Source organism: Prorops nasuta, unplaced genomic scaffold, assembly GCF_024137725.1.
Source record: "Prorops nasuta isolate Cenicafe-Biocafe unplaced genomic scaffold, Cenicafe_Pnas_1.2 PNAS00081, whole genome shotgun sequence".
NCBI lineage: Eukaryota > Metazoa > Arthropoda > Insecta > Hymenoptera > Bethylidae > Prorops > Prorops nasuta.
Window position 1 is genome coordinate 1 of NW_027116878.1, and position 240253 is coordinate 240253.

The 240253-nt window shown below is 40.9% G+C and overlaps 13 protein-coding genes across 37 annotated transcripts; 6 read left to right on the forward strand and 7 right to left on the reverse strand.

The window, feature by feature from the left end:
* The first annotated feature begins 6156 nt into the window (after nucleotides 1-6156).
* LOC136784848 (histone deacetylase complex subunit SAP130-A-like) lies at nucleotides 6157-10551 on the forward strand. Of its 3 annotated transcripts, none has more exons than XM_066745746.1 (9): nucleotides 6157-6302; nucleotides 6667-6985; nucleotides 7072-7295; nucleotides 7384-7930; nucleotides 8006-8417; nucleotides 8698-8844; nucleotides 8924-9367; nucleotides 9449-9642; nucleotides 9732-10341. In XM_066745746.1, the coding sequence occupies exons 1-9, from the start codon at nucleotides 6289-6291 to the stop codon at nucleotides 9978-9980; spliced, it is 2550 nt and encodes an 849-aa protein (XP_066601843.1). In that variant the 5' UTR covers nucleotides 6157-6288; the 3' UTR covers nucleotides 9981-10341. The 3 variants fall into 3 exon arrangements, with proteins under 3 accessions (XP_066601843.1, XP_066601844.1, XP_066601842.1); XM_066745747.1 differs by having other exon boundaries at nucleotides 8006-8363; XM_066745745.1 differs by having other exon boundaries at nucleotides 8924-9642; nucleotides 9732-10551.
* Nucleotides 10552-10622: 71 nt separating this feature from the next.
* Nucleotides 10623-13043, forward strand: Dnaaf3 (Dynein axonemal assembly factor 3). Its single transcript, XM_066745754.1, has 6 exons — nucleotides 10623-10912; nucleotides 11008-11197; nucleotides 11263-11436; nucleotides 11512-11691; nucleotides 11758-12001; nucleotides 12072-13043. Exons 1-6 carry the CDS (start codon nucleotides 10672-10674, stop codon nucleotides 12372-12374), a joined length of 1332 nt encoding a protein of 443 aa, XP_066601851.1. The 5' UTR covers nucleotides 10623-10671; the 3' UTR covers nucleotides 12375-13043.
* On the reverse strand, nucleotides 13037-18451 carry LOC136784847 (uncharacterized). Its single transcript, XM_066745744.1, has 2 exons — nucleotides 18032-18451; nucleotides 13037-17971 (listed from the first exon to the last, which is right to left on the reverse strand). Exons 1-2 carry the CDS (start codon nucleotides 18449-18451, stop codon nucleotides 15305-15307), a joined length of 3087 nt encoding a protein of 1028 aa, XP_066601841.1. The 3' UTR covers nucleotides 13037-15304.
* Nucleotides 18452-18493: 42 nt separating this feature from the next.
* Ptp36E (protein tyrosine phosphatase 36E) lies at nucleotides 18494-101338 on the reverse strand. Of its 6 annotated transcripts, none has more exons than XM_066745751.1 (14): nucleotides 101219-101338; nucleotides 81986-82259; nucleotides 32272-32399; nucleotides 27302-27389; nucleotides 25926-26002; nucleotides 25577-25711; nucleotides 23802-23942; nucleotides 20718-20878; nucleotides 20490-20625; nucleotides 20158-20407; nucleotides 19948-20024; nucleotides 19521-19760; nucleotides 19060-19404; nucleotides 18494-18628 (listed from the first exon to the last, which is right to left on the reverse strand). In XM_066745751.1, exons 2-14 carry the CDS (start codon nucleotides 82254-82256, stop codon nucleotides 18548-18550), a joined length of 2130 nt encoding a protein of 709 aa, XP_066601848.1. In that variant the 5' UTR covers nucleotides 82257-82259; nucleotides 101219-101338; the 3' UTR covers nucleotides 18494-18547. The 6 variants fall into 6 exon arrangements, with proteins under 6 accessions (XP_066601848.1, XP_066601847.1, XP_066601846.1 ...); XM_066745750.1 differs by lacking the exon at nucleotides 101219-101338 and adding an exon at nucleotides 95352-95559; XM_066745749.1 differs by lacking the exon at nucleotides 101219-101338 and adding an exon at nucleotides 95121-95559 and having other exon boundaries at nucleotides 81986-82256.
* Nucleotides 101339-105178: 3840 nt separating this feature from the next.
* BicD (protein bicaudal D) lies at nucleotides 105179-116608 on the reverse strand. 2 transcript variants are annotated; one of them, XM_066745758.1, is made up of 8 exons: nucleotides 115748-116608; nucleotides 115397-115537; nucleotides 114495-115328; nucleotides 114274-114420; nucleotides 114041-114097; nucleotides 113053-113482; nucleotides 112714-112968; nucleotides 105179-112301 (listed from the first exon to the last, which is right to left on the reverse strand). In XM_066745758.1, the coding sequence occupies exons 1-8, from the start codon at nucleotides 115955-115957 to the stop codon at nucleotides 112021-112023; spliced, it is 2355 nt and encodes a 784-aa protein (XP_066601855.1). In that variant the 5' UTR covers nucleotides 115958-116608; the 3' UTR covers nucleotides 105179-112020. The 2 variants fall into 2 exon arrangements, with proteins under 2 accessions (XP_066601855.1, XP_066601856.1); XM_066745759.1 differs by lacking the exon at nucleotides 114041-114097.
* Nucleotides 116609-119895: 3287 nt separating this feature from the next.
* On the reverse strand, nucleotides 119896-123122 carry CNBP (CCHC-type zinc finger nucleic acid binding protein). Its single transcript, XM_066745760.1, has 3 exons — nucleotides 122931-123122; nucleotides 121397-121650; nucleotides 119896-121276 (listed from the first exon to the last, which is right to left on the reverse strand). The coding sequence occupies exons 2-3, from the start codon at nucleotides 121637-121639 to the stop codon at nucleotides 121052-121054; spliced, it is 468 nt and encodes a 155-aa protein (XP_066601857.1). The 5' UTR covers nucleotides 121640-121650; nucleotides 122931-123122; the 3' UTR covers nucleotides 119896-121051.
* An 885-nt stretch (nucleotides 123123-124007) lies between these two features.
* On the forward strand, nucleotides 124008-127501 carry LOC136784846 (peptidylprolyl isomerase domain and WD repeat-containing protein 1). Of its 4 annotated transcripts, none has more exons than XM_066745743.1 (9): nucleotides 124008-124024; nucleotides 124577-124677; nucleotides 124780-124882; nucleotides 124948-125144; nucleotides 125225-125418; nucleotides 125504-125841; nucleotides 125925-126114; nucleotides 126186-126761; nucleotides 126855-127501. In XM_066745743.1, exons 2-9 carry the CDS (start codon nucleotides 124581-124583, stop codon nucleotides 126996-126998), a joined length of 1839 nt encoding a protein of 612 aa, XP_066601840.1. In that variant the 5' UTR covers nucleotides 124008-124024; nucleotides 124577-124580; the 3' UTR covers nucleotides 126999-127501. The 4 variants fall into 4 exon arrangements, with proteins under 4 accessions (XP_066601840.1, XP_066601838.1, XP_066601839.1 ...); XM_066745741.1 differs by lacking the exon at nucleotides 124008-124024 and adding an exon at nucleotides 124040-124276; XM_066745742.1 differs by lacking the exon at nucleotides 124008-124024 and adding an exon at nucleotides 124296-124473.
* Nucleotides 127502-128583: 1082 nt separating this feature from the next.
* LOC136784857 (GTP-binding protein RAD-like) lies at nucleotides 128584-161362 on the reverse strand. 2 transcript variants are annotated; one of them, XM_066745763.1, is made up of 8 exons: nucleotides 160540-161362; nucleotides 157040-157276; nucleotides 156394-156646; nucleotides 146770-147038; nucleotides 142816-142979; nucleotides 133128-133219; nucleotides 132077-132269; nucleotides 128584-131865 (listed from the first exon to the last, which is right to left on the reverse strand). In XM_066745763.1, exons 1-8 carry the CDS (start codon nucleotides 160737-160739, stop codon nucleotides 131630-131632), a joined length of 1644 nt encoding a protein of 547 aa, XP_066601860.1. In that variant the 5' UTR covers nucleotides 160740-161362; the 3' UTR covers nucleotides 128584-131629. The 2 variants fall into 2 exon arrangements, 1 of the variants encoding a protein (XP_066601860.1); XR_010824502.1 differs by lacking the exon at nucleotides 128584-131865 and adding an exon at nucleotides 137522-137904 and having other exon boundaries at nucleotides 132224-132269.
* LOC136784860 (voltage-dependent anion-selective channel-like) lies at nucleotides 151299-155150 on the forward strand. The gene is made up of 4 exons (XM_066745776.1): nucleotides 151299-151460; nucleotides 152037-152268; nucleotides 153437-153646; nucleotides 154885-155150. Exons 1-4 carry the CDS (start codon nucleotides 151299-151301, stop codon nucleotides 155148-155150), a joined length of 870 nt encoding a protein of 289 aa, XP_066601873.1.
* Nucleotides 161363-173034: 11672 nt separating the features above from the next.
* Nucleotides 173035-177260, reverse strand: LOC136784855 (sodium channel protein Nach-like). Of its 2 annotated transcripts, XM_066745761.1 has the most exons (12): nucleotides 176745-177260; nucleotides 176520-176653; nucleotides 176236-176423; nucleotides 175944-176094; nucleotides 175706-175851; nucleotides 175485-175581; nucleotides 175086-175355; nucleotides 174910-175015; nucleotides 174757-174807; nucleotides 174414-174588; nucleotides 174211-174317; nucleotides 173035-173321 (listed from the first exon to the last, which is right to left on the reverse strand). In XM_066745761.1, the coding sequence occupies exons 1-12, from the start codon at nucleotides 176947-176949 to the stop codon at nucleotides 173038-173040; spliced, it is 1914 nt and encodes a 637-aa protein (XP_066601858.1). In that variant the 5' UTR covers nucleotides 176950-177260; the 3' UTR covers nucleotides 173035-173037. The 2 variants fall into 2 exon arrangements, with proteins under 2 accessions (XP_066601858.1, XP_066601859.1); XM_066745762.1 differs by lacking the exon at nucleotides 176520-176653 and having other exon boundaries at nucleotides 174757-175015; nucleotides 176745-176820.
* Nucleotides 177261-177311: 51 nt separating this feature from the next.
* HnRNP-K (Heterogeneous nuclear ribonucleoprotein K) lies at nucleotides 177312-236156 on the reverse strand. Of its 11 annotated transcripts, XM_066745764.1 has the most exons (13): nucleotides 236030-236156; nucleotides 234517-234591; nucleotides 228834-228890; nucleotides 217654-217769; nucleotides 214066-214122; nucleotides 211159-211202; nucleotides 207969-208041; nucleotides 207598-207708; nucleotides 182844-182972; nucleotides 182214-182760; nucleotides 181938-182089; nucleotides 181511-181680; nucleotides 177312-180014 (listed from the first exon to the last, which is right to left on the reverse strand). In XM_066745764.1, exons 4-13 carry the CDS (start codon nucleotides 217762-217764, stop codon nucleotides 179987-179989), a joined length of 1422 nt encoding a protein of 473 aa, XP_066601861.1. In that variant the 5' UTR covers nucleotides 217765-217769; nucleotides 228834-228890; nucleotides 234517-234591; nucleotides 236030-236156; the 3' UTR covers nucleotides 177312-179986. The 11 variants fall into 11 exon arrangements, with proteins under 11 accessions (XP_066601861.1, XP_066601870.1, XP_066601864.1 ...); XM_066745773.1 differs by lacking the exon at nucleotides 228834-228890; XM_066745767.1 differs by lacking the exons at nucleotides 234517-234591; nucleotides 236030-236156 and adding an exon at nucleotides 232034-232119.
* Nucleotides 184460-186135, forward strand: LOC136784852 (cytochrome b5-like). Of its 2 annotated transcripts, none has more exons than XM_066745757.1 (3): nucleotides 184460-184618; nucleotides 185288-185578; nucleotides 185723-186135. In XM_066745757.1, exons 2-3 carry the CDS (start codon nucleotides 185311-185313, stop codon nucleotides 185869-185871), a joined length of 417 nt encoding a protein of 138 aa, XP_066601854.1. In that variant the 5' UTR covers nucleotides 184460-184618; nucleotides 185288-185310; the 3' UTR covers nucleotides 185872-186135. The 2 variants fall into 2 exon arrangements, with proteins under 2 accessions (XP_066601854.1, XP_066601853.1); XM_066745756.1 differs by having other exon boundaries at nucleotides 184586-184714.
* Nucleotides 187495-190978, forward strand: LOC136784851 (cytochrome b5-like). Its single transcript, XM_066745755.1, has 2 exons — nucleotides 187495-187841; nucleotides 189763-190978. The coding sequence occupies exon 2, from the start codon at nucleotides 189827-189829 to the stop codon at nucleotides 190235-190237; it is 411 nt and encodes a 136-aa protein (XP_066601852.1). The 5' UTR covers nucleotides 187495-187841; nucleotides 189763-189826; the 3' UTR covers nucleotides 190238-190978.
* Nucleotides 236157-240253: the final 4097 nt, after the last annotated feature.

Consider the following 240253-nt stretch of genomic DNA (forward strand, 5'->3'; position numbering starts at 1 on the left):
CCTAACACCCTAACACCCTAACACCCTAACACCCTAACACCCTAACCACCCTAACACCCTAACACCCTAACACCCTAACACCCTAACACCCTAACACCCTAACACCCTAACACCCTAACACCCTAACACCCTAACACCCTAACACCCTAACACCCTAACACCCTAACACCCTAACACCCTAACACCCTAACACCCTAACACCCTAACACCCTAACACCCTAACACCCTAACACCCTAACACCCTAACACCCTAACACCCTAACACCCTAACACCCTAACACCCTAACACCCTAACACCCTAACACCCTAACACCCTAACACCCTAACACCCTAACACCCTAACACCCTAACACCCTAACACCCTAACACCCTAACACCCTAACACCCTAACACCCTAACACCCTAACACCCTAACACCCTAACACCCTAACACCCTAACACCCTAACACCCTAACACCCTAACACCCTAACACCCTAACACCCTAACACCCTAACACCCTAACACCCTAACACCCTAACACCCTAACACCCTAACACCCTAACACCCTAACACCCTAACACCCTAACACCCCTAACACCCTAACACCCTAACACCCTAACACCCTAACACCCTAACACCCTAACACCCTAACACCCTAACACCCTAACACCCTAACACCCTAACACCCTAACACCCTAACACCCTAACACCCTAACACCCTAACACCCGTTAGGTGGTTAGGTAGTTAGGGTGTTAGGTCTCAGTCGCTTAAAATTAACCTATATAAACCTAACCGGTTAGGTAGATAAGTTAAAATAGCTTATAACAGTGTTAAACCTAACCGGTTAAGTAGTTAGGTTAAAATATCTTATAACAGTATTAAACCTAACCGGTTAGGCCTATTCAAGTGTTTTAAGCCGCCGAAGGCGGCCTATTCCATGGGAATCTAAGGTTAAGTCGATCTAACAGGTTAGACCTATTCAAGTGTTTTAAGCCGCCGCAGGCGGCCTATTCCATGGGAATCTAAGGTTAGGTCGATGTAACCGGTTAGACCTAGATAAGTGTTTTAAGCCGCCGAAGGCGGTCTATTCCATTAAAATTGATAGATTAAGCCTAGGGAAGTGTTTTAAGCCGCCGAAGGCGGCCTATTCCATTAAAATCCTTTAATTAAGCCTAGTCAAGTGTTTTATGCCGCCGAAGGCGGCCCATTGCATACCAAACCCCCCTCCAAAAGATTGAATTAAATCAAAATTTCCCTAGATCTAACCAGTTAGGTCACCTAACCAGAGATTTCCATGGAATAGGCCGCCTACGGCGGCTTAAAACACTTGCCTAGGCTTAACCATCGATTCCCATGGAATAGGCCGCCTTCGGCGGCTTAAAACACTTGCCTTAGCCTAACCGGTTAGGTCGAACTAATCTAGAATTTTCAAGGAATAGGCCGCCTACGGCGGCTTAAAACACTTGCCAAAGCCTAACCATCGATTCCCATGGAATAGGCCGCCTTCGGCGGCTTAAAACACTTACCTTAGTCTAACCGATTAGGTCCCCTAACCATAGATTTCCAAAGAATAGGCCGCCTTCGGCGGCTTAAAACACTTCCCTAGGCCTAACCATAGATTTCCAAGGAATAGGCCGCCTTCGGCGGCTTAAAATCCTTGCCTTGGCCTAACCGGTTAGGTCCCCTAACCATAGATTTCCAAAGAATAGGCCGCCTTCGGCGGCTTAAAATCCTTGGCTTGGTCTAAACGGTTAGGTCTGGTTAGGTGGCGTTAGGTGACCTAGCCGGTTAGGGTATATCGCACACCCGAAACATGATCAGAACCGTCGGTTAGGTCCATTAGGTCATCGCGCGCCTTATAGTAGACGAAAAACGGGTCTACCTAACCTTCGCCTAACCAGCAACCTAACCTCAGCCTAACCAGCATCCTAACCTCATCCTAACCAGTTGCCTAACCGGTTAGGTTACATTTTAGAAAAAAAAAATCATTTCTTTTACAGACATTTTTTTTTGCTTTTTTTTTTTTGCTTTTTTGCTTTTTTTTTACCTTGATGACGCTATGGTGCTCTTCAGAAAGTCCGTCGCACCACCTTGTCATAGTGAGAACTCTTCGGTGTATGATTATATATAATATAAATGCATTTTTTCCTATATAAAGAAAGAGTGCGACAAAAAAAAAAAAAAATATGAACCCGTCTAATAGTAATAAAAAAAAAAAAATCACGGAAGGGAAACCCCGGTCTATGATACGCGCGAGGATCGAACCCTCTCTCTATTTTCTATATATTCCTACACGGAATCTTTCCCGGCTCCTCCTGAGATACGATACCCCCTTGGCCCCGCGAACTTTATCGCTAGGGATTCACTAGGTGGCACTCCGACCGGTAGAAATTTTTTCGCTCTCTGTGCGACGTCTGTCTCTCTGCGCGAAGGTTGACCCCTCTGTTTTCTGCGCAGAATCATCGCGGCTCCTCATAAGATACTGTCGGATCGACTCTATCGAATCGCGGCGTTTGGTCGCGCTCTTTTCTTCTTTTGCTCCCCTCGATGCCTCTGGATCGAGCTCTACCGAATCGTCGTATTTCTACGTTGGGACCACTCGAGATACATATATGCCCTCGACTCTCTCTTTGTGGTTTTTTCGCTTCCTTTAGATGCTGCTCCCCAGATTGCTTCGTGGCGTTTGTGTCTCTGGTCGACTCCTCTTGGTTTTGGCTCCTCGACTCTGTCTCTTTGTGTGGGGGTTTTGGCTCCTCTTGAGACGTATGTCCTGCGGACTCTGTGGCGATGTTGGACTGGGGTTTGGCTCCTGTTGAGCCCTCTCTGATCCTTCTATTGCTACGTAACGTTTTTCGTCTTTCTCCTCTTTGGAATCTGCCTTCTCTCCCTCCGGCTCCTCACGAGGCCAGACTCTGTTTGGATCTGCGTCTCCATGTACGGGGGATGCCCTCTTGGATTGACTCTGTGCCCCTCTGTGCGTTGGTTCCTCTTGAGACAAATGGCGTCGCCCCTCTACGTTTTTCTCTACTTCGGGATGCCGGGCTCTGTCGGAGATGTATGCCCTCTTTATGTGGGGGTTGCTCCTCTTGAGACGTTTTGTCAGGCTCCTCTTTTGCCCTCCCTGATGGAACAACTCTTCTGTTGTGAAGCGGCCCATGATGCCTACTTTCAAGACCGGCATTGTGGGAAGCTACTCGCCTCTCCCCTTGGTCTCGTGAATGCCCTCCCTCCCTCCTTTTTCAAGAAATCTTGCCCTCAATGGAGGTTCGGCATGTTTGGTCTAGGCTCTCGATTATGGGGCATGACACCGTTTTTCGAATGGAGGCTCTTTCTGCGGTCTATCTATCTCTTCTTGCAATTCTAAACCTTTCAAATTTATGGGGGCTCCGCCCCCATACCCCGGGCAGGGGGCTTCGCCCCCTGCACCCCCGGGTGGGGGCTACGCCCCCAAGCCCCCTCCCGGAGCTCCGTGGACACCCCCCCCCCCCCCCAGATTGACGGACTCTATCGATTGCTGCTCGGTGTCCCTCGGGGTGTGGGCCTGGCTAGAAAGGAGACCATCCCTACAGGGATAGGCAGCCCTCCTTCATGCGAAGCCTACTCTCTCCTCGATGATGCCCTCTCGAGTCCTGCGATTTGTTTCGTCTCTCTGCGGGGATTGGTTGGTTCTGATACCCTCTTTTGGATGAAATTTGCTCTCTCTTAGTGGGATCGGCAAAGTATACCCCTTTTACTCCTTTTCTCGCACTCCTGTTTAGAATCTTGATCGCCTCGTGGCATTTTCTTCTTCGGCATTTTCTTCAAGGTCGGCTCCTCTTGGGATGATCCGGTCGGGGTCCCTATGCGGTGTCCTGGGCCTTGGGGGAGGCCATCCTTACAGGGATGGACATCCCCCCCTCCTTCATGTGAAGCCTGCTCTCGGATGCCCTCTTGGATCCTCCGATCGTTTCGTCTCTCTGCGAGGGTTGGTCCTTGTTACCCTCTTCTGGTCTGTCTTTCAGCACTCTCTCTGCTCCTCCTGGGACGATCCCTACGCGGTGTCCGGGCGGAGGGGATGACATCCATGGGGGGATGGACATCCCTCTTTTCGTGTAAAGCCTACCTAGGATGCCGATCCTACGGATCGACTCTCTGCACGGGGTCGGTTTTCTCTCTTTTGTGTAACCTCTTGGCCTGATGTTTTTTGACCTTTCTAATAGGTCATGAAATCCTCTTTGGTAGTTTTCTGCCCTCCAAAGTCCGACATGTTCTCAGCGGTGGGAAATATACGGAAGTTAGATGACGGAGGCTCTCTTAACGTTGTGCGGCCTATTCCTGGAATCTCTCTTTCTTCTTTAAATCATTGGGGGCTCTACCCCCGGCCTCTACAAAAAATCATCGCGCCACCATTCTCCCCCTCCCACCCCCCGCACTCAAGGGGTTATTTCAGGATGTATCCCAGGTATAGTTCCGCGATCTCCGCTTCGCCCCGAGACTTTGCCGCTTGGACTTAGGAGGGCACCTCTAGTCTCTAGAGGCTGACACCTGAGCATCTGGGCTTGACGGGACGTCCTGTAACTGAGTCTTTGCTCCTCTTCATGATGACACTAGACTCTCTTGAGGAGGAGCTGTGGCTCATGGGGTTGCGAACTGTACTCTCTTTCTCCACTGTCGATCAGGTCCGGTTAAAAATCTCTTAATATATAAATATCCAATAAATTAAAGCACCGACCTCTGACCTTGGGGACTTAAATCCCCTCTATTCTCATCCTCATCTCTAATGTTCCCCTCTTTTCAGACCTTTCACTACTCTTTTCTCTTCGAATTGGGTTTAACCGATTCACGAGCGGTTAACCAACACCGTAATAACGGTCGATGAGGTAACTGAAGTAATACGAGAAGTAAATCCAGTCCTCATTGATCCATGGAAAGGTTTTGGTGGGTAGGTGCGGAATAACCGTAAATCCTATTGAGTATGAGGTTTCAATGTACGATGACATTACCGATATTACTCTCCTGGTCGGTTGTCCAAGGGATACTTGTATCGCTTGGACAGGTGAACATGAGTTTTCCTGGCCATGCTAAATACACAAAAAAAAAAAATGAATCCCAGCCTAGGAGTAATGCACTCCTACAGGGTTTTTCTCTAACAGCAGAACATAGGATTATATTATTTAACTATAGCAATGAAGCACTTACTATACATTATTATAAAAGCGTAGATAGTTACAATTTAATGGTTATTTTAGTTTAATTGCTTTCATTATAAATGTCATTTTACTCAATTAATCTTGGTTACTACGTTTAATTAAATGGAAAACAGTAATTTGACTATAGTAAAATTTACTATAGTCAAATAACACCTATGTTCCGCTGTTAGAGAAAAACCCTGTTATCTAACTAGGCACAAAGCCGCGTTCGTTTATTGTACTGCCAGTACTGAAAACCTATATTTTACGTGACATACATTGTACAGTTTTGTTACTCGCAGTTAATAAACGAACGCAGCCTAACCCCGCCCGGGATTCATAATCAAAACTTAAGCTCAAGTTCAAGCTTAAGGGCCTCCGCACACAGTTTCCGTAGCTACATTACGTTACGTTAAGGCAACTACAATAATAGTTGCAAAAATTCTTTATAAATATAAAAATATCACCTCAGACCTGTTTATTACAAGCATCCTGCCTCAAAAAACTTAACTTTAGCAATCTTTTGTGTGCGCTAAGCTAAGATTAAGTTTAATCCTGCCTTAACGTAACGTAATGTAGCTACGGAAACGGTGTGCGGAGGCCCTAAGACGGGTAAAATCTATAGTCTACGTAACACATCTTATAGGTTTCAAGATGAGCTTGAACTCAAGTTCTGTTTATGAATCCCGGCCTAAGTTTACAATGGGCGTACTCTATGTACTAGGCCGCTCGGAATATACTATAATACATGTCACGTGAACTATTACATTGGGTGCGTTCCGAGTCACGCATATGCGCGCAGTAAGCACTTAAATTCTATAATAAATGTGACATAAACTGTACATTCTATGCGCTTCATGCGTAATTTGGAATGCACCCATTATGAGCGTTATCGACCTTAAGTGGAATACCCGTGTCTTAAGCTAATATCACAGACGGAGCTGCCATTTGCAGAATCGGCATTAGGCGCGTTAGGCGCTATGAAACCAACCTACCCTACGAGACAAGCTCCTGTAGCAATGTGGAAGATTCTGTGCCGTCTGTAAAATGTTTTAATGTGAAAGGGTCAATGAAATTAAAGGATTTTAATAATGCTGTTTGCAAACAAATTGAAAGTTTGGTAATGATCTTACAGTTTCATGTGTTTGCTCAGGTATGCCCCTTGTTACAATATTAAACTTGCAAAATGAAGTTTGATAAGGTAGAAATAAGAGAAATTATTGTTTTGAACCGAAGACTCAAATCTGTCACTTGTAAAATTTGTGTTAATTTAGAATGGTACCGATTGTAATTCTGTGAACAGTGTTAATTAGTGCCGAAGAATCGTAACCTCTAATCTTTGTACAATGTTGTTTATGTCATTTGACATGCAGCAGTGTATTAAGTACTGGAGCAGCAGCTTGCTTTGGATTTCTAGAATTATATTGGTCCATTTAACATGATTCCTTGATATTTCCCTCATTGCTAATAAAATTTGGCAATAACTTCATACAAGAATATGTTTTTTTTTGGCACAGAAAAGCAATTATGAATACAAGTTTAAGTTCTATGGATGGTGGCGGTGATAAACGTTTACCTGAGACATCTGTGCAAACAGTGGCACAAAACTTAACAACGATACAAAATATACAAAGTATGCAAAATGTGCAGAGTATTATGCAAAGCAGTGTACAGACTATTCAACCAACCCAAACGATTGTTGGATCTGTCGGGAGCTCTAACAGTCTTGTCGGCAAATCAGTATCATTAGATATTAATCCAAAATTATCACTGATGAAGCCAGTAGCTCCATCTGGCACTGCTTCCACAGCTGATACCAGTAAAATTACCACAACGGTAAGCTTGGTTTTATTGATAGAAGTGTAAACTTTATTATCTATGACATGCATATTGAATTATATATGTGTACTCCTGCATTTTAGCTTTGCCCTGTAGGTTCAACGGTTAGAATAATCTCACCAGGGATGCTAAGCGCTGTTGAACGTCAGCCTCAAGTAGCTGCTCAACAAGTAGCCAGCGTACCAGCGACGTATCACGTACCTCGTGGACCAGCAGCAGTAGCCAATATCTCCGCACCCAGATCTACAGTTGCAACGCCTATTGTAAGAGCGAATACAGGGCAGGCTCTGCCTGCGACAAGACCAGGGTAAGAAACTTTGTGTAAAAATACTGTTTAAAAAAAAAATAAAATTTGTATTTATTATTAGAGTAATCGTAATAATTTTATTATACAGAATAAGTACTACAATTTCGAATCCCCATTGGCCTCCTAAAACCACATCTGTAATGTTTGCGCCACAGAGGCATCAATCTCCTTCGGTTAGCCGAACTTCTACAAAGCCTACTGCTTATGGTAGCCAACAACCACGTTTGATAACTCCAACTAATCCAGGAAGGCCTGTCCAAACCGCGATGGTAACGGGTGCTTCTGGTACAACATCGAGATTAATAGCGCCTGTTCTTCAGACCAATAACAGTATTACTCGGCTACCAGTTGTACAAAGGCCGCCAACCCCTCAAGCAGTAAATGCATCGCAGGCGCAACCTGGAAGGTCATCGGCTCAGAATATACAGACTACACAGAGTATCCGACCTTTGAGCAGTACAGCCACGGTAAATCGAATTGCTGTATCGACAACTCCTGTTGCTGGTACCGCAAATAGAATAGCTAGTGCAACACCCGTTGCTGTTCAGCCGACGGCTGGTCGTCAGTTAGCTATTAATACTGTCACTGGCTCATCCACGGGAACAGTCAGCCGAATTGTAATACCTCCTCAACAGGTAAACGTGAGAGCTTTCTCCAATTCGGTCTATTTTTTTTCTGTCCCCTTTCATATTTGATTTCAATTGAAATAGGTGCAATCGCAACAAGGTGCTCCACGGGTAGTGCAAGCTGTGACTTCCTTGACGAATTTGAGCTCCGTTCCCAGGGTTATTGCAACAACAGCGAGTACGTCCAACGCGTCGCGAATACCACAGCCTGTAACGACTACTGTCGCAAGAATTACCAGCATGTCGTTACATTCTGTACCCTTGGCACCTGCTAGGGTTACACCAACACCGATGAAGACTGTACAGCAAACTCAGGCCAGCGGGCAACAGCAGCCTGTTCAGATAAAACCATCGGTTCAGCCTTCGGGAATGCGAGTTTCTGCACCTACTCCAGCTAGTAATGTGGCAACTAGCCAGCCTGCTGCATCTCAATCGGTTCAAGGTCAATACCAGCACCCACCTCACACAACTACTTATTACTCTTTTGAGACAGCGGGTGAGTGATTGGTGCAAAAGAGACGAATTAATCGAGTTAGCTTCTTGCTAAACGAACCAAATGAGCTTGATTTTCCAAGTTTCTTTAGACACTTTCAGATTGCTTGCAGTGCTGCTGTCTTTTCTTTATCACTATTTCTTTTATTCTTATTTTACGTTGTGCTGATCGAGGTAAATCCTTTGTGTGAACGTAGATTATTCCCTTCCTCTTTGTGAATACCTCTTAAAGATTTTCTTTTTTGCGAAAGATATATTACCAATTACTTGCGATACGATTGTAGGAACGTACTCGCAGTTTAGGCAATCCAATGTTCAATCGGTGAGGTTGTTGGTGGAACCAACCTACGAAGAGCCCCACAGTAAGCCAAACGCATCTCCAAGACCAAGCATACTTCGGAAACGAGATCACGATACATCACCAATAAAAGGTATCGTAACCTCCTTTTCTGATCGAACGACCTATCTTGTATTGAAATTACTACAGAAGCCTCGATGGATAAATTTTAGGAGCAGCTAAAAATCTAGTTCCTGTGCTGGCAGCCTTACCTTCCAGTACATCCGCGTCCAGTCCGCCCTGTTCGCCCAGAGGAGACCAAGATGGTGGCGGCTGTCAAAGTTCGGGATCTACAACGGTTTCGGCCACTTCCTCCCCTGGCCTCGACGAAGATCCAGAACAGTCGAGAATTACGATTAACCAAACAATGGAAATGTCTCCAAGGAAAAAGCCAAGGAAGCAACAATTAACAGGGGTTGAATTAACCGAATCGAGATGCACGGAAGAGGAAATGCAATTTATAACGGAAGAAAAGATCAAGAAGGAGAGCAAGGACGATCAAAAAGAAAAATTATCTGAAAGGAGAACAAACTCCAATGTCCAACGTGATATAAAATCGTCATCTACGCAGCCTGCTCCGCTTCCAGTAAGAATACGACCAACTCCAAGTTTATTAGGTATGCGTGCAGTAGAAATGAGAAAAATCTTTAAAGTATGGCTGATGTCTCTCTTTTACGATAATTACTTAAATTTCACAGGTACCTCTTGGAAAAATAGATGGGGCGGTAGGCTTCATCACTATAGAAGACCCAGCGACGTTAGACCTCGCGAGGAAAGAAGACCAACGGTAGCGGAATTGGCTCAACAAAAACATGTACTACAAAAGCTTAATGGATGGAAAATTTATCATCTTTCAACGCAAATGGAAGATATAGCGGACCTTGAAAAACAGGTAATCGACAGATAAAAATGTCTATAAAAGACTTTCAGAATCTGACAAGTTTTTACAAATAGATTTAAATGATAATTTTTCGCATTTAGGTTCATGAAAAGCTTAAAACAACACTGACTCTGCTCGAATCACAGCAGACCAATAAAGGTAGGCAGGACGATGGATTAGAACGTGTAAATGAATTGATAAAAGGAAATATGCAACGCAGCAACTTAATTAGTGAAGGCATGAATGAAGCGCGTACACAGCTCGTTGCCATTTTCCAGCATAAAGGACACATTACGGACATTTTGCAGCGCTGCGGCAATAAGAGAGCGCAAAAGAAAAGAGACAAATGAGCTATTGCTCAGAAGCAAGTCGGGTTGTCAATATCACAAGGGATCTATCGTGATACGCAAAGTTTTTAGGAGGGAGCTATTTTTATCTGTGTCACAGAATCTATATTCTAGAATTAAAATAAATGGTTTTATAAGTCTAAAAGACACGACTGTCAGTAGTATATTTACAGTTTTATTATATGAAACTTTGATGTTTTTATTTTAATATAATGATTCTTAATCTCTTCTATTGTATAACATGTTTTTTTTTTCTCTAACGATAAGTGATATTTAAACGAGTACAAAATCTTAATTAAGGAGACGAAAGATAAAAATGTAAATTTCTATCGAGGTAAACAAATGATATGTATGTAATCTGTATAAAAATTAACGTATGGATACATTTATCGAAATGTGGTCCATTGTCCAAAATTTTTCAACAAAAAATGTTAAAAGTTATTATTATTAATTACAAAGGATTTGTAGAAAGTATTTGAATTACGATAATGTATCAGATTTGAGGTATTGAGCTCTCTCGAAAACTTTTGGTTAGTTGCTATGGTGATCAACATATCCATATCATGTTCCTTGAACCACCAATCACCACCTTAAACCTTACCAAATTGTATTAGGATTCAGGAGACTCGTGGCGTGCCTTACATTACATTTAACAGTTATTGTATCCTACGATAAAACGTCAAGAGATTAGAAAATGTGGTGGGGATACAGTCCCCCTATAGATCTGCAAACAGAAATTAATGGAGATCTCGACGAAACACGTCCGCTAGAGATATTAGTGATAGGGGCAGCTGATGCGAGGCATGTTATAAAAACTTTAGCATCGTCGTACAAGCATCCAACTCGTACGATCAATTACCATGTTTTCGAGACAACGCTGGAGCAAGTTGCTAGATCTATACTTCTAATAAGTACATGCTTAGATGAAGAATTGGGTATGTATATATAATTGACATGTAAAAAGCTTGCGCTGTAATTATTTTAAGAGCTAAAAGTAATTTTAATAAATATCTGATGCTGTTGATATAAGGATTGCAGGAAGCGACTCGATATTATCTGGAGATTTTAGGTAATACCATCTTAAGACCTGCCACAGGAAAATATTTGGCTAAACGTTCCAAGCAATTATCAGATATTCCGACGAAGACTGTCGAATGCCCTTGGCTGAACTTGGATCACTTGAAGCACAGAGACAGGGACAATTTAGAATCAATTTTTAAGTGAGTGAGCATTGCTTGGAACTTGAGTAATTTCATACTGAAATTATTGTTTTGTACGAAAAAAGGTTTTGGGAGCGTGCTACTTGCGAGGATATAAAGATCACAAATTATTGGGATAAAAGGATAAGAAGTTTGTTAAAAACACGTTATGATTGTAGAGAAGGTATTTTCGATTGGGATTATCATATGGTGCTCAAGTCAAGAGTCAACTCATTGAATTTGACCATACAAGAATACAGGTTTTGTTAAAAACGCATTAAAAGAAAATATATTTTTTTTTCAAGAGTTCATATTCGAACGTTATCATTTATAAGGTTTTGGAGAAATAATGGAATTGCATTCACATGGTTAGAGGGGGAGCCCGCAAGAAGTAATCCGACCTTGCTGAGTAATATCATACAACATGGAAGTGGGTTTTTACATTGTGGATACTTGGGAGATATAACAAATGGACCTTTCTTTACTTGGGCTTTGGATGAAACTGAGAATAAAAAGTATGAAACTGAGAGTCAATTGAGCAGAGAGCGATAGATCAAATCTCACTGTAAATTATTGATTAGGAAATACAGATCAACCGACACAGCGGAGCAAGGAGTAATGCGTGCGATTCACGAAGCGAAGCTTAAAGAGCCCTTGTGCGACGAGTTCTTTGCTGCGCACAGAGATACCTCGGTAATCAACGGAATTATTGTAACCGATATGCCAGATGCGGAGATTGAATGCGAGAAATGGTCAATGTCGGATAATAAGACGCTCCGGCAAAGGAAGGAAAATATTTCTTGGACCTGTATTTCTAATACAAAGGTACTTGTAAATATTTATTGATTTTCTTTGATCACCAAGCAAACTCTTCTCACGCTTCTTTATTCCATAGGTCCTATTCTACCTTAACGAGTCATTAAGATCTTTTGCCACGAAGCAAGCAAACTTTGAAAGATTTGACGTTATATGGATAGCTTGTAATATGACAAAACAGATGGAACATTATGTTTCATCCTTGCTCAAGAAAGGCTCGTTAATTCTAATAGAGTCATGCAGGTTTTTGTCCGAATTAAGAAAGGAAGATTTGCAAGCCTACGACGAAGAATTAAAAGATAGAATGCGTAAATTCGGCTTCCGAGAAATTGGAATCTTTAATTCCGAGAAGCATAATTTTGCTAGATTTTGCAAGGCCTAAATATTTATTGAGGATAGATACGAGAATTAGTTAAGAAATATCAAAACCGACGTCCTTGCAGGAATCATGATGCGTTTGGTAAAACAATGAAAATGAACGTGTATCGTTTGATTACTATACTTGGTCAGAAAGATTGGCCTCGGATATAAAAAATACATGTATAAAATAAGCGACTTACGGACAACATCGGAGAACGTCGTTGAGCATTTATTCTGGCAAACAATATGTGTGGTGTATTTTAAACGAGGCTTATCGCTATCGTAAAGAAATGGGGTATCATTGATAATATACAATGTTACAAAATTTTTATGAAACGTGATTTTTATAAGTTTTTCGCTCGTAGAATAAAAGATTGTAATTGGGCAGCATTCAATCTCCTCGAACCACTCCTAGCTAAAAGCTGATACGATAAGGGATTGGGGGGAAGAGATAAAACGGTTAGAGCTAAACGATCGCAACGGATAGTGTATCCTTCTTGTTAATAATTCTATTTAATACGTTTTATTTTCACCAAATATATACCTATTGTAATTTATAATTTTAATCCAGGAGAAGGAACTAACGCTGCTATAAACGCACAGGTTACATCACACCAGCATGTTTTATGTTACTATTTAATCTCTCAGTAGCCCTATTTTACCATAAATAAAAGTGACAACAAATTATAAAGTACAACTTTATTCATTGAAAATAACGAATACGTACAAATAATCTATCAGAGTAACAATAGTAAATTTAATATATATATTTAACATGTATATATATCTACACACTTATACATATCTCTCAAAGATTCATAATTTTAATACGCTTTATCCCAGCTCTATAATAATTACATCTATAAAAGGTTTTTTTCGAGAGGAACGTAACGATCGGTCTCTCACTTTTACTCTCTCTCTCTCTCTCTCTCACTTTCTCACTTTCTATACATGTATAATATATGTTTATATGCCGTTATACATCACGTGCCTTTCCAAGGTAGAGCTATATATTACGGAAGGCTTGGCAGGCGGACGCATCTGCGCGTGAATTTCTTCTTTGTGCTATCAAAACTTATTAAAACATTAGAGAATATACCAAAGTCAGTAAAAAAAAGGCTGATGAAACTCAGAGGATAAAGCCTAAGAAAACATTCATCTATGAGCCGGTCATTTTATAAAGATATATTTGCATTCTGTTTTTCTAAAGTTCGTGATGCGGGCAGCCAGAATTCAATCGTAAACTGAGTTTCGTAATACGACAAAATATTTCTTACTTTACACGTGCCCCTGCAAAACTAATGATAATTGTATATATGTAGATAAAATTTATTTGCAAAACTCATTTTTTATCATCATTCGTGCAATTAAAAGCTCATCTTCGTGGATCCATTCGGACAATTCAGCACGCAGTCGAATTTTAATAATGTTCTTGTCGGTATGTTTCTCTCTATCTTTTTGGTTTGATTTTTTTTTTTGTAAAATAAATATATCCGTGAACAAGGCACTGCTCGACATAAGGGTTTTTTCGATACCGGATTCTTTGACCCTGTACGTATGGAAATTAGTGTTTTTCATTAAATATTATATTTATATACCAATTATATATACAGAGCCCGGCAAACTTGAAACAAACCAGAGGTTGGATGAACGAGTATGCACGCGTATCTGCGTTAATTATCGAAGAGATATGAAAATTTTGCATGAGACGTCACCTAAGGCAAAGAGTAAGATGTTTGAAAAAAGTGCTGCATGGAAAAGAATGTAATAAGCATCCCTTGTAATTACGGTTATACGCGTCTTCTCTCTCGCATCCATGCACGCACCATCTGGGTCATTTCGATTGTGTGCGTGTGCCGGATCTTGCATATATACACTATATAAATATATGTATTCTATAGTATATCCACTGTGTGCGTGACATATGATTTTATGTTGATTTAATTAGAATATAATTGTGTACGCGGTGCGACGACAAATCCAGCGAGGAAAATCCTTGGAGAATTTGCAATGTGAAATAAAGAGATCTTGATTCTCCCGATGCAAAGTGCGTTTTCGGTGCGCTTTGCATGCATCTCGTAAATAATTGGAAGGAGGAAAAATCAAGTGAAATAGAATAATATATATATATATATATATATATATATATATTATGCTTTGCTTCCCTATATGTGTATACGTTCCTTAACGTTTCTTTAGACGTTACTTGCGGAAGGAAAGCAAGTGCTTGTTTTTCTATAGAATAATTACAAAAACCCTTTTGTAGAATGTAAGAATTTAGCGGACGCGAGGATAGAGTATCGGCATGAGTCAGTGGGAAGCACTTGGTCCATTCAAAGGATTTATGATCAACACACGACGGTTCCTACATCTTATAGAGAAATTAAACGTATATTTGTCCGTAAGATTTTAATAGCGCTAGAGTAAACGGAGACAACTATGGTATACGACGCGCGAGGCAAATTCCTACGAAGCTTGTACATACTAAGAAATTCCCGTAAACTCGGTACAAATATTAATCGTTCAACGACTGTGCTTTATCAAAGCTGGTACAATGAAAAATTCACTTTTTCCTATATATATATATATAACGACTTGTTTTTTTGTGTTTGTTTCTTTGTTCTTTTTCTCTCTTTTTGCCATTTTCCTGTTTACTTGAGACGGAATCTTTTATGGTATAGGGGCCGCCTAAAATATCTCGGCATTTGCATGGACGTAGTCGTTTGTTTAAAGTATACTACCGGCTCGAAACGCGCTGCAGACACACGGCTGCACGCGGCACACATTATAATAAAGACTAATAGCGATATTGGCATATCCCGTGTAATCTCTCGCGAGTCTCTTCCCCAGAGAGATTTCATCGGGAGAAAATAGAAGCGCGTCGGTGTTAATCTCAGAGCGGACATCGCGCGTGTCCCTGGAGAGTATCGCCATCGGGCAGATCGACGTGCGTTATAACGGGAAGCATTTGGTCCGTTTCTGGACGGCAGCGACCGAACGACAGTCGACCTTTGACCCGAGAGTGAAGCTTTCAGGTTTCACGGTGTCCTCTATGGAAATCTTGCCAAGGCGCTTCTTTACTCGAAAAGGTGACGAGATCGGTGAGACGATCTCGTAAACTTCGCTGGTCCTTCCTTGCAATTGAACGTTGCACTGCACTTTCTTAACGGGGCTTCCATTTTGTCGCTCGTCATTAGCGGTGTTGCCGGCCACCGCGCCTACCTGCTCGGGGCAGCAGCAGCAGTGGAGGCTCGTCGTCGTCTTCGGCGCGGGCTCCCTCGGGATAAAAGGATCGGTCGCAGGTGCCTTCATCGGCGACAGTTCCTCCGACGGTGCGTCAAGGACGTCGGAGGTATAGCTCTTGGAACGAGAGACGAGGGCCGCCGCCTCTCCAGCGTCCGTTTTCAAATGTCCGGCGGATGCTAACGACGTCTTCCTGGCTTCCGACCTCTGCGGAGGACCTCTCTCCTCGTCGGCGTACTCCAGAGAGAGACACTTCTTCTCGAACAAGGCTGGACCGGCGGCAGGTGTCGTCTTCCCGCCGGAATCTTCCTTGGCCGATTTTTCGAGCATTGCTCTACCGCTGCCGCGACTCTCCTCCTCCTTCTCGTCCGAAACGTCGGATGCTGGAAGCCTCGCGCCACTCTCGCGATCCATGGACAAAGAGAATTCTTTGTCGGTCAAAAGCACTCTCCTGGCCAAGCAGCGGGGTTTCTCTTGCTGATCGAGGCGATCGTCCTTCTCCCAGGAGGGAGTCCTCAGCAAACTTTTGACTTTCCGCAATTCCGTGAGAAGGTCCATCGTCTCTTGAGAAGGCTCCTGCTGCTCGACTATTCGACGCTTCGGCTTCCTCAGAGAAGAGTTACAGTCCGAATCCTGATCGCTGGGATGATCGATGCCCTGCTGCTTCCTCAGTACCGATCTCACCGTGACCGAACGTCCCTCGGCTGCAGACGGTTTTCCGGGCGATTCTAATTTCAGCTTCTCCGTGTACGGCACCCCCGGCTCGATGTTCAGCTTTATGATCGCCTGCTGTCTCTCCAGCGTGGAGAGCGCTCCCCTCGTGCGACGTTTGAAAGCAGCATAGGTCTCGGTGGAATCCCGCGACTCGAATTTATCTTGAAGCTGCTTGAACGTTTTTCTACTGTATTCTCCACGGGAAACCTTCAACTCCTCCTGGGACGAATTTTTCATTGCGGTCTGCTGCTGCACGATCGTATCGGGGTAGAAATTGCTCTTCTCTAGCAAATTATCCGAGGATATGCCGCGTATCTCCAGTTGCAGGTTCTCTTTCGCGCGATCATAAGTACCGCCGAGTTGGCCGTTGGCTCTGTTCTTGTCGAGTACGTCCTCGGACCTTTGTCTTCTGGTCTTTGTCGGCGAGAACATGAGCGGGACGGCGGTGGCTCTCGCTTCGGCGTTGCTCCTCCAGTGTACCGCGACGCGCTCGGGCGAGACCCTCGATGCGCTACTTCGTCTTTTCGTCGGAGAATTCGGTATGCTACCGCCGCCTCCGCCGTTGACCGAGGATATCTTCGGCGAGGAACAATCGTCCTTCACGCTCTCGATGCTCTTCGAGAAGATTGTATCGGAGGAGCATATGATCTCCTCGCTGGTGGTAACTCGACACTTTACCAATTCAGCCAGAGGTACGTTATCGAGCCGTGAGGAGGCCTCCTTTTGCTTCATTCCTTTCATCGGCCGAGGCTCGAGAACGTTCTCCAGGGACGCCCGGCGCAAGGAATCCCTCCTTCTGGCGTCCTCCTCGTCGATAAGAGTAACGGTCACTCTGCTGCACGGCTCGTCCAAATCTTCCGTCTCGAAAGAGTACATCTTCGAGAGGAAATTCTTGCCGGATCTCCTTCTCTCGGCGGTACCAAAGTCCACCCTCTGCCTGGGCAAGCCGACCCTCCGATCCTTCCTTTCGGTCCCCTCAGGCTCGACGAGCTTGACAACTCGAGGACTCCTATTGGAATCGTCAACATTATTGTTAAATCTGCCGTTATCATGGATCATCTCGTCGTCGTCGTCGTCGTCGTCGTCGTCATCCTCCGCGTCATTATCGTCGTCGGATTCGATTCTTCTCTGACGGTTCACGCTCAACGCCTCGAATCTCTGGTCCATCGTAGCCTGCTTGGTTATGGTATGCTTATTGGCAGGGATGGAGTTGGTCGTGTCGAAAGTGAACTTGTCCACCAGGGTTCTCGATGATCCGAGTTTCTCGAGGAAGGTCCTCTCGACGATCCTGCAGGCAGGTGTGATCCTCTCGATGGGCCTGCCGATGATTCTCGGTGCCAGTTTGGCAAAGAGTGGCCTGTCCTCGGTCATGGAGATACCGATTTTCTTCAAGAAGGGTCGAGACTTCTTCTCCTTCTCCTTGCCACTCTCGAGGGATCGATCGCTCAGTCGTTCGTTGCTGTAATTGCTGGAGTTGTCGCTGCTCTTGGATCTGGCCCTCTTGTTCCTACTGGGGTGAGGGGTCAGGGTGAGCGGTGTCCTCGGGGTTCTCGGTGTGAGCGAGGGACTGGGCTCTTGATTCGGGCAGGTCTCGTCGAGGAGGGCTATGGCGTCGCTCAGATCCATGTAGGCCTTCCTGGGAAGACTGGTCTGCTGCTGCTGCTGATGATGATGATGATGAAGAACGGTACCAGCGGCGGCGGCGGCGGCGGCGACGGCGACGAGCACCTCGGTGCTCTCGATACTGCTGTTCCTGCTGTTGCTGGTCAGCTCGGCTCTGTTCGTCTGGTGCTCCGCTGCGTACGAGTACAAACGGCAGAGGCCAGTATCCGGCGCGGCAGCTCCATCCACCGATTCGTTGTACTCTTCGAGGTACCAAGGTGTCACTCCGAGCTTCTCCGGCCTGGTCGCGGGACTCTGAGGATTCCCCGTCGCCGTGCTCTTCGGTACCGCGCCCTTGCCAAATACCTGCTGCTGCTGCTGCTGCTGGTAATCCTGAATAAATGTGGCAGGCAGCTCGACGAGCCTCGTCGTGACGTCACTGCTTACCATGTGTTTCCGATACGTCGAGCACGTTGCAAAATGTGGTGCCGCGGATCTCGTTGATTCAACTATAACGCGACCTTGAGCGCAAGGCACCATTGGCTCCCCGTCTGCAGGAGCCTCTTCCGGTGTCAAGGGTAACGCAGCTCCACGTCCGAACTCGATGAACCACAGTTCGTCCCTCAACTCGCTTTCTCACTTTTTTTCGTTCATGTCCTTATTCAGATAATGCAGCACGTAGTGGAGGACCAGGTCGTAACAATATTTGTACTCCGTCTGAGACAAACAGTCACATAATAATAATTCTTATTCTTCTACATTCTTTACGGCGCAGACTATATATATCGTGCATTATACAAATTGGCCAATTGGATTCATTTAAAGGATGATCTCTACGCAAATTTTTAATAAATATTAAGACAATATTGGACTAAAAATTTGAAGGAAAAATTTTGTTTTTCTTTTACTTATTGTTTAATAAAAAGAAGCAGAAACATGTTTTTATTCAAATAAATATTATTGAAAATATACATCCATTCAGATATGTACTCGCGTTTTGGATTTATTCAAGTAAAAAATGCATGATTCTATTGATTTGCAAAATAATTGCTGGCGTCTCGGTTATTGAAACTGCATGGCCACACGACTATTACTATAAATATGACGTATCAGCTGGTATATATGTATATAGATGGAGCAGAGCTTACCATATTTTCTATGAGCTGTGGCCGATGCCTTCGGACGGTTTTCACTGCCTGGAAAATATCCACCTCGCCGTGCTGTATAACTTGCTCTATACAGGCGTTGGCTGCGCAATACACCCCACAGCGACTTCTGCCATCCGGCGATACCACCGCTACTGGTCCGTAGTCGGTCCTTTGTCTCCATCTTTCCACCATATTCATCAGCTCGACCAAGCTATTCGTCGACGTTGGAACTTTGTGCCCCATAGGCCAGCAAGTCAACTGGAATAACTGGACGGTTTTTGGTGGTGCTTTCACCCCAGCCATTAACTCTGGCAGCGATACGATCTTCTTGTTTATTCTGAAAACCTGCCAAATAATTTATCAGTTTCCCTGTCTCTCTCGTTACCATCGTACGTGTGTAGCATGTATAGTTTTCTTTCTTTGCTACATTACAGTATAACAAACTATATGAAAACGCTTACCCAAGTCTTTATGTTCGTGTAATGATTGTGGCTAATGTGATCTATGGTGAACACAGGCCCATACTTTTTCGAGTGTCTCTTCTCGGGCCAGAAGCTGGGGAAGCTATTGCAGCCTTGGGGCGGTACGCACAAGACAACTACGGCAGCACACTCGTAGTCGTAAACGAGAGACCAGAATTCACCACACGTGTGCTTCAGAGGCCATTCAGTCACGATATATTCTCTTGGTTTCGTGTAACCCTGAGGAGACCAATGGGCACACATATTTTTTCTGACAGTTTTCAATTTTAATTGGTTATGTAGCTAGCTGCATGCAATGTTTCTCTCTCTCTCTCTCTCTCTCTCTCTCTCTCTCTCTCTCTCTCAATAATAATAGAATATGTCCCTTCGATTAAAAATTATTCTAGGGAATGGTGCAAAGACTTACATCTACAAAAACTGCGTTGATATAATCGGTAATGTCGTTTCCTTGGAAGCTGGTGAGGTAGGGACGAAAATTGTCAGCTAAATTAAAGTTTAAATTCATTAAAGGATCAGTGAGAGTTATGTCTGCACGAGGACGGGAACAAACGAACAAAGAAGCTTATAACGACATTAATGCGTTGGCTATAAGCTTTGAAAATTGTATGAAACTTACGTGGCACGATAAGAACATCTCTATTTTTCTCTCTATTGTCAGCACGGTGACCACCGGCGCAATCTCCAATAGTGAACCTTGGCGTTTGTTTGCAGATTTGCTGATATTCTCTTTGGTACTCGTTCGTCTTGCTTATCGGATTCTTTATGCTCTTCTGCTTGAGGCGTTGCGACAACTCTGATACTGGGAACCAGGACATGCCGCACACTACAAACTCCTCCAAAGTGTCGTAGATAAATTTGTATTGCTCCTGCGTTTAGATACAATAATAATAATAATAACAATCTTGCAGAGAAAAGAAGGCAGGAAAAAAAATGTAGGAAAAGATGTACCAAATTTTCTATGAGTCCTCTCCTGCTTTGTCGCAATTTCTTCAGGTAACCAAAAACGTCGAAAGCATCCTCCTCCTCGGCCAATTCCATATTGGCGTCTATGGCCAAATATACGCCAGATCTGCCACCACCGTCGCTAACGCGGAAGAGGAAATAAGAGAGATTAGAGGGTTGTAGAATTTTCTCGTTGTGAATATTTTGTCGTAATGTTAATTGCAATATTCTCACTTGCAGTGAACAACCATTGGACCTGCCTCTTGCTTAACAGTGGAGCCAATGACAGCCCTTACTCTTCGTCGAAACTCGAGTACTGCATTTCCAAAGGGGCATGTATGCGAGTGCCATTCCGTGTAATGGAACTGCAGCAATGTTCTCTCTTCCGTTATTTCCTGCAATAAACAATACATATCTGCATGTTTATTCCAAGAGTGGAGCAGTGTATACTTTGAGCCATTGCTTCGACTACCGGGTATATAAGATATAGATATGTGTATGTATATTTCACTCGTAATGCGCCTAATGCATAAATGTTTCAGTTTTCTGTTTACCACGCGAATACATAGAATTTACTCCTTATCAGTCAAATCACTGATATACATCGATCATTCTGGATAAAGTATAAGTAAAAAGCTGAGCTTTGAAGCAATCAACGCAAGAATATGTAAATTATGTATATGTATATAGGGTATTTGAACTTTTATAGTGTTAAAATGACGTTTCTAGGACGAAACCGTAAGGATACTTTCTTATATGTCAACCATCCAATTGAATAACATTCATTTAAATTATTTCTATCTGTATATGTTGTGTATCTTTAAAGTTACAGTTGCTTGGGACGAATTAATTGACGGACGGCTCATCTTGTAGGCAGAGTATTTTCATTTGATAAGACCACAGGAGTATCGACTTCAAAATTCATCCATCCTGGTAAGTATATGAATTTTTCGTTCGCAGGACCTTTTCAAAAGTACTTTGTATCCAGACGCAAAAAGATTTTAGGCAAAAATTAACATCTTTTACAGTTTTGCCAAGAGATAATTAAATTTTTACATCTACATTCTGGAGTGAATTGAATGAAGCATCCTGTATAGGTATAATAGCATTACGGCTAAACTAGTCCATGCATCGTGAATAACTACTATATAATTCGGCTAGAGATGGTTTTTGCCGAAGCTACTTTTTGCAGCGCTACTCCCGAAATAAGCCAACGGAAGCTATATAGCCCACTTTCTATATTAAATATATTCCGTCAGGCTACTAAATCTTACGAGTAACTATTGTGTTGCGTCTGTGCCATGCAGTCTCTCTCTCTCTCTCTCTCTCTCTCTCTCGTTGCCAACACTTTCTCACTAAATTTCCTACTAATTAATATAATGTTAGTAATAGCCACGACTCTTATTAATCGATGCTTTAAAGGTGAATTATTAACGAGACGTAATACGCTGGGCCATTAAGTGTGATCCCTACATATGTATTAGGTAATGCGAGAATTCGTCTATAAGCGCAACTATATATACGGGTCTACCAGATGTGTGTTCCTCTTGCCACACGCACATTTGTCACGTAAAATATCTCGCGTTGAATTTTGTCGATCATTACAGACAAGTGTATTTCGATGTAGCCAATTAGACGCGTGTGACTGCAGGAGAAATGAAAACTCTATAGCCGAGATATTACTCGACAGAGTCGACGCGATCCATTAAACTTTTCATTATCGTCGGAGGCTGCAGCCCCCGCGCAACTATAGTATATACCGAAAAGCTTTTATTACTTTTTTATATATGATAATTCCGCAAAGTAATAAACGATGAAAAGAGAGCTGTTTACCCGCGCGCACAATTGGAATGTATATGCATGTGCATGTCCTGCAGCGTAAATAAGAAAAAGCAATTTTTTTTAGCGATGACGTAACGGGAAAACGCAATATTCCGCAAATGAGTGAGAATAAACGCCAAGTATACGCGCCGCGCGGTGTATATGTTTATCGGCGGAAGTCAACCAGCATTAATAACATTATAACTGGAAATAGAAAGAGTTATTGTCGATAAGCAGTTGCGATTTCGCCGAGGAAGGGATCGATATTGTATATATAGAAGGAAAGATTTTTTTATAAGCCTTCGCCTTTAATCAAGTTACATAACTATTAGGCATATAAATATGTAAGCTAGCTGTCGATCGAGATCGCCAGAAATTAAACGGATATTACAATCATCTTTCCCGTGAAAATTAAGTAACAAACGCGATCGATTATTCCACTCGCGTGCAGTGGTGATTATTTGAAAATTCCTTCATTCCCCAACTGAGAGACGGCGAAGAATCTCGAGTTTTCTCTCCACACTGTATATACACGCCGTGTGTGCAGGGTCTGGCACTTGATTCGCGCCATAGAACAGACACGTAAAACTTTATATTTATTTCTCGTAACCGTAAGAGAGATGTCACAATTTTCAGAAGGCAGCTTTCTCAAAGTACTTTTTTTTTCTTCTTTTAAATGAAAGAAAGTAGTATGAAAAAAATTGACGTCCCTTTTCTTATACAATTATATACGAAGATAAATAAATTGTTGGGTCTACGCTCTGGGACGAATCAAGTGGTACACTCTATATGTAGTTCATAATTAGAGACAATTTTTGATACAAGTTCGTCCCCAACATGTCGATATATGGGTGGCATCTCCACGGATCTACTTTTCAGTTCTCGCAAGTTTCAAATTACTGTGCGGGCTCCAGCCAGGGTTCCGCGCGCCACTCTATTGCTATATACATATACGTGAGTTTTATTGCTTCATTCCACGACTTATGCACATCTACAGAACTAATAGCCCTATCATCTGACTGCAGCAGGGATGTATAATAATCAAAACGAGTATCCTGATATGTGTATATAAACAGATTTTTATACGTATAACAATACTTGATGAAAAATTCTTTTATATAAATTTCAATTCTTCTGATATTTCTTATACCGACACCTTTCTTCTTCACCTCATTAATTTTGTAAATGTGATCAATTAAATTTCAGCAATGTTATCATATATTAATGAAGTCGTAATTATAAACATTGTTTTTAACAAATTGTTAAAATTAATGATGAGAAAAGTGACTGGAGCGACTCTGGACGATCTCTGATTGCAGTGCTGCGTACATAGTGTGAAAACAATATTTAATATTTTAAAAGAAAGCACTAAAGTATATAGATATATATGCGACTGATTACAGTAGATTTTACGTGCATAATCACACCGATAAACAATAATAAATTGTCTTAACTGTACAGGAATAAATAAAATTGTTTGTCAAGTGAGAAACATACATCATTGTTGTCCTTTTTGTAAAGTTTTATCGTCCGTATGTGGAAATTGGCTAGCTCCTCCTCTTTCAATACTGAGACACCAATGCCACCGTACACCTCATCCGTATCTTTGCTGGCTGGCCAATACTGAACACACATTACCTGTAATAATGAGCAATTACCATGCAACGTTAATTGATTTTCCTTTTCGTGTACACTGTACAGAGTATATGTCCGTAAGAAATGCGAAATCTTTGAGTGATCACGAGGGGGGGGGGGGGGGGGGGGGGGTAACTTTAAGACACTCTCGCTGGCCTAGAAAAATTACTTTCCATAATATTTCAAGATTACGCGCGCGTTTACAATTTAACTGATAAGCTTTGAGCAACATCGTATATATGTACATATTTATGTACACGGAAAATTTAATAGCTATTAGTTCGGAGTAAGATATACGCCGGGACCTATGCGTATACAAGGGTACCATTCAGGACATGAAATACCGAAAATGACGGAATTTTCAAAAGTGTATAAAAAATTCATGACAATCGAGCAATCCAGCGTTAATTCAACAAATGTATGCTTACAATCCTCCATCTCCCCTTATGCGGTAGTTATTTAAAGTTTTGACATTGTCACACTGCAGTGCACACCCAGCACATGCAGTATTATCCACGTTCCACAAGAAACCCACGTGTATATATACATATACATACATGCAAGATCATTTATGAAACTTTCTACATTATTCGATAAATAGCAATTATAATTAATAGGTATTGTGTGCAAGCCGCATAAAGAGAAAGATATAGTTTTACGTTATTTTTCGTCTCTTACCATTGCTGTGCGATCGAAAAAGCACATTGTAATTGATTGAACGAGTCGATTTGAAATTGCATGAATTGTAAAGTACATACTTATATACTTGTTTAATTGTTTTTCTTCCCTTGTACGTCGCGCGCGACATACCCCGCCGCGGCAGATTGCAAGATGTATGCATATACCATATGGACAAATATCCTCATTTTCTTTGTACATTGAAAAGCACGCTAGACATTTGCAGTGCTTGGACGTCGCGGTATCTAATAAAACAGTTCAATGTTAAAATAGATATTTCTATTGGAGAGCTAGATTAATAGCTTCTTTACACGTGTCAACGGATCGTTTCTTTGACGTTTACGCGAATAACTTTCTGTCGGATCTGTCCTAAGAATGTGACTCTGACTATAAGCGAGTAGACTTTTCGCGACTAAATTTAAATACTATTTCACATTGGTTGGAATTTATTGGCAGAAGCAATTCTTGTCTCGCGCGCACTATTAGCTACCATTTGCGTCAAGCGTTATTTATCCCGAGTACGATTAATACAGGATTATAGGCGTTTCGATTTCGCGAATGGTATATGCACGCGATCAAAAAAATATCCTTTTTATATATATAATTATATTATGATTGACACAGTGTTGTTTACCAAGAACATTATATATATATATATATATTGTAGCGATAAACATATATCTATATACCAACATTATCGAATGATTTATAGTTGCTTAACAATTTGCTTTAATCGATACAATAAAGTAACGTTTATTGTGTAAATTATATCAGTGGGGTTCGCGTTGATTATTAATATAAACAAATAATTGTTTGATACCATTAATCATTTAATAATTCACAGAAATATTTTTATACTATCATTGAGAAACTTTGTTTATCATTGATATTACGTGATTCATTTTGTTGAAAGTAGGTACCTGTATGTATACATATATAATATATTAATATCTATATACCTTTATAAAATCGAAGGTTTTCGTGAGCATCACGATGCAAGAAGCTTTCTCTTGCCAAACCATTCGCCAAAATTCTGTTACAGTGTTCTCCATGGGTCCCTGAGTGACGATGTAAGCGTTTGGCTTCAATAAACTCTGAAAAGGATCATTGATTGTATAGATAGGGATGCGTACATCGGATAAAATACGTATTGGATCATTTGGTAAAAAATGAATGCAAAACGACACGTGCGTCGATCGAGAAAAGAAGAAATAACGCTTGATCGTTGAAATAATACTGCATCATTGTTTCAGAAAGTATTGCATGCGAATATAATATTGCAAGTATAGAGAGATTCGAGATATTTACATCTACGTATGATGCATTGATGTAGTCGGTATCGGGCTTGCCTCTGACTTTGTCCAAAACTACCCTATTGTAATCATCTGTAAAGCAGGAAAAGATAATTATAGCATGAAAAGCTTGCACGAAATGTTACTATACAATATGTCAGCCGTAAGTCTTGCGAACGAAAATTTATGTCTACACAGCACACAGTTGCGAGGTAATTAAATCCTGAGGAGGTAGAATTTGTCATTGTGCTAGTGATTAATTTTGCCGGAACAAGGCGATGTTACGATATTTAACCTCCTCTCGGCTGCTTTTGAGACTCCTTTACCTCTGAGAAAGCTCTTCCGCCAGATGTTTTTTCCATCCTCTGGCTTAACTCACACCGCGCGAGAGCTTTTACTTTCCTCTTCTTCTTGTTATATTATTATTACAGTAATCGTACGTTCTACCCGAAACATCTAACGAGCAATTTTAACACGAGTTTCTAAACAATAACCTGCATATTAAAATACACTATATTGTCACTGGATGCATGGTATCAATTAACAGAGGAAAACTTTATAATAATTAATTCTTTTTTGCTGCTGCCTATAGAAATTTAACAGCTGCATCAGTTTTTACTCGTGAAATTAAACATAGCTTCCATTTTCATTGAAAGAATTCGCGCGCGCGAATTAAAAGATACTTTTATTTTCTTTTCTATCACGCAAAATTCATCGATTGTTTTTCCTATCGTTCGAATGATTTCTATTAAGCAAGTGCCTGGCACATAAAAGTTTCTTGTATATCAGCAGTTTGCAGAGGCGCGCGCACAGTGTTTCATACATTTGCCGTACGTTGTTATTTTACGTCGTTGCAATATGAAAGCATTGGAGCTACTCGCTGCATGCAGTCCCCTCTGCGCGACTGCACGGAGGCGCGCGAACACTTGTTTCACTTGTAGCTCTCGTTTGATCTCCCACTATCCCTCATGCAATTTTGCGCCTTTTTTTCTTTTTCCGCGGGATATATAGATATAGAAATACCCCAAAGCTCGATACAGCGTGGCCACGCACTCCTAACTCAGCGATATTTTTAATTATGCCCTGTCGCGCGAGCTATAATCGTTTCGCGAGAAATTGGCAAAATTCCTATATCAATCTCTCATTATAAGATCTATAAGTTGAGTCACGATACGGCGAATATTATATTGCTTCAAATATGCTCGCAAATAGCTCGGCGAAATTTGAATGCAAATTTTCATCAGACCGAGGAAAGTTTTACGAGGGATTTTTTTTCCCCCCGATAACGCTCCACGCAAGCACTGCTCATATTTTTGTATCCTTTCAGTATTACCGCGTTTATATATATATATATATATATACATAGTCGTCGAGAAAATAAAAACCACTTACATGGAATACACGATAGATTCTGATTCTTCTCCTGGTTTACAGCTTTCAAGGCGTGCTTGCACGAGTGAATCTCTACCTTGCTTGCTGCCTGAAACCAATAAGTACAAAGCCTTTCAAATTACCCGACCACTTCCATTCTTCCATTATTATCAGCGGAAAATTTAACGTTCGCGGCATTATAGGATATTTTCTTTTTCTTATTCGTATCGATTGGATATATAGGTTGTAACGTGGTGAAACGTTACTAAGCACATTGCTTCTCCCCACTCCCCTATCTCTTTATTTCGGTGTCACCCTACATCCCCCTGAGTGGGAATAAATACCCAAAGTACCGAATTATTTAAGTTACGTATAACGCAGAGACGCGTAGTTTTACCTGGTTCGACGTAGCATGGAGTCCGGGAGGTCGCGCCCGACCTCTCGTTGTAAATATTTACGTCCCCCTTTTTAACTGCTGTTCGGGAGAGAATAATCTTCCGTATGTCGGTCATGTAGTCCTCTAAGTAAGAGTATTGTAACTACCGCACGCGCGGGATAAGAGTGAATGTTAGGAATTCGTATGCATGCGTGACTGTTAATATGAAATTTATCTAGCTTCTCCATTCTCTTCTCCGACCTGTATCTCTTGTACATATCTTCCCCGTTCCGTCCCCGTCTCGTCCCAGTAATCCCCCTCCCCCTTCCACCCCTGCCTTAGTCCTTCTTCCGTCCCTACATTATTTCTCCTACTCTAGCGGTCCCAGCACTCATCGGTGCTCGAAGTCCGCGCCATCAGAGTCAACACTACCACATCATCTCCAAGCAATGCTGCCAATCCAGTTTCGTGCCGAACTCCGGAATGGACTGGAACAAGGATCGATCCTGACTATTGATTGGATTAATTGGATCACGCTATCTGTCATCTATCCGTCAGGACGATTGATTGGCTACTAGGTATAAATGAGGAAGACACGGAACTGGGTAATTGAGCCAAGAAGAAGGAACAAGGCTCACTCCTTGTTACGCCGTCCTACCGTCGACTGGACTGTCGATTCCGCTGCCATGCTGTACTTTTCCGCGAAGGTGCCATATGGTAAGGGGCTTTCCGAGATTCAACCGACTGAGTTGTCTAACTGTATCGCCATCGAAGATTAAGATTGCTGCCGTTCGAGGACCCGCGAAAGAGTAGCCGGTATTACCTCTCCCTTTTTTCCCTGATTTGTCTATTCTCCCGTATACCGTTCCGTCCTTCCCAGCGTATTCCATTTTCTCTCCAGCCTAATCCCCTTTACCTCTATTTCCGTTCCTTCTGATTGCTTCAGTGCCAAGTACGAAAGATGACCGAATTGTATAATAAGTGTGCGTGAGTCCTGGCAGAACTACCCTTCACTCTGTATAGCTTCTCCCTTTTTTTTCTTCCCGTTTCGTAGATATTTGTGGTTAAAGTAAGTGTTCTATATTTTAACGTTGATTTTATTTATTTCTCGAATAATCGGTTTGGGAGTATTAATTTAATAGACCCCCGGTTATAAGGTATATTCATCGTACTGAATTTACCGATTCGTCTTTAGAGCCGGGTTGAGAAAATGCGTCGAGATTTTTTCTTTCTTTATCAATGTTTCCTGCGTGAGATAGGTTAGATGATGCGCCCACGTGGAAGAGAGTAGAGTGGGCATAAAAACTTTCCAACTTTAGCGTAATTTGGATTATAGGAATCGCCCAGCGTTGATGCGAGATTTTCTTCTTTCTTTTTTTGTTCGGCCGAGAGAAAACTGAAATGATCTATATATATAGTATGACAGTTAAACCTTATACCCGGCGAGGACCATCCGTCTAGCGAGGACTAAGAGCTTTTTCGTGTCAATGCTGGTTATCCAGAAAAAACGTCAAATTCTTTACACGCGCGCGCGCGAGCGATTTGTCTTCGCTCTTTATTATACAATACCAATAAACTGTATCAAATTACTGATTGTACCATTAATCAAATTGGCATAGGATAAACGTGCAGATGGGGATCGTTAAATGGTTAATTCTCTCTTTTTCTTTTTTTTTTTTGTAACAATTGTAATAGCATTAAGAATAAACGACTGTGTTTTTTTATACTAATAAAAATATTGGGTTTTCCTCTAAGAGAGAAGAAACGACGATATTCGTGGCAAGTTTTGAGCTCGGTATGGACGATGACGGATGATCCAGTGTATATTTTGTTGGTTTCAGTAGAGAATGCGTGAATTGTGGTGCAGATGATGCAACGCGGCAACATGAAAAAGGATTTTTCAAAGGAATATATGGAAATTCTGTCTGACAGGAGGAGGGGGGGGGGGGGGAGCCCGGAATATGCGCGGCGTGCACGAGAGAGAAACTGAAAGGTGTTGGAGTCTGGAGGTGGCAACGCGTGAAGTAGCTAGGGAAGCTTTGCGAAAGAGGGAAACGTGCAACCTCGAGAAAGAGCTGGCAAAGAGGCAGCTTTCCTTTGGTCAGGAAAGAGAGTCTGTAAATTAAATTCAGAATTATTCCTTTTCTTATACATGTACTTTGTCCTTGTTGAAAAATGATAGAAAGAAAATGAAATTTGTTTGGCGCATAAAAATTCACGTACATCTTTTGCCGTAAATAATGATATGCTAAACTATTAATGTCCATTAATTGTTTTGTACACTCTTGCATTATTAATTCCGTAGGAATATAATAGTTTGGTTAGCGGCGAATTAGGAAACGAATAGTCTCAGTAGAGAAAATTTGCGCGAGTCTAATTAGTGCTTTCGTAGCTGCGCGGCCATTTATTCGAATTGCTTAGAAAATAGGTCGTGCGATCATTTACTAGCGGCTAGAAAATTTTACTAGTTTATAATATTATAGCTGAAAATCATATTTGCGCTTAACCTTATGTGAAAATCCGAGAATAAAGGGACGATAATATATGCAAAAACTCAAATATATAAGTTGATTAATTGCGAGTCATCTGATTCTTTATAGACTAAATGGAAAAAGTGCTAATAAAAATTTTAATTAGAGTTTAATGAGTGCGCTTCTTTTATATTTTTCTCTTTCTTTTGTTGAAAGAATCAATTAAGATTAATGAGAAAGAGCTAGTATATATAGGGTGTATAATTGGAAGCAAAGTATATAGGTAATATATGAAGAGAGTGCAGGAAAGGATAATAATCGATAACCGTGGCTTCTTTCTTGGTATTGGAATATCTTTGATATGTTTAACGAGAAAAAGCGATATCGAGGCGGGTTTCTATCGCGATTCCTCCAACTATTCCCATCCGGATGGACTGCTTTGTCTCTCCATTGTCTGACTATATCACGCGAGTCTCTCTTTTTTTCACTTGTGCGTTATTCCAGAGCTTAGCCCGTGTATAGTATGTACACTCTGGGAAATTGAATCGTTCCGAAACGTCAACAGAAATTAAATAGGCCTAAGTTAGCTGGTGGACAATTCTTTTCCATATCGCGCGGCTTACCTGCTATTGTACCGAGCCCCAAGCAATAAACTGAGGGTAATAAACCGACCGAAAATGACGAATCCTTATATACCTGTACTCAAATTGGCAATCAAAAATTCTAATTTTAATATTATTAATTAAACATGTTTTAAATTATTATCAATACATTGCTTTTATTTTTAAGATGAGAATAAGCTCAAACACGAGACTAATCGGACGATTATTTCTGTATTAGATGTATCCTATAGTTCTTATTTTATTAAATTCTAATGATACTTTATTTTATTTTGTATTTCTTTTATTTAGTAAATTAAAATAAATGAAAAATAGCAGAAATAAATCATTAAAAATTATCAGCGTTAATACGATGTCTAAAAAAATAAGAATTTTTCATCCTTTATCAAATTTCCCAGCTTAATATGTTTCAAAGCGATAAGCGAAAAACATCACCTTCTTTATTAATAACTGCTTTCGGCTACTTTCCAACGCTTGAAACGTAAACAAATTTTGATCAGCTGCTAGTATGATTGTTGTTGATATTCTTGAGATGTAAACACAAATAGAGCAGCTTACCTTACTTAGAATACCATTTAACTGTTATATAATATAATAAAAATATTATTAAAAGATAAATAAATATTTCTTTCATGTAAATATACAATTAAAAGATGTGTAAATACTTTAAATTCCTATCTAAATTGCTCAAAAAAAAGTTTCATTAGAATTTAATAAAATAAGAACTACAGGATACATCTAATACAGAAATAATCGTCCGATTAGTCTCGTGTTTGGGCTTATTCTCATCTTAAAAATAAAAGCAATGCATTGATAACAATTTAAAAAATTTTTAATTAATAATATTAAAATTAGAATTTTTGATTGCCAATTTGAATACAGGTATATAAGGATTCGTCATTTTCGGTCGGTTTATTACCCCTAATTTATTGCTTGGGTCTCGGTGCAATAGCAGGTAAGCCGCGCGACGTCCAAAAATCTTGTCCATTAGCTAGCTTAGGCCTATTTAATTTCTGTTGACGTTTCGGAACGATTCAATTTCCCAGAGTGTACTACGTGCATGTATATGTGCAACACTGCCCTCCACCCTCTCTTTCTCAGAATTCTTCTTAATCCATCGAAGAACGACACGTTCGCACGTTTTCGCGCAAAACTGCGTACGCAAAATTCGAGCCATCTTCAAGAATAACCGACATAAATTGGTCCCACTACACATACAAACCTAATTGTCCTAGAAAACCTTTAATTTGGCCAATCAGAATTTGTAGAGAATAGGAGAATATACGTATATATATATATATATAAAGAACAACGAACCTGGCTGTATCTGAAAAGAATTTCACTCGTTCTACTTGAAAATGAAGATTTGTTTAGTTATATGTTATATCGCGGAGGATGTGTGCAATATGGTGTTTGAAAAATGATAGTGTTGAAAGGATGAACTGGACTGGATATCCTTGCAGGACACCTTCGCGGACAAACATTATTGATAGAGTTGAGTTACAGTGTTTTTACGGGTCTTACCTGGAATTCGACACGGTAGAGAACTGGAAACTTTCGACGAAGCTCGCAAAGCTTCGGGAATTGCGAAAGCTCGGTAGGGGTGGAAGGGAGGGTCGTGCTCATACTGCTATCCAATTCCTCCGTACCTGCTAACACAAAAATATAATACGATTAAATGCTTTTCTCTCTCGCACGTGCTCAATTCGAGCATACTCTTTTTTCCTCACTATACTCTATACTAAAATATTATACATTTATATTCGATAGCGTGCACGTGAAAGTCTCAAGAATAATTATAAACTATTATATAGATTCTAATAATCATTCGTATATGTAATAAAAGAAGTTTCAAATATCAAAGTATATGTCATCAAATTATAAGAAAATATTATTTACACTGCATATAAAATGCAATAATATAATTAGTATACAAAGAGCATTTTGAATTTTAATTAATCTGGATTATGAAAGATTAGGTTGATTTAGATTTTGCGGGGGAATTTTAAGAAAGGCTTCAGGTTAAGAATCGCATTGTTGATTTGTGAAAATATTTCATCGCGCGGTGTGTGTGTGTGATTGTCGGTGGGGCGCGCGCATTTTTCGGGCCGGCATTATTGTTCGCCAGCTGTCCAGCTCTGTGTTTGCAAAAATGTGGCAGAGAGAAAAAGAGAGGGGAGAGGGAGATGAACAAGGGAGATGCATGCGAAAGGAGAAGAGCTAATAGTTACTCTTGCACTATATATCTAGAGTCGAGTGTCACCTACAGCTTTCGCCATTCTCACACTGATAGAAGCAGTTCTCAGAAGCAGAACGACTACGCGAGAATGCACTTAGGCGAATAACGACTGGTACTTTCGGCTTACACGTGTATCTTACTGCTGTACATTTAAGTCACTGAAAATTACAACGTGTAGACAGTGCAAATATCTTTGGTAGAAAAGGCGCTTACTAATGTAATGCATTAGCCATACGCTTAGGAATTCAAAGCGCTGCAGTAAACGCTATCTCGATCCCATCAGAATACCAAACGCGATATACGCGCGTGAAAAACTGTTCCCTAAAATCACGGAAATTTCATATCGTCTGTCTGAAATTCCTGCCCATTTCAATTATAAAAAGGAGTTGACTCTACTAGCAAGAAATATATTTATCCAGCCGACAAGCTCGTTCGTTAATTCTCTCGATGAATATTATCTTTTCTAGATTTATTAACTTTGAGCATTTGCTCCTCGCTGTAAATAATATACCCTATACTTAAATTTATTGTATATAATTTTCCTACGTCTAAAACACTTTTATGCCTTTAAAAAAAGGTTTAAAAAAGTCTGTAAAAAATGGTAATGTATAGATATATGGCGCCGTATGATGCGACGACAATTTGGCAAGTAGTATAAAAGCAAGTTTTAACCGACAACGCATTTCATAAGTCTATATTCAAGCGTATCGCGTCATCATGGATGAACATATTGCACGATTATTCCGAAGGTCCATTACTCTATTTGAAATTGCGTATATAGTATAATAGATATAGAATGCTACGGCGAATCATGCTAGTAACGATTCGGTGGTTTGAGCTTTTACACAATTTTCGCGATATATATCGCCCCGCACAGGATAGTACTATAAACATATATATATTTGTGTCAAAAGAAATGGCGTGTGTTACGTCGTTTCGCGAAAAAGTTTTGCCTTCTTAAATTCGTAATTTGTGTGGAAGCACGAGCCGCGAGGATGTTCCAAGTCGGTAGTATATAAAAAAAGAAAGAAGCACACAGAGGAGCTTGTGATAGGCCGTGATGTGCTGTATGCCTGTATAATGTAAATAGTTTTGTTTTCGGTTATGCCGTGCGCGTTACAGATGCGGCAGAGCGTAACCGGAATTTCTTAACTAATCCTAGACCCACCCTGACCTACTTGGCATATGCAAATCGTACACCTATAATACACGACCGCGCATCCCTCTGCCTATATCTTATTCTCTTTTATTCCATACTGCAGAAAATCTGCATTTCTCAAACATTCAATAAATGTTGAAAATCCTGAAACCATGCAGTCAATAAAGATCACTTTTCCCCCTTTGTAGAAATTTTCCATCAATTACAAATTTAGATAGTTTTCATAGTAATGATGCGTGTCCAAAGTGAAAGATCAAAGTTTGGGAGAATGCGAGAAGGGAAGTGGCAATCCTCCACCGATGCATATTACACCAGAAGAAACTTTTCGACAATCTCATCGATTCTTCTTCGGCTATATATATATGACGTATATATGGTGCAAAAGATTAGGTAATAAATGAGAAGCGAGAGGTAGATGCAGGATAATACAAGGGTGAATCTATATCTTCGATGAGTGAATGCTTGCGAGAAATTGGGGTAAAGAGAAACGAGCGGGTGCGAAGTAATGCGTCTGTATACAATGTAAATATGTATATGTAGGTCGCGAGAGGAGGGAATCGTATATAGGTATAGGTCATTTAACCGAGTCGGATGGGGCGATGTGTGGCGTGACTTTGAACCGAGAGATCAGGAAGGAAGGGGCAAGCAGACTGTGCAGAGTGGCCTGCACTGTGCTGGCCAGACCAGAGTGGTGTTCTGGTGGAAGGAAGGGAGGGAGAGCGGTGTCAGCGGTGTGGACAAAGCCGTTGACTGCATGGTCTCTCTCTGTTAAAATGTGCCTTGACACAGTTGTGCAGTGTGCAGTGTGCTTGGTCGCCCTCTAACACGTATCTTTGATCATGGACAGGTTGCTATGTGTTCGCATGCAATCTATGTTTTATGTGCGGAGAGAGCGAGGCGCGCGCGCGAGTGGCATTCTCTACATTTAATTAGATTCTTTTACACCTCGCTCCTATCCTTTTAGATCTTTTCTCACAAATACCCCCTTCGCAGCCAGCTTTCCACTCAATTCACTCTACTAACATTTATTTCTCCCCTCGGCTGTGTAACAGATCTATATATATATACCATATAGTTCACACATTGACCTATTGCTCGCTTCTCATTAAATTTGACAATAAAATTTCACAATAACGACCTTAGAAACATCGCAGAGTAATAAGCTCCGAGCTGATCCACGCGATATAAAAAATACGTGCCTCGAGGGGCTAAGAATGGAAAAGTGATTTGCAAAGTAGTCAATACATGTATATAGACGTTTGGTGCCAATTATTGAGCAATTTTCAAATGGGTTCTTAAGGATGAAGGGCTTAATTGCAAAGCGACCAATAGGCGCAAACGTTATTTCTCGTAAAATATGCGCTAATCTTCAAATGGACTTTATGCAGAAGCTTTATTAGAAGGATGAAAATGTTAACACTAGATTTACGGACGTTGATTAGACCTATTTTTACCAAAGTGAGATAATTTGAATAATACACGAAAATTGAAGTTTTATATATAGAAATTAGTTCTACTTTAAATTAAATGAAAGATTTATTATTAAAAAATTTATTTAAAACATTGTTTACGTATAAATTATGATTTTGAAATACTTTTGAATGAGTCAAATTGGCTCAGTCCGTAAATCTAGTGTTAAATTAGCGTGAACGAGGAGAAAATCCTATATAGGGAACACATTCCATATGCTATACAAGATTTCATCTGATTTGATATAGGCCTCGGCTTGTTGTAATTTCTCAAATCACACACCGGGCTAGATCAGTATGTATATATAGTAAATTAATTCTTATCACACAGAGTTAGTTGTAAACATATACAAGTATTGCGGTTGTCAACTAATCAGGTAGCTTTGCGATATATGCCCTATAGTACCATTTCTAGAATATATACATTATGATGCATTAGTCGTTTGTTAAATAAACTATACGCGATGAAATAGCAAAACATGGTAGCGAGCGAGGTCGCTGATACGCAAATATTGCACTTGAGTTGACGCCGCCTGTTGGATTTTGTGTGTGTGTATGTGTGTGTGGTCGAGCAGATACCTATATGTATATATGTACGTATAATAAACAGGGTGTCCCGTATATTGAGAGAAGCAGTAATTTTATATAACCTACACCTATTCCTCACGTCGTTTCATACATGTAAAAGTTCTCTCAATCATTTTTCTTTAAAGCTTCCAAATATAAGGATATTTAAATAATTATATAACAACTTTTAATAAATGGATAAACATGCATGCGTGATCGAAGAGACGGTTGATCGCACTAATACCTATAAAACCAGTAAGAAAAGTATAAAAACAGTATTAAACATTAAAGCTTTTATTAGTTAAATGTTATTTCTGGCCGAATTTTTAAAGGTAGCTTCAAAATTCTGTTTTCTACAGCACTGCGTATCTTAAAAACACACAAGGTTACGTATCAGACCCTTGTTCGTCGGAAGCAGCAACCGCGCTGTTGCACGCTGTGGCTGCGTGTGTGTCACGGAGCAAACGTAATATAGCCACAATTTGGATAAATTTATTGCTACGAACAATATAGGCTTACATGTGTATAATATATATACATATAGCTGTAGGACAAAAATATTTGAGGAATATATATATATTTTTGAAAACTACGCCATTAGATAAAGTGAGAATTTAATATAAATAATTAATTTCAATTCTGATCTTATGTTTTACAAGTATATATTGCTGAGAGAAACCAAAGCAGTCGTTGAAATAACGGTCGAACGCTCGCTATGTTATTTATATCCACAAGTCATCGTCAATTATATTGAAATATATCTTTGAAATTACGTGCTCGCGAGGACTTTTAGACAGAAATGAAAGAATATCAGAGATATGCGTGATTAAAATTATATTACTCGTATATACAAGACACCCTGTATATGTAGATTGGATGTTCGCTCGCGGCTTCTGCTCCATCGCAATTAGCGCAACGCATCAATGAATTTCACATGCAATTTGTGGCTCGTCGCTGCTACGCGATCAATGATATAGATACGTGAGAGCTTTCAGTTTTCTCGTTGCGCGCAAAAAGAAAAAGAATCGAGCAATCCTCGTTGACTTGTTTAAAGCGTGCATATGCATGCACTCGTCGATGCGCAACGCACCGCGCGCGGCGCGCGCCTTCCATTATTCGCCTGCGAGAAATTTGTCAATGTGCTATATAAATTTTTAATCCAATTGCACGTATAATACGTACACGGTGAACCAATCGACAGCGTCGAGTGAGCGAGCGATCGAAAAATAATCTGCAGCCGAGTGTCTTTGGAGGAGCTGAGTCGATCGTGCATGCGATCGAGCTCATCGAGCTACCTGTTACTCTCGCGTTGCGTTGGCAAGTATTACTCGATCGTTATATGTATCTATAGCTCTGTGCGGCTGTAGTAGCTGATATACATTGTAACGTGGTAGAAACACATTACAGAAACGTACATATTTTTTAGTTCTCTCTCCCCCTTAGTGCCTCCCGCGCCCCCCAGTATGCCTGCTGATGTGTGAGTGTAGTATGATGAACCTTCCGTGAAGTTACCATGTAGTTTTCCGCAAAAGGAATATTGTAAGTGTCGCCACGGAAAAAGAGTGTATGTATTTAGGAAATGGTATGATTGGAAATTTGGAAATTGGGCGAATGTTTGTATAGGATTAGTTGTAAATAGGCTTATACGAATTAAGAATATTTTATTTCAGCTGAAAAGTAAGATTAAGAAGTATCCTCTGCTCCCACATGAGCTAGAAGACTGTTATACTCCTATCCTTTATTATTCCGTCCCCGATATATATAGTGTCCTCTCCCTTCAATCTTCTCGCTGTGCTCGTCTGTTTATGCGACTCTCCTGCCGTACCCTTACCGCGTATCCCCGCCGAGCGCTCCACCAGTCCCTTCCCCGTACCGCACCGCGCCGAGCTGCGATCTTCCCTACCCGCACCGCTACCGATCCACCGATGCCGACCCCGCACCGCATCCCCCCCTCCGAGAAGCCACCAAACTATGTAGCAGACGACGCCGCTGGAGAAGAGCCTACGAATACCGGGAACAGTGCGAATATGCATCCTAGCCTAATATTCCAATCGATAATTGGCTCGATGATCTTACACATGCGCTGTTGCCCTAATAAAGGAGGAGACAACAGGAATATGAAAATAGGACCTGGCCGATGTCACAAGAGAAAAGTGAGGATCGGGCCACTGCTAGTCTGGACTTTGACCACTTCTGTCCTACGGTTAGGACTGGGCTGGAGCTATCGCTTTGTACGAGAGCGAGAAGGGTCGTCGCCGAGATTGGCAGAAATCGTCGTCCTGTCAATTCGAGCCTCTTCTTCAAGTTTGAGAAGTCAGGATCGGAGTGTGGAATCGGGGAACCGGAGATTCTCGGTCGGAGCGGTCGATTAAGTGTTCCTATATTAATCCCGCTTTCCTCTCCCTGATTTCATCTCCTTTATGCTCGCCCTATGATTCCTTGCTCTTGTCGCCCCCTCCCGGTTCCGAATTTTGCCACTATCGACTCACTTTCCTTTCACCTGTATTCCCCTTTTTCTGCCCGTCCCTTTTTAAGTTAAGTGAGAAATTAGGAAAATAATCTGTGTAGCGTATCATAAGTGTGCGTGAGCATCGCGGGAGGCCCCTACTCTGAGTTTTAGCAAATAAAGTGTTTTGTTCCCGGACATTTTTAGTGTTGTTTAAATTATTTGTAGATCCACAGGTTACAATATATAATTGTATATGAATCGAGGGACTCGAACAGCTAGGACACTCAGTATATATCTGCGCGGTAGAAAAGAGAAAGTTCTGCAGAGCTCCCTAATTCGCGCGTTATCGATCAAGCGAGAATTCCGGCCGTGATGCGTGGGTGCATATTCTTCTTATCCACATTTATATATACATATATATATATATATATATATATGACGTAGAGACTTACGTAATCCTCTAATCAGTATTATTAAAGGTCACGCGGCAGGATCTCCAGGTGCTGGCAGCGGCGCTACGTTGATTGGTCCTCTAACGGCACAAATCAGCCGCCTTTCATATTCTACCGCGCTCTATATATATGCTATATCCCTTATCAAAGAGAAAATCAGCTGATCGGGATTAGCCTATATGCTGTATACTTATATAGGTGGAGGCTTATATTTTATCCTGCAAATAAGCAAGCCTTATCAGAAATATAACTGTGCAACGAGTATATAATGCGGAATAATCGTGTAATAATGCAATTTTGGTCAATTCCTCCTAATTTTCTCTCCTCGAAGACAGTGCTTAACCGGCGGGAATGAAGCGATCGCGAGTTACACGAGATTCTTTTTTTATCGCTCCTCGCTGGAATGTCGAGACGTCGAGAGTACGCGTGGATGCGAGGAATCAGGCTATATCCTCCGCGAGCATGATACTCGTCATCGGGAGTACTTTAATATTATATACATATAGAGGTAAAACATAAAAATTCTACTTAATAACAGATCGAATCGGAATTTTAAAGAGAAATCAGTTGTGATGGCAATTGTCGTACAAGTGAGACATAGGTACGCGTAAACTTGTAAAATCTCTTTGGTAGCATATTTCACCGGACGCGAAGCGGAGGACGTATATACGCCGGACGCCGGACGCGGCACTCGACAGGAGCAGTTGCGGCGCGCATTATGGAATATGATAAAAGAGAAGTTGGACCGTTCGCCGCGAATACCAAAAATAGCAACTCGTTTATCGAATTTATTCAGGTCGATTGAAATGCCCACTCGCGTTCATCTTTCCACAAGAGTGATCTTTGAAAAAGGTTTCTCTCTCTCTCTCTGCATATCTGTATCGCCTTTAGCCGATTCTCGCCGCGCGGCGCGACTCTCCTCTTCCTATATATATATATATATGTATAATATAAGAAACGTTAAACGAAATTTAATTTATTTGAAATCGGTCCTCCGATTTCGACACATTCGTAAAATGTTGATCGAATAGCCAGCGCAAAGTTGGTTCACATTGTTAAGCTGAATCGCACACACAAGGCGATGTGCAAGAAGTTGCTGGCGAAATGATATGTAAACCAGTTAGAAAAGTGACACGAGAGCAATGGGTACCTTATGTGAAGAGAAAATCCCTGACTGGCCCTTGCAAAGTTCTACTTGCTTCACCAGCATTCAAAGCTATCTCAATGGATCGAGCGATTTTCCTTGAAAAAATTTCAACTGCAAACTGTTATTCCACTTAGTAAGAATAAATAGGGGGTTTTCCTTTAAATTGCAAACCTTTATAAAACCTGCTTAACCTTTTCCACAGATAAAGCTTGGTTTTGTTTAAGGAAGACCACCTAGCTATCGCTCTCTATTGCGGGATATATTTCTGGTCTAACGTTTCAGTCGTCTATTATTAGAAAAACGAGTGGTTGATCGATGCATCTGATGTACAGAGTATTTGTCGTCTTTTTTCTTTTCTTTTTTAAGGCAAAGGCTGCTTTTGGGTGTATATACGTATACAACTGTAATGCGTCTGGAGAGAGAGGAAGAGAGATATGAAAAGGGAATGTTTATATATGAGAAAGTTTTCATTATTTCGATAAGCTCTCAATGGCCAGAACAGTTATAGGTATTCCTTTAAAAAATCTATGAAAATGTTCATGAGATTTTTCACCTCGGAATATCTTTTCTGGACCACCTCTTTCAAGACTCGAAGCTGGGCAAATGGAGCAACGAGAGGGGTTGGAGAAGATCGATTAAAAGTCCACACCAGTAACCCGGCGTGTGCTTCGACAGTCCTCGTTATCAAAAAGTTTGACCCTTGAGATAACGACCCTTCAGCCCGTCTTTCAACTTACCGGCCGCTCATTTTTTCATTCTTTCAGATGTCAAACCCATAACTAATTTCTTCTTTGTGCTTCAGCCCCTAAAATTGCAAGTTAAATCGTTAAAATAATTTCAACTTTATTATTATGACATCAAATACGGCAATTCACATGAATTTAGTTAACGATCGCGAGGTAATCAAAAGCAATCAAGTTTATAAGCATCGCTTCCTTCGAGGTTTTAGGACTACCATCATTTTTCATTTAAAAACTACAATGAGTCTTCAAGACTTTTCAAAAGTTGCATTTCTGCAGTAGTATTATGACGGATAAAAGTGAAAGCCGTTAAAATTCAAAGTATTATTATAGTAGTTTCGAATAAGAGCTGCTTTAACATTTCAAGTAGGTTCATTTGCTTAATGGCTGTGAAATTTTAGGGGGAATGGGTCCATGTGTTCGCGTACATACGCCACACCACGCCACGCCACGGCATGGCACGAGATCTTTAGACTTGCTCATCGTCTATTTATCACTGAAATCCTCGGACAAAATGGACCTCGATCTCTTATATTCTTGACCATTTTAAAAGTGAACAGACCGATTGGCGCCCCTTTTCTCAGGCTCCAGTGGAGAAAGGGGATCATGCACGGTGAAATCATATATGCATGCATGTGTATGAGTAATTAATGCAACTTAAATAACTTTAAATCACAGCACGTCTATATTGTAAAATAAATGGAATGAGATTCGATCGTCGTCTTAGCCAAGTTATACTACTACATATAATTAAAAGAATACGACTGATCGAGATAAATGTCGAATGAATGGAAATTACATCCTCTTTCAGCATATCGTAATTATTGGCAGCAATCTCAAATTGCCACAATTATCTCCTCTTTGGTTTCCCATTCCCATACGCGCTCAAATAATAATCAGCTTCGTTATATTTACAACTGGACCGAGGCAAACTAGTAAATAGCCAACGATCAGTCCGAGCCGATAAATTTGTTCTACTGCCATTTGCTAGCCTTTTACGTCCTTCGCCACGTTCTGTCTTTTTCTACTGCATATATATATATATATATATATATACACACACACCATATTTTTCTTCCTTCATTTATCGCAGAGTAAGCACGTAAAAATGAATCTACCGCGCGTAAATATAAAACTATAGAAAACTGCGTGAGTATTCAATCGACTATCGCGACGCCCTATTTATCTTAAATTTTCAGTAAAGTATTTTTCATCGCCATTATGTTCCTTGGATCGATTTTGCGGAAAAGCTGCTAGTAAAGCTGACTCTTCGGATTACTTGGCCCCGGTGATACACACGAGATTCTCTGTGACTCGCAGAATTATTCCTTCTCGATAAAATTGTCCTTGCTTGGATATTAATAAAAAAAGCAATGGCGATTATTCTTGTTTGCATGTTTATTGGTCACACGTATCCAATAAATATTTGTCTTATTTGTTCTGTCGGACAATCTAATACTCGATGAAATGGCAAATATATTAGGCGTACGTGCCAATGATTTTAATATTTTTCAACGGCATGATCCGCAAATTGTTTACCTTGACATTTCGACGGTATATAGATAAAAATATTTACGAGATATTAATTTGACTTTCATACATCAATATAAATTGTTTATATGTATAATATTATACACACAATAAAGCACGGCGTTTCGCTATTATAGATTATTTTTATTTCTTTTCCGTTTGTGTAGTCTCGCGCCGCAGCTATAACTTAATAACGTTGTTAAGGATGAAAAATGGCTATAATTGAATTGATAAGGATGCGAAGGGCGGGATGGTACATGGGGCAAAAGAGCATAGAATTTCGCGCGAATGTTTCGTCGAGGAATTCTCTTGCTGTTTGCTTTGTTCACGCGTGGACCGATTTTGATATGACGCGAACCTTTGATAGCGTTAAGTGGTCGCAACTCAAAACTTGGAGCACCCTCTATATATGTATATATAATCAAAGACCGAAAACTCTGTTTCGCACATACTGTGTTTGCAAATAATAATAAGGGGTCGGTGAAACAGCGTGCTTGAACTACTTGCATGCATGAAAGATGATTTTCAAGTAGGCTCATATGTGGAGCAATGCTCCAATAACATCCGGCCAGAACCATGCAGATGAGGAGAATCGTTCAAGATCGAGAGTGATGCACCTGCTCAGATATCATCAATTTTGCTGCGCGTATATATGTACTACAATAGGGTTTCTGATTTAATGATGCGGCGCGCAGCGCTATATACCGAGCAACCGGACAAAGAAATTTAGAAAGGGTGGAGTACGATAAGGTCGGTGGTGGGGGGGGGGGGGGGGGGGGAATCAAGCATTTTTCCTCAGCCCCCGTCGCCGTGGACAACCCTGAACCCGACAACCGCGATTCGCGCTTTGAATCTCGATCGAGAGTGTGATAGGTCCGTGGGGAGCATGAAACGTCGCGGGGAAACGGCGCGCGGTTGTCGCGCGATTCTGCAGTATCTCTCGAAATACAAAACAATTCGGCAGGGCCGAGATCCGGTGAACGATGAAGAGTGAGAGAGCGAGCTTATTAATTAGAGTTGACTCGTCCAACTCTCGTTTGGAAGAAAAAAACTGACCAATGTGAGCTAGTGCTCGCGGTGTGAGGGAGAGCTTATTCAATTATATTTATTAAAGCTGAGAATCTAAGCGTACATGCAGATTTGCCACTTTTGCACGTTGATATATACATATAGGCAAAGGTCATGCAAAAAAATAGTATAGATTTTCTCCGTGTTGAGCTGTTTTTTATCTGCGCGTTAATCAGATCGAGCTACGCCTAGAATTTTTGGAAACCATCTCTTCCTCGCGATATCCTAGCTAATATATATAATTCATATATGTCCATATATAGTTGTTAGTACTCTTCGGATACCTTGATATACTTTGCTTCTTTTTGCAAGCCTCGTTCGGGAAGCAAACCGCAGCGTTCATTAGTAATATATACGAATTCAAACGCAATAACTGCAGCGTTTATTCATTAATCTATATATTTGACAACAAAGTTTAAACGTGCCACGTACACCACCAAATCCTCTCTCACCGATTACCAACCAATTATACAAATCTGCTCATTAATTCATTTCAATTGCTACAATGATTATATGCCTATAAATTATTAAGATAGGAAAATATTTGATTATAGCAGCTTTAGTTTCCTTGAAATCTCCTCTCTCTAGTTTTTTCTTGTCCACATTCTTAAATCACATACACTCTGGATATTTATCAATTCATATTTTAATAATATCTTAAATTATAATTCTGCAATATTTACACACTGCAGTGTCATACCGTTATTATTAAGATAGAAATTTTAGCGTGGTCATGTTTCGAAGCTGCAGCCATTAGAATATGGAATTTTTGTAAGGCGTTTTTGAAACGTGTCATATAGATTATTTTCTTCTTCTCCAGTCCGTTGACATTTCCGCGCAAAACCGTAACCTTTTTCCGGTTTCCGCACATAACCCATGCAGCAGCTGATTTGGACATTAGAATTTATGCTCTTCCTCAGCATCACCGCTGTGCCGCGTCGCGTCGTTTCGCGTCGCTTCCATCTTCTGGCATGACATACCTATATTTAAGAGAATCCGTTAAACAAAGGCAGAAAAATAAATTCGCCGTATCAGTTATTCCTGCGGCGATTTATACCGCCGATTTCGATCACTCAGCTTTTTCCTTTTATTTACCAGCCGTAAAAATCCGGTAGCACATTTTCACGGAGCACTCGTAAAGTATCTTGGTACACGCAGCACACGGACCGAGTGGGAAAACTGCAGTATGAAGTGTGCGCGCTGAGTGCTTTCAACTGGGATCGGCACCGGGCCACCGGTACTCGCGGCACTCGGCAGTGTCGAGGAGAACTGGGGGACAGTGGGGGGATTTAATGACAATAAAAAGGTAGAAAGTAAGAAGGAGCTCGTCTATACTTCCTCCTATATATCGTAGCTAGTATAGCTATACTCTAAGCTGCGCTTCTCTATACTGCTCTTAGCATTAACCTTCTCTCTCTCTCTCTCTCTCTTATCGTTTACACAAATGTAAAATACAAGCAGCAAACATGTATCATGAAGCATTCCTACCTGTTTACCGCAATCAATTAAAAAAAACACACATATTTGACTAAATTGTAGTTTTAGCCGTGAAAACAATGATTTTATTACAGATACTGGGGTTTATATAAGACATAGGACGGGATGAGGGAGTGGATAATATATATAGGATCTTATCTGCTTTGAAAAATGCAGCCTTCGAGTGACACTTGATGCAGTATATTTTTTATTGAAGTAGTAGTAGAAAGCGCAGATAATATATTATATACTATAAGGATATCGGCATTACGCGTCATGTGCAAGATTAACGCACCGTGTCTCTGGTATCTATTATATCTAATATTTAGGCGGATATAGGAAAAGTTCAATGTATTAATACCCGCTGCAGTAGTTTTTCCGTACATTCAATCAGACAAATATAGTAAATCATATATAGTAAATGCGATTTATGATATATACTGCAATGATAAGATTGACAATCTTGTTTTTGTTTTAGCTAGTCTAGTACACACAATATATATATATATAAAGAGATGGGTGACTCCTTGGAGGCTAGCCTCGCTCTTTGATCGACCTACAGCTACGATGAAACTTTGCTCAGCCTCTTTGTTCATTCTTGGAATTCATGGTGAGACGCCGCGAAGCAATCGACGCGACCAACATATTCCATAGAAGCGGAAAGAAGCTAAGCTAGAAGCTTCGCCTCGCCACTCGCCACGTCCCAAAGCTTTTCTCCTCTATCGCGTTCTATCCGAGCGCTGCCCGTTGCCCGCTACCGTCTCCCGAGAATCTTTTTCCAGTTTTCTACTTAGCAGACTTACCTTTGTACTCGAAGCGTCACAAATCCTTCTCCGATTTCACACTTCGGACAATCGATTTGTTTTATCTTTTCCAATTCTCTGTACCTCACTTCTCTATGTGCACGCACGCTTCTTTGGACTGATAAAAAAAAGCTTCGGCGCTCTAACGATGCTTTCTGGGATTACCCTGCGCTCTTATAATATTTATACAATTTTCAGGGGAAACGTCGCTTTGAAACGTTGAGAAGGGGATAATTATTCGAGGGTTCGGTATATAGATTATATTGTGTGCGTGTGTGCGCGCGAGTTATATAGTTGGAGAAATTCTCGCGTTTCAGCAGTTGGAAAGGAGGTATATACATACATATACTATGGTAGGAAAACGTTAGTCTGGCAATAATACACGCCGCGTACATATAGCTACACGGTTACTATGCACCATACCGTAACCAATGGTACATTCGTGAAGAGAAGCGCGTCCGTTTGGCAATAAACGCGCTTGGTTGGTCAGAGTCGTAACGGATATAATGGTGTAGACGTAAAGGATCCTCCCCCCCCCCCCCCCCCCTCTTTCATTGATATAGCCAAATTGATTTGGAAATGTCCAGAGCGACGAATCATCCCAACACGTTTGACGACGATCCTTCGGCAAGATCGCTGTATGCGCTCCGTCTTCAGCTTCTCTCGCATCTTTCAATGATTCTACTGTCCTCCCCCCCTCTTGTATCTCGCTCATCTCTCAAACAACTCCGATCGAACGCTGTACAGCTGTCTCTTCTCTCTCCCCTTTCCAGACAATCTATATACCCACCGATTCAAAGTGTTATTTCATAAAATTTTATTTCTTGCTTTCTCCCTTTTCCTTTTTTTTTATCTTTTTATTTTTTAGTCTCTAAATCTTTGTAGTAATCGATTCTGAAAGGAAAGTTTCTTTTTTCCTCTCACCTACGCTCATCCTATTACATATATAGACGACGTTTTATCGATCCAAATGAAAATGATGCGACTGGGGTGCTATTGTTAACACTGCTTCGAAATAAAATTGTTTCTCGCTAAATTACGCCATAGGAAGCAGCTCGTGAAATTTATCTCATCCCATAAAAATTTCTTCATTTACCCACTCGCGTTCGCATATAGCTAATTAATTTCTCAGATAATTTGATAAACGTATCGGGGTTAGCTGCTAGTTGACACTTAATCTAATTTAAATTGATCTGAATCATTGTACTTTCTCGATTAACCGAGGTAAAAGGTACAAATTAAACGTTGTAATTATTACGAACATCTAGCTCTCATATACACATATACGCTATTGAGATATTTGCGAAATTGAACGTTTTATGCGAACCATCGAGTTTAATAAATTTTTATCAATATTTTATTTAAGTGGTCAGTTCTACTTAACCTTTAGCCGGAAAGGAGTAAGACCAGCCTAACAGCGTTCTACGGATGCTTAGGTATATAGGGTAAAAGATATTGCTACTTCACTTGACGTTGGTGCTGGTATAGACCCAAGTCATATCGACATTCACACGAGCTCCGTTTGACCATACAACGTCAGATTACTCAGTATACATATAGCTTGTATTTTTATTATTTCTCAAAATCTTCGGGTTTGGATAAATACCACAGCATTTTCAAACGCTTCGTTCGATAAAGCAAGTACGATTGAAAGCCTAATAAAAATGGGGTTTGCGCGAGTATATGTTAGTACGTTACTGTACCACACTTTATAGAAACTATTCGACAAACTTAGTTCTGTCTATATAATAAGACGGAAGAAAACATCTGTGAAAAATTCCACTTTTAGGACATTTAATCTGGATTCTAATGGAAAACAGAAGAGCGATGGGTAAATTTTGAGCACCAGATTTGAATTAAGGAGGGAACAGTATAGGAAATGAGATGTTATAATGTCAAAAAAGAGTTCTAACCCTTAAATTTGCAGGTTTGCTCCACTAAAATATATATAATATAACTTATATTATATACATTGTAACCGGTGGAATCGATCCAGGTTAAAATAATCTAAACAGTTTTTCCGGGAACACTAATTTTATACAAACAACTGAACTTAACTCAAAGCAGGGGCCTCCCGTGATGCTCTGGGACACTTATTATACGCTACACCAATTGTCTTATCACTAAAGAGGGAAGGGAGGACTTGAGGGAGGTTGGCAGGGCTAAATTCAGGGATCGGCAGGGGCAGCGACAGGGAGGGCACTAAACGGGAAGGTGGACAGCAGGGAGAAAAGCAGGGAAAATAGGACTCAACCGCTCCGGCGACGTTTCTCGGCTTCCTCCCGCATCGACACTCTTCTAAAACTCCGCACGAAACCAATGCAAAGATTGGGGCCAGGAATGAGAGAAGTCGGTACTCCACAATCATCCCGTGACGACCCAATCAACTTCACAATCCTCGGCGTGCGGTCTGCTAATCACGCAGCGCAATCGGTTTCCAACCGACTCGTTCCATAGCAGGAAAAGATCTGGTTCTCCTTGACAGATAGTTCTTTTTCCTTCCGTCTCATTCCTTAATTTGGCAGGGGCATACTTGGGTCAGGCGCGTGATCGGGATCCAGGGACAAATCCTCGATTACACATGGATCCACGATCCATAGCTTTCGCCGTTCCTGTGTAATCATCTGTATGCTTTGCCATATAGTCGACTAGCTGGCGGTTTGCGTGAATATCCTGCGTTGTCGTCTTCTTTAGCAGACGACGTGAAGCTTCGTGGCGATGTAGCGGGGCGGGTGCGGTAAGGGGAATCGCAGCTAGGCGCGTTAAGGGGAACGGTAGGGGCACAGCGTAAACAGGCTAGGACAGAGGAACGAGTGTGAGAAGGAAGGACTTATCAACAGGGCTACATGAGAGCAATAAGGATGGGGAAATAACAGTTTTCAAGTTCGTGTCGGAGCAGAGGATACACCTTAATATTACTTTTAAGCTGAAATAAAATATTCTTAATTCGAATAAGCCTATTTACAACTAATCCTACAAACATTCGCCCAATTTCCAATCATACCATTTCCTAAAAACATACACTCTTTTTCCGTGGGCGACACTTACAATATTCCTTCTGCGGAAAACTACATTGTAGCCCCACGGAAGGTTCATCATACTACACTCATACACTCACAGGCATACTGGGGGGGGGGGGGGGGGCGCGGGAGGCACTAAGGGGGATAGAGGAGAGCTAAAAAATATGTACATTTCTGTAACGTGTTTCTACCACGTTACAACATATATGAAAGAGTCTGCAAGTAATGCGATCGAATCTTATATATATCTATATATCAGTTGAAAAATCTTCATTGAAAGATTAAGCTGAATTGCAGATGTTAATTATAGCGAAGATCCACGTGGATGACCTATATTTTCTACCCCTGTGAACTGCGCGCGTTCTATCCTATCGAATATCTTTTATATAGGTTTAGACGTGGGGACGGGGACCGGGGCCGACCTCACTCGATAGATGCCGACGCGGCCGGCGCGGCGTCAGCTTTCTTCCTACGTCGGAGAGACTCACTCTAATTTTCTTATCTCGTCCAGCAAATCTTCCACCAAATCTCCTTACGCTAGAAATAATTATTCGATCGATAAATAATATCTCTAGCGATACGATACGTATATAGTTGTTTAGTATAATCTACGAGTATATATATATATATATATATATAAGAATAATAACGTGCCAACAACTATAATAATAATTTGCAATTTTATTCGCACACTTTTCCAATTACCATTTGACTTGTACAGTCTCATTAGTTGCATCGAACGTATGAAATTTTCACCGAACAATTATAACGACTTGATTCGATCAATGTCTTCTCACGATTGGGTTATTCTTTTGGATTAAAGTTGGAGTGAAAAATAATTTTGTTGAAAATAAAATTGCTCGCTCGCTACGCCGCGATTGTGTTATCCTTGTTTTTATTTTTGTCAAGTACTCTCAACTGCTTTTGCCCAATGCTATATAATTTCATGTAGCTAGATCAACTCGCTTCTCGTAGTTCTCGTTTCCATGCATTATTATATATACCTATACATAGCTATGCATCCCGCAAGTATCGCGCACTATGCTTCCTGGCATTAAAATGATTCCCGCGGCGTATACGTGCATGGGCAAGAAGTAAGATTCAATTTTCTTGCGCTTCTTTGACCATTCGTGAAGCAGCGAAGAAGAAATTGCGAGGACAACGGGATAAAAAGTTTCGAGCAAAGTTTTGTACGAGTATAGGAAATTCTATCGATCGCGTGGACGACAACGGTCTTTTCGAGATTAATCTGCGCGGATAGCACAATAAGTCGCGGCCCGCGGGGGAAAGATCAGCGAGTCTAGGCAAAACTGCGGCGCGGCGGAGAAAATTTTGCGGTTAACGCGTGATCAAAAGTTTTTCCTTCACCGCTCGCCGCACCTATAGATATCTAACTCTCGCATATCTCAACGCTCCCAAAATACGATCGACCCCTTTCTAGTTGTATGACTTAATTTCCATGCAAATATCCTTTCATACAAAATGTACGAAAAAATGTTCCCAATTAATCTTAATTATTCTCTATACTGCAGCTATAATCCATCATTATACTCTATATATAAGTATTTATAGAAATTTTCATTGGAGCAGGGCAATATCATAACGGACGTATAGGTATTCGCAGGAATAATAAACATTTGTCAGAGCGCGTGAGATGGAGAATCGAAGGAGGAGGAGAAGGAGGAGGCATGGCAGCTGTACTGAAAATAGTGGTGAGCCAAGCAACGGATAATAATAATACACTCCGTGTGCTGGTGTAGGTGTAAAGGAGATCGGAGCTAGCGGAAGAACAAAGAATCATCGCATGTCGAGTGAAATTGATTATACAGCGGGGTAGGGTAGGGTAAGAAGGAAGAGTGACACAGCGCTTGCCTTTATCCCTCGTGTAATAAACGGAAAGAGCAAATCGAGCGGGGATGAGAAAGCAAATAATATAAGGAAAAAAAAGAGAAACAAAAAAAAACATGAAGAAGAAGAGGAAAACGGAAATCGAACACTACGCTTGAAGATTAAAGGATTCCTCTCGTCGTACATATGTCTCTTATATATATATATATAGCTGGAGATTTACTTTAGCCGCACCTGGTTGGAAATTTCGGGTGTGTAGACAAACCGATATAAATTGGATCATCCGTTATTTGCTCGAAAAAGAATGTGTCCTTCTAAGCAGAAATTAAAAGAGGGTTAGAGGCAGATTCTCTGGTTAAGAAAATAGGAAAATGTAGGATTTAACAACGGACTGTGTAGTAAATGTAGAATGGCTTTTCCTAAGCGTATAACGACGCTTTTTCCCGTCTCACTTAATGGCAAGTAGATCTCGATATATAGGTACTGCCTAGAAAATTCTAGTGAAAAACTGTGAATGTAGAAAAGTTATTCTTGATTTTTTTACGCAGCTGCTACTCAACTTGTATCTCTTAATCATTTACTTGTTATCCCCAATAATCCTAATTAATTTATTTAACATTAAAGTGGAGCAACATCCCTTCGGGGAGGTTTAACCTCGAAAGATTGTACATCGTCGCCTCGCTCTACAGCACACGACGCGCCGCTTTATCTACTCCGTTATAGCTCGCAACTCGAGCTTGCCTCAAAGTTTCACACTGCCTTATCTATCGAAGCTAATAATTTTATTCACTGATGAATGTTCTTTGAAATGCTTGGTAGTACTTACTGATTAGGAGAACATGCTTCAGCTAAATATAATATTACCATGGAATTTTTAGTAAATGTACTGTCAACAATTAGCTTTACTACACACGTGTACTATTTGACGCATCGATATTTGACTATTTTTCCTGTTCAATAAATGACCAAAAGTTGACAGTGCTTATTAGCTAGAAAAATTTGCGAATCACACAATTCTATTATTGCCTAGTTTTAAGCTAGTACGAACTATTGAAAAGCTAGCAAGAATCGCCTCATTTGAATCTGCACCAAACTCGTACAGCGATATATTACCTTAACAATATCTACAACTAAATTTTGGTCTTAGGCGTGTTAGACAACTTAGCCTTGGCGAAAACTTGCCTGCAGTGACTGGTCAGTATTTTCTGTCTATAAAATCAAACGATATTACTGTTTAGTTTCAGTCAGGTCTTATATAAATCCGATTGAAATTTATTTTAAGATTGGAACGGTCCAATTTGCTGCAATGTATAAAAGATGATAGTTCTTCGTAACGATTATATGTGTGTGTAAAGTGCTAGCCCCGCCAAGATACTCTATACCGTGTCTCTTGATTAGAATGAATCGTAACATAGTTCCAATAGAATATATTCTATAGTAGCAGTTAAATTTTATTCTATATACAGTGTAATTATTTCGCACGTGCCCAAAATATGTTTTTATATCATTATTCATTCATCTATTAGTCACTCGAAGCACACAGTACCATATAGGGGAGACCGGGGTAAAACAAGGACCCATTAATGTAACATAAACTACATTTCTGATTCGGTCATTAATGAAGGTATGTAATGGTGCCACTTGAAGATATTTGTCAGCAAAAATTTGTAAACATTGGCGCTTGATTACTTTCCAAACGCTTTATTTTTCATTTTTGCATATAATTCTTAAAAGTTTCCGATAATTTCGAAGTGTTCAGTAGAAAATCTGGACTAATAGAGTAAATTTTCACTTAAGTCACTTAATTTGTAATATTTTTAACTATAATTTCGTTAGTCGTATTTTTAATTTACATACGATATATGTCTGTATAATATTTAAATATACTTTGTATGGTTAAGGGGCAAAACCGTACGGGGTAAAATCGGACCTCATATCTTCATTAATGACTGAATCAGGAATATAATTTTTGTTATATTAATGGGTTCTTGTTTTACCCCGGTCTCCCCTATAAATGTGCGCGAGTCAGCTTTAATATCAAATGATTTGTCAGAAGCTGGATTATTCATAATTATAGCTGGGAGAAGCAAGTTTACATAATCCGACGGAGCGACAAGTTCGTCTCAACTGCGTGAGTTTAAAATAAGAGCACGGAATAAAAAATATAGTTTTGTTGTAGAGCAAGAGGATTGTGCATGCGCGTACCGGTCTGCAGGAGGGGCATGCTTCAGAGGGGTGATAATTTTCAAACGATTTATCAGAGAAGCTCCGCAAAAGTTTTTTACCCAAAAGACACATGGCTATATCTGGATTTGGTTGTACGAGCGTGATTTATTCGTTTTTTCCTCGAATGTGTTTACCTTCCTTCCCCTGCAGCATTTAATGATCGTAGCGAGAGAGCGGAGAGAGCACCCCCACCCCCTCCGGCCCTCGAGCTCCAACGAGATTTGCTTTTATTTAATACCAAGGAGGGATTCCCAATGAATAAGAAGCCCAAAAGTTTTCGAGACTCGAAAGTTTTTCCGCCATATTTTATCGGGGATGGGATAGAAAGAGAATACTGCAGCGCTTAAGAAATTCTCGAATTTAGCCAAGAGGATTATAAATCTTGACAAAGTGAAATGTGCTTAGAACTGGCGAAATTGTTCAAGCGGTACTTTTCCATAAGTATCGATTTTCCGATCGATTATACGCAGCACCAGTGTCCCTCGAGATTTCAACAACAACAACAAAATCTTCTCGTCCTGGTTCATCCAGCAACTCCAAAGCGTTATCTTTCCAAGTATCCTAATACCAACAATAAAAGGAGGATGTTAAGGATAGATCGATATCTTGGTTCATATGCACGGCATGGAATGGAATCACTGATGGGATCATGTATAGATTGTATAGGAATTCGTAAGACCCCTCTCCCCACCAAACAGCTTTACCAGGGGCCTATGAAACGGGCTTCATGTTGGGAGACTTGAATTCTCACATGCATGCTACCGTCACAGCTGATCGAATCTTTCACTGAACATGCCTTATCCTTAAATATACATATATACTTTTTCTTCAACGTCGAATTACATGGTGAATTCTCTTTTTCCTAAACGATAAGGAATAAAGTGCGGCAATAAAATAGACGAAAAACACGCAATATATTCTATACGAGGAAAGAAGAAAAAAATAAACTATATAAGAAACCACACACACATAATTTTAGTTCGGCTTCTATATACATACATGCATGCCACCATGCACTAACCAAAATTGACCAATTTCTAACTTTTTTAATTCTTTTACGAGCTTGACGTTCAGCTTGGTTAAATTTGAAGAAACGCCTTTAGAAATCCTTTTGCAAACCAAATGTTTTCCTTGTAATATATTTATAATTCAAGGCGCAAAACTCTCTTTAAAGAGAAATAGGATGATTTTAGAGTTTTCTTTTTTAATACTCCTTTTTAGCGCTTACTGATTTATGTAAATCTCTCTGTATTTATCAAATCATTTCTTCTCTCTAGTTGACAAAATCACTAAGAAGAAGAAGTTGCAATAGTCAATTTAATTTCCAGAGCTTCCCATTCGTTACATCAAACATAATTTATTGTGTTCTATTTAGTAGGTGAAGGAACATAATTTATAGTAACAAAAGCGAGTGCCCATAAAATATTTCCACTATAAAAGTTGTCAACAAGGGAAAAGGAGAAAATAGGGGATCCTGCATATCTCTGAAGTAGAATATTAGATTTGATTCATGATAATGATTTAAGGAGAGAGAGAGAGAGAGAGAGTGTAAAAAAAATTGAAAGGGATAATTTTTATTGCTGGGCACATTACTACAAGTGGCAAAGCGCGTGAGGTACCTTCCCCCCCCCCCCTCCCTTCCCCCTTTTATTTTCAGGTAAATAGTTTGAGAAACCATCTCCTGGATAATAATAAAATTGTAGGTTTCAGGCCAGACCAACCAATGGCGACCTTGACTTTGAACTTGAATTACATTCTGAATGTCATTTGAAGATTAACTTGTTTGTTTTTGTTTTAATTCACTGTTTTATACACAGCATTTTCAACTACTTGAAAGTTTTGCACACATGCATTCTTAAAAAATTAATGGTTACTTAGTATTGAGAGTACCTTTAAATATAACGATACTAATATTTGTAAGCATTTTAAATCTAATAATCTTATTACTAATAGTGCCCCCTATTACAGTTTAATGTTTTTGAGGCAGTCGTGCACGATTACTTATCGCAATTGAATCTATGTTTAAATTATAACGTAAGAATCAACTCTCTTTTTACGTCTGATGTGAGTAAAAACACTGAAAATGTTGTCTCTCTTAAGTTTAATTTCCTGTCTTGAACAATATAAAGCTACACCACGATGACCTTAAATTTATTGTCATTTCTTTTTACCCTCGCGGAAGCTTCATTACACTTTATTCAGAATTTAGTGCTTGGCGCAATTGCAACCAAAATTAAATAAAGCTGACAGTCGTGGGAGTACAGACTCCAAAGTCCGAAGTGTGATTAGAGCTATAGGATGCAATTCCCCCTTCCTGTATAAACAATATTTCTCTACTTTTGACTAGAAATTTTTCTCAATTTGTGCTGTATAAATATTAGCCTTTAAACTGCCAGTGCTTTATCTCTTAATGGTTTAACACGCGTAGCCTAAGACTATTTCGAATATTAGCAACATATTTGAAGTAAAAAAAAAAATGTAATAAGAGTCTGATGGTATAGTTGAGTGCAGACGCCCGGCCGTCCGAAGGTCGAGTAATAATCCCATAGAAGCTATAGGTAAGAAATTATTTCTCAAGCAATTCTTTAATGATCTTTCGGTATCGTGAAATAATATGGAATCGACGAATCAATATATCGTTTCAACTCGGTAAATTGTCTGTACGGGGAGAATTGCTGGCATTCACACGTGTGCTGCAGAGGTATCGTTTCTCAAAATCTCCTGTTGCATAGAATAGAATTTTTGCTGCCTATACCGGTCGATTATTTATTCGCTTCAGCTCCGAATTCGATCAGATTCCAAACATTTTCTTCCACAACCAAGCTTTCTCCCTATCTCCTCCAGAGAAACCTTCAAATATATTACGGAATTCACCTACTAATATATGTGTGTCGACGTTTTCAGCTTTGATCGGTTCTCATAATCGGAAATTCAATGGAAGGGATACGAGAGACTTAATTACACGTTTTTTCTATTTTCACTCTGCAGAAATGTTAATTTTTTGAAACTATGGTAATATTTCTAATACGAATTAATTAGTATAAAGATATAAAGTGAGAGTGATTCTATAGATTATTGTACTAAAAAATTGTTTTTTATGTCGGATTCTGCTTGAATCTTGAATAGAGTTCTTAAATACGACTATTTTTCTGTCCCATATATGCTACACATTAATTTATACGTGCAGTTAAAAGAAAACCTTCGTGACTGCAGATTCGACTCTGGGTCATTCTTGATTTTGTGCAAATTAACAGTAGTCACGTCATGGCACTTTTCCCTACAAAGCCACGTAAGATTAAAAATTGACGCACGCACACACACACACCACATATGTATATAGTTTTCAAAGATCTCTCGTTTCTCAGCTAACATAATTAATTATATCGCGAAGGATAGCAATTACAAAGCTCAATAGCGGAAAATAGGAAAGGAAATCAGATTGGTATATACGATGGTGGTTATTTTTAAGAGTTTTCATTGCTTTGTTTGAAAATAATTGTTAACCATCAATAATTGATAGACTCTGTTAAAAAAAAAGAATCATTAAAAGCCTTTTCTTGTCTCTTGTGCGTAAATTGTTGATTTCTAAATAAAATAGTTTCTGTAGATGTACCCTATAATATTGATATTTTTCAAATATGTCATTTAGAGACATTCATTCGAAGGAAGAAGAAATAAAACGTTGATACTATAAATGTTGTAGCCTCTGAATCGATATTCATGAGTTGTTATTTGAGCCATAATTTATATATAGAAACGAATTTAAAGTGATATTTTAATAGCGAGATGAGAGAAGAACTTTATAAACTGCCTCGTCGCGACTCGATCATTGTTTCTTCACTGCATGTATATCATTTATTTCTTTCAAATATCGCATTTCGATGTATAATTGATAAAATCATCGGCTGCTCGATCGTTAAGTACGACATATACAGCTGGCTAAAATTCGATAATAATGGAAAAAATCTCTGGTGAGTTTTGAGTCTACTTGCAAAGTAAATAGCAATGGCAAGTGCATGAATGCTTTAAATTGGTATTGGAAAAGGATTTAATAAAATATATAAATTGCCGTTGAATCTTCTTGTTAGTTTCGTTGAAAAGTATATCGCGAGCCGTGTGTTTTGAATTTCAATGTACTTTATTATTACTCAGGGCCTTTATGAAATCAGACCTCGCGGCATTATACCATACATGTATGTAATGGAAGCCTTTATTCGCGTGGATTACTGATTAACTAGCTCTTAGAACAAAATTACGACGATAGAGATAAACGTATATGAAAGGTCAGTAAATGCTTGATGATTTTCTAACAATCTGTCTTGTTTTCAAACTGTAACACGTTTATAACTTTTAATTTACAAAATACTCCTGTCCCCTCCCCATTTATCTCGACGATAATTAAATAGTATCCTCTATATCTTGTAGCTTCCAATCACTTCTTCCTTATTTTCAATAATATACATAGATAACTCAGCTATTTATACTTATTACTTTTATCACAGCACACAAATCAATACTTATTCGTGTATATAATTTCGGGATACTATTTTTATGTCGGATTATCCAATAAAAATAGGAATTGATTGGCGACGTAGAAGATATGATTCATTGGAAGAAGAATTTTGTTAGGGAAACATTGTATAGGGAGAAGGGGTGGAACTCGAATGAACTCGCACTCGTTTTGCAATCATCTAGTTTACACGAAAAGAGATTGATCTGTCGAGGTATACAGATTGGAGGCAATTCGTGGTCCAATCTGATTCGAGCTCGCGCGCGCGTGTTTAGAAGGAAACGCAAAATCATTCTGCCCATCAGTGATATAGGTATTTGTGTAGTATATATGCAGCATGTATAGAATAACATATATATGTAGAGAGGATACACGATAAATTATACTGGTTTACTCATGGGTTAAACGCTCCAAGAGGAATAATTTAATGCTTGCATGCTCATTTTTCAACTATCGGACGAATAAACAAAACGATTGTTAAAATACTCTGGTGCGAACTGGTGCATGCTCAATAACGTATTGTAAATGATATTAAAGACTATGGAGTATAAAATATAGCGGGCGCGCGAGTGTGTTAAAGAAGATTTATGCAAGGATATTGGAGAGATGAGCGATTATAGGAACAATGGATAATCGCGACACGCTGATATCAGATACCAAAATGGAAAGGGTGGCCATAAACTTTGATACTTGCGCAGTACGTATATATAATAGTGCAGCATAATTTATTATTATTGAATAATCAACGTGGCTCCACACATCTCTAACCAACGTTTCTTTATAAATAGAATAGAAATACATAAACATATATATATATATAGAGAGAATTTTTTTAAAAAGTATATAGCTACAGGGAGAAGGGGGGGGGGGTGCGTTCGAAGAAAGCATATCCCCATTTTTCCCAATGAGTAATTCGGTATTTTTCTCAACACCCTTCCTCTCTTTCTCCATTACATCTATAATACGTCCTTGCACCGAGAAATTTCTGTGCTTTCTCTCCAATATTATCGCTACTTGCAATTTTTCATTGAAGAATCCCTGCAAGAAGCCCGTGATAAATTGATCCCTAAAGTGACTTGGATAGAAGAGATTGTCAATTTCATACTGGATTTCAAAAAGCAACAAAATCTTGATTGAAATTAAACACTGTGGGAAGAGAAGTTTGTATGAACAGGTAATTTTAACAAGAAATTATAATTCAAACAATTTCGTTGTTAAAAATGTGAAGAAGGAGAAAAACAATAGTTTTACAAAAGTCGTCACTCGTCACTGAGGCTGTATATATATATATATATATATATACAGTTAGTAGTTGAGCGTGAAACTGGGAAAGTCTTTGATTCGAGAAGTGGACGAGTGAGAGGTAGATTGGACAAAGGAAAACAACCAAGTGTTTCTAGAGAATATAGTCCAACACTGGCGAAAGCTTTATATAGAAAATAAATTTAATTAAAGTGAAAAATCATTTTCGAAGCAAATCTAGTTGACTGACTCATCCTTTATATAGATTTAATAAATAAGTAACTGCATGGTGTTAATTAATTTCTCGAAAACATATCTTGTTAGTTTCGACGGGACAGAGGGAAGGTATGTATATATTATACTTAGTTAATTATAAATTTGAAAAAGTGCCTGTCTCGAAGGTCTGTATATTTTACCATGATGTTTATACAGGGTATCCCACACAAGTATGGATATACCTATAAATATATCTTGAAATTATAAGATTTTTATAAAAAGAACAAGATCCTTTTAGAATATTTTGGAAAAGCTCTTAATATTAGCCACAAAAGTATAAGTATATTATATTTTGTTTGGAAAAGTCGAGGTGACCTTGACCTCACTTTTATGACGCTATCCAACGTCAAACTGGTAACACCTGTTAATAGATTGTTTTGAACCCTGGAACATTCGTTTGAAACATTTTTCCTTTTTTTTTTTTTAAATATTCATCCTTTTCCAGACATTTTATCGTCTCGAGACCTTTCGAGAGGATCTCATAGATATATGAATAGGTCTACGCGCCTATGGCTTTAAGACGCTAATGTTTCAAATCAGTTTCGTTAAACGCATCAATGTATATATTTGGGGTTATACATATAGGCGTATATATACAATTGTGTGTGTGTGTGCGACTCGGCTAGAAATAGTGACCGGGACCCACGTCAGGGTCGTTTGACGTCACCGAACCTGGCAAAGCAAAATTTGTGCTTTTTCGCGATAACAAATCATCCCGTTGAAATGGAAACAGGGACGTATAAATTTATTTATTTATCCGAAAAACAGAAATTATTACCTCATAGAATATTTCACTTACTTTTCACAATCAAATTATGAATCTACCTATTTTACAATCGTACACACAATTTTCTTTGCATACTTACATACTGATATAAATTTTAGTATATGTCACGCTGTTTCGAGAAACCGTGAAAGAGAAGCGCCTGCAATAATGAGAACAGTGAAAAAGCACGAGAAAAATCGTTCGGATTGCGAAGAATAGGCTTGGAATTTTTTAAAGTAATTTTTTTCTCATAGAGAGCTTTTTCTGAAATGGCGCCTGTGAAATTTTGTGCTAGAGAAGGTTTACAGCTCATAAGCTGGTATAGTACGAGAATCGTTGCTTTTCGTATTTTAGCCATTCTTTCTCTTCCACAGAATAATGTTTCGATTCTCCATCAGTCTCCTTTAAAATCAGCATGCTCTTTTATTCGGCTGTTTTTTCGGGAGACAAAATAGACGTGAAAGAAAAAGTTATAAGTTTTTAATTCTCGAGATTCAGAGAGGGTTAGATGATAAATAAATAAATGACATTTGTGCCAGAGTAAAATGAGTACTCGTAATTAATGTGTTTTTCTGCTAGAGGGGAGTACACTCGCTTAACAAATATATATATACATATACGTAGGCATATACGATATACCCGTTGTGTGTGTGTGTGTGTGTGTCGCATAAGAATAAAACAATATATCCCACATGCTCTGATAGCTGTAGGACATATAAACACTTTTACATTTGTTTCATGCCGAACTCACTCTGGCGTAACTTGACTAAAAATACAACGGTTCGATCAAATGTATATATTCCAACAAACAAGCGTGATTCTTTGCAAAAGTTGCCATAATTTTTCGTTTACGCTCTGTGATTTTTGGTCATTGGAAGCGCGAGACCATCCGAAATGTTCTTTTCCCCCTCTCCTGCTCTACTCCATATTCCTCATTGGAATGGATCATTGCGAGCCTTCCTTCTCTTCTGTCCTTCAGGGATCTTCCCTCGAGCCCCTCGAGGGTTTTCCTTTCTTTCGCTTACCGCATATAGTTATTCAGGCCCAGTTTTTCCACCTATCGATAACGTTTATCCGTGGGAAAAATTACAAACCCTATGTGTATAAGTTCTATTCTCAATTTCAAGCTTTATAAAACGGATAAATCGCGAGCAACAAGCCGTTTAATTAACAATATCGGCTGCAATAAGTGTATAAAAAGCGATGCTGAAGATTCGTGCGGACATCCTAGCCTACGCAAGCCCTGATTCGAGCTTTTGATCTGTCGCTCACGCATTTATTTCCAAGAGGAGTATAGTTTTCTTTCATAAAGCTTTGGGTTCTTGCTCCTTGAGCGATAGCTTAGTTTTGATGAAGCTCATTGGAACTTTCTTTTAGTTTGCTGCTCATTTGGAGCTTTGCTTAATTACTCATTGAGGATTTTCTCTTTTCTCGCGGAATAGTTTTCCCGTATTTTTAAACGTGTATCTTTTAGTTTAGTTTCATTTAATGAGCGTAGAAAATTTGGTAACGTTAATTGTCTCTCTCTCTCTCTCTCTCTCTCTGCTTTTATTTTTCTTTTCTTCCCCTCTTACTTGCCAACAGTTTGCAGATTTTATTGTGGACCAGTTTTCAAGCAGTTGTCGCAACAATATATAACGTATAGAGAATTTTTCGTATCTGAAAAACTTTGAAGACACTTTTATCCTGCAGAATCGACGTGTCCTTGAAAGTGTCGATCAACGGGATTGCAGAATGGCACAAAGGAATATTTTTTATTTTCTTTTTCTTTCTTATATGCGTGAAAAATCGTGAGTTGGGTATGGATATTGAGGAGAAGGGGGGGGGGCGGTTAAAAAAAAGGGGAAGTTGTTACTATAAAGCATAGCTATAGGCTTGGTTAATAAGTTATCGAGGAGACTACAAGGGGACGGGCAACAACCTCGCGACTATTCAAGTACAAGTAGTTTGTTGTCTCAATGAAGCCGAGTTCCCTGTCCACCTACACGACTACATGCGAGGGAACACGAGTAGCTCGATAAAAACACTTGCGAGAAGCGTAAAGTTAACGCAGGCGGCTTTCAGGCGAACGAAGAAACTCTGATGAAAGATCACCATGCCCTGGCCTGCCGGCTGTTGGCCCCTCTATCACATGCACACGCACACACACATAGATTCTTCCTAAATATCGCTTGACAAGATGAAATAAACATTTCAGCAGCCAAATGAAAAATCCAATAGGATAAATACGAGTTATTATTGTACACACTTGCATTCGCCATACGTTATATAGATGTATAACATTTCCCGCGTGACTTTTGGCCAAAAATTCGCCGAAAGCTAGAATTTTTCGGCTTTAAGGTTATCCGGTGTATTCATGTGGATGGCCTGGAAACCGCTCTGGCCACTAGACTAGCGAAAAGGGAAGCTCGTCGTCGTACGTTGTCGTCGTGGGAGTAGCTTGGTATTACACCGAGCTTAAATTGATCGCCCTAGCTTCGCCAAAGTATCCTTCATTCATAAAGTAATCTTCCTTTCGTCGTAATAACCACCAGGGACGTTTCTTTTTGAACTTTTGCCAAAAGTCACGCGATAATGTTTCTCTTTAATGCTGTCCATGGACAAATAAATTACACACCCATTAAAATTATATATAATCATACATATACAGACATGTGCATACGTATATCGAGGATGCCACTGTACCAATTCAATCAAACATATTCCATGTTCGCACAATTGCAAAGTATTGTATAGAGAATTTTTCAAAGTTCAAATTTTGACCAATCTATGTCCCATTTATGTGTTTTAGTTAGGCAAAATACCTATTATTATGGTTCTGCACTTCGGACTAAGCGTATCCGGCTACAGCTCTAATACCATATTACAAATAAAATAAGGCAAACGTGCATGTCTTGTCCGGACGCATATTAATGAAGCATTCGGTATTATGGTTCAAGTTAGGTAAGCATATCTGGTCCGGACACGTTTTAACTAGGCATTCTGTAATACGATTAACCTGATCCGGCCCTTGTACATTTTGCAAAATACCGGGTGAAATTTTTGCTAGGTCAATTTTAATATTATGGGGAAAAAAAGTTCATTCTGCGATCCAAGTCCACCTGCGCTGACATTCTTTTGCTTTCGAAGGTCATTTGTTGTACACAACAACGAGCTGATGTTGCGAGGGAGAGATCGAATGATTTCAGAATTTCTGAAATAGGTTTATTAAATCATAATTTGGATATTCGTATTCAAAATCGTTTATTAACCTATGTCACACACATCAATGGTATAGGTGGATTTAACAGTTTGGCAATAAGTGAACGATAAACAATTGTTTCTTTGCTTCATAAAATTGATATTGTTGCTTGGATTTTAATAATATAATCTACTTTATTGTCTCTCAATGAACATTTTTATATACGTATCTGGATATTACGAGTTTTTTCGTTTAATGCACATGAAAATTTGTACAGTAAAATTCTATGAAAAAAATTATTATCAGAGCTGAAGCTAAACATTGCCATTTTTTCAAAGAGGACTATCTTTGAAAGGAGCTGTTTTCTGTGAATTAATTAATAATCTCAGAATGCAGCGCGAATTAATCAGATGTGAGACGAGCACAACTATAAGTGCGCGATGGTGTGGTTGGGCGGGGGAGGGGGGGGGATAGATTGTTGTCACGATGAAGTATGCTGCACATGTTCCAATGAAATGGATTAATTTCTACATAAGGTATGCAGAATACCGGTCTATTTAACCTTCATATACTGTGTGTATGCATGTGTTAGCCTGATTTTGCATGGAATCATGAACTGGTCTGACACTGTGTGTGGGTGGGCGAGAATACCAGAGAACTTTGGTCCATCTCCCCCGTGTATTGTTATGACCTCAGACTTCCCTTACGAGCCTCTCTTAGATCAGCTCTAGCAGCATTCGCCCATAGCTCAGAAAACTACTCACACATATATCCTTTCACTATAAATTTCTAAAGAAATATCTCCAATCGAACGTTTGCGTATCAATATAAAAATAGGATTACGATAATTCGTTAACAGAGTTAAGATTCGGGTGATGCTATTGTCAAATGCATGGATAAATTATAATAATTATCCGTTTTATAGTAGGATTGCACAATGTGCGATTTAACACCGGTTAAAATCATGCTTGAATGCACGTAATTATTTAGTAAACGGCAAACTGGAATTTCAGAAGGACACTGTGGGATTCTTCGAGAGAGTAAGTCGATCAGAGTAACTATTTATATATGTAGAGAGAGAGAGAGAATTCTCACATTGAGATCCATAAGCGCGAGTATCGAGAAACTGATTACCATTGTGAACAATAATGGATCGACCAATGAGATAAATGAGCCTCTTTGTTGCTTATATATATGTTCAAACTATAAGATACTAGCGACCTCAATTAAATTTGCTCCAGTCACACTAAAATCATATCTTCCCATGAATTTGTTAAACAAAGCTTTCCACCCGTAGAGGAAATATTTGTCGACCGCAAGGGATTTCTTCCTGCTAATATTCAATTATACCTTTTCCATGTAGAATAACTGCAGACAGTGATATATCTCGACTAAGCTTCCTCGTAATGTTAAAATCCTATTAAAACTGATTGTAATCCCATGCATTTATATAAATTTATCAAAGAAAGATTTTCTACCGCAAAGCCGAATATGTGTTTTTGATGACTGGATGGAATTGCAATGTCCTAATTATATATATAAAATATAGATACTTCTATAAACTGTACCATATATATAAATAATTCATCTGCGGTTTGCGAGGAAAAGGTTTGGGCAAGGCTGAAATATAGGGCCTGGCCTAGCCCCTTTCAACCCCAAGCAAGCCTCCTTATCGCTGCAAGAATTAATCAACACTCTTTTATTTCACTAGAACACCATTATTTCAATAAGTATATATTAATATACAGTGTATACTTTTACTCTTTCAAACGAGATTGCTCAATCTTGCACGCCAATTATTCTAATACATCGATCACGATAATTTATAATTCCACTAGAAATTTTTCATAAGAATAACAATATATGTAAGTATGAATTTGTATGAGTGGTTGGAGGATGAACGCGCATGAAAGTAGCAAATAAAGAGGAGGGTGTGATTATCTTGGCGGTAGTCTGGCAGATGATGGAGGGATAGGTAGGGTGAAAAAGTTATCTCGTAGGCATTTCGAAGGGGAAATTCCAGCGGTCTCGCCGCGGTGGCTTCCGGCAATTATCAGCCCGAGGCGGTCGAGTGACCTGCAATTTTCGAGCAACAGTTCATCCCTACGACCTCGAGATGAAAATAGGAAAAATCATAATTACTCTTTCCAGAAACGTTTACCTCTAGCTACGAGTTGTTCCGCCCTCCACCGACTCGTCCCAACCCGAAAATCGATCTTCCTCGGGAGACAAACGCGAGAAACATGAGATTTCCTCATCTGCGACAGAAGATGTTACAAAATTAGCGACCTGACCCCAAATTACGCAACTTTGTCCGATAATTAAGAAAAATCCAAACTCCTATCAACTTGCTTAAATTAGCTTTATTGCAATTAACCTCTTCGTCAAAACTTACATCAGCCAAACTTTCTTGTATAATTTATAGAGCCAAGAGCGCAGCCTCGGTATGCGCACATGTATTGGATATTACATAACGCGAGAAAGGTTCTACCGCGTCTGCTGCAATTCTTTTGAAGAGAACAAAATTCTATTGATTGTTACATACATACATACATGTATATTCACATTTCCCTTTTTTTCTTCTTTTTCACATATAGTATTAATGAATACTGCGGTAAAATGCAGGGGTCTTAATTAAAAATTTCTTCTGGAACTTTCAATGTTACTTTAACCGTACTTTATGTAAAGAAAAGAAGGGAAGTAATGGTAAAAAGTTATATAAAAATGCTATAAAAATTCATCGTAAAAAACGAGGTAAGTGAAGGTTGTTAAGAAGCAATTATAAAAACTGCTTAATTTTTTAGTTGTTCCTGCATCTTTTGACACTTTCTCGGATAACCGAGCCACAATAAAGGCCAAGTAGAAAATTTGTTGGCCGCAGCTGTGACGAGCTGGCAACGCGGTGAAGCTCGAGTTAATGTATGCTATATGGCATACACTATATAGAAAATGTGTTAAATTCGGTCACCGAGGAAAAAAGAGTAATTTGGGGATTGTGCACAAGAGTCTCTACGAGGTGGCGCAGGGGGGGGGGGGGGGGATCTTTCAACCTGTCCTTCGTTGGACGGGCAGATTTTTCATATTATAATTTCCTCATATTTGAGCCACTTGAAATAATATGTGCGTTTTATACAGGTTGGCAAAAAGATCCACCATCGATCGATCGATTATTTCGCGAAAGAGGAATAAATAAAACTCGATAGTTTGAGAAACGTATATTTGTGCAGATGTATACGTCAATCTTACCGTATACTGATATCATAAACGTACAGGCGCAATAACACATCCCGCACACTTTTCCACGATCATTCTCTACTTGCTTGGAATAGTAGCTATAGCTAAGAATGTACTTTGTTCGGACAGGGTAAAGTGCTAACCCTCAAGGTTCATTGCACTTACCACGTACCTACGCTCATTCCACTCAAAGTACCTATACCTACCTTTATACACCATAGCTGGCGCTACGTAGGGAGAGAGAGAGAGAGATATATATATGCTAGGTATGTCTTATTCGCATTGTATATATACTCAACCAACTCAACACGTACACCAAATGCTTCATTATCGATGAACTTACTCTTTTTCCCTCAATCAGCTTGTGAGTTATAAAGTTTTGAGAAACACTTTTTCCATATCACAAATAATCTCACTTGGAAACGTTAGATTTCTTTAAAAAATAAATTATTAACTTAACGCATTTAGCTCGATTTGATTTGCAAAATTGTTTGACAGTGAAAGGGACTGGCGTTGATCTCATTAGCGGCGTTAATTGCATTGAATTGTTCGTCAACTATATAGCAATAGCGCTATCATTGAAGTGAAACACAGTTTGAGTTTGTAGGAGGTCCTGGATTTAGCGGTCTGTATATATGTGTATTCACAGTACTAATAATGTCAACTGTATGTTAGCGAGCGAGGGTACGATGCACCGAAAAGCTAGTGGAGAGAGATACTTTTAAGAAACACCAGAGCGAATATTGTAGAAAAATAGAAAACTATACTCGGGCGCGTGAATTAAAGCTTCGGGAGAGCCGTAAAGTAATCGTACATAAAAAATATTCTAAGGCGGAGGAACACGAAGCTTACAAAAGCCACCTTAAACGCTTCAAATGGAATTCTCTCTTTTTATTGCATACTATTGCGGCTTATCTCAAGAGCTTTACAAAACACTGCATTAATTTACCATTTCATCCAGTGGTTAGGAAATATTTGCAGATGCAGAATATACGCGTATAAAAAATTTTACACTTTACTTCAATGGTATGCCAAATTTGCTGCATGCTCTTAAAAATTCCCTCAAATCTTCTATAAACATTACCATTTATATACTCGAGAAATTTGTACGGTTTTTGGACTTTTATAAGATTAACCATACTCCCAAATAAAATATACAAGTTTGAAGCTTTGTCAAAAATCTAAAAGTAATTTGAATGAACAAAAGTAAGTAGTTTGCAGTGAGTTTGAAAATTGTTTAGGGAATTTTTTTGCGATATATTTTGGAGGTGGAGCGGCAAAAGTGAGAAAAACAGCAGTTTTAAGGCCTACCTTGATAAATCTGTCCTTGATAGTGAGGAACGGATGGAGGAGATGAGAGACGGATAGCACATAAGGTATATATAGGCATACGGCGTAGGAGCACTTGGATGAAGGTCCATGGCCTCCATGTCATTGGACTCACCCCCCCCCCCCCCTCCCCAACCCCTCACTACTATATATCTGCAACACATCCAAGAACCCCATAATAAGAGCTCTGATTGCACATGCTCAAATTAAATCACACAGCACTTATTATGTATAATTGAAACGCGCGAGCTTTATATCGCACCTCCATTGCAGCAGCCTTAAAATTTCCAATTTTACCCTCACCATCTCTTTAAAATTTTTAAAGCACGCAGTATCAGTCTGACCCTATACGGAAATCATTTTCCACTTTTCCGTCTTTACAGTCTAATTTTAATTCATCCCTCATCTGTCTTTTATACTTTAAGAAACTGCTGCACCCAACGTTTGATAGCCGTGTTAGGATATACGCTGTACGTTACAAATGTTACACGGCCATTTCAATTGCTCTATTTTTCATCGAGTGACACTTGCTTCTTCGTGAAATTTCCAAAAAATTCGTAGAGAGTAACAGCATTACGTAAAAGCTGGAAAAGAGGATTAATTTCAATGGAATTCACAGTGTATGGTCGGCACTGATAAAACTCATGGATATTGCTGGGCAATCAATTTTTTCGGACAAATGTGCCTTCACGGTAAGGCAAAATATTAATTTCCATTGGTTTCATTGTAATATTTTCAACGTTCGGTTATGAATCTTAGTGAGAAAGCGAGTCGTGCGGGTTCCACATCTCATTTATTATCGTTCGCATGCTGTAGAATATCGCCATAGTGGATAAAAAGAATTGTATATAAGACGATTAAACAGTTTTGCATGGAATAAAGGGATGGAATTTTTGTGCTTTAAAAGTGAGATGGTGTAGTATAAGATAACACATAGCATGGCATGTAGTTAAATGCATGCATGGTCACTCTGTGAATCTGCTGATGAGTTTACGCGTATTTATATACCGGCCCAAATGCATATAGCGCGAATATGTGTTGTAAGAAAAGCAAGGATGCGACGAGTGAAGGATCGCAAAGGTTAAAATTGGCTCGCGTCGAGATCCTGTCGAATATCCTGTTCGCATGGAAAGATTCAACAACGTTAAACGTTCAACAACAATGATCGATCAGTCAACTAAATCAGAAGTGTCTAACGCGCGTACACTGTAGCCTCCAGTGGGCAGACTCGAAGGTACATGCTCAACCCAGCTCAACCGCTAATAGTTCCTCAGCTTCCTGACCATGCAAGTCTGACGAGTATACTTGCTCAATTTCCATCTAAATAATAGCTAGGGCTTGGCTTGCATGGATTGGCTGACGTGAGATGCCGATAATATACCTATGCATATATCGCTATTTCTTCGACTAAGATTAATTCCCATCTGCGTCTGCTAAGCGTTAATGCAACAGTCACACAATAATAGCTGCGGAGAGCGAGGGAGAATGGAAAATTGTGCAGGAAAAGCACAGATGTATACGAGTGTGCTGCATAGCCAACCACGCGACGCGACGCGACGCGACGTGACGAGACGCGGCGACGTGCCTGCAGAATCGTCCTCGAAAATGTTGTGCTGCTTCTGCTCATAATCAGGGTGGAAAAAGGTATAGTTTTGTGTAAAAATGTAGTTAGTTTCGCGTTTTATTGTGGACAACTCCGGTGGAAAAATACCATGCTACTGATGAGTTTCTCCGGCTCGTTTGGGACGCGTTCGGAAGTGGCACTCTCATGAATGCATAATTCGATATATAAATGCCATAAATTTTGCCCCTACCAGCTGCCGCGCGGCCACCCGGATTTTTCCCACTTTTAATTTGCACGACGCCGCGACGAAAGCGGGAAAACTGGCGAATGCATGACTGCCATTCGTTAGAAAAGAGAAAGGAAAAAAAACTTTCAACTGCTGCCTTGGCGAAAATAATGCAATTTCCTCTCGCACAATTTTGGCAAATTTTCGCTCTCCTACGATCCGCGCTCTCTTTTACAAATTCTCCGCATGGAAAAGGAGCGCCACCCCACAGTATATATATATATATATATATTGCCGAGGTTTACGCGCAACCCGCTTTTCTTTAATAAACCTCAAATTAACGAGAACAAAAGCTCTCTGATAATTTGACTACCTATATGTAATTTAAATTTTGCAAAAAGGAAGCAAGTATATCTGACACTAGTACGAATTTTTCAATCAATTTATCATTAAACAATGTACAATCTAGCAATATTAATATAAAAATAATTTAAAAATTAAAATTCTCGTTAAATTAACTTAGATATACGTATACACCATTGGTGGTATTTTAGAAAAAGATGAATGCGTCAGTTTCGTACAGTCAAGGCGTATAATTTTGGACTTTCAATTATTTTTTCAAGTATTTTAACAACTGAAATGAGCAACTATATATTAAAGATTATTAACCTTATGTAGGGAACATTGTAGGTTCTACTATGCCCCAGATAAATTTTCGAAAGTGTATAAACCTAACTTCACTGGTATTTTTCAACTGAATTTTTAAAAAAGCCAGAATGATGTTATTAGCTTGTTGAGTGACGAAATATTACTTGCAACAGGATTTTACGCCATTCAAATTTTGAAAACCTTATTCACGGATCGAGCTTAACGCGCTTGCTCTCTCTCTCTCTCTCTCTCTCTCTCTCTCTCTCTACTACCTCGCGTCATATATGACAGACACGTTCCGATGACGAGCAAGGTAAAAGATTAGAGCGCGCTTTACAAGGTCAGAGATGAGATAGTGTCCCAACTTATGTGTGTGTGTGTGTGTGTGTGGTGCTTGCTCTCCCCTATACCCATGAAAATTCTGTGTAATTTACAAATTGTCAAATTAAATGTTATTTGTGTCTCTATCTAACTTTATATAGAATAAGGTCCTATTTTCCTGCGTTGCGAGTGTCGTACGTGTATATATTATATATATATATATATTAAATAGTTTGCGAGCATTGTCACAAGGATCGAATTTGTGCAGTAAGGAAACATTTCACTTGTAACGATCTATGTGCTTTTTAATTAGAAAAGTTTCAAGTTTAGAAGAGACGTATACTGTACATCGTATATAAAGGAGGTACTTGTCAAATAATAAGTCTAATGGCGCAATGTTTAATAATTTCAGTTGTGATACAGCGATGGGGGGAGACAAATAAAGAGAAATGAATAGCATTTGGGCTCTTGATGCTATATTTGGATTATTTAAAAATTTTAAACTTATACACCTATAAATATATACATATGTATATATATCATCTAAATTTAACCATTGGTGGGTTATTTCGATCGCTGCAGTGCTTTTACGCGTATAACTAATTCGGGGAGTGATTTTTCGCTAAAAGAGGAAATTTAGAAGCATGGAAAATTAAATTTAAAAAGTTTTCAGCAATTTCCTCTATAGTATTATACGCTATCATTAGCGTTTATATAAAATCTAATCTTTTTATCAGATTATTTTGCAGAATTTCATACATCAAATTGTTCGTTGCGCGAGCCTGAGAAGAGCAATACTCGTCAGAAAATTTGTGAATTCTCATTGTATCGCGCTTACTATGTTCCGCGAGTCTCCGCATTTTTCTTTCACTAAACTATCAAACTACGCTTTTCATACTTGTAAAAGCTACGAATACGCTATTATCGCCTTGCGCGTATACTTCGTACATAGCGAAGCCAGCTCGCAACGCGTTTTCATTCTGCTGAATTCGCATATTTGCCTGCCTGCAGTTGCAGCCGAATAAATAAACATAGGAATTTTGTAAAAATAAAAACTTGTATAGGAATAAATTGTGCATGATCGTTCGAAGAGTCGAGATATTAATTAATATATATATATATATATATAAATTCAGCACGTAACACCAGCACTCGACGCGTGAAAACGTAAATGTGCGTAATAAAAATGTTATTAAATTATCTGGCGGCGACTCGCGCGCTGTTTATGCTTAAAACATATAATACACTAACACACTTGGATCCATAAGAATTGATTAATTTCTTCACTATATCGTTCGTTTAAAAAAACGAGAGGCTAATAATCACACACATGAGGAATATCGATAATCAGTCAGGGGACGAGAAGAAAAAAATAGATTAAATAACGTGCTTTTTATCATAAATAAGGTATACAACGTGATATCTATATATAAAAAAGTTTTTCGAGTGAGAGGCTACGAGCAGTAAGGAATTACTGTAAGATTCCAGAATTCCAGCAATAAGGATCGAAGCAAAAAGAATTCGCTGCTAAATGCCAACTTTTCTCACCATTAAGAATGGCCGATTAACTCTGGTGAAATCTACCAGCTGCAGTAGTCCTATTTCTATAATAGATTTCCATTGTCCTTTTGCAGCTGTTTGCATGTAAAAGTGACGAAAAGTTCAAGGAGACTGGGATTTTGTCGAATACATGGCATGCTATATATATACTATAATGATGAAATTGGATAAATTTTTCAGCGATTATTTAATTGATTTACTGGAATAAATGAAGGATAGATGTACAAGTGTTGAGAGAGAAGCAGGATATATCGAAAGACTGGTGCGATATAACGTTTGACGATATGGAACGCGATGGTCGCGCGCGCCTGTGTGTGGGCGTGTGTGCGAGGGCCTAGAAATGGTCGAGTGTCGGAGCATCATCCGTTCGTTTAAAGAGCTTGCGGCTAGCTACGACGTCGCGCAAAACGATGAAAGCTTTCCAACTATCATCAAGGGTCAGCCGATCCATTTCTCAGGATAAATTTATCTAGCCAGCTTTGCTACACTTGAACGACCACAGCCTGCACGTTCGTTGGTGATACTCTGATTGATTTACTGCTGAAATTATTGCTAAGCTATATCTTCTCCAACTGCCACCACCCCAATCGCTAATGGAAGATAACTGAAAATTCTCATCGCCTTATCAGCAAGAAACTCGTATCTCTCTGATACATTGGATGCATGTATGCATGCACGCACACAGAGGCTTATATATATATATATATACGCGTGTGCATGCATGGGGCCATGTGTTATTCTATTGTCGATAATCGTTGCTCGCGAGACGACTCTGATCGTCCAAACGAATTTTAGCGAGCTTTCGACTCGCGAATTGTCAGTAGCAATCGATCTTCCCCCTGCGCGTTATGCAACACTCGTTGTGTGCATCGCATCGGCTGTTCAACGAAACGTGGCTGTCGACGACAATATCCAACAGCCAAGATCACCTATATAGTATAGCTCCGTGCAGTCGAGCGGAAAAAGCGCATTGGCAATTTTTCCCACCGACTTTCAGCGATTGTCGACATCCTTTTTCATCCAATCACTCTCCGAGGATCCACGCGCATACTCGAATAAACTCGACACAATCGTTTTACAAGATCTCGCTGACCACGCGAGTTGATCCATTTAAAGTATAGGTATATAGCTGTGTATCTAAAAGCTATATGTGTGTTCGCGCACTTACTGTATTAATCACACCTGCATGGGGCGTACATAATACAGCTAGTATATAAAATATATATTATACGCGTGGCGGGGGGAGGGATTAACTCGCGTTATACACAAACGCAGAGGTTATTATACATGTAGAGAGAGAGAGAGAGAGAGAGAGAATGGAAGAAAAAATATTAGAGGCGAGACTTGCATGTGAAGATATATCGTTGGATCTTCCTTCGAGGAGATCGATCAAGTAAAAAAATGTTTGTTATTCCAAGCGTTGAGCTTGCTGTCATTGGCAATCCAGGCTATCTCTCGCCATGCATAGGGCAAAAAATGGGTTAATGGTTTCGCGCGGAAGAACCTTTTATACAGCGGAATTCCACTTTGAAATAATATTCTTCGAGGCTGCTCCTCCATCGGTCAACGTCCAAGCATTTCTCTCTGCAGATAAACTGCTGCACGTGTATGCTGATTCGCTTCAGCACCCAATTGTCGTCGCATCGGGCCAATAGTGCGCGGATGATTCTTGCAGTATTCTCACTTACATCCTAATCGACCGACCGATCCATTTACCCAACGTCCAAACTATATATGCAGTATCTTGCATGAATTTTCCATAGGCTGAGAAACGCGCGCGTTAAATAATATACTAGATATATATGCAGTATGTATTAAAGAGGTGAGAAGAAAATTCAGTCTCATGGTTTTCGAGAGGGTGCGTGGCATTGAAATAAAAATAAATGGAGCAAGGATTTAGGTGGAATGGAATGGTATATAGGTATGGGGGGAGAGTCTGGCTTGAGAGAACGCGAGAGAGGGAGAAGCTAGGAAGAGAGCTTTGGGATGTATCGCGAAATAAAAATAAGTAACGACTCGACGCGCGGCGGCCGTTCCGGATCTATACGAAAACATTCAGCGGGTTAAATGAATTTGTGTCAAGATCAATTGAGCGGCTAGCGTATATCGAATGTGTGCTCTGCTCCGTGCACCGTGCACGAAGCATCCAAAAATAGCGTCTGTCGCGGCGCGCGCTCTTTCCAACTTTACAAATCACTCGGGCAGTTTGGTTTGGCCTTATAGCTGCATCCTACCGCATATACCCACAACATTCACCAGAAATGTCACCGCGCGCAGTGTTGTTTTGTACATGTACCCGATGTGCGGCTCACCTAAATTCATTACTTGTTTACAAAGGAGTGCCGCGACACCGCGCGGCTACAACCGACAGCCAACGCACGGCCAACGCACGGCCAACGCACGGCCAATAACACACGGACGAGACGGAGAGATAATAACGAACGCCCGAGAAATGTACCTGCAGTGTACTACGTGTGTGTTCGAATCTGCTTCTATATATGGTGGAAAAAACACGAACAAATACGACCGTCCCTCGCCTGACCAGCACGCTCTCACCGCTCGACCAACAACGTTACTATACTAATTAGCTCTTCATTGACTCTCCCCAGCCCTCGTTCTACTACCTTTTTACTACCCAACCAAACATACCACATTTCTCTTGAAACGCAGCAAACTCAATTTCTATAACAAAACAAAATTTACCTTTCTTACCCTACATATGTATATACATATGTGTAACGTTGATTATTTTTTTCTTTTAAAAGACCTATATACATGCATATGCATATGCGTATTCCTCCATATATAAGTTACACGGGGCTACAGTCGTTTATCGATCAAAGATAGCCGCGCTCTTTCTGAATTTTTATATATATATTTCACAAACGCGAAAGCTTTCGAGAATCGATCGGACCTTAACCAACTCTGCTTCGAGTGTAATACAAATAAATCTGTTCCATCTTCACAGCAATATTGCATCTTGCTAGATGTATATAGTACATATTCTTATAGTTGATTTTGAGAGAGCTTTCCAAGCACGCGTTCTATTGATTCATCTTTCAGCCTGCATTCGTTCGCGAGATGTTTCGATTTCGAGTTACGAGTAGTTGGGTAACTATATGTATATAAATATATGCGTATGTATGCGTAGCTGTCCCGCACATTACTTAGTCTGTCAGATCAACACCCATATGCAGATTCGAGTGGAAATATCTTGCAAACGACTGTGTGAAAAAATTAAGGTAACCCTAATATAGTATTTAGGAAATCTCTTGAAATCAGCAAGAAGAATGCACGCGAGAAGGAATAGATATAGGTTCGTTTAAAAAAAACCTGCATGACCTCGAAGAAAAAATGTATCCCTGACAATTCAAACATACATTTGTCGTATATGAAACTATAAGGAGGATATTGCAGCTGATATAATTGCAGAGCGAGAAACCCTGTATTTTTCCTTTCGTAATAAAATTCATTCGAGTCACAAGTTTGCAGTCTGCGCCGCATTAAAGTCTCGTTAATGTTTGCCAAACTACTTAAAATCAACAAATAGATTATATCTTATCGTGGAACGTGATTATTATCCCATTAGCGTTATTAATGTTTATACACATCGTCTGCACACACACACGAACATTGTAATATTTCCGAATGTAACCCATGCGTGTGAAATGGTATAGGGTCGAATAATTTTGGAATAAAGGTCACGTAGAAAAAAAGATTTTCGACAAAAGTTATTTGACTCGAAAGGGGTGGTGGTAAAATGGTGGCATTATATAGCTTGACCTTAATACCTCTTTGGACGACTGCACGAAGGTCACCCTGAGAGCTTTCTTTCAATATGGAACAGTGTACATATTATTACATATTCTCGTATAGCTGAACCTACGAGAGAGCTTTCGAAAACCCTAGCTCTTTTCGTTTCGCCATATCATATATTGCATTTGTGCAGTCGTTTATGACCGAAATACTTGGATTTGTGAAAATGAGCGAGTACGCGCGTGGCGTGGCGTGGCGTGGCATGGCATGTGGGCCCGACTGAATATGAAATAGAAAAAATGAAAGAGAATTTTCGGTACCTCTCGAGAGTTCAGCTACAAGAGAACACACAAGTATGATGATAACATATAAGGTGCGTTCCAAGGAGAAAACTCAAAATTGCTATTGTCTGGTCGGCGAACGACGTGTGTATCAAGGTCGAACCGATGACACTGTTCGATGTCACCCTTCGGGTCAAACCACTATTTTGTCTGAATAATTGTCTCTCGGATGAGCCTATTGAGAGATTCAAAGTTGTTTAATTGCGCGTAAATGTATATTATTTCAAATAGGATATATCCGAAATATTTCTCTTGGTGTTGCGAGAGCGCAGTGACGAGTGGACCGTGCACCACAGCAAGATAAGCAGCATTTGCCAATGGTCAAAGAGAGACAAATCTTCCTCTTTCCTCCTCTTTTATTCTACTATACGGCTTTAATTAGAATTGGGCTGAGAGAAAGGAGCTAGGGGAGAGTGTAAAGGGCGCGAGAGCGGGGGAAACGCCCGAATCGATTTGATCGGTCCCTACGGGGCGCCCAAAGTCAAATCAAACTTTCCATTCAACGGAAGATTACATATTTATGAGCAATGCTGTAGACTATTTAACACTGCGGACCATGAAAATGAGATAAGTGAGTTTGGACCAATGCTATATTATCAGCCAGCCAACTTTCAACTTTCTCATCGTATACAGCTATATACCAGTATATATTGCACATACATGTATAGATATTCCTTCTGCTAAATAGCACATTAGTCTTTTAACTGTTCGCACTTGTAGTATATACTTTGCGTGCATCTCAAGGAGACACCTCGCGCGCTAATCATGATTTACGGGAGAAAACAATTGAAAGTTGGCGTTTTTCGAGCAATGCACAGTGCATGTGCTTATATACACACATGCATGCACCAAGGGGTGATTTAGAATTTTCATAGGCCGGAAGGAGAGGGGTGCTCGCTCGTGTGGCTCTCGAAGGAACATGCACAGCACGGCATGTGCACTCAAGAAACTCGCTCGCTACTAACGCGCGCGACGTGCGCGGCTATCAGGAGAATCGTGCAGTTGCGCAATCGCGCGCGCAGCGCACGAGCGACTCGAAGCAATTATCGCGTGGCGTAGTTCGCGTTGCGCTCTAACTAAACGATCGAGTAGCGTTCCTAAATAGAATTTATGCACGCATGAGAAAGCTCTCATATACGCTGTGAAAAAATCTAACAGACACTCTTGTCGACCTTGCCATCTTTTTACGCGAATAAAATCTTCGAGTTTAGGGAAGCTAGGCTATCGCTGCATTCGACCGACACACGTACGACACGAATGATCGAGCTGTAACGAGAATTATCCACCAAGTATATATGTGTGTATATTACGCTGCGTTTTTACGTTGGAGTTATTGTTATAGTGGCAAATTTGCACACACACACACACAAGGAGCATTAACAACACTTCCACCCCTAAAATTAATCAGTCTATTCGTAAGGAGTACGGGGGATAATTCCACACACCGATTATTTCATGTGCTCTCGGTCTATATATATATATATATATATATATAGGAAAGAGTGAAAATAACGAGAAACTATACGTTATATGGCCGATCTATAAACTTTCATCATTAAGAATAACATTGGAAATGACCTTAAGAAATGTCACTCAATTAGCTACTTCCATGTGGTTTCTCCGAGCTTTTCAACTATATATATATATATATATATAATATATGAATAAGTAGACTGTATAGTTAGGCGTGTATTTGCAAGCCAAGTGATATACATGAATACGTAGCTCGCTCGCGTTCTCCTATCTTTTTGTATAAGCATCAACGACTTGCTATAGATAGAAACGTGCGTATCTGTCTGTATCTGCGATGCATGCAACTGCCGGAAAAGAGGACAGAGAAGGCCGTTCTTTTCTCCGTTATTAAAATCAAATAAGACGCAATTATTCCGGACTAAACGCAGCATCGGAGTAAATATTTTTCTATTCACGTGTCGAAAGAGAGAGAGAGAGAGAATCCCTTGAAAAGTCGTATAATCCAAATGTCCAGGATCGAGATAATTATGCAAATATTAAAGTCACGTTAAATGTTTACGTTAAAGTAGGAAAAGTGAGAATTTTTTGAAAGGATTATCGCAAGTTTAGATATTTTTGAAAGGGGGATGCGCGCGAGGCTTCTGGTTTGATCCTTTCGATGCGACGGAGCATAACGTACGCACGGTATGTAAATGCAGAGGCAAGGTGTAACAATGATGCAACGCAATACCGATATGCAAATGGCAAAGCTCCGAAGCTTTTAAGACTGACTTATACATATATATAACTAGGTAATGTTCATAGTGGCGTTGTTGCGCGACGACTTATTGCTGTATAACGCTAGAAATTTCCCATTTAAAATATCCGAAAGAGTAAAAAGCTTTATGATTTGTATATACACAACTTTGAAAGATTTTTACCTCTGCCCTCTTATATTTATTTGCCTTCCCAAGGACTGCTCTTACAATCGTTTCTAGTTTTCTCTCACTCGTGTATTTTTATACGAGTAGCATAGACAGAGAAAGAGAGAGAGGAAAAAATCTGTCGAAATAGCAGCTCGCGCATGAGGAAGCCAAGAGGAAACCCTGCCCTTCCCCTTATTTCCTTTTTTACCCCGCTTTTAGCAGATTCGAATAACCCGAAATTCCTTTCTCTTCGATCCCCTCTTACTCCCCCCTCCCGTCTCCCCTTACTACCACAAATGCAGTCGAAAATCTCTCGAATTTCCACAGAAACTCTGGTTGGAAAATTTCGCGATGAGAAACTATAGTATAGTCGAATAATGCAGTATGACTTGTGTGTCTCTCTCTCTCTCTCTTTCTCTTTTTGTCTTACGATATAACTATTCATTCCATAGTCACCTTTCATTCAAAATATTCCAAATCTCTCGTGGAAATCTCAATTCACGAAGTAAACAAAAATCAAAAGGGTTGGTAAATACGAAATTTGTATAATATTTTATAACTTGCCGCGAAAAATGTATCACTGCTCGAAAATCATCAACCAAACGATTGGCAAAACGAATAATTAACGAAACTCGAAATTGCTCGATCGGTACGTTTCTTGTTGGGATTTATATATGTATATATACTAGAGGAAAATAGTGAGAAATAAACTTTCAACTCACTGGAAATAATTGATACCTACGATGAGTAGGAATAAAAAATTCATGGGAGAAATATGCAAGATTCTGAATAAATGTCAGATATAAAACATGAATTCCATTATTGAAGCAGCAATGATTCTTATTAACACCATACAGCCATTAGAGCATTAAATCTTGGATATTATCGAATCGAAGCTTCTTCGCCGCTGGAAGAGGTGTAAACTGAACGATGATAAAGGATAAAGGATCAAGGATATATAATTAAGGGACGCGCGAAAAGCACAATTGTATAGGTTTTGGCATTGAAGAAGAATATTAAGAAGAGAAAAAGGTCGCGCGGCGCGTATGCACGCGCGGTGAAGGAGACAAAAAAGTTTGGTAATTAAGGGAAGAGCGGAAGAAATTCGTATGTTGGTTGCATGGTTGTTGCTTGTTGGTCGGATTGAAGGGAAAGCGTTGGCTGGGTGAATGAGAAAGTTGCGCGCAAAGTGGTGTGCGAAGGGAGAGGTCTGAGCTATAGAGTATGGGGATATCGACGCGTTAAAAGCCTAAGGGTATCGAAAAGCTTCATAAAAGGCTCGGTGCTTGATCGAATCACGTCGGTAGGCTTCCATCTCTCCATGAAATGCTCTAGTTGAAATCTCCTTCAAACGCCACGGCTAAAAGCTCCGCCTAAAAATCAATGGATTTTATTTAAGCATTCCTTAACCATATTATAGCTATAACACCATCTTTCTCCGCTTCTTCATTTCTCGTTACATAAATGATATCCCTCGCATGCCAATATCACATCTTTTAACTCTAAGCCCTAGCTGAAATCAACGTGCATCCAAAATGGTTTATTTTGATAAAGCTCGCCATATATTATCAATGAGACCATGTTTTACGAAGCAAAAAAGTATGCTTTAAGCGAGAAATTGATTGACATGGGTTTTTAGGAAATATAAATGAGCTGGTGGGCTTGTCGAGAGGAAGAATAAATTATTGCAACGCTTGTGTGGCTCGAAAGAGTGGAATATTTGCAGGATAAAAGAGAAAATGAGAGAAAAATCAGTTGAGGAGTTTCGAAAAATCGTGAGAGGATAAACGTTGGTAGGAGATAGAGTTAGGTTTGGAGGTGCTCGTAGCTGTTATACCCTTTATATGTCAATCAATGTACAGGCAATCGATTGAAATGAAACGCTCTCTTGTACTATATCTATAAGACGGATCAAAGAGAAGGAGGCTGGAAGATCAATGGAATCCTGTTGAACCTCCAGCAATTTCACATCCCTCGCGCGGTCTAGAGTTATATATAATAGGACTAAGATTCTGCTTTTCCCATAGCTCGCATCAGATTCGACTAGCAGCCTGCACACTAAGACACTGCGGATGACTCGAATCTCCTCCTTGCAATTACATCGTTTTTTAATATATAATTCAACAGGTGCTTTTATTCAAATCTTCGTGGAAATGGTAATGTTCTTGGAATAGCTGCAAATATATCTGCCGCGCTGCTTCTCTCTTAATTATTATCATCGTCAAAGAGTTTCATGTTAAAGAACGTTTCTTCAGTTTAAATTAAATGCTGTTTACCTCTTTACGAATCAATATATAGGCAGGCTATATATTTGCGTGTGTGCAATGCATAAAGTATCGATCGCGAATGTTTCTTAGCGCGATAGGAGTAAAAAAGATTACACCGGCCGTTATAATATATGTATATGTTATAACAGGGGGCCTATTAAATTAGTACTCCCAAACCGATTATTCGAGAAATAAATAAAATCAACGTTAAAATATAGAACACTTACTTTATTCACAAATATCTACGAAACGGGAAGAAAAAAAAGGGAGAAGCTATACAGAGTGAAGGGTAGTTCTGCCAGGACTCACGCACACTTATTATACAATTCGGTCATCTTTCGTACTTGGCACTGAAGCAATCAGAAGGAACGGAAATAGAGGTAAAGGGGATTAGGCTGGAGAGAAAATGGAATACGCTGGGAAGGACGGAACGGTATACGGGAGAATAGACAAATCAGGGAAAAAAGGGAGAGGTAATACCGGCTACTCTTTCGCGGGTCCTCGAACGGCAGCAATCTTAATCTTCGATGGCGATACAGTTAGACAACTCAGTCGGTTGAATCTCGGAAAGCCCCTTACCATATGGCACCTTCGCGGAAAAGTACAGCATGGCAGCGGAATCGACAGTCCAGTCGACGGTAGGACGGCGTAACAAGGAGTGAGCCTTGTTCCTTCTTCTTGGCTCAATTACCCAGTTCCGTGTCTTCCTCATTTATACCTAGTAGCCAATCAATCGTCCTGACGGATAGATGACAGATAGCGTGATCCAATTAATCCAATCAATAGTCAGGATCGATCCTTGTTCCAGTCCATTCCGGAGTTCGGCACGAAACTGGATTGGCAGCACTGCTTGGAGATGATGTGGTAGTGTTGACTCTGATGGCGCGGACTTCGAGCACCGATGAGTGCTGGGACCGCTAGAGTAGGAGAAATAATGTAGGGACGGAAGAAGGACTAAGGCAGGGGCGGAAGGGGGAGGGGGATTACTGGGACGAGACGGGGACGGAACGGGGAAGATATGTACAAGAGATACAGGTCGGAGAAAAGAATGGAGAAGCTAGATAGATTTCATGTCACGCATCCATACCAATTCCTAATATTCACTCTTATCCCGCGTGCGGTAGTTACAGTACTCTTACTTAGAGGACTACATGAGCGACACACGAGAGATTATTCTCTCACAAACAGCAGTTAAAAAGGGGAACGTAAATATTTACAACGAGAGGTCGGGCGCGACCTCCCGGACTCCATGCTACGTCGAACCAAGTAAAACTACATGTCTGCGTTATACGCAACTTAGATAATTCGGTACTTTGGGTATTTATTCCCAGTCAGGGGAAGTAGGGTGGCACCGAAATAAAGAGAGAGGGGAGTGGGGAGAAGCAATGTGCTTAGTAACGTTTCACCACCACGTTACGATGTATATAAAGAGGAGAAAAAACTCACCGAAGGATATGAGTCCGCTGTTGAGCATGGATAACTTAATTTGACTGGGAATGGATGCGAGACTATGAGCTGGATTGAGATGGCGCTTCCTCGGTGGTTTTTCCTGCACCCTTGGCGCACTTCTGCTTCTGTGGTGATGGTGTTGCTTGCGATGCCCGTGCGAATGTGTCTGGGAAGCAGCTCCCCCTCCTCCAGTTGACGTGGCGCCGGTTCGGTCCGAGCCGAGGCTGCTCACCCCCAACCCCGTCGATTGGGTTCGTAACGACGACATCTTCTGCCGAGCAAAATACTCTATCATAATCCACACCTATACCCTGCACCTTATTATATATACACATCTAAATTAACAAATATTATAATGGAAAAGCCAAAAAATTCACTCTTTCTCCTCTCTCTCCCTCTCTCTCTTGCTGGAAAAACTATAAAAATTCTATATAAATTCTTACAGTTATTCAATTAAATGCAATCTTGCATATTTTTTTCTATACCCTTCTGCATATATATATATATATATATATATATATATATTTATTTACCATGCTGTACGCTTGTATATTGTTTCAAAAAGATTGGAAAATAGATGAAGCTCGGAGATTTGTTTCTCTGTAAATATACCATCTGCGTATAGAGCATAGTCATAGTCGAGAAATAGCCATGTATGGCTTTAGATTCAACATGCGGATGGACGTACGCACGGTCTCGTTGAGTTTCGAAGGTTAGTACTGGCATGCCAGCTGGCCAGCCTGTGGCCTCTCTGCGTCCTCTCTCTGTCTCTCTCTCTCTCTCGAGATATGTAACTCGACTCGATTCGACGGACGAATAAACGTTCGAGAGCACAGTGTCTTGCTGTGCTGTGCTTATATAATCTTCTTTCATTATATAGTTTAAAATGCACCTCGCGCTTCCAGCAAAGGGACAGACACGAGCAAATTTATATCGGTACTGCCAAATTAACCAAATCTTTTTCCAATACAGGGATCGACTTTCCTCTCTCCTCTCCCATTTCTACTGCAGGATAAAAAGTATGCGAGGACCCTATTGCGTCTCATTTCTTTTTTCTGTATATGCATGAATTCGGTTGCATCTCACGTTTCGAGACAAGAGCAATTTACCACGTGCATTGGCGATCAACACTTTCGGCCCAAGTATAATATTTATCATAATGTGTTTTTAACGAAAAGAGGCTACAAAAATTAAATCATTCTATGAAAAATGAAAAATTTTATTACAAGCGATCATGCTTTTAAAAGTATATGTACCCAGCTTTCGGACGTCCCAATACTTCTCAACAAAAACGCGTTAGACAATTAAAACAAATGTATTTATACAACTTTACTTTAAATAGACATAATTTAATGTAAAATAAATATTGCACCCTCAGAGTTTCGAGTGTCAGGTACGTATTTTCTTCTTTTATTTTAATTGCTTCTAGTGTTTTTAATGCGCCTAAAAGCTAATTGGTTCGAAACTTACGAGCGTCTATTAATTGCGCTGTTGCATGACTCACCCCGTCACTGCCATTCATTTTTATAACATTACGTTATAGAGGCTATACAGTAGCAAAGATAAATTACAAATGTAACTTTTTGAAAAACTTTCTGCTTGTTTGAAACATCAGAGATTATATCGGATCGTACCAAGTTGCATTAATTTAATAAAGTTAGCGTTTAAAATCTATTCCGTGTGCCAAGAAGTAGATAAAAAAAACTAAAAAAAGGTGCAGTTGCATACTTTAATTTAATAATAATTTTTAATTACGCGCCTGGCCTTTATTTACCGAAAAGCGAAAACTCTTAGTTATTACGTTATAAAAATAGATGAGTTTTGCTTATAATTACTATTTCGTATACTGATAAATAAAATTGATTAATTATATATAAATCCTGAATAATTCCATTATTATAACGAATGATTTTTTCTTTTTTTCTTTTCGTTATATATATCAATAAACTTATTCATGATATTAATAAACGTTGATGATTATTTTAATGGAAAGTGTTTATAGTGGCCGAACAATTTTGTTGAGAGTAAGCTTGACGAGACGAAAAGCCTGACTGACTGCGCGCGTAACGCGTGATATTTCTATATACTTGCGGGTATATTTGCTATATTCCGATCACAATGCAAAGTTTCTTGTTACATACGCGCGCAATTTGTGTTTCGAAGACGGGCCAAAGGGCCTGGGAATCAGTTTCATAATATCAACTATGACCATAACTATCGATCAAATACATCTATAGAGCGTTATGTAACAACAACGCGACAACAAGCACAAAATCTCTCCTCGAGTTTAATCGTCGGGCAAAACCCAATTGGAGTATACTTTTCTCTTTATAATTAGTCGGTAATATGTATATAGGTATAGGTATACTATTTGTACACATATAATTTGAGATTGCATAGCTTTGAAGAAAAAGAAAAAAGTATATCTACCTGTAATCATCTGGCTCAATGCGGCTATATATCGTCTTGAAATTACTGAAAAATGCTGCTGTTAGCCAACCAAGTTGAGAATTTCAAAACTTTATAAACTTACCACTCCCTTATCGGACCATTGAATTCTCAATGAGAGTTTTCAAGCTGTTTTAATTAACTTTTACATTTGGAGGAATAAGGTTAACAATTTGAAGGGTAGTTTAACGCGGGAATCAGATGAAAGGTTCAAAATATTAATGTAAATGAAGAGCTTTCGGGTCAGTCACTTACTGACTCATCCCGAATACCAACGGCCACTGTTCGAAAGTGGCTCGAACACTGAACTAGATTCAGGGCAATTTGGCATCGAGCTTAGCTTTCGAATATCAGGAAAATTTCACGAAACCTTATCCCATTAAATATGTTTGCTTCGAATCGTTCTATCCACATTCTATTTTAATGTAATCAGTATAATTATTTGTATACCACACGCGCGCGGGGTTAAGAATTCTCGAGGTTAACCAGTATGTAGTGGCTGAAAGAAAATGCTTGAGCGTAAGCTAGCTCTTACCTTCAGTTTCGAACAGGCTCTGATTATGCTCTTTACATAAGAGAGTCGGTCGTATTCGAAATATTCATTGAAAATTCTGTTGAAAATTTTGAAAAATCATTCTGTAATCAAGCCTCTTATACATATACGACTCGTATATACCTTTGTTACAACTAATCCCTAACTCTCCTATACAGGATTTTTAAGTGTGATGCAACATAACGTAATTATACAAATAAAGCAATATGTAAGAGTGCAGAAATACCAATTAGAGGTATCCTGAGAAATAAGAGGCGAGAGAAAAGTGTGCAGGGAATGAAAGAAATTCAATCAAATTAAGGGAGCTGTAATTGCAGCGAGACCGCATCTAGATATGATTGGAGAGAGAAATTAAATTTTCTCTTGCCTGCCGGTAGATAGATAGAGGAGGTAAAAGCAGGATAATTGTATTTGTATCATTGTCTTAATCACTAATCAGGTTTCTGCGCCTTCGTGAGATGCAACGGGGTTAATCTGAAATGGACAATAGGAGACAAAATTGTGCGATGCGATTAAACAAATTTCCCATGGAATATCTGCCATGTTTATAGCGAAAACGTACGTATCAAGAACCAGATAAATGGTAGGAGAAGGAGAGGGAGGGGGGGGGGGGGGTAACCTAATTTCATTTCCCTGCTTCCCCCCCCCCCCCCTCCCCCCGTGGGATAGGGTCGATCCTGTGGGCTAGCCGATCGTTGCATGGACTAGGTCATTCGCAGTAATAGAAACTACAGGTACTATATATAAATTATGTAAGGCAACTGCTAATGCAAGCCCATGGCAAGGGGAAGGGGGAGAGGGCCCTCCTCCAATCTTTCTCAACAGATCCATGTTTTAACCCTTTCTCAGGCATATATAAATATCCCAGAGTTGGATGTTCTCACCTCAATGCGAGAGTACAACGGTGCCACATTTATCTCTATATGCAAGTGGAGGGTGTAAATAATTATTGCTCCTTATATAAAATTACAGTAATACGTTCTTCTTCAGCAAGTTACAATTATATAATGTCTTTGATTAATGTGGACTTGTGCGTTAAAAGTTAATAGTTACATACATATATATTTCGAACACAGTGGTTTATTACTATAACTTTTGTCATGGGGAGGGAAAGGATTGGGGTGGAGAGCTGGTCTGGAGAGCTTTCCTTATAACGTTTAATCGTTGAAGATAGCAAAAGTAAGATAAGAATGATAGCGAGTGTATTGGATTTACGAAAAAGAAAAAGACTGGCAGCCTGGGAGGACTACGTGACGTCGCGAATAAAAGGAAAGGGAGAACGCGTCATTTTTTTTCTTTTCTTTTATGGGCTTTAGCAGATTATTCTGACCCCTCCCCCTCCCTCGAACTTCCCGCCTTTATTTATCGCCTCGACATACCAAGCGAGGAACTAAGAAGAGCAACACTATAGTATATAGTATTGCCAAGGGAAAGAGACGCAACAACCCTCTGATATCCAATAGCTAAGATCGATCCTTTAACGAGGCATGGTACGATGGAAAAAGCATCTACAGGGATTGTGGCAAAAATTACAATTTTTATGAATGCGCGGTACTTTAATAAATTTTCAGGCTCTTTTCTAATGTGAGAAAAGTTTTTTACAAAAGTACTTGATTAAAGCTCGCACAAAAAAGGCTTTTCTCTCCTATTTTTTCCCCCTTTCTTTTACCACTCTTTACTCGTCACTTTTTTGACTAATTATCTTGGCTAATGCTCAATTGGATATTGCCAACTAGCACGCACGCCATTGAGAGGGATAAATGTCGAGGAAAATTTTTCCTTCACACACAAAAATGCTTCTGTATACTACCTCGAGTGATCACGGAGATTGTTGAAAAAATTAATTTTCAGGTCTTCCTGGCACAAAGGCACCCGGGCCTCCGTATCAACACTTTACATTTCAGTACATTTTTCTCTCGTTCCAAGTAGATTCTTCTGGACAATGAGGATGTAATAATAATATTAATAATAGTAATTTTAACGATCGAATACAAACAACTGGAGTATGAAAGAAGAATAGTTTCCTTTTTTAACCTTTTCTAAAGAGACGAAGACTTTTTCATTTCTGATGAGTAGAATTGGGTATTTGTTGTAATAAAAAATAAATAAGAAGTAACGGAGTTGTGCACCTGCAGTCTTATGGAATTCATTTTGGTTCGTATACCGCAAGTTCTCGAAGAGGCAAGCTTTCAAGGCTTACGAATCGAGAGCTCCGTTGCTGGGTTTATTTTTAAATGTTCTGTAAGCATTGAACGACCAAGCTTTCCTGTTCTCGAAGGTCGGTTATTGACCAGCCACGACCTCTAAATTCCTCACCACCGCGGTTTTATTACACAAAATATCTCAGCTGTTAGTAAAGTAGTATAGGTACAATGAGAAATTTGCGATCCGTACAAATTTTCGACACAAGAACAAGTAATAATCATGCATCTCTAAATGAATTTATTTTTTTGAGAAAAGCACAACCAACACTGATTCTTCACGAGCTATACGCGTATAGATATATCGTTACTATATACATACATATATATATATATATATATATTTAAAATAAAAAGTCTACGCGTACAGGCGTAACGGTGTGGGAAATTACGGTATAAGAAAGAAAAATATACTATATGCAGCACGCGTACACTGTATAAGAAGAGTACGTGCATGGTTCACATGATATTTTAATAATGCGGATGATTGGGAAAAGAGTTGAAGATATATAATCTAATTGGTGTGTGTCTTTTGAACTGCTAGCTCTATGTATAATTCCGAGTACCGTTATGCTAAATGCATCGAGAATTTTTTACCATGGATATCCCGAGAAGAATCTCAGAGAAAGGGAGAAAAGGATTCGGAAGGAATAACTGGGGAAGAGTTTGTCGAAAGTTTTACATTGCTTGAAATTCGCGAGGCTGCTTCTACGTGTGTATTTCTTTTCGAGTGAAATCGATTCTGCCGATGCACATCCTGTACATACTTGGAAACTTGCTCCCCTCTCCAAGTTTTTATGATAATAGAAAAATAAGCAATGCCGTAAAAACTTAAAATTCCATTTTCTCAAAAATTTATAAATAAAAAAATGCTGAATTTAAAGGTAAAACTAAACTTTATATCATCATACCATTATTGTAAGAAGAAGAGAGTAGAAAAGTTGGTGAAATCCAATCGGATTATGGCTGATGAAAGATCAAACGTTTCAGTATATATAAACATGCAATTGTATTGTACGTGAAACTTGGCTTTTTAATTTTCTTCGCATTGCTGCATAACTACTGCATCGATCGATTATTGTCTATAAATAATATGTTGTGATAACCAACGAGAAAAAGATATCTTTGTCCCGATTATTTATGTATATCGACTGAAGAGAATAGGATGAGCGAGTGTCCGAAATGTGGGAAAGGGAATTGAGACAAATAGTTTCTAGTACATTGAACACTCGAATATCAACGTAGTGGACGATAGCGAAAAACCTTGAAGACTGAGAATCCTCGACCAAGTCCGAGAAATCTGAAGCTCCCAAGAACGTGAGCCACGCTTACGAGGCGAAATATCGAAAAATTCAAGTTTTCCCCTTTGATCTCTCTTGCGCTGAAAAGTAAATTCTCCTCCAATAAAAATCCACCGATTCACTGGGCGCTCATAATAGAATCGACTGGGCCTACAGTCGCATGCATCTTACTCGTATATAGTATATAATAACGAGTGTCGAACGTAATTTTCCATTTCAATTGAATTTAATTCATATTATTTTCTTTATTCTAGGTATGAAAGATATTGATAAAATCTAGCTTCAGAGGACCAAACCTTCTCACGCAAGAAAATTAGAATATACCTATATATATTTTCTAGCAAAGTTTCTCGAGACAAGAAATTGCGGTTACCGCTTAATTGCATGGCAAGGTATTAAAATGTGTAACTTTATAAGCTCCCCATTAAGAAAATTATGACTGATGCATGTGTATGTGTATATACACATATATATATATATATATATATATATATATATGTATATACATATTCATTGATCCATGCCATCCAACTGGCCGTAATCCCCGGTGCTGATTGAATTCTAATTGGGACTCGGGCGAAATCCAGACTTGACAGCTAGCATCCTGTGGAATAATGTTTGGCCTGAGGGATTATATGAGCAGCTAAATAGGCAAATAAACCTTACCTACTTTGTCTAATCCTTTTTCTTTTCCCTTACATAAATTGCCCCAAGTCTTTTGATTAAAATTAAAATGAGTATACATTAAGGAAGAACATTTAATAAGTAATAGATGAAATTTTCATGGCGAAAAAGTCATAAGGTTTATGACAAGAGCAGCTGATGACTCTCGCATGCATATATAGTATACAGGCCGTGGTTAGCAAGATTTAATTCTCATCTATTGAAACATTCGCCGACAGAAGTAAGAATAAACTTAACCTGCAGTGCAGGATAATCACCGGTAAATTATCAAGCTCGAGTAATCAGAAGAGCGATAGAGAGAGAGAGAGAGAGAGAGAAGAAGGAATGAATTTATAAAATAATTAGTAGAATATTTCCCCCGCGCGATTCTCTTGATCCAAGTATATTTTAGAAAATAATAATATATAGGAAGAAAATGGTGTATTTTCATCCTAAAAGAAAAATACATACATCGAAAATAACAATGAACAAAATCGTTGGATCGCGCACAGGGAGCAGCCTATGCTTATCGAAAAAAAAGTCTATACGTATATATAGAAAGCTTGTCCAAGCTGCGCGCAATTAGCGTTTTTCACTATAATAATCGTCCTGAGGTATAATATGCGGCGTTTAAATAATTTCAACGTTTGAAATTTCTCTATGACACAACAACTTTGCTTCTTTAGGAAGTTTAATTGTGTAATTCATTGGAGAGAGAGCCCCATATATATATATATATATATATATATATAGCTATTTTGCGTTGGATGATCAACTTTTAAAAAGTTGATTTTTGCCGTGGCGGCGAAGCATTCTGCTCATCCCTCGCGAATATTCTCCTGATGCGTCCGCGTGCCTGCCTTTGTCACTCACGAGCTTGATACGATCAGCGCGTCCTCCTTTTGCTCATGCATTATTATACGTCCGTTGACATCACAACTAATTTCAATTGCATTCGTCATGGGGTTAAAACTACATAGTTGGAAAGGTTCATTAAATAAGCACAAGTAGCGACTTATGACGGTGAACATTCGAACATAATGATTGCAGCTAAAGTAAGCGTATATAGAGTCGTGCGGCGTAGTATTGGCTCGCGTCCTCTCTTTGCAAAGACATGCATGCAACTACATATATATATATAAAGAGAGCAAACGGTGTTGAAAACGCTATGCGATGTACAATCCAGGGAACTTTATCGTAAAAGCACGAAATTTTAGAGTAATACTCTTAAGAGATACTGCATTATACTTTTGAAATTAATTTTTCAACAATTACTCGCTAAAAACTGTGCAATATTTAGCAATTTAATGGAAAGACTCTCATAAACTTTGACTACATATTCACTGATGATAATATAAAATCTTATAAAAATGATTCTTTCACACATGCATTTGAGTAAAGACAAATTTAAGCTTGGCCCTGCAGCAATATTAATCGCTAGAATGTAGAAAAATTTGCATCAACTATTGACAAAATATAGAGTTTTAGCATTTCGATTATTATTTTCTTTATTTTGTAAGAAAGCATATTTATCGTGTATGAAAATGTATTGTACTTTTATTTAGAGATAATATTGGCGCGCGATTGACTTGCATATCTATTGTTTATATTATTACTGTGAGATGAAGCGAGAGAGAAAATTGGAGTTGACCATAAGAGAAGAATTAAAGTATTTACATAGTGATCCTATTTCAAATAACACTCGCGCTGCAGGCCAATTGGTTGATTTATACCATCACTTTCCAGCATCATTAAACTTTCGCGTTAATTAATTTTTAATCGCCTTTGTCAGTTGAACGTATGAAGGATTGGTTGAATTGTGAAATAAAGTAGATGAGGTATATGGTGTATCACACCGAGATTCTACAATGTGTAGAAAAAGTGTGATTAAAAAGCTGAAAAGGTCATAGAACATCATATATATATGTATATATACATATAATTGTGCTGTGATCGAGATATATACGAGCGGTGAATATTTTTAAGAACCAATCGTACAAGTTTACGTGCCGTATAAATTATGTAGTTCCATTACACCTATAGCTGTGGGTTACCCAGCCCTGTTTCACAGCCATAATGTACCGTAAGAGTTATTGTTATGGAACTATATAAATAGTGCAAAAATGCTCCATGCTCCTCCTCTCACCTCTTTATCAAAGAAATTTGCATGCCAATGATTTAATTTGAAAAGAAAGTGATAACTCTCTGCTAGCATTATTATTTATATACATTGCAATCTTTAGGGAAGCTTGTGATTTCCGTGGCTGCATGATGAGACGAGCGAGTAAGCTGCGCGCGTGCGCGTCTTTATAAAGGTGAAATATAGAGGAGCTCGGTAATCGTAACCCTGGATGTGTAAAATTTCTTCAATTTCACTAATCCCAGGGGAATTATTTCTTATAGGGCGGACGCGTGCGCGATAGTTGCTGGAGAAAATCTGTCGAATAGTCCCAGCAGTTGGACGTCTCGCGAGGTTGCCACCCTCATTCTGCCTGACTTGTTTCGTTTACACGCTCCTTCCGCCGCGGCCGCCTTCAGACTCTGTTAGAGCACTACTCCGTTATTCCCCGTCGTAATAAGTTTTATGATGAAACGCGCGGCGTGCGCATCGTAAATAATCGGGAAATCCCGTGGCGAAAAAAGAATCGCCTAACCTAAATTTTCATGTATACATGGAACCTCTCTTCGACATACGAATTGGCCTGCTAAATTTAAGCAATCGCAAAAATATTCGCCCACCTAGACATTTCCCTCTCAAAAGTTTCCAAATAAAAAGAGAGTCCTGCATATATATGTATACTATAGTGTATGTACGTGTAGAGGACGGGCACCACATTTGAAATGACCCGGACGATTAATGTAAAATTCTGCTTATCTTTGTAATTATAAGAGATAAGAATTTTTCGTAAAAAAACATTGTGTTCGGTGCTAATGGAAAAATGCTTGAAAAGGTTGTTGTGTAAAAAATTGAAATCTTTCATATCTATACCGTAGCTATATATATACATATATAGGAATTAAAAGAAAAGGAGACTTTTATGACCATGACCCGATAGTGTGTATTTGTTTAGGGAAGGGAGGATGGGTGTGTGTGCGGAAAAGTCATTCGAAGCACGCAGATATACGCGTGCATAAATTGTCAAACCTTGTGAATTTGTGGATTCTATACAATATGCATGCAGGAAATATCCTATATATATCGGATAAGAGTAAATAAGCCGTGGAAATTTCGCACGGTTAAATTGCCTCTTTTGGCCTAGTAAACACGCTGATAAATAATCAAATACATATCCCTTGAGCTCGTCGTCGAAGGAACGTTTCAGCTTCGTCTCTGCGATGCGCCATTCCGTTTTAGCCGCGACATTAATGTATTACGGCTCATTAGGGCCGAAGCATATAATTCCGGAATAGAGTTTATCGGTAAACTCGCGTTCTCTCGAGATGAACGTGACGATGGAATATGGCAAAGCGTCTGGAGAAATATAAAAGTAACGTGTCATACGGAAAGGAAAAGCTGCCTTGCATGCGGTGCACAGCCGTGCCATGGGTTTTCCTTCCTGCTAAATACATCATCCATCCCCTTGCTTCTATACGGCCGTCATACTTATATCATAAGAAAACTGCTGCTACTCTTTATACCTATAAGATTATAATTTTGCAGAGAGAGTGTGTATATATATATATGTATAAGTGGTGGTTTCGTGCGGGGATTTAAGTAAGGGCATGCAAGGGGCTGCTTTTGGCGATAACGATCAAAGAAATGGCAAGTTCATCCAACATGAACAAATTGATCGTACACGTTTTTCCTTTGAATTTCGCGTTAAACCGTTGGTCGATGGTATATACATACGAGTGGGGCAGCCGGCAGGACGGGCACGGCCACCAGGCTGCACTATAAGTTTTTCGCTTCGCGCTCTCTCTCTCTCCGCTATTGAGCGCCCGTTATTTTCAACGGACAGCCACTTGAGATATCCCTCCATGTCCATGCTGTACGTCATATCAATATAGTTATACGTGTCACTACTACATACACTGCACATGTATATATATATATATATATATATATATATATATATACGCATATTCCTATATGTACTTTTCATCGAGATACACACAAGAGTCCAATCACAGCCACGCGTACATATATGTATTTACTATATACATATATCTGATTATCCGTTTGTCCAAAGCTGACAGGACTGTCACGAGCAGCAGCCCTTACATTACACACGTGGACGTTCGAATAACCAGCTCGCGTCGTCCACCAGTCCGACGTTTCGAAAAATAAAAAAAAATCTACTTGGAACGTTTTATCGCTCTTTCTTTCTTTCCTTTCGCGTTTGGTTTTTATACTTTTCCTGTTTTCTTTTTTTTCTTTATCAATTCTTTTTTCTGACAAAAATACCAGTTTAACGGTATACAGCAGAGCTAAGGGAAATTGCACCAGGCATTTCTCCCTTGCAAAACAAGGTTGCTCGTCCTACAGCTTTACGAAAGAATATTATTAAATTGGTCCGTGGTAAATTAATGGATGGAAAATTAATCGAGGATCGACGCGACGAGCCGCTTAAATTCACGTAAGATGCAAATTAATGTTTAGCCTTTGCGCGAGGCTGTTGCATAAGGGATGCTCCATTTTACTAGTGATTATATGGTATTCTGGGTGCACACGCTTCATATGCAGCCGCGAGTTGCATCGTACAAGTGGTAACACACAGATACTGTTTTCCTAGTTGAACTAAGTGACCAATTGCAGAAGTGGTGTATGTATAAAAAGCACGCGTTGGACCGGCTCGTGCCAATAATTGTGTGGGAAACCAACGATTCTATATGTGTAATGCGAGCGTCCGCGATCGTAAATTGAACATTTTAATCCTATTATATTTAAATAATAATAATAATACTTGTGAAAGGGGATATTGCAGAACGCGCGAGCTACCCCGAAGGATCGTTGGCAGATTTTCTCTTTTCCATTCGCTATAATAGCATTTGATATCTCCTGCTTCGTTTTACATATACATATATACATGTATATATATAATTAATATAATTTAGGGTGTGGAAGAGGGTGGAGGTTGGTTGGCTGGGGTTATAGTCGGTTGCAGGGCGGTTGGAAATGTCGATGCATGCAGGGGGTCGATAGGGTGCAGATATTCGAGGCGAGAAAAGGGTTTGGATGTCGGACGCGCGATGAAATAGGCGAGTGACTATCGGGAGCGGTCTAGCATAAATGGAAGTTTAACTGCAGGAGGAGCTAGGCGAGCGTGAGACGTGAGTTGGCAGCAGGAAGGAGAGACTTTATCGTCAAATGCGCGCTGTGAAATTTAGCTCCAAGAGGAAAATATCATAGAGTTTGGGTTACAAAAGACTTTAATGGTTGAGACGATCGAGTCGAGGAAACAGCATGATTATCGCAGAATGCGTGTATACGAGATGAGGAAAGGGATGTTGAGCGTAGGGGGGGGGGGAAGATGTGTGTGTGTGTGTGTGTACGAGTTTCGCTAAGAAAGAAAGTGTACTCTCGGCTAGATTTGGCCGTCCGTCAGTGGGCTGGCCGCCTTGCCAATTACATGGCTCGAATCTCGAGGTCACCGAGACTACTCGGAACGGGGAGCAACGCACCCCTGACATTGCGCAAGAATAAATTCTCAGGACAACCCCGATACCTTTCCTTCCTCATCAATCTATACTATATATTTCCTCGCGAGAAAACTATAGCAGCTAGCTTACCGCGTGTATTTGCATGGCGCGAAAATATAATGATTGTATGTGTATATGGTTGAGAGAGAGAGAGAGAGAGAGAGAGAGAGAGAGGCATGCGGGAGCAAAGGCCAGTCGCGCGCGGAGTAAGGAGTACTGGGAGGATATTTGTGAGGAACGTTAAAGGGGGCCGGCCGAGGGGATAATTCCGATGGTGCTACTGGATTGCACGGGGATGCAGGCCGATGCATATATGGAAGACATACCACCGTCAGTGTCAGCAGCCGCCAGCCAAGGAATTCTCTGTGGAAGGAGGAGGCGTCGGCTCGGCACACGCGTCAGTGACACGCGGCCTGACTATGTTTCGCCAACACCACTTGTCCGCAGTCCAGTTCGACTCCAACTCCTCGCACCCAGCAAATCCTTAAATCCCTAAAATCCTCTCTCCCTCTCTCACACACACTTTATCCAATTATCCTCGAGGAATAGGTAATTACCGGTTGCGTATATATAGAACTGACGAAAAATTACACTGCGATAACAGGTTGGCCAAATTTTCGTGTCGCGAGGGTTAAATTAAAAAGCACGTATGCAAGTGCGAAAGTGTTGCTGGTACATTGGTAGGACAGTTGATGGATTTCTGACAGCGTTAACGACGGCTACGCTGACGTTGGCCAGCTCGACAGCGACGACGGCGTTAACACGATCACGAGGTCCGTGAGAGACTGAGTAGTTTGTCAGCCGAGTTGGATTTTCTTGCCGACTAGGAGGAGATGGAGGTGGAGGTGGTGGTGGTGGTGGTGGTGGTGATGGTGGTGGTGGTAGTGGTAGTGGTGGTGGTAGTGTCGGCGGCAACGGCAGCAGCCTCGGCGCCGGGACGTCCGCGCGGTGGTGGCGTCGGCAGCGGTAGCGGTGCAAGGGAAGGGGACGCCCCGGCGTCGGAGTCGGCGTCACGGCGCTTCTTCGCCGAGGGCGTGGTCCCCAACGCTCGGATCCATCTCACGAAATTTCAACATAGTCTTCTTACCCAGGCCCTTCGAAAACTTCCTCCTCTCTCTCTCTCTCTCTCTCTCTCTCGAGAGAGAGAGAGAGAGAGAGAGAGAGAGAGAGAGATCCATAAGATATTTTGTAATCTCGATGTACGTTCTCCACAATCCTCAAATAAATCAACTGCAATTTCTCATTTTTATTTAATACTAGCTCTTTGCGAATAAACCAAGCCAGCTCTCCACCCAGATTATATTCCAACTGCGATACCTGCAAAATCTCGTCTCATTATAAGACTCTATAATGATCGAAAGTTTATACTCGCCACGTTTCTTCGAGTCGTCACATTCGTAGAGTACCGAATTTCTTCAATTTTTTAGATAAATTAAGCTGCGTTATGGCTTTATTACAAAAATAGTATATATATATATATATATATATTTATGTATATACGCTATGAGGCTCTCGAAAGCAATATCTTTATTACTACCGACAAAACTGATAATAACGCTAATAAAGCGTATAACAAAATACACAAATGCCATGTTTAATGGACCAAGTGGAAATTTGTCTTTTGCCAGAGACGCTACTACTATACCGAAGGAACACTCCAGTCGACCAAGCCCTTTCTGATGTTATGACAACACAACAACATCACCACTCTCCCTCTGCTCCTTCTCTCTGTTGGAAAATTTTGGAAAACTTCCATTCTCCATTAATTTCATATATATTTTTCTCCTATGAAAATACCATAATATTATCTTTAACTTATCTATTATATATTGATTTTTATACGTGCTTATTATGCAAAACTCATTTCCTCGAAACTATACATGCAAGACGTATAATCTAATTTCAACAAGAGAAGAGGAAAAAATATTTAGAAAAGAGGCAGAAAAATAACGTTGGTATATCATTAAGTATATATACTGCTTTTAAGAAAAGATTTAAAGCTTAAGCTGTAAGATAAATGTAGCGATCCGACTGTACCATTTTCTTTATCTTCGCTACTTCCACAATTGTTTTTGGAATCCAGTGGTTCTTCGATTCGAGGCCGTCTGAACACACACACACACATGAATAGTTACAGACAATAATGTACAAATAAAAATCCTTTTATACAGAAGATTTGTGTGAATAAAATATTATTGTTTTATAATTAATGAATAACTCTCTCTTCCCTAAATTCGAAAGCCATAATTTATATCGTGGCAGAATATGCTTTTGTTTCCTCGAGAAAGGAAGATTCTTGGCTCGATGTAAATATGCTATATAGTTTTTTGGAAGCGTCTCAGCGATGATCTTATTCCAAGTCTAAAGCTTAGGGAGTGTTCGGTGACACAGATTTCCCGTCTCTCTATATATGCATCGTGAAAGCATATTTCACCGCATTGACACTCGCTTTGAATAAACGAAACGATGAAATGTTCGCTTTTGAAAAAAAGACACTTTTAACGTTTAACCAGAAAAACCTTTATATACTATATATATATATATATATATTTAAACTCACACACGATCTCTATCCAAATAAAACTAATCCACATTTCCAACCAACTTGGTCGATCGAAACTTGAAAAATGTGCCACTATAACAAACTACTAAAATAATAATATAGAAAGAAAAGAATTAAATATGCCTTTAAAGATCGCCCCTTCGTCCTCTCTCTCTCTCTCTCTCTCTCTCTCTCTCTCTCTCTCTCTCTCTCTCTCTCTCTCATGGTGTATATATATACTTATATGCATTCCTGCTTGAAATATAGTTGTTAAAATTATTAAATTTTCTGAATCTTTATAGATAAGGATATTAGTTTACATACAGAAGTAAAGAAAATGAAAGTAATTGAAATACTTGTGTGATTATTCACAATGATTTCTTATTTAGTTTCTCTCGCTTAAACAAAATCCTGTCATACAATTTCTCTATCATATACGCAGACTTTCCAGGGCATTATACTTAGTACTTTTAGGCGTAAAAACAGCCATTTTCTGTGACTATTTTCAACAATCCACAATAATGACAGTTTTATAATATATATTAAAAATCATTTTTACTAGAGAATAAATGTTTTAAAATATCTTTCATTTTATTGCGCGATATCCTTTTATTTTGTTGATGTATATCAATTTGAATTTTTAACATTCGGAAACTGATTAATATAACGCTTAACGTATTGAATTAAGAAAAAAAATTACCAAGCACAGTAAAACGTCTTGATGACATTTAGTATGGTTTACCCTAAACTTCAACCTCATTTAGTAGGTCGATTCTTGTTCAAAAGAGTTATAAAGTCCCTACCTCCTGTACACAGGTCTCCTATGTCCAGTAGCCAGGAGCTATGAGAATTTTTGAGTTTTTGAAAGTCACGCGACTGCATGGCCAAGTAAAATTATTTTCAAGAAAATGTAGAACGCCGCTGCATAGCTAACAGCTACTGCCAATAGTGTAAATCGTTGAAAAAAGAAGAGTGAAAAACAGCTGTTTCTGCATCTAAAAGTTGGAATACCTTGGAAACTCCACGTGTCAGAGCAGTTTTACGAGCGGATTCGACTCGAGGCAGAAAAAATGGATGAAAAACCAATGGCATATATCTCTAGTACTAAATTCCTTTTATATAAAGACATATATAAATTATTCATTTATCACCGCCTTCAATTTCTAATTGCCCCATCTCGTATAGTTTTGCAGAAAATTCTTATATAAAATTGCATATACTTTTAACAATAGCATTGTAGCATGGCTGCTGATGAAATGGCAGATTATTTCATTCCAACGGCTCTCGTGTGTCTTCTAATGGAGTATCAATTGATATATATATATATATATATATATATAGAGAGAGAGAGAGAGAGAGAGAGAGAGAGAGAAAATTAAGACATTGAAAATGATTGACCATCGAGTTTAAAAGTTATCTGATGTTTAAAAGGAGAGAAACTTACGTCTCTCTCTCTCTCTCTCTATATATATATATATATATACACATATAGATTGCATAATAATTCTATATGTAAAGTAGCATAAAGGGTAGAGAAATAGAGCGGTATAAAGTATGGAGATTGTATATTAGGAAGAAGAGTGAGATTAGATTCGAGTCATTAATGGCAGCGGGATATTGAATTACACATGGTCGAGACGGTGGTCGACCTAAGGTTGAGGAAGCGCGCGTTTAGTGTGTATAGGTGAGAAATTCTTTGAGCCGTAGTACGTGCGAGCCGCTCTCGCTCAGTCAGATTAAGCTTGCGTTTTAGACCTGCAGCTTCTCGCGCGCACATACATCATTTCACAGCCCTATTATTATTTCGCGTGGATTTTATTTTGGCACATTGACAGAAAATCACGCTTTCTTATTCGCACCGCGCACCGAAATCCTTTTTATTCGGATTTAGAAAATTTCTCGTCTATACAACGGCTTCATTCCCACTGTATCATCTCAAATATCGACCGAATTGATGATGAAATAAAAAAACGCACAACAATGAAAGATCTGTTGGGCAAACCGGTTATCGATGAGCGGTTTATGGTAGACGAAGCGTTCTTTCAATGCTACATATATTATAGAGACGTATGTACGTGTGCGACAGTTAAGAAATGGCAAGTTTTTTTTTCCGCCAAACATTTGCCGATATAAATGTTTTGCGACGGAAAACGAGGCGTGGACCTGACCCAATTGGACCGAGACGTAAGACGGCGTAGGAATATCGTAATAAAACGCTTAGGTGACATGCCTGGCGGTCCACGTCGGGCAAGGTTAAACGACGACCCTCGAACTTATAAATAACTACGAAACACCCCCCTCCCTCATCTTTCCCCTCCACGGAACGTGTTAACTCCGACAAGTGGAGCCCGTACGTCGACTCAATCTTCTTCGCGAACCTTGCTAAATCATATAACTATTATACGGGGTGTTCGTAAAGTCTCATCGCTCTCCCCCATTATTAATTATATTGAGAAACGCGAAATGCAGTTGTAAACAAATGTAAAAAAAAAGGCTACGAATCTTTCTTTATTTTCTTACTTTTTCTAGACTAATTTATGGCGACACTTATTTGACCTCGAAATGTTCTATGGATATAATAGAAAAGTAAAACCGATTTTTCAAACGAAACCACCCTGTTTTTATTGGATATTTTTGTAGCCTATCTACGAAAAGCTTTGCAAATCCCTCTCACAAGTTTTTCACTTCATTCGCGCAGTTGTTTGGGAGAAATTTTCATTTGAAAATGCTGATAGGCGTAGGTCTCTCTGAAGTAGTGCATGTGCTTGTGTGGCCGCGGGTATACGCGCATACACATTCGTATCTGTGTTCGTGTGCATTTATTATTTCAAATGGAAATATTTTTTAGACAACTGTGTGGATCAAATGATAAATTCCAAAGTGTTTTGGAAAGCTACCGGCCGGGATAAAAGCTATATATAGATGATTATATGCATGCTATAAGAAACAAACGGTTGTATAGAAAAAACAAAAAAATTCCCCTTGTATGACTGTTCAAAGTGAAGTAAGTACCATTAGGAAAATAAAAAACAAAACGTGTTTTTTTTTACTTTGCTTGAAATTAATAATTCTTAAGATTATTTATATAGGAGGAGCAGATTTTTTTGTACTATGAACATAATTCTTCTTAACAGCATCGTGTCATTCCCTTTAAATTCTAATTCTTCCTCATTATTTCTTTAGGTTTTTTTAGTAATTTAATAAAAGTAAATACATGCATTTCGGTATAAGGAAGATTTGGTACGGAATATTATTGCAAAATCCGCAGTCTAATATAAGGAACAAATATATTCGTTTCTCGACGAGAGAGAATCTGCTGTTTTTCAAAAGTAATGGAGCAGCAAAGGAGATGTTTACCAAGAAAGAAATGTCTCTGCGAAGAAAAAATATCTTGGATTACTTTTAAGTAGTAGGTATAAGGATAAGAGGTTTTCCCCCAGATTTAAAATGATATTTCCTCTATAAAATTGTAGACCATTTACCAAAAATTTAATTGCAGGAAAGAAGTGCATGGTATAAGTGAAAGGGAAATAGATTTAAGTAGCAGACAGTGTGAGATTAATTTGTATAGCTAAAAAGAATATATTTTAATTATACACACACACACACACATAGCATACAGAGAGGCGAGAGATATAAATATTAATAGCAACTATACATATAGCAAGCAAGATTTGATAAACGGTCAGTACAGTATGGCTATAAAAATGTTGGGCTTAAAATTAATCCTCGGACCAATGTGAAAGAAAATGCGAAGCTTGCGGATATGCGCGCGCGTCCGCGCTCGAATTATCAAGGAGCGTGTAGCAACGGTGTAGGAGTTGTTCCAAAGGGGAAGGAAGAGGTAGCGTGTTTCTACAAAAAGCATAGAAATATACTTACGGGGATTTAACTGGTGGTGGATCTAGCTGGCGGCTCGCCAGCGCAGTTAACGTTCAGCTTCTCCAAAATATCATATCAACCACAACAAGATCGACCATCCATCGTTCATTCCTAAAAACGTCATGGCGCATCTACGATTCGACTATTTCCATCGGTTCCCCCAACTTACCCTATACATTTTTCCTGCCAATTCCAATGCATGCAAAATACCTTAAATATATATATTATCGATCAGCAGAACTTCTCTTCATCGCGATAATATATCCCTTTCCTACATATTCCTAATATATATATATAGTGTAAAATAATTATTAGAAAATCCAATGACCGGATGTGGATTTACTCATGGTGGCGGGGGGAGCTAATTTTGAGCAGTTCTCCGGGGGAAGGAAAGGAATAAGTTTCGAGGGTGGGGAGAACTCTCGCGCTGCCCGACGCCCGTGCCCGGCCCCGTGCCTGCCTGCTCGGCCTGCATGCGGGAAACGGCTCAAATATGGACGCGAGCTAACAGCTTGAAAGTTTTGGCACGCGGCCACATCCCACCTCTCTCTCTCTCTCTCTCTCTCTCTTTAAGAAGAGAAGACTAGCCGATATTGTGAAAAGACGTCCGCTTGGAATTTTTTACGTCAACCCAGCAAAGACGTTTAGTTAATTGACACTGATTCGTTAAACTACTCGTTAAAAATGTATATAACTATTATAGAAATTATTGCTACGCGTCTCTCTCGCGATCGCCTTATGAAAATGAAGCGCGTCGTGCTCTTGTCCACGTGTTTTGCCAAGTGAAGCCCCCCGGAACTTTATACTTTTATAATATACATATATACATGTGTGTCGATGCGGCTCTTTGCCATACAACACTTGCAAGGTCATGCCATATGTCAGTCAAAGCAGTTGAATAAAATGTTTAAATTATTATTGTTTTGAAATTTCTCAGAGCTTTATTAACGATCCCTTAAAATAGTCATATTGCAATAATATGGCTATATGATGATTATAGCAGTTTTCATCGTGCGCACGAAATGCTGAAAAATGATTGAGATTCGAAGAGGGTAGACGCGTATGTATATACGTAGAGCGCGTAGCGAGAGTATAGGGAAAATTAATTTCCTTATCATGATTTACATTGCTAATTAGTAATGGCACTATAGGCTAACATATATATATATATATATATTGATCTTGCTGTATCCGTCCCTTTGTCAGAATGATCGATTCATTTGGGGAATTGGCAGGAGATCCTTCGTCAACAACGTTTATATACACGTCTACTCCATAAATTAAGCGTAAAGCTCTCTCTGCTGTAGAAGCAATACCCTTACTGCAGGCATTTACTTTTTCCACTATAATCTTTTAATTAATTTATTATAATTTATTCATGGAGCTCGCCAAGCTTCATCTGACATTCGCATTGGAAAAGTTGCCAACTGCACTCTCCTCCTCCTAGTCCAGCCTGCCAGTATCCTGATGCACATGACAATATAATATATCGTACAACAAAAATGGCGATAACCCGGAAAAACCGCATTACTCCATATCTATAGGTAATGTTTCCGTGAAATCTCTTTCTTCTTTTTCATTTCCTATATATATTTTTGTCCCGAGTGATTCACCTGTAGATTTGCAAAAAAAGCTAAAAAGACATCCGGTAGGTAATCATCCAAGTGGAAAAGCAAACATCATTTATAATCGCTGTATTTATATATGAGACTTTTTTTCATCTTTTATATTGCGCAATTACTTTCTAGTGTAAATGTTTTATTTATAAAACTTGGCCGATCCATTAATCTACGACATGTATACGTGATTGATGTTTCGTTTGGCAGTTTGAATAGTGGATCAAAAGCAAGATAGGTTATACGTATATGTGTGTTTAGAATTTACTTGATGTGATAATGAAATTTTTAGAGAACACTATTTTTTAAGTATCATGCAATTATCTTCTTTGCTAAATATATTATTTGGAAAGAAAAGTATGCGTATACGATTAATGATTATTTGCGCGATAAACGTTTAGCTTCATATAGAGACTGGCTCACTCGAAACACCCTACCTACGCAGTTTGCAAACTTTTGATTTATCCAGGCGTGATTTCATTTCGCAACATTTAAGGTGGTTAGATTTAATTATGCTGCGTCGCTACATTAACCGTATAAGCCATTCCGCGTGCCCTGTATACATTCAGCTCTCTCTCTCTCTCTCTCTCTCTCTCTCAACTAAAATCAAATTCAACCAACATAGCCAACTACCTGACAATTTCGAATCGTTTGCAAACTCTCATTCCATTGCGCTTTCTACCTCTAACGATTGTTTGATAAATTATAATATGAAGCGGCGCTCTTTCGCATAAATATATACTAGCAAATGTATACACAGGGGTTTTTAAAGAAAGATTAATTACTGTTAGAGCTGTAGAACAGGCATGCAGAAATATATTGTAACCTAAAAACACATAAGCTACAAGATAATAAGGCACAGTATAATTGATATATTATTCTTTAATTATTGAATAACTCTAAAACCTTCTATGTAATCCTTTTGCAATCTTCGAATAGTCTTTGTAAATATATAAAAAGTAAGAAAACATTAAAATGTCATTAAAAATTGTTAATTTATATTATACGCATGGATGCTTAATTTATCCACTTTAAATGACTTCAGGGATCCAAATGGATTAAATGAAAATTCATCCAAATATTACAAATTTTCTTGGAAATAATTAAACCTTACTAGTTTGCTTCTTCAATTTTAATTGGCACGGAATGTTAGAGCAATTTTTGATATAGTGTCATGCCTATAAATACGAACAAAAGACGTACTGCGGTAACTCTGATATACACCTGTTTTTCACTGTAATTTATATGAGAATGGTTTCTCGATACGGAAAATTTGGTAAAAAAGTGCGCGAGGTATATTTAATATTTTTCAATAGTATAAACAGTATAAGGTTTCTTCTGGTCAAAAATAAGAAAATCGATGGTATTAATAATAGAGGAGAAGCGCGTAGTTGTAATTGATAAAATACGAAATCTTTTGAGAAAGAAATACGAGGAAAAATATTATAATTTTTAGCACTCTTTTTGCTGCAATTGAAAAATAAACAAGTTACACCGTTAATCACTCGATCCGGCAAGCCAGTTCTTTGAATTGCAGATCCAAGATTATGAAATATTTTAATTATAGTTGTAACAAATTGAAGCCTGTGCAGCTCTAGCGGAGAGAGTTCTCTGGAAACTTTATAAGATTTCACCTTAACGAGTTGACGAAGGAAGCAAATATAGTACCTATATAGACGATGAATTGAATGACAAAGAAAGTTTAATTGTAAAAAGGTACACTGCAACTGTAATTGTAAGCTGCTAAAAGATAGGGATAGGGTAAATCTCGACAAGTTTTCTTTGATCGTGTCGCGCCACGTCGCGTCGCGTCGCGTCATCGTCCGACCAAGCGTGCACTATTTCTACTGCAAATGACAAAATCACCATGCGGTGGAAAGTGCGTCTTATGAAATTTCCTTAACAGCGTTAAACGTATTAATAACACTTTCCATCATTACTTGCAGAATTCTGTTGGTAAAGTGAAATTCTCATGTATTATTACTATTATTTAGTATATAGCAAAGTAAACTTGGCAGCAATCATTTGAGAAAGTCTGTTGAAAAACAAGTATAATATAATTATTCAATTATTTTTTCAAACTATTTAATTCTCGCGCATATATACGAGTAGAATAAAATAATAATTAATCGAGCTGCTGGGATGAGCAGAAAAATAAGTTATCTCAACGTATCCCGTTTCGCCATGCATGCGCATTTATCCCTAAAATTGTCAAAATGAAAATTGCCTTGCGCGTGAGACAATGATCGAAAATCAATAGGTTAACCCTTAAATTATGCATCGAAGGGACTTTCTCAGCAGAGATTTGCAATTGTAAATGAATAGACAAACAATTGTGTGTGTTACAAATGGTTATATATATTTCACTCTATATTACAAAAAGAAAAGCCGACGGTACATGAGCGATTGTGAATTGAACGAACAACAATGTGAACTTTGCGTCGCGCGTCAGGCACCATACGTATCGGGGCACATTCGTGCAGGCTATAGTTAATTGTATTAGCCGCGCGCGCTCGAACAATTAAATCAATATATATATATATATATACGGCGAACATTTACTCAAACGTTAAACCTCCAGTTTCTATCTTAATACAATCAATATCTTCCGTGTTTCTTGATAAAACGGGGAAACAGCATTTTTCGTCCTAAACGATTATAATAAACATCGTCAGGTTTGTCGAAGGCTATACTATACATTACAATACCTATATATATATATATATATATATATATATAATAATATCATACATGTCTACGAAGAAAATATAAGAGCCGTCCAGTGTCGAAATATATATAAAACGTGAATAAACCTATATTGTTATTTTAATGATTCAATAGCGCTAAAGTGCATTTACAGTATTTACAATAAACAGGGTCCATGTTTGTGATTAAATAACGTTAAGCGCAACGAGCGCAGGCGATATCGGCTGATTCGGCCGACTCGGTTGCTAAATACCAAACGATTGTTAAACAGAATCGAAATCTTGTCGAAGAAAGCTCGCTTGATTATTATACTGAAAATATATAATCCATCGATACAATCGCGTTTATTATTGGTACTTTTATATGCATGAAAAAATATAATTTGTAAAATCTCAGGAGAAATGTGGCTTTTTCCATCAGGCATAAGATATGACGAATAAGAGGTGTGTGTGGTTGGAGCATGTCTTCCCTCGCACGCAACATGGACCCTGTAAGTGCAAAACATGCATTGCCCGTGGCAAACTTTGTCCAAGTAGTATATACCAAGTACTTATAACAAGCTTGCCACATGGTACACAGTCCCTTGATCGCTTACGGCCTTATCCTATGCTCGCTTCTCGCAACTGGCTTTCCTAACTCTAACCAGCTGTAATATTCTCTCCTATTAGTGTCTCGTATTATGATTTAAATTGTTCACGCACCACCGTCAGTAATCACCGGATGGGACGCAATCTGATCCTGCGGAAACTTCAAAAGACACAACCCAATTTCACAGAACCCATTAATTCACATAATTATATCTCTCTCTCTCTCTCTCTCTCTCTCTCTCTCTCTCTCTCTCTCTCTCTCTCTCACTCATCGTTCGAATTTTTTTTGTCCAGTTTAAAAAAAAAATAAACCAAAGGAAGAAATAAAAAAACATTTCTTTTCCCACCCCTCATTTGGAATAAAACGATTTAATCGAGACAACTACCGTATAAGTATATTGGTTACAATTCTTAAAAAAAAAATAATCTCCGTTTCACTAAAAGCGCCTCTTTTTCCAACTTTGCTGTTTGATTTTATGACGAATTCTTGATAGAGAGATAATACATTTATCGGTGAGAGAGAGAGAGAGAGAGACAGTTAATTTTAATATAACAGCTATTCACGTGTGGTATTTCCTTCATAAATATATAGTAATATTTTAATAGGTTTTCTACAATCAAGCTGTTTCATCTCGTCATCCTTCTTCGTTTAGTTATAGATGTACGCACTTGCGATACCGCAGACACTCCATTGTATTTCGACGCACGCATGATACAAGGAACTTTAAGAAGGACGCCAAGTGTGTACCGAGGGACATCGCTCGTCCCTCGAAAGGACAGAATATTTTTGGCAAATTGTTTTACAAACCTATAAACCTGTGCGCTTCAACAACTATAACTATACTCGCATACGTCTTTGTTAACCCTTAATATTCGACGCACATTCTTCTAATTCAAAATTCAACTTTCAACTTTTTCTAATTATGCTTCTTATTCCATCATTTTTGTCGATCGTCGAGTATTAATAGCTAATTGTAGATTTCTCATTTAACTAATTGGACATTGTCAAAGAAGATACGATTAACAATAGTAACAATAAAGGTTATATAGAATTTTCTTGAGATGCTGTGTTGCTGCGAGCTAGCGCTTACAATTAGTCAATTGGAAATTGCGCGGACGGCAAGGTAAAGTCGAAGACAAATTGGCGAATATAATGAGAGCCAGCCTTATTGGCGAGTGACACCTTCGATAGAAATTGTGCTTCTTTATAAGAGTATAGAGAGAAGGAAGTTTTTTTCTGCTTTCGATTCTCTGACGATGGTGCGTATTTTTCGAAGGGGACGGTGGACTGCAAATGGCTCGGTTTATGGACACAAACTAATTCCACCTGTGTCTAAATACATTAAGATATTAGTAGAGCAAAGCTTCACAGCACTTATCGTACCAAGCCTCCTTATCTTAAAAATAATTTAATAAATTTAAATTGCACATCGTGATAGTATATTATAATACTACATACATTGCTCGTAGAATGCACTTGTCTTATTCGTACAAACCAAGTATACTTATTAAAAAAATCTTATATTGTACAAAATTCGGTTAACCTAACGCGTATAACGCTACTTTATTAATAATGAAAAATATTGAAAGTATTCAATAATCTTAAACAAAAGGAAAAATTAATATATAAATAAATAATAAGAATATTGTGAAATATATTTATTTAAAACGTGTCTAATAAAGGATGGAATAGAGTGAGTTGTAAACAGTAAAGTATTTTAGACACAGGCGTTATGATCTTGTGACAATCACATGATCCAAATGTAATAGTGACAACTGATTCGTCAATTAATAATCGATGAACAATCGATAAATTCTCTGTGAGTACTCGCCCTTGACAGCAAGTTGAATACCAACAGCATTACATAGCCACTTCCGTCTGAAATCTTATTTATTGAAAAACAATTTTTATGTCAAGACAGACTCAATTTCCACAACGGCTTTTTCGAATCCTCGAACAAGTATCTTTCGGATAAAACAACTAAATCTTTGAGCAACGCTACCCTTGAAATCCTAGATTTCAGACAAAACCCCTATGTAATGTCGATATATATGCCTTCCCGTTAATTCGCGAACAATATTATAATAATTAATGTACAATTGCAATAATTTTAATCATAAAAAACAATAATACTAATAGCAATAATAACAGATTTCATTAAAGATGATCCAGGGCGATTCTATAATATTATATATAATATGCAATATTTAATGTATTTGCAGGATGTTCCATCGATCGAGTCAAATCACACAACTCTTGAAACATATTTTCATATAAAATAGGTCAAATTGTAAATTTACTTATCATACGATTATTAATTATTCGCATTAAACATTCTATGCAGCGAACGTCAAATCTACAAGTTTTAACCGATAATTCTCTTTTCAGTGATATAATTTATATGTATACAATGATAATTAGATTGCTAAGCAGTTAGTAGCTAACGATATATAGATTCATGACTAGTAAAGTGCTACCAAGTTCTATTATTTATCAAGTATAAATTTACTGCGCAAATCACGTAATTATAAAATGATAAGCTATAGGTTGGCATGGGAAATCGCCTTTATAATGTGTGCAAACATGTGAATATTAGTATATTGCGTGCATAAAATAATCGAACATCCTGCATAACATGCCGAGCACATACACTCTCTAATAAGATCGCAAAAGGAAATAGCACAAAATCGTTTTCACATCAATCGAAAACCAATTTTTACTCATCCTTCTGGACAAACATTATTATGATTTTATTATACCCTTTTACTCTTCACTATTTATTAGCACGACCCTTCGTACTATTGTATATAGAGCTGTGAAATGGACGCTCAATGAGATGAGGCTCCAATTTCCTCAACTTTGCTCAAATTTCCAATCTATTAAAATTATAAATATAAAATTTGTTCAAAGTTTCGTAGCTTCGACTACTGCACATTTTCGCCCACAGCTTTCAATCTTGAAGCTTACCGTTAAGACAATACGAAAGTCACATTGAGTTTTTTAAATATAGGATCCTTTTATTTTTATCATGTATACTTAATGTTGATCCGAAAGCTTTCCAAAACACTCTATTGATATACTAATTCGTCCAGGAGTTCGCGAGATTTAGTAATAGGTTTGTTCGTTTCAGCAACATTTCTTCTCATACCTTTGGTATTTCTGTCATTATAGTTTGTACAAGATGACATCATAAAAAGTGCACGAAATATAAAAAAATGCAGCGAATTTCAGCTAAACAAAGAATCTTATTATTTTTAAATAATTCTCGTATCTCGCTATGTGATGGTATGCATTATTATACAATATTCTTATTATTTTAAGAAATTGAATGTGAACAGTTTTCAAAAGTAAACTATATTAACGTTAGATTTATTAAAAAAATATGGTAAATAAATAGCAAAGATACTGAATTTATTAATTACGAGGAAATATCAATGGTCAAGAATTCACCTGCAGTATCATCACGAAATTCATTTCCCATGCATTTTCTCATCGGCTCCTATTGAATTAAACGATGTTATTCAATATGCACCGAAATAATTATGGATACAGTTTCGTCAATTCAACAGAATTCTACTACAAGTTAATAAATACGCCGAAGCATATTTAAATTTTACCTTTAACTTCCTAACATATAACTTTAATTCATAATCTAATTCTGCAAAGATTTATAACAAGGTATTTCTTACACTACACGTTTTTTTTCCAATTCGTTCTACTGTGACACATGCGTTCGCTAACTTTCATATTTACTTAAACGTTATACATTTGATGCAAACACCACGACTTATTAGTACTTTAGAAAAGTGTTTTGGGCAGTCCGTCAGACCAGTTACTGGAATAGTTGATAAAAAATAGTGCTCCCATTTATAGGACTCACGGGGTCCTTCGTATAATTTTAAATGCGAGCTTTTCAATATTAAATGCTACAATCTCAAATGCGCATTGGTTAAAGTTAAGAAACTTATATGTCTCCGAAACATAATATTTTTCATAATATTAATCGATTTTCAAATTTTTGCGATTTCAACGCTATTGGCGTTTTGTCCACTGCGGAAAGTACACAGATTAATAAATTTCGCTTTTTGACAACAGTTTTACAGTAGCAGGTGGTCAATCCACAAGAAATTTGTCGGAAAAATGCTTCTTTCTCTACGTACATTAACAAATAAAGAGGGTAGTTAATTTTTATCCCTTTATTCTTTAGAGCTGCGTCAATGTAAAATGAAAATTTTCGGCTAATATTAATTTCTATTATGCAACATGATATTAAAAACACAAGGAAACTCTTACGTTAAAAAGGATAAAAATATTTCGTCCTAAAAATAAAGTTAAAGAAATAAAATCTACTTAACGAGAATAAAATTGGTGATCAAGCTGTATCGAATATAGTATTACTAATGTTTAAGAGTTATTTTATAAATAGATATAAAAATTAGTAAGATCACTTTTTTCAAGCTGCCAATTGTGTTTTAAAGCCATGTTAGACCGATTACACGCCTATCAAGAGTTATGATAGTGTCTCGACGGCAGCACAAACACATTACATCTTTCGAAATACTACCTTCTCTTATGCATGTTTAGTCGTCCGGAAATGAACAATCGATTTATATTGACGAATATCGATTTTCAGGAGTCTTTTGAATATTCAATTTTAATACATTAAAAAACGATTTGAAATAAATCTGTGAACGTCAAGAATGATTGGACCAATCCTAAGACATTCACAATCAAGCATTCAATTTTGATGTAGACCAATTTAAGGTCTAATTTAAAACTTAATAAATACAAATGGCGATCACGTATAACTTATAGAAGTATATGGATAACGGAAGCTATATTATTATAATAATAAAAAAAAGAATTCTTAGTGTGAATCTTAACAAAAAGCATTGCAATTCACTGTTTTCTCATTGCAAAGTTATAAAGATGGGTTATAATAAAATTGTTAAGGAAAATTTACTAAAAACGTACGCTACAGACGACAATATTGTCTTGTCACAAAAATATATGTAATAATTTAATTCTACAATGAATCAAGTATAATAATTAGAGAATATCTTGCCCATAAGAAGACTACTTTGAATTATCGTTGGACTTTCTCTCTACTCAACTATAGTACTCCTCTACTTTGATTATAAATGCTACATTCTCGAGTAACGTCAATATTGTCTCTATAAGTTCAAAATGTTGTATTTCTTCTGTTTGTATAAAGAACGGGCTTTTTACTGATGTTCTTTACTTTAAAAATGTTTAATTTAATTTCCGGCCGCGCACAAATTTGAAAAAATAAAGACTAAAATAAAATAAATATAAAAATGTGAAATATATAATTGCAAGATTTAAAAAGATTAAAATATAACTTTGTAATAAAATACCAAAATATGCAAAAACAAATTTAAAGTGATCAAAATTTTGCAATTTCAACATTTGTTTGGTCAAACTGATCAATATCCCGACATCAATATTCTTCTACATACTTTAGGAATTTTAATTAACAATAGTGGTAACAAAAGGCAATGTTTCTAAAGGGTCCTATGACATGGAGCAGAAAAAGAAAACAAGAAAATGAATATTTCGAAGCTTCCCTAATATAAAAGAGATCATTTTAATGGTTAGGACGGCCGCGTTTTATTATATTATTCAATAACACACTTCTGCATATCGTCAATTAAATTAAAAATATTGTAATAAGAATTGTGCCAAAAAATGAAAATAAGTTTTCACGTTATGATCATTTTAATTGAAATCGTAGCGTCATAGTAAGCTCACCCTATTATTTGCCTCATGCATTACTTTCGACGCTAGTTCCCTAAAAGATCACACTAGAAAGCTGAAATGTTCAAATCCTTGTGTGTTTTAAAAGATTTTGCTCCACATCTTTATCATTTTCTAGAAGAAATCTCTGTTTACGTGAGGACGGTTCGTTTGTTGTGACAATCGTGGTCTACCTCGTCCATTTGCTCCTGTTAAGTTTCTTCTTGTATTTCGTAGTTCACGATCAACTTCATGCTGCTCCAGTTTCATTGTGAGCTCAAGTTTCTGCTGTACCGCTAGACGAAGAAGTTGATTTAACGTTTTCCTATCATCTTCTGCTACTGACAGCTGCCTTTGGAGTTCATCTACCTGCGTGACGTATTCCTCGCATCGGGCGGCAAATACAGATCGAAGACCTGAAGAGTCGATGGTTAGCACATTTTAATACAAGACAGACATTAAAAGAGGTAACGAGAAATAAATTTAGATTTTTATGTAATGAAGAAGATTCGATCAGTAAGAAATATGTTAAATGCAAATCATATAGCAACGGGACAATTTAAGTCGGTAGTCAACAATAGGATAGAGCAATCTGTGGAAATAGAGCACAGTATTAGCATCAATGTTAACATTAAAACTGCATCCAACAATGTTGTATTAATTGTTGATAAAAACATGAACATGCAAAGAAATTAGGCAATTTATTTAAAATTTACATTTTTAAAATAATCTCATAAATGCAATTTTATTTTATATTTCACAGAAATATTGAAACGGTCAAATAGACTGATTTGCTGTATATTATTAAAAGATTTACAATGTACTTACTTGAAAATGTTGCAGCGTTTTCTTTCAACATTCTTAGTTCATTTCTTAACTTCAACATAGTTTCATTAACAATGCTCTTCTCATTTTCGTATTTACTCTTTAAGTTGGTTAAAGCAACTTCAGCAGTGTTTTTATTTGACTTTAATACAGTTCTTAGAGTAGCTACTTGCTCACGCTTAGCTGACAATAATGCCTTTAGCCTTAAAACTTGCTCTTGTAAATCTGCTACCTCTGCCTTATTTTCGTTGACATTAGCTGTAGAAATTAATTATTGTGGTTAATCATACAGAAAATCGAGTCTTTCGTTCGATCAAACTTCTTAAAAAAAAAATAACCTACATTCACAAACATTACATATGGTAGACTGCGATCCCTTGATATTCGACAACTCGATTGTGTGCTCGACTGCACTTCGAAGATGCTTTATTTGATCCATTGCCGTTTCTATAAATTTGGCTATTTCCTTCGCCTTGCTAAGGCTCTCCAGATCTTTCACCATAACGTCCGATTTAAACAGCGCTCTACACCACTCTATCTTGTCGCTATCTTCCTCCTTTTCAGGAACAATTTTCTCATGATCCAGTACAACTCTGGATGGTGTTTCCCCATTTACTGTGCAGACGTGATGATATAATTGCGCCAGTTCATCCGAAATGATCTGTAAATCATTTTGAGCAGAATCCAGTGACCCACTAGCTTCAGCTGCGAGTTTTGAAAGAATGGAAACATCAGATTCCAGCTGCATGCTTCTCTGTTCGGTGTCTAAAAGCTGTAATGAGAAAAAGTTTTGTATTATGACATGATCCAAGTGAATTACTAATTATATGCGGCAATTAATATTTCTTGCAAATCTGGCAGATTTATTTTCAGCCGAAGAACTGTAATATCTGATGAAAATTGGACGATAAATATTCTGCAGTCGACTGCCGATTTTCAACCGAATATCGTGCAAAAGGACTCCGCGACTTTGACTCATGCTACGTTAGATTCAAGTGAAGTAAAGGAGATAGAATATTTCATGAATATTCCTTTAATTTCTAATTCTTAAGCACATTCTTTCTTTAAAGCCACGATGCATAGCAATTACAATCCGTACATGTATATTTGGAATAACTTGTGATAACATACTTGTAAATATTGTTAAATGTATTCGCAGATGGGCCTAGTATCAAAGAAATAGTGATAAAGTCGTCAGTAGCTGTAATGTTTTGTTAAAACATTAAAACGTGAAAAAGCAGAACTCGATATGCAGTTAGAACACTAAAAAGCACTATGTACGGATCGATAAAGAGCTGAAACAATGATTAGGAAATTTTTTGGTAAATACGTCAGAGGGGCCATGCGCTCCAATCTTTTCTCGACGAATTGCCTCTGTTGCAGGGATCTGAAATATCACAAGTTTTCGCCTTTACCTAAATATTTAAGGCTTTGCTGCAATAATTTTTTTTTTTCTTTTCTTTTAGGAATTACCGTAATATACCTTTCTGACCTCCTACACGTTAGCTTGACTATTAAATTATCAATAAAAGATAAATATTAGAATAATAAGCAGCTGCTTACCTTATTTCTAAGATTGGTCAATTCTATTCTCAGTTGATGGGTGGAGTCAGATATTGTTAATCCATCTTCTAGTTCTGCTAGGTCTTTTTGGAGTTGGGATACCTCACGAGCCGACATGGTACTCCATTGATGATATTGTGTAATAGCCTGCAAAAAGAGCGAATAATTTTGTGCTGCTTATAGTCTTAATGATTAGCGTTCTACACTATGCATAAACGGACCTGATTTAATTTATCTAGAGTGGCTTCCTCAGTTTGTTGCTCAGGTAACTTTGAATGTAAATGATGCAACGACTGAACATGAGCTGCCAATTGAACTATACGCGCAATAAATGCTTGTAGTTCTCCTTGACTCTTTTCAACAGTATACTGCGACTCACGCAAATTTTGAGTCAAATGCGCTTTTTCAGTCTCTGCCATCTCTAACTGCTTTTCCAATTTCTTCAGTTCGTTCAAATGAATTTCAGAGAACAAATCAACTTGTTTGCCTGTAGATGACCCAGCTTCTTGATTTTTTAAATCTGCTTCTATTCTACGTAATGCTGGTGAGTCATCCTCACCATCGCTACATATGGTTGGATCATCGGTAATTCCTCTTATAGAAAGAGCTAAATTATTAAGACTATAAATAGATTCACTATTTACACGTTGATCGAGCTCTTTTTTAAGAGCATATTTAGCTTCACGCTCAGCTTGCAAAGATTCTAATGCTTCCTCCATTTGCTTTTCAGCAATTTTTTTCAGATTTGCTAATTCTTCCACTTGGCCATTCAGGACTTCTACTTCTTCTGTTAATCTCCTAATTTCATGTTTGGCACCCTCAAATTCTACCTGGCTAGACCTCAAACCGGATACTTGTTTCTGTAATGAAATATTTTCATCCTCCAGCTCTGAGTAATCCTGCAGCAATCTCGTTTCACGAAACCTGCACTCTCTTAATTCTGTCCTCAAGGTTTTTCTTTCAGTTTCACCCTGCTGATGATCTTTTCCAATATCATCACGTTCCTGAATTGCATGATCCCGTTCGGCTTGCACCCTTTCTAATTCATGCCGCAGCTAAAAGGTATTATTGTGACATTACATCTAGTTTAAGAGGTGAAATAAAAAAATTATAAAATCCCTACCTGCTTAGTTTCATTCTCCAAATCTATGATTAATGTCTGCAAAGAAGTTTCTCTTGCAGCACTCTCATGAAGAAGGCTTTCCTCTTGCTCAATGCCGCTCTTTGTAGTCAATTTTGTTGTGGTTTGAAACTTGGCAAGTGCCTAAAAATAATATTACAAGATTGGAAAAAGCCTGGAAGCCTAGGATAAAAAGAATAACATTTGCATATGGTTTAAAGAGAATGAAAATATCTAGCCTGCATTTAACAGCAAGAATGTTAATTTGGATGGTATATAATAATGCAAAACAAGAACTAACTAGGAAAAACATATGTTAAGATAACTGGCTCAAAAAAAAGAATTTAGTTAAACCTCTTGTGTCATATCCAATTCATGTTTCGTGTTATCGTAGAGGGCCTCAAGATCGTTGAATTTCTGCTGTAAAGCCGATTTTTCTTCAAGCAATGCCAGACCATATTGGGCCGATTGGATTTTTTCCGTAGAGGCTAGATCCAATTCTCTCGAGAGTCTCTCGATTTCAGTCTTAAGGTCATCAATGGTAATCCCATCAGTAGTGGCCATTGTTATTGCTCACCTAGTTTTCAGAATTGAAAGGGGTTCCTGGCAAATTTCCTTACACGGCTCTCTTATGCCTACTCCTTAAATTCCACCTCGTCGTTACCGTAAATAAAATGTATCACCGGCTTCCACGATAATAGCCTTCGAATTCGAAGGCATTATTCTTGATTTTGTCGTGTTAATCTTACACACACGTGCCCACTTTCTAATCTTTAACCACTATCTTCACATCATCCAAAGAATACCTATTTTCGTATTCCTGACAGTTAGCAGACATATTACAGCAGACAGACACAGTGAGAACGTGAGATTGACCATGGACGGACGGGGGCTGTTGAATTGGGAGTGGAAGGGTGAAGGTGGGGAAACACAATGGTTATAGGCTAAACGCGTTAATACATATGTATAAGCCATAAGCGTTGTGTGTGTGACACGGTGCGAGGGTGGTGTGCGTGTACTGTGCACCACCTTGAAGCTTGGTGGAGGTGGAGGACAGATAAGAATTAAGAAGCGACAGCCAGTGCCGCCTGGTGCCGCCAGTAGCTGCAGGCAGTCAGACACAGTGAAGGTAGTCAACCATGTGTTGAAAGATTGTGGGAATTCAGAACCCCCACCTTGACTCCCTTTACACTTATCCAGCATAGGAAATTAGGAAATGAGGGTCATGTGGGGGCTCCGAATTCTCAAAATCTATCACAGCGCCAGAATGGCCAGGACGGACATAACTTAAACGTTTACGTAGGTGGCAAAATGTTAATTAAAAACTGAAAATCATGTTACCTCCTTTATATATAGTCATTTGAAAAAAGTGAAAAATCTAAGCTTTTAACAGTCTTCAATAAAATACTTTATCGCATATCTTTAAAGTCTATATAAATATACATCGCTGTGGGTATAGCAAAAATTCAGTTGCATGAAACTTGTACATGCATCGTTGATGCTCCATTACACACTTTCCACATTTCCAATATCCCTCCCGTTATATATTACTTTGCAATATTTCAGAGAACTCTCTTTATTCTCAATAATACTTTTTTATCCTGCTTTGTACCAATTATTTTATAATCAATTAGCTCATAGATATATATATATATATATATATATGTACCAATATTGATAAATTCATGCACACAGAGGAAGTATTTTTAAGAATAATTATTTCTTACATCAATTTTTGTCTCTCCCTCTTAACTACAAAGTTATTACAAAGCAAACTTCTTACGTCGGAGCTACATTCCTGCTAGTCAACGATTTAACTTTTATTTAGTAGGAGGTCAATATATAAATATACAGATATAAGTTTCAAACCAACAAACTTTTAATTTTGAATAACATTTTAATTTAGAGTTGAACCGAAATATTATAGGAATTTAATCCTTAAAATGATACGATTTATATGAATTTATCGATTTGGCATATAAGTTAAGCGGACAGATTGTGTGCCATATCATATATATATATATATATATATATATATATATATACACACACACAATAAAAATTTGGTTTGTACCATTTTAACGCAACTCAGTTATCCTCGATGAAATAATATCAGTAGTATCATACTTCTTCCAGTTTTTAAGATGATCCCATGCATTACTGAAAATAGAAAATTACCAATGAAAAAATATAAATAAAGCTTTAAACGAAGAAGCTATGTTTAAAATTTTATTGGATAATTAAGTCCAATGAATTTTTCTACTCTACTTATGTTAGGGTGAAAACCATAAAAGAAAAATACACATGTAGATTTTATTAGTAAATAATTTTCCCTTCTAATTAAAACATAAATAATACATGGAGTATATCGCATGGTATCATACATCAACCGCTTCTCCCGATATATGCGTAAGAGTGCAAATAAGAAACGTATATGATTAATTGGTAAGATCTACGATATCATAGGGAAAACAGAAAAAAAAACAAGATCTGACTTTTTTACCTCTCCGTACACATTCTATTTCAAAAATTCAGTTTAAAAACATAACTTCAAATACTCCGTAATCCTTTATTACTTTGTAGATTATTTTTTCCTCTTTATCCTCGTCGTCTTCGTTCTTTAAGTATTAGATTAGTTTAATATAAGTCGAGCTGTGACCGGATGACACCGGTCGAATTAATTCATACACTGTAACAGTCGTATTCTTTACAATATTCGTATGTAAGTCTTGTAGCAGAGACAAAAGCGCAGGTGCCCTAATCGCACTGATTTTTCAGCTCAACTAAACTCATGGTGCTATCAATGAACCTTTTGCATGCACTATCGTCATTATTATCATCATCAATGACACTTGGACTTTTTTCCCATCTAAATCTTATTATCGAACAACCTAATATGTTCATATGCCATAGAAAAAAGTTGAAATAAATTTCAGGCGTCGTCACGTACGCTAGAAAACGACACGATTTAAGAAATTTTGTGTATCCGCACTTTTTATAAGCCTGTGTTCAGTGAGAGCACCAGAGATGCATTGCGGTCCAATAGCGAAAAACAATTTGTGATCCTCCGAAACTCGTCATACACACTAGCGTATAGTGCACTATAGGGGGAAAAAAAAAAAAGAAAGAAAGAAAAAATAGAAACATGAGATCGAATTAATTAAGAGTCCCGAACGTTTGAGTGTATAAAATTGTTACAGGACACCTGAACTACGAATACAACGCACAGGACGTCCCTGTGCCACCAAAGGTCAGACACGCCTGGCTCCTTCCGAACATTAATACACATTGTCGCTGCTGGTAAAACCACTGACCTCTTAAACGCACAGGTTGTGCGAGTGAACCGTTATCCGCGGATTGTATGAAAGTTTACAAAAAAATAGAAAGAGAAATATATAACGAAATATTACGCGTTACACTCCACTCGCATGATGCGTACTTGCCTAAATCTATCTAGACTAAATTAGAATACATAAGCAGCGGCCTTGTAATTCAAATTCGAGTACCATAAGTTTCGCGGAACGAATCTCTACTAAAATCAGCGGACATAGCGAATTGCTTCGTTCCCAGATAATTCTGCACGTACTTACAAAAAATTGTGCTAAATTGTTAGAAAAAATGTTTTACACTTGCAGGTAATAATGTATGTTAAGAGTGTGTGCGTGTGTCATGTATGAATGGAGATGCATGATACGTGTACCTGTTACGTTTTGCTTTCTCGCCACCATGTCCAGAATCTCCCCAGGACATGACTTCACACGTGTTACAAAGTAATACAATTCTATCAGCCGTAGTCTACTAAGCAGGTACACACCACTTGATTTTCTCTAAATTCTGTGCTACATAAGTGGCACGTGTAATTTGTACCAAATACATAGCGAAAACTGCTGAGAACATTCATATCTACAAATTTCGTTTACTAACATATAAAAAAGATTGGTGCGGTACTCTGTACATGAAAATATATTTCTCGTGTGATGTATACAAATAAGTCATCGGAATTAGTCACCAGCAACGACCACAGTATATCTAGCTTTTTACAGTACAAAACACAGCTCCTGCACATACTTATGAGTTTATATGTATATACACATTCGCACGCATATATATATACATATATCTAGTAACGATGTATTTTACGAACATGTAAGGACATAGTAAGATTAACGGAGCCTCTTCCTTCTTGATAAGAACTCAATCGATGAGCAAACGATAGCGCATGTATCTTCTATCCCGCTCCACATGAATTTGTACGACTTTTCACACCGTTCCAACAAGTATAATTGAGGTTGTAGCAATATTGTTCATATAACGTAGTCTTTAAAATGGATTATGGGTATTACGCACGTATGTAAATCTCATGCAGTTTTTTTTTTCAGATTGATAAAAATTGTACGACTGAACAAAGCTTTCATCATTTTCGTTGTGGAATTTAAGGAAGTCAGAGAGTAGTGTATTTCTAGTCATATTATTCAATGGGATGAAAACGATAAAAAAAAAGATACACATTTACATTTTATTAGTTAATAATCTTCCCTTCTAACTGAAACATAAATAATACATGGAGTATACATGTATAAGCATACATGCATGACATTTTCAACGCAGAATTGACATTTAAAAATGTTTCTCTCCTTACTGAAAAACTCGAAATATAAAGTTTGCCATCTTGGCTGCAGATAGTCTAGTATGATAAACTATTGTTAACTATACATATATAGATCCAAAGTAAAAATAATGCTTAGCAGCCCTCATCACATCCTTACACATTAAAAAAATTAGCGTTACTAAATTTTACCTTTATGTATTCAGGGCCGACATGTTCACACGCTTCTTTCTTTTGCCGTTAGTTAAAAAAATTTATATACTTGATTCGGCTAGAGTCACGAGGGAGGACCGGATACAAGATGCGTGGATGTTAAAAAGGAACATATAGTCTGTCTCGCCATTGCTGTCGGAGTCATCGCATCTCTCATTTATCTTCTGATTAGAATGCATCAGTTCCTTCATTCAGTCATGTCCGTGTAAAATTTGTATTTCAACATTTGAACCGCGAACGATACTAGACACCGTTTATTAGGCTGATTAAAATACAGTGTTTATTTATACGTGGTTGTATACGTGACACGCTTATTTGTTATAACTTACTCCACTTTTCAAAAATCCATACATCTTGCACCTTAAAAAACTGCGTGTACGATACAATCCGAAATTTCAATGGTTCGGAGGATTTATGTCCTTATACTAATTCAATTGAATGTTTATCATATTGTTACATCATATAATGTACTGTATCCATGTTAATGTCCAATGTGTTTCATGTATAGGTGTGTTTCATGGGCGTGCGCGCTCGCGGCGCATGCTGGTGTAGTGTAACAGCAATAAAAACTTAAAGACATAAGAAACCCTTGCGAAGAGAACAACGGTGGGCATAGGGAAAGGATATTTTAAAGGGTTACGGGGAGTTGGTTCCGGGAGTTGGGCATGGAGAGATGGATATTCGAACGACTATGGCGAAACACGTGTTTAGCGGTTATACGCATCAACGAGACATACGTCCGCACATCCCTACCTAGCTACAATCCCCGGTAATGGCGCGCGCGACGGTAAACGGTTTGTCGTTATCGTTATGCGTGCGACAAGGATTCCAGTTGTCTCCTACTTTCTGTCATCCTGATCACACTCACGGCTTATGTGACCAGGCTTGCCACAAATGTAGCATGTCTTTCCTCCAGCTTCGGTGCAGTTACGAGCGATATGCCCCGTCTTGTTGCAATTGTAGCAGCTTTGCATCGAAAAGCGTCCGGAGTCATTACCTCCTTCTGGGCAGCTTCGCGCCATGTGTCCAGTTTTGTTACAATTGTAACAACTCATTTCTGGGCTCTATATCAATGATACAATTCATTAATGAATTTATTAAACAAAAGCCTGCAATTCTAAGCTATAAATATTTTTATATTACTATAAGCATCTTTATACAGGGATACGTAATAAGAAACCAACCTGCTGGCACTCTTTTGCAATATGACCAGCACCATTGCAACGATAGCAGAGATCTTGGTCCTCCTTACATTCTCTTGCGAAATGTCCAAACTGGTTGCATTTAAAGCATTTTTCTCGTCCTCTCCCAAAACCTCCATCACGATCACGTCCACGGTCTCCTCTGGCTCCTCCACCACCACCTTGTGGACACTCTCGGGCAAAATGACCCATTCGGTTACATTTATAGCAAGCGCTGGAACTCATGTTCTTAATATCTGAAAAGGTACATTCGAAAGGAAATGTTAATACCTCCAGATTGATATGCAAAACACTGCCAACGCAAATGAGATATTTGATGTTACATGAATGTATAATCTGGTTGCCGGTATAAATGAGGAGTTCTTCAAATGAAAGATTATAGATACACTTATAATAATGCATGAGAGAGTTTCTTAGATTCCGTCTGCTTGCAAAATATTATTACCAAATTAAAATAATAAAGCTAGGTTTCTTTAGAGATAGAAAAATAAAGAAACAAAGTAAAATGCACAAACATCTTCAATTTCATAGACAAAATCTAAAAATTCGATTATTAGGTTAATAATTATTTTTCAATTTTTCAAGCAAAGTATAAAATAATCACAGTAGGTACACTGATAACAAAATTTTGTACAGAAAAATTAATACTATCACACGCATATAAATGAGATAGTGTTTCATATATATGTAAATATGTTGAACTTGATAAATTGTTTCAGCATACAGCTATGATGAACGAAACTTAAGTCGTAAGGGATCGAAGTGGAGGCAAGAATGAAGCGTTATGGAATTCGAAAGAATCCCTAAATTTGAGGCGAAAAAGTGGCTTCGCCAAAGTTCGTAAAAGCGAAAATAAGGATGAAGGTACTAGTTGGAGCTCGAGTGCCCAAAGCTAGAGAGAGAAGCCGCAGAGTCGGAGGCCTATAGCTGCAGCAAGCAGATCAGGAATAAATATGGGGTATATAAAATGGCATCGTGCATCCGTTGGTTTCCAAAGGGGGTATTAAGCGTACACGTGTTGCGGTAAGCGTCCTACGTCGAATTTGCCGTTATGAATGGAAAGATTTTGATGCAAGATGCTCGGAATGTTGACAAAATATCGTATATCGATCGTAGAATAGATGGGAAAAGGATGAAAATGAGTTTTTCATCGTACAACGTGGCTTCCGCCCCCACTTTGCGGTGATGGTACGCACATACGCCACGGCGCGAAGATGGCATCCGAGTGACGCCGTACTGTAATGAGTTTCTTTTTCCATCCAACTAAGAAAGATATCAACGAAACAGCTCACTGGCCGACGATTTTTAACGAAGGGCTCGAAAATTTTTGAGGAATAGGAGTCAGGGAAGCCGGTTTCGATACCGGGAATAGAGGATCGCAATGGAATGGAACGCTAGATGCTTCGGTGTTTCAGCTTATAGACCACGTGTGGACTTCCATAGCGGCTCTAAGAACTCCTAGTATCGTCGCTGGATATATCGGAGAAAAATTTTAAACGGCAAATTAATAACTTACCTCTTGTACTCGGTGTACGCTCAGGATGTTTCTACCTTCTTTCCGACTTTGCCGATGCGTCCGGGACAATGAGGCCGCAGGAAGTACTGTTTTCCTGGGAAAACTCGAACCGATACTCGACCGGACGACTGCGGCGACCATTGACTACGAGTGGGAAGAACGGCCAATCGCCGCTGTGCTGCCCGCCAACTCCGGTCCTGTGTGACAACGAACGCCAGCTTCCCCCTCTACATCAACAAGATCCAAATTAATGTTTAAAAACCCTAACTTCCTCTTTTCTAAATTCCGTAATTATTATAAAAATTATCAACATCCTTCTCCCATAAATCAATTTAAATTATTCTGGAGAAGTATATTAATATAATCCTGGGTTATCTCGTTTAATCACGATAAAATTCCAATTGAGTCATCGCCACTGCGTTCGTCCTAAACGCTCATTGGTTGGTCGTGTATTGGATGTAGTTGTATGGTGATGCACCGTCACAACCAATCAAATTACAGTTGTTCTTAATACGGCTGAAATTATAATCCAATGAACTAGCTAATTCGATGTAAGGGTCGATACACATGTGCTACGACTTCCTAAAAATGCGTACATTGATAAATAATTAATTGTATATTACAATATAATGTTCGTAAATGTATTACTACTATTTAGGATCGTAGTTTAGCTGATTGCCGACATATCAAATATTTATCAAGGACTTTCTGCAACAATATACGGTGAAAATCACTGGACCAATGAGGTCTGTTTCGACAATGTTCCTTCCGACGACACATCTATTGACAAAATGACGATCAAAGAATGTTCATCGTTTACTTTGAAATAGTTCATGTTATTCTGCCCGCTCGCATTGATCCGTAGTCCGTCCATATGTACATAGTACCATCCGTAAGGTCGGAATTACAAGGCGCGTGGAACGACGCGCCTGGCTTGTGTGCAGTAAATAGTGAGTAGAACACGTTACGACTGTCGGTCGCGTCGTGTTCCTCTCACGGCTCTCACTTAGCCGCCGTGCGTTTGACGTGCCAGTTGCCCCTCCATTCCATACGCCGTGCATAACTATATGTATAGCCTAATAGTCCGTATTCCGGTTAGTCAACGATTATAGACATATCATAAGATTCATAAGACCAAATTCTTCATACTGAAGTGTATGTATGTACATACATACATACAGGCCTGAACTGCCTGAAGAGGCCAATCGAAGCCAGCTATAGAACCAGCTAGGCTAGCTAGTTAGGCTAGAACTGCTAGAAGCCTTTAGCCAGCGCCCAGCAAGGCAACGAGACACACACGTATGGGTACGGTGCTAGAATTCAATCGGCGATCACATCATATCCAGGTCTAGCTATAGCATCGTGTGTCGCAGGCTTTATGTTTTGTTTAATGGTGTCGTTACAGTCGTCGGTCAATTGCAGTTGTGTTGCATCGTGTAGATGTGTACATGCATACATTTCACACTAGCACTTTCTCAATTCTCACTTGAACGACGACGCGACGCGACGCGACGCGAGCGCCGTCAGTCGCAGTCGGTCGTATGTACGCACTACTACGCGGGATACGCGGCATTCCAAATCCAAATTCTAAACAAGTGTGTAGAACGTGCAATTTATCAATTTCTTTTTTTATTTAATCATTTTAGACCAATGTCTGAGGTTAAACGAGAACGCGAAGAAAGTGACACTGAGGATGGTTGGGTTGGGCCTCTGCCATCCGAAGCTGTCCCTGCAAAGAAACAAAAAGGTTGATGTAACCTCTATAAATAATGTCTCTTAATTATTTCTAATCCCTCTTCTCTCATGTATAAAAAGCTTTCTGTTTGTCAAATCCTTCATATTATTTTAGTTCTGGAATACGAACAGGTTTATATTGATAACCTGCCATGCTGCGAATGTTACGAAAAATCGTATATGCACCGAGATGTAATTACTCATATTTTGGTAACAAAGTAAGTTTCTGCATTTGAGTTGTTTTATTATTTGTCTCAATCTGTAACAAATGATTTGGTTTTAGGACAGACTTTGTCATCACAGCCAGTTGTGATGGTCACGTTAAATTTTGGAAAAAACAGGAAGAATTGATAGAATTTGTTAAACATTTTCGAGCTCATTTAATGGCCATTCATTGTATGGCAGCTAGCAGCGATGGTGTATATGCATGTACAATAAGCTTGGATAAAACTATGAAAGTCTTTGATGTTATAAATTTTGGTATGGATTTAATTTAAGTTGGATTTCCTTTAATTGAATATGCTCTAACTGATATTTTCTTGCTTTAAATGTTTTTTAAGATATGATCAATATGATGGATTTGGGATATGTACCACAATGCGTCGAATGGATTTATTCCCCTGGAGATGCAATATCGGCTGTTGCAGTATCTACGCAAGAAACAAATAATATATATCTCTACGATGGCCAAGGTGTAAATACTCCTTTACACATTTTTGAAAGATTACACACAAAGCCAGTTGTTATCATGAAAGTACGATACTAAATATAAGGTTGACCCATATTTTACATTTTAATGCATAAATGAATAATTGTTTGTTTGTTTTTTTTTCTCATAGTACAATACAATGTTTGATACATGTATCTCAGTAGACAAAGCTGGTATTCTAGAATATTGGACTGGACCTAAAACAGAGTTCAAATTTCCAAAATATGTTAAATTTGAATCCAAGTTGGATACAGACTTATTTGAATTTGCCAAGAATAAAACTTACCCATGCGGACTGTCAGTATCGCCCGACGGAAAAAGATTTGCTTCCTTGAGCGGTGACAGAAAAGTAAGAGTATTCAATTTTTTAACTGGTAAACTTTATAGAGTGTTCGATGAAACTCTTCAAAGATTTTCCGAACTTCAACAAATGACTCAACAATTACCAAATATGGAATTTGGCAGACGGTAAATATCATATGTTAATTTAATATTATTCAGAGGCAGTGTGTTGAATGACCACTAATGCAATAAATTTTGTTTTATCTCAGAATGGCTATGGAAAGAGAGTTAGATAAGACTGAGACAAACTTAGGAAATATAATTTTTGATGAATCTGGCTACATAATTCTATATAGCACAATGTTGGGTATTAAGATTGTTAACTTGTATACAAATAAATGCATAAAAATTATGGGAAAACCAGAAAATCTTCGACCAATGCAATTAGCATTATTCCAGGTAATTGTAGTGAACTATTTCGGTATAGTTTCAGAGGTGACACTTACCATCATAAAATGTATTTATTACAGGGCAGGGCGAAAAAACCGAAAGCAGCCTTAACAGTGGAAAGGGAAGCAGCTGAAAATCCAACTATAGAAATGAATAAACCAGATCCGATATTATTGTGTACTGCTCATAAGAAAAATCGCTTTTATATGTTTACACGACGCGAACCAGAAGATACGAAGAGTCAAGAATGCGATAGAGATGTATTTAACGAGAAGCCATCCAAAGAAGACATTATTTCATCTACCGAAGCTACGAATATGCAAAAGATTTTCGATACTGCAATTATTCACACAGCACTAGGAGATATACATTTAAATCTGTTTGGCAAAGACGTGCCGAAAACAGTGGAGAACTTTTGTGTCCATGCAAAGAATGGCTATTTTAATAGTCATATATTTCACCGGGTTATCAAAGGTTTTATGATCCAAACTGGCGATCCAACTGGTACTGGAACAGGCGGAGAAAGTATATGGGGTGGGGAATTCGAGGATGAATTTAAACCACATTTAAAGCATGATAGACCTTATACTTTAAGCATGGCAAATGCCGGACCGAATACTAATGGCAGCCAATTCTTCATTACCCTAACTCCGACGGTAAGTTGGAAGATTTATTATTTATTTTGTATAGAGTTATGTGCGTGAAGAAAGGAAACCCGATTATTAATCTCTGAAATATTCTTTTTCCAGCCCTGGCTGGACAATAAGCATACAGTGTTTGGTAGAGTAGTGAAAGGAATGGAAGTTGTACAAAATATTAGTCAAGTAAAAACAAATCCAAAAACCGATAAGCCTTACGACGATATACGTATAGTTAGCGTAACTGTAAAGTAATGTATCATATTATTTATTGACGCGTGTACATATGTTAAAAGATGATGAATTATTTTATAAAGAGAATTAGACCCTTTAACAAATTTAGATTATACATACCTCATTTGATTATTTTCTCACAATTTGCTTGGGTATTTGTCGTATGTACGTTCCTCAGGTCAGTTTCTTTCAATCCTAATAATAGGATTCAGCAAAGACAACAGCTGTGCAACTATATATATCGGGGGTGATTCTTTTTAAAACCTTACTACACCATCAGATAAAATGATAAGATGTAAGAGTAACAGTTGATGAGGTACATTGCTCCCTCAACAGTGGTCCCATGTTGAGTGCCGAATGCCATGAATATCTTGATCATTGAATCGCGCGCATCAGTGTCAGCGATGTCAGACTGTCAAAGTCGAACCTTTGTGTAAGAAAAATAGAAATATATGCTGCTACGTTGATGTGCGTTTGTGGTGCGTGCATTTATCCCCCTCCACTCGTCATTTTGCTGGAATGAGGTGAATATAGACTATACGTAATCTCTGAATGTAGCTACTTTAGCAATTAAATCGGAATTAATTCAGATATTTTTACAATAGAATGACAGGTGACAGTTAGACGAAAATTTTGTTCATCAATCGGATCAATCCGGATAAATTTTAGTGCCGAGAGTAGAAAATAAAGAGAAATTTGTTAATTATCGTTGAAATTGCAAAATGGCATTTCCTTATCCCAAGCCAATAAAAATTTTATGGAACGACATGGAAGATCTGAAATATTTGATTTGCTGTATAGATTGCTGGTATTTGCCGAACTTTAACTCGATTGAACATTTGTTAATCGAACTATCTAGTGTATGGATTAAAAAGTCTGCTAAATAATAGGCGTTAACTCGTGGTAGATTTTGGGTTGATTTTAGCAATATATATTTTGGGTAAAGTATACGCGGACTAACGGACCGATTGGTTTAGTCGACTCGATACCATTATATTGAGTTTGAATAATAATGATAAATGGATAAACACACCATATGTGCTGCGCCATATAAGGTTTTGCGTGAAATTAAATTTCAGTAAATGCCCTCAAGTAACACCCCCGCCAACTTGTACCATAACGATACCACCGAGAATCGAGGAGATACCTTGCCGACTGCCTTGCAGAAGACCAGTGTGTTTGCCTCCTCCACCATGCTGTCCTGTAACTCCAAGTCCTTGTTGTCCCTGTCCTCTACCACCCCCACCTCCACCTCCTCCACCACCGCGGATCATCCAAGAGAAAATTTGCAGCACCGCTTGCTATCCTCTCCCTTGCTACCTTCGTAAGTCAGCAGCAAACTTTTAAACAAGAATACCCCCGCCTCCCCCATCCCACGCTTTTAAGAGACGACAGAAGATCCTTCCGCAGCACTGCCAGCTTTCTTCGTAGCCCTCTTTCATGTTTTACGCGAACACGCTAAATTTAACCAAGTACTGATATTAAACATATCCATACACACAGCGACGTTCTCACCACTCCCCTTTTCTATCGACACATGCACACATTTATTAATAATAATATTATGTCTCTCTCTCTCTCTCTCTCTCTTACTTTTAGTTTCCCACTGTTGACGCTGGTTTTACAAAGCTCGTATGGACCGCACTCTCTCGTGATCCACTCGAAGGATGAATTGTAACATTGGGACGAGATCAATCGGAAAGTGGGGAGGTAAACGATTTTTATCCCGTGAGAGAATAAGCTGATAAAATTTGTGTGGAAAAATATTAAGGGTATGCGAACTGGATATCCTCGTTTAGGAATGACAATGAGTATACCACTCTCTTTTGTAAATATGTCACAGTATATATTAGTGCACTCTTTGCGTTCAGCGAGAGGGAAACGCTCGAAGAGAACGATAAAGCATGGAGAAACGATGTTTTTTCGTCAAATAAATTGTGTAATTAAAGTACATCAGCATTTTCATTGCGTCGAAGTTGCATAACTTGACGGTATATAGAGGAAGAAGACTTTCTTATTCTTCTTCTTTTTTCTTTTTTTCGACCAAGCGTCGATTCGGCACAAATGTTTCAATGGGCTTACCTATCGAGATAGGGGCCTTTAAAAGTCAGCATATAAAACTATAAAGTTCTTTTAAGGGGGAAACCAAAAAAAACTTTGGATAAAAGGCTTTTCTCATTAGCATAGGCTCGAGCCTGTGTATGTGTGTACAGATATGGGTAGGTATACATGTGTAGGTGGTAAAAGGTGTGAGGCGTGGGGGGGGGGGAGGTGGACGGAATGCTGCTGTTGCAGATAGTCGAATATACAACGGAAAAGATGAACCGGTGGAAGAAGAGGGGTGGATACTGACTCGATAGGGGTGGGTAAGCGACGAGGTCGAGTGGCTATGGGGACAGAGGCTCTCGAGAAACGATGACGCTGTGTGTCGCTGGTTATATAAGAGTAAGAGCTTTCGCAGGAGCCCGATGCTTATTATTATAAGAAAAGGTAATCTTGCCTTGCGGCACAATTCCTACGATCGATCCTGCGGCCCTTCTTACCCTTGGCTTTCATTCTTGTAGGGGCGCGAAGCTCCATCAAACTAATCGAACCTCGGACCACATTTTGTCAGAAAGCTTGACAAATTGCTGAAATAACGAACGCGTTGACTCATCCAGCTTTTCTTAATGTTTCCATCAAATAGAGATATTCTTTATTTTAAACAAGTCCTTTAATTATTCGAATGTTAGACCTGCATTTATTCTTATAGTTCTCTTTTACCGAAATTATGTTATATAGGGGTGAATATTGAAAATACTGACATTTCTTTGAGAAAATGGCCACCGCGGGGCTATTAATTGTTTTTAAAAAGGTGCGTTTATACAAACTGGAGCAGTGGAGTATCGTGTGCTAATCGTGATGACAATTAAAATGGTAGACTTTAGATGCGACTATACTGCTACGACACGGATGACACAATCCTTTCAAATTCAATTTGATCGAATTTGAAATTTGTGAAGCTCGCGTCTTTGATCTCGCCGGAATTTCATTTTCTCGACTCTATTAAGAATTGTCGATGGGCTTGTTTGTGCGCGACATAGAAATGAAGCTTCCTCGTGTTAAATATTGTAAAATGAAGTTGTGACGTTTTTCTAGAACGGTGCATGATTATCATTGATATTTGCATTGTTTATTAGGCTCGCTTAACACGTAGATTGATATATAAAAACTGAAATCTCTTTAAACTAGATATCGGTACATTCAAATATCTCCTTCTCTCAATGTTAACATGCTATATTGTAAATGTTGCAATACCCTAAATTCTTGAGCCATTTTTGAAGAAATCTTACGAGTATATACAATTATGCTAGTTCAAAGTAACAGATATACACGTGACTCTGATTGTAAAACAGAGGAAAAGAAATGTGAACAATTTTATACACTTTGCAACAATCAAATCAGACGTGTATATGTATAGGGATATTGAATCGATGTAAATTTGACTCGAAGAAATGGATAAAACGAGCAAAATGATTTGTAGACTATATAAGGAAAAGTGTTAAGAGCAGCAATGTATAATTGATAATTTTAAAATAAGCTAGTATATATGTGACACAATACACCAATAAGGTAATTGACATTGACAATTTTTGAAATCTCCTCTTTACGCTGCTGCTATTTTAAGACGGTAGAAAAGATCTGCAGGCTCGGTTTTCTCTTCACGCGTATCATAATGGTGAAAGATTTGATTTGTTGCAGGTTATATGTATATATATATATATATGTATATTTATTTATTTCGGAGGGTAGAAATAAATTTTATCCTCTAGTTGGAAAAATCTAATACTTTATCGCTAAGATTAATCCCTAGGAACATACTTTTCGCTGTTTCCTGTTGTCTTTTAAGTTCGTTTTAAAACATTATATATATATATATATATATATGTAGTTGTCAGTAAAAATTTATACTTTTTGCAAATGGTCCATTCTGTTGATATTGGTACAAGTGAGATTTATATATAGTATACTATATTGCCCGTTTACTTGATTGGTTTCCAGCAGCCGAATATAGCGTATATAATATATATACATATCGAATAAATCTTGTTCTTATATATACGAAAAGTATCATTATAGCGGTATAATATGTATATGAGTGTATAATAAATAATGGCCAAGTGTCTGGAGGCTCGAAGATTTCATTTAGATTCGTAAAAGTTGCAGATATTTCTTTGCGCACATTTAACCGATTATATAGGAATTATTTCGAACAGATGTCGCGCGCAGGACGAAAACTATATCGTTCTTTGGAAAGCGGATGCGGCGCAGACACGCCTGCAGCACCAGTGCTCGTATACATTTGCTTCGAAAACGCGTCCTCTCTACTACTGTTTTCACCATTTCTCCCTCGCCTATCCTTCATGCCTTTCTTTAAAATTCATTGCTTTGACATACTGCGCAGCATATACTTGCGGAGATGTTTCTCGCGATTGTCCACAATTAAAAACCGTCCCGTTTCTTAATGCACGTGCATGCGAGCCACGCTTTCAATGTTCCTTTTAATTGTTTCTCCATGTTTACTTGTTTTTCTCGCAGAGGAAAACAAGAAGATATATAAGCGCATAGAGGATAGAGCATAGAGCATATAGCGAGTTGGCGATACCGAGGCGTTAGAGAACAAAGAGATTCTCGCAGCTTTTGGTTTTCCTCTTGAATCCCAGCAGATGTTTGAGGATTCTTCGGCGATGTCTGCTTCTTCGTCGTCTGGTTGCTTGGTCCCTATCGCGTTGAGGATTAAGCTTGATCTGCGCAAGAATTCCAACCAACAACTCGTCCACGTGGTGAGCCAGTCCCGACGAAGTTTCGATAAATTTGCAGCCACAGCTGTTGGCCAAACGTCGACCCACTACAAGTGAAACATCCAACGTCAACAATTTTAGCCAGATTTGCAAAAGATACATCGCCCCATCTTGAAACTCGAGCAAATAATTAAAGTCGACATTTAAAATGGTGGAAATGCTCTTTTTGTATATATATATATATATATATATATAGAAGGGTGTATCGCGAAGGAAAGCTCGATGAGAGTCATTTTCCTCGTGGAGGAGCACACTTACCCACTGACGGAACTTGCCGCTTCCGTTCTAGGTCGACCTTGTTACCGACCAGGATCACGCCATGGCTAGCCATGTAGTCGCTTTTCCACAGGTAAAGCAACGTTTCTTCGGCCACTTTCAGACTTGGTCTGTCCACTACGGAGTACACCACTACGTACACGTCAGGATCGTAGGTCGAGCAGAAAGTTTCCACCTCGATATAAGAAAAAAGAAACGTGCGTCAAGCTTAAAAGTCAGTCCTGTCACACTACTCTATATATAGCTATATTATGTATTGCATGTGTACTACATATATACTAATTATTTCACTATTTAGCTTTGAAAATAGTGAATCTCGATCCATATGAAAAATTGCTAAACGGGTAAAAGACACTAATACTATCACTATTCTCCTGTCATTTCTCTCTCTTTCTCTCTCAGGTTCGAATCTCGCTACGCGACCCTTTCATCTCCTATGAATTTCGTCACGGAACCTTAATATTTTTGCACTTGCATTATAATATTATAGGGGAAGATTACTATTCCTTAAAATCAATATCGATATGAAGCTTATTACCTCCGCGAATGGAAAAACTGTAAATCCATGCGATGAAACTCTTGGACCTTGCTGGGGAATTATATATCTTTTGCAAGTTAAATCTGTTAAATTTTAAATAGAGAAGAGCGCGCACGCCCATCCTTCCAATAACTCGTACTTCTTTCCCATTTTCTCTCGAAATTCATATACGGGGAAACATTAGGCGATGGAGTAAAGAGGAAACAATGAGACCTTATATCGTTTTGAAATGGCCCAGCTTTGGAAAAAACTCCTCTCGGAGGGTTAGCTTCCATCTCGATCTCTCTAGGCTCCGCGTTAAATTCCCGCGTATATACCATGAAAAGGAAACGAAATGTGTGTTATTTTGCCCAATTCCATCACGTACCGCAGCTAAGGCGAAAGCATCTCTAATAATTCAATGTAATTGCATGGTCATCAGCACGCGCGATTGGCCGAATATCCGCATTATTATGAATTTATATACCATATGTATATAGGCTTTTTATTACTTACCGACATTTCAGCGGCAGGATGATCAATGATATCCAGTTCCGTTTCCTGCCCGTCCAGCATCACCGAGACGCTCTTTTGACCGTACTCCTCGTCTACAACAGATTTAAAGTATTATTATATGGAGAGAGGCTTTGCATTATAATCAAGCAGCGAGCCTGCAATCAACCAAAGTAAACGTAAGCGGACGGCGACGGACTAGATTATATATATATATATATAATACGGTGTGTAGCGAAGCTTTGAGAATCTATATACGAATTTCGGATGCGATTAACGCTAAATGATTAATGAAGCCGATTGTACATGTATATATATAGGGCTGCATGGGAGAGGCTATATACGGTACACGCGCGCAACAGCAACATACATGCAGTTAATTTCTACCAAAGCCGTACGTCTCTCTTTCAGAGTAATTTGTTCGGTTCGTAGGCTTTAATTTATACATTCGGAGCAGAGAGTGCGTGTACTGCACGAATCTCGATCGATTATCGATCAAAGGGGCGTATACCTATAGGTGGAGGGTACGCGATTCCAGTCGTTTTTAATGCACCTGCACCCAAAACGAATTCCTTATTTTACATGCACATTTTAGAGAAATATCTTTCAAACAAATTTTCTATGACTTTCAAGGTGGAAAGGTATCGTGCCATTAATATCATCTTGAAAGATCATTTAAAGGTTACACGAAGGTCAACTGAGTTTTCTCAACGGACCACGTCCCACACGTGCGCGTATCATCCACATAATTGTCTATATAGCCATGCTAGCTGCTGTTTCAACAACTTTTCAAAACACCATATTTATTGGTTTATCATTCGGTCCTATATCAATCAATTGGATATATTTCTTTGAAACGATGAGTATAATAGGTGAGGGGCGGGTGCTAAGCACGTGTATGCTCATCGGTTACGTATACTGCACTATTTCGTCAAGTCCGCAACCACCTCTGTACATACACCCGGCATGTATGTAATGTCAAACTGAAATATCTGCTGAACGAACGAAAAGATAGATCGATGTATATCAGTGTTTTGGAAAGCTCTTGAGATCGATTACAAGAAAATCTGTAGTGATATACAGGGCGTTTTTCATTTAGAAAGCTCAAGCTGACCTCTTCGTTACCTTGGAATAACCTTGGAAATTTAAACTGGTATCATATCCTTCTTTGCCGCACAGCTTATACAAGACGTAAAACTTTACTTTCAAACATATTTCTCTCTGAAATCCAAAGTAAAAGAGTTATTGGCGATGGTACGTAAAACATTACTCTCATCCTGTATATATTATACACACATACACACAGTGACATACATCTCTATTCAACGAGTAACGAATAACACGTACTGATGTGCGTGGAGATTTATCGACGAGGCAAAGTTATATGTCTCCGCTGCTGAGCCAACAATGTGCGTGCTGCGCGATACATATATATATATATATATTTCATATCGGTCAAGCAATATTTCAGCGAGAAACAGCAACTCCAATATTAATATGTGCTTCTTTTATATTATTCTCTTGCCCTTGTGAAAATTTCGTCAAAGACTTTGCAACTGCCTGCTGCCCCTTATGCCAAACTTGCTGATTTCTTCCGGCGCAAGGAATATTATGTCGATATTTGAACAGCTATCGAATTCCCGTGAGAATTCACTCTGCGATATATTAATGTAATAAATCTCAATGGATGATATTATTGTGGAAAAACTTTTCATTTGCCCAGGCCGCAGCGTATACAAATGTATGGGAAGAAAAATATTTAGTATATATATGTGGGAGCTTAGCCGTTAACCCATGCAGGCAGTCGCGGGCGGACGCGCGACATCGGTTCATTCGCCCGATCAATGTTTATCTTTTTTCTTTCTGACCTCTCGATGCCGCCAAGTTGAAAGCTTTAGCCCTTCATTTTTACGCGGTGAATTAATTACGCGGAGCAATTTTAAGGCTCGCGCGAGTGTATTTAATTGGAACAGTCCATCTTGATAATTCCCTTTAAACATGTACGTATGCGTCGTATGTATATATATATATGTATGTATAATAACAAGGTTTGTTATAGCACGATAGTATATATACTTACATGACCCTAAAACCTAGAAGCTTTTTACAGTTACTGACCAAAGAAGAATAAATAATTGCACGATTTATTTGATTTTCCACTTGGCTGTGCTGCAAATATTTTGGCGATTAATTTTCTAGGTAAAATTTCAAACGTGAGATTTGGCATGTTTGACGAGGCGGAAATGCTAATAGTATTATAATTAAACTGTATTGTATATGTATATTGATCGATATATAATTGAGGCGCGTGGTTGAATTTCTTGGAATAATGGAAATATCGAAAGGACGATAATAAAGGCAGCGCTCCCTTCTCGAGTGTGTGTGTATATATATATATATATATACATATAGCTAAGCCAATTAAGCACAAGTTAGAAACTACCCCGGAAATAAAGCAGACAAAACGAGGGATGGATCGATGAGGAGCTAGCAGACGAGAGTTGGAAGAAACACTTACACGTGGGAGATGCAGGATGCTAGATTTCTTTTTGCTTCCAGCGCATATATTCCCTCTATATCTATACATAGTATGGAAAATATTGACAGTTATATATGATATATAGCCGGTGAAAGTTTTAGCACGTGAAAAGAGTCGACTCTCCGCATTCAATAAGTTTTACGATTATTTATGTATATATATATATATATATATATATATCAGAGAGCTGCAGATTTCTCTTCTCATGCAGCTGACGGGTAGGGTAGCTGCAGCGAGTCGAAGGAGTAACGAAGAAAATTTCATGTGAAACACGCAGCGAAAGAAATGTTTCAGAGGACAGGGGTCACTGTGGAGGCTTATTACTTTTTCAGTTTTGCCGAAGCATCAACACCGATAGAATCTAGAGGATACTGATTAAATGACTGTTGGGGTATGGGTTTAGGTGAAAGCGTGCGCAATAAGCCATATATGTACATCGATTCATGAGAAAACACTTGACAATAGCATGCAGAGACAAATGGACAGTGCTCATAAACATTATACTCTGCTTCTTTTGGACATTTTTTTATGGATGGTATGATATCCTGGGTAACGGGGCAGAGGCATACGCGCATCTATATACACATATTGTATAGGCCAGCGTATACATATAGATATACAAATATACTACGCGCGCGCGCGTGTGGTAAAAGAATAGAATTTCTATAACAAATGTAGGAACTTTGCTGAAATGCTGAAGAGAGAGGTAAAGGGGGAAATTCATCCATCTCTGATCCATCCTCCGTCTCTTATTCTATATACATATACATATATATATATATATATACGCGTCTATTTAGGGCTGCAATGAAAGAAGGAAGGAAGGAAGGAAGGACCGTGCAGAGAGGAGAGCTGCGGTGTAATTTCAAAGTTAACATAAAAACTGTTCTCGGAAGAGAAGGAAACTCGAAGATTTAAGTGGCGCGTGTCCGTTCAAGTTGGCGTGCGTGCTCGCGCGCGCGCGGACAACGATTCTTTAATCCGCTGCGAGAAACGAGTTAGCTGCCACTCGCAATACACAGTCGATACTCGCCAATTTTCCATCTAAATTTACCAGGCCATTACATCGAGCAGTTTATAATAAGGCCTTGCGCCAAGAAACTTTCGAAAAACCTTCATTTCTCTCGATTCCCGAGTTTTCACTGCAAAACTTAATCTCAATTAAAATCTGCGAGAAAAGATGCTGCTGCTTTAAAACTCGTCGAAGGATCCCTCAAAACTTGACTATTGTTAAGGGAAATTTTATTGCCAAGAATAGCGTAAAGGAAAGTTTTCCAATCTCACATCTCTCTCTCCCTCTGTTGATAATACCGATACGACTGCACAGGTGCCTGTGGGATGGTTCAGGTCTCTCCCCCTCTCCCCCTCTTCTCTTCTTATACTCTCTATATATACATATTATATATATATATATATATATATATATATATATATACAACATAAACGCAAGGCAGAAGCATGCACAACTGGTGCCATTAGCGAAATAAGAATATAATTGCGATCGCAACACGCAGTAGTATAGACAAAGGATTATTGTACGTGATATTGGATAGAAAATTGTAGCGAGACGACGCGACGGTACTCTCAGCTCGTATAGGATAAGAAAAAGGAAAATAATTGTGGCTGTCTGTCTTTTTGACAATGCTCCAAGGCATGCAGGAAAAAGAAATACGTATTATTTGTGTGTGTGAGTATATATATTTAATTTTATTGCCTATTTTATTGTACGAATGGGAGCAACTGCGGTGGATTTGTCGAAAGGAGAATGACTGGGAGAAATTTGCAGTAAACAGGCTGAGCGCACGCGCACACATATTTTTCATGGCCGAAGAGGATCAAGATACCATTAATGCTTCACCTTTATAGAGGAGTCCGTTTCCATGGGGAACGCGCGCAGCATTTAATGATCATTTATTGCATGCCTGTACATGTACAACATCAGACTTGGAATGCACCGTTCAAAGTGAAACAACCTGCACACCTTTCGACCATCTCTTGTTTCAGAAAATACTGGATATAGATTGATTTTGGTAATTGGCAATTTTCCATGATTACTCTTCGGTATAACAGCTCTATGAAGCATTATTTCTTTTTCTTCTTTGTTGAAATATTTATTATTTTTATATAGTACACACACACATATATATATATATATATATATATATATATATATAATAGCGTGACTGAAAGTAGATAATAAAAAAATTCGCAGTACAGAGTGCAGAGGTCGGTAGAAGCCATCTGTAACATCAGAAATACCAAGAAAATTCCATTGATTTGTGCAAATATGCTTTGCATAAAGCTGGAAAATGTTTTATTCCGACACTTGCAAAAGAAACACGTATACGTTTTTCAAAGTAACTTCATGTTTTCTCTTTTTAAATTTTCCTAATAACTTTTTTATAGCGTTAAACAAGATATTGCGAAGCTTTAATTGTGTCATGCAGCAAAGGCCAATTGGTTTAATAAGGAACATTCTTTCGAACCTGAAGCGAAATCGGTCGAGTATTTCTTCGATCTTTGTGCACCGCGTGCAAAATTCAGCGCGTCGGGAAAAAAGCATTCAAAGTTTTGAGTAGCACTGTAATTGAGCGCACGTGCATGTCTGCATGCGCTAGTTAGTAGTTGTACGTCCATATACCGTAGCTTCAAAAAAGTTTTCAATTTCACCGTGCAATTTTAACAGCGCGCCATTCTAACATATGTTATACAATTATTTAAGTTGTAAAGCAAAACATAAACTTTTTATATAGATTTTACATATATATATATATATATATATATATATATATAATATAATATATTTCCTTCCTTCAAAAATTTCCTCTCTCATGAAGATTCACTACAAATTGCTCAACTGCCATGCGATGGGTTTAAAAATGCAAAAGCCCCGCGCGTGCATGATCGTCATGTAACGTACATTACATTTTTCATTTATTACTAAACTTACTGCATTAATATTCATATATAATAATTGTCGCTAAAATCACACCAGTTTGAAGAACTTGGGAAAAAGCAGCCTGAAATATATATACATGCACCGCATATAAGCTCTATATCGATTTTGCTATATAATATATATATATATATATACATATATACTTTCATTCAACGTCGGTGATATGATATCTCGCGTATAGTATAAATGCTTGGAAGAAAATTTCTCTCTCTCTCTCTCTCTCTCTCTCTCTCTATCTCTATGCTGCACTCTCATCTTTTGCAGCAGGCGTGAAAGAGGGAGCAACGAAGAGAGCGCGTGGAGAAAACTGAATTCAAAGTATAAGTAATAGCAGAGATGTAGAGGAAGAGGATAAAAGAAGGAAAATGAAGAGCGAAGGTGGGCAGAATGGTGTAAAAGCTGCAGAGATGGTTGTAAAGTATCGTGCAGGATATAGAATATATATATATATATATATATATATATATAGTAATAAAGCGATGAGGTTCGGCCGGTTTGCAAGAAGGACGAGACGAAATCAGTAGTAAAGTCAACGTTAAAACTGGCGAAAATCTGGAAGCTCCGCTTTTCCCGATGCGCGTCGTTCCTTCCGGGTAGTTTCGATCGAGTAAAATATCGAGATAAAAGAAGAAACACTTTCATACGCGCACACGTATACTAACGGAAAATTCTACATTGCCAGCCAACTTTCTATCTTCTAGAAAGTTGTAAAATTTTTCAAAGTGAAACACCAGCGTACGCTTTCAACACATTTTGAGCTAGACAAATTTCTCGTTTCAACCATATACTTACGCAGAGCTAAACTGCATTGCAGCTTTACTTGCGTCAGTGAAATAGTTTTCATCATTTTTCTCCAGGCAAGGAAGGAAACCTTATATCATTGAAACAATCGATATATATAGACACTAGGCTTTCGATCAATTTACTCTATATAATTAACGCGCCAAGTTTTTGCTCTACATATATATATATATATATATATATATTTCAGAAGGATTATTCTTCAGTTTTTCTACATGTGACTTTCAAGCAAGCTTGGATTAGCAAGTGTAAAAAATGGCGTTAAACAGAGTAAACTTGGCGTATTTCTATAGCTATATAGCTTCTTCGATATTTTCCACATGCGTTGTTGCAGAGCCAATAGGGATAATGGCTAGAGATCTGGCAAAAGTTCAGAGGAGATTCAGCGGATGAGAGAATCGTGGAGCGGGGAAGAGGGGGAGGAAAAGGAAAAAAACGAGGGTTCAAGGACCCAAGAGAAGGATCTCTAAAAATAGCACGGGAGAGCCGTGCTGGAACAGGGATGGACAATCTTGCCGCGGGAAATGCCGTACGCGTATACAATGCAACAACATAAAAATAACGTTTCAGCGTTAAATGCAAATGTTCTTTGAACATTCCGACCCTATATAAATTACCCTCTTCATACTTTTATTCATAAAAGAATGACAAAAAGTACTGACAACGTACCCAGCTCAATCTTATTCAGCTTTTTTCACAAAACCTGTTATATATGCATGTATATATATATTTATAAACATTTGCACACCCTCTCTCTTTCTCTCACGTTTGTAAAGTCAAAGTAACGTCCCTGAAAAATTATTCCCTTTCGGAGATTAAATTGTAGTCCCCTTCATATATACGACGCATCAATGATAATCCTCGTAAAGGTTCTAGAGGAATCTAACGGCGGCCGCGCGGGGTCCGTCCGTCCACTTGTCAGCGAACCTGTGTGTGTGCGCGGCGGCCAGTTCCATGCAGGTTAAGCGGCGCGCAGGAGGAGTGTGAGAGAAATAGCGTTTTTATATACTTGTGGGCTTGGACCGAAATGGGTGTGCACGGCTGCTTGCATGGATGTACACGCGCACACACAGCCCGACCAAGCTGCGGAAAAAATATACCCTTCGGTGATATATACGCTTGGAAGCTCGGCTGACACGTACATACCGCTGGCTCCGTCCGGCGCACCGATGATGAGTCCAACGCTCTGTCCGAAGGTACATATATATAGAGAACAGTAATCGCGGCCGTTGATTCGTTTGGTTATAACGCGAGGTCAGACTTGGAACTGGCTCGTGCCGCTCGTGGGGCGTAATATGCGGAAATATGATTTTCTCATTTGGGCGGGAAGAGAAAAGCAGCAGGAAAAGAAGAAGAAAGACAAGGAAAACAGAAGGAGAGAGATTCCGCAGAATATATTGCAGAAAAGTTTCGATTAATTGTTTTACTGCAGAATATCCGTCGCGCTTGCTCGCGATTAATAATGCATTTCCATGCACTCTTCGATTATTTCAATGTTATTTCTCTTTGATCGCTGCAGTATATAGTGCATGTTACATTTGGCGACGGGAGAGCACGAGAAAAATAAGATAAACTGATGGATAAATGGGATGAATCTGTTTGTAACGAGGTTAATTGAGGGAAATTGTAGCTCAGCCAAAATTGCATGGGCGATTTATCCAAGCTCTCAGCTCGTCGTTTGGCACAACTGTTGCATCTCGCGACACTATTTTTCTTCCAGGATAAAAAGGACGAGTATATAAAAGGGTGCATGGGGTTTGCGAGAGAGAGAGAGAGATTCGCGATATGGTAATCAACTTTATTATTGGACTATTATACCTTGGCAAATAACATTGTCCATATCACGTTACATTCATCGAGGAATAAAATCAGTGACCATTGCAATTTATTGCTGCAACACCAACAAATCTCGAGCATAATATTCGTTCGCGCAGGAAAATTTTCCAACGAATTTCAATGGTGTGTGATCGGTCCTGCAGGCAGGCAGGCGAGGCGCGCGTTATATTATGCATTCTCTCTGTCGCAAACAAAAGCCCCCTTTATTTTTCGACACGATCGTTGAAATATTTGCACGATTTAACAGGCAATAATAACAATTCCATGCACCTCGAATCTATACATATAACTTCTCTGCAACTTTTATATTACATTGCAGCGTTGGCTGAAATAAATGATGAAGAAATTACGTCCCGATAAGCCATAAGGAACAATTAAGGCAAGAAATAAATTATCGAGCTATACTATGATTGTCTGAAAAATTCTCCTCGACTGGCTTTTGTCTTTTCCACGACGAGGTAAAATGCGCGGATGGTATATATACATATACTCTCTAAAGAAATGTCTGATAAATACTGCTTGCAGGCTTCCAACCCTGCTCATTATCGTTCCTTATCATCATACGGTATATATGTATATAGTCAAGTTTTTTTTTTCGCAGAGCTTGGCCTTTTTCAGCCAATTTAATAATCTCACATCACGCCTTCCTCTTCTTTATTAACAATACTATTATATATATATATATATATATATATATATATATATATATTCGCAGCAGTTAATTTCTCGTGTGAAGTACTATATACATATATATATGTAGTGAAAAAGTGTCAATGATTATACCGCATGCGTTTGGTGGAAAGTATATATATATAGAAATGGTAATAAATAGAAAAACGCGTATAGAAAAATCCGAGGATTATTCAGTTTTTACCTGTACACGTGTTTTTCCAGCTTTGGCGCGAATCACTCTGAATCTTTTTTTTGCTTTTTCATATACCTTTAGCTAGAACCAAATTCGCTACGGTATTGCGCAGCAGTGGAATTATTTTCTATTTAGCATACGTTCAACGTTTTTTTCTCTTCCGCGTAAAAAGTTTAATTGTTGCTATGGGGATAATGAGATTGAAAGGTCAATTTATAAAGTCAAATAATTCGACAAAGTCGTGCCTCGGCCCGAAAGTTTGCGACGTTTTAATTGGGAAATGGTGAAAATCCATGCAGACGAGCCGTGCCAGCCGCAGTAGCCGCGCACGAGAATCAATGAAAATCAGCATGTACCTATATATATATACTAGGTAGAATTCACGCAGTATTTCCATACATGCATATATGTAATGCAAGAATGGATATAACGAGTATGTGTGTACAAATATATATATATAAGGAATATATCTAGTTATAAAGTGTTGAGAAAGCGACGTGTATGCGCAGAGACAGACGCCCATGGCGCATTTGCCAAATAATTAGGGAAGAGGCGCAACGATGCGCAGCGCGCGCTGCAGGACACGCAGAGTGGCGTAGTGTGTACTACTATATATAGCTAACATACGTGCAGGGTCTCGTCGCGTGTTCTTTAAGAAAGAATAAAAGAGGAAGAGAGGAAAAACACTCACCAAGGGAAGCATCGTAGGCACAGATGTAATCGCTCGTGGTGAATTGCGCGGTAAGAGCGGTTTTCCCGACGCCGGATGCACCCAGCATGCCTACCTTGTAAGTGGCCACTCTCTCATTGCTGGTTTCCTCTTCCACCTCGATGCCAGAAAGCTGAGAAGCCGAGCTGCGACACAAGAACCAAGGGAAATTTTAGCATCTTTTTCATCCCCTTCTAAAGCAAAATCTCTCGCGCGGCGCAACACCAACGCCAACGCGAAACAAACAACCTATCAGCCTGCTCCGATAAATATGTCACTAATTAGTTATAATTTCCCATGCACGTTTCTTTACGCTATAGCCAAAACATGCAGCCCCGATACGCAGTGTCTTCTTACGAGAATAAAAAGGGAGAAAAACTCCGATTAGCGTGGGAACGAAGAGTAAAGCTCAGGATGAGATTATTGACAAATCAAAGTCTATATACTATATATATATATTTAGATAGATTCGTCGCGCGAGTGTCGAGAATTGCATGCGCCGGCCCAGCCTATACATATATCCGTTATTGCTGTCCGGTTAATTTACTGCAACTTTCTTCTTTGCTATTCTTTATAGAAATATAATTTCGCTCACACTTTGATAAAATTAAATGACAGATGCTTTTTCCTATATATTTATACATATATACCTACCGTTGCTATTACGAGTAAAATGTACAACAATAAGTTATGCAAGGACACAATTTCATGGTTATTTATAATGCGCGATACACGATACTAATTGTAAATTATATAATGATATAAAATGTACGCATGGAGGGTATAGGTAGTTTTTGCCGCGTTTTTCGTCAAAATAACATGTGTATATATGTACTTTGTGGTATATAAAGGCAAAGTATAAGCTGCATGGGCTTGAAATATTAAAGAAAATTCATCATCTCGCAGACAATTGGCCAGTAATAAAATCTCTGTTGGAATGTGCCGATTTATAATGAATTTCGCGTGGACGATGACATGGGTGCGCGCCCCCTTGATTTTCCTCCGTCCTATATAGCCACCATCTTAAAATATACATTCCTATAGCTGCAGGTAAAATTTTACACTTTGGAAGGAAGATGGAAAATAAGCGCGGAACGACCAGAATTCGTTACTTGCAGCCAATCGAGGTTTGCACTCGCAACCGATCCTTCCAATTAACATATAACGGTATACATATACGTACGGCACACGCGCGACAAGTTCAACATTCCACCGTGTTATTGCAATCTCCATTCTCGATCGTATTAAAAGTGAATCAAATGCACGCAGGTATATATAGAGAATGAAAATTATCCTACTTGGTTGTCCCATATATATATATATATATATCTATAGGCAAAAAACACATGAATTTGGACTCTATTGGTAGAGTCGATGAGATTTTTTGCATATAGAAAGTATATAATAGAAGTAGGATTATTGCGTTATACGCAGCAGAGAGATAAAAATTGAACAGTATCTATATATACGTGCATCGCAATTGTTTTTCGCTTGGGTAAATTTGGTGAGGCGTGCGCAGGCGCGCACTCTCGCTCGCAGATAGCATTATTCATGAGAAAAAGCTGCTCTCTATATATGCTTGGAAATGCTGCTGGAGCTGATGTTGCAATTAAAAGGAATATAAGGAGGAGTGGGTAGAGGAGAGCAACACAGCGCGCAGCTACTTCCTTCAGGACTGCGTACCGAAAGAGCGTCGAGCTACAAACCCGACCATGCAATCTCCCTAGCTTTTCATTTTTTCATTCTTTATAATCCAAATACCAATATATAAGCTCGCGCTTAATAAATTTTAGTCGACGCAACGACAATCCTCGTCTCCCCGGCGAGCATACGTCCTTTGCACCAATCATCATTTATATAAACCCTATATATATATATATCCTTCACCGTTTGATTCATAAACTTGGACCGCTTGTATAACCTTTCTCACATTATTAGCGCTTTCTATTGAAAAACATTATTTAGACATGATAACCTTGTATATACTTACTATTTAGAGAAAATCGAGGAAATTGATGGTTCACAATCACATCTGTATACCTTCTCAAGACATTTTAAAGAAAGCGTTAATAAGTAATTAATATATCTGGTCAAAGTATTATATACTTTATTTCTTTTTTTTTTCTTTAATTCCTTTTTTCACTTTTATTTATATATATATATAAACTTTAGAGTCTCGTCAACATTGCCCAACGGAATTACTGAAATTCATCAAAGAAAAGTAAATGAGCGGTATGATTTCCTTCTTCCTTATGCTAATATTTCTCGAGTGCGTTTAAGCGGAAAAATCGATACGCGTATAGGACGCAGCAGCAATTTCGTATATAGCAACGTTAAAGTTTATTTGAAATTCATATATAGTAGGTATAGGTTTAGAAGAAGAAGAAAAACATGCGATTATTCATGTTTTTCTCTACCTCTGATAATAAATATATATAAGCTATAGCTTGTACGGCATCTTAAGGGGGGATATTCCACGTAGCGCGCGCGAGTCTCACTTTACTTATCATTTCTATTCGCCATTTCCTATAACCTATTGCATGAAAACTGGACTGTAGCCCCCTTATATCCGATTTTCATTTACAACAACTTCGATAGAATTCTCGAGAATAATCAATAAAACCACTCGATGACATTGAATGCATGAAACGTACACGCTTCATTGCCGGTGCATCACAAATCTGACTATGCGGAGGAAATTTCATTGTTAAAGCGCGAAGCACATATCATCGGCACACAACTATATAATATATAAACTTTCTTATCAAACAATTTTTCATTTTTTTTTTTTTTTTTTTTTTTTTTTTTTTACACACTACAGAGTAACTCTACCAAAATTGACCATGTCTTTCAAACTTGTCTCATCCAGCTTTTGATTAAATCGCATGCACGGAGCACGTACCCCAATCGCCTGCACTGCAGAGATTACATTGAAATTAACTCTCTCTAACGCCTTAAAGCGCAGCTTACGATATATCAAACAAGAGAAAACATTTTCTATCCAATTACAAAACACATAGAGATCGCATTCAATTCAGGAATATCTATATACTATTTTTCCCGATTCAAACATCTTCTTATTTGTTCGAGAAACCAATACGTTTATCCATTGAAAAATCATAGGTATTTATATACATATATATATATATATACAGATAAACCATGAAACGAATGAAAAATTTGCTACTGCGTGAAATCTAAAGGAAAAGCGAGACAAGTTTGGAGCAAGGTCATCGCGATTATAGGATATGAGAGTATCTCGCGTATATTGCATTCCATGTATGCTGAATCTTATAAAAGCATCTCAATTGAATTAGGTGTATACCTACTGTGACTGGACGCGCCTCTCAATCGATATTTTAGTGAATTTGTTAGAGATTTATTTATAAAATTATCCTTATAGGGGCTTCTGCGTGAGTTCATTGAATTTTCTTCGGCCAGTTATATCGAGTGTATAGATTTATGGCACACGGTTGCCATGTATCGATATCGGTCAGGAGTATATATATGTAGGTGTTTGCCGTAAGAATAGGATACTACAACTGGAAATATATTCTGCTGCGAGTGAGAATATTTAATGACCGTGACGATGCCAAATATCTGCTGCGGGATGTACCCATTCAGACCCCGAGAAACTTTAAGTGGATTGTAATATTTTTACTTGGAAAAAAACAAAAAAAAGAAAAAGAAAACTTTTATCCTACAAATAAAATACGGTATGTATAAAGTTGCTCGTATATAGACTAGTTTTAATGCAGGACATTATGAAAGTCGCGCGAGAGCCTATACGTATATAGTAAATATTGATATAATTGATTGAAAGTTTAACTTTTAATTTTGTCCAGATATCTAATTAGAATGATGGAATTTGGCATAAAATGAAGAAATGAGTTATTATTTTAAAAATAATGCTTATATACAAATATATATGTATACCTCAAAAGCCTTGCTTCTCTGGTGCTACTGCAACTGGTACCGGATGATGTCACACTGTTGATGCTTTTGCTGCGTCGACTCTTCAAAGAATCGCCCAAATTGAAAATTCCGTTGGCCGTTATGGAAAAAGATCGAAGCCTGTAATACTCGACGCCATCTTCAATTTCACTCTCGTCGGTACCAGCTCCACCACCAACGCCGCCGCCGCCGCCGCCGCCGCCGCCGCCACAGCCACCGGCACCACCGCGCTTCAATTCTGCCAGCATTGGCTGCAAAAACGCGCAAAGCAACAAGAATAACAAGAGAGCACGTCTCTTATAATAGAATTGTAATAGAATTGAGCTATAGGCTTAATTAAACAGCGTGCGAAAACAATTTCTCTCTCTCTCTCTCTCTCTCTCTCTCTCTGAACATGTAGCCCAACTTATTTCTAAAATGAGCTCGACACGTTGATTACGCCACGCGCCCCTTATTATTTCACTATTAATCTCTAAATCTTCTTTTATTATCGCAAAATAAAGCGTCCACTGCCCCGGGTCTCGCGCGCATATTCAATCGAAATAACCCGGAGCTAGAACAACTCATTTTCAATTTTCTATATATCATCGCGCGATAGCTCTTATATTTTATCGCTATTGCAGATATGCGCAAAATGCTTGAAAATTAATAATGGACTGATTGACAAGGATATTGGAAAATAGCTTATTTATAGGTCTCTCTTGTGCGCGATAACCGAAAGGATACATAGTACACCGTTTCGGTGCAAAATCAACCAATAAACTCATTTTCCTCGCGGAGGAAAAGTCTTTCGATTGAAACTCCAATCTTTCAATGCGCCTCGCATTATTTCTACTATAGGTGTATATCCTGCGCGCCTTAATTTTTTTTTCTCCTTATTTCATTGTACGCATCCATGCTACTTGCTCTTATGGGACAAGTAATATATACTGGAAAATATGTATATATTACTTTATGTCTATATAATTTAAACACCTATGTGCATCTTGCGTCGAGACTTGCATCTTTCTTATTTCTACAAATAGATTTTCTTCGAGTTTGAATCTCTCGCACGAGAATAACTTGGTTACGAATGAAAAGTGATATAACCACGTTGATACTATATAATAGAGAATATTAGATAAAACCCAGTATAAAAATAATCTTTCGTATATTTTAATGAATATATAGATTTGCCATTGTGCAGGATTGCGTTCATAACGAATCCTAACGCGTGTGTTAATTATATCATAACGATTAATGTATTTAGCTCTTGGAACTTAAAAACAGCAAAATTATAATTAATTTAAACACGTTTGATCATTCCACGCTTTCTACATTTGATTATATATGTTAAATATTTAATTGAATTGCACTATAGGCAAGATTAATTTGACTAAAATTGAAATCTCTAAAGGATTTTATACGTAACGTGAAAAGTTGTTTGATATTCCGGTGGGTGGAGACCATGGAAAATCGTTTGATTTGAAATCTACGGCAAGAAGATGTGTGGGTGTATGTATGCATGCGCTGTGTGTGCGAGAGGGCGCGCGCGCGCGCATTTCCAATAAAAGAAAATCTCTCCAACGATTAAAATGCACCTGCTGCAATTTCACAAAGAAACAGTATCCTGTCTTTGTGCCCTGCCTAAACTATCGACTAGATAAATGACAAATATTATATATATATATATATATATATCTACCTATACCAACCGAAGCATCACAGGGTATTATAATCATTACATTTAATTACTATCAACTATGATGCGTGTGTGTGTTTCTCTATATACATGCAAAGGGGGTGTCATGTTTAAAGTTTTGCGGAGTGATAATGAACAAACTACAGCATATCAGTAACAACGATGAAACTGTGCGTGTTCCAAATACGAGTTGCTTGACTTGGAGGGGACAAGGGAGGGTATCATTGGTTTCATCTATATAGAAAAGCTTGCTGTGATACATGCTGAGATCATCTTGTGAGTCGAGAGAGTTTTTTAAATGGAGTACCTTACTTTTTATTGCATTTTTTTTCCAACTTTTCTCAAGAATTTTCCAAAGCGCTATACAGATGCGATTATCATTTCATTCAGTCGCGCGTTCGATGCATGTATTTCCACTCAAAATTGCACTGTGTACGACATGCAGCTACGCATAAACGCGTATAGTCGTTCACCTATTTATAATTGTACGTGTGTATATGTGTGTGTTTTGTCAGGCTCTCTCCCTCTCTCTCTCGAGTTAAGCTGCAGCAGGATGGTGCAATGAAAAATATTGGGTGTCACTTAAAAAGCCCCGGTATATCCTTTAGTAAAGTTTCCAAGGTCAAAAGAATAATGTAATCTTGTATATATATTTCCCCTCGAATCAAACAAGTTTTATTAGAAATATTTATATAGTCATAGTAATCATATAGCTCTCTTAGGCTTTATCTCTCTCTCTCTCTCTCTCTGTACAATAGCACACCCTGTATATCAAATATCGCGATATTATTATATAATATATAGTATTGCGTGAAATCCGCAGGCTTTATAAATTATTGGTGAACGAACCAATATGTTACTCTCCATTAAGGAGAAATGGTAGAGAAACGTTGGGAAAGTGCAAATTGAAAGAACGAGCTTTCACACTCCCCCTGCAGCCTATATACACTGGCAAAGATTAACTATATATACGTAGGTCTTTTACGTGCCAAAATAAGCATGCAAAGTCAAGTGACATTTGTAACTATATATGTCGCAAAGAAATGAGGCGAAAAATGATAAAATTTTCCGATGGTTAGAGCTGATGGTGTGCATGTGCATCACTACACATTCTCGGCACTCTTGCATGTCCTCGTGTTGGTGTGCAGCAGGCCTACACTATTCGCTCTCTGAATACCAGCACAGTAAATTCAAGTGAGAATATATGTATATATAATACTGCAGCATATGCATACTATTATAGCGATATTTATCAGTAATTTTGACCATTTTTCAGCAACATTTTCACACAATACGTGTCTGCAGGGTGGCCGATGACTCGACATATTTGCATGATAATAATTGCATGTGCATTACGAATTAAGAGGGAACTCGTCGAAAGAAATTCAAACTTTATGCTTTGGGAAAGGACACACGAGGTGATAACAATCATTACTTTTCACATTGGAAGACACCATTTTAAGGGTAAACGAAGGTTTTCTCTCGAATTATTAAATGCCAAGATCTCGCCCCTCCCGCAATAATAATTTTTATTGGATTTTCTTCTATTCTATTTCGAGAACTTGCCGAAGTATATGTCAATATGAAAGTAATGAATATAGGGGTATGTGTGAAAACGACTATAGAGGCGTTTCTATACAGATTACATAGTGCCAAACCTCGGCCAAAGGCTCAAGGAGAGATATGCTCTGGAAAAATAATGCAATAAAGTATAGTTTATTCTGCAGTTTAGAAAAATAAAGGTGATATTCGTATGACTTTCGAGCCAATGTTTTTCAAGGTCGAACAAATATCACTCACCATCGTGCTTCCTCCTTAAAATCAAATATAACTCTTGTACGAAAGATTTTTTGATAAAACATGTATATATATATATATATATATATATAACAATTGCTCGATAATAATTCAAGTGGTTCTACACACGATTGGGTTTTATATGACTAGGAAGGAACAGCACCATCGCCGCCATTAAATCCCCTGTCCCAATCGTTCCAACAGCGCGTTACTTGCTTTTCTCGAAATTCTTGTAGAGAAATGAAGAGAACGATGCTCAATTGTTCAGTGAACAACTTGAAATTAGTCGATTCGAGTAAATAAGAGATTCTGACATTGCTGACTTGGCCAATGGCTCGACTCGACGCGTCCTTCTGCTTCTGACAGTTTCGACAGTTTTCACTTTTGACAGTATATATATATATATATATATACATATATAGGAAAACACGCGAGAACTGGTAAGAGAGGAAAAACCCAGTACACACATATTGACGGGAAGGATTACATCTGATACGAGAGAGTAAGACGCGCGCGTGTCAGTGCGTGCGTGCGTGCGTGCGTTTTCTGCTACTGTGCGCGCGTACAGATTATTTAATTGATAGAGAAGAAAGGGATAGAAAAAAAAAGGTGGAAAAATCGTGGGGTGGAGAACGTTCGAGAGAATCGCGTGGAAGAAATTGGTGGAAAAATATAGGATCGATCCGTGTGATTCTCGTGGAATCCGACAGGTGACAGCGCGTACGTACGATATACAGATAGCTATAGCGATGCGACGTAGGAATGACGATTGACCAATCGATTGTGCCGATCACGTAAAATTGAAATAAAGAAAGGCATAAGAGGGCAAGAAGGCAAGCAAGCAAGAGCGCCAGCTGTGCTTTGGAAAAAGGAATTTGCACGCTATGAATGTGCGAGAGAGCACGAGAAAGAAATTGGCCTGAAAAGTCCATCCGCCGCTGCTGAAGGCTGAACCTCCTCGCGAGAGCGATATTCACCATAGAAAAAGAAACGTCAATCGTATAGTAGCGGACTGGTGCATATACCGTTTATTATGGCTATTCCGAGCTTTGGCGATCTTGGCAAAAGTGCGTGGGACGTTTTTGGCAACGGCTACCACTATGGCCGAGGACTCTTTAAATTCAATGTAAAAACTACGTCGAACGGCAACCTAACGTTGGCCACTGACATGGCTCTCGACTTGCAAGGATCCAAGGTTAATTGAACAATGACAAACTCTGTCCCTTATCCGCATGCATCAAGCGTACGTGTTTTACGCACCTTTCCTCGGTACATATAGCTGCGCGCAGTGCTCGCTCGGCCCCTCGACTACACCCAATTTCACAAGTCGTTCGATAATTTAACACGCACTGCCGCTGCGACCGCGATAAATACAATTAAAAGTAGAGTTTGCTGTATAGCGGCGCGGGGGACGCGCGCGCTCTCTCCTTTCATCTTTATCCCCCCCCCCCCCCCTTCTGTGCATCAAACTTATTTCTCATCCAACCGCTACGCGCGAAATTACCTTTAAAAAAACGTGCAGCGCGCAATTACTCGTTTCTTTCTTACTTTTTCTCTCGCTACTTTACGCCGACGGCAAGCCATGAAAAATCAAGAAAGCTAAACGCGGGACTCTCTCTCTCTCTCTAAATACGCTGAATGTACATTTGTGTAACATTCGCCTCTATTTTAATTGACGATTCTTTGATGAATTTAATTATACGATTATAGCTATAATACATTTACGCATACAGTACGTGTTTTAACTATAGTAAAGGATTTTTCATTGCAGATGACAGGCAATGCGATGGCAAATCTAACGATAAAAGATTTGGGAATATTGAATTTCAAATGGGGTACGGAAGGTGTTGTCTACGTGGGATACGACACGTCCAAAGCGATAAGCATGATAGAGGGTCTCGCATTGAACGTCGAGGCTGGTATAAATCCCGAGAGCAATGGCAAAGCTGGAAAACTTGTCACCAAATTCGCAAATCATACCGTTAACGCTCAACTAGGCCTTCGTAAGTTTACACGCACTCTGTGTGTCTCACCTATCTTTTCTCCATTTTAAAAATGTCGCGGTAATAAATACATATATATATATATATAGGAATAAGTAATTTTTACAAGGACTCTCGGGCGAGAAATGGCAGAGCCAAGTTTTTCGCGGGTTACACGTAAAGTTAAGTAGATAATGTCTCGATGATATCTTCTCTTGCCGGGCCTCTCAACACTGTGTCACACACACACACACACACATGTATATACACTTGGAGAGACGCAGGCAAACACACAGGTGAAGCTTCGCCTCAGCAATGTTTAGCAACACTGGTCGCGCACGCACCGGTCTATAGCTACACGATAGCTGTGTGCTTTCTCCGTGTGCCTCTATTTATTATTTTGTTTGTTTACAGCAATAGAGTAAACGGGCAGAGAGGCCAAAGCTCCTCTTGCGTGTACCCGCGCAGACTTTCACCGACTCTCTTTCAAATTAACGTATACATATACATATTATATAGTATGTACGTCGTACGTTCTATTCGAACTATGCAGGAAAATGACGCGCAAAAAACATTTCGATAAGTTTCGCGTTCGCCATGCAAATTCAACTCGATAATGAAACTTTGCAATTAAATATAATGCCAGCTTAATCGACACGGGTCAATCGATAAAATGTATCACGTTAAATTGTTTCAACGTACTCTTGTAATTTTATTCGTCTCACTCGCGCATATAGTCAGTTTCTTTGTCTTCTTTTTTTTCTATGAAAGAAAGCAAGCCATCAATTCCATCGAATATTTCGATAAAATGCTCGGCAGGCAAGGGGCTATGTCGGGTGCGGAATCGGTGAAACGAGAGCATACGCAGGTGTTTACGAGAGTTATTGGTATATGTACATACGATAGAAGTTAGCGAATCCTCTCGGAGTAAAGATGCGACGGCGGCGGCGTATACTTTCGTACACTCTAATACTGCAATATTTGTAAATCACGTTGCTCATTGGTCACCGATGATCCAACGTTTAACCAAACGAAAGATATATATATATATATATATATATTTTTTTTTTTCAAGCCACACGCCACGGTAGTACGAACCATGAATATTTGCCAAGTGGTGGAGCAGAAAAATAATGCTTGAAATGGAGTATAAAATAATGCTAATTAAACGCAATGCATCTTTCGTTAGACAGGGAATTGGATTCAACGACCAATATACTTGGATCTATGGTGATTGCATTGAGAGACGTCTTCGTGGGTTATCGGATCGGTTACAACGCTACACTCGACAAAATTACGAAGAACGATTTTGGTCTGGCATTTGATTGTCAGGATGTGGGAGTCCATTTTCGTTGTACCTCAATACCGGACGAATATGGTCTGTCCTTGTTATACAGAGGTGAGTATTTTCTATACTCTTGTGTGTATATAAGGAAATGGGTGGGTAACTATTGTGTGCAGGTCTTGGGTAAATAGAGTGTTTGCGTTTGCGCTTGCGTTGGTCTCATCAAACCTTCCATGCACCGTCTGAGCGACGAGGCGCGGTTTTGCAATTAATTGAAAATCGTCCGACCAATGCAAGAGAGAGAGAGAGAGAGAGAGAGAGAGAGAGAGAGAGAGAGAGAGAGAGTCCCCTTTGAATTTCCCTGAATATACATGATTTCGAGGGCAAGACTGCTGCATAGCCACGGCGAAGAAGCACGCGTGCAATGTGTGCTGCTGCTATGCAGCTTCCAATCCGTGCAGCTATGAGCAGCTCGCAGCCATTGCGAGTCATCGCTCGATCGAGGGATGTGCCGCGAGGAAGAAAATGGTGCGGAAGCACTGAGAAATCATTCGGTCGGCCGGATTAAAAGTAGCAGAAAATAGATATATATATATATATAGGAGCGCCATTGAAAACTCGTGAAATTACCGCAAATTACGAAGTATGTGATAAAAGTCAGTCACTGCAGGGCTTTTATACGTGCGTGATTGAATGTTTAAATTGATGAAAACTGCAAGTTTGAGAAGTTGGCTGCGTTGAGTGATGGGCACTCGGGTATATCTATATATATGTATATGTATACTGCGCATATGGGGGAAAAGGGAGAAATAGCTGAGGATGGGGTGAATAAAGGTTTTAAACTTGCGTGGAATGGGAGGGAGGACACGATAGAAAAGAGAATTGGGAAGGCGTACGCGGAGAGGGAGTACATATTACCATCCTCTTGATCCAACCATAACCACCCCGCGCTTTCCATTCCGATCGTCGCTTCGGTCGGTCTCCTCGCTCTCGTCACAGACATTGCGGTGTATATCAGCAGAGGACTCCTATTACATACATACATTATTGGATATTCTGTGGTATCCGGCTGCTCTCAAAGGCAAAATCTGCTCTCGCGCTTCACAAGCATAACCTGGCCGCCCGCACCTGATTTAGATGGGAATTTCCATTTGGACGATTGAGACCTGCGATTCGAATCGACAAACCTTTTTTTTTGTGTCTTTCCTTCTCCTACCTTAACCAACCAATCACCCCCCCCCCCCCCCCCTCCCCCATTTAAATGAAACTAGAGTTGTAGGCAAATCGTGCAATTATAATGAGAAAAAATTGTAAATGTATTTATGTGTCTGTGTGTGTGTGTGTGTACGCAGTGAATTCAATGTGGGAGACAGCCATAAATGGAGTGTTCGCCAAGAGGGGAGTGGAGCAGAGGTGGACCGTCGGGGTTGCTGCCAAGCAGAAGCTGGACGATGACTCGACGTTGCGCTTCAAGATCAACACAGAGTTCCAGTTGGGCACGAGCCTGCAGCAGAAGCTGCTTCCCGGCATTCTCTTGACGTTATCCATGAATGTCGACTGCACCAATGTCCCAAAGGGAGGTCACAAGGTTGGCCTGGCTTTAGATATGGAAGCATGAACGCTTGCTATGCCCCCATCCCTAATGTCGACGAGCCACAGCCCAACATATGGCCATTGGGAGAGAGAATCTAATTGTTAATTATGCTCGCCTCTTCCCTCTATATACTCGCTTTTACATCTCTCTCCAGCAGCTCTGCATGGAGCCCTTCGGACATTAACCAACGGCCATTAGTCGATACTTGTAACAAATACCTTATTATAATCATAAGTACCTTAATTCTATATTGAAACGTCTCGCTACATTTTTGCCTATATAGTTTATACCCACTGGAAAATTCTCCGATCTCGACTCTCCCTCTCTCTCCATCTTTACCCGAACTCGATTAAACGCGAATTGTCACCATGTTCCCTGTTTTCATTAATTCGTTTAACAATAATGATAATAACAAGGATCGACACACGAGAGTCGAACAAGGTCTGGTAATTGTTGTTCGTCAGGGTTAATCCTATCGAGATTTTTTAAAATGCTGGAGGAGCTAGCGTTTCTTGACAATGCAGTCGAACGCGAATGGAATAAACAAAGACGAGCGACGCGCGCGTGCGTCACTGTTGACGGAGAGCTTGACGATGGATTTTCAGATGGAGTATTTATCGAGATTATTGTTTTCAAATGGTTACTATTCTGGCGAGACAAGATTCCATGCGGTAGCTGGGCAATTCTGTTCGATTCTCTCCATATCGACGATAAAAGCGCAACAGCTTGCATGATCATGCACGTACGATCTATGGCTAGCCCGAAGATTTCAATGCTATTAAACAGCACGATTCTTCAGAGGTTTATATTCGAGAAATCAGTATATGCGCAGCTCATCGAACACAAACTCGTCGATTAATGATATTTAATGCTTCGTGTTTCGTGCATGTAACATGGACGATTCATGGAAAATGTGCCGTTGCGCGCTGTAATTTGTCCAAATGAAAATACGTATGTGAAATTGACAAATTAAATCCAATAAGGACAAGATACGTGCATGCATGCACGCATGGATAAGATAAATATTCAATGTTGAAAATGTATTGTAAAATATAGCGATGGTCGCGCCGATTAAACTAAAAGATATTTATTTGTAAAAGAGCAAGAAAGACGTATGGATATTATTCGCGCAGGTTATATCGTGAAAGTGCTATTTCCTTGAAACTGTTGGTAAAAATGATTTTCCTAATTTGACAATTGCTCGATAGATTAATGTCGTGTTGGCATGTACAAAAGATATATATATATATAGAGGAGAGTTTCTTACTCTGTGGCGAGGGACCGCTGGCATACTGCTGGTTCTGCCGCGATACTGCCTGGGACTGTGGGCCGCGGTAGCGCGGGAAGAGCCTTGGACCGAGCCACCGGGACTCGTAGGACTGTGTCCTGCAGGACTCGCTCCGGGACTGAGGTGCGCCGAGGAGCAGGATACTGCGCCAGGACTGACCGAGGGTGTTCTGGTAGGGCTGCGCGGAGATGGGGAGAGATGACCCCACGGGCCAGCTTCCGTCTGCAGAAACCTATAGACAATTTCAAGAAAGAGCGCGCCTTTATATATAAACGGCTCGTAGATACGTGGCATGCAGCAGCTGCTCGCAGGATCCATGCAATCTGGTACGTACGTCAAATGATGCCGCGCCATCGAGTTATTCTATATATATATATATATATATATATATACGCGCGCACGAGAAGAGAATTGCTCTGCTGATTGCTGTTTTACAGGCAAAACACAATATACGCGCATATATATACGCGCGATACGTGATTGTCTTTCGAGTTTTGGACTGCTGGCTGAAAAGAGAGGGATTGGTGCACGTGTACGTACGGGATTTGTGGAGAAAAGTGCAGGAGGAGGAGGAGGAATATCGCGCGCGTATGGTATATATAGATATATATATATATATATATACCGGTGAAGATCCGGCGTAGGTCTGGCAACGGCGATACTGGAGCTTCGCCTCCTGGATGGCGTCGGTGATTTTGTTGGAGCGTCTACGGAGGCGTGACCTTGAGAGCCAAATGCCGAATTACGCTGAAGCCGCACTTCGACCTCGCTGCTCCTTCTCTGAAAAGTCTGTTTGCTCCATCTCCTGCCGCCGTTCTTAAGTTCCGCCAGTGCCGGCGCATCAACCGCGTTCTCTGCTTTCCTGAACAATCCAAATCAATCAGCCAAAGAACAATAAACTATTATATATATATATATATATATATATATATAGATCGTGTCGCTCGACCGTTGCTCTCCATTTACTTCTCTTTTCAATGATTTTCAGGGCTACGTAACCACACGCACACCATTCAACGTGTATATCATACCCGCCTCTCGTGCTGGCAAATGGACAATTTCAAACGTAAAAAAATCGTGCGCTCATCAGCGATTCTGTTCTTAATTTTTCTGTCAAATAGCGCGCGCAAGCCCATCAATACCGCGGGCGAACGAGCACGTGACGCGTTTACGTACATGCACCTACAGCACTTGGCCCTACCTCTGTACAGTGTGTATGCAGAAGCAGAAGCTTCTAATGGTTTTTACATTTTAGACGCGCGCAAGTATAGCATGCGGCAGCTGCGATTGGACCTCGGTCTGCCAATTTATATATACCGATGCAATTTTCTAGTTAATCGAAAACAGCAGAGTTTCATATATCGACCTTTCGTTTGAACTGGTTAGAAAAGTTTGCAATGTGTAAAAGAATTCCGAGTGAGGAGTAATTGCACCATGACACATTTTCCATTGGTAACAATGCAACTCTTTAACCTATATATATATATATATATATATATATATATATATATAGAGAGAGAGAGAGAGAGAGAGAGATAAAATAAAACTTATAAATTGGCAAGCCACACAATTACGTTCCAATGGAATTTAATTCTCATTACAATAATATTTGTCGAATTTGCATCTTGGAACACAGCAGCGGTTAACATAATTTGATATTTATATTTAATTAATGAAAGAAATGAGAGAATACGCGCTGTGCAGGAACGTGATGGCATCGGTATCAAAGTAAATAAAGTTCTCCCGCATATATAATACATATATACCATTGAAGAAGGTAAGCGTATGGCGCGACACGCGATTTCTACAACTGCTGCATGCACATGCACTCCGCTTCACCGTTCGCGCGCTTCCCTTCTTCTCTTCTATTGCGCTTTAACTTATCGTACGAAAATTTCGCTCGTGTCTGGGGCGTTAGAGGGACTCTGCTCCGTCTCTATATGCTTTGTCGTATCTGCGCATTACCGATATATATATATATATATATACGCGCAACGATCGTTGAAGAAAGAACCATCATTTCATCAACGACGACACTGTCAAGATTTTCATTTAACCGCGATTTACAGGAGAAAAACGTGTAATTTCACGATGAATGCAGCAATGACCTATAACTGCAGTTTGCTCGCATCAACTAATTTTTACAATCCATCATGTACATCGATATCTGCACGCTTCGCATACGATTTTAAGCTATCGACAAGTTGTATACGAGTGCTATACAAAATAACATATATGTACAATGTGGAGAAGAGATGACGCGTATCATAATAACTATTTGTCATTTAGCATTGCACGAAGCGAGGGGGGAGAAAATTAACTATATTTATTGGTCGAGTAATTGTGCGAACACGCCAATTGTTAAAAGAGAAAAGAGCAGTTTCCTTTAATGGCTCTTTAACGCATTGCAAAGTTGGAGGATTGATAAGGAGAGGCACCGCGTGGCTCCTGCTATTCGTTCAAGTACACGAGCTTGAGGATCTCTCGAAATATCCTACGAAAAGCCAAATCTTCGAATGTAAGCCAACTGCTTTGTTGAAAACAAAAAAAAGGGAATTTTTTTAACTCGCTGTAGGAATCTTGATGTGTTTGTTAATCCAAGCACTCGATTGGTTCAGCAGCATTGCCACATTGAGAGGTTGGAGCTTTAGGATAAACGCCGATTATCGAATTTCTGTGCATAGGGAAATTTCTTTGATCGCTAGTCTGCTTGCATTTCGAGTGCACTATCGACCATGCTATATCCCATTTTTAAGGTAGTAGCCGTCTCCTGCATGTATAGTATACACACACTTGCATATTAATTCTCTTATCGTTATCGCGTTCGTTCTTTTCTTTCTCGATACATTGATTTGCTTGCAGCAGAAAGAAAGACAAACACGTCCTTACGATCAGTTGAACATGCCCGAGAGAGATATACGCAAAGATGTATCCTTTAGTTTTCTCCGTTTATCTATACGCAACACTGCACTGATCTCGAGCCGTTTAAGCATGAAATATTTGTCGTGTAGCAAAAAGAGAAATAACTTTTGAACAATCGTCGCGCGACGACTGGAGAGTTAGGGTCGATTAATTTTTCACACCACTCGCGGGACGCGAACCTTCCCCGTTGAAATTTACTTGGCTCGGAGGTGCTTGGAATATTCCGTCGTCTCGACGCGACACGCGAAGCCTCCCTCCGCTTTCCGGTCAAAGAATAATAGCTGTACGGTACAGGTTCTACAACACTTTCAGGCTATTTCGCGTCGTAAGCTTTGCATCTCTATACATATATATGTATATATTAGGGTGGTCATTAAAAAAAAAATTTTTTGCGGATCCTTAAAAAACACTAGTGTTTGATGAGAATTAAACTACAGTGGTTGAAACCTGTGGCCTGACAAATGATGGAAACACGTGGCTCAATGCGATCAAATATAATTTTCGAAGAATTTTACAGTTTTTCGCAGATAACTCATGAAATATTCGATTCTATGAAAAGATGCATATAACCTTTTCTCTGAAGAATTAAATTCTACACAATAAAGGTTCTATACATTTTTCTTCTAGAATGCATACTAATCGAGATATATTGCTGAAAAATCGATCCTCTTTTTCGTTTATACACATTATATTGATATATCTATATGAATAATTATTTTTAGTTTACCGTACAATTAACATATTTTATTAAATTAAGAGAAATAAAATGTGTAACACTACAGCGAAATAAGAATAACTACTCATATGAGCATATGTCAATATAATGCATGTGTATAAAGGAAAAAGAGGATCGATTTTTCAGCAATATATCTCGATTAGTATGCATTCTAGAAGAAAAATGTATAGAATCTTTATTATGTAGAATTTAATTCTTCAGAGAAAAGGTTATATGCATCTTTTCATAGAATCGAATATTTCATGAGTTATCTGCGAAAAACTGTAAAATTCTTCGAAAATTATATTTGATCGCATTGAGCCACGTGTTTCCATCATTTGTCAGGCCACAGGTTTCAACCACTGTAGTTTCTCATCAAATATACTAATGGCTTTTAGGGATCCGTCAATTTTTTTTGTTTTAACGACCACCCTAATATATATATATATATATATGTTTAAAAAGTAAGCGAGTAGAAGGAAAGTGACCTTGGAATGAGTTTATCCTCCAGCATGTTGGCTCGATCGTCGCTGTCCTCGTCGAGAGTGGCGAAAAAATCCTGAAACTTTTCTGGAAATCCACAGGGTGGGCCGGTAATATTCAAGGGAAGAGACTGTACAACTATCGAGGAATCCTCTTCTTTATTATCCGTGCATGCATGATTCGTTGGCAGAGCCGATGTGGCCATGTGGTCCTCCGTTAAAAGAGCGTGAGCGCGAGCGAACGAGATCCGCTAAAATTCTACGGGATCCATATTCACCGAGCGAGTCGAATCAGGAAGGATTTCATCGAGTTTCATTGCGATCGCGAGATATCAATTGGAGGCATTCGAAAAGGAAAGGAAAAAATAGCGGTGCACGCGTCCGGCCGGGCCAGCCGGCTCCTACAACGGGAAGGTAAAGTATAAGTTCAAGGTGAAAGCCGGGCGAGCGCAGGATTAAATTGCACCGTGCATCGTCGATCGATCAAGATTGATTTGCAACTCGAACCGCCTGATGATTCAGCTATAGCGCGTGTAGGGGCCACGAGAGACTCGGATCTTTCCACTCGCTCTTGATGATATTTGCGTTTGCTCGACTGCACACCCGTATGTGTGTGTGTGTGTGTGCGTGCGCGCGGGCGGGCGACAGGGCAGGCTCCGTCCGAGGCCCCGAGCCGAGCCCCCGTCTACAGCCGCGTAACGTCGCGAGAGATCGCGGTGTCCCTTTACCGCCGCGCCGCGAGGTCCTGGCAAAAAAGCTAGCACTCTCTGCTGCGTGACTCGCTCGCCGGACCGCACTGAGAGAGCAGCCAGGCAGACCAGTCGCCAGACGCCACCACCGACTAGTGAGTGAGTGAGCTGCTGCCTGACTGGCCCTGCTCTCTCTCTCTCTCTCTCTCTGCTCCCCTTCGCTTCGACCTCGCATGGTCGTTGCTTGCTTCGTTCTTGCGCCGCCCGCCCCGCGTCCTGCTGCCACCCCTCGGCCCCAGGACTCGCACGCGCAAGCGTCGCCCACCCTCGACGCGACCGTTCAACGAGCAAACAGACGATAACCCCTTCCCCTTCTTTCCTCTCTCGAAAAATACCACCGCCACGAACCAGCGCGCACGCGCGCGCGCCATCTCGACCCCCGCGTCCTAACCCTTATTTGTATCTTCCCTTTTATTTCCTCCATCTCCATCTCGCTTGGTCAAGATTCGACTGGCGAGAGAGAGAGAGAGCCATGTGCACATATATATACACGCCACCCCCTTTCCCAACTATATACCCGTCACTCTCGCGTCACTCGCCAAATGCCAATTAGCCCTATCGTTTCTTTTTAGGACTGGAGAGAAAAAGTGGCGAGAAGAAGGCGCGGCGCCTAAAATGACTCTCTCTCTCTCTCTCTCTCTCTCCAATCTTTCAGGAGACAAGAATCAGAGAGAACACGCGAGAGCAATGAAATTGACTCCAAGATCCAAATGTGATAGGGTATAGTAGAATTATTCGCGAGGATCATCGGACGATCCTAGGACTATTTGGAAGCTGATTGGTGAAGAAGAGCTATAGGTCTTTCGGATTTCGGTCGGGTCTTGGAATGGGCCGAGAGAGCCCTGCAGGACATGCAGCTTGGTTTCGATGCGAACTATATACAGCGGTGACTCGGCAGTCGCAGCAGCGCGGTCAGCGACATTAATTGCACCTGATTGCATCCGACCGACGACGGATCGGCGATCGAGGAGCCCTAATAGCAATTGCCCGCACGCAGCGCGAAGAATCGACAATTATTTAAAAATATCTATGCCATGTTAATTGAACTTAATAAATAAGGAGCGAGAAACATTGCGCCATATGTTACGATAACAGTACGCACCTTCTTATCGGCTTTTATCAGCCGGATAAAAAGGTGCACCTGCATGCATGCATCGCACCATAATTAACACTGATAAGAACCTGCAGTGTGAAAGTAAGGTGCAGCAAGTTTTGAAGGATTGGATGAAGCGCTGGTGTTAAGCGTGAAAACTATTCGCGTTATAATTGCAATAATTTATTGGAGAAGCCTATATAGGAGCAGCGATGCTCTCTGCCTTTAATATATATATATATATATACTATACCATACAGCTACGTACCCTATACAGGGTAGCTGTAGGAGAGACGTCTGACTAGTTTAATGAAATAACTGCAATCTGCCAGCTAACAAGGTCAGAATATGCAAGAGCAGCTATCAGTGTAACAAAGATCATGAAACTATCAGGAGCAGTTTGAGCGTTTAGCACCGTCGTACATACGCAAGCAGGCTCCTGCCTCCTTGCCTCTCTCTCTCTCTCTCTCTCTAATGGCTAATGCATTAGTTTATGCGTTTACGTGTACCACCCATGCATCCACACTGGAGCACAAGTTCGAATTTAACTAGTCCACCTGCCTCGCCTCGCCTCGCCTCGCCATTCGAGCATCGCTTCAACCGGATTCGTGTCGCTTTACCTACTAATCTCTACACTATCTCTAATAATATATAATACCTACATGTGTACGGCAGACACTCACCTAAAGCTATTAAAAAATTGACGTGGCTTCGCCTACCAATCAAATTACCCCTGCACCACGAAGGTTTCCTCGCATATAGAGCAAATAAATAAACCACGTCCAGTAAATTTAACGAAACGATGCTATATATATATATATATATATGTGTGTGTGTGTATATTGAAAATGAAAAAATCCCACCAAGGGTCGACTCTTTCATTTGCATTCCTGTCCGTTTATCCTTTATCGTTTATCGCTGTTGTAATATCAGAGAGAGAGAGAGCCAAATTTCGTTGCATTAATGTCAAAAAAATGGAGCGATCGATGCAAATATTAAAATTGAAATTCCAATTAAAATTCGACGCGAAAGCTTTCGTGGAATTAGCATTTTATCGTTATACCGTGTACATTAGAGAGGACAAGCTTTTTTAAAAAGATAATTAACAAAGTTGAAATGACGTACGCTATGATATATTGCGTGCTTCGATACAGCCCAGATAATAAAAATTTAAATAATTACAATTTTTTTGTAAATATTCTATCCTATACGTTTGATCGATTGATATATGATATGTATTGCAGCCTCTCCCCAATTAATATGCACAAGAAGAATTTTCATTCGCACCATTATATATATATATATATATACATAATCATTGTTAAATGTTCGTCGATCGATTGGAACGTATGTACTATATAGGCGTTGTACTGGCCCCTGCACCGCGTCTCGCACCACAGGAAATGTTATAGCATCTCGATGGATCGGAAAAGACGAATTCACATTGGAGATTACGATTATGGGGCGAAACTCGCGTATACGTGTCTCGGGAAGAATAAATCAAAGGTTCAAAGCGCGCGACGGGTGTGACGGTGCAACACATCTCGCAATTCCAAATCAGATAGTATATCCAAGCCCTTCGGGCTATTATTCCTTATATCTCTCAAAGCATTCCTTCTCTCTCTCTCTCTCTCTCTCTCTCTCTCGCCTTCTTCCACAATTTAAACCCACCTACTCTTATGATCCCCCCATTGTACCATCTTTTATGTAATATATATATAAATGTGTGTGTCTCATCCTTCCGGCCGACATTCTCGCAAATATTTCTCCATTGTATAAATTTTCCTATATTACTTTACGTAATTTGCAGCTTGGATTTGGTGGAAAATCAATAATTGCTCCTCTTATAAAAAATGTATTCAAGGGAAGAGTTTCGGATAGTGTGTGTGCCCGCAACAATCATATTCCTTATCGAAATTATTATCTATAGGCTCATCGATGATACCACGTGAAACGAGGAAAGGGCTGAGAGAGAAAATTAGAGGAGAATGGGGGTGTTTCGGTTTTTAGAAAATGGAAAATAAAAATAGACGCCGCTTTGAACAATGGTGAAAATATTGTTGATTCCATGCAATATATTTTCCTCTATAGGAAAGAAACAATGTTTCTTGCACGAGGATCTAGAAATGCTTCGCTATATCGTAGCTTCCTGCGCGCGCTCCCGTGAATATATGCCACGTATACATACAAGGAATCCTGCCGTTTCTCTCGACCTCTCACTTGCACCGCACACATTTCACTCTTCTCCGCTCTCCCCACATTTTCTTAATCGCTTCGCAATTCTTGCTCGACTTGTTTCAACCCTCTTCACCCTACGATGCATGTATATAAAGTGTGTTTCTCGAAAATTAAATATCCCCATCCTCCCTGCAGAGCCCTCGCGCACAATAACAATGCCTATTCATCAAATTTCATTTACATCAATCAGCAATTCACTATTCTTAATGCTTCACAATGGCCCCCAGACACATTAATTTTTAACTGGCATCATTATTGAAGGAGGAATTTCTTTGCATGCACAATAAGATTTGTGCAGCAGAGTAAACGAGCAGAGCAGTGCTTATTTATTAGTAATACTCTGGTGTGTGTGTGTGTGTGTGTGTGCTTTACATGAAAATCAGCGACGATCAAAAGATTCAGGCCCAAGATAATGAAATTAATTAAAGAAGCACGTGATAAGAGCGCGAGATACGCGAGCGGGATGCGAAATAAGGGATTTTCTCTTTTTTTCACGAAGAAGAAAAGTTTGGCAAAAGTGGGATGATAAAAGATTGATCGAACAATGGGATATTATATGTATATGTTTGCATATACTGCGAGCGTCGGCTACATCCCGTTGCAGATTAAGATAAGCCGAGGATTTGAAATTTTGCATGCCAATTAACGCGAGCACTAATTAGCCTGGCATACTCGCGTTACTTTGCGGTGTAACAAGTGTACCGCGAAAACCCCGGTGAATGGAACATTCAGAAAATCATCTATATTCGTCAAAACATCTATTCTATACCTATATATATGTATACTGCAATAGTTGTTTTCTCATTTCCTTTAAATTCTGCCATCTATCGAAAGTATGAGAAGGAGATAATTGACTACCGAGATGACAAAATGGCAAATTTGTCTTTTTGCCGAAAAATTCAAGAGCAATCCGAAAAAATGGCACCTTCCTCCGTTATATTATACACATATACGCATGTATATTTGCTGCAGAATGTTAGTCTGGCTGGAGGGATGCGGCAACCCTCTAAATGTATACATATATGTTCTCCATGAATATAGAAAGAAACAAAAAGTGCCTCTTGCATCATTTTCACTCTTCCAATAAGGCACAACATCGATAACAATGTCAGGCATTTTTATCATTTTTTTTTTTCATTGGGCTATTCATATATACAATAAATTTTGCAAAATATCACTTTTGACTCTAAAGATTTTATACTTTATCTAAGCAGGTGAATTTTACAGTCTCTGCCCATCTAGAGATAAAATAGAATTTTCATGAGAAATCGCTAGATTGATATTATATATGCAAAGAAGCAAGGAAATTTCAAAAGAAAGAAATGCAAAAGGAATTTTAAAGGTTTGTAGCTCCGTATGTCTGTGCAAAGCATTATTGGAATTTGGTGGATTTGTCTGGACTGAATTTGCATATATAACTTTATATGTAGAAGGAATAAGACGAAAGGTGAAACGCGCCATGCGAGTAAAGAAACGAGCGAAGAAGGTATGAGAAATTTAATAATTAAAGGAACGATCGATAAAATTTGTGAGAGGTAATGATTTATAACGCCAAGTTGCCTTGGTGTGATTCTATCACTGTGGTATATGCATATGTATATATGACCCCTCAACGAGAGGAATTTAAGACAGGCTAGACGATTGGAATATTGACGATTGCGCGGTGCAAGTATGCAACAATCGTTTTTCCCCTATATATTTATCATTTCCGACACCGCTAAAGTTAAATGGCAAAATTGGTGTAGATTACGTATATACTACTTGGAAATAACGAGAGAATGGAAATGAAGGATCAAACAACACACGAAGCAATCTCTAGGGAAAAGAAACAATTTCCGTCAATTCCGTAGGACATTAAGTTTCTCCTGCGTGCAAAAGCTATACTACTATAGAGATGGCGCGGGCGGGCGATAAAGAAACCTCCTCTGCAGCAATATTTCAACTAATATTTCACCAATCATAATTTCCATCCTCTCTCTCTTTCTCTCTCTCTCTCTCTCTCTCTCTCTCGATCCTGCATTCGTTCGTTCACGGTGAATTAATAGTAAGAGAGAGAAAAGAAATGAGAGAGAGAGAGCGAAAGAAGCTTCTCTCCAATAAGGCCCTATCGAACGCTTCGAGAATCGATGCAACCGCCTATCGGCCCTCGTGTCACGCGCCGGTCGATCAAGGTCCCAACGACTTGTTTCCTGCCCCTCCGAACAAAATATCACACTGATTATATATATCCAGTATGAAACACGCCTACCGTCGTTAGTCTTATATATATATGCATGCTCTTCAGGGGAAGGAAAATTCACAAATTTCCATCTCCTTGACAAAACTGCACAATTTTTGCATAAACTATACAAGCCTATAGTTTCGTTTTTTCCCACATTTCTATCTATATTCGGAAGAGAGAGACGCCGCATATTCCTGAAAACTTTTCGCACGCGCAACATATTATAGAGAGTTTTAGCAAGCACTGCCGTAACACGAGACAGAAATAACGATACGCGAGGGACAAGAAATTCCGGCTAAACGAGCAGTGAGAATTTAATTGCGCAGCCTGGTACTTGGGGTGGAAAAAAAGAAAGAAGAAAGAAAAAAAATAGCGAAAATTAGTGAGCCTTTCCGTGATTTTCCAATATAATTATTCTTATCATAAATTATTTAGCTCGCTTTGTTTGTAGCCCCGCGCAAGCAGAGCACTCTCACTTTAATTGCAGACACGTGAAAGAAAAAATCCATTATTGTTGTCAATAATGAAAAGCGAGATGGAAATGTTAATAAAGCTATGAAACTTTTTCAAGTGACTGCAGGATATCAAAATGTACATCTTTTTCTATATACATATAGATATTATGGTTATTACATACGTTAAAACTCCATGAATATGGATCTCCTGCAGCGCTTTTCCGATGCTATACGCAGACATCCATTATAGATATTCTTTATATCGCGGGGTATGCTACAGAAACCTGCTATAACATATGTATCAGTGTGATTCGAATTTATAGACAAAATTTAACAGCGCAGGAATAAGCTTGTATTATTTTGCCGATGACACATCGAACGTTACGGCGCGGCGCGGCGCGGCGGTCGATCGCGCCGCGCGCGGATGAATCTTGAGAAGAGCATGCAGAAATCCCCTCCGTAGCCATGCGCTGCACTTTAGAATCTATTTATCATTCGATATATGTGTGTGTGTAAACTATTAAATTCATCGAGCAACGTGGAATTGATCAATTTTAAGCAGCTTGCTGCTCGCGCTAGGTAAACATTGACAAACGAGGAATATCCGAGAAAAAACGTATATATATATACACCATGCAAATCACTCTATAATCTTATAGTATACACGACGAATCAAGTGCGCAATTTCCTCGAGTTTAATCATCTCGCTGTATTATGGAAAAAGTTAATACGATTGCAGCATAAATTACTTCTTTTTCTTTATGAATTTTGTATATATAGGTTTCTGCTTATTCATATACAAGAGTATCGCAATCCTCCAGCTCTTACATACACGCATGCGACGCACATAAAATCCACGGCACGGCGTTATTGAAATTTTTCAAAAAAGAAGAAGAGTATATACCTATAATATATATATATATATACGCATAATAAGTGTTGGAACTTGCTGCGGATACGCGATGCCGAGCGAATAGACAAACGGAAGGTTCTTTAATTTCGCGATCACACAAGCGTATCCCCATGAGCCAGATAGCCACGCTAACTTTCTCTTTATAGCCTATATACCTTATCTCGAAGCAACCCCATCCGATCCATTTGACCCTTTTTTGTCGTTCGCGATCGCCCATTTCCCACCGCAGCTGCACGGCGAGCCATGAAAGAAGAAAGGCGCGCGCGCGCCTCAAACATCATTGAAAATGAGATTACTATACGAGATTAATACGACGAGACGATATCGACTCTCAGTCTGACACGACGAGTTTTTCCATTCTTGCATGGCCTATCTATAGCCGCAGCACCTCAACGAACCGCATTAATCCAATAATTACACCCGATTCCTCACCCAATCAGTACAACCACGACATTTCACAGATCAATCACGATCCTTCCAATCTTTCGCCAATCGATCTCCCCCGAACACATTTTCCCCTTCTATTCTATATTATTACATTAATTAAACGATATCTCTCTACTCGCGTAGGGAAATATATATATATATAAACAGCCTATAAAACAGTAAATTAATCAAACTTGCTTAATATTATTGGCTCGATTAAATATATCTCGCTAGTAAATGTATATGCACCTATATACTTGGCTGGCATCCCCCCCCCTCCCCCCACGTCAGAATTTTTCACAAGAAAAATCAAGATCATTGTATTCTTTCATCATTTATGTTGAAGCTTTTCTTCCGTTTCTACACGTCAATCCCTAAGTGAAATATAATGTCAAAGTTGCATACCTATATATATATAGATATACATAGTTGTTTCTTTATCAAGGGATTTTTATTGATGCAATAATCCAGTTCTCCAGTGGTTGCTGCTGCATTTTTTCATATTTTCTTCCGTTGGACGTAATAAGCCTGCTAATATATGCGCGACAAGAAAAAGAAAGAGAGAGAGAGAGAGAGAGAGAGAGAGAATATTACAGTTTTTGACTGAATTCAGTGATTTAACCATTGAAATTTTTCAAAGAATCGATGCTGCAAAATATTGAAAAGCTATAGCTTGAGAAGAGAAGGAATTGATTTGATCCTGAATTGACGAGGAGGGTCGATGCTTCGTTATCGCTCGATTGAAAAGAGGCGTGAGATTCAGGCTCCGATTCCCTCGATAATACGTCGCTCTTTGGTCATTTATTGCTAAGATTTCAGCCAAACTTGGACCGACTCTTCACTCCTTCCGCATAACCAGCTGACTCTCCCTCTCTCATGTCATCAGTGCCATGCAGCCATGGAATAACAATAAAGCGAGTGCACCTATTTAAGCTATATCCATTAATGACAAGACAAATATATAGTTAAGAAGCCGATACACGTATTCTTATATATGTATAAATAAATGGATTTATGCAGTCTGAGCTAGACGTCTCTCTCTCTCTCTCTCATCCTCTATATATTATAAATTATCTCTACTCGTTAAACTTGTAAAAGATATATATTTCTTAGAGTATAGCATCAAAAGCAGCATGCAATACTCTATTAAAGAAAAGAAATTGATATTTTTATCGTAAGAGTTGAATCATCAGCATGCTAGAACTAGTAAACTAGTGAAATAGTTTAGTATAGAGTAATATTTAAAGTGTAATGTACAGTGATAACGAGCACAATATCCCGATATAGGTGCGTTCTACAGCACAATAATTATTGAGATTATTTAAGAATAGATCGACTCGCGTGCGCGCGCGTCTATTTCAAGTGAATATATAATCGTGGATATCCTGCTCCTTGCTTCCTCAGTCCCCATTAGATAAGCCCTGAATATTTTCTACGAGAAAATTGACAGTCTGTAAATGCGCGCTTGCACGGGTCCATTCTAATATATTAACTTTCTATATTCGAGTGAAAGTCCATGGTTTTGCATCAGCTTCTTCGCGTCGAAAGTTTGGCGCTTTCCTTCACGTTCCAGGCAGCACCTATGGATACTTGCAGTATATGATCGATAGACGATAATGGTCTCCTACACAAACTGCAGGATACGTCTTTATGTATAAATATACCTACCTATATATGTATTTGTGTAGTCGATAATTAAAGAAAAACTTGGAAAAGAATTTAGCTATCAGTGAATATTATTGTTAAAATTGTCCAGTATAACGAGTAGAATGGCTCTTGGAATTTGTCTGTAGAAGAGAGAAACTCTTGTGCAGGATAGAGTGGAGAGACGTTTTTATGGAATCGCGATGTGTAAAATCTGCCCAATTGCAAATATGGAGGAGAAAAAAGATGAGTCGTCGAATTTATTACGATTGCCGTTTGATCAAGGATATTGTAGATTTGGGTTAATGCATGGCTTAAGAATTTTATCGAATTACTCGACCTTGGAGGGTACGAGGTATAGGTACATAGCCGCGGGGTTAGAGCGAGCATTTCAAAGAAGAGCGCGCGAGACAGTTTCGTGCAGTGTGATATATGCATGTATACATCTATGACGAAGATTCCATGTGTTTGCATTAGCATATCGAAACTTGGGCGGAAGCTGGCAACTTTAATTAGATACCCGTACCCTCGCTCCGCCGCGCCGCTCTTCTTCTCCACAAGCACCCGTTACCCCGACTATACCGATATATATATACTGTAGCTATATATATATATACCTATTACTTACGCCCCTCGGACCGGACTTGTACAAAGCTTCATCTGCTCTCTCTATGTATATATATATATATATATATACCTGCTAACCGGTAAAACGCCCGAACGCGAACCGATGAACCTCCACACACACACACACCCCACCATCCTCTCCCCAAACTTTTCCTCCTCGCTCCCTCCATTCACTCGCACTTACCCGTCAAACGTTCAGCCTGCAGCAGCACTCGGCAGTATGTACCTGCTGATGCTTGGATCGTTCGTCAATAATTTTAAACGCAACTCGATGAATCTTGCTTATCGGGCCAAAAGTCTAGTGCGTCATTCAAGAGAAATCTAGGAGGGAGAGAGAGAGAGAGAGAGAGGATCGGTCAGGATTGAAATATATATATATATATGCGACGTTCTCGACCTTGGTGGTTTTTGCAGGTGGCCGATTGGATGGAACATATAACGCGCGCGCGGACAATCCGTGAGAAAAGAGACTGAGCCAAGTCAGCTGCTAACAGCAGAGCAGAAAAACATTGGCGAGGAAAAGCGCTGGAGGCTACCGACCGAGCCCCGAGTGCCCCGACATGACAAAGATGCCTCGCGAAATTTTTCCAAAATTCGACAATCGCATATTTAAAGGAAAAATCTAACGACTGCAAAGTTTTGAACGTTTGCACATCTCCAATTATTTAATTGAAACAATTGCTGAAATTAATATAATTTAACTCTATACAGCTAATTACATCTATGCAATGTTAGAATTAAAGCAACGGTCCTTATTATTGCTACTCTCTCCTGGAATAATAAACGAATAATTGGAATGTAGTATATATGTATAATTATTCATATTACAACTGAGCTGTATTTACTGTAAAAACATATTTATTTCACAACGCGTGAGGTGAAAATACAGTTTTTCATGCCTGTTTTGCAATAGGAAAATGATGCTTTACTGACTATAGTAGGGGGAAAGTATGGGATTTTTACCCCACACGAAAGACGCATGAAAAAAACAGTGCCACTCTCTTTATCGCTCTTTATGAAAATGCAATCTGTGCGAGAGTCTGATACGCCACTATATAAATATAAGGATTTTTCGTATAATTAAAATATATGGGCTACTTTTTCTATATACATTAAAATAATTGCAAGCTGCGCGACTTTTTCTTATTTAATATATAACTATAGAGACAGACAGTGTTTTTATTACTATAGATGAGAAGAAATATATGGATATACGCGTGGGTGTGGCAAGTCGTAGATGAAGAGAGCTCGATTTCTCTATGGATTTTAATGAGAAGAATGGGCCAACCTAATCCGCAGATCAGTGCCGCATTGTCGAATAGTATATATATATATATATATATATATGCATGCAGATATAGAATATAGGAAGATTGAATTTAGGAGGAACAATGTGTAAGAGTAAAGTGGTGTGATGAATCGTGAGCGCGCGCGTGTGAGAGAGTGTTGGGGAGGAGGAAGGAGAGTCCAAATTTGTGGGCGAGGACCGCGATGGTGACATGTATATATCGCATTCCTGTTGCAGTGCTGCTGCATGGGCGAGATTCCAACTGATTTAATTGACAAGACGATTATATGTACGCTCTGCTATTATGCTATATAACATGCACATGGCCCTTCCTCTCCTTCTCCGCTCGATAATTCCTCTTCAATTTGTAGCAACGCGCGAGTACATGACGTTACATGTATACATACATGCATAGACCGCATAGATTCACGTCGAGCGGGACAAAAGACTTGCGTGTATACGCTCGCGCACGGTCATGTTGCAACAAGTAAAACCGAACAGTATCAACTCTCGTATTGTGCCCTATTTCTTTCCTTTCATTCGGCCCCCAAGTTTTCTTCTTATTCCATTACCGACCAAGGTAAAACAGGATAATGTGGTGAACGTGTTGACAGACCGTGCGTATAATTATAGCGGCGCGTAAAAATTAATCCAAAGCTTCGTAAAATATTGCCAGACTCAATTTGACAGATTGGAAGGTCCATGTGATCGAGGAACGTTTATTCGTATATACGTCACGTGCTGTATAGGCGCGCGCGCGCGCGCGCAGACGCGTGTATATAAAAGAAGAGAAGGGTTTGGAGAAATAAATAGCGTATATATACATTATTGATATAGGCATATTTATTCGTTAGGAGCGTGCTATGGAACAAGTTGAATGGCCGTTGACTGTTTTATTGATCGCGCCTATGGAAAATATGCGCTCTTTATCCAGCGGAGGAGGATGGTCCGCTGTTGCTCCTCTTGATTTACCGAGGTTCGCCGCCGGACGGAACAACTCTGTGGCCAACGGAATACTACGACGACGAAGCCTCCTCCGAAGGCCGAGGAATTCCATGACGAAGAGGTAAAAGAGCTCCACCACGCTGATCACTGATCCTCCCAAACAAAGCCCGAAGATTCCACCGAAGGAGGCTGAAAAGTGATCCAAGAGTCAATCTAGTGCCAGAGAATCATCGACATTGCGTCCTCTCTCTTTCCATTTCCGCCGGCTACCCTCCATCGCTAAAACGATATACTATACAGGCTGTCCCACGAACAATAGTCACGCCAATACCATCATCGGTTAGGGGACAAAAATCTAAGTAAAAAAGTTGTACAAACTTTTTTCCTAGCACCCTTTGTTAAAAAGTTGTTTGCAATTAAAGCTTATCGATTGCAGTAGTTCCTTTCTTAAAGAGGAAGAGATTGTGTTTTGGTCGCGCGCGCATTATAAGGCCAGAAACGATTCTGTGAATTAAAATACTAAGAAAAGCACAAAGCCAAACATCCACTTGAGACTATTGTAGCGGTTCAAGGCCGATCGGCAGTTTCGAGTGCCAGTGTGCCATAAAAACAATCAAAACATAAACACACACACACACCACTCGAATAGACTCAAGTGGGGAATGCTTGGCTTTGTGTTTTTCTTAGTATTCCAATTCACAGAATCGTTTCTGGCCTTATAATGCGCGCGCGACCAAAACACAATCTCTTCCTCTTTAAGAAAGGCCACTACTTTAATCGATAATCTTTAATTGCAAACAACTTTTTAACCAAGGGTGCTAGGAAAAAAGTTGTTGCAACTTTTTTACTTGGATCTCTGTCCCCTGTCCGATGATGGTATTGGCATGGCCATCGTTCGTGGGACACTCAAGCCGCGCTCGCGTCATTTTCACTCTTTCTACGGCATGGAAAGAAAGCGCTACGAGACGCGATCGAGATTCGATCGCTGCAGTACTGCAGCGCACAGGAATTGGTGCACTTGTTTTCCTCCTAGCTACCGTACCATATACATATATATACCATACATGTGCACACCTACCGAGTAAGTCGTACCAACTGGAGATGCTGTGTCTACGATACATGAGATACGTGGTATCGCTAAAGTAAACGTACATCAAGGATACGTTGCGTATATCGTAACCCCGTCTGACAAGAAAAATAAACAACGATGAGTGGTCGCGCGCATTTATTTCACCGTTTCTACGTATCGTGTATGCCATAGCTGTAAGATGGGCGACTTACAGAATTTCGATGTCGTGAGGTACATCCTTCATATCGATATTTTCAGTAGCAATGTCGTAAGAGATATCCGAGCATTGCGGCAAACAATAACATTGGTCGAGAGAGTCTTGAGTAGCGCCGGACAATTGTTCTGGAATGATGGAAAAAATACACGTGATACGCGCGCGCACGGCGACTATGAAAATAAATCATATGCGAGTGAGTATATAATATACATATATATATATATATATATATATATATATAGGAGCAAAGATTATATTCTTTCGCGAGAGTTTGTTCCTGCGCGCTATATATATATATATATATATATATATACAATGCAGTACATGTGTAGCATTACCGGAGAGTAAACAATGAATATCCGATAAATAGCAGGTGGACTCTCCTTCGGCTGTACAGATGTGCACATGAAAGGAAGAAAATGTATGATGAGTGAGGGGGGGGAGGCAGAATTGAGACGTGTGTGCGAGGCGAGCGACGATACGCTGCTTACCGATTCCCGGGTAAAAGAAGGGTAGGCAACCGCACGTTCCATTCATCTGTTTATAAAGGCAATTTGATACGCAGGATTGATAGCTGTAATAACTCTTGTATTTCTTCTGAAAAATGGATAATATACGGGCGGGCGAGTGCATATCAGGATGAGATCGATTGGCGCGATATACGAACCTCCGCTTCGTCGTCGAACCAACACTTGCGCTTCCGAGGTTCCATCTCTCGCAGATTCTGCTCGCTCTCTATCCCGGTGCCATCCAACGAGACGGCTAGTCTCTGGCCAGGTAAGAGCGTAGCCGATTGCACGTCGATATCGGGAAAGTCGTGAGGATCGTGTATCAGAATGAGCAATCCAGCGTAAGGGGAGACCGAGGATTCGTAAGATTCAGCCTCGACGTCCAGAAGCACCGAGAGACCCTTGTCCCTGCCTGCTCCTGCCGACATCTTTCGCATTCGCCCCCGTGGCCCCCCATTATTTTTTATCGTGCATAACCAATCATTCTCCATTACCTCGACACAAGCGTACGTGTATACATATGCATGTGTGAAGATGGTGCGTGCGCGCAATCTCACCTGAACCTTGTCGACGCCCGGCAAATGCTCCTCCGTATCGTTCGGCCAATTCTTCGTACCGCTCCTCTCGTCATCCAACGTTTCGTCGAAACCGTAGCTGTTGGCAGCCGGGGAAAAGGAATTAGGAAAAGATATTCTCTTTAAGAGCTTCGCACGTATATATATATATATATATATATTTCGATGGGGGGCGGGCGAAAGCGAGCATGCAAGCAAATTACTCGAATGTTTGGGGCATCCAGAAGTGGTAGTTGAAAGCACAGCAGAAGCCTTGATTGGATTTCACGGTTTTAAAGATCTTGCTGCAATCGTAACGATATCCCAGCCAGGAACAGCTGATCAACATGGAGCTACAAGGCTGCCTCAACTGCGTACAAAGAGTAAACTTTTCTCGCGAGAAAATTCGTGATTTGTGCGCACGCGCGCGTGCGCACGGCGCGAGAGCCCCTTTTCACTTACCTGATACATGAGACCTTCCACGGAGACGTTGAGAAAGCCAAGTACACCAGTTAGCATAGAATTATTTGCCTCTATTCTCTCGGGTCTCACCAATTTCGATAGCAAGAGGAAATATTGATCCATCTCGGAAGAATTCAATCCATTCGATTGCCTGTTTCGAAAGGAGAGAAAGAGACGGCTCGATATATATATATATATATAGACAATCGCATAAGAATAAATGCCTCGAATTATGTCGCTTAATGTTTCATTCATTCCAATTGGAGGAAGACGATAAAGCAAAGCGACTAACATGATTTTCCTGAATTCGCGGGTCCGAGGCTTGTAAACTTTGTTATTGTTGCATATGGTGACGCCAGGAAAGGGTAGATTTCGTATCGGATGTGCAGCGTCGATCGTCGTAACGGTTGGATTTTGGTCAAAGTTCCGCCAAACGTGCATCATCATTATCGTGGTGCAGGCCGCGCCCAGCACGCAAACCTCGAGAAACAGAGAAATTCAAGGTCCTAAGTTGGTACAACGACTGGCTCAAACACCAGACGCGCGCAAAGCAATGAAAAATCTTTCTTGTCTCACGACTAGCCAGAGAAAACTTTCAAGAATAGTCGAGTCGTATGCGGTGATGTAACGAAAACCGTGAAGGGATGTATTCTCGCAGCACACTCGTACTTTCTGCTTCAAACGATCGCTAGCCTTGCGCCCTTTCCTCCCTAAATTCAACAATTCTTCCCCGATTAAAGTATTCGCTCTTACGATTGACACACACGAGTAAATAACGAATAGAGACATTGATAAACTTACCACGTGCTATATTCCTCTGGAGAAACGTCCAATTATAATTGTTCTTCGTATTGATCATCATGCCCCCCACAACGTGTACATATATGTTTCTATGATAATTTTCTTCGAACAATAGTATCGCTTTGGCTATGAGACTTCCTCTGCTCGTACCCAATTCGTTTCGTGTGTGGCTGTGAATTGTACTGTATAGGGGAGAGCTCCGCATTCTTACTGCTCTTGAATTTTTTTCATTCGCTATAGGAAATTATCGGTTGTCCAACTAGATCCTTCCTACTCTCAATTACATTTTCTAGCAATTTAATAGAGTGTATGCCAATACCGTTAAGGTTACAGTAATCACCAGTTCTCTCTCTCTCTCTCTCTCTCTCTCTCTCTCTCTCTCTCTCTCTCTCTCTCTCTCTCTGCAACTTGGCGTATCGATTAAATATGAAAAATTGTCAAGCGCGCGACCCAATTTTCCATACCTCGATAATCATCTCGTGGCAAAACGTTAGAAACGCTATAGACCACTCGTTACAACAAGGAGCGAAGAATAAAAAAGCTATAATCATATCGAGACACACAAGGTATTTGACCATTTCTACCAACTTTTATTTGACAAATAAAAAGTATCCGTTACAAATAAATGTAAACTTTATATTTTGTATAGAACAGACATTGTCTTACATTCATTCATTCATTCTCTCTCTCTCTCTCTCTCTCTCTCTCACCCTTTCGTTCGTACAGCCACTCTTTCCATCCCTGGTGTTTTCTTTTAGCATTAGTCTTTCGCTTTGTGTCAAGCCAAACGATTAAAAACTTAATTAAACATCGAGGTGTGTCACACTTCCAATCTCGACGAATTGCTGTTTCGATGAATTTCGCTCGCACGCACGCACACGGCAGGCAATCAGCCACGTATCAACATCCTTTCCCACATAATCAGAGTCATTCGTTACATTTTCACGTTGCAGACACGCGTGCTTAATCGCGTATCGCATAATAAAATGTTAAAAATTAAAGGATAAAGCGAAATGCATACGCGCCGATAATGCCTTCTAAGGGCGAGTAAAGGAAACGCTATATACGGACAGTTTTAAGAGTTTGATTGTTGCTGGGCGCGAAAAATTTGCGATCGGACAAAAGCAGTCAAGTTACATTCTTCCGTTTAATCGACTAAATTAGGCTAGTTTCCATTTAAGCCTGACAATACACAGCATCCGCGGATTGCCCGACATATCGCCCTGAGAGAGATGCTCCGAGAAAATGCCCATTGGGGTTTACATTAATCGAGTAACGTAACGCGCTATTGTAATCAATTAGCTCGATCGATCGATGAGAACACGATCTCGTATCATCGAGAGGAAAGGGGACTGCGCGCTTGTCGACTCGAGATAATTCTCTCTTATCTAGATGCTAAAATTACTGGCGCTTCTCACCCATCTGAAAACGCGGGACAAAACAAACTAAAAAATTCCATTATACCAATGATTTTCCGAAGAAATGACAGAAACAAAAAAAGCAAAAAACAATTTTTCAAAAATAGCAATCCCTTGACGGTACAACTGATACTTTTCGCAAATCGAGGGAGGGAGAGGGCTGATGTTTATACTAATTATTTAACGGGGACTCTATCGTGTGCTGGAGAAGAAGTCGATGCGAAATGGGAGAAGAAGTTCTGTTCCGAAAGACTCGTAACATATCTTGCATATGGAGAATGCTTCGACAGTAAAAATTTCATTTATGCGAGGCGCCATTTCTCAAAATCTTTTCCCCCCTCTCCTCTTACACGCTTCCTTCGCACAATTCTACAGGGTTCATCCTCCTGGTTAACATTTCACATTTGCAGATACGAATAATTGCCTTTTCAGAGATGCTTATGCACGCAATATCTAAATTTCGTTGCTGATTCTTGTCAATATCATAAAGCGCATGATTAATTGCCGCTAAAATATCGATAGAGCGTCCCTCTCTCGACTTATTCCTCTTATTAATCTTACACGCTTACAAAGATTATTTCGTAACATTAATGAGAACACTTGTTACGCGTTCGCGACTACGGATAAGGATATAATTAGCATAGATCAGGATGGGTATATTAATGCAAAACTATACTTACTAATTGTAATAAAATAATAATAATAATTACTATTATGCAACCGCAGAAACATTGTACGTGGCTTACAAAGGGAAAGATTTGTCATCGGATATCTCTATGTACAAGTTGCTCTGTTTTTATATCTAGGTACACATGTCAATCCTTTTTTCATTTTCTCCCGACCATTTGCAAAGTCTCCCGCTCTCATCGATAGATTCTGCCAAGGTTTAAGGATTTTTTAAAAACTGTTTCTCGATTCTACCTGATCTCTACTTCAATTTCATACGTAATAAAACTTAACTAAAAGCAATAGGGGAAACGCGTGCGAGCAATTTGCAACGAAAGAATCGTACAATTAAATCGTAATGATACGCAGTCTCGCGCGCACGACTCCGTTGACAAAGAACATAAGAAAATATAATTATTAATCCTGATTAGAGCGATCACTAAGAGCGACTTTCCGTTCTTGTTCGCTTCATGATTCATTTTCATCGCATGGAAAGGTATATTTCAATTACACGAAGGTATTTTATAATAATAATAATAGAAAAAGAAAGAAAGAAAGGTACGATCGACCTTGAGTTTGACATAATGATTAATTACTCTCTTTGGCCCGCCTAGGTTCAATGGAAAGAGCTCTTCTTGAGGACTCTACATCGGAGTAAGTGTGAATCGTTTTCGCCTATTCGAAGCATTCGCTTCAAACACACGCCATGTTTTACGATGAACTTGGAATATTTCATGTATACGTAATATGTTGAGAGGCCTATAATACGGTCATCGAGGTGGCCTGCGCAACTGATCGGTACATACATACATATATATGTACTACGAGTAGGTCTACGGAGAGAGTTGTACGAAAAAATATCTCCCTCGCCGGTTGAGAGACCAAGCTCGTGTGTGTGTGTGTGTGTGTGTGTGTGTATAAGAGGTGAAGAATAGCCGTTGATTCCATTCCTCTTGGGAGAGTGCACGTTGCACATCATAAGATTCGCTCTTCTATATTTTTCTCGCTTTCTGCGTATGGTATGCGATTGTGTGTCCATTGTGTACAGTCCCATTTCCATTTTCGGCATCAATTCTTGCCCATGAAATATATCTAAAAAAAAAACGGTTACAAACGCATCTTTGGCTCCCTCTCCCCGAGTTCTCTCTTCTTCACGACTTAGTAATGATCCGCATTCTCGTGAACGCTGCAACAGACAAGAACCAATAGAATAGTACTTTAATCTTAGAAGAGGAAAAGAGAAGCAAAACAACACGTGTGTTAGATAATCGTATATTAATTTGATCTTATGATAATCAAGGGGGTGATGAGTGTGTGCATTGCAATGACATATGATGGAAAACGTATCGACAAATCGAACCAAGACTTTGGTATTTTGGTTTGACTTAAGAGAGAAACAAAATAGCCGAGTATGTTTTTCTTCTTCTTCTTCTTCTTCTTCCTCTTATGTACAATTAAAGGTTTTTCTCTTAAACGTACTTGGCCATCTCAATTAGATCGTAATTAATGATGTTATAGTATAAGTCGAGAAAATTAACGGTGAATCGAGGACGATGCATCGATGAGCGAGAACAGAGATCGCAGCAGGGAATGATGTTAGTTCCAAAGCAGGTCTTGGGAGTCGACGTTAATGAGTACCTTTGTAGGATGATTAGTGATTCCTTGTTACATCGAAAGTAGAACAACAAAATCACTAGTCTTCCATACAACGGACCTCTAGATTCCTTTCAACGTTGGGCCAGATTTTACTAGCTCTTCCTCCTTCACATCCAATTCGTCTCTTCCCATCGTCTCCTCTTTACCACATTTACTTATGTTAATACCCACCCCCCCCCCCTCCCCCCACTCCATCATTGAGTTAGTCGAGTTAGATCAGTTGTTCGTGCAACATGAATTAATATGACGCAGCTAGAGACATACACAAAACCAGACATATTTCCTTTAATACGGAGCAAGCAAATAGCGTGTGAGCAGGCATTTTCCAATAGTCATTATTCGGTAAACATTTTAGCTATAAGAGAATGACACGCATATATATATATATATATCTTATGCTAATCAAATCTGCCTTTGACAATACTTGGAGTTTCCCAATGACTAAGCAGTACCATTGACAATTTTTTCTTTTCTCCATGAACATGTATGAAATGTAAAAATGTATGATTATATATAATAAATGCAAGAGTAAGAGAAAAATACAATGATATAAATAATAATTTATATATGCGCCGTTGGAACGTTCAAGCAATTAACTATCGTATGTTTGATTGTTTCGTATCGATCGAATCATCATGCCGCACACAATAGCAAACTCATTAAAATAAATTGATATATCGAGTATAATACAAGAGACGATACACAGGAAAAATCAACGTATGGTTAGTCGCGCTTACACAAGTATTTTAATACAAGATTTCTTACTCCTAATGGTAGAGAATTAATGATTTATTAACAATGTTGTATGTATTACGCAAGTATTAGTTTGTCGAACAGAAGCATTATATGTACTAACGGTTACTGGAGCTAATCGTTCAGTAAACGAACAACATATTCGGCTTGGCGCTTGGTTTTACTCGATTCTACACTCTCCTTTATTTCACAAGTCATATATATAGGATTGCAATGGAAAAGTGTGTGCTTTCGTCGAATGGATAGGATGATGAGAAATGCCAAGCGATTTACCTTTGTTGCAGCAGGTACTGTGCCATCTGTATTTGACTGGGAATCCCAGTGATGGTAATGATACGATCATTGCTACCAGGCAGTGGCTCGTCTATGGTGATTCCTGCCCCACTGTCAGATCTGATTTTCCTGATTCTAGCGCCACCCTTGCCAATAATAGCGCCTGCCAGCTAAAAGAAAGTAAGGAGAAAATGAGCATCGAATTTTTCTTTCGTCCGTGTACACAGACGTTAAGATTCGAGCGACTGCAAATATCATCTTTCGACAAATGTAGCATTTGTCCGATGCACGCGTGTACCGCGTAGAGAGAATTTGAGTGTGATTCTAGGTTCGGTTAGGAGGAGTCTATGGCTGTGACTTTGGGTATAGAGCTTATGGTGCGCAGTAGCACCGATACGCGTGTGTTTATTAGACTCGTTGGACTTACATCTTTGGGAATGGTGACCTGGGTGCTCGTCTTATTTCCCCCCAAATTTCCTTGATTTCCTTGATTATTTCCTCCCATTGGTGGACCGCCCATTCCGGAATTTCCGCCGCTCAGACCGTTTGGCGCACCTCCTTGCATGCCCCATCCATCACCTACGGGGGAGAGAGAATGCGTTGAAAAAATTGTTTCTTTGCAGGGGGACGAGAGAGAGAGAGAGAGAGAGGTAGTCTCCCCTCCCCCCCCCCCCCCGCTATCCTCCGATAGTGTACCACCTACCGTTGTAATTTCCGCCACCGTAAGGCGGTGGACCACCACCACCACCACCACCGCCAGTTCTGCTTCCACCGTAACCACCGCGGCCTCCGTCGTAGCCACCACCGCCACCGCCTCCACCGCCGCTGCCGCCTCCTCCGCCACCGCCGCTACGATTATTCCCGTAGCCACGATCCTGGGGCCCGCCGCCGGACATGTTACCACCGCCGCCGCCGCCGCCGCCGCCGCCGCCACCGCCGCCGCCTCCTCCTCGAGGACCACCGCCGCGGCCAGAGGGAGGAAATCCACGATTCATGTCGGGCCCGTTGCCACGATTGTCTCGCCTCGGTGGCATGCCGCCCCCACCGCCTCCACCACCACCACCGCCGCCGCCGCCTCCGCCGCCACTCGCGCCACCACCTCCGCCTCCTCCGCGTCCTCCTGGACCTCCGTAACCTCCGGGACCCTTGCCCTGACCCCCGTCCCCGCTTCCGTAACCACCGTACTCATCGGCAAAGTAATCGTCGTAATTGTGGGGGTCGTATGGATTGTTCACGCCTTTCAGCGGTGACTGCAACATTGGCCATTATTTTTACAAGTTTCCAAGCAAGAAAATCAGCAAATTCAATCATCTTTTAATAAAGCTCGACTCACGGTTTTAATGGTGGCCACGAGCTCACGGATGCATTCCATGCAAGTCGCTGGCTTTCCACAGATACTGATGAGCCGATCCGTGCTGTGAGGACAGCAGTTTGAATAAATCTTGATTCTGGCTCCAGTTTTCTGTAAAGTAGAACAATCGAATTGTATGCATGGATCATCCAATTGAAGAGAGAATATATCTTATCTAGTCTAACTTTTGTCCAAACATTCACGCGCGCAAAAGGTGAGAGCGAGAGTTTTTCTCTCATGGAGCCCCACCTATAGGTACATGTGGTGTAGCGTATACACTTTCTAACCAAACTCGGAAGTTTTTCAAAATCGTAGCACAATTTATCATTTCAATGTGAAATTACACGTTGATGAGGGATTAACGTGTGCGTGCGCGCGCGCGCCTCTATGTATGCAACCGCTACGCATACATGCACCTGCGCACTCGCTCGTTACGCGAGTGAAATGCGCAAAGTTTGCGTAATAAAGTCACGAAACTCGATGGAATTTCTTCGAGGCTCTTATTGAAAATTTCTCTCAATCTCATAGATATGTTACATGCACTAATAAATAGTTGTGTGTAAATCTTGTTGACACGATCGTGGTTTCAAGATGAATATTTAACCCTTTAACCTGGAAATTAATCTAGCTTGGACAGTGTCGAAATAGATCATTTAAAAAAATTATTTGAACTTTCATAATACGCAATAAAATGAATATAAATTCCGCAATATAAACAATGTTCTTATGTACGCGCACACAACATTCTCGCAATCTGTAACGTGTGTAGCTCGTTATTGCCCGAGATGGCACTTGTACATCGTCACGAGCCACACACGTTATTCCCGGCCAAGGGGTTAAAGGCTGCGCGATTGGTAAACTTGGGAGAGTCCTAGATGTATATATAGAAACACCGTTTCAACAATTGAATTTTGCAGAAATACTTTTCAATGATTATGCGGAATCGACAGAGCGCGCGCGCAAAACATTAATCTAAACTAGGTCCGGCAAAGGTGTTTATGTTGCAGCGTCAGTTGGAAATAGCTGCGTACGTGTGTCCAATTACGTGGATGAAAGCAGCAGTTTCTAGCCTCGCGCGATTAGGCGATATTCCATTTTGCGTAAATTATCCAACAATGAAACCGGAGGAGAGCGGCGTTCACCTTCTCGCGAAGGTTCATGATTTAGCCAAATATATATATGTAGGATCGGGAAAAAATATCCGTTCGAACGAAGGAGAGACGTATGTACGTGTGCATGGTGGAGCGAAGCGTCTTTGTACGTTAGACGTGAGAAAGAAAGATTGTGGAGATTATATTATTGCGGACTGTTCTGTGCATGGTACAAGGCAGAATGAAAGGAAAAGTATAGCTGGCGCGCGCGAGAGAGAGAGAGAGAGAGAGAGAGAGAGCGACTGCTGTAGAAAGAGGGAGGAAGCAAGTTTTCCTTTAATATTGATGAGAGCAGGAGCTAGGAGGTTAGAATAAGAATAAGAATGGAGGCATAACGGGGTCGCCGTTTGATTAGAAATTCCGTGTTTTTTGTGTAAGACGTTAAGGTCGTTCCATTCTGTGCAAATGATTGCCTGAGAAAATACATTTTGATGAAAGTGGGGCATAAACCGGTAGGAAGGCAGGAAAGGCAGGAAGACTGGGCCGCGGCCGGTGAACGACGCGACGCGACGCAACGCGTCTCTCTGTCCCTTTATTCGAGCGAACGCTCTCTCCTCAGCCACCGGCAAACGCAACACTCGTCGAAAGACGCAAACGTTGAAAAGTGTGAGTTTGACACGCTACATACATTTCGTACCTTGGCAGTAATCATTTTATCGCTGGAAAAAAGAAATTTTGTTTCTTCTTTTGTTCGTTCAATGCGTAAGTAGAGTAACAAGTGGCGCATCCCCTGATCGACGTATCGAGCCTACACGGCAGAATTATTGCGAGTGCTTTGAAAATTCACGCGCGTAGACAGATTAATATATCCCTCTCTCTCTTTATCGCGACGCGATCAGAATGGAACTGAAAAATATACAAACAAGTTTGCTTTGACGAGTATAAATCTCATTGGGTAGAAGGGCATGAGAGAAGTTGAAAAGTGACGGGGGAGGGGGAGCGGCGGCGGAAGAAAGAGGAGCGTAAAGTCGTCGAGAAGAAAGTTACGGCACTTTGAATTCGCCTCGTAATACGCAGAAAAACGTGTCGTTCCACATGTAGGTTAAGCGTGCATAATACAACGCAGGATGAAACGCTTCGCGAAGAAATATTAAAGTATAACGGGTTAAAAGTCGCGCGCTAGGCTAATACGTATATATATATATATATATATATAATAAAAAGCACCTTTTCTCGCTGGGCCTAATTTTGACGCGGCGCGGCGAGTAGGTATTACGAGAGACGGAGGGATATAACGCACGCGTCGTTATGTACGATTTATGGCGTAATTTGTAGAGATTGGATCGACTGGACGAATCATGGTGCACAAAGTGTTCACGTCCGAGGAAGTGGCCAAGCACAACACGGAGAAGGATCTGTGGATAGCGATTCACGGTAGCGTGTACGATCTGACGAAATTTTTGAACGAGCATCCGGGTGGAGAGGAAGTTCTCCTCAAGCTCGCTGGTCAGGATGGAACCACTTGTTTCGACGAGATTGGTCATTCGGAAGAGGCTGTGCAGCTGCGAGACAACTACAAAATTGGAAATCTCATGGGAACTTTGAAATTCGGTCGTGCCGATTATGGTATGTATCTATATATACATATATATATATGTGAAAGATTCTTTTACGCGAGTGCAAGAGCACTCACCCGACCGACCCACGCAACTTTTCTCCTCTCTTTCCCTTTAACTCGAGATCGACACTTTGATCTCTGTGTGCTCGCAGACGACAAGAAGAGGCAGAACAACGCGTCGACGAACGATGACGATTGGCACTACGATCCACCGAAATATCAAACGTCACCGTGGCTCTACGTCACCATCGCAGCTGCTGTCCTCATCTACGGAGTCATCTTTTACAACTTCTTCTATTAGTTACTAAACATATACATAGATTTAGTTTATCCGGGACACAGAGAGATGCGCCAATCAAGCCCCACTCTATCCTTCGGCCACGAATCTATATACACGAGCACCAATCGCTCTTCAAGGTCACTGCTATGTTGTCCAATTTGCCGAAGCATCGAGTGCCATGAAAAAATTTCATAGGAAATTTAGAGAAAATAATTATATTATAATATCAATGACATTCCCACGCATTAATTGTTTACCTATTAAAAAGTATGAATTGCAGAAATAGCATAGAGGTATTTTTTTCTTGAAATAACGTAAGGCGCGAGTGCGCGTATCATCCTTATCATCGAGCTAATCTTGGTGCGAACGAAAGCGAAACGTCATCGTGACTAAACAGTTTTTCGATATATAGCCGTGTGCAAATGAGCAGTTGCGGTATATGGAATTTCTTCGAGTCATCCTTTAGGATAAGGCAAAAAACACTAGCTATTTGTGTATATGCATATACAATAATTTTCGTCTTGTAAGTTTCTACAGGACTCTGCGAAAATGGTAGAAAGGGGAATGACGAATATCGCATAATATTCGGAGCGTGCATACAATGTATCCTGCATGCTGCCAATAGACTGACGGTCAGGTGAGAATGTCATCTGTGCAATTGCCAGTATACATTTATATATGTATATATGGAAAAGTTTGTGAAAAGTGGGAAAATTTATCGATGGACGGCGTTGATAGTATGTGCCTATAGACATGCGCACCACTGCATCGTCAGACAGAGAGAGAGAGAGAGAGAGAGGGAGAGGGTCATGGGGCACGGTGTAAGAATGACGTGGGGTCCGAAGCCGATAATTGATAGTATATATCAGTGATGCGTCGTAAGATGCGTATAAACGCAGATCTGGTATACGAATACTTTGATCCGGTCCGGTCGTCGTTGGAAAAGTAAGAGAGGGAGAGAGAGATAGCACCGGTAGCAACTGCAATAACGCGAGGCCAATAATAGATAGGCAGAAATATATGAAAAAAAAAAAAAAAAAAAAAAAATGCCATTTCATTTATCCTCCGGAGTACACACGCACTCGAGTCTAGCCATTGCTCGTTCTTCGGTTCTTATCGAACAAACGACGATAGTCTCGATGCACATGTTTGCAAATTAATCCTTCCACACGCAAATAAATTTGTTGTTTCTTCATCGATAAAATCAATTTATGTACGCATGTATGAGAGTTTAGTAAAAACGTAACGCATAAACGCATCTCTGCGATAGGAACGAACAATGAACGACTCTACTAAAATTCTCTCTCGACAGTGCGTGAAACTCGAAGAGGAAGAGAGAGAGAGAGAGAGAGAGAGAGAGAGAGAGAGCACGAACTTATTTTTATTCTCACATGTAAGATATTGAAGGAAACGTATTTACGCGAGTCAAGGTTGGAAATTTGAGGAAAAAAAGGAGGAGGGGAGCACGTGTAAATAGTGGGGGAGGGGAGGGGAGGGGGGGGGGAGGGAAGAGCAGAGCGAGAGATAAGTGATCGGTCGGTGTCGGTTGCTGCTTGTGGTGGGGAGAGCGGCGCGGCGTAGAATCGTGATTCTCTCTGCGAGAGAGAGGTGGGGGGGGGGGATAAAGCTTCTCCTGGGCCTGGCTGGTCGGAGCGAGCGAGCGGAGCGTGAGTGAGCCAGTGTTTCCGAGAACAGCAGCAGACGCGCGCGCCGCGGCCACCGTATATCGACACACTCTTATTGCGCTATATTTTACCTCTTCCATCGCCAGGCAAGACTATAAGGATTTTCCGGTGGCACGCGCGGATAGGCAGGAAATCATTGGAAATCGCGTTGATTTCCCTTGGAGAGAATCCTTCCACTGGCCCCCTCCCATCCATCGAGCCATCTTTCCCTCCTCCCAACCTTCCTAATATCGCCAGATCCTTCGTCCAAAGAATTTTACTGCCGACTCCATCCAAAGATCTACGTAGCAGCTTAGCAGCAAGGAGGTGAGTAGGGGGAAGGCATCGGGGTTGTGTGCTATTTTTAAATGACGCGCGATCCATCGAAAGGGAAAGCCATGCAGCCGCAGCAGCACATTTCGCAAAATATAAACATTGGAAACTGGACGCGAATTGGCGTAGAATTAATGGAGCGAGGCTGTACGTTACTACACTGTAAACGAAACGCCGCGTGCGTGCGTGTGGTTGCTCGATTAGGCTCGGCTCCAGCAAAGTCGCGCGCGCACTCGTCGCTCGCTCTCTTACGTAACCCTGTCATTTGGATAGGAGCTATCATGGAACGCGAATCCAGAGTCGCTCGATAAATCACTGTGGAATGGCGTCGCCGCAGCCGGAGAAGATTTTTCTCGCACGCAGAAATTTCTTCGTCGATTGCTTATGGGAATACAAAGCTACGAACGCGCACTCTTGAAACATCAACGATGTTGGACGACCGATGAAAACATTTGCATAATTCTTTCGATAATCTTGAGAAGAACGTAATAAAGCAAACGTCGAATCGAGTTTGACGAAAGTTTCGTTGCGACGATGAGCTATTTTTATGTCGCGATCAGTAAGAAATATGCTGTAGCTATTGTGCGAGAGCGATCTCACCGCTGAGAGATGACACTGCGATCGATTGCTCGCTATCGCGCTTGCAAACGAAAAAAACACTGCATGGAGCAAATGGATGGCGTCGTCGGTCTACCAATGAGAAAAGAGGCTGCATTCGCACCGAGACAATTTTACGTGACAATTACAGAGTGTATTCTTCTTGCATCACGTTATTATTATAACGTGAAAAGATTCTTCGCGTTCTTCTCCGGCCGTTACGATGTATAATTAAAATGGTATTAACCGCGCGAGTCTGTACGTGCTCGCGTAAAGTACCAATTAAACGAAACTCGGACGTTCATTCGACAACATTTGTGGCAGTGTAAAAATCTTTTAAATCGCACGAGGGAAATGTCTGATCGACATGTACAACAGATACTATATAGACTTTCTTCGGTGGGCATTGTGGAGTAAAAAGTGTATATGTACATGTAATGGGTATATAATAAACACACGCACAGAGCGCGAATGTATGACATTGAGGAAGGGGAGAGGGAGGTGCTTATTGGATGTCGCGCGCGCGCGCGCGCGCGCATGGAAGGCTTCGCATCGCGATACGCTGTCGTGTCCTCGTCCACATACGTGTGTGTGTGCATACGATGACATTTGAATAAATCTTATCGAACGTCAAACGGTGATGCGATCATCCTTCGACTCTCCGTCACCTTTTGCTGCCGCGTTCGTGAAAAACATCCGGCCGGCACTCGTCTTCTCAGCCATTAGCTCGTTATATTCATGACCCTTCGTATCTTGATTTTCCTCCTCGCAGTTTGAAAACATTGAAAGGAGGGGTGGGTGGGGGGGGGGGGGGGGTGGTTGAGCTACACAAATGCACAATACAAAGCGCCCGGTTGATTCACCGACAAGTCTATCGATACCGTCGCAATCAAATATATTAAGAGCAAAATTCTCCCATTTAGCCTCTATAATTAAAAAGTCATTATGGACGATGAATTTTTCGATTGAAAACTTTGTATTGGTAGAATTTCCCAATGAGCTTCCTCCATTAGTAACGAGAAACTTTTCCCAATCTCTCGAATAACTTAGGCCTATACGTACACAAGTAAGAAGAAATTCTGTAAGAACTTATCGTTGATATTTGTCGTTTCCCGCGAACCTATATATACGGGGTTTACCGTTCACACACACACACACACACGCACGCAGCGAGTATATCGCTGTAAAGCTGATGAATAAATCATGTTATCTCGCATTCGAAGTATCTTGCGTGAATGTGCGAGCGACAGGGAGGGAGGATATTTGTCCACGCGTGTAACAGTGGTTTCTGGATAAGTTTGGCTTGAAATGCTTTCAGGGAGAGAGAGAGGAGCGCGGGGCTGGCGCGCATCGAAACGAAGCGAGCTACAGGAGGTCACAGGATGACGAACGAGCCGAAGCAATACACGAAGGAACAAGTGGCGAGGAAGAAGGACGAGGGTCGAACGATAATAATTCTCCACGACAAGGTGTACGACGTGACGAGTTTTCTAAACGAGCATCCAGGAGGCGAGGAGGTGCTCCTCGAGCACTCCGGAAAGGACAGTTCCGACGACTTTGACGATATTGGCCACTCGAAAGACGCGTTCGACCTGATGAAAAATTACTTGGTCGGCGAGTTGACCGAAGCCGAGAGGACCAACAAGAAGCCGAGGAAGGGTTGGGTCGCCGGCTACAGCAGCAGCAGCGACAAGAATCCGAGGAAACAGCTCCAGGGACCGGGAGTCCCATTCCTCCTGCTCCTGGCAGGACTCGTCGCGGTAGCGGCCACGGCCTACTTTTATCTATTTTGAATTCTAACCACCACCCCCCTCCCTCGTCCCGCTCCTGCACCATATTTCCCTTGGAACAAGCCTCGAGACTCTCGAGTTTTATCCGGCGGCGAAATCCAGCGCCAGTGCCAATTAACTCTCCTTCCATCTCGTTACACATTTATATATATTTTATTACTCTTTGGTATATAATTATAGAGTTTATTCACGACAAGAGATAAGATTTCAATAAAAGAGCAATCTGCGGAGAGAGAGAGAGAGACTCGCGCGTGGCTCGAATCTCTCTCTCTCTCTCATGTTGACCCAAGTGCGTGCATGCGTGGAGTTGCATCTCAGCGGAGGAGAGGCAGGCGAGAGCAACGACGACCATTCCCTTGCCACACGCACCAGCTATCGATACAAAGCATGTTCCACTAGCAACATTCCAACGTCCGACTCTGCGCGGGAAATCTACCTGCCTTTCTGGCCGATCGAGTAACGAGCATGCAGGATCCGAGGGAAAGGGAGAGGGAAAAGTTTGCCAAACGAGCGAGCAAGCAGATGTCCATGCAACGCGTCGATGAGTAAAGCATCGTTTCCATTGCGCGACTGACCTGATCGGTGCTACATACGCGCGTACGTGCGCCCTCTCTGCATCCTTGCATTCGACGAAGCTTGCGTGAAATAATGATGAACGCGATCGATAACCAAGCCATGTATATAGTTTTAAGGGAGAACATTCCAATGTGTAAACAATAAAAGCGTTACTTTTTACCACTTTCATTGAAACGTGTATATATGTTTTTCGGAGTGGAGAGGCCAGGCGGGGGAGGGGGGCATTGGCAAAGAGCTGGCCGATTAATATATTACAGGCGCGGAAAAGCCCAATGACGGATGCGTTAGGGAAGAAGACTAATTGTGCTCGACTGGAGCGCGAGAATTTAACAAGCAGCTCCTAACTATACGTGTAGTACATGGTGGATGGGGTTGTGTGCGCGAACGCGGACGAGAGGGCCAGGAAGGGTCCGTGTGAAAAACGGCCCGGATGAGGTACCGCTCATCCCTCCCGTACCTATACATACCAAACTCGTCTAGCTATCCGTTTTCAGCGTTGAAAGAAACCATGGCGGGAAATAAGGGTATTCGATGAATTATAGCGACAGGAGATTGAGCCGCGGCAGCGGAAGAGAGAGGAATAAAGGTATGTATATGTTGCTTTTACGCGCGACGATCGAAGAAGCCGGCTATATAGCTGTAACGCGAGTTACGAATGTTGAGCGCGAGACTGTCGATCGATAGCAGCGCTGCGATTTCATGCACATCATTCTTTTGGCCAATGTTTTGCAGTGCCGAAAACGCGTGCACGCGGCCGTACCCTTCATTTCTCGTCGGAGAAGGAGTCCACTTCCGCCGATGGTTTTGTACATACATATATACGCGCGGCGCGCTTCTCTCTTCTTTATCGTTGTACCTCACTGAATTCGGACTCTCCACAGATTTCACACTCTCGAACTCATCGAACCTATCTCTATGTATATGTAAATAGATCGAACGAGGCAGATTAGAGAATATCGCGGCTTGTTTTTCTTTGCACACACGCGAGGAGAGATAAAGAGAGGAACGATATTGGAATGGATATGATTTCTGAAGAAATAACACATTTCAGTAATGAGATAAGCAGCGAGAGGAGTGGCCAGAGAGCGACCCAAGCGTTTTATTTTCTTACGTTGCTTTTAGCCTGCGCGCGGTCAACTATCAAATAAATTAATTAATGTATAGATACACGAGATATATGCATTGATGCATGGGAAAGGAAGAGAGAGGTATCGATGGGGGAGGGGAGCTAGTGTACAAACAAAGGAAATACGCGATCGTATCAAAATTCGAGAGGGAGAGAGAGAGAAAATGTTTGTTTGGACCTTCGGTAAATGGAAAACAATGAGGCGCGCGGCAAAGAGCAACGCGACGCACCCGTTTCTCCCTTTTCTTATTCCAATGTCACTTTCAACCGATTTAGGACAGTGCTTTTCCTCCCTCTCTCTCTCTCTCTCTCTCTCTCTCAATATATATACATATATTTAAAACTCTATTGCTCATTTCCACCAAAGTCTATATATAATCCTTTTTCAATGCTATCGCCGTTTATCATACGATGATTATTATCCTTCGTTAGCCGGGAAAGAAATATTGCTGTATAGCGTAGAAAGGATGAAGGAGGAGAAGGGCGAGTCGCGTCGAGAATCGGAATAAAAAACAGTTAAATTCGTGCACGCAATCGAATCCATTTATCGCTGGCTAGCCACTATAGCTATATAGGGGCAGCTACGTGCGTATACACGTATATAGATTTCATCAAAGTCGATGTACCTGCAATTGGATAAAAACGTGCGATAAAGAGGAGAAAATGGGTAGGACAGGCTTTTCCCATGTCTACATTAATATAGGCGCGCGTGTGCGACCAAGTCTGCATGGCACGAAGGCCCGAACGTGGAGGATCGAGCCAGCTCGTTTCATCGTACAAAGTTTGGCCTGCGTGTCGTCCCAGGAAGTGGCCGCCGCCGTTTCCCGGCCAGCCAACCAACCAGCCTATACGGAAAAAGCAGATGGACAACAGTTGACAGGAAGGATATCTGCGGTTTTCTACACGTGTGTCACGCACTTTTTGCTCACGAAAGCCTCCCCCCTACAGCTATATATGTATAAGTTAGTCCCGGAATTCTTTCGTCTACCTCCCCCTCCCCCCCCCCCCCTCTCTCTCTGTTATATTTCCTTCTTCCTTCGATTCGCACGAAATGGAACATTTGCCAAAAAACAAAGAAGAAAAGAAAGAAGAGTCGTTGCTATACATTCTTTCGAATGAAACTCATCAATGTCCCATCGCAATTGTTCTATTTTCAAAAGCGACAACTGCCGAACGATGAGTTTCGAAGAAAAATCAATTGCAGAAAAGACGAGAAAAAGAAATGTCGAGAGTTTTAGAGCCGTTCGCGAGTCCCGAAGATATACCACACGCATGGGAATGAGGGAACACGGGCAGAGAAGACTAGAATTTTCTTCTCGCATCGTTGACTCTGGTGACTTCCGGATTACGCGTGTTTCATTATATACGGGTAGAGAGACCTCCTCGCCTTCTCCCTCGCTCGCTCGCGTGAACTCTTTCACGTGCAACGTGCAATTGCACGACATTGACTCGCACTCGCGGTGCGTGAAACTCAAGTTCAATTCCAAGCTGATTTTCCTCTCTTTGTAACGGCTACAATTATCTCTCGGCGGCACACGGGCTTGAGATCAAGGAGACCGATCGCTCAACCAGCCACCAACACACACACACACACACACACACCTGCGCGCTTATTACCTCGCTCCACCGATATCTTTCTTTCTCTCGACAATAACAACGCGTATCGTCAAAATCTTCTTAATTGATCTTGCGAGCAAAGCTGCTTCCACCGCCTTCTCGTTCGGTAACCTAATCTCTTTGGTTATCGAGAGGCCGCGATTTGCTTGAAAATTCCGAGATAACGCGAGAGGAGAAATGTCCATTTGTTAATTTTACTCTCGTCATGCCGAATATTGAGAAAACTGCGCTTTAAATTATAGAAAGATTATGAAATGTACAGGAATCTTTGGAAGATTGGACAAGATGGCGTGCGGTAGGGTATGTAAGATGAAAATGGCAGCGGTAGGAGGATAAGAGGTGCAGCTATATCCGGGCTGTCTCGCTGATGGTGATTATAGGGGGAGGGGAGAGGGAGAAGAATAGCAAACTCTCTTTCTCTCTCTCTCTCTCTCTCTGCCGAAATTCCACTGGACGTTCTAAAGCTCCTCTTCCTCCTTGCACAACCATCCAACATCTCCTTAAAAGCTTTTTAATAAACAGTTTTTTTCGCGAGTCCTATTGGAGAGCACGAATGAGCTTGTACACTCTTGATGCGAAGCGCAATTACTCGATTGTTGTTGCGCGCGCCAAATTCCTCAAGGGGAATAAAAGTTTGCCACGCGAAGGATTCGACGCGCCCTCAGGATCGCTTGGACGAAAGGATTTCGTTACGACTGTCCGTCATTCTGAATCCTTATACTGCTGCCCACGATCCCTATGAAAGGCTGGAGGACGTGTAACGGGCGAGCGGGCCCCAATGCCAGTACTTTACGAGAGGGGGCTGCTGGGGAGTGAAGGAACGCTCTCTGTGTTTATTTTGCAGAGAGTCCACGCGACGCGACGCGACGCGACGCTGGGAGCGCTCTAGTCGAAGGATATATTCTGTTCTTCGTGGCGCGCCTGTGACTCCCCTCCCTCTCCCACAACATAGCAAAGTGCTCCTTTTCCTCTCCCCCTCGTCCTCGCTCGCTAGCTACACCACTACTCACCCCATTCTTCTCTTCTACTACCACCATTTAACCTTCTTTTTCCCTATACTTCTCTATATATTGCTGCTGCTGCTTTCTTTCCAACGAGTGAAAAGCTAAAATGTTCCCGAGAATTATAGCCGAGTGACACGCGAGATCTCGTTCGCTTATCCTTTTACATCCATTATTACTCGCTCCCCTTTAATTCCATCCTCGATACACATACACATAGGAACGCAAACGCGAGTTGGACCCGCCAGAAAATCTATCGCGTAATTATGGTATTAGAGAAGAGAGAGAGAGAGAGAGAGTTTAATCGCACGCCCCTGATATATATATATAGAATACTCGCGCAATTAGCCATTCATTATACCTATGCGTAGTGTACGTAAAGCACGATGCAAATATACATATGTATAGAAACTGAACCTTCGAACTATATACACGAAAAAAAAAAAGAGTTGATCGTTTAAATGTGTGCAGGTGGCGACGATTGGCGAGATTTCCGAGCGGAGAAGGAAAATGGAGAGAAAAAAAGAGACATCGATCGAGTTTGTCGAAAGGGAAGAAGCCTGTTGTGTTGTGCCTGTTGGCAATGTATAGCGCTTTTCTTAGATTGCTGCACGATTAATGTAGGATGTGTGTGTGTACATGTGCTTATATAATATAAAGGGGTTTACTGCTTTCCGTCCTTCCCCCCCCCCCCCCCCCCCCCCGCTTAGCAACCCAAGTGGCGTGTACGCACGCGGGGCTCCGAGGAAGAAGGAAACCCTTCCTCGATCCTTTCACAAATTACCCTCGTGTCTACATACACGTTGGAAGCAACATTTCGATATTGTTTCTTGGTCATTTACCGAGTGTACGCGAGCTTCGGGCAGTTAGAAGCGTCGCTTCTTCTCTCCAGCGATCCGCAACAAAATCAATTACTTCCACCATCGCAGAGATCCCGTCGAGTCGTGTCGTTCGTCCTTGCAAGAGGAATAAATCGAACATTCGTCATGCGTGTTTTATATAAAAAAAAAAGAAAAAACACAAGAAAGACTTATCATCGAATCGACAGGGGGGCGGTTCTTAAATTCTTCTTCCTATATACGCGTGGTCAGATATACATTGAGGTGGAGAAGATGTAGCGTTGGAGTGTCGATGACTCGAGTATATTATTTTGAAAATGTAAAGAGATCTGTTACAAATGTTTTGACTCTTGGCTCGAGTTTTGCGAGAGAGAGAGAGAGAGAGAGAGCGATGGGGGGCGCGACGCGGCGTTGGAGAAGGATCGGGTCAAGTGGCGTTACGCGGGATAAAATTTTCGACGAGGGAGCACAAGCTCGATTACTATACGTGCATGTGTACAGCTACCTTCTCTGTCTATTCGCCTCCTCCCTGCCAGCTGGAAGAGAGTAACCATCGATCGAGAGCGAGGAGAAATCTTTTCAACTTTTTAATGACCGTTATAGCAACGGAATAGAGCTGCCTGAGACTCAATTGACTGTTTAATAATGAAGAGAACGAGGAGAAAATGTCGTTGAAGCTACTCCCCTCGACTAGTCGAGCCAATATTTACCGTATATAGACACTCAGCCGCTATATGAAATCTTCTTTAGCGCGGCTGCTGCATACTTTCAATTGTTATACATTATTGTGTTTATGTTTAATGTTGCATTCGTTATAAATATAGAAATATAGAGCGTTAAAAAGAGCCGCAATCGTACTTGGAGATGACGTCCAAGGATATATAGAGACTGATGAGAGCCAATAGAAAATAACAAGGATTTTCAAGCTTCCCGATTGTCGAGAGATGGAACAATCTCGTCTATATAGACTTGTGGTCGTTCGTAAAATGTTCAACAATGCAGTCGGGTTGTGAAAATTGTGGATCGCGCAGGTACCTTAACGATTCTCCTCCGGACAATCTAATAATTACACTACACAGAGGGATTGCGTACAGTGCGCTTTTATAAGACAATCTTACATTGGCAGTGACGAAATTTTTCTTGTATACGTTCGAATCGCGCTTGGATTTCCCCCGATTGAAAATTCTCAGTTGGGGATGCCGATGGAAGCGCAAACAGCAGCTGAACATTCTGTATCTTTCGGTGGGATTTTCCTCGAATTTTGGACGAGCCAAGGAAGACCGTTCGTTCGAAAACCATTGTAGGAACGTGAAAATGGTGATTATTCTGTTTAAAAGCGTGGGACGGGGACGGCAATTTAAGGAGGAGGAAATTGTCACATTTTTCCATGTTCCCCATTGGTCGAGTCGAGATAAGGAGAGGGATGGAAGCAGCCGAAGCACGTGATCGGACAAGAGCAGTCTCTCTCTCTCTCTGCCACCGACACATATTCCACCATGCAACCACTGCACGTACATACAACACCTATTCGCCCCATCTTCTATCCATATGGGATTCATGCACGCGCACACACACACACACACACACTTTTTCCATTACTGCACGTGAAAGTTTAAAAAGTCGCGCGCAAATACTCTGTCTCATCAATGACGCTTTCTACCGAAGAGAATAAAGAATAACAAGGTTCGCGACGCACTGCGAAAGGAAGGAAGCGAAAAGAGATGACTCACCGCATGGTCGATAGCATCGACATAAGTTGCGAGTCGAGGGAGATGCTTTATTAGCAGGGAGGAAGGATCGCGCGCTGCCGTTTCGATTCTCAAGGAGTAAAAAGACTGGACGGAGGGAGGAGGAAAAAGTGTCGGCGCGTAGTAGCATAGGGGATATGAGGTAGTTGCGGGTCAGGATGGAAGGCTCGCTCTCTCGGTGAGGAGGCGCGAGTGTCGACTGTATACCGAGAGAGGTCTGCGCGCTCGGAGAGAACACTCTGCTGCAGTAGAGCCGAATGGTGTATTGTAGAGGCTAGGGGAGAAGTGTGCGTGCACTTGTGTGCAGGAAGGGACGCTCGTCATGCGCTTCTGCGCGGCTGCCTCTTCCTCCTCCCTCTTACACACACACACACACTCGGCCTCCACCTACCTTCATTCAAAAACTCGCACGCATCCTGCACCGGGAGAGAGAATCCCCTCCCTCACAGACCTATACGCATTCACCATTCTTTCCAACCTCCTACCCTATATACTATACGCGCGCACACACACACACACACACACACGTAAATCTCACGATTATCCTTATCCCTCTGTATAGAGCAGTAATAATGGCCGGTCGCAGCAACACAGATGCCGAGACAAATTTTCCAGAAACTTGGGCCAAGCAGCTTTTCTTCTCCAACGCTCTCTCTCTCTCTCTCTCTCTCTCTCTCTCTCTCTCTCTCTCTCTCTTTGGCATTTACGCAAAAACATTCCTATACATCGATGTACAATTTTTACCAGGCGATTCCCGAAAGGAAGGCCGCGTCGCGCACCGCCTTCTTCACATGGCGTATGTATGTACAACGTCCAATGGATTCTACCAAATTTTCAACGCACATTCCACACGAAACTCTGTAGACACCAATTTCCCAACTTCCAACCAGCATCTTGTTGCTTGCTTTCGGTGAAAAAGGGGAAGAGATTGAAAACACTCTCCTAACAGCCTATACATACACCTTTCCCTCATTTCCCCGTATAATAGATGAAGTATCTTTGAGAAACCTATATAAGAATAACGATGAATGATATAGCGGATATTACATGCACACACTATTCTTTCTTACTCTTCATACTGATTGCACAGCGAGTAACAATTAAATTTGTCAAATTGTTCACGAGAGACGAGACTGAATTGTTTATAGCATCAGTGTCTTCTGCTTTAACGTCAAACGACGAAGGATTCTGAAAATGCGTGTGGGTGGTAGGCATATGGAGGGTAGCGGAGAGAGAGAGAGAGAGAGAGAGAGAGAGAGAGAGAGGAAGCGAGTGCACCTGGTGCGACAGCTGCTGAAAATCGTCCGTTACCTGCTTGAGCAGCGCACCTGTTTGTTGGATCGCGTGCGTGTGCGCGTGCGCGCGCACCGTTGTCGGACCCTGCAGCGAGGCCCCATCTCTCTATATATAAGAGGAAGGCCCATAGCAACACGTGACACGCTCTGCTATTCAACTCGTACAACATTTTTCCTTTCCATGCAAAATATGTTACAGCAAGCGCCCCATTATTATTATTTTAATTATGTCTCCCCTATTAAATATAATGCTAAACTCATTTTAATATACTCTCTCCTCCTTCAGTAGCGTTGCTCAAATTGTGTGTCGGGAACGTGAAAAGGAGGGGGAGAGAAAAGTGGTTTGTTGAATCATTTGAAAATTGCAAGCGCGTGAAAAAGTCAAGTTGGAATTAAGCGAGCCGCGGCAGGCATAATTAAGACATTCGGTAGGTTGAGTTGCGAACTTTGCAAACTGTTAATGGATGGGTAAGAGTTTGGTTGGCTGGCCACGAGTTTCCTTCGAGACTAGGTTTGAAACTGCGCGTGTAAACTGGTGAAACCCCGCGAGACACAGTCAAGGCTATAACAGATACACACGTATGTAGTATGTACCACCATCATACCTATACGTATATTCTAATGAATATATATATATATATCTATGTATCTAGGCTGCAAAGGCACGAGTAACCGCAAGAAATAAATCTCATCGCCCATTACTCCGATGGTTGAAAATGAAAAGTCTTTGCGAGATGTAACGCAAAGTAGGTATTTCGCGTTGGAGCGTTATATACTATGGCCCCCATCTCGATAGTCCCATCTCTCTCTTCCTTCCTCCTTAGAATTCCACTGGAAATTGATGCGAGGAGAAGGAAGGCCCCTCCCCCCCCCCCCTCCCCCCCACCCGATGAAACAACCACCGATGAGTCATAAATAGTCCAGTCAATATCCCACTTTCTTAAATAAAAGTCGTTAAAGTTATCCCTTTGTTTTTTTAATGAACCAATAGAATGCCTCGGCTAGAGGTCAGTATGCGAAGCGTATTATTTAAATCGTATAACGCCCCCTCCCACTCTTTCTCTTCCGGCCGCTCGCCAACTTCTTACTTTGCCCCCATTAATTCAACACTTTTTTTCTTCTTTCTCACCTATAAATCTTTAATATTAAACATGTTGCTGTAAGAAAAACTTCATCAATGCTAAATTTTCATAAGAAGAGAAAATTTGAAAATTACAGATAGTCATGCTGTTAAAGAAACGAACGTTTAAGAAGCGCGCGCGCAGCGTTCTTCGAGCATTATTCATACCTCAACTTTATACTCGTGCTGAAATTTTCCATCTAAAATCAGCAATAATAATAATGTATTGATAAATTGAATAAATGATGCTGACGATTCGAGTTGAGCAGAATAAGCAAGTTTTGATACACGAGTGTATATGGTTGAAGAGGAAAAAATGAACGGTAGTGTGGTACGAACGTAGAATTTTCAGGGGAATAGCTCGAGGCGAAGCAATACATACATATATATATATATATAGGATATACTTGATGCATGGCAACGCTATCGTTTGATTGGAAAAAGGAATAGAGCCGACAGACACACTCCTCGAGTGAGGAGCAAACTATTTACGATCTATGATAAAGAAAAGGAAGGTGCGCGTGGTGGCGCATGGCTTGGCTGTGGGCAGACGACCTCTCACCTTCCTATCGATCGAGCTCCTCAAACGGATTGTTTTCGCGCGAAATCTCCTTTAAGGTTAACCGGACGGACGGAGACGTCTGAGCGGGAAATTCAATTAGCTTGATTCATTCGAAATAGAATTGTGCCGGCAAGAGACGCCACACGCCTTCTCGAAGAGAGATATATTTCAGGGACCGATGCACATACTGGGGCAAGATCTGGCATATAACATTCTACCGATTGGCGAGACGTTCCGTCGTAAGCGTCATTTAACGATTCTTCGCTAACCGATTGGAGAAAGGCTTGAATATTTCTACATCTACGCGTGCACTATGTAAATCTTTCGTCGGCTCTCCTTTGGAGAAGCAAGTGTGCGCGAGGAGCCCCAAGGATTGCAGTACAGCACACATGCATATTGGTTGTATAGGAAGGAAGGAAGGAAGGAAGGAAGGAAGGAAGGAAGGAAAGGTTTTATTATATAAGCCGTTAATGTTAGGCGAAAGATGCGTATCGCTGTGGCGAATGGTTGTGTGCATGCCTCGTGCCTGTCGATATTGATCCATCCGTCCTGTACGAACTCTCTCGGCGGCCCACCCAACCCAAAGCTTTCAACGCCACGAACGCGCAACAACACGGACAGTATACGCGAATAATATAATATTATAGACCCCAGTCAACAATACGATATCCACTTGTCTAGCTCTAGGTCAAATACCACTAGTTAAACATCTTACGCTAGCAATCAATTAGTCGCATGCTTCCTATGCTTTCCGCACATCTATACATATGCATATATATATATATTATAATATTCAATCGGACAAGAAGAGAATGTTCAGCAGCAACGGGAGGATGCGCGCGCGCGTCCTTCCTCTGAGAAATTTCAGCAAATCGAACGAACAAGAATGGAGGTCCGACTGACTCATTTCGACCAAATTTCCGACAGACTTACACTTTCTTCTTCTTCCTGTTGAATTTCTTCTTTCTGGCCTCGTGTTAACAGCCTATAGCACAGAGGACGCTTCTGTTCTGCTCGGCGAGGCGAGGCGAGGCGCAGACAAAACGGCGACGACGTGGATAATAAAGGTATCGCGTGTGCATAATTATCCTACGTACTTTCCTGGAATTAATTTCGAGCTTCGCCGAAAGAACCTTTTCCCTAGCTCGTGTTTTGCGGGTTCTACCCCTCTTTTTACTTACAATACTCTTATACATGTGTATATATGGTAGTAGTACACAGAATACGGTAGATGTATAGAGCAGCGTTAGTGCGGGGGGTTTGTGTGTCCGCTATTTTATTAGGTCGCAAGCTGCCCGAAGAAGCAGCAAACTTTTCAGCTTTTTTCAGCAGAGCAGCGAATGCCTCGGCCTTCGCGCACTCTCTCTCTCTCTCTCTCTCTCTCTCTCTCTCTCTCTCTCTCTCTCTCTCTCTCTCTCTCTCTCTCTCTCTCTCTCTCTGCAGTTTTTTAGTCTAATGCATGTGTAAAGTGGTAGTGTTAGCGACTTTGACAGGCTCTGACGAGACGAGGATGTTAGGGTGAAATTTCTTCGTATCTGGCACTGGCAGCGACACCGCGCGCGTATCAATGAAATCGCTGGTCGGTCATCCATAGTTGCTCCTATATTGCACTGGCACGACAGGGGCGCGCGACGCGTCTCATGCCTAAAAAAACCTGTTGCTAAGCAAGCCCCGAAACTTTCCAAATTCCGACACGTTGCGTATATACATAGCACCTATATACTATAAGCTTCGTGAAATCGTTTCATATAATTCGCGAGTTTTCATACTCGAAAGAGTGCGCGCTGGCACGCGTGTTTCAGAGGCTCAAGGACGTTGCTGCGCGCGCGGTGTTTCTTCTATAATATAACACTCTCATTATCATTTTTACTACTGAAAAATGACAATATTTCGTCCTTCGAAAGACTCCGACTGTTCATAGGTACACATATCCTGGAATATGCTGTAGAAAAAACCATTAATCTGCCCCGTATTAACGCCAAGATGTATGAATCTTTGTTGAATCAATGGACCCCCTCCCCCCCCCCCCCCCCCCTCTTTGAATTGAAATAGAGAGAAAGTTGAAAAGGGTCCTATGGATGCCACAATTGACGCTCCTATATATGTATACACATATACTTAACGAGATAGCACGCTACATATAAATCTTTAAATTGGTTTATTTCCAAGCAATAGAAAGGGTAATAGTAGTAGGAATCATTCTCTCGTCAACATCGACGAGTCTATACCATTGCATTGTCCAAGTATAATGTTAAAACTACCATTCCCAACGTCAATTCGCTCTTTCGATCAAACGGACTGAATCTATTTCAAGTTTAAAGAGATATACTAATAAATGAATTCATGATTATGCTAATCAGCTCGAAATTAATTGCACGAATCTTGCGTGCGTCTGATCGATCGACCAAAACGCGCGCAAGAAACTTTCTTGACAGAGTCGAAAGAGAGGACTGTTAAAAAATCATTTTCTCCGAACCGTCCCCACGCGATCCATTATTCCCTAATTTTATAAGGTCGCCTTTTTATATCGATAAACTTGTATATTATTATCAAGTTGCTCGTTATTTTTTGATAATAATCGGTCGAGCGATCCCGTTCGTTGAGAGTTGGCTCGACGAAAGCTTAAATTATAGTTATATATAACACACTAGAGAGCGACACGCGTCGCAAGGAAAAAGAATGCAAAGCTTGAAATATTTGCTGGATATTAGAGGGCCTAGTGTAAAAAATGTTAAAAGAGAGAGAGAGAGAGAGAGAGAAAACGCGCGACATTTCTTTTTTTTTTTCGTAAACGTTAAGAGAAAAAATAGCAAGTTGGCGAAACTTGTTCCGACTTTCACCGGAAGCCTGCATTTCTAGCCGGTCTAAAAAGTTTCGAGACAATTATTCTACGAGTGAGTTAATTCTCATTGTTGAGGAAGAGTATAATTACCGACCGGGAGGAATAACTTGGCAAATATAATAACAATCGTAAGAATTAGCGCTCTTTTCTTCGCTTCAATATTGTCATGCTAAACTTGTGGGGGGTTGCGCAGTAGGAGGAGCATTCGAAGGCGATCTGCACACTTTGATAAATGTTCGACATTTTTACGTGGTCGAGTTGTCGGTAGGCTGAGCAAAAGTTTGAAGGAGCATTGCTTATTTCGACTGACTCTACACGTATCGTCGCGTCGTATCTCTTGGACCAATCGATACGTAGTGAGGGGTGGAATATATATATATATATATATCGTACCCGCGTAAGGATAGCGGCGAAGATTGCACGAATTTACCCTCTCTATATTTATAAAGCATATCGATTGTTCCCCGACGCGCGGCCGATCCAACTTATAAATCATTGCAGGACGGTCGAAAGAATTTCTTGCGTTATATAGCATGGAGCGCCGAGTTTTAAATTGACTCGTCTGTTCTCGCCGCGAGCGAGCCGTTGAGAGAAATTACAAGAAATTCAAGAGAATAAATAAAAGCTAGGGTACTCTTTATTTGGCTGCTATTTGCTAATTACAAGTATATTGTAGGTAGCAGGCAGGCAGGCAGGCAGGAGGGGTGTACGAGTTCTCGTGCCTCGTAACTCGTCAGAAATCGCTCATTCTCCAGAATAATGCTCTTACATAATTGCAGGCTTCAAAGAAGAAAGTAGGCTGGATATTTGCAAGGGATCATAGATACGGTTTATCAGGTGAATTTTATGGAAGCTTGATACGGTGGAGGAAGAGGAGCCTCTGCTCACTGCTGCCACACCGGATATATCTTTTTTCATTTAGCAGATCTCATGTGGGAAGGTGGCTTCTGCTGCCATCGGTGCATGTGTGTGTGGACCACCACCCGCAGCAGTTGTAGAAGCTTGGATCACCGCGAGCGCGGCGGGCGCGGTACGTACATATATGAAAGACGACCATTTTACGCGCTACTCCATCCCATTCCATACCGCAACAACAACTCCACGAGGAGAAGGCTGAAATTCAGCTGCAGGAGCTATATAAGGAAGATTGACATGCACCGAGCTCTCCGATGCATCAATTTTTATCTTCTTCTCCAGCCTCGCTTATTTTGGCCGCGCGCAAGTAAGCAGAGGCACATTACGCAAGACGCGTAATTGCGCGACGAGAATTTTCAACCATTCTCTCAGCTTATATATCGCAAGAAGAAAGTTTCTCTCTCGTCCCGGCAATGTACCTCTCGAAGAATGTCGAACCTCCCTTATTACTCTCGGTATTCGCCTAGGTAGTACTACATGCATCAACTTGCACGGGGGGGGGCTTACTGCAACATATTATACAAACCACACAATCCTCACCTTCTTCTCTTCCACAGCAGAGAAATAATAATGTAAACGATGGAAGGAGAAAATTAATTGGTCTACCAATCAAATTTCTCCTAACAAAACATATTCGATCGATCGTCTTTGCCGCCGAGTTTATCGAAGAAATTTTCTATAGCAAGAAAAGGAACGCAGAGAAATATTTTCCTCGATGAGAGTGCGAGCGCGCGCGGTCGCGGAGCTCTCGACCGCCTGCCTCTCGCCACACAATATTATATTTCGGCCAAGCCTATATACCGTTACAGGGAAGCAACACAATTTACAGCCGATAAGTAATGACAAATATGCATGGATAAACTCCGATAGAGTGCGGAATCCACTCCTTTAGTTCATATTATATAGGTAGTCGCTTATATGTTAATGGCTCTGCATGTACGCGAGAATCATTGAAAAATGAGCAGAAATATGTGGGGATATTGGTAAACTTTACACCCGAGTCTTTCCTCAATGGACAAGAGCTCGTTGAAAAGATTTCCAAGAGTCCATGTCTCTCGCGAGCTTTTCCCCGGCCGGAGCGCGCGCGCGCGCGCCGGATCATGCAGCATTATAAGGCGACTAGAATCCTTAAGCGGAGAATTCCTTATTTTCTATAATTACGCGCAGCATATATAACGGGCGGGCGCGCCAACTGTTTCGCAAGGCGACGTGTGTCGGTACGTCACGCTGAAAAGACGTATAATTTCATATTATTCCCGACTGTGGCGCCGCACACATATTCCAAGGACGTACGTCACATATGTCCTACCCGTAGCTGATATTCTTAACGTTTCCTACGTCCCGCTCGGAAGAAGGTGTCGCGATAGCGAGAATTCTACGTTAGAAATCAATGGAAAACCGTTTGGCGTCGCCGCCGGCCAGCCCCGCCACGACTTTCTCCCAACTTGAAAATTCACTCGACAAGTCCGAGGTCCATCGCAGCTAGCCTACCTGCTTTTAATCTCTCTATAGTCAGCCTGATCGATTTTGTCCAGCTGAATCATTCGCGCGGTGGTCGGCGACACATTTTTCGCACTTGCCACCCCCCCCCCCCCCCAATAACCAATGGGAGAGAAGCAGCCAAGGGAGAGTAGTTGTTGGAAGGGAGCAAAAGCAAGCAACCCCGGAACCTTTGCACCTTTTAAATTCCACCGATCGTATACGCCACGGGCTGCCAGATCGAAGCTTTCATCATTGATCGCTCTCCGGGATCGAGCTTCCCTTCGACAATGCAATACAAGGGAGAAATCTGTCAAACGAATTTATCCCCCTTATTTGACCTCGAAAAGAGTCACCTGCAGTGAGAAAACACTCGCAACTCCTGTTTAGGTTCAACGAAGAATTAATGTAGGTACTCTTATGTCGTTATTTCGTTGGTTGTATTTTTATTTTCTACTATGCTTGTAATGCGTGATCGGTTGGATATTTTGAATAAAAGACTGTTAATGATGCTAGCTGATCTAGAACTGAACTGTACTAACCCCTACGCCCTTCCCCGCGACCACCCATTCTCGAAGATTTCCGAAGACGCGATCACGTTTCCGAAGCGTGTATGCCTGATCATTGAAGTCTTCTATTCGTTATTTCGATAGCCCAATGAGCTCGAGGAGGCTTCCATGTTCGCCATACCCTTATAGTTCTTGCTCGTGGATATGTCGTTTATTGCAACGAAACAACTCCGATTCTCTCTCCCTTTTCCTCTTTTTTCCCGACGGAACGCGGCCTGCGCTCGACAAATTCAAGCGTTTCTTTGCTTTCCAAGATACACGACGCTACACAATTAGGCACCTACACCACCACTACGTCAAACAGGAACAATGAAAGAAATGTTTAGTTACGGGACGGAGTAGTACGCGCTCGACTTTCGAATAATATTGTATTTCCCATTCGGTCGCACGCATGACTCTTTCAACTGTATGCAAGAGCGCGAACAAAGTATATCCTCCTCGATGTGCGTTGTTGGAAAATTCATTGATATATTTAGCAAAAGGATATGAGGGAGGTGACGAAAGGTCTCTAGAATGCCGACTATAGAGAAAAGCCTGCAACTTTCGAGTCCGGCGAAGAAGAGGTATGCGCGAGTCTGGTGTCTACCAGCGGTCGGGCGGGCCTTAGTGGCTTCCACTTTGAAAAAAGATCCCTTCACTTTTCATCTCTCTGGCGAACGCGGGCGGGCGGGCGGGCGCGCGCACGCGCGACAAGCTACGGACGTTACAACGGTACATGTAGAGGCTCTCGCGCGCGTTACCCATGCTCCTTTCCTTCTTTCACATCAAAGACTATATATTGTCAATAGATATAATAATATACTGTCCAAGCTAGGGTACCGTCTATATAGGTTTCGTAAATTTAGCCATTGAGAAAAACCACTAAAATTGACGAAATTTTCCGAGAGAAAGAGTCATATGCACGGGTGCAGGCTCTGTCTCTATGATAACGACCAACCACCACTCGACTTTCCTCCGTCCGTCCGTCCTTCAACGGGTTATATTCTACTGCCGCGCGCGCGCGCTTCGCTTTATTCTCATTGATAAATTCGGTAATATAGATACAAGAAAGACTCTTCTCCAATGAGATGATATGTCTCGACTGTCTGGAGGTGCAAAAAATTGTTATTCGTACATGTTAGCAGATATACGATACGAGCTGAAATTTATAAAAGATACTAGCGGCTATTTGAATGTTCAAATGTATTTTTATAGCTCGCTTTATTTTCTCTTTCTTCCTCCCTTTCTATTGCCGGAAAAATGAGAAAAAAAGAACCTTTCGGTCGTAAGGTGGGTCATACCATGGCCGCAAGCTGCACGCATCATATATGACGCAATTTAAAGACAGAAGATGGCCGAGTATAGAAATGACGAAACGTACAATTGCAAGAGAGAAATGCAATTAAAACTATTATGATTTATGTGCGCGTAGATGCATCGCCGCGCCGCGTACCAATGATATTTCCTTTCTACCATGCAACCCACGTTACATATAGGAATAACGTCCACACTCTCGAAGAAGCATGCGGATATGACGCATCGTACCTATGACTCTTTGCAAATTTCAACATTTTACAAAATCTCCATGATACTTCGAGCTCCTCCGCGTTATATATAGCGAATGTCGGTGAAGGAAGGAAGGAAGGAAGGAAGAAAGAAAGAAAGAAAGAAAGAAAGAAAAGTGTTGAGACTGACCTCGCGGAGCTCCTTGATCTTCAGTCCTCCCTTGCCAATGATACATCCAGCTTGGCTCTGATGCACCAGCATACGAACGTCGATTTCATCGCTTCCATGACGGGAACCATTCTGCGTGACATTTCAAAGAGATTTGTCAGATTGATCAGTCTCAGCTCGATAACTCGCTCATCGCATCGACGTATTATAATTGTATTATTATATTTATCGTTGGAACAAGTAGTAGTAGGAGCAGCAGCTATCAAAGATCATGGCCACCGCCGCGGAGAAAAGAATAAACGAAATATGTACATGGCATCTTTTCTATGTATTGGTATACAAGCAATGGACTTTAATAGCTGCGCTGCAGCATTGTTGAAAATCCAACTCACCTCCTCGAGATTAGGTACGACCTCGTTCAATACTTGAAGAACAGTTTCCAGATCCGAGCTGATCGTTAGCACCCTAGAATCATAAAAAACTCGGAGAATTACTCCAGCTGTGCCAATGCTTAACTCTTGTACACATTAGACTCGATAAGAGAGTGTGCCGTTTTGGTTATTTCACATTTCCTATCGGAGAGTTAATCCTTCCCTCGTTAATTTTGCGCGAGCTCAGCCTCGATTGAAGCACCTGCGCGGTACCAATTAAATATATTTATTTATTTATTTCTATCGATAAACGTTTCTTCGTCTTTTCGCGCCTACCGTAGTACGTATATTATATATGTATGAAGGACAGGCTGAGAGAGAGAGAGAGAGAGAGAGAGAAAGGAGTGGGATTGAAAGAGAGGCAGAGAAAGAGCGTTGAAGAGGAATCGGCTGAAATGGAAAAATTGCTCGGCTATCGATTATCAGCATTGGTCGCGATGAAAAGATGCCTCTTCTTTGCAAGGAGATGGCCAAATGGCGAAACTGCTGCGCCCCCGATATCGCTGAGAGAGAGAATACTTGCGTCGGCCGGCCAACATGTCTGATTAGCCGCTTATCGATTCGAGCGAATCGCTTTCAACGCTCTCAATGAAATTTCCCTCGTAGCGCTGAAAAACAGCAAGAAACTCTCCGATCGGCTGGCTGCTGTTGTTGCTCTTCTTGTTTCTGCCGACTGAAAAGAACGCGCATGTGTCGTCTTGCGTATCCGGGTCGCCCTTGCCACGTTTTTCCACCACCCTCCAAGGCAGCTGCGAGAGAGAGAGAGAGAGAGAGAGAGAGAGAGAGAGAGAGAGAGAGAGAGAGTGGAGATTGCGTATCGGCGAATATCCTCGCGGGTCCCATTTGATTCACCGATGGAACATTCCCAAGTATGTGCCAAGAATCAAGGTCGATGAATCCTCTCCCCCCACCCCCCTATCACCAATCGATTCTCCTCGAAATCCACGAGTCACTCGATGGAGCATCGCACCGAACGAGAAACGATGGTCAATGGGAAAGAGGCGTTGGATTTCCAAGCTTTTTCTTCCTCTCGCTCGAATCGACCGGTGAATGCAGATTAGTATGTGCTGGGCAAGGATCGCGCGAGATCTATGAAACTACATTTGGCGCGTCCGGATTTTCTCCCTGGTGCGCGCGCATTGGATAAGCGGAGGGAGGAGGACGACAGCTTGGAAGAGAATGTAGTTTTGGCCGGAGGAAAAGACGAGAGGAACATTTTGCACTTCCGTTCGGTCTCCGACGACACAACGGAGAGTGGCGCGAGCGAGCGCCAATCTTTTGATTTTTCAAAATCTCGCCCGTACGATCCGCTTTTCCCCTGGTTCACCGTTGTTGCAATGAGAAACTCTCTCCCTTCCTCTCTCTCTCTCTCTCTCTCTGCTATATAGCGTATCTCGAAAGAAATCTCTCTCCCACACCCTATAGAATGGATATATATAGGTATCTGATCCATTGGGGTGTGTGTGTGAGGCGGAAAAGAGTGTAGGATAAGTGTCCTTCTGCGAAGGAGGCTGCTAAAGGTCGTGGAGCGCGAGTCACTCCCCCGTCCTCTTTTAATGACAGCCCGAAAACACACGAGGCAATTATTAAAATAATAAATATCGCAGAGCTCGCTCGCTTGCCAACCGATCGATCTTCCTGAAAATAGAAATCACGTTATTAATATTCCATCGGATTTCCGTGATAGGATCGGTAGTATGGGTATATTGTTATACATCTCTCCTCGTATATATATATTGTATCATAGATTTCTCGTGATCGAATTTCATTGGAGGTTTCCTCTCAAGATGCGTATATGCAAGTAGGAAGGAAACGCTGTACGCGTTGGTTGTGGGCCGATCGGTCATGTATCGGCATTTCGGAGAGGGGACGCAAAACGGGCAACGGAAAACCTGGTGAGAAAATTTTAACAGTTGGTCTATATACTACTAGATGGTGCTTCCGGTCTCTCTTCACGATAGACATCGGGGGAAACCCAACTTGTCAAGTCGGACTTCACTTGGGAAGGACCGCTCGAGTGCGTTTTACCGTCTTATCCAACAACACATACATACACGTATGGGAAACCTAAAATTAAAAACTTTTGGGGACTACTGAGAAGGCAGACAGACAGACAGACAGACAGACAGAGAGAGAGAGAGAGAGAGGGAAAAGGGGTGAAAGAGGGAGAAATAAGAGACGAAAGGAAATGTGTAGGAGAACGAGGGAGAGGGTTTGCGGTGCAAAGGTACAAGGGTTGGGGGGAGGGGGGCAACGAGCGAAAAGACGAGTGAGCTGTGTGAATGCGAGCAATCGGCCAAACGTATCGAAGGAATATGATGAAACGGAGAGATCGCTGCACGCTACCAATTTTACTGTGCTCTTTAAAATCTCTTCGCTCGCTCGTTCATTGCGACGCGAATGGCGTAACGACAAAATATCTTTGAGAGATTATCACTGACTAGGAAAGAAAGCAAACCTAAAGAGATATGCGATACAAGTATACTGGAAAGAGAGAGAGAGAGAGAGACGAGAGAAGGAAAAAGAAAGGAAAAAAGTAGAGTTCCCGTGTGTACCATCGGATAAGAGCTCGTTTGAGGAGAGAAAGAAAAGATAAAGTCAAACATTTCTCACACACAGTCGGTGATTCTTGTCACGGCGCGATAGGACACGTAAAGATAATAGAGTTTGAACGGAGGATAAGAAGTTGCTGAGACGAAGAAAAATCATATAAAAAAAAGAAGCTAATAAAAGACAGCAGAGGCAGCCAGACCGAGAGACGGAAGGGAGAAGGAAGAAAAGAAAGAAACACTAAAGAAAACAACAAGCACAAATGTTACGAGAATATATAACAAAGTATTATAGATGTATAATTGAGTCAGTCGAATGATCGATCAAGCGCCATTTCTTTTTCGCGCCTTTCTTATCCTACGTGTACGACGAAGAAATTTATGCATTATGTGCTCGAAAGGGATGCGTATAAGAATGGACAGAGTAATAATGGGGTTAGGTGTATGGGAGTGATGCAGAGAGAAAATATATGGATAGAATGTGTGATGAGACAAGTGAGATTGTAGCTAGTCGAGTTAGAGAAGGTAATTTTATAATATAGAGAGAGAGAGAGAGAGAAAGAAAAAATAAGAGATTATAAGTAGAGTGGTGTTGGCATTACCGTTCGGGTCCGGGGCAATCGGGTACAATGATCGAGGCTTTGTACTGTTGGGCCATGGTTGGTGGTTGGTGGTTGGTTCATTGGTGGTCGTTGTCGATTGTTGGTAGGGTCGTGTGGTGGTCCATTTGCCGATCGAGATGGGGTCCGTGTGTCGAATCGGTGTCGTTCCGGGCAGGGCAATGGACGACGAACGGACGGCAGGGTAAAGACGCCGGGGCACACGTACGCCACACACAGAGAGAACGACGCCAGGGGGGCAACGCCGGCGGGGTCCGGGGTCGGGGCGGGGCCAGGGCACAAACCATCAACCAAGTTAGAGAGAGATCGCACAACTCGCGAGAGCGCGCGCTCCTGTCACTCGCCTCGCCAAACTTTTTTCTTAACCTTCTTCTAATATATCTATACCAACATTAACTACTCTTGCACACATCACCCCCCCCCCCCTCCCACCCTCCCTCCTCCTCTTTCTTTCCAACACACTATCTCTTCTCGCACACGCATACAAACACACTCTTTCCTCTCGCACAATATAGTCCCACATATATATTTTTATATACTTATTTCTGTAAATATAAATATATATATATGCATATAAATATCCCACAGGTTATACAACATATGTCCCTATCAAGCCCCAATCATCGTCATCATAGACCATTGACAAAATGCCCTCCAACTATAACTGGCAATCTTCGATCATCCATTTTTCTCTTCCTCGTTCGAGAAAGCCTCTATTATAGTAATATCTTGTGAAGGATCACCAATCGCTCATCGCTTTTTACTTTGAAAACTGCTTTTCTTTTCTTTCTTTCGTCTTTCTCTTTGCATCTGTCGCACGCCGACAAAAACCACGAGAGTCGAGCGATGAATGTACGTACATATATATATATATATATATATATATATATATAGTAAGGAAAGCACACACGGTGCGCGCCTCCTATCTTCGGGGTGAACCGCACTTTTATCCGCGAGACTTTTAACCGATCCGAAGAGAGAATCTTAAGACTGCTGCTGCTCTCTGCGAGATATCCTCCAGGAACACGCCGTCATCGACTTGACCGAGAATCCCGATAAGATCTTTTAGCGCGTCCGAAACGAGAGAGAAACTCTCTCTCGTTTACGGGAAGAGCAATTAAAAGTAAAAGCTCCAAGGACGACAGTTATTGTACGGATTATACGGCAGAGAAATATATTTCATGCGCGTCGCGTCCCGTCTCGTTATATACTCTGTGTTGTGCTACATGTACGATGCTTCTTCCGTGCAGGGTTGGCCGCATTTCGATGATCGATGCTTCAAGCACGTTTCCCTTGAATAATGAAAGCTAGGGGGAAAACGCGTCTAAGAAACGTTAGTCTTTTGGTTAAGCAGTGAGCCGTGAGTCGACATGACGAACGAGTGTGGCCAGAGGGCTCGCTCGCTCGCTCGGGCGCGTTTCTCTCGTTCGTCGCGCGATCGTTGGTCAAAAAATTGTTTATTTCAAAGATTATGGGTAATGGAAGAAAATGACTATCACGCTTATTACTATCGAAGGAATGGACAATACATTAGTAAAATACGCTGATTATCCCGCGAGGGGAATTTTCCTAAGAGAGCACAAAACGCGTGCGCGTTGGCGACTCGACGAAATAACTTATTATCAAAGTCTCAAGGTGATTTTTGCTCTTCCAGCGGACTATATGGTCGGCTCTCCGAGAGAATCTTTAAAAGGCGCGCGCGCGAGTGGCCAGCGACTACGCGATACGCGTTCCTCTCTTCTTCCCAGCCAGCGCCCCTATCAATATTTTCCGCGATCAGTTGTCGCGCGCGCATCACTGCTCGACTCTGTAGCTTCCTGCGTGATATACATATGCATATACATATATGCAGCAGAGCACTCTCTATCAGCGTAATTCATTCCGATACCATCTTTCGCTCTCCTGTGCGAAGGATACAAAATGGCGGGAAAAGAGTTGTGCTGAAATACTCCTTCGAGTCAGCTTTATTGCTGAACAATGGACGGGGCACGATCCATTTTCAATACTTGACTCGTTCGAGAAAAATGCAGAAAAATGGACAAGCTACACAATTCTAAATATCACTATATGGGATACGTCTTCTTCTTCGCGATATATGCGAAAGAGAATAACTTGAAAGAGAGAAGCTCTGCTTCTCTCTTTCCAAAAAATGCATTGTTCCCCACATTAAAACAAACAAAGAAAGAGAGAGAGAGAGAGAGAGAGAGAGAGAAGGAAAGAAAGAAAATGAAAGAGAATAACAATACACACCAAATAATCGCTCTCTCAAATATATAATAAGTCATATTATGTATATATATATATATATATATATATATATATATACATACACTATTGATTCTATACTATTATCCAGACAAATTGTAATAAGAAAGAGCCTATTTCTCCAAAGACCGCGCTCTGCGCGTCTCCTACATTCGTATAATATACAGTTAAACTTTTGAGAAATTCTTTCTCTTCTTACGACGAACGAGAAACTTGCCTCTCTTCAACTTTTTATTACAATTTCTCTAGTTGATCCTTTGGTCATATCTTTCCGAACTTTTGCGACAACTGAATTAAAAGAAAGGGAAATGGAAGCAACGATGAAAAGGTTGAATAGCCAAAGAAATGAAAACGGTTGGAATTGAATAAATATACAGCACACGTGTATTATACATATATATATATATATATATATGTGTGTGTGTGTGTGTATATATATATATATTAGGAAGCACAAGTACATATCGAGAAAGATGCATGGCGAATGATTCAATTAATTCAGTGGTGGATGGAGTTTCGAGAATAAATAGGACACAAAGGAGAAGAGAACGAATGAGAGAGAGAGAGAGAGAGAGAGAGAGAGAGAGAGAGAGAATCGAGTTTAAAATGTTCCTCCTTTCTTACCTGACTTCTCAGCTTCGTGATATTCTGGCCTCCTTTGCCGATAATTGAACCAGCAACCTGTAACACGAAATCAGATGAATCTATAATAATAGAGAAGCGCATGTGTAATCTATGTGCAAATGTTGCAGTATGTGTATAGGAAAGTTGGTCCGCCGCGACGCACGCGTATCAATAGTGGTGAAGCATGTTCTGGGAAAAATAGGGGGCGAGGGTCTCTCTCCTTCTTCACAGCCTATTATACTATATATATATATATATATATATATATGCAAGTAAAAGCGGGGAGATGTGCGTGCGGATAAAGTACTTGCACGTTTGCACCGTGGCCATTTTGCGACTTTGAAATTGTCGCGTCCGGCAGAGCGGGCAAGTAGCCTATAGCTATCGTTACAACACGATGAGAAAATGCGATGAGAATGAGAAGCAGGATAGGAACGATAGAGGGCTATAGAGGATTTGTGGGATCGAAGGATTAGATTAAGACGGATCGGTGGATCTGGGTCCGATGGAATGTTTGTCCTCCACTCCCTTCTCACCGCGTGCGCGCGCGCGTCGAGGAAACAAGCCGGCCGCCGCCGCCGCCGCCGCCGCACGTTTAGAGAATCGGGCGAGAAAGAAAAGCAATTTCAGTTTGAGTGTGCGGACGCGCTGAATATCGCGGAACGCCGCTGCAGGCAGTGAGCAACGTGTGTGCCGGCCGACCGACCAACTTGCCGATTCTTTATGATAATTAAATTGATTGGCGCAACCGTTGCTCTCCTCGTTGCACGCACACTTGAAAAGGTATAAGCTTCGTTGCCACATTCCTCAACCTCCTTTTTCGCCGCATCGCCATGCCGCATACTCGATTGCCCTTTATAGTATATACGTTTCGAAGAAAAAGCACGCGCGCGCAACGAGCCTGCAATTAGGGAGGGGTGGAGTGTTGCGCAGAGAAACGATCGGTCAGAGATCCACTCAGCCTCCATCTCGTCATCGGCTTGCGCGAGATCGTTTCTCTGCTCTCTTATCAACCCCCCTGGAGAGTCTGTACCCGACAATGAAGAATAAGAAGAGAAAGAGAAGACGGTGGATGCATGGCACAGGCTACACGCGATCACGACGAGACGAGAGTCGAGGCTCACGGCGCACGGTGTATCTATCCTTGAACCGTACGTCTAGAAAGGTAAACAATGCTCGAGGCATAAAAGGCGGCGCGGCCCACCCCCCCCCCCCCTCCCACCAGCTGCACCGATATAAACATCCTTCCTCCCTCTCCCTCTGTTGCAATGGAGCGACGCGCCGTCCAATCCCCCTCCTCCCTACACGCACATTCACGACTCAAGCTATACTAGAGAGGCGACAAACACACAGCGACTGGTTGCGCTGCTATACGTTCCTTGAAAAGATGAAAAAACATTCGGATTGTTTCTCCGAAGGAATCGATTATTTTCGCGCATGGTATATAGGTAGGAAGAGGGGAAGGGGGGGGGGGGGAGGGGAGTTTGTTGGGTGAAATATTATCGTTGATTAGGAGGAGAACTGTTTGACAAGTCTCTCGCTGGAGATTTGAATAGTGCAGGCAATTAGCGGATGACGCAGAGAGAGAGAGAGAGAGAGAGAGCGGTGGTGCGCGGGGTGCACGGTTTGCCTCGGCAAGAATGCAAGCTTTAATGGCTCGCACTGGAATATTTATTGCGACACACACACAAGGGCAGGAGCTGCGCGCGCGCGAGTGAGAGCGATTGTTCCATTGCCGTTCGTTGGACGTCGTGCCTCTTGTTGAATGAGTTCACTCCGACTCTCTCTCTCTCTCTCTCTCTCTCTCTCTCTCTCTCGCGCGCGCGCGTTCGTGGCAGAGCGATCGAGAGGAGGAGAGACACCTTGAGAATCCACAGTGGCTCCGAGCGGTGGCCGAGCTCTACTCTGGCGCGGCATATCTCTCCGATTACATCGCCGCTACTTGACCCCGAGGATTCAGAGAGAGAGAGAGAGAGTCGATCCGGATTCGAGATGGTGCACGGCCTGCGAACAGCTCGATCAGCCTTTTCCCAGCCCAGCAGCATGTACGCGCAGAATATCAGCACGCGTCTGCTACCGAGAGCGCGAAGAAAGATCGATACGCGACACCTGCCGCGAGGAATACGAAATTGCAAAATTCCATTTGGATGGGGAATTTGAAGGAGCGCGTGTATCGTTGGTCGATTTTTGCTATAAAAGGGGGGGAGGCCGTGTGTGCATGGGACGGACGCGCGCGATTGCATCCTTCATTTCCAATGGAAGAAGCAACGGATAGTTGCACGCGGGGCTCGAGAGATAAGGGGGGGGGGGGGGGGGGGGGGAGAGCAGCGCGCGCGGCGACAATGACCGGAAGTGGAGGCGTGCGGCGTAGCGCGCCGTTTCTCTCGGTTGCGCAGCCAGCCAACTATACTAGCGCGATTTCGATATATCTTACACGGACCAACCTTCCCCTCCCTCCTATCTATCGGCAACCTCACGGATGTATTAAGAAAAAAAAAAAAAAAAACAAAAAAAGGCTTGGCGGGCGCCATTGGAAAATTAAGCGGTCATCTCCCATCGCCGCCACCTTCCCCAACGAATGCCGCGGATTGCGCGAATGGTGCGTCGTCGGCAGCAGCGACGACAGGTACATATATAGAGGCGTCGACTCTCTTGGACACGCGCCGCATATATACATGTGTACGCAAAAGAATTTTCCACGCAAAATGCTAACTATAAACAATTGCTTTTCAACTCTTTGACAAATATTCATTGCGCTACTTTATTCTTGGACCGAAAAGATTAATGAAATAACAAGTTACATTAAAAATCAGATAAAGCAATAGTGTGGACTTTCTTGTGTGAAAAACTTGTGGATTTTTTTCAAGAGAGGAGGAGAGGAAAAGTCTTTGAAATGTGAGGAAAAAAAAAAGTAGTTATTCTAAGAAAGATTGATCATCGAATGCGTGGTACCAGACTTGAAGAGCAATATTTTCTATTCGTATGGGAGGGGGGGGGGGGGGGGGGTTGGGATGGAAAAACCTTAGGTACACATATATTTGCATAGGAAAAGCAATGAAAAATTGTGGTGGAATACTGGCCGTGAAATACGGTGAAAAGAAGCGTACGTGTTTAAATATGCCATTTATAAAATTGAAATGTTCGGTGTGACGGGCTATTACGATCAAAATTAGCCATACTCTAGTTTTGTAGGCGTAATGCTTGTATGGATTCCACGGCAAGCTAGATCGCACGAGATAATATATAGCGACGACGGGGAGACGATGGAAAATTTGTACGTATAGATGTAAAGTGAGCAATAGCTTATGCGCGCCGCCGCCGCGGTTACGTCAGAAATCCTCCATGCACGGAGTGAATATTTGCAGCTGATTAAATTTGAGAAGAGAGAAGTAGAAATATATATATATATGACAGCTCTGGGATGGTTCGCTGTTATATTTCGTTGGTCGTGTCGCGTGCATGGATTGGGAAAGTGTCGTAGGGTGGGTGGGTGTATCCTGAGGAAGCTAGGTTACACGGAGAGCAATTTAGCCAGGCTGTTGCTCGATCGAAAAGCGCGGTAATTGTAAAACGATCTATTATACTGACCTTGCTTGGGATTAGGAGACGGAGTTCATCGTCTCCCTGTCGATAACGCTTGTGAGGACTGGGTGGTCCTCCGCAACCTGTCATAGCTGCTGTCTCAGCTTCTCTCTTCATTATTCCTGAAACACGAGCAAGCAAGAAAATTCCATTAGAAATCGGGATGCAATGGGTGCCGCGACGAATTTCGGTAAAATTATCGTAATAACGCGCTCTGCTCTTAAATCAATATTTAAAGGGACTTTGGCCGGGGCGCGCACCGTCCACAATAAAATGCTCTCGCTCGATTCTCCTCCTCGCTCGAGGATAGTTGCAATGATTTACGAAATGACGCGTGCGATTTTTATGATCCTCGGATGGAGAGGGAGAGATACGAGAGCCGTTTGCCTTGTAAATATATGCATGTGTACAGAGGACTCGAAAGGTCGTGCCGAGGGCATACTGCATATATATATATATAGATACAGTATCCTCCATACGAGGACGGTTTGTTGCACGGTGGCCGGGTCTACTTTTGCTCCAGCCGTCTTATTTGTACAATCTTCCTTGCCACCCGGCCACCACGAGAAGAAGAGAATCGTCGACGAGCTCCTTATTCGACTCTGTCCAGTCAGTCGCAACCACTCGAGCCAATTCGATGGTTCCGTGCCTCGCAATACCGCCTTACTATTGCCTCCTTCAAAGACAATCCGTGCTTGCTGCTTTGCTTCGCTCTCTCATGCCGCGTGGGAAACGGTGTGTTTTGCTCTTTCAATTAAAATCCATACGGCGCGCGCTCGCACTGCGACAGCCAGTTTTGCGTTGCTCCAGCTATAAGGCCATTTGTACTATACTATATATATATGAGGTATGTACGCGTGACCTTGCACGGCTATTGAAGAAGCGCAGCGTGGTCTGCATGAGCGAGCGCGGGGGCGCCTCGTTCGTATATACTCGCGTCGCGACGCCTGCACGGCCGCGGACCACCTGCATGCAGAGAATCTCGCGGCACCGGAAGGAGAGAGAGAGAGAGAGAGAGAGAGAGAGAGAATGGTACGTGCGTATACTCGTCGCGTTCATTTCTCGCGAGAAATCTGTTGAAAATGAAACTGCGAGGAGAGCGAGAGGGGGGGAGGGGGGGGGGGAGAAGAAGAAGAAAAGAGAGGGCCGCCCCCCGCCGTCACTCGATCTTGCATCGCGTATATACCACCACTGCCGACTTTAGCGTGGAAAATATATAGAGGTGAAAAAAAAAGAAGAGAAAAACTTTACTACTCCAATGCCAAATATTTACCTGTCAATTTCTCAAATTACATATCGCAGTTGTTGCAACTGCAAAAAGGGAGAACGAACATTTAATTGGAGGCCGGATACATCATTGGCTCGATATTGAATTTTATATCGTCACGCATCGATGCATAAATGTAACAATAGCATGATTTTCTGCTTTACAGTCCGCACTAAAAGTCACTTTTATCGTCGCGTAATAAACGGCCAACAACACGCGCTAGCCAAATAATCTCTCTCTAATCGTCCCTCCCTCTGCTTGCTACCATCACTATTCTACTCCTCCCTCCCAACTATTAAATTAATATCAGAATTTGTTTAACGCTCGGTATACACAGCAATAATTATTTCTACAATTTTCCGTCCGTCCGTCCGCTCTCTCTCTCTCTCTCTCTCTCTCTCTCATGGAGGGAAGATGAAGAAGCACACGCCAACCTATACCAATCAATTTAATCCTCTTTCCAAGAATTTTCACTTTCTTTTATACAACCTGGTTTATCCGATAATCACCTACCTACATACCTATCGTAGAAATACCCCTCCATGTCAATGTACAAAAAAGCTTGTGCCAAAGTTTTCAAGGAAAAAACTATCACGACGGGCGGCGTCTATAGTATTGCTATAGCTACACATATGTATATATCTATCTACATCATCATGGATTATACTCATTCTGCTCTGCATGGGCTAGGATATTTCATCGGTCATTCCTGGTTCGTAGTAAAATATATTGGAGCATGCGTATAAGAGACGAGGACAGAGGGGGAGAAGAAAGAGAAAGAAAAGAAACTCGTGGAGCGCGACAATGGCTCTCGCGAGTAGAACGGATATAATCGGACCGGCCGGCCGGTGCTACAGCTCAATATGGCCTTGCCCGGAAGAAAGCCTCGCGTTTCTAAAAAGAGACACCGATTCCAACAATAAGTAAGAGAGCCAAAGAAATTGTCATGCATATATAAAAGAATCATTATATTAAGAAAGGTCGACGATTCGAACGTTCCTTTTTACACGCAGGGGAAGAAGGAGGCTTTGAAAAGTTGTCGTTCCCGCTCTCTCGCGGCGCAACTACGACTCTTTAGTTTTAAAGGCTATTCTCCTTTTCGAAAAGACACAGGTCCGCGCATATTCCACGTGTGAGTAATACTCGATCGTATAGAAACTACTCCGCTGCGTAGACCACATGTACATGCGTGCGTATACGGCAAAAGAAGAAACCAGCCATTTTCTTGCCAACTTTTGTAACGTACGCACCTCTTAATCCAATATACATTGGGGGCCTTATATTATTGCTCTAGACGAGTAGAGAAGAGCCTTGGCAGATGGAAAACTCAACTTGAATTGCAATTCTCTTCTTATCAAGGTTTCGACGATAAGAATAATTGCAACGATTGGTTTTCTTTGAAAGAGTAAGCAATACGAAGAAGACGGAACGCAATCTATATGTATAGGATTGAAAATTTCAGTGCTCGCGTTCCCCGCGTACATTGCAGCAGAGAACATGCACGCGATGAGGAAGAAGCGAAGGAGGAAGAAGCGAAGGAGGAAGAAGCTCACCGCCCTCTGTAGTCTCCTCGTCGTCTTTGTAGTCGATAACCTGCACGCCACGCAACCTTAATATTTCACAGCGAGACGATTCTGTCGAGAAAAAGCCGGCCGTGTGTCCCGGTATAATCCACCCCTCCCCCCCCCCCCCTTATATATTCTTCGTTCGTGCTCCCTCATGCTCCCCCGCAGTTTTATAACTAATTTACTCCTCGCTCGATCGTCAAAAGCCCGGAACGACTGATTTACCACCAAGTATGTGTCGGCCGCAGCATTATTATGAAAATTGAAAGAAGAATGTTGCGAAAGAAATTTATAATAATCCTTGCTGCGCAATGGAATAACCTTGTACGCGTGATTCTTAACCGCGTATGTTACTCTTTTGGACCTTCGAGACGAGATTATCGAATCACTTGTAGTTTATAATATTGGCGAGGGACATCACTGGTGCGCGCGCACTCGCGTCTCATCCACAAGAAAATTTCTATTTACTATTCTTTTGCGTCTTATATATACTTTGAATTTAACGAACGAGCATGAAACAGAGGTAAAAGCTAGCTATATATGTATAAAGAGGACTTTCGGCGATCGATATTCATTCCGTCGCGAATCGCCGCCCGCCTTCTTCTTCCTCTTCTTTCTATCCACCACTCTTCTGGGCCAGAGAATCTGCACATTTTTCTTTTCAAGCCTTGAAATAGCAGTAATCTGACGATTCGTAGAAAAGGTTTCTTCTGGCAGTTTGGAAAGAGACACGCACAAATGTATATATATATATATATATATATTAGGGTGGTCATTAAAAAAAATTTTTTTGACGGATCCTTCAAAAACACTAGTATTTGATGAGAGACTACAGTGGTTGAAACTTTTAGCCTGACACAAATGATAGAAACACGTGCCTAATTGCGATCAAATACAATTTTCGAAGAATTTTACAGTTTTTCGCAGATATATAACTCATGAAATATTCGATTCTATGAAAAGATGCATATAACCTTTTCTCTGAAGAATTAAATTCTACATAATAAAGGTTCTATACATTTTTCTTCTAGAATGCATACTAATCGAGATATATTGCTGAAAAATCGATCCTCTTTTTCATTTATACACATTATATCGATATGTTTATATGAATAATTATTTTTAGTTTACCGTACAATTAACATTTATTTAAAAACTTAAGAGAAATAAAATGTGTAACACTACAGCGAAATAAGAATAACTATTCATATGAGCATGTCAATATAATGTGTACAAACGAAAAAGAGGATCGATTTTTCAGCAATATCTCCATTAGTATGCATTCTAGAAGAAAAATGTATACAACCTTTATTATGTAGAATTTAATTCTTCAGAGAAAAGGTTATCTGCGAAAAACTGTAAAATTCTTCGAAAATTATATTTGATCGCAATGAGGCGCGTGTTTCTATCATTTGTGTCAGGCTACAAGTTTCAACCACTGTAGTTTCTCATCAAATACTAGTGGTTTTTGGGGATCCGTCAAAAAATTTCTTTTTAACGACCACCCTAATATATATATATTGAAATGAAAGAATGCAGCGCTGCGAAGAGAAAATGAGGGGGGGGGGGGGGGGGAGTGATCGGAAGCGTCGGAAAAACGTAAATTTGTCGAGCGTGCGGCAATTGTTATCGTGACTGCGGATCGACCACGTGTGCGTGATCGTGCGGCTATATAATGGCATATATGGCGTGACGCGTCCTGCGAAAGGCTCGCTCGCCAAGTCACTCTTTATGCGTGTCAACAGGATATATTAGTAAACTTGTAATATTGTGAGAGGGGTGCAACACACCACCAGCAACGCCATGTTGTTACGGAGCGATACGTTGACATGTAGGTCGATGATCGAGCAAAGAAAATGAAGGAAAGACGCGCGGCGCCAAATGTGATAGAGCGTCGTCTTTTATTTCTCTTCTTCGCTGCAAGTAAGCGTGGCGTGGCGTGGCGTGGCGTGGCGTGGCGTGGCGTGGCGCAGTCCCTATCAGAGTTGGAGAAGAAAACAAGAGCAAGGCCGCCATTAAAAAAGTCTGATGTACGTGTACACCCCCGCCGCACTGCGCCGTCAAATGCATACTAACGCGTTATCCATTGGCATTATTTTTCAAAGCAGCCCCTGAATAAGACGGATTTTCCCACGGTAAATTTATAGACTAGTTTCTATGATATCCCCGCCGAGAAAACGACTCTTTGGAACAATAATTACAAACACCGTTACTTGGGTGTTGTCCCACGAACGATGGCCATGCCAATACCATCATCGGACAGGGGACAGAGATCCAAGTAAAAAAGTTGTAACAACTTTTTTCCTAGCACCCTTGGTTAAAAAGTTGTTTGCAATTAAAGATTATCGATTAAAGTAGTGGCCTTTCTTAAAGAGGAGGAGATTGTGTTTTGGTCGCGCGCGCATTATAAAGCCAGAAACGATTCTGTGAATTGGAATACTAAGAAAAACACAAAGCCAAACATTCCCCACTTGAGTCTATTCGAGTGGTGTGTGTGTGTGTTTATGTTTTGATTGTTTTTATGGCACACTGGCACTCGAAACTGCCGATCGGCCTTGAACCGCTACAATAGTCTCAAGTGGATGTTTGGCTTTGTGCTTTTCTTAGTATTCCAATTCACAGAATCTTAGCATTTTTGGCTTTTGTAATGCGCACGACCAAAACACAATCTTCCTCTTTAAGAAAGGAACTACTGCGATCGATAAGCTTTAATTGCAAATAACTTTTTAACTAAAGGTCCTAGGAAAAAAGTTGTTACAATTTTTTTACATAGATTTTTGTCCCCTGTCCGATGGTATTATTGGCACGGCCCATCGTTCGTGGGATACCTTGTATATGTACATCTCGGTCGACCGATCTCTGTGCAATTAACGAGCTGCTGACTAAAAAAAAAAAAAAAGTCTATTTAATAGTATTGTATGTATATAATTGAGAGGTAATTTCTGCGGGAATCAATGACGGAGCACATGCATGTACAAGATGTTGCGCAGTAACAACCAAGTCGCATATTGAGCGAAGACTTTACAAATTAGTTGACTGTTGCGCTCCGTTGTTTATTCGAGGAGGCTTTAATGAAATTCTATAGGGAAATCCTGTTAACAGGACGACGACGCCACTCGAGGCGTGTTTCTTCCTCTCTCTCTCTCTCTCTCTCTCTCTCTCTCTCTCTCTCTCTCTCTCTCTCTCTCTCGCGTTGATCGAAATTGTTTATCGGGAATTTTCTCGTCCGGCAAGAGTCGTTTGATAGAGGGTGGAAGAAGCGGAGAGAGGTTTGAGGCGCCATCGAGTCTAGATTACGCGCGCGGTGGGTAGAGAAATGGCGTGGGACGCGCCAGCCACAGAGTCCCCGGAACACACTTGCGACTCTACCTATACATATTATATTACGAGGCGCGCGCGCGCTTATAGAAGAAGAAAAACAAGCAGTTTAGCCAGTTGCCAGTCGACAAGCGAGCTGACGACGCCGGCCACTCGCCGCGAGGGGGTTTCATATTCCTCCCTCTCTCTCTCTCTCTCTCTCTCTCTGTATACATGCATGTATAGGTGCGAGCCCGAAGAAACTTGGACATGCGTCGCGGCGGGCGTCGCGGCGGGCGCCGCGGCGTCGTGTAGAGGCGGCAGATTCATTAGGACTTTAAGGACCGAGTGCACGGGCATCCATGCTGCGAGCGTGTGTACGTACAATGAATATAGTTATAGCAGGCAACTCGAAGCGCGAGACGGATCTCTTCCAAGCGATTCCACCAGCAAAATACGCGAATACGCACCGGTCCTTCCCCCGATGCTCGGACAGACTTTCCGTTCTATAGCAGTGTACGAATTTTCTTCCACACTCTGCGTTTCTTGCAATTTTCCCTTTGGTAGACATACATGCGAATATATGTAACGTTAGGTTGGTTCGATCGTAGGAAGGAGGGAGGAGGGGAATGATCCATTGGAAGAAACGAGCTGTTGCGCGCCGTCTATGCCGATGGAGAGACGGACGTGACGTGCGTACACTTCCTCCTACCGTCTCGACGAACGGCGAGATGAGAAGCGCGCGATCCCTCGTGCAAAACAAGCCGTCGCTCTCAGAGCTAAGCGCGCAGGGCAGATTTTTGCATTCTCCCGAAGAAAAAGGGAAAGGGGAAGAGAGAAAAAACTATTTCGCCATGTGGATATACACACAAGCAGCGAGTGGCATTATTTCATGAATAATAAAATGGCCGTACCGCGCGCGCGCTCCAATGATAAATTTCCCTCTTACCGCAAAATAAGTGGCTTATTATGCGCGGTTGCATGCATTTCCCGATCGATCCTCCTTGATTTGCGAATCCCAATGGCGTAGGCCACGCTTTTATATTGATTCCTCTCTCTCTCTCTCTCTCTCTCTCTCGACTATACAATGTTGCCACACACCGAGAGTTTCATAGCAGCTTTCCTTGTCCGCAATCCTATCGAGCATTCCATTATTTCAATTTTCACGCAACCCGTATTACACACGTATATGCTGTAGGTATAAAAGAAGAAGATGGACTTTGAGCGAAGGGGAATCGTAGGTGGAGGAGGAAGGGGGCATTCGCAACTGTACGTCGTCGTCGCGAGCAATTGTTTGGACGTGGCGGTAGCAAAAATTCGAAAAACGCACGCACGCGACACTATTGACGCGGCAAGGTTGGTTCGCCAATCGGTCGGTCGGTCGGTCGTTCGTTGTATACAACGAGGTGTTGCTGTCGAGCTGCGAAAGGGAATTGGCAGAGTCCGAGCAAGCCAAACACTGCTGTGACGCGCGCTATTCAAAATTTCGCGTGGTAAAGAGAAATTTTAATTGGCGGGCGGCGCAGCACTCGGTGAGTGTGCAGAGCAGCGCGTATACACTTACGAAGCAAATCAATTGATTTTTTCGCTCGAACGTCGGAGGATCGTTGCAACGCGACGCGCGAGTTTTCGTACGGTAGGATCTTCTGTTGGATGGGGGTGGGGGTTCTGGCTGATGAGCTCGGAGCGAAAAGAGTCGCGCACCCAGCGAAGAAGCGAACATCGGCAAGCGAGTACTGTATGGTGGTGGTGGTGATAGAACCGTGGACAGACAAGAGCGACCGTGCGACCATATAGGTCCGATTGCTGGCGGCAAACGAGCAGCAAAGAGGCTCGCTTCATTGCGCCTTCCGTTCGCTCCTTCTTTTTCTCTCGCACCCCTCCCCGGCCCAGATTCCTCGTCAACATTGCCCTTTCCCTCTCATTTAAATTCCAAACTTTGGCCATTTTTCAAGCATATTCGCGCAAGCTCCTCTCCTTCATTTTTTAGCCGAATTTTCCCCTCGGACGCTAAACGAGAGAGAGAGAGCTTTGCGGAGAGATTACTTTTTCTTTTTTCTTTGGCATTGTCACTTTTCCAACAGAAATAACACCGTCTTCTTTCCTCGTCGATGCGATATCGCTCGCCGCTGCTGTTGCGATTGCATGTGTCGAGGGGGGAGCAATGGTACCGGAGGCAGGCAAGATCGTCCTTGCTCGATCGACTGCATCGGCAAGATAGGATTTCTCAGCTACTACGCGAGAGGAATGGTCGAGCGAGGCGGCTAGCTAAGCTGTCGCACTTTTAATTTCGCTTAGAGCAACAGTCTGCACCGCATCGAGAGCGAGCGCCCTTGAATTTTCGGCAGGATCCAAGGTATATATACGCGCGTGTGCGTGCACTCTGTTAGAAATTCGCGGGGTGAATTGGACACGCGGCCCAGTATACTGGCAAACAACTCTCCTTGGTGCGTTTATCCCGGCCGTCGAATTCGACCAACTGCCCCCCCCCCCCCCCCCACCCATCCAACAAAACTTCTTCCAAGGAGCAAGCACTCGAACGTACACGATTCTTCGCGCCCATTAACCATCAATCTTTATTGGTTGCCTAGTTTTTTTCTCTGTTTTTTATAGGCATGTTTGTCGTCGTTGAAGAATCGAACAGGCACTGCGATATCAATTACGGAAAGGGTCTGGGACCATGGAAGAATTGCGCGAACCCAATCTACCTACGTAGCGTGCATATGCTATGTATATATATATATATATATATATATATAGGTCTGGCCGCCGTTGTTGGGGATGCTGCAGCAGCAGCAGAATTTTCAAGAGGACGGTCTCGACGCGGAAAAGTAAATGAATATGGATGCTACCAAGCACGTGGCGCGCGCGGCGCGAACAATGTTATTATTCTGTCAAAATTCCTCTTCTTGCGTGGCGGCGTTTGCGCATTATCCCGCTGCTTAAAATTAGATTGCACGCGAAACCACCAAAGCGAAAGTTGGAGAAACATTTATTTCCCGATATCGCGCAAATTCATTCATTTCCACGGACCAAAGAAATATACATGTGCCATTGGAAAAGCAGCAGTTTTTCATATTCGGCAGAAATTCACCGAATCGCTCCATTTTCTCCCTTGCAGTCTCTCCTCCTTATCCTTAATAGAAACCTTAGAGGCGTGTACAGTTATTTATTCTCGGTGTATAAATTATACCGCTCTAGCAAACTTACAACGTTTCCACTATTCAACATCCGGCCAACGCAGTATTATTGAGATGCAAGCTATTGAGTATTCTCTACTGTGGGAGGGATTTAAAGGTCCGAGGAAAGAAAGAAAAATTCTTGTCGAGCATATAAGGAAAGGGCGATTTCTTTGGATTTGCATGGAGCAGCGAGCGAGCGAGCGAGCGAGCGAGGAGGAGAGATGTTGCGCAAACATTCGCAACTCTTTCCAAACTTTTGGCCGATAATCAGCTACGAGCGTGTCGCGGAGAGGCTTGCTTCGCGCTTTGCTTTGCTCCTTGCCACCTTTCCTCATTTTTCCTACAATTCTATATGCACACGCCAACGGCTCGTGCTCGCCGCTTATATCGTCACTGCGTGGACAGAGGGACACTTGAACTGGATCCACATATATATATATATATATATACATTAATTGGAAAGGCGACGCCCGCCCGCGCGACGTATTATCGATGGATTACGAAATGACTGCTCGGGTTACGATCGTTGCAGCACGCAAAGCCTCGAGATCATTACGAGGGGGATAAGTTTAACGTTCGAGATAAACAAGCCTTCGCGCGACCGGCGATCCCCTCGCATACACTAATATACATCTTCCGTTATTTCCATCGCCGCTATCATTTTCCATTCTGGCCGAGAGAAGTCTACGATAACTCGACTGGAAGAAAATTAACCAACTACGAGGAGGGAGGAGGAAGACTGCGAAAATTCTTCTCTCAAATAGTACAAATAAAAAGTTGGGCCTGCGCGCGCGCGCGCGCGACTTTTTCGTCGAAAATTGTCAACAAGGCGGAGTTTTCTCGCAATAGCAACTTTTATCGGGCATCGCCGCGGCCGCGCGATGCCAGACTCGTTGAAATTCTCTCCGAGCGCGTCTCGCGCTACACGTCCGAGCAGCGCGAGCAATAAACAAGAAGCGAGCGGAGACCTGCGGAGATGCTCGGTCAGCTACCAAACGGGTTTTTTACGGCCGCGCGCTCCTTCGGACGGCGTATCGCAAAAGGCCTCGCCACCGCCAATTCACGAATAATCCCCATAGATCCCAAACGATAAAAGAGACGCACGCTTCAACCTCTTCTCCTTCTTCTCTTTTAACGTTCCGACAAACGTTCCAGCAGCCTATATACGTTTCATCGAATTTCTTCTTCGCACACCAAGTATTTGATAAATTTCTCCGTTTCTGCAGCTAAACGGCGAAAATCTCTCTCGCGCACGTAAACAAACGGCAAAAGAAATTTTATCCTTCATAATAGACTAAAGTTTCGAGTGAAATTCAAATTAGGGAGCCAATTGGTAGAAATGTCACGTTCTCTTCCACGTTCCTATATATATATATATATTAGGGTGATGGTTAAAAAAAAAAAAATTTGACGGATCCCCAAAAACCACTAGTATTTGATGAGAAACTACAGTGGTTGAAACTTGTGACCTGACACAAATGATAGAAACACGTGCCTCATTGCGATCAAATATAATTTTCGAAGAATTTTACAATTTTTCGCAGATAACTCATGAAATATTCGATTCTATGAAAAGATGCATATAACCTTTTCTCTGAAGAATTCGATTCTACATAATAAAGATTCTATACATTTTTCTTCTAGAATGCATACTAATCGAGATATATTGCTGAAAAATCGATCCTCTTTTTCATTTATACACATTATATTGAATGTACTAGTGGTTTTTGGGGATCCGTCAAATTTTTTTTTTTTAACAATCACCCTAATATATATATATATGATTTTTCAGAGATTCCCTCTTCGCACGCGCGAGTCATTCCCTCTCTCTCTCTCTCTCTGAAAAAGCCTCGAAAAGTCTTGAATTTTACTCACCGATAATGATGACCGACTTCCTTTAACCTCCGGTTGGGATAGGCTGCGCTGCAAGCCCTACACAGATGAAACAACGTACACCTTTAATTCATCATCCAAATCTCTTTATTCTACGCTGCTAATTAATGATTTTTAACGCTACGTCTAATCGCGCAATTCCACCGGACAATCAGACCGATTTTTTAATCGCGCCGAGACTGCCAAATCTTTCAACACGCAATCTAATTGACAAAATTTGCATTCTCTTTATATATATATATATATATATACATATAAAGCTTGTTCCTCGCTAAAGAAGCCGCAGTCACTCTGTTGGATTCAATGAAACAGCTCTTCTCTCGGATTTGAAAAATAAATTCGTCTTCTCGCTATAGGATAGGAGCGACGAGGTCGTCCAATCACAATCCATGCACACCTACCGTAACAAGGCACAAACAGACAGACGAACGGATCGATCGATCGTAAAAGAAACAAGCTGCCCCCCCCCCCCCATCATCCCCCTCCCCTCTTTTTCAATTTCTTAAGCTCGCTCTTCCTCTCACACGCATTATACACACTAATTAAATTCTTTCAATTTCTACAAATCTATACGATAAAACAACGCGACTGTTCTCTCCTCCTACTACATATATTACAAGTCGGTACAGAGATCACGTTGAAACTGTAGCGTCTCGTCTATTTTTTCGAGCAAGTAAGAATGAACGATGCACATGTTAATATGAAGAAGACGAGAGAGAGAGAGAGAGAGAGAATCGTTGGATTATTCAATATCTCGCAACAACGTGAATTTCAAGAGAATTCGAGAACCGGTTTCGATCGGCAAACGCACATTGAACCTTCGAAATAACATGCGGCAGGTCTGGGCCAATGGCACACGAGCAGCCAACACGCAGACTCGTTTCACGTGCTATGCGCGTTGCTGCTGATTTTATCGTCGATTTTGCTGCTGCTGCGCCCGCGTCAAACTTTTCATCCTTCGACACGAGCAAACATTGAGAAAAAAACAAAAACAAATAGGCTAGCGAACTCTCTCTCTCTCTCTCCCTCTCTCTCTCTCTCTCTCTCTCTCTCTCTCTCTCGCCCTTGTCGGATATCGAGGAGAAGGAACGCGCGCGTCCTCTCTCTCCTCTATACATGCACGTACATACAAACACGAGTCACAGTCCCCCCATAAATTCTACAATGCGCGCATGCGCGCGCATCGAAATTATCCAAATGAATTATCGCGGATAAGAGGAGGAAAATAGTTGCACCACGCGAGAGGTTAAGCTGGGTCGTAGAACCACATATTCCCCGAGTCGTTGCTCCTGCAGAGTAATAAGGAGGAGAGCTCTCCTCCTTCTCCTCCTCTTCCTCCACACTCCGAGCAAACCAGCCACGTAACGCGCGCGCGCGCACGCACGCACACACACACACACACACACTTTATACGAGAGAGAGAGAGAAACACTGATACATCCTGAGAAATCACAATTAATCACCTACACAACACTTTCCAGCGAGATACGCGGCTTATTTTCGCGCGATTCGGCTAAACTCGGAGGAATAACAAGAGGAACGACGAGTATACGTCGCAAGGAAGAGGCGGCGGCGAAACAATGAAAGCGAGATACATCGACGACGCGACGTCGGTTCGCGTGAGACACGCGCGTTCGAAGAAGCTTCTGGATTCTCTGCCATACCTTCTGGAGGGATTTTCGATTTCCTTGTCTCTTTTTTTTTTCCCCCCCTTACCCTGGGAAAAGGCTGCTATACGCACGAGAGGAACTTTGCTCGCTACGGCACACAACTGTGGGCAGAGTACGTGGAGAAGGAAGGAGGAGACTGGTCGCGCAGTGCGCACTACTCGCTTCAACTGACAACACTAGACTCGAGAGCGAGCGGCCGAGAGTCGGTAGACGGCGGACGCTCGGTCAGACGCTTCGTCCAATCCAACCAACCAACGAACCAGCGCAAGTAACATCGCCAAGGCAAGGAAGGAAGGAAGGCAAGAGAGCAGTTTCTCTCTCTCTCTCTCTCTCTCTCTCTCTCTCTCTCTCTCTCTCCCGCTCCCGCTCTCCTTAGTTCCAAGCGAAGCATCGAGTCGAGTCTCTATCCTCCCCTCCTCCCCTCCCCCACCCTCTCTCCCGTCGGTATCCCACCACACTTCCTCTTCTGGTAAGGAGGGGGGAGAGAGAGAAGAAACGAGACTCGCGCCTCGCCTCGAACGAGCGAGGCATTCCCGTCGGTTCGACTACGCAGGAGAAGAAAAGAGGGAACACGTATATATACTGCACAGCAATCTCCGTGTATACATGTCGCGCGCATGTATGCGTGTACGCGCGTTAGTGTTGTCGATGCAGAGCAGCTGGAACTCGACTCGACACACTCAACGAAGGAAGCCTCCAGCGACAATATTCACCGATACGTAGAAAATCGAGTCCAAGATAAATCGGTGTGCGCGCGCGCGCGCGCGCGCGAAACCGTACAGCGTAAAAATGAAAGAAACGACAACGGTTATTCTTCTCGCCTCCGCTGCAAAGACTGGCCATCCTGGAGGGACGGAGAGGGAGCGCTCGCGCGCGTTTTTACCTCAACATCATCCGCGAAACTGAGCAAACCTTTGTGAACCGCGCGGCACACGCTGCGGCGAACAGCGAGACTCGCGCCCAAGTACTAAAAACGTAGCTGTGCATGCACTTGCCGTAGGATATAGAGCCGATCGACACACGCGCAGTGCATTTCCGTTTGGCGCGTGTCCGCCGTCCCGGCTCTCGGGCAACAATCTTCTCGACCACTCCGACGATCGTTCGCTTCGACCAAACGCGCAAGAAATTCTCATGGCGCGCGACGGCCGGACAACCCACACTCAGCCGCCTACCTCATTCCTCTCCCTCTTCTCAACACATGTGCAAATGTCTGTAATACTGTTCGCGCGAGATTGCAGCGCGCCAAATGATATTCTCGATGAATTTGCGAGTAAAACGAGTGGAGAGAGCGCAGGAGGGACGACGACCGGCGAAGGAGAGGATCGCTTGGTAAGAAGCGATTGGAACGCACCTGGGAGTAAATTTGCAAGTTCCCGCAGAGAATTGCCAGCTAGGGAGATCGAGTCCAATGGACTTACTTTGCCTCTAGCCGCGCACTCGCGCACAGAGAGAGAGAGAGAGAGACACAGAGAGCACACGTATGGGGCAACTGGCAGAATGTGTGTGACGTACGTGTCCCGGTTCGCGTGCGTCGCGTGACGTGACGTGGCGTGGCGTGGTGTGGCGTGGCGTGCCAGCGGAGCTATATTGATCAGCTGATGGTCGGGTGGATACTGAGCTGCTTCGTGGAATTCACCCCCGAGGGCCGAGCTTTTCGCATCGCGCATGCTCTCTCTCTCTCTCTGCTTCCCCTGCCACCGCATATGCAAAATGCAACCCTACCCTCTTGGACGTTGCAAACCACCTTACCGATCCTTCCAACCCCCCAACTCGTTCGTCTACCATTTTTTCAATCTCCTCTTTCATTCATCCCGCCAATAGACTTTTTGGAAAAACGCGCACATCTATATCAACGGGACGGAAAGAGCCAATAATGGTACATATATATATATATATATATATCCATCACCATTACTTTTATTTCATGGGCACTCTTTCCATCGTTGCTGTATTATTGTTGTAAGGAAAAGCACACGGGCCAGAAATTGGCGGCAACTCCGTAAACCTGCCAAAGTGCAATTAGGTAACGTTCAGAGTGATTCCATTGCAATTTTATATATATATATATATATAGAGTTTGAGGCGAGCGCGCACCTCCATCTCTCAGCTATGAATAATAGATAACGCGAGAATAGCCCGAGTAACTTAACCACTAAGATTTAAGAGAACCGGTTCTTCGTTTGCGCGACATCTGTCAGCGCACGACTCCTGCAATAACGCGCAAGGCAATAAACGCAACGCAGACTCTACTAAATGTAAATCTTACTTTTTGAAACCTCTATTAGAGAGAGAGAGAGAGAGAGAGAGATTGGCAATGAGGAAGCAAAACAACCATTCCATGAAACGCACACACCTCCAACTATTTTCCCATTATTTACCTATACAATCAGTTTGGCTGCTTAATTAACCAGAGGCGCGTCTTCCGCAGAATCCCAAATTTTTACCACTATTATTATTATTAGCAGCAAATACGAAAGTGCCTCGAAATAGAGCGGAGGATAAAAAAAGGAATATTTGCTGAACATTTAACGGAAATGGCAAGGAACGTCGCGAGATTCGACAACGCTTTTATCATCGCCATTTGATTTTCCGCTAGATTTAAAAATGTTGCATGTTCGCTCGGAAAACAACCTTGGATATATACACTGTTACTCGCGCGGCACGTGTGGAAAGGCTAATAGCGATAAAACTTTGGACAGACTAGTTAATAATTGGCCTAAAAAATAATGTGTGGATAATATCGATGTGTAAATTTTAATCAGGGGTTTGTCGCGATGATCGAATGGAAGGAGGGGTGGGGGTGAAGGATATTGTTGCAGCGCGGCGGAAACCAAGGAATAAGCGAGTTGCCTCGTCATTTCACGGTTCCGGAGCTTTAAGGATTCACAGTCACGCTTCGTGATTTGCCTGTTAATCCGGTAGGAAGAAACGGAAAGCTTTATTTCACTCTCTCGCAGCAGCAGCAGCAGCAAAACTGGTTTTCCATGCACCATCGTGTGCCAGAGAGATACGGTATATTCTACCAAGACCTTCTACCTTAACGAGCCTTCTTTCACGCTCATTTATTTCCTCACTTCCGATCATCGTCCTACCGCACGGAGATATTCCGCACAATATACATATGTATAGAAAAGAAAGCGGCAAAATAAAAATGAAGAAACTATTAAAATTAGGATATACAAGTGCCGCTGTTGGACGTGCGTGCAAATATCGGGGCCGATGGTCCCTCGAATCGAATGGGATATGAAAGAGAGAGGGATTCCGTTATCACTGGAGAATCCTGCTGCTGGTGGCGTTTATATTCATCTTTTCACCTCGTTGGAATGCGATAATCGGCGACGGGCCTGACACGGGCTGACCGTTTTATCGATTACGCGATCACCGACCGGCGCGCGGTTAGCAAACTTTTGTTTGCAGTTTGGTCGAGTGACGGCGCGTTCCAGATGCCGCTCGCCCCCCCCCCCCCCCCCCCGCGCTTCTCTTTTCAACGTACGTACGACGCGTATAGTGGCATGAAAAACGCAAAGGAAATTGCGTAAAGATTCTCTCTCGTTAATTTCGTAAGATGCGAGATTTTGGGCCAGTATTGTCCGTATACACGTAGGAAGGCGAGGCGAGGCGAGGCGAGGCGAGGCGAGGCGAGGCGAGATCCTTATCGATTTTGCTCGAAAGGAACGAAAGTGGAACACCGGATGATCGTTAACCCGCTCTCCAGTGTTCCGCCGCTGAAAATTGTTTTTGGCGCACGCGCGTCGCACCTCGACTCGACCCAACTACGACGGACGGCACGGGACGACCTTGGCTATTTTACAGCTGAATTTCTACAATGGCCTATCAAGCTTTAAAGGGTCAACGATATAGCGGTTGAAATTTTTCCAGCGAGTTTCGCAGGTTCAACTACCGCGATGCGATATATATATATATATATATATGTACATAACATAGGCCGAGCAAAACGAAAATCTTTCCTCTCCAAAAACTCGTGCTTCTCTCACCTCACTCCAGTTTGTGATTATCCGGAGCAAAGGTTCTTTCCTGTGCCTCTCGTGTGTGCCAATCTGCGCGCAGTCCTGCAACAAAAATAACGATACACACCAGTTAATTAGGGCTATTTGTCATTCGGCCCCTTGCTCTTCTCTCTTTTTTTCATCTAGTTCATAGGCCTGTGCGACAATCGGGGGGGCGGGGGGGGGTAGTAATTCATCTCCGATAGGCAAAATGTTGCTGTGAAAGCTATACGTAATATAGGAGGACCGTACTGCCGAGAGACGGGAGGAAATTTTATGTCAATCCGCGCAGCATTATGGTAAAAAGAATTGGAAATTTCTCCGCTAAAAGGACCAAAGTGTGCAATATTTCACGTCTTTTGCAAGTTGTACAGAGTAATAAGATGGATGGTCCTACGGCACACGTGTATACGCGAGGCTTGTTCGAATTGTGCGTCTCGCACAGTCGCCGCCGCGACGAAAGCTCCTCAACTTTACTCGGCGAGTGCACTCGCGCGCGCTCCTGTCCACTTTCTCAATTCGCTCTATTTGGATAACACAGAGGAGGGAGGAATTTATGTTTCGTCCTTTTGGTCCATCCGCAGCACAGAGCGATTCTACCGCGAGCAACCAATCCTTTTCCCTCTTCTTCTTTCTTCCCCCTTCAATCATCATCCGATTGAACGAACCTCGCTCGAGAGACCACGACGACGACGACGACGACACTTTATCATTGACCCTCGCACTTTGTACGTTGTACACTTTCTCGCGAAGAACCACTGCAACTATTCTCCCCCCTCATTCCCACTCTCTCCCCTATCCGTATCAACGACAAATGTAATACGACGTTTATCAGGATTCATCTCTTTAGCAAAGAGCCAACATTCTCCTCTCAGCATCCTCGCTTTCTTAATCATATAGGCACTCGCTCGATCGATACTAATGACGAACGGAAATTTAAACTTGTACTCGCGGCGTGTACCTTTCCGTGACAATACTTTTCGGCAGATTTTCTTCGACACACATCTCATATGTACATATATACCTATATTAGGCGTGGTAAACGTATGAATAAATCTTGATAAAATAGTATATAGGTCGATGATTAAAAAGTATCGATCAAAGTACGAGGCATATGCTATTGATTGCAATGCAGGACAGTGAGAGGTTTTTGCAAACGTTTCAATGGTAGAGTTGATTTTGTGTTTGCAACGTAGGGAACAAGCGAGATATCAGGGGGGTTGTGGTGCGACAAGTGGCGTCACGCGTGAAAAGACAAGAGAAGAGCGTTTGGCAAGTAGGCCAATAATAGGAGCTAGGATACGGGATAAGAGAGGATGGTGGTAGTGAGCAGCAGATGGGAGGTCTGAGATTCGCTGGCAATCAGTACACACACAGAGAGAGAGAGAGAGAGAGAGAGCGAGGGTGCAGCTGTGTGTGCTCGAAAATGCTTTATATAAATACATATATAAATGTGGAATAGAATATAGATACGAGAGAGAGAGAGAGAGAGATAGACAACCTGACGGAGCTTGGAGAGAGACTCGGCGAGGGAAAGACGCGCGCGTTGTGCGTGCGTGTGCGAGGAGAACCGGGCGGAGATGACGGAGAACGACCTTCTCCACTGGATGCGTCCACGTCCGTTTCTGGGTCCCTCGGCCCTCCAACTGCTCTCTTATCCTCGATATCGCCCAATCAAAAAACCGAGAGAGAAGAGCGAGCCTATTGGCCAGTCCTGGCCACCGCGAACGTTGCAATTGGCCACTCGATTCGCCTCGACTCGACTTAACCATGGTTACCATTCGCATCAACAATATCTACGCGGTCGATATTATTCCTCTACCGCGCGCACACACACACACACACACACACACACGCACGCACAGGCATAACATGCCACACGGGGCAGAGAGAGAGAGAGACTAGCTTATAGGCTCCACATATAAACATACATCAGCTTCGATCCAGCAATTATCTTTTTCCATCATTGGCCAAAGCAGCGATAAACAATTACACGTACACGAGGTACATGCACATGCATCTGTACCTATTGCTAATACATCTTTCGAGATAAGCTGCTCTCCATTGGGAGTATACGCAGGAAAATTGACGCGCGGCGTACAAATGCATGCATGCTTGCTGCTGCGCTATATGCACATAACAGGTGTTATTTACGCGCGCGGCCTGATCCTTTCCATTCAGTCGCCCCGTACGCGCGCGCGCGCGCATCCCCATCCTTCTCTCCTTCCGCCCGCGGACCAACAAGTCCTATCGCCAACTGTGAATTTCCTACGGAAAGCTTGTGAAATGTTCAAAGATGCAAACTCGGGCATGAATCTAGTGGAATTTCTCGCGCGTCGAGCAGAGTCATCCGATTCGGTCGCGCGCTTTAAATACAAACGCGTTTGGTCCTTCGAAGGGAAGAGCTATTGGGATGAGGAGCGTCCAGACGACGAGGGAAAAAATCCATTAAGGATTAGTCGCGTCCTCTGGTGTTAAATATTTAGCAGATCGCCGCCGCTCCATCGCTGCCCGATGCCTGGCCGGCCGGACATTTATATGGCGAAAATCTGGGACAGAGAGCTCGACGCGCGTTCTTCTCGTTAACCTAATGTTTTTTAAATAGCGCGCCAACGGTTCCGAGCTAATTTATACTTTCGAAAGACGAAAACGTCTCTTTACATCCCCCTCCACAAAGACGTTTCCGCCTATATATCTCGCAACTCAATCGACTATACGATTCTCGATCGATCCTCCTCCGTGCAGCACGGATTATATCCAGGAAAGAGACACGTGTACGGCCGAGCACTGTTTCTTCATCTCGCAACACAGAGAGGGGGAGTGGTAATAATTATACCTATAAACATACATGTACAGCGAGTATATATTACGAGCGAGAAGATGGCGAACGGGGGAGTGGGAAAAGGATCGTTCCTTGGCGCGTGGCGAGTAGCAGCGAACGAGCGAGAGAGTGCTGCTCGTATATCCATCGGTTTGCGAGAAGACGACACGAGGCGCGCTAATGGTGCGGGTCGTCGCGGTGGATCGAATAGAAGCGAAGGAAATTGCGGAAGTAAGGTATACAAAGGGACAAGAATGCTTGGACTTTGGCGAAGAAGGTGTAGGGGAGAGAGGCAGAGGTAGGAGAGAGGCTGATGACCGGATAGGGTGAATGAACGGAAATCACGAGGTAGCGAGCGGCCAGCCGCAGAGTGAAGAAGGAGAAAGGATGAGTAACCCCCCCCCAGTCGGTCGGTGATGCCCGCCCGCGTATAATAGAGCCGGCAAAGAGCGGCATCGACGGACCGACTGCATATGGTGGATAGCGGAGTATGTATACATACCGCCAGAGAGAGAGAGAGAAATAACAAGATGCATGCGTGTGCGCAATAGGACCAAGGAGAAGCGACGCGGCAATGAAATGTGCTACGGCGGACACTTTTCTCTCGATCGCCTCTTTTTTTATTTCTCTCGCCGTCAGACGTATTACTATATATATATATATATATACAATGCGAAAGTGAATTCACGTTGAAAAGCCAATGAACGATCGTGTTTATATACAAGCAGGTTTCCCACGTTTCTTATAGCCTTTATACAGGTTTATCTGTAATACACGAAAGAATATTTTACAGCTGCGCATAACGGAAATTGGTCGTACGTACGTTACGTAGGCGCGTGGGACGTACGGATGTGGCGTCGCTTTCCATTCACCAATAAGAACGGAAGCTCCGAATCCAGGAGAGAGTCACGTGCAATATACGTCCTCTTCCACTGGCGCGGGAACGATCCTGCGCCTCTTTCGAAATTGCTCGATCGTGAGAATGAAGGAGGAGAAGAGAGAGTTTCTCTCGCGCTTGAAATCTCGGTGTAAGAGAGGAAGGAAGGTAGAGTGCGCGCACACATCGGTAGGAGGGAGAGAGCTTCCTCTTTCGCTCACAGCACTTGTATCGCTGACGGTACAGATACATATATCGACGAATTCCGTCGGACGACGCGGCCCTTCCGCTGCACGCTGCGATAAAGTTAAAAATTGTGTCTTTGGTAGGCGAGCGCGAGCGCGCTTGCCCGACGTATGCCCTCGAGCCGTGAGAAACATTCTTCCACTTTTACCATCCACGCCAATTGTCTCCAAGGTTCTCTTTGACACATGGCGCGAGCATATGTTCTAGTAGAAAGTTTACGCGACAGACCGTCCCGCGCGACGTACGTTGTACACATACACATACGGGACGCGTGCATTACGCTATAAAACCTTTGGCGAGTATCATTTTCAATTGTTGCCTCGCTCGATATTAAATATTTCAGGATCGAGTGAGCAGAGGCAAGGCTTTTCTCGGTAAAAATATGGAATTATTGAAAGAACGAATAAGGACGGCATTTTTCTAGTTAAACAGCTAGGAGAGTAAGCCGCTGCTTTCCTCGCCGTGCGCGCGCGCGCGCGCGCCCTCGCCTCGTCTACGTAGTATGTACGTGCATGTGTATTCTTCTCTCGCGGCGACCCCGCGCGACCCACGATATATGTATACACGTAGATATACATTGTCGCGTGCCAACACGCTCGTCACTCCGCTACTCTCTTTTTCTTCTCTATTTTTTATAAATTATTATCGCGCGCGCGCCACTTTAAGTGGGACGCGTCCTCGTTGCTGCTACAGCAAAAATCCAGTTGACTCGAAAACTACAACTTTTTTTTTTAACATTAATAACGGATCTCTCTCTCTCTCTCTCTCTCTCTCTCTCTAAATATATATATAGTATAATTGTTGGAGGAGAGAGAGAGAGAGAGAGAGAGAGAGAGTGATAGCAGAGCTCGAGCATTTTGAAAAACGTCAATAATAAGCTAGCCAATAACGAGCACGTTTACCGCGGACGTTTCGCTTCTCGAGTATAAATTAGCGAGCGGGAACAATGAGAAAATTCGACAAGAGTGGTTTTGCGGTATTCTTCTTATTATCCGACAAAGAGATACGAGCTATAGGTAAGCCCTCTTGCACAATTCTGCTCCTCCCAAAGGAGCTAGGTATATATATATGATGTACCGCGAGCGAGGGATTGAAATTGTGCGTCGTCCCTTCGGTCAGCCTTCTCGTTTCTCTCTTCGCTAGTTTCTTCTTCTTCTCCGAGAAGAATTAAAGGCAAATCGAGGATAAGTATAATTTGCCGAATAACCGCACTTTCATGATGCGCCTTTTCTTCTTCTTTATTTTTTTTTATAAATCCAATCCTGACTATATTCTCGAGATGTAAAATTTGCCGAATGACCAATTGGCATTCCAGATTGTTTCTCGTGAAAAGTTGCAATCTCTTCTATGCCTTCCCACAAAGTAACTGTTATTACCGCGACATAAATCACACAAGTTGCTGTAACGCTTCGTTTTCATTGCTCGGCTTCTTCCTCCTTCTCTTCTTCCACTTGATGGTCTCCCAGTCGTAAAAGAGTGAGTTTTACTTGGTACATCTCTCTCTCTCTCTTTCTCGTAATTAATTGCTACAACGGTTCCATTTATCCTGCAAAGCAAGCCGCCTCTCCCCTCCTCCTCTAATGATTCGCGCGACAACATATTTCTAAGGGAATTTCATCGGCTCGATTCTCCACAAAGACTGTTGAAAAATTGGCTCTACCATTGGCAATAACCGCAAGAGATTTTGTTTAATTTCAGAGGATCTACAGATATATACGCATTGCACGAATTATACTGATAGCATCGATACACAGGCGCATATCGCACCTGCTGCCCGATGC

What these genes read in the sequence shown, in the direction of transcription:
- LOC136784848 (XM_066745745.1), top strand. An exon ending in CTGCCTGCGACAAGACCAGG is followed by an intron (nt 7,296 to 7,383) that starts GTAAGAAACTTT and finishes TTTATTATACAG; the next exon opens with AATAAGTACTACAATTTCGA. An exon ending in TTGTAATACCTCCTCAACAG is followed by an intron (nt 7,931 to 8,005) that starts GTAAACGTGAGA and finishes CAATTGAAATAG; the next exon opens with GTGCAATCGCAACAAGGTGC.
- Dnaaf3 (XM_066745754.1), top strand. Translation starts at nt 10,672, where the DNA reads ATGTGGTGGGGATACAGTCCCCCTATAGATCTGCAAACAGAAATTAAT. An exon ending in ATGCTTAGATGAAGAATTGG is followed by an intron (nt 10,913 to 11,007) that starts GTATGTATATAT and finishes TGTTGATATAAG; the next exon opens with GATTGCAGGAAGCGACTCGA. An exon ending in GATGAAACTGAGAATAAAAA is followed by an intron (nt 11,692 to 11,757) that starts GTATGAAACTGA and finishes ATTATTGATTAG; the next exon opens with GAAATACAGATCAACCGACA.
- LOC136784847 (XM_066745744.1), bottom strand. Translation starts at nt 18,451, where the DNA reads ATGGTGCCTTGCGCTCAAGGTCGCGTTATAGTTGAATCAACGAGATCC. An exon ending in TCGAGAGCACCGAGGTGCTC is followed by an intron (nt 17,972 to 18,031) that starts GTCGCCGTCGCC and finishes CATCATCATCAG; the next exon opens with CAGCAGCAGCAGACCAGTCT.
- Ptp36E (XM_066745751.1), bottom strand. Translation starts at nt 82,256, where the DNA reads ATGTCGTCGTTACGAACCCAATCGACGGGGTTGGGGGTGAGCAGCCTC. An exon ending in GAATCTATCGTGTATTCCAT is followed by an intron (nt 26,003 to 27,301) that starts GTAAGTGGTTTT and finishes CCTGCTTTACAG; the next exon opens with ATGATTACAATAGGGTAGTT. An exon ending in TCAACGCAGTTTTTGTAGAT is followed by an intron (nt 19,761 to 19,947) that starts GTAAGTCTTTGC and finishes TGGTCTCCTCAG; the next exon opens with GGTTACACGAAACCAAGAGA.
- BicD (XM_066745758.1), bottom strand. Translation starts at nt 115,957, where the DNA reads ATGGCCACTACTGATGGGATTACCATTGATGACCTTAAGACTGAAATC. An exon ending in TGACCAATCTTAGAAATAAG is followed by an intron (nt 114,098 to 114,273) that starts GTAAGCAGCTGC and finishes GTGATATTTCAG; the next exon opens with ATCCCTGCAACAGAGGCAAT. An exon ending in GAGCGCATGGCCCCTCTGAC is followed by an intron (nt 113,483 to 114,040) that starts GTATTTACCAAA and finishes TTCTCATTACAG; the next exon opens with CTTTTAGACACCGAACAGAG.
- CNBP (XM_066745760.1), bottom strand. Translation starts at nt 121,639, where the DNA reads ATGAGTTCCAGCGCTTGCTATAAATGTAACCGAATGGGTCATTTTGCC. An exon ending in TTGCAAAAGAGTGCCAGCAG is followed by an intron (nt 121,277 to 121,396) that starts GTTGGTTTCTTA and finishes TCATTGATATAG; the next exon opens with AGCCCAGAAATGAGTTGTTA.
- LOC136784846 (XM_066745740.1), top strand. Translation starts at nt 124,371, where the DNA reads ATGTGTACATGCATACATTTCACACTAGCACTTTCTCAATTCTCACTT. An exon ending in AATATGGAATTTGGCAGACG is followed by an intron (nt 125,842 to 125,924) that starts GTAAATATCATA and finishes GTTTTATCTCAG; the next exon opens with AATGGCTATGGAAAGAGAGT. An exon ending in TCATTACCCTAACTCCGACG is followed by an intron (nt 126,762 to 126,854) that starts GTAAGTTGGAAG and finishes TTCTTTTTCCAG; the next exon opens with CCCTGGCTGGACAATAAGCA.
- LOC136784860 (XM_066745776.1), top strand. Translation starts at nt 151,299, where the DNA reads ATGGCTATTCCGAGCTTTGGCGATCTTGGCAAAAGTGCGTGGGACGTT. An exon ending in TCGACTTGCAAGGATCCAAG is followed by an intron (nt 151,461 to 152,036) that starts GTTAATTGAACA and finishes TTTTCATTGCAG; the next exon opens with ATGACAGGCAATGCGATGGC. An exon ending in TCTGTCCTTGTTATACAGAG is followed by an intron (nt 153,647 to 154,884) that starts GTGAGTATTTTC and finishes GTGTGTACGCAG; the next exon opens with TGAATTCAATGTGGGAGACA.
- LOC136784857 (XM_066745763.1), bottom strand. Translation starts at nt 160,739, where the DNA reads ATGGCCACATCGGCTCTGCCAACGAATCATGCATGCACGGATAATAAA. An exon ending in CCTACGCCGGATCTTCACCG is followed by an intron (nt 156,647 to 157,039) that starts GTATATATATAT and finishes AATTGTCTATAG; the next exon opens with GTTTCTGCAGACGGAAGCTG. An exon ending in AGAGAAGCAAGGCTTTTGAG is followed by an intron (nt 142,980 to 146,769) that starts GTATACATATAT and finishes CTTGTGTCGCAG; the next exon opens with CTCGGCTTCTCAGCTTTCTG.
- LOC136784855 (XM_066745761.1), bottom strand. Translation starts at nt 176,949, where the DNA reads ATGCGGAGCTCTCCCCTATACAGTACAATTCACAGCCACACACGAAAC. An exon ending in GGTTCGACGACGAAGCGGAG is followed by an intron (nt 175,016 to 175,085) that starts GTTCGTATATCG and finishes TCCATTTTTCAG; the next exon opens with AAGAAATACAAGAGTTATTA. An exon ending in TATTCATTGTTTACTCTCCG is followed by an intron (nt 174,589 to 174,756) that starts GTAATGCTACAC and finishes TTATTTTCATAG; the next exon opens with TCGCCGTGCGCGCGCGTATC.
- LOC136784852 (XM_066745756.1), top strand. An exon ending in ATTCGGTCGTGCCGATTATG is followed by an intron (nt 185,579 to 185,722) that starts GTATGTATCTAT and finishes GTGTGCTCGCAG; the next exon opens with ACGACAAGAAGAGGCAGAAC.
- LOC136784851 (XM_066745755.1), top strand. Translation starts at nt 189,827, where the DNA reads ATGACGAACGAGCCGAAGCAATACACGAAGGAACAAGTGGCGAGGAAG.
- HnRNP-K (XM_066745773.1), bottom strand. Translation starts at nt 217,764, where the DNA reads ATGAAGAGAGAAGCTGAGACAGCAGCTATGACAGGTTGCGGAGGACCA. An exon ending in AGATCAAGGAGCTCCGCGAG is followed by an intron (nt 182,973 to 207,597) that starts GTCAGTCTCAAC and finishes TCTACTTTACAG; the next exon opens with AAAACTGGAGCCAGAATCAA. An exon ending in CGGTGGCGGAAATTACAACG is followed by an intron (nt 182,090 to 182,213) that starts GTAGGTGGTACA and finishes TCTCCCCCGTAG; the next exon opens with GTGATGGATGGGGCATGCAA.